This window comes from Musca vetustissima, unplaced genomic scaffold (assembly GCF_032173495.1).
Source record: "Musca vetustissima isolate MV318-11 ecotype Yass unplaced genomic scaffold, APGP_CSIRO_Mvet_v1 utg44898, whole genome shotgun sequence".
In the NCBI taxonomy this organism is placed as follows: Eukaryota; Metazoa; Arthropoda; class Insecta; order Diptera; family Muscidae; genus Musca; species Musca vetustissima.
The window spans coordinates 1,323-258,470 of record NW_026882659.1 but is presented as its reverse complement, the minus strand read 5'-3'; the positions used below and the strand labels follow the sequence as shown (position 1 = coordinate 258,470).

The following is a 257,148-nucleotide window of genomic DNA, read 5'->3' as shown; positions in this document are numbered from 1 at the left end:
GACAATTTCAAACTCCCACATGTTTGATTGGCACATGTTTATTTGTGTTTTGGCATATTTATGTGATCTGCAAAATGTCTTGTTCTTCGCTTGACCATCCGTATAAAGTCAATACTTGGTCTAATTAGATAATTGCTTTTTTGTCCTTCAAAATGTGTGTGTGTGTGTGTGCGTGTGGGAGGAGTTCATCCTCAATTTCATCATAATGAGATCCTTTCGAATTGGACGAACTGTTACAGTTAGCTTAGCTATAAAAATGGAAAAACTTTTTGAGCAGAACATATTCTGCTATGTATGTATGTACTCATGTGTATGAATCATGCCCATATTGTTTTCTACATTTATTGATTTAATCGTTATTTCTGAAGAAAGTTTGGCAATTTTTTGTATTGTTCGTTTTAATATACTTTAGGCATATTTAACTTAAGGCATCGCGAGCTAGTGCCCAAGGGTGAGAGTGTCCTTAATTATTGATAAACTTTGTTTCGGTTTCTCTGCTAATCGTTCGCCATTATGGATAATTAGTCTTGAACACTTCTGATTACATCAAATGGGGGTTTGCCGAAATGTAACTTCTTTCTTCTATCGTTATTTTGTGAAATTGGATTTGAAGTAATATTTCATTAAAGTTTAGTCCTTAATAAGACATTATGGAAATAATTAAATTTCAGTTAGTAATCTGAAGAAAATTATTTTCATACTTTACAAGTTGGGTAACATTTTCACGAAAATGATTTTTTTAGAATTATAATGCAAGGACATACTTTTTTTCAAAAACCACAATGCAAACAAATTTTTAAGAACTTTTCCTAAGGATCATTAATCCATACATTTAAAAAAAAATGCTTCAAGAGCCTTTTAAAAACACAACATTTTTGAGAATTATCTTAAGCGCGGATTTTTATACCCTCACATTATGACTAATGAGGTTATATACACTTTGATACGGCAAAATGTGCCTCGTCGAAATATTGGTTTTATACCCAATGTTTCTTTGGACCAAATCCGTTTCAGACAAGTCGATTTACGAAAGTTCGTCCATCTGTCTGGCCGGTTGGTGCGAACGATAACTCTCGAAGGTAGTTACCGATCAAGCCCGAAGATGGGACCTGTAATACCCCATATAAGGCGAATGAAATATCTGATTTGAACCAAACATTGCACAACTTATTATCTTTACCAAGCCAAGATCAAGTCCGTAGATGGACTCATTGGTCCACTCCTTCTGGTATTTCTATATTTTATAAACTTGAAAATTAAAATTGAAGCAAATTGAATGTCTGATTTGATCAACTTTAAATCTGTTACCTCTTTGAAATAAACATATGCTTCATATAAAGCGAAAAACCTTAGACTGGGGGTATGTATATGTCGGCTACACCGACTGACTTTTTTTACTTGTTAAATAATATTAGGTTGGCGAACAAAAATTCCATTATTTTTATATGAACTATAGGACTTTATTTAACATGCTTCGGAATGTCCGATTGGGGCCAAATATGCATCGTTTGTGTTATGATTTGTTGCCATTTTAAAGGTAAGTTCATAATGCCTCTCTCATAGAAGTCCTGCTCTCTATTTGCAAAAAACTTTAGTAGTCGATTTTCACAATCCTCACTAGATACCAATTTTTTATTATTAAAGAAATTTTGCAATGCAAGAAAATGTGCCAAGTCCGAACTGTATAGCGGATGCATTAAAACTTCCCAAACAAGCTCTCGAAGTTTCTGACGAGTCAGTGTAAATGCGTGTGACCTAGCGTTGTCCTGGTATAACACGACACCTCTCCTGTTGGCCAATTCTGGCCGTTTCTGGTCAAACGGTCCAGTTGCTGACAGTATATATCAGATGTTTACAGATTGGTGTGGCACACATACATGGAGCATCTTTAAAATCCAGCTTTGTGTACATGGTTTAAACTGTCGATTTTTAGCTCCTGGGCGATGTTACGACTGCTAACATGCCGGTAAACTTTCTCCGAATTTAATATATTTCTTAGACGTTTTTTTAATATTTTTAATTACTATGTTAGACAAAGATTTTATTAAGAATATTTTTAAGAACTATCCTAGGCGTTGATTTTTTAAATAATATTTTTAAGGGCCCTAATAGGCGTGGATTTAAAATAACTGTATTCCCGTATGTTGAAGAATAAGGCCAAAACCTTTGAAATCTCAACAAGTTAATAACGATAGCCAGGCCGAAATTTTTGTAACCTCCACCATGAGGATGACATTTCAAATATCGAAAATTAATGGGTGATCTAGAAGAAAACTCAAAAATCCCCTAAATCCTACAACATGGGTCAGTATTAATAATTAGTAGTGAGATTTGAAACCCGATGAGAATACAAAACGCCAATTTGCAACCAATTGGGTTGAAAGATGTATCGAAAATCCCCAAAATGCCGAATATTGGGGAATCCAATTTACAACCAACTAATTTGAGAAACATGCCCACCTTCATATGGTGTGAACACCAAAACGTGTACTGATATATCCCATTTGCAATACCAAAAATCCTAGGAATACTAGCAGTGTCTGTGCAAGCAGAGCTCGATCTTAAATATTGTGGTCTCTATTTCAACAGAACTATGATTTCAACATACGAACAAAGGGACATTGACATAGAATTTTATGATGAATATTTCGAGGTGTTGCAAGTGGTAACCATTTCAATATACACTCCATCTTATAGAAAAGGGTATAAAAAGGTGACTGTACCGGTTAATGGCACTATACCAAAAAATTGGATCGGAATATCGCTTTTTCAATACCAAACATCCTATATTTAATATTGAGATCCCTATCGTGATTTCAACAGACATGGAGAAACACTGTATTAGATCTGTGATAAATATTTGGAGGTATTACAACCGAACGATGTAATACAAATGTGGAAATTTTATAACTGGAAATAAAATGAGAATATATTAACGTATTTGTATTGTCAATATACAACGATACTCTCTTATTTTAAAATCTATTCTTACGTTAGGCTCATAGTTTTCACTTATGAATCTACAAAATTCAATAGTCGTTTTTAACTCTATGGGGTTAAAATGTAGTTTTTGAAATTCTTAGAAAAACCTGACATTAGGACGAATATTTGGGCGGGAGTTATTTCGAAACATAAAATCCAATCCAATTGGAAGTGTGGGCCTTAACTGATATATATATATATATATATATATACATATATATATAATTTATTATAGGTTTTACATCAAATTTAAACCAAACTTGGCACACCTTATTCTGCACTAAATTCGATAAGCCCTATATTTAAACCGACAAATAAACTTCCTACTTCAATTCTAACTACTTTCAATAGATTTGGGCAAAATTCAGCAGCCGTATCAGAATTACAAAATGCATGGACGGACTTGAAATAATTTCCAATTAAAAAATAAGACTTTTATGTGTTATTTGTCTTGTTTTAGGATATTTCAAGTTCTTTTATTTAATATATATTTTAAATGTGCTTTATACTCCCATCTCACGCAACATTCAATTTTATTCAGTATTCTTAACAAATATCACTCCAAATTATTTCCAATTTCTGAAAATGATTTTTCCCATCTTAAAGACGATGCAAAGGATTCATAGCTTCACTTTCTTTGTTACTCTTGCTTTTTTCACTTAATTTATTTAAGTGTTCGCTTAAAGTTTACCATTATTTTTATCCACATTATTCGAAACATTCAAAGGTCGCTGCTGCCTTCTTTGCGAAGGATCTACATTCTTCAAGTTCACCACATTTAGAATCCCTGAAGTGCTAATCTATTCAATTTCCAAAACAATTTATCGTTTTTTTTTAACATTTCTCCCAATGGTAATTGTACAACGTGTCATGTTTTAGAATTTCCGCTCACGTTGGGTGAAATGTATTTCTAAAAACCATAAATTAAAGTTTCCCACAATTGCAAACAAAAAAACAAGTGTTAATATAGTGAAATAAGGAGGAATGTTTTTTGGGAGGGATAAGATAACTAGAAGTACGAAAAGGTTTTTTTGTTTTTGCTATTTAAAGAAAACAAATTAACACTTTGAAAGTGTCTAAAAAGGTTTTAGGTATTATTATAATTGTTTATACTTAGGTCATCATTGTCTACCCTTTTACGAATTCATTTATGTTTATCTTTGGTAAATTGAAACTTTCTAATACATTAAAAGCTGTGAATAATTCCATTTGAATTTATTTGTAACTCCAATTAAATTCGGTAGTCCATAAAATCGAACATGTTTTTTGAATATAAAACTTAATATCACTATAATATAACAGGTAAAATAAATATGTATGTTATAATAAAGTTTTATTTGCTTGTAAAAAAATCATGAAATATTTGTGCTCAATGAATATCCAGAACCCCTTAAAAGTAAACTTCAAATGTATTGCTTGCGATTAGAGAATTATTGTTATAGAACATCTAATCCACTTTAACCAGTAGCGTAATATAAGAAATACAGAGTAAAAAACAAATCCTATGACATCTTTCATTTCTAATTCTTTCTTCATTCTTCATTATAAATATCCCACATGTTTTCTATAATGTCACACACATAATTATGAATATATGTTTGTTATACATAAAACATATAAATGCAATTCTCAGATATTAGAGCTAAATAGCTTCATGGCAATTTTAAAAATGATGGTACATTATGAAAATTAAAACCAGTAAGGAAAGCAGTAAAGTCGGACGGGGCCGACTATATGATACCCTTCACCACTATGGGTATATTAAACAGAACTATTAACATGAAATATATATGGGAGCTATATAGACCGATTTTCTCGAAACTTGGCAGACATCACTCTAGGCTCAATTCAGTACGTTATGCCAAATTTCGTGCAAATCGAAGGATATATAGGGACTTTGGTGCACCATTTACATGAAATCGGACGAAACTATAAATGGGAGCTATATCTAAATCTGAACCGGGCCCCCAGGGCTCCCCCCTGTGTACGTCCCTGATGGCAGGTATATATAAATCTGAACCGATTTTCTCAAAACTCGGCAGACATCACTCTAGGAACAATTCAGTACGTTATGCCAAATTTCGTGCAAATCGAAAGATATATAGGGACTTTGGGGCACCATTTACATGAAATCGGACGAAACTATATATGGGAGTTATATCTAAATCTGAACCGATTTTCTTAAAACTTGGCAGACATCACTCTAGACTCAATTCAGTACGTTATGCCAAATTTTGTGCAAATCGAAAGATATATAGGGACTTTGGTGCACCATTTACATGAAATCGGACGAAACTATATATGGGAGCTATATCTAAATCTGAACCGATTTTCACGAAACTTGGCAGACATAATTCTAGGCTCAATTCAGTACGTTATGCCAAAATTGGTGCAAATCGAAAGATATATAGGGACTTTTGATGCACCATTTACATGAAATCGGACGAAACTATATATGGGAGCTATATCTAAATCTGGACCGATTTTCATGAAACTTGGCAGACATCATTCTAGACCTAAATGATTAGGCTGTACCAAATTTCGTGCAAATCGAAAGATATATGTGGACTTTGCTGCACCATTTACATGAAATCGGACGAAACTATATATGGGAGCTATATCTAAATCTGGACCGATTTTCATGAAACTTGGCAGACATCATTCTAGACGTAAATGATTAGGCTGTACCAAATTTCGTGCAAATCGAAAGATATATAGGGACCGTTTACATTAAATCGGTTAAATATATATATGGGAGCTATATCTAAATCTGAACCGATTTTTCCCAATTTCAATAGGGTTCGTCCTTAGGCCGAATAAGTGACCTATGCCAAATTTCATCCAATTCGGATCATAAATGCGACCTGTACTTTGTTTACAATTTAACATGGACAGACAGACGGACAGACGGACAGACGGACAGACGGACGGACGGACGGACGGACATGCATAAATCGACTTAAAAAGTGATTCTATGCATATTCTCAAAAGGAACCATGTGTCTATCTCGTTTCCTTTTGCCTGTTACAAACATATGCACAAAGACATAATACCCTGTACCACAGTGTGGTGAAGGGTATAATTATGTAGCATACTTTTAGGCATGCCTAATTCACTCCCTCTATTTCTTTAACAAACACTTTCCGACTTGTAACGCAACTGTTCGTTTTTTTAACATTTCAAGATTTATGAATTTATTACTGAAATGCATAAAACATTTTTTTTAAGTTTATATGGATAAAGTTAATGCAAATATTTTTGACACAACGAAAAGAACCAAAAAGTAAACTCATCTACATATGGAAGTACCACCCATATGAATAGCTTTGAATGTGGTTGAGCAAATAAACATATGTAGGCACGTATGTAATGCTGAATGTGCAAATGTGGTGGTAGTGGTTGCAAATACGCCAAAAACCCGTACTAAATATAAAATAAAATTTTAATCCTCTTTTGGAAAACTCTAATGGAATTTATGTGTTTTAATCCACACCAACACACGCTCACATTCATATACAATTTGCTCACTCACATAAACGCACCCAAGGTCTTGTCCGCCTGTCTGTGTATGATGCGTTATGAGCTTATGTCTGTATTTTATGGCAGGTGGTTTGGGGCACAAAGTTTTTGGTGTTAAACACAGCCGAAAGTTTGCCATGGTGAATTAGCAAATTACCTCCCCCGCTGAACATTAACATCGTTCAGTGCATAAATTTCAATGCCATTCTGCGGTTGTGTCTTCAAGAGATTAACAAAAAAGCTTTTAACTAAATTTAAAAAATGAAAATATTTTCACACAGACGCAAATACAACATACTATAAAATATAAAGTAACCAAGGGGTTCTTTTAAAGTTTCAAAATCATAGTTCAGTAGCTAGTTACAAATGTGTTATTTGCTGATCTTGAATAAATTGACTATTATAACCACTTAATTCACATGTTTACAGTTCATTATTCCAGTGTTGGTATCACTGTTAAGAATTATTGTCAACCCAAGTCATATTAAGAGGACCTCCCCCATTCTCTATTTAAAATTTTCAAGATTTTCATTGGGCAGGTAAATGAATACCAATGCATGTTAAGGTATGCAATTTTACACATACGTATATAATTGAATATTTAAAAGAGAAGAAAAATAATTTGCAAAATTTGGTTGTTGTTGTTTTTGGTGATGAAATAAAAGTCCTTAAATAGTCACTGGAACATCGTAATCCGGAAATTCCAAGGGTGTTAGAAAGAGTACATGTCTGGCGTCGCTCAAAAATTAAACAAATTGGCGGACCTTTGAAATTTTTTTGGAAACTCGTCTATTTTTGACCACAAACTATGTTAAAAAATAAGGAAGTTCTTCACCGATTGGATTTATCCTAGTTAATACGAAAGCTATACACTCCCAGAGAAACGTTTGGAACCGATTGAATTATTAGTTTTGAGTTATCGTGCCCGCCATTCGTAAAAACACTGTTTCGAGAAAAATGTGTTTAAAGTTTGAGAATCACTCTTACCATCACTTGATCCTAACGCAATAAATTGGCTATATCTTCAAAAATTGTTAAGATGGCACTTGAAATATTAAAGGGACATTCTTGAATTAATGTGGGTTCGAATTAAATCCAAATACAATAATTTATTTTCTTTCTTAGGAACCGGGAGTGAGGTGGGGCGGGGGGTCCCTTTAAATCAAATCGACATCAGTAGGCCGAATCAGTAACTCATCCGACAATAGAAAATTTTATCCGCATATAATTCTGTTTTCCGTATCGAAAATATCATTAAATTCAAATCTGAAGTGTTACAGTGCTACAAAAAAAGATTTCAGTGGCAAAACCCCCAAACAAATTTTGTAGCTATAGCCCAATGTCGCAATTATTAAGATACGGCTTAAAAGCCGTACATTGCTACCCCTATAAATTTTGGTATTTTGGGCATGTTTTTCTACTGAATTGGCTGTAATTTGGGGTTTTATGTTCTAAATGTGTAAAATATCATCCAAACCTAAACTCTTAATTTCCGCAAAGCTCAACCCCTAGTGTTCAAAAATTTCGCGATACCTTTGTTGTTGTAAGGGTAATATTAAACCATTTAAGTATTTTCTTATTCTTAACACTAAGTATATGCCTACTCGACTCGCTAAATTTCGACAAATCTTCCCAAAAGCCATGAACATACAAAAATTCAAATATACCAAATTCGTATAGTCAGGTACACCGAACTACACAATTGCAATGAACTGGAAATAATTTTCGATTAAAAGTTTAAAAGCAAGCAATAATCAACATCCTAATTGGTAAAATCAACATATTAGTTGATTCGCACAAATAATTTTAGTAAAATGTTGTAATATTTTTATAAAACATTCTTAATTGATATATGACAAATTAACGTCATTTAACGTTTGATAACTTGCTTCGGACACAAATTTCCTTTATTACCAAAAGAAAAAAGAAATCACTTCGTTTACTTCCCCATTTATATTTTTCTCTACAACTAATTAACGGAAAACCATAAAAATCAAAACGAAATAAATGATTAACAAATTATTTATCTTGAAGTGGTTTTTCCTATTTGTTTTCTTTTTCTTCGAGTTTTTTCTTTTATTTTTTTCCAAAGCCTAAATCAAACTTATGAATATAGGCCGTAAATCTATTCATTTTACTGTGACTGACAAGGCAAACAATCATGGCAGTCAGTGACAGCAATCAATATTAGTGGTATTATTGCTGTCGTAGTTGTTGTTGTTGGTTTTGTTATTGTTAATATAAAAACTGTCATCCCGCATGAATAGCAGTGGACACAGTTCAATAACCACCATCAAGTTATATTACCCCTGTTGTTGTTGTTGTTTTGCTATTATTATTGGGGGGAAAACAACATACAAATTGAATGACGCCATTGAGGAGGCAATGCAACTGCCAGTGACTTAAACACTTGGTCACTTGTTGAAAGTCTATGTGGACATACATTCATACATATTTATCCATTTCGTATGAATCAACTTTTACCGAACGTAGTTAAGCCCGGTGCGGCGCGGAATGCAAGACAAATAGAAAAACGAAAGAAAAATAATATTTTGATAAATAATCATGATAAAACATGTTTAAAGTCAAGCCTAAATGCATTCCTATCAGTGACAAACAAACAATATGTTTCTCCTGTTACAAAAAAGTTGTGAAAATTTGGAATCTTTAAAAGTAAGCAACATTTTTTTTTTTTTTTTGCTGAACAAATAAGCTGTGCCGTAATAAAGCAAAAAAAGTTCTTGAAACTCGCAGAAATTATATTCAAAATCTATTTTAGAAATATTTTCATTTTAAAAATATTTCCAACTCTAATGGTCTCTAGAAATTTTCAAGTGAGCACATTCTCATCTTCATCACCTGTGAACGACATAAAAATTCACTTAGTCATATTTTTAGAATTTACTTAGTATAGACGCCGCCTACTAAAATTTGGATACTTTGTAATTTTCCTTTAGCCAATAAGAAGACAACTGAAGACTCTACATTCTTTTTTTTTTTTTTTTTGGTAATTGTCTGGGTTGGTTGTTGGTGTCATTCTGATTTTAATGGTCCACAATTCCTTAAGTGCTCCAGTAGTTTTATGGTTTTTGGCATAGAATTCGAATGCGGAAATTTTGCCTAAAGTGAGCAAAAATGTTACAAAAAGCCTGTGGCGGGTGTATGCAAATGGATGTATTTACATCAACACAAAAACAACAACAGCAAAAGAATATTTCATGTTCATAAAAATTTACAACGTAAACAGACAGATGTGACCATAATAATATGAGCCCTGAATCGTCTTCCTCTTCGTTCCTTTGGGTGGTAATACATATGCTGTGCTGCTACTGTCGCTGCAGATGATAATGATGGCAAAAGTGGAATGCGTGTTTGAAAACTATGCCTCAGTGAACACAAATTTGCTTCCATTGCACTTTTCTTTAAATATGCTTCGCTTGTTTGCACTTCTCTGTACACTTAAATACTCATACATATCTACATATATATTTGTTTCTTTTCAACTAGAAGTTCGAAACATAAAAGACTTGGAATATTTGAAAATACCTCTACTCGAAATAATGTTCAATGTGGAATTGTAGGTTAATGGGTCTGTCTACTACTTACTGTCTGTTCAACGATTGTCTAACATATATCCGGAGTGTGTTTGTTTCTTTGGAAGAAGCGAAATCACCTTGGGCGAAGGTGGTTATTATTTGCAATTACTCCACACCACACGATTAGTAAGCCGCGGTTGTTGTCGTTGTTCTTGTTGTTGGCATTGTAGTCAACGAAGAAAGTTGTTTCGGATATGTAATTGCATTGCAATTAATTAACACTCGAAGCTGTGTGTGAGAAATTACTAAATTTTTTTTAATAATTATTCGAAATTAACAACATGGTGTTGAACATCACCATCGACGGAAATTATTATGGCGCCTTTGTAAAAAAACGATAATAAATTTAGATAAATTAATGTTAACAAAATATCTTAAATGCAGTTACAGGCAATAAATATTTGATTACGAAAAATTAAATTGCATTCAATGGAAACGAGTCGAGGGTCTTCAAAAAGAGTTTCATTTAAAGCACGAGGATCTTAAAAATGATAAAAAAAGTGGCGTGCACGATTTTCATGAAATATTTTTCAATCGGTTTAAAAAAATTCCGTGTCAACCGCATAATAGTCAGGTCTTTGATCAGAGATGGCCCGTCAGAAACAGTGACGTAAATGACATACATTTTCGACGTATAATACATACGTCAGAAACATCGGAAACCCACCCAAAACCATTAGGTTTTTGACAAAATACCTATTTCCATTAATGAATTTGGAAATTACGTATGCTTTACAGAAATCCATAACAAATTTCAAAAATTTTTTCTCCAAAAGGTTGAGAATTTTTTATTAGTTCTAGTAAGGAATAGACAGAAATATGTAAAAATAATATATATTCTTGAAAATAACGGTATATGGTAATAATATTCGAATTTTCTACATTTATTACATTTAGACAGGTATATGACGGTATCGACGTTTACACCTTTTTGACAGTCGAAAACCTAAAAATTCGTCATACGGACCATCCCTGTCTTTGATGTACCTTTAAAGTGAAAAATATATGTGGAGTTTCCAAAGAGATTCTAAGTCAGCGGAGTTCAATTACTGGGATATACCATATGAAAGTTTACGAAGTAAATGTTTAATTTATTTGAACATCCACATATTAAAACCAGCAAGGAAAGTTCAAACGTTCATATACCTTCACCACTTTGGGTAAATATAAGAGATGCTCATATGTACAATATCCTGTAATATAGCATCTTTGGAGGACCATTGAAATGGAATCGGACGAATTTAAATGTGCGAACTACATAGATAGTTGATCTATTTTAAAATAACCTATACACAAACCAATCTCAAATCTATAAGAAATTGCATGTCAATCGGGCAGACTTGGGTTCTTTGGTGTACCAGTTCTTTGGAATCGAATAAAATTATGTATGGGAGCTATATATATATATATCTGGACCCAATTGAGCATCTTTGGCATATACCATTTGGTATGCTATAGCACAGTGCGATGTCCAAAATTTTATCTCGGACAGAAAAATATTTATTAATGCATTTGCATGAACTCAGACGAAAATATATAGTGGTTGTATAAAATCGGACGAACATAGACTAACTTCGGGTAATGTGGACTATGCGTCTAATGTGAACCACCCCCATATACGTTTAGCTGTAATTACAGTCGGTGATTTTTAATTTTAATTTTTAATTTTTATGCCCGGCAGGGTGATATTGCATATGACGAATAATAGACCATAATTTTTTTAACAAATTTAGTTATTTAGTTTAATGGCAGTCATAACAATTAAGTAAAAACGTGAATTTTTTGTTAGTTACGCCTTTTTGCATTTTAGGTTACGATATGGAAGCTATATATAAATTTGAACCGATTTCAGCAAAACTTCGCATGCATTAATATGGACCTAATTTAGTACGCTGTGCGAAATTTTGTCTCAATCGGACCATAATATTTGGCGTTTGGTGCACGTTTTGAGCTATATCTTAATCTGAATCGATTTTCTCCAATTTCAATAAGTTTCGTCTTTGGACTAAATAAGTGACATGTGCCAAATTGCATCCAATTCGAATCATAAATGAGAGCTGTACTTTATTTACAATTTAACACGAACGGACGAATGAACGACTCAGATTTTGATTCTATGCATATCCTTAAAAAGAACAATGTGTATATCTCGTTTACTTTTGCTGATACAAGCATATGCAGAAAGACATAATACCCTGTGCAACAGTGTGGTTGTAGACTTTATATGGGGTCCTCAAAGACAAGACATCGAAGACGACTTTCAAAAATTATATGTATGTCTGCTCTAAGTGGATCCAATAAGTCCTGCTCTTTGCAATGCAACTAAATTTGCAATAATGCAAACTTGTTTTACATGTGTGTGTTTTTCAAACATTTTTCACATTAATTATTTTTTATTCCATACTACCATGACAAACGGTCTCTTTGGGATTATTTAATCATGAACTTGTTTTTATTAAAAAAAACACACACAATTTTCAGTCATCCATGAAGTAAACTTCCTCTTTCATCAAAAAATACAAAAATAATTTTTTCTTAGTTTTTATGTGGGTTAACTACTTCTAACTGTCACTGATTTCTTTTGTTTCATTTTTTATCTTCACTACTTTGCCTTTTCTTCATTTTGATTTGACTTGGTGATAAGTTGCCTCAACTGGTCATCCATTCAACACTTGCTTGGCAAAAAAACAAATATTTTGCCAGTCGCTTTAATTGCAAACATAACAAATCTGGTAATATCTGTTATTTAATCGCAAATGTTTGTAAGTGTGTGTGTGTATTTGCGAATTTTACACAGACAACAGATTCCCAACCATCTACGCGTTTTTCTAGTTGCAATCATTGTCGGTCGAGGTTAGTGACATTGGTCTTGGCCAAGAGACGACGATCAACGACCGGATGCAAAAAAGGTTAGTTAACTAGACTAGACAAGTGGGCCTGCCACTAACTGAACTGAAGGAGTTGCATGGGTTGCAGATATACACTATTGCAGAAATATCAGATTTTTATATAGAATAATAAAAGTATTAAAAATTTGCTACTTACCTTTCTCTAAGATCGAATCACAACATAATTGATCTCATAACTATATAATGATTCCTTAAGCACGTGTACCCCTTTTCTTCCGCTTTACAATTTTCAAATTCATAGCAAACAAGAAAAACAGATACTGCGTAAAATCTATCCTTGGAGTCGTGCAATTCTGAAACCGGATTAAAACAAAGAAATTTTTTATTGAAATACATAAAATATTTTCGCTAAAGACGCAAAAAAGCCAGATGTGTTCTTTATGTTTTACGTTTTATTTGTTGATGCCGAATAAAATTGCGCTACAGTATGGATCAAAAACTTAAGTTTGTACGTGTAACTTTGTGCGGAATTACAATTTCATATTTGTGCCATTTTAAATCACTGGGATGGGGGACTCTAAAAGGAAGCTTAAACCTACATATACACTTCCGTACAATGCGCCCAATTCCTTTTCCATTAATAACTTTTAGCAAGATTAATCTTTGAAATTACACCCTATAGCGCAATGTGTGAACATATTAATTCTCCAGACTCTTCAACGGAATTCGTGCACAGCAATAAGGAACAAAACACCGATCATTGGAATTATAACAAGCAAATGAATCATGTAAGACGTCATAATGATCAAAGACAAACAAACTTCAGGAGAACTTAAATCCATGAAAAACCCCTTTCCTTACAGACAGACGTACATCATTTTTACAACAACTGAGTCGTCATAGCAAAAAAGAAAAAAAAAACGATAACAACAACACTACTTGAAACAATAACAAAATGTGCAAAACAATGTACAACAACAACTTGAAGAACAACAATAATTACGCGGCAACTATCTCAAATCTTGGAAATAAAAACAAAACAATGCCACCAACAATGGTCGTCGGATGGGTTGTATGGATGGATATTCACATTTCGCACAATGAGAAGAGCCATAAGGCACACCACCGGCGAGCGGTAGGCAGCAACACATCAACATCAATGGGCCAAAGAAAACTTTGCCATATTTCTATTCACAATTCATTCCGATACACTCACTCACACACACGTGCAATTCATTCGTAATCACGAGTCAATGCGACTCTCGACCCTACTCACTACTGTTCGTTTGCGATGACTCTTTCCGGAGAGACTACGACAACACAAATGACGACCATCATCACAACAAACGTCCAATGTGAAACGTCCATGGTGAAATGTGTGCTACTCATGGTGTAAAGAACGCACACAAGTGCATGTTACTTCACAGATGGATGATAACCCAGCAAACTCATGCTACAGTGGTCAATAGTGATTTCCACAGGGATATTGATCTTGGTATTGGTGTGGGAGACTATTGACCTTGACAACTGACAAACGTTCATAAACATTTTTACTGCTTATCCGCTCCAGGACTTTTCGACTTTTATTGTTCCCATTTACTCACTATTATTAAAAAGTAAAAAGTCGTTAAGTTCGACCGGGCCGAACTTTTTATACCCTACACCAAGTGTGGTGCATTCAAAATTCGGGACATTTGTATGAGGTTATGTTATGGTGTTCTTTTTTGAAGCTTAAACGGGGTTTTACATACATTTTTTATTCACCAGGAATCCGGGAAATTCGGTCATGGTATAGTGTTTAAAAATACAGACACTTAAGTTGGAAAACTTTTTAAATTATTTTTATACCCTTCACCACACTGTGGTACAGGGTATTATGTCTTTGTGCATATGTTTGTAACAGGCAAAAGGAAACGAGATAGGCATATGGTTCCTTTTGATAATATGCATAGAATCACTTTCTGAGTCGAATTATGCATGTCCGTCCGTCCATGTATTTTAGTAAACAAAGTCGCATTTATGATCCGATTTGGATGAAATTAGGCGTAGGTCACTTATTTGGCCCAAGGACGAACCCTATTGAAATTGGGAGAAATCGGTTCAGATTTAGATATAGCTCCTATATATATTTTCGTCCGATTTAAAATGACTCTCTTTCTTTGCGATTTATCCGTTATCCTATGTACCGTTACAATTGACGTTTTTGTTTCTGCTTAAAGACAGACAAAACTGTCCGAGGGTTAAACTAAAATTTGCTTTTTTTTCTAAACTCTGTGCCTTTATATGATTTTTAATACAAATTTTTATTCCGACAAAATTTTTTTGACATGGAAGGGTTAATTTAAATGGTGCACCAAAGTCCCTATATATCTTTCGAATATAATGAATTAGGTATAGAATGATGTGTGTTATGTTTCCTGAAAATCGGTTCAGATTTAGATATAATGTAAATGGTGCACCAAAGTCTCTTAATATCTTTCGATTTGCACGAATTTTGGCACAGTGTAATGAATTAGTGTAAAAAATTTAGTATCGGTTGCAAAATTACATGTTTATGGATCCAATTTAATTTTACTGGTCCTTTAAAAATGCGACGTCTGTTAGGATTCTTCTGTTGAATATACCCAAAGTGGTGAAGGGTATCATATAGTCGGCCCCGTCCGAATGGTGAAGGGTATCATATAGTCGGCACCGTCCGAATTTACTATTTTCCTTACTGGTTTTTATTCACCAGCAATCTGATTATAGCCACTCCAATGTAAAAAAGTCGGGCGATTAATATCAAAAAAGAAGCGAAACTTCTAGGTGGGGTTATATCTATATAAGTCAGTCATCCAGAAGCCTTTATACCAAATAACAGCCCCATCGATTGGAAAATGCCGCTGATGTCTTTAAATTGCCGAAAATTTTTGGTAGATAGATTTGTAATCAATGAAAATTCAAAATAAAAATTGCTGTTAATAACAGCCAATTCGGTTGAAAAACGTGCCAAAAACCCCTCAAAATACCGAATAATGGAGGTTACCATTATATGGGGCTACACGGAAACATGGGTTATTTTTTATTAGGACATTTTCAACTCAATGAGAATCCAAAATATTATTTTCCTCCCAAATTGATTGAAACAAGTGATCAGTGTTGCCAATTTAGCACTTTTGGTGCTAGATTTTAAACACGATTAGCACAAAAAAAACTAATCTAGCGCCCAGCTCTTTTTTCGCTATTTTAATTTTTTGCAAGATTTTTTTCAAATTTTTAGTATCATCCCAAAAAATTGTCACATCACCGTTATATGGGGGGCCACCCAGTAGAAAGATGTTATACCCAATGAGAATCAAACGTACGAAATTTCAGCAGGTTCGTTTGAAAATGTATAAATATAATACCGAATAGTTGTGGCTACCGTTATATGGTTATATTGCTAGGAGTAATAGCAATGCAAGAGCAAAATTTCAAAGCTCTATCAAATATTGCGATCCCAATCGTGATTTCAATAGCAGACCGATTTTCAGGCATATATTTTATTCTGATATACTTTATGAGGTCTCCGGTGAATATTTTGATGTGTTGCAAACGGAATGACAAATTTAAAAAGTACAGGACACAGTAACAATGTCTCCTTGTAGATCTCTATTGAAACGAAATCATATAAAAATGTTTGCTGGGTATTCTTTTTTCATGCATGTGCTTCAGTGGGTCTCTTTTGCCGAATGACTGATTTCGTTTGTATGTGTGTGTGTTTGTGAGTTTATGTGTATGAAAAGTATCCAATGGAACTAAGAAATTTTTAGCTGGATCATTAGTGTAAGATTTAGTCGCCGAAAAACTTTCAAACCGAACGAATGCTTTCAACGTTGACGTCTATCTTTTTATTTCTTTTACATACAACAACCGAATAAGAATAAAAATAAAGATAGAACGACGCGAAAAAGAAACAAAAAACAACACCAAAACGAAGAACCAAGAAAATTCTGAATCTCATTAACGAAAAGACTAACTGACTGACTGACCAAGCGACTTTTATTTTTTGAGCGACTGGTAGCAAAAAGAATTCACAAGTGACGTGCGATCATCTCAGTCGGTCGGCCGGCCGGTTTGTTTATTTTTTATGCGTTTTGTTTATGTCGCACAGTAAAACATGAAACATGTAATAATTCTTATCTCACATTTTACCTACACATACATACATAAAAATGTGTTGTATATTTTGGATAGCTGTAATAAGGCGACAATACCTCATACATGAAGAAGTATGACCGAAGTCCCGAATTTGCGTGCCAATGATTCATGATAAAATTAAAAAGAATTTCTTTTACATTTCTGAAAAGAAAGAGTGTCGTGAATTCTTTTCTTGACAACGGTACTTACCGTATGCTATGAATATACCGTCTTTGTGACCCAAGTCCATCAAACACCCGGTCAGTTATTGTGCAAGTGGGGCAATGAATGTAATTTTCAGCAACTTGTTGGTGTTGCTTTCCGTTTCAAGAAATTTATATTTGAAAAGTGGTTGCTGTTGTATGTTACCGTGTATTGGAAAGAGTATGCTTGTGTGTGTGTTTGTGAACAGATTAAGAATATGGTGTTAATGTGTATAAATTATGATTGTCATGGATCAACTGAATCAAAAATTATGATCTCCATTTGTGTCACATACGGGTCCATAAGCAACAACTAACCATTGATGCAATTCAGCAATATTTAATATGTGTGCGTATGTGTTAATGCCAAATCATAAAACATGGATTAAAATACAATCGTTCAGCATTTTAATGATAAAATAATGTTATTAACAAATTTTAAAAAGTAAACAAGAAGATGTGTGTGTGTGTGCGTTTCGATTTTTATGTTATTGGCAATAATTTTTATGAAATGTCGTAAATATTTACCAATGAAGGAAAAAATAAATATAAATAAGCATTTTGCAATGTCAAAAAATTGTTAATGATAAGAAGAAAGTTTTCGTATTGTTTATTGTAATATTGAAATAAAATAGGTGTGTGTTTTATGAATCGTAAACTGAATACTCCAAAAATTGTGACAACATGTAAATAATTTTAAAAGAAAATGAGGATGAGATATTAAAATTGATAAAATAGACAAATAAAAATGATTTTAAGTTCGGCCCGGCTGAACTTTTTAAATGGGGGCTTCTACGAGAAATCTCATGTTATAAGAGGACCTTGAACATACCAAAAATGCGTGAGAAAAAGATGATTGAAGTTTTCAAAATATCTAATAGTGGGGATATCGCTATATGGGGCTATAATAAAACGGAGATCAATATATAACATTTTTTGCTGCCAACAATGAGAACAAAACAAAATCTCGGATTACAGGCAATTCGGTTGAAAAACGAGTACCGTTATATGGGTGATACAATACCGAATACCGAATATTGGGGGATACCTCTATATGGGGGCCATCCTGAAACTTGGGTCAATATTAAAAATTTTTAATACGGATATGTTTTATTCAATGAAAATCCAAAATGCCAAATTACAGCCTATTCGGTTGGAAAACGTATCCAAAATCCCCAAAATACCGAATATTTGTGGGTACAGTTATATGGCGCTACTCCAAAACGTGGACCGATGCATCCCATTTGCAATACCAAATAACCTAGGAGAACTAGCAATGTTAGTGCAAAATTTCAGAGCTCTATCTTAAAAATTGCGATTTCTATCGTGATTTCAACAGACGGACAGGCGTGGGGTCTCCGGTGAATATGTCGAATTATTGCAAACGGAATGATAAAAAGAAAAAATATGGCAATTTAGAATAAATTTATCCCAATATTATAGCTATATGAAAACGTGTACTGGCATAGCCCTAAACCACTGGGATACGGAAAAGGCGACAGCCCCTACGGACAACATCCCGAAATTCAAGTAATTATTTAATGTCCTCTTCATATAAATGGCGAAGGCGTTATTCTATATCGAATTAGCTATGTTTGTTGGTCCGCCTGTCTGACGAAGCGTAACATTTTTTCACATACATTGCTGCTATTACTAAAATGTTTTGTATTTGAAATATTGCCGCCTCCTTTTAACCGTAAGGGGTGTCACTTTATAATATTAGTTCTGGATCGAGAAATATATTTTTGCAGAACAGTTTTGATATAGGTGCCGAGTAAAAAAATATTTCCTCTAAATGAAGTGGCTGTAATATAGATGTATTAATAAAACTTATTTCGATATATGTCCATTCTCGATATATGTCCATTAGGGCGGGCCAATTTGCAAATTGAGGTAGGAACTTAAACTACCCAAAATAAAGTAAAATATATGTGTAGGGGCTATATAAATATATGAACATTAGCGGGGCCAAATTTTTTGTTGATTAAATACATTCGCTGGGATGATTCTATGGACAATTCTAAGCAACTTTGGTGAAGGAACCACAGGTCAATCTCGAAATGTTGAGCTTCCCACTTTTCAAAAAAAAATATTTTTTCCCTTGTAATTTTGCACAGAAAATAGACGAAAAATAGTTAACATATGCATGAAACCGCCCTCTGGCAAAAAAAAAAAAAGATCAGAATTGAATTTCTCGATGAATAAAAAATCGAATTTGGAATCTAAATGATGTTATAGACATGTGGTTCCTTCACCAAAGTTGCTTAAAATTATCCATAGAATTATCCCAACGGCTGGATTTAATCGACAAAAAATTGGCCGGCTCTAATGTTCATATATTTATATAGACCCTATACATATATTCTACTTTATTTTGGGTAGTTTAAGTTTCTACCACCAATTTTCAAGCGGAGTGTGTTTAGTTTTCTTATTTCATTCTCGCATAGGATTAAAAAACTCCAGGATGACCAATAATACTATACGACCATGTTTTGAAATGTTCAACTCCGCCAAATTTATCGTCCATTTAACTCCCAAAATGAAGCGTGTTATGCAGGGCTTGGAATTGGAAGCATGGACTATTACGTTACGGCAAATTTGATGATTTTTAGACAAACATTACAAAAAATAGATTTTTAGAAAGCAAAATAAAAACTAGGTCCATAACCTAATTCTGAATATTTGTTCTAATTGAAATTAAAAGTGTTAGTAGACAAAATATATCATGTCAATGAAAGTACAAAGTGAATAAAAATTTATATTAAAAAAATAACTCAAATAACACCAATGTGAGAAATAACCAAAATATTTAATCAATCATCTTAATTGTACGATGTCCCAAATTATTGTTTTAGTTTTTTTTTTTCTTAAATATTCCATAAATTCACAAATATTGTCATCTTAATAAATTTTCACTTAATTAAATTCATTGCCCGTCATAAAATATGGATGTACACACAGATATATAAGTGTGCGTGTGTGTCTGTGCGAATAAAGTGTTTATCAATTACTTTGAAATTGTGTCATGCGATCGTCAACTTCTTCGATGTCTTTGTTTAAAACAAAAGCATTGTTGTGACAAATGTATTTTCATTTTTTGCAGAAAAAAATGTTTTCTAAATGTTCTCAATAAAATAAAATAATAAACATAAATTACCAAATAATAAAACAATAAATAAATAAAATTGGAAAATATTGAATGATCTGCATCATTCATGTCTCGTTTTATAATTTACAAACATACGAAAATTCTATTTTCGTGCAAATAGCTGATTAATCGCATTTTATGGAATTTTATAAAACAATGATGACAACAACCAGTATGGGACGCAATTTCTTTGAGAAGCTCTTCAGTTTTCGGTATGTATATTCGATGTGATGACCCTGAAATCAAAAGTTTTAATGTTTTATTTTTAAATCGAACAGCACAATATTGTTTTAAACATTTTTATACACATATGGAAGTTTATCTATATGTGTGTATTTACATATATATGTTTGAAAATAAATAAAGTAATTTATAAATTGTGGAATACTGTATATTCGTTGAACCAATGACAATAATTTATTTGTCCTTTTGATGTCAGATTAGCACTCCACCTTTTATTTTTATTTCTATGGCGCCATTTTGCTCATTTTTCTCCAGATTATTTAAATCGCTTGTGTGATATACTTTTATTTTCATTTAGACCACAAACAAATGCAAATATATCAACGGCCTTTGAAGATTTATTTGTGGACAAAAATGTTAACAAATATTTTTTCTAACGATTTGTTTGTAAAAAGAATGTTGAGAGAAATAAGGAAAAATTAAGTTATAATTCCATATCCGATATAGTAATCTGGACTAGATCTAATTATAAAATTAGGGACCTAGAGAGGTTTTCCACGCAATTGGAACACAACAAATCCATAACATACAATTCATTTTGAAAAACTATTATATATGGAACAAGTGAATAAGCGGTAAGTTCGGCCGGGCCGAACTTTGGATACCCTCCACCATAGTTATATTGACAGGTACTATAAATGAAAATATAGGAAACATACCAAAAAGTGGACCTATACCGACATTTCTAAAAACGGATTATGTAAACCATAATAAAAATTTTCGAAATTTTTAAAGGATAATTATACCCTCAGCCTTATGGCTAATGAGGGTGTATACACTTTAACACGATGCAAATGTGCCTCATAGAAATTTGGACCAAATCCGTTTCAGAAAATTTAGATTTCATCCGAAGTTTGCCCATCTTATTATTTCTTCCAAGCTTAGTTCAAATTCGAAGATGGGGAATATCGGTCCACTCCTTCTGGAACCTCCAATCAGGGGCTAGGTCTAAATGCGGCTATAGTTCACTACCGAACCTTACGTTCTAATTTTTTATCTCTCTATCCTCCGCAGTTGAAATGATTACAAAAGGGTCTTAGAACCAAACCCAAAACGCGCAACAAATCAGATAACTATTTTAATATAAAAAAGGGGGTTATATGGGGACTACCCCAAAAAGGGGGCGAATATTAATAATTTTTGGTAGGGAGATTTGTTACCATATACGACTACAAAATACCAAATTGCAGCGAATTCGGTTGAAAAACGTGCTCAAGAACCCCAAAATACCGAAAATTGGGGGTACCCGTATATGGGGGCTATCCGAAAAAATTGACCTATATTTATTATTTTTTGTGGAGAGATTTTGTACCTATTAAGAACCCAATGTATTAAATTTCAGCGTATTCGGTTGAAAAACGCGCTCAAGAACCCCAAAATACCGAAAATTGGGGGTACCCTTATATGGGGGCTATCCGAAAAAATGTACCTATATACATAACTTTGTTGTAGAGAGATTTGGTACCTATTAAGAACTCAAAATACTAAATTACAGCCAATTCGATGGAAAAATACGATCAAAACCCCCAAAATACTGAAAATTAGGAGGTAGCGTTATATGGGGGCTACCAGAAAAAGTGGACCTATATTTATAATTTTTTGTGGAGACATTAAGTACCCAATAAGAACTCAATGTATAAATTTTCAGCGTATTCGGTTGAAAAACGAGATCAAAAACCCCAAAATACCGAAAATTGGGAGGTACTGTTATATGGGAGCTATACCTAAACGTAGACCGATATATCCCATCTTCGAACTTGACCTGCCTGCAGACAAAAGACAACCCTATGCAAAATTTCAGCATCCTATCTCAATTCCTTCAGAAGATAGCGTGATTACAACAGACGGACGGACAGACGGACAGACGGGCGGACATGGCTAGATCGTCTTAGAATTTTACCCTGATCAAGAATATATATACTTTATAGGGTCGGAAATGAATATTTCGATAAGTTACAAACGGAATGACAAAATTAATATACCCTCCATACTATGGTGGAGGGTATAAAAACGGAAATCACGTCCAAATAGTAGTTTAATAATTCCGAATTATAGGATAACTCTGGGCAAAACATACATATATTTTTATTTTTGTCTGGGAGAACCGCGAACCCCGTTACCAAATGCTCCAACTCCAACGGCATTCTGGACCGACTGTGTATGAATTATTTCTGCGATGGAGTCAGATGATATGTTATAGATTGTTTTCTTCTCGTTTCCATCTTATTTCTCTGCATGCTATTTTCTTTCTCGAGAGTTTATCAGTCTTCAGCATGCCATAACTGATTTTCTATGCAGCTACCTAAACTTGGAAGCAACACATTTAGAGCATGTTGGTTTTCGTCCTTCGGGTTAATTTTAAGCTCAGGATTTTTCCATAAGCTCCTGTTTTTGTTTGTTGTTACCTTTGTAAGAGGAAGCTGATTTCCTGCTAATATTTGTTTGGACGGAAGGTTTGACGTTATTTGGAGTCCGAGTCACTATATGTAACACATACAGTTTTCTAATTGCCCATAAGATGTGACTGCATATGTCAATATACATATATTTTGATACAGTTAGGTATAATAAGTCAAAATAAATCGATCTGAAAAATGAAAATAAAGTTACCTCATTTAGTCCAATTTATAACATGTCGCCTGCTTAACATCATGTAAAGACTTTAAGTCTACCTTTTTTGACGATTTTGTATATGATTTTCAGCCGAATTATGGGGTAGCACACCTTTCAACAAAAAATTATCAATATTGCTCCATTTTTTAGGCTATCGCCCATGTAACTTTATCCCCAAAATTGGAAATGTAGATTTGGACATTTTTTTAACCGAATTGCCTGTAATTATACCCTTCACCACACTGTGGTACAGGGTATTATGTCTTTGTGCAAATGTTTGTAACAGACAAAAATTATCGAGATAGACCCATGGTACCTTTTGAGAATATGCAAAGAATCACTTTCTGAGTCGATTTATGCATGTCCGTCTGTCTGTCCGTCAGTCCATGTATTTTTGTTAACAAAGTACAGGTCGCATTTATGATCCAATTTGGATGAAATTTGGCACAGGTCACCTAATTGGACCAAAGACGAACCCTATTGAAATTGGAGAAAATCGGTCCACGTTTAGGCATAGCTCCCATAAAAGGGTACCCCCCAAATTTTCGGTATTTTGAGTTTATTTAGCGCGTTTTTTAACTGAATTCGCTGAAATTTGGTACTTTGAGTTCTTATTGGGTAGCAAATCTCCCTACTAAAAATTATAAATATAGGTCCATTTTTTCGGATAGTCCCCATATAAGGGTACCCCCAATTTTCGGTATTTTGGGGGGTTTGATCGCATTTTTCGACCGAATTCGCTGAAATTTGGTACTTTGAGTTCTTATTGGGTAGCAAATCTCCCTACTAAAAATTATAAATATAGATTCATTTTTTCGGATAGTCCCCATATAAGGGTACCCCCGATTTTCGGTATTTTGGGGTTCTTGAGCTCGTTTTATATCTGAATTCTCTGAAATTTTGTACATTGGGTTGTTATTGTGTACCAAATTACTCCACTAAAAATTTTGAATATAGGTCCAGTTCTGGTAGTCCCCATATAACGGTACCCCCAAATTTTTGGTATTTTGGAGGTTCTGATCGTATTTTTCGACCGAATTGACTGTTATTTAGTACGTCGAGTTCTTATTAGGTAGCAAATCTCTCCACTATAAATTATAAATATAGGTCATTTTTTTCGGGTAGCCCCCATATAAGGGTACCCCCCAATTTTCGGTATTTTGGGGTTCTTGAGCGCGTTTTTCAACCAAATTTTTTGTAATTTGGTTTTTTGTAGTCGTATATGGTAACAAACCTCCCTCCCAAAAATGTTTAATATTTGCCCCCTTTTAGGGGTAGGGAAAAAATCGATATCATATAATCACTTTCTGAGTCGATTTCCATTTCCGTCCATGTATTTTTGTTAACAAAGTATAGGTCCCATTTATGATCCGATTTGGATGAAATTTGGCACAGGTCACTTAATAGGCCCAAGGACGAACCCTATTGAATTTGATATAGCTCCCATACATATTTTCGTCCGATTTTAACTTATTGATGCACCAAACTCCCAATAGTGATCCGATTGAGACAAAATTTTGCACAGAGTATTGTATTAGGTCTAGATAGTTATATGCCAAGTTTTGTTGAAATAGGTTCAGATTTAGATATATCTCCGATTTATAGTTTCGACCGATTTAATGTAAATAGTGCACCAAACTCCCAAGAGTGGTCCGACTAAAGCAAAATTTTGCACAGGGTACTGAATTAGGTCCCGACTGATGTATGTGAAATTTTGTTGGAATCGGTTCAGATTTAGATATAGCTGCTATATATAGTTTCGTCCCATTTTATGTAAATGAAGCTCCATACTGTCAATATTTATCCGATTGAGACAAAATTTTGCACAGAGTACTGAAATAGTTCCCGACTGATGTATGCGACATTTCTATATCTACAGGATATTGTAGATATTAACAGGTCTTGCATGTACCCATAGTGGTGAAGGGTATCATATAGTCGGCCTCGTCCGACTTTTGAGCTTTCCTTACTGGTTTTATATTTGGGACTCTGATTGGGTACAAAATCTCCCTACAAAAAGTATCAATATTACGCCAAGTTTAGGAATAGCCCCCATATTTCGTTACCCCCATTATTCGCTAATTTGGGAATTTTAGGTGCGTTTTTCAATCGATTTGAGTTCTCATTGAGTGTCCATTCCTCCTACAAAAAATTATCGATATCTGTTCGCAACAGAAAAAGCTCTAAATAACAAAAAAGGCGTATACCTCCGCAAATACTTATTGTTCATTTTGCCTTTGCCCAAATAAAATCAACATACAAATCTTTATTCAAAAAAAATTTGATTGTTTTTGTCTCTCCTGGAAAATCTTGGAATTGGGACTTATTGCCTTAATATGTTAAGCCAGTGATATGTGTTTTGTTTTGGAAGAACGGCGTTTAACACTTTTGATACTGGTGGAATAATATAATGTCTTAGGTAGATGGACATACTCTTCAATCAGGTCCTGCAACTGACTCATAAAGAAATTATTCCCCACCGGGGAATAACCATTTAGAACAAATCGGTTGAGATCCCTACACGGACTAGTATCATTAAAATAAGAGGTCGCTTTTTAACCTATATTTATAATTTTCATATTTAATTGGTCACACTCCAAGAACCCGGAATGCTTAATTACAGCTCCTTATGACTAGGGTATTTAAAATGCCAAAAATGAGACAGTGCAGTTATAAAATCGTGGTCAGATATATCGACAATGAATTTTATTCTGATCAAATTATTTATATCTCATTGGACCTTCTACGTCTATTACAAGGCTGTCATTATGGCATTAAAACCAAAAATCGAAACAAAATCAAAAATACCATTAGAGATTAATATAATAATATATTTTATATGTCGGTTGTCTTACTAATTTAAAGGAATTTATGATTTTCAGTATAAATTAATTTATAAGCTATTTTATTCTGATTTTAAATTTCTAAGAAGGAGTGATAATAACTCCTTTTTAGAAATTAAAATCCTAACCTTCTTCTGTTGAAACTAAAAATTGTTAAATAATTTAATGTCTTATTACACATTTCGCGAAAACTAACTTCACCCATAATTACATCAAACAATAAAACATACATAAATAAAATAACAATGCCTACCCTCTACATAATTTCCACAAAAATTAAAATATTTTGCAAGACATTCAACAATGGTTTTTTATATTACCATGCTTTGGCTATTGTTTGCCTTCATCTTATTCTGTTGTATCTGCACAAATATTTATGTACTCGCACTTTGGCAAATTCATGTACTTCGCTACTTCAACATCATTAGAGGCTACTAATTAAGTTATATGAATGCGAAATGGGCTTACAAATGTACTCACGTTTTTGTGTTATTTGTTTTTTGTTTTTTTTTTCTCTCTAGTAAGACATGGCAAAGCCAAACAATATGTAATTATTACTTTTAGCTTTTTTTGGCTAAGATATTCCAGCCAATAGTTATGTAATTAATTTTCCTCTTCTTCTTCTTCGCCAAATTAAGAAAATAACATTGCGCCAATATTTAATGTAAAGAAAAAACAAAAACATTACATACAAATATTAGTAAATTTTTATGCATGACATACAAATGTAACAACAATCAAACAATATAACAAAATATTGATAATGGCATGCTGGCAATAATTAAATATTAAATAATAATTATTTAAATGGTAATTTGTGTTGTTATTGTTATGCCACTACTGGATATTTATTAGTCTTACAACTCATGTACACATGTGGGAGAGTTATGAAACAATGTAAACTCGAAATGAATGCAACCGAAATGATTAGCATGCATCATTTATCCCTTTTATCGAGACATTGATTGAATATTATAGACGACTGAAATTGCTACTTTTCATATCCAGAAAACATAGGCGTAGTTGGCCTATTTCCATGGGGTCACTATAAGTTAGCTAATTGGAAATGCTTTTGGCATGACTTTGACAAGCATTCCAATATTGTTCCACATTGTTTTTAACAAAAAATACAAATTTCTTCAAAAGAGAACCAATAAACGAAAATATTACAACAGCCAGACCGGCATAGAATATTATTCTGATCAAGGATATGAATATTGCATAAAGAGGGACACTACACCTTGTGGTGGAGGTAGCGTTGCCAGATTCCGATATACAGCTGGACATAAAACACATAACTTCCACTTTGAGGTTGACATTCTAAATACATACGTATCAATTCGGGACTATTATATGGAGGCTATGTAATAGTAAATATTTGATAGGAAGATTTGGCTCCCAATAAAAAATATAAAATATTTTTTAAATTTTTTTTTTTTAATTTTATTGAATGAAAGCATGTTTATATTTGTTCGAATTGGTCAACTTTGGCACGAATTATAGCCTTCAACCGTAACACGCTGCCCCAATGTTGCTCTTCGGTATTTTGGCCCATTCCCGGCGAAGCGGAGATTGCCACCACAATCTCTCATTGTGCGCTGGAAATGAAACGAGGAACCTAATTATTGGGTGGTGCGTATTGAGTGCGATGGTGCTGAGTCCTATTGGAATGTCCAAGGTCCGCGGCCAAAATGTTTGTGTGCCCAATGCTTTAATACACCCTCCAGAATATTTTCGCGATAATATTCGGCATTTATTCTGATGCCACGGTGCCGGCGCTTGAGTTCTGATGGCCAACCGAAGGTGCACATTTTCAGCTGACCTCTTTGGCAAGTAAACACGATAATTTTGTTTGAATTTGTCGAATGGAATATTGCAATATTTTCAGTTCATGAGTCATTTTTCGGCCACTGTGACGCGGGTTTCGATCAAGTCGATTCCTTATTTTCGAACCATTTCTGCTGATGTTTCTGTTTTCTTCCGCCCACTTCCTTTACGTCGGGCTACGATACCAGTATCACGGTAACGAGCGATGGTACGAGACACAAAATATATATTCACATTTAAATGCTGGAGTGCTCTAACGGTAGCCACTTGGGGTTTTCCAGCCAAATATAAAGAAATCACAATATGACGCTTGTATTCCATTACGAATAACTTTTTTTCTGAAAAATTATCACCAAAATTCTTATATACGCTTGTAAACAATATAATGAGCTATCACTGGAATAATTTTAACAGCTGTCGGACGAGTGGCTTAGAAATGACAGCAGTCTGAAGTTGGTTGCAGTTTTTTCATCTCACCCTGTATAAGGCTTACCCCGAAATTTAACTCAATATTGATCGTTTTTGGTACAGCTAATTTGGTGAAAATGTACTTACACTGTTTAAAATCAATATAGCATCTGATCAAGTATATTGGGTCTCCGGGAATATGTCGAGGAGTTGCGATCGGAATGACTCCACCTTATGGTGGAGAGTATAAAAATTAACATTCAAGGATGGCTAACGTGACTTGTGAAAGATAACATGAAAACTATTACCCAAGTTATTCCAAAACCTAAACATTTAAATATATCAGGACAATCACTATGTCGTGATTTCAACAATAAATAAAACAGAGCCTTGAAATGTTGCTGCACTATTACTCCTTTTTAGACCTCATAAAAAGGCATTTTGATGCTTTTGCTCACGTTTATCAACCTACTCAGCTGCAATTTGGTACTTTGGATTCTCACTGGGTAGAAAATTATCAATATTGGTCCACTTTTTAGGGTAGCCCCGCATAAAGCTAAATTCCAATTTTCGGCATTTTAAGGAGTGTTTCAACCAAATTGACTTAAAATTTATATTTTTTATTCGCATAGAATAAAAAAGCATTCGCAATTTAGAACATTGTTTTTTTCAGAACGTGAACAAGTTTCCCAATAAAAAGGTCCTGGCCTATTTAAGGATTTTTAAAGCGTGTTTTTTATGAGTGCTGGAGTGTACAAAAAGTTCGGCCCGGCTGATCTTAACGAATTTGTCACTTGTTTTGTTTTTACCGTTCTCATATATATCTATATATTAATTTGAGGAAACATATTATCCCCTTTGATAAACGTTATTGCAACGCCCCTGTCGCACCAAGCTAATAAATACTTACTCTATTCCAATATATTTTCTATTTTTCAATTCATTTGCATGCAAATTTTCAAATTTCGTTATAAAATGCAACAAAACCAACAAACTAGACAAATGCTTTTCCATTTATTTGTTGTTGCTGTTGTATTTGTTTTCTATGAGCGTGTATGTTGATCGGTCTGTTGGCTGACTGGCAATCATACCAGTGATGTACCCGCACTTCGACGAATTGTGGATAAGAAGGAAGTAAATAAAGTGGTTGGACTATAAGGGGGATTATTTCTGCATTACTCTTCATAATGCATTCAGAAGGCATTTAAATGGCAGTGGCATTTGTGGAAAAGTGTTTGAAAATTGCAAAGCAAAAACAAAAACAACAACAGCAGCACAGTAGCTAGCAGAAACAAAAGATAAAAATGGCAACAAAAAAATCGTAAACCGTTTACGTGATACAAATAAAGTGCGATAAGAGGCAAAGCCAAGGAGTTGCAGCCACAAGCAGTGGGACAAGGAGCGGGGGAATGAAAAACAATTTGTAATTATTAAAAACACATTCGACAATGCAACGTTGTCGCATCACGGCGTGGCATTAAACTGAAAACGAGTGCGCAAAGTGGGCATTTATGAGATTGTAAGTTATGGTAACAGCAATGACAGAAAATCCCGACTATGGCTAGCCCACCATCACCACTACCGCCTGGTATTCGCAGCAATATGTCAATTTTCCTTGTGGCGTCTCCATCAGTCAGGCAGTCAGCTCGGCATGTTGACTGAGTATTTCTATTCATGACTTACTTGTTCATTCGTTGGTTGCATTTATTGTAGGATTTGTATTCATGTCGAACAATGGGTGGACACATATAGATGGTCGGATGGATGGATATTAGGATGATATAGAACATATTCCTACGTTTCTCTGCCAACAGAGACAACTGGTCCAGCACCAAAGTCTGTCAACCCCTTAAGGCTTCAATTGGTCTATTGTATGATGTCCCATTGTTGGAAATCGTTTTCAGAGGAGATGAGACTAGTTGTGTAAACACCCAAAACACCAACTGGGAAATACAAAATTGTAGAGTTGAACAAATGGCAAACTGCAAAGCAATGTGTGATGCCTCCTCATTCCGTCTCAAATGCTTTACAAAATTATTTTTCATAACAACAATGAAAATGCAATGCCACTCGGCAACAACAATAAGAAAATCAAATTCAAATTCTAGACATGCAGATAGTTGCATTTGATTCACATGTACACATGAATGCATTCATATATACATACATAAATATATCCATATATGTGTGCTTTTTGTGATCTCTTTTTCCTTTCCTTGGTATCACATCGTTATATGGTGAATTGTACATTTTTTATTTTATTGAAATACTTTGTCATGTGAGAAAGTGTGTGAATAGCGCGCTTCCCCAATGCACTTTCTCACTTTCCATTGAAATTGCATGGAAACTCTTGTAGATTTTTTTCAGCAAATGTTTGCTTCCCATAACGAATATGAGATGTTCCAATATTAATGAATGTTTATAATCGACACAACTACTCGTATGTTGTAAGGCTATTGTATTGAATTGTTGAAATTTGGTCCTATCAGAAATTTGGAAATAACATTTATTCTCAAATCTCATTTTTTTGATTGTTACGTAAGAATTATACGGTACATAATATAGTCGACAAATAAAGTACATGTAAAATTTACTATCTAATTATACCGTCCACCATAAGGTGGAATGTATATTAAATTTGAGACCCCAAAGTGGATATATACTAGATAAGAATTTAGCCATGTCCGGCTGTGTACTCATATCACGAGAGAACTTACAATGTTAAAGAGCTTTTGCACATACATTGCTATTCAAAGAATCATACGTTATTATCAAAAAGGGTTTAACTTAATTACATTTCAGATCTAGATGATAAATCAGAACTTTTGATCTGATCTATATATTTTTTGGATATTGTCAGACTTAGTCTTGGTTTTCTACTATATTTTTTTTCAAATTTCATAATTTTCGATGGAATATCCCACATGTATATATATTTTTTCATGGCATATTGTTGATGCTGATCCGCCTCCTACTTCTCAGACATCATCATTATTTTCGTCATCACTGCCATTATCGCATTGTGGTGGCACAATGGAAACTACACTTCACCCCTTCGCAACAACGTGGTGAATTATAATAATTTAATGCATTTTTCGCAGTATGGAAATATTTCGTCAGCGTGTATATGAGGCTATTATTTGGAAAGTTGTTCTACAAAAAAACATCATCATTTCATGTAAATCACATTTCTATGGTTGAATGGCATGTATTCTATAATTTACAATTAACAAAACTAAAAAAATATTAATCTGTATTTTAGATAAGTAAGACAAAAAATGCCATAATCATTTTACAAGGTTTCACTTTGATCTAGAAAATATTGTGAAATTTTGAAAATAAAAATAAAAGATTTAACTAGTTAAAGCAATTCATATTTGCTCTAGATTTAATATTACATCTTAATCAAAATGTGATTTAGTCTGTTTTATTTCTCATATGCACAAACTGTATTTTTTTCCAATGACTCATCGAAAAACCACAAATAGCATCGATTTCCGCATTTCGTAGTAATCACTTTTAATCCTTAAATGACAATTCTCTGTTTTCACAGCACCAATTTGTGCTTCTCTTTTCACTTTATATTCATTTCCTAAAATGTGCCTAATTTTTATGACAAACTACATTGACATATTGCATTGGGGAAATTTCTGACTGTCACAAGAACCAAAGAATGAACAGGCAGAGAATTTTTACAAAATTTTGTCATCAATAAAAAATAATCTCCTGTTACTGCAAAATGTGACAACATGTTGTAGATGCACACGTAAATATTGTAGCAATGTTCCAGGATATAAATTTTTTCTATATTTTATGTAGTAAGATTCGAGTCGAAGTAAACTTTTGGTGGACTTACAGACAAGTATAATACAAATTCTGTCAGAAACTTCTGCTACATTAAGAGATGTCGGAGATATTTTCAAATATTCAAGACGATTTTATAGCAACTCCATTGCAATCGGACAGCCTTAGGGTCTTTGGTTAATAGGACAAAATTATGTATGAGAGGTATGTAGAGTCGTTTACGCTTATAACGAACACCGGTTATAACGAACTTCGTCTATAGCGAACACTTTTCCTGGCACCAAAGTTTTAAGACATATCTTTCATACAAATCTTAACTCCTATAACAAACTACGGATATAGTGAACTTTTTTTATAAAGAAACAATTTATCCGGTCTCAACATTCAGTATTTATATATTTTAATCTGATTATAATGAACTTGCTACAAATACACTTAATACTGTTAGTTTTTACTTTAACGCATTTCCCGAAGATATATCTTTTGAGCATGCCTTTCTTTAAAATTTCGCATTAAAATTTCTGAAAAACTTGTTAAAATCTATAAAAAATACAAGTACGAAAAAGGAAAATTTAGCAAACAAACTTTGAAATATTCGAAACGGGAGTATCGTAATATGGGGATTATACCAAAAGGAGAACCGATATATCCCATTGACAATATATTATCAGCGATTTCATTTGCGGGCATACAGGCGGACAAACCTAAGTCGACATAAAATTTTACCCTGATCAGAAAATATATGTCAAATGGGCCTCCAACATTTTTTTTAATATATGTGCGAATGATAAAAAACAGTGGTCCTGGTGACCCTATTATACTTCAAGATTACATTTTACATTTTTTGTCGAACTCGATTTCTTGTGTGTCCTTTTCGTCCTTAATTTATTGAACCGGACTTCAATATGAGAAGATGCGATTTTTCTTTCTCGCAATATGCTACAAAAATGTTGGTCATAAGATTTTAGGTGGGGTCCAATAATCCAATAAAGATCCCTCTTTACCTCTTTCAAGTCACTAAAAATGTACATACATATATCGTTAGCTTAAATGCAAAAAGGGGTAACTAACAAAAACATAATTGTGTAGGAGAAGCAAAAAACTGTATTGAATGACAACTATAAACATTTCAAATGAATTGTTATTATTATAAACCCACTTGTAGTTACGTCGTTTTGTTTTTTGTTAATAGAAGCACTTTTTTGGCCGCAGACGTGTAAAACTTTGTCAACACATGTAGTTTATTGACATTCACAATATTCATTCAAAAAGTCAATTTTCAATTTTTTGTTACTTACGCCTTTTTGCATTTTAGCTAACGATATGTATGCATTTCAATAAATTCATAACATATATAGTTATGCCAAATACGGAAAAAAGCATAAATTTCGAGGAAAAAAGAATCAGTTCTCAAATTGTTCGAACACTCAATGTTACAGAAAAAAGTTAATCTCAAAAAATACAATTTATATATCTTCAATTGAAGATATTACTTCAAGTATTATAGGGTCGCCAGCAAAAAAAATGAATGGTGAATTTTTCCTTCTGGGGTTTTCATATACCCAGCAAGGTTTTTCAACTCCAATAGGAATTCTCCACCCCCAGACCAGATCGAATCCCATTGTAATAATTTGGGTCAGTTACAGATCTTTCGGAAACTAGCGTGTAGTCCCTTCAGAATCTTCCATTGGCATGCCTCGTCTGGAATACCAGATCAGATGCAAATCTGGATTGTCGTTGTTCTTGACTTATTCTATGTCTCCTCTCTATCCCAACGTTTCACATATTTTCTACACAAAAAGAAAAAAAAACCAGTAAGGAAAGCAGTAAAGTCGGACGGGGCCGTCTATATGATACCCTTCACCACTATGGGTATATTAAACAGAACTATTAACATGAAATATATATGGGAGCTATATAGACCGATTTTCTCGAAACTTGGCAGACATCACTCTAGGCTCAATTCAGTACGTTATGCCAAATTTCGTGCAAATCGAAGGATATATAGGGACTTTGGTGCACCATTTACATGAAATCGGACGAAACTATAAATGGGAGCTATATGTTATTATTATAAACCCCTGTGTACGTCCCTGATGGCAGGTATATATAAATCTGAACCGATTTTCTCAAAACTCGGCAGACATCACTCTATGAACAATTCAGTACGTTATGCCAAATTTCGTGCAAATCATATATAGGGACTTTGGGGCACCATTTACATGAAATCGGACGAAACTATATATGGGAGTTATATCTAAATCTGAACCGATTTTCTTAAAACTTGGCAGACATCACTCTAGACTCAATTCAGTACGTTATGCCAAATTTTGTGCAAATCGAAAGATATATAGGGACTTTGGTGCACCATTTACATGAAATCGGACGAAACTATATATGGGAGCTATATCTAAATCTGAACCGATTTTCACGAAACTTGGCAGACATAATTCTAGGCTCAATTCAGTACGTTATGCCAAAATTGGTGCAAATCGAAAGATATATAGGGACTTTTGATGCACCATTTACATGAAATCGGAAACTATATATGGGAGCTATATCTACAATTTATATATTTTCATGAAACTTGGCAGACATCATTCTAGACCTAAATGATTAGGCTGTACCAAATTTCGTGCAAAAAAAAGATATATGTGGACTTTGCTGCACCATTTACATGAAATCGGACGAAACTATATATGGGAGCTATATCTAAATCTGGTTTTTCATGAAACTTGGCAGACATCATTCTAGACGTAAATGATTAGGCTGTACCAAATTTCGTGCAAATCGAAAGATATATAGGGACCGTTTACATTAAATCGGTTAAATATATATATGGGAGCTATATCTAAATCTGAACCGATTTTTCCCAATTTCAATAGGGTTCGTCCTTAGGCCGAATAAGTGACCTATGCCAAATTTCATCCAATTCGGATCATAAATGCGACCTGTACTTTGTTTACAATTTAACATGGACAGACAGACGGACAGACGGACAGACGGACAGACGGACAGACGGACGGACGGACGGACGGACATGCATAAATCGACTTAAAAAGTGATTCTATGCATATTCTCAAAAGGAACCATGTGTCTATCTCGTTTCCTTTTGCCTGTTACAAACATATGCACAAAGACATAATACCCTGTACCACAGTGTGGTGAAGGGTATAAATAGAAATTACAAACAAATTTCCTCATTCCAAAATTACAAGTGCCAACAAGAAATTTGTCTCATCGCATTACATTTGATGTTGTGCAAAATATTTTGCATCGTTCCATATTTAAAGTTGTGAACACGATGGGCGACTGACATACTCTAGCACTTAAATGTACCCATCTTTTACTCTTGAGGATGAGGAGAAATTCTTGGAAATTACATATTTGTTTTATAATTTCATCTGTTCAGTTCTTTTTTTCTAGAAAAATTCTCTATATATTTTTAGAATTTTGAAATTGTGATATTTTTTTGCGATAAATGTTGCACAACTTAAGAAAGTGCACAAGTAATGCGAAATTGGAATAACAAGAAGACAAATTTGTACTAAAAATATGACAAACAAACGCTACAGGCGTGTAAATGCGCTGTGTAATGTCCGCTGATTTGACATCTAAGAGTGTGTCAATAGTTAGTCTGTCTAACAGGGCATAAGAACTAATTTAACTTTATCTGATGTTGTTTCAACAGCCCTAGGGTCTAAGTGCTGCTTATTAAATGTAAGGTGATGATGATGATGACGAATAGGCCAAGTTGTTATTGCCATAGACCACATTTTATTACAGGATGGATAATGGATATTTTTGTTTTTCTGGTTCTTCGACTACAGACCATCATCACAGAAGCCATTGTCGTTGTTGTTGTTGTTTCCATCGTGGCCATAAAGATAGTACATTCATGACTTTCAAGATGCCGAGCTTAATACAACGTCTTCTTGTGCTTGTGATGATGGCTACGATGATGACGGGTTGTTCTGGATGGATGTTGTTTGCAATTATAATTTTCATTCAACATCTAGAATACATTCCGTTTCATTTCATTCCAGTCGGTTTTATTCCATTTCATTGCTTCTGGTTTGCTGGTAAAGATAATTGCTTTCGGCATTAACTTCATTTTGGAGAGGTTTAGTATCCAGCCGGTTGTGAATCTGAATCTACTTGCCGTGAGATGTTTGTGTGTTTGTTTGTGGATAATAAATTTAAACTTTGACTGTTTATAACTGTTTCTTTGTTGCTTGAATTTGTAAATTCATTAAAAGTTATGTTTATTCTCTGGTGGAAGTGTTTTAAACTTCTTGCTTCTTGAACGAAATAATTATAATTATCCGTTCTTTTGTATTTAAAGCATCGAATTAATTAGAATTCACTTTTTTGGGAAACTTTTAGGGAGTAAAACTTTAAAAAGTTAAAAGTGTTATTATTATAAAAAACTAGAAATGGATGTAAACAAAGTATTCCAAAAAAACCAACTCTAGAATTTAGTACTGGGACTTGAATATCGATCAAAAGCACAATCATAATTAAATGTAAATCGATCTCAAGGGGCTTAATCTCTGAATCCCTGGAGAATTCTGTTGCATATATAATATTTTGATTGCCATTTCAATCCTATTCCCACATCTAATATCAAGTTTTTTACCATCTAGTAGTCTTCATACACGTAAGCACAAATTTGCGAAATCTCTTTCTTATTTCCTTTATACAGATTCCAAAGTGATCAGATTTCCTATTATATATTTTAGCAAGTACCATAAGGTTCCACAATTAGTTCCATTTAGCACTTTTCTAACACATAAGTACACATTTACAAGAGTACATATATAAATCGTATTTCTAATTTGACTAAATTTGGTACCACTTAGTACCCATAAGTACGAATTTCTAAAACCACTTCCATATATCAACACGACTTCCCAAACTGTATACAATTTTATGTTCAATATATGGGATATTACAAAATTCTTTTAAAATTCCATTAAAAAAATTTTGAAAAATTTTTTTGCGAGCACATTTATGATTTTTGGTACATAGGTTAAGAAAAATGTGCTGATTCGAAATCTGTTCGCGTTCACAAATTCGGATGATGCGCACAAAAGTTATAGCGGTTTTAAATCTTATATTTCAAATATAAATTAAATGGATTCCTATTCGTTGTAATTCGCGAATTTCTTCACAAATGCTTAAACACCATTGTTTTCTTTGCATAGTAGTAAAATCACACTGAAATACGGTTTAATTGTCGCGAAAAACACATAGAAACATGAAGATATCGGAAAATAAAATAAATTAATTTTTGAATTAAAACAAATTTTTTTCTGAATTTTCGATTTTTTTAGTATGGTTAAGAGGATACGGTTTTGCCTTAATCTTCTAAAATATACGACGCTTTCTTCTGCAAATTCTTTTAGATGATTGTTAAATATCGGTAGATTCATCTGATAAGAGTTTCGACGTCATTAATGGCTAAATATATTGCACTTACAATACATAAAAATGATCAATATTGAAAAGCTTGCGATTCGCGAATTAATTGAAATCAGTTGATGCGCATGCGATTTTCGTATAAACCGAATCAATGTCTTTCAATAATTATGAATATTTCGATGTTTAATATAGAGGTCAAAGTGTGCCACTCGATGCACTTTACTATGCAAAAACCCTAATAATGGCTAAAAATCACGCAACGTGCATACGATTTTTATGCGCATCCGATTTCAGTAATCTCCTATGAAAATACACAAAATGACACCTATTTTAAAAGGATCAGTTAAGAACCGCGGATGTGCCTCCACAATCAATTTTGGATAAAATACGCATATTATTCGCGTATCGATGTATTTTTGGCCTATTTCCACACAGATTCGCGAATTTGACAATACAAGCATAAATGCATGTAAAATTAATTCGAAGAAAACCGCGATTATTTACGCGAATTTGTCAAAATAAGTTTTTGCAGTTTTTCCCACATTCAAGGTACCTATATCCGCCGTTTTATTAGACGGAATTGAACATGGGTGGGCTCATTAGATCCGGCACGTAAAAAAACTAAAATCACGCGGGGTTCCACGGAATTTGAATGGACTTTCTTAATTTTAGACTCAAAAAATATGTTTTTTATAAAAATTTACGCAGCAAATTTTTGTCTTTGGAACCCAATTGCAAAGAAGCTACAGTGAGCACATTCATGAGATATACACTAAACGAAGCAGAATCACGAGTTCTACAATCCTATATTTAGTTTATTCTATTATCTGGATGCGCATCCAAATTATAAGAAAAATTCAAAAAACAAGGAAAATCCGGCTTCAAAATGTCAGCATCCATTTTGGGTGGATGCAGTGATTATATCGATACATTGGAACCATATTGTCCATGGGGTATTCTGCAACTTAGTCACTGATCACATGTGCGTGCGTTGTGTAGTTTAGCCACAAATCGGGAACGAACACAAAAAAACTCGTTGGCTTCAACACATTTTCACCTATTTTTTTACATTACCACCATCACAGCTTCCACGCAACTTATTATTTATTACCAATATTTTAAGATTTTGACAAGAACACTTCATTTAATAGAATTGAATTTAAATTATATGCAATATGTTCATATTTCGCGAGTTATAACCTTGCAAACCTCAGCTTCAAGGAATTTAAAAGATTTTTGTAATTTCCCATATATACAATTAGAACTAAATTTGGTAATGTTTTATGTAGTACATTTTAGTACTTCTGGTACCCTCCTAGTTCGAATTTCCAAACATCCAGCCTTACCAAAATCAAAATTTCAAGCTTCTTGCTTCATCCGTTTCGTCTGGGAGATAATCGGTCAGTCACTCACTTATCACTAAGCTCTTATATATATTAAAGATATTCGCTATACCAAACTTTCTATTAGATGTCCCAATGTATGTACCAAATTTCAAAATTCTATATTTAATGCGATTTATGGTGTATCCAGCGATAAATGTGTAAACGATAAATGTTATATACATCCTCATTTATAATGGGTCCTTCCTGATTGAAGTTCTCCTATCTATTTCAAAAACTTAACTATGTATTCTGCCCAATTTCCTATAACATCCCGATTAAACTCTAGTGTAAATCCTAATTGTTGGTATCACTTTATTAATTCAGAGAGACTTATTACACTTTGGTTTAAACAATTCGGCGATATGGGGCATATACGAAATAATGCCTCTGAAAATGAATGATAAGTCCGCACTATAGGGACTTGGGTGGTGGCAGGTATAGTGCAACAGATTCTCCCAATAGAGTCAGTGCGTCCAATACGCACTCGTGATCAATAAAATAAAAGAAATAAATAAAACACAATAGTTTTAGTAAAGGGTTTCGACCAATGCCGAGTATTTATTGGTAACGATATTAACTGTATAGTAGCCTGTATATAGCCCGATCACAACAATATGTGCGTGTAGCCAGCCGGTAACAACGAAAGATAATCAAGTAATACTAACAATGTTTGTTGACACAAAGATGCCTAAAGGTGGCGCAAAAGCAAAATGTAAACAAAAGTCCGTTGAAATCTGTCAGCCTCATACTATTACAAGGATGTAATAAAGAGGAGTAGACAGATTTCATGAAGAAATAATTTTCTACATTCATATTTCATACTGACATTGCATTAAAAATATCCCATCCATTACGTGGGGGGAATGGAAAGTCTCCAAAATATTGTAGTACCAAATAGCCGACAAATACATATTGAAAATTTTTCAATTTTTCGAGTTTTTTGTTTTTTTATTTTTTTTGCATAATGACATTCCTAATTAAAGTTCATAGTGGTGCAATCCTATCTCTGCAAATATATGTTTGTCTTAAAGTTCTAAACTCTACCTTAAATATTTCAAACACCATGAATAATTTCAACAGACTCACCGGCAGACATTGGAAATTCCACACAAGAATCTTTCGATGACGTGATCCCATTGGTTTTACATGATCATCTCAAAATTCTTCGAAATGTCGAAGACCGAATGCCAACATTAAAACAAGTATTAATTGTATTTATTAATCCAAAGGATTTGCTACGACTACTACAACAACAAATCATTCGATATAGTTTTTTAATCTTCCTTTATAGCGACTACAATTACAAAGTCCAATCTGCATATGACTAATTAGAAATATTAATACAAAATTAGCAACAAAAATGTCCCAGCAAATATAGAGACTCATAAAAACATTGCACCACCAACTTGGTTGTTCGTTCCACTAATGTCCCTCTACGCGACCCTTCATTTCTATAATTATTAACATTTTTCTCACACAGTCATTTGCTTTTTTGTTGTTGTTTCTCTTCTGTTTTGCATTTGTAAGATAATGTTTGTGTTGTTGCTTTTTCTGTTGCCACTGTTGATGATGTTGCTGATGATGCTGCTGCCAAGAAAATTATTAATTTCCCCCATGAGAAACATAAAGCTATAAAGCAACGAAAATGTTTTAAAAGACATAAAAACAGCAACAACGACTCCAAAAAATAACCTCATCTAATGTAAGCAACCACACAGTACTGGTAAAACCAACAACAACAGCAATTGTGAGTACTAAATGTAAATGAAAGTAAGAAGTAAGGACATGTATCTCCATCCCGAATAGCTAACCCAATTGGTAACCATCTGCAACAATGTGAAACCACGTCATTGCTACAAAAAGGATCTTTGACACTTCAACAGATGTGGGCCATCTGAATTATTAAAATAAGAAGAAAACCTTGTTGTCACTGATGTTTCACTTAGTGGAAAATGGAATGAAGTAGGGTGTGAGGCAAAGAAGGTGTGTCTTTAAGAGGTATAAACCCCTATTAGTCCAAAGTTTTAGTATTTTTTCGACAAACAAATTTCGATTCTTTGTGAGAGAGGTACCTGAAAGAGTGGACTGATGAGTTCAATCTTCGTACTTAATCCTGTTTAGGTAAAATATTACGATGTCCAAATTTCGAGGTACGCGAAGGAGTGGACCGTTGAATCCCGGTCTTGATCTATATTTCATACAAATACTTGTATGTGTAAATTGTATTTGCTTCAAGTAAGAGTTACAAATTGTCATATTTTTGACACTTTCTGATTGAGATACCAGAAGGAGTGGATCCATTGGTGCCACCATCGAACTGCAAGAGATTTCGATGTGTATAATTTAGATCACACGGGACATTCTATTCGCTTGATATTGAATCAACAAATTGTTACCATTTTGATTCCATATAAATCCATGTTTTGACATTGCCTCCATATAAAAGTACTGTCCCATTTTGAAGATTCCACCGTATTTTCCAACATACGTGTTGAAATTTCTGGATAGTATAAAAGGTTCGTTGTTTGTAATACTTGTTTAAGTTTGTAATAAGAAGTTTTTTGGTAGGGGTCCTGAATTTTTGCTGAATTTACGTCCAAATGATTTCAACACAAAAACCATGATATACCGCAAATATTTAATTTTGAAATTTATACTCTCCTTGGTGCACATCTAAAAATATTTTTACATATTAAAATCCCTCAGTATTTACAAAAGTTCTAGCGGTAAGTCAAAACTACAAAAAGTTTCCATTACCCAAAGGATTTCCAAGTAAACAACAACAACAAAATATTCAACAATTTTCATAAATATTTTACAAATTGTTTGTTTTTCTCCCGAAAACAATTTGCTCTACAAATTTGTCCGTCAAACAACAGACAATTGTTTCAACCAAAACTTCAAAAATGTTTTTTTTTTCATAAAACGGAAAACGGATGTTTTCGTAACAAGTTCCCTTCTACTTTCGTCGTAGTAGTAATAGCAAAAAATATCCTGATGCATCCCCACACATACCATCACTTGAAGATAACAAAATAAGTTTAAATCCTGTGAGACTTTAAGGAAATTATGTCCTCCTTCGGAGCTCGACAACGACAAAATATTCTTTAGAGTAAATAAATTTCGACTTGTTCTGAGACAGATAGACAAATATTGGAGCAAACAATGGACGGACGGAAATACTTTGACAACCTGTAAATTGCCAAAGGGAATATTTTGCTCAAACATTATTACCAAAAAAAAAAAAAAAAAAAAAAACAGAAAACAATAACAAAAGCGAACAGAACAGAACAGAACAGAACAACAATAACAAAGTAAAAGTAATAAGCAAGTTTTTTTTATTAATTTCAACAAAAAAGCAACAGAAGCATTGAGAAGCCAAACGAGCAAACGAACAAATGTCGGTAGTGCTGTGATGTGTTTCTTTATTTCTGGTTTTCATCGACATAATATGACGACCTGTGGGAGAATGTATGCTCGGTATTTTGGCGGTGAGAGAAAAGAAGTTTCTATAGTGAAATTTTTAGTAAGTTAGTTAGTTTTTTTTTTGTTTTGCTGACTACTGTAATTAAATATTTTCAATTTACACTCCCCTCAAATTTGAGCCAATGGGGAGTAAGTTTGCCACAGGTTGGATAACTTTCAACGTCACTAGTACGTCTGTGGTGATACTTAGAAATTAATTTTTGCACGGGTTTTAAACAATCGCGAAAAAATCAGTGAAATAAAATACATTAATTTCATATAAGTTAGCTTACTCACTTAGCTGACTTGTGACTGATCATTTGTTCCATATAGTTAACACCATATTTTATATATATAAGTCTTTATTTTGGGCAAAATTTGGATAAATAAATGTTGACTACATGAATAGGGTTTGGTAGGTAGTAATTTTTTAGCAAATTGTAGAAGCAGGATAGACGCCCAGTTATTGTAAAACTATTCTGAAGGCCAAAAGTCACAGAAGGCCAAGTGATGCCACAAGCGGGGGCATTATCATAGTATATAATATCCCATAATGACAAGTCCGAAAATCAACCACCTAAATGTGCCACACTGAAATTGTGAAGATTGTGCTGCATGAGAAAGAAATAGCAAACCTGAACACAATAAGTAGATACCACGTGCTGCAGTAGTTCAGACTTAACGAAATAGTAAATAAATAAAACGCGTTAACTTCATTTACCTTCACCATGAGAAACCAAGGAAAATATATAAAAAATTGCGTTTTTTTCGCTTCGAAGGGGGCTAAGTCAAAACTTTACCTCGTGGAAAGCAAAACATTTTCAAATGTGGCTAGGACCCTTCAGATCCCGGAAGGTTTATATAAGCATATTGACATTTCGTAATGACAAAACGAAATTTCAACGTTGACTAAGTGAAGATGTGATTTATCGATCCATCCCTTTTGGTTCCTCCCAGACAAATTGTGAAATTTTTATTACACACTTTGCTAAGGCTAAAATTTGCCTCATCGAAGTAGTGGACCAAATCCGTTTCCGACAAATTAGTTCCTTTTTAAAAAAGAAACGAGAATGATCGATCCGCTACGTGAACTAGATATATAGTTCATATCGAACTATATCGCTGGTTTTTGCGTCTTTTTAGGGTTTAGCAGGTCGTAAAGAGGAACTCTGACAAGGGTTCTACAGATGGGAAAAAATGTCCAGAGCTCTAAAAATCGAATAAGAAAACAATAAATAAATGTCAAAAATGTTGTTGTAATATTGAACCAAAAAAATCTCCGTATTTCGAAGTTCTTTTTTTGGCAATACTTTTATTAACATTTTCTACAAGAATTGGTTGTTTGTTGTAGAAATTCGCCGATGCGGCTACCTTGTATATCTATCTTGACTTTGACAGCTGACTTTGACAATACACCATAGCCCCGCGTTTAATGCCATGTACAGACAAGCGTTGTTCGCTCTCTCATTCGTTGTTCGACCCTTAATTATGAAGTAATTACTTAGTTTCCCATACAAAATTTTCTGAGCGAACACAGACTTTTGTACATTGTTCAATTCGAATCACTCTCTGAATAACCAAGAAAATTGTCCCATCCCTAACAATTGACAGGATTTATCGAAAATAAATTAATTTTGACAGCATGAAAATATTTATAAAAATTTCAAACTTTTTCAGGAAAATGGAAAATGATGAATGAAAAGTAAAAAAAAATTGTCTAGTTTTTATTTATGCAGCAGGATGTAAATTTTGTTATCTACATAATGCAATCTGAATTTCTTTCCCCTTGGTTCTAACTAGCGTACAAAACAAGAAACAAATGCGGGGCAACTCAAACAAAAAATTCTCCAAATTTTTATATGTGACAATATGTGACATATGAATTGAGAAAATATAAAAATATATTTAAAACAACAATATTTTCAGAAAAAATGGAAAAAATGAATTAAAAGTATATAGGTATGGGTTCATACTATAGTCACTTAGTCTACTTAGATCCATATGTGATTCACGCATATATTTTACAATATTGGTGTAAAACAAGAAATAAAAAGTTTGAAATAAAAAACTCAGATGACATGAATTAAGAATAGTGTTGTATGAACGGGTTAATTCATGTACGTAATTCTGAGAGCGAACTACGTTGTTCGTATGCCCGTCAGAACATGGCATAAGGTGCTTTTACGAAATATGTTTTTTAGAAATGTGCTGTCACTTTTATCATCCATTGTAATTCCTTGAGGCATTGTCACGCGAGTCAATTTCAGTTGTTCTGTCAGTTTTACTGTACACACGACAGTTTGTATGTATGTCAATATTGCTTCTTCACATACATCTTTTACTTGTGTGTTCACACGTGTGTATGCATTTTTGTTTATTTTTTCCTTCTATTTAAAGTCTTAATTGGCGTAAAAGGATATTTTACATTCCTGATTATTGGCCTCTGAAATACTGACCTCTAAAATTTGCAGAAGCCTGCATTGTCATCTGTCCATTGGTGTTTACTTAGTCCGCTTTTCCACAGGCAAATTTTTATTACGAAAATGTCACAATTTCCAAGGAGATTATATTGAGTAGTTAGTGTTGAAACATGGTATAATAATAGAAGGTAAAAGCCAAGGTGTATTTAATAAGGTGTATGCATCAGATACAACAACAAATATTTTACAAAAAAAACATTGTTGTTATAGAAATTAAATTGTCATGCTGACAATAAGTTTTTTGGTCCCGATTAATTTTAAGTTTCCCACATGCAGCCCATGGCTCCTTGTGATGTTGTTTATATTGTGAATTACAATCTATTTTTTCTATGGAGTGGCTTCAAATATTGCCTTCTTAAAGAAATTTGTATGTCCTTAAATGTCAATCCCCGGCCAAAGACTAAATCATGGGTATTGTGTTAACCGTATAAAATCTTTCTATAGGCGTATTTTACCTCCTACGAGGATTGTGACAAGCACCAAGGGGCCGATTCTAATATAGGCTAACATAATCTCCTCGATTTCATGAGTAGCTAGGATTTATGGACATATTTCCACACATAACATAAAATATGTGGACCAATCGGCGAACGGGGTTATAACTGATTTAAGCATATGTTTCCTTTCCGTCCGCCTCTATGAATGTATTTTCTTTAATTTTTATTATTAAAAAATACTACATTTAAAGACCATTTTTGAAATCGAAATGTAAGATTGAAAATGTTTTTGACAATTTACTTTACAAACAATAAGAAAAAAAGTTTGAAACCATATGATTGTCACTTACACCTTATTAAATACGCCTTGGTAAAAGCAAATGTTGTTGTACAACAAACGATGCAACAACCACATGGAAATTTGTTGTTGTAAGTTATACTAGTGTCAACGTCATTTGACAGAAAAATGTAAACAAACAAACAAATTATATTTGTTTTGAAAATGAAATATTTTCGAATGCTCAAAATAAAATTTGAAAACATGAATAAAAATCTAACAAATTTATATTTCTATCGCTTCCACATCTTTCCTATAATTGAGACATTGCCACTTATATGTGTAACACATATGAAAATGCTGGGAATTGCGAGTTATTCCACGAAGAAAGATTTGCTTCCTCAAACTTTCCCAGCAGGCATATTGAGTAAATTGAATACGTAAGGACATTTAATAAATAACAATTTCGAATTGTATACTTTCTCAATTTTCCTGTTGGGTGATTTTTAAAAAAGGTAATTTGTCATATTCATATTGACACTAGTATTACGTTGGAATCAAATCAGCTGGGTTTTTCTGTTACCTTTTATAATTGTACCATGGTGTTGAAATAAGTCCATAGGTGTATGGTATAAGCCCCAACCACCTTCAAAACCAATGAAACTGTATATTGACGGAAGTCCAGCATAAGTCATTGTTTTTACAATTTACATACATAGAATATTTGCTAACAAAAAAATTAATACAAATAAATACATGTTTTTGTTTATTGTCGTCAAAAATTAATTGTTAGCATGACAATTTTATTTCTATAACAGCAATATTGTGTTTATTTTTGTTGTTGTATCTGATGCATATACCTTATTAAATACACATTTAATTGTACCATGTTCTGTAAGAATCTTCATCTGTTTACTTCGATAACCATTTTTCCTCTATGATATCGAAATAAACAGTAAAAAGTTGATTCTTGAAGTAAGGAAACAGACTACATATATGGAAATGTTAGTTCCGTTCTAGAAACTGCAAGAATCTAAAAATTTTACAAGCTTCGATTTTTTTAAAAATACTTAAAACCTTCAGTTCTAACCTCACAATGATGTTTTTGTATTTTTATACAAAACCAGTATATATACAATAAATCGGATTTTCAAACAAAGGTGGAAATACTTAAGAAGATTCTAGTTTAAATGTATAAAATAAATATAAACAAACAAACTGCATGGAGATGTAAAATTGTTTCATATGTTTTTTAATTTATGAAGCATTATAAAACTTTTTTCAATTTTTAAAAATTTTCATCACTAGAAAATTAATTAAAATATAAAACTAATTAAGGCGACATTCGTTGTTTATCGCAATTACAAACAACAAATTTACCTTGATGTATTATTTGGTATGTGTGTTTTTTTGGCAGCTATGTGTACACTAAAAGCGAATTTACATATAACATTTAATCATCATTAAAGGCTGAATCATGGTTTATTTTTTTAATCAGGCTAAATTTACCATGATTTACCACACAAATTTAAATCATCGTGCAGCAGGATTTATTTTAAATCATGATCGAAATCATGATACTACTGAGATGCAACGCGGGTTTTGTACGAAAAAATACAACTCTCTCACAATGTACCAAAATTTGCAACTGTTTTTACATGCCGTTTGTTTTTAAATTTAACGGCTGACAAATACAAAAATGACAGATCAAAGGAAAATAAAAATTAATTAAAGAATTTTTGTGTTTTTAGGTGTTTTTTTTACTTTCCAAACGATCACAGTATTGCAAAAACATTTCCTTTGTGGTAATTCTTCTATTCTTTTTCAAATTGCAAACAAATATTTTTGGCGCAAATTAATAATTTTGTATGTATACTAACAAACATCAGCTGATCGGCATTTAGATCATGATTAAGGGTATGTGTAAACAATTAGGGTGTATTTCTGGATTTCGTTAATCGAGTCGATTTAAAATCGTATATGTAAATGTACTTTAAAAATGTATCGAGACCTGATTAACAAAAAGTCGTACAATTGTGCATGTATCACCACGACTTGCCTTGTGTGATGTACATATAATTTCAGACATAAAATATCCGTAAAAATGTAAGTGGTTACTTTTGAAAATACAACCCTGACATATATTGAAACACAAGCCAGTGCCGCCATTTTGTTTCGTCCATTTCCTATTTTCGTTCGCTTTCCGACTTTCAGGTTATTGAATTCATTCTCTTTTTGGCAGTCGTTGAGGTGAGTCGTGTATCACCAAGTGTTTTCTAAATAAAGTGAATTTTTGTGAAAAATAAAGAAAAAAAATATAAAAAGTTATAAGTGCTAAAACTGCAGTAAATGGCTCTGTCTCTTTTTTTGTCTGTCTGGCTGATGTGCACGATAACTCTCGAAGGAATAACCGATTTGATCGCAGCTTTGCACGTCGTAATATATCTTCCAAAGTAAAATCGAGATCAAAGATATGATCCCCACAGCATCCCCAATTCTCGGATTCAAAAAATATAATTTTGTTTCGTTATTTAATTCAAACCTACACCAATTCAAGAATTTAACTTTAAAATTTCGAGTGATAATCTACTCTTGAACTACTAACTAAACTACTCTTGAAGATACAGCCAATTTATTATGTTAGCATCAATCGACTAATAGTGCAATCCGCTCCAAATTTTCACATTATTCTGTACGAATATAGCTATCGTATGAACTAGGATAAATATAATATGTCAAAATCTTATATAATTCCGTAGACATCTGCAAACTGGGAGTGTTTATCTGTCGTCAACCCCGACTGACAGGTTTTCATTTGTTTTAAATTCAAATCTTATATAAAACTGCAATATTCCCTCTTTTCAAGACTTTTGAATATACTCTTATTGAAAACTTTTAAACGAGCTTATAGTAGCTTAGAATATTATACAAAAATATAAAGTTTTAGTATAAGTCACAGAATAGACCAAAATAAAAATATTAAAACACATCTAAGAATTAAATTTATATTTCTGTCGGCAACGCCGACTGATACTTCCTAACTAGTTTATTTAGCAATTAACGTTTATACAATTTTAGCATAGTTTTATTGCTCCCAATCCAATTTAATGTTTTAATTTTATTTCTCTTATTTGTTCTCCTTGCAGGTAAGTGCAGCCGTTCAGAGTAATTTGTGCTGAATTTTATGATCAAATTTCACGTAAGTTTTATTCCGCCAACAATTCCGAACATTGTCAATGGAATTATAGTTTTAATTTGTTTGCTATTTTAATTACAACAACCAATTGCTGCAATAAAATCAAAAAACAACAAAAAAGCAATGAAAATGTACTTCTCATCGTTCGCCCCAACTCTCCGAATTAATGAAACCAAACAACTTTAGTTGACCAAATGACTTTTACACATGTTAGACAAACAAGTCAACGAACTACCCACGACCCTTTCGATTAGTTTTTACGCCTTATGCCTACCGTTGCTGTTGGCCAGCAGATAATATACCCCTGGGAGTAATGTGTGGCCTCTATTAAATCACTTTGAAGCAAACATACCAACCACATGGGGAGGATGGAGAATTCCCAGGGAAAAAAAACAGAAACACGGAAAACATAAACATTTGCAAATTGGTGAATTTTGTGCAAAAGAAATTGGCAAAACAAGAAAAACATAGAATAACAATTGCAACAACAAACGAAAGGGGAATCCGAACTATAACATATTCATCCAAGGGTAGAGCCGCAGAAAACTAAAATGTTCGTTTTGTCGTCCATTCCAGTGGTGTTTATTGCCGGGTGACATGTAACACATTTTGCGTGTCACTCAAGCATTTAGAATTAAAGTCGTTGAAATGGAAATTTTTATATGTCACCAGGGCTGGTGTGCAAGGTAAACTGTTGCTCCGCCGGTTCTATAGGTGACAATGGATTTAAGTGAATTTCAAAGAAAACTGTGAAGGCTTCATCAACACCAACAACTGTTACCATTTACCAGTGAATTGTAATTCGTGCAAAAGAAGCGTAATTTTTTCCAACTTAAAATGCTCAACGGAAAAGGCATTGTCTGTCTGAAGGTTTTGCCAAAAAAAATTGTGATGTTGAAAATTACCAGAATATTATTAAGCAATTTATTCAATGTGCAAACGTCATGTTCATGGTCATATTGAAAGAAGTGAAGAGAAAAATAATAACTGCTAACTGGGCTAATTCAATTGGCAAATAATTGACTTGATTATTAAATAATTTTGTTGTTGTGGTCTGGTTAAGCTAAATTCGCTTTTGTGGGTATTTATGTGAGACCATTGTAATTCGAGAGGTGTTAATTGCGATATTAACATATTTTTGCAATCGATATTAAATTTAGTTACTTTGAATAGGGGGCGAGAGTGTAGCCAAAGAAAATTTAATGTGCGCAGTAAAATGATTTAACTAATGAAAAATTAAATTGTCATGCGGACTACTGGAACATTGGTATAGCCTCATATAAATGGTCCCGCCCATTTTCGGTAATTTGAAGATTTATGGCGCATTTTCTAGCCAATGTGCCTGTAATTTGACATTACGTGATATTTTTGTGAAATACATTCAATAGGTCTATGTTTCCGCTTAATTTTCAGCATGTTGAAGTTCTTTGCCCAATTTTGCAACAATTTACAATATACATCATATTAGACATCATGGCTAATAATGGAAAAACTCTGCAAATTGTGCGAATATTTTGAACTTTTAATATTCTTTACATAAATAAGAGATATCAAGCATTATTATTGCACTTTCAAAATTTAAAAAAATGGCATATCCTTTATTTGCGAATAATTTTTCTCGGTCACTCACGCGACATTCTTGATTTTGCACTTTTTATACCCTCCAGCATAGTATGGAGGGTATATTAGTTTTTTTTCCGTTTGTAACGCATCAAAATAATCATTTCCGACCCTATAAAGTATATATATTCTTGATCAGCGTAAAACTCTAAGACGATTTAAGCAAGTCCGTCTGTCTGTTGTAATCACTCTATTGTCTAAACGAATTGAGATAGAGCTCAAAAATTTTGCATAGAGTCGTCTTTTGTCTGCAGGCAGGCCAAGTTCGAAAATGTGTTCTATCGGTCCACGTTTAGGCATAGCTCCCATATAAGTGTACCCCCCAATTTTCGGTATTTTTGAGGTTTTTGAGCGCGTTTTCAACCGAACTCGCTGTAATTTGGTACTTTGAGTTCTTATTGGGTACCAAATTTCCCTACTAAAAATTATAAATACAGGTCCACTTTTTCTGGTAGCCCCCATATAACGGTACCTCCTAATTTTCAATATTTTAGGGGTTTTGATCGTATTTTTAAGACAAATTAGCTGTAATTTAGTATTTTGAGTTATTAATGGGTACCGACTCTCTCCACAAAAAAATATGAATTTTTTTTTTGGATAGCCTCCATATAAGGGTACCCCCATTTTTCGGTATTTTGGGGTTCTTGAGCGCGTTTTTCAACTGAATTTGCTGCAATTTGTAGTCGTATTCGCCCCCTTTTTGGGGTAGTCCCCATATAACCCCCTTTTTTACACTTTTTTATACTACCTGCTTTTTTCTGCGTTTTGAGTTTGGTTCTTAGACTCCGTTGTAATCATTTCACCTGCGAAGGATAGCGAGATAAAAAAATTAGAACGTAAGGTTCGATAATGAACTATAGCCGCAGTTAGACCTAGCCCCTGTGTAGAGGTTCCAGAAGGATTGGACCTATATTCCCCATCTTCGAATTTGAACTAAGTTTGGAAGAAATAATAAGGTGGGCAAAGTTTGGGTAAAAGCTAAATTTTCTGAAACGGATTTGGCCCAAAGAAACATGGGGTCTAGAACCAATATTTCGATGAGGCACATTTTCATCGTGTTAAAGTGTATACATAGCCTTAAGGCTGAGGGTATAATTATCCATTAAAAATTTCTGAATTAGTAGGAAAATTTCTGCAGTGTCTGCATTTATAGCTATTAAATTAGTATTTATGCTAAGAACAAGAAGAAAAAATGACAAATGTGGTCTTTCTTTGTATTTTTTGACTTTACTTTACGTATTTAAGCACAATTAAAGAACAAATTCTTCGACTTGGGCTTACCTTTTTCCGGAAATGCCCATATGTAGAATATTTCTGAAATTGTTATGCTATTTTGATTTGTGAAGGTCTATGAACTTTTTTATAAAAGGGACCTCTCCATTCTCCGTTTTAAAAATTATCAACAACTCTTGAAGATATAGCCGATTTATTGTGTCAGCATCAAGCGACGGTAGAAGTTTTGTTAGGGAGGTATCAAAAGAAATCTGAAGATATTCGAATTTTATTTATATTTGGATACATCTTACAATGTGTGAAGTTTGGCCTAAATCGGTTTCCTTCTTAGGGAGTTATCGTGTGCACCAGTAGACTCAAAATTGTATGAAACGAATTTGGTCCAAAGACACTTTGTATATATAATTACATTGGCCATAAGACTGAGGGTATACAAAGCATAAAAAATACTTTCCGTCAGTCGCTTTGGGTTGGCTTACATCAGTAAGTTTTATTTTCTTTTTCGGGGAGCCGCGGAATTTACATATTAGCCATTTTTAGAAAAATGTCGGTCCTTTTTGATAGTTTCAGAATAAGTCTACTTCAGCTTTCTTAGGTCTTTGCTTGGAATATTTATCACACCACTGAGCAGAACACACAAGGTATAATCTATGTATTACCAGAGGGACACTCTGAATATAATTTCGCGTATTACCTCCGTTTTCTTATTAAGCAGTATACAATCCGTTTATATATGTTTTAATTTTAGTTTCATTTAAAATAATAATATATTTTTTATTATATGCCACAAAATTTTTGTCATAAGTTTTGTTTTTATCCCTATAACACATTTCATCTAAAAAGCAATACAGTTTTTTGGAACAAACTGTTGTAATCATAAAAATAAAATATGCCAGCTATGTTTATCTTCATGAAAATGGAAAAAATGCCCTAAAGAAATAGTACATTCATTTCATATTGTCTCGTGTATACACAACGGTGTGTTGGAAAACGGTAATTTTTAATCAAACAGTAGCATCATAATTTTGCACTCAGCCTAAAAGTATGCTATGCTTCACTACAATGAATTCCAATTTCCAGCAAACACTGGTGTATGTACTCTGTGCATGCTGACGTTACTCATTTTATTGTAACAAATGAAAAATATGAATATCCATTCATTAAACACAAATATTTCTATGGTTTCATTCTAAATATGTCTACGAAGTAATTATTTCCTGATGCTAATATTTATTATAGGCCATTTCTAATCATGATTAGCACCATTTGTTTCTTGGCTATTGTTATCTACATTATTGATGACAGACAAGATAGTTGTTGCAGTTACATTGTAATGGAAAAATATATCGTCGACTGGGGAAAAATTGATGAATTCATTTCGAATGGATTTCTCTTCACAAAAATACAGAAAAAAGAAAAACTATAAACCGAAGGATAATTTTTTTTATCAAATCTTATCAACGCAGAAACTCATAGACTTGTATTTCAGAAATATATAGTCCGGGAAGTAATCAGGTGAACAAGAAGATTTTAAATTGATATAAATTATATTGATGAATGACTTCTGAAATGGGTGTTATACGAAAATATTTACAAGGGTTTACATATTGTAATTTTGTGTAGTATGAGCATATCACACTTGAGGGACCAATGTCGCAAAAGTTTGCCTAGTCTCGGGATTTAGCTGTACGGCTGTTATAAGCGATTTCGACTAATTTTACTGTTTATTGTTTATTTATTTGGAAATATTTCTGATTTCGCCAAAATGTTGGCTTTTTGTTTTGAGTTATTTGCCTAAAATGATCAGGTATCCATCCATGGAATTTCATTTGTCTAACCAAATTCTTAAAATATGTTCAACCCAATGTCCAGACTTCCCTCTTAAGAAAAACCAAAGCTTTCACTCGAAAGCTTTATATTTGTGGAACTAAACAAATGCCGGCACAGAAATATAGTAAAAGGCAACACATAAAAAATGCCGGCTAGCTATGCTATGTGTGGAACGCAACAGATAGCATGAAGTATCTATGGCTGCGTCGATGTTCACACATACACACGCTGTTACAGTGCACACCAAAATACATTTATAGTGCAGTACAGATAATTCATATGAAAATAATGTGAGAATAAATTCACCTGTCCAAGTAATAATTTTCCAGAATAATATAATATGTTCCAATGGAGATTGATGTGACTGTAATTATGTTACATATACGAGGTATGGTCAAAATGTATCAGATTTAAGCACTTCTTAACTTTTTTAACATCAAATTAATACTGGTTCAAATGCCCACCCGATTTGTTTAACCTCAGCCCTATGACGAGTCTGTTTTTACATGGTAGATTGGTTCCAGAAGAAGCCGTGTAAAAAAGGGAATTCACCTAAATTAGTGCTATTCACATTTGCTTCGACCAGTAAAAATTGTTTGTACGCGCTAAAGGGTAATTCACTTAAATCTTTAAGCTAGTGTTCGCAAACTATCGATGGTTTCAGACTTTTTTCTTTCATAAATACTTTTTTGTGATATGAACATTCTTCGCGAAAATTAAATTTGACAAAAAAATTTAAGTACATAAAATTTCAAATCGTGCTAAATGGAATTAAATCGTGTAAATAAATTAAAAATATTAAATTTTCAAACCGTGTTATATCAAAACCGTGTACAAAAAGACCGTGTAAAAACAGATTTAGGTGTATACACTTTGCTACATCAAATTTGATTCAAAATAACACATGTAAAAATAATTACAAAAATTCATTTTAGACAATATGGAGTCGATCAGTCAGTCACTCCGTCTGGCTGGCTGGTGCAAATGATACCTTTCGAACAAAGTAGCCAATTTCATCCAAACTTTGCACATCGTAATAGTTCTTCCAATCTTAAATCAAGTTCGAAGATGGGAAATATCAGTTCACTTCTTTTGCTATCTCTTCTAATAAATGGTTAAAATTTTGCTGAAAATTGTTTCCAACATAATATTTTACCACGTCTGTATAATTTTTATCTTAATGAGATATTAAGAAAGGAATATCCAAGCATTGCATATCATAATATCCCTAACAGGCATAGATCAATTCCGAAAATGGGAACCACTGCTTCTGGTAACTTCCTCACAAAGGATCAAAATTTCGAATCTTTGTAGATCAAATATCAAACGAATGGAGTAACCGATTTGCACATCGTAATGTTTTTAACAATCCTAGGTCTAATTGGAAAATGGCATCCATAGTTCCACTCTTTCTGGTAACTCCCCAACTAAGGGTAAACATTTCGAAAACTTGTTAAAATTTTTTTATTTATTTTTACTAAACCTACATTAAATCCGAAAATGAGGTCTATAAGTCAACTTCTTCTGGTACCTACCCACAAATGGTGTGGTCTAGACATGGCAGACTTTAATATTTATACTAGATATAGGGCAATCATCGGTTAAATAGATGGCACCTCCCGCACATACTGTCACATTTTGACCCTAGAAAGTAATTCTGTAGACCTCCATAAACCGTAGGTTGAGGGTATATATCTAAAATTTTACATATGTAATTCTAGATTGTGGGCAAAATTTCGTTTTGTAAAATAATAGTATTAACTAATAATCAAGAATATATAGACCTTTGTAAAAATGATTGTATAACTTCCATATCCCTGTACGTACGTCAGTATAATTGATATCAATTGAACACATTGCCAACTTTTTCGGACTATGTCTTTCTGTAGAAATTCAAATGTCTAACCAATTTGATCTGCTATGTGTTGATCGATCATCATCAAAATAGCCCTGTTTATTCTCCCGATTTACAATTTTGCGATGTTTGCATTATGAATGTTTCTTCATTTATTCCCTAAATATTAATCAACATTTCCGTATTGTCCTCAAGAACCTGCATGCAAAATTTTGTGACTATTTATCCACAACAACGTTCAGTACTTTGATGACATCTACTCATTATATCAGATGGACGGAGGGTTTTACATATATAGATTAAAAAGGTCCGGATTATCGAGATTTTATTGTATTGGCTCAGATAGTCGAGATATGGTGATCAGTATACAAAAAGGTGGTGTCACAAAATCTTGGGACCACTTACACTTATAATACACCATTAACTTAGTTGAGTGGGTTATAACAAATTTAGATCATTTAAATTATAGCATTTTTTTTAAATTCGCTTTTTATTTCAATTCCACTAAACACTTCAATTCAAGCATTTTAATCTCAATTGTATTCAATCGATGAATCATTTCTTAACTATGCACTAATCCGTTTATCTCTTTGCGGTATCGTTTTCCATTATTACACTGGGTCATTTTTGTTTTCTATTCAACAGTTCATTGCACCAATGTATCTATGCGCCACTACTACTTCGTACGTAGTTAAAAGCAGCAGCCCCTCCTTGTATAGACAAATAATAATAAAACCATAGCTTTCTAGCTTTGTCGTTTGTCTGCCACTGCCGCGTACAAACATAGCGAGAGATAGATAGTAGTTAAAGATCATATCAGATTTTCATATCCGCGATTAAATTGTATTCTCCATATAGCAAAGTTTAAACAGAAAGTGGATACAAATGATTCCAATCGATCGACTAACATACAACAACAAGAAACAACAAGAGTGGCAGCTATAACAACAATGACATGTGTTTTACTATTCCATTGAATGTCTCGGTTACCCCAACCATATTTGTATGTAGCTATAAATGTTTAGCTGATTATTATGGTGATATACGGATGAGGTTATGATGAAGAGGATGATACCAAGCTTTTTTCCTTTTTGTGAAAAAAACTGAGTTGCTATTTGTTATTGTATGGATAATGCAGGGTGTGATATGTTTAATATTGAGTACACTACGTGGTGAATGAATTACGACTGAATTTAAACTATTTCTTAGGAAAAATTCCAGCCATATTGGGGCCTCAGCGCACCTATGTGTCTGTAATGTTTCAAAGGACTTTGCAACACTTCCCATTTAAATTAATATATATATATATATATATATATATTAGAATCGATTTGAAACAATAGATTCTAGAAGTACATTTTTTTGCTTTGGTGTAAGTTTTAAACATTTCTTTATTGTAGACCCGTAATTCTTAATTAGAGTAATTGTTCAATTCTCTTATTTTTATACCCTCAACCATAGTATGGAGGGTATATTAAATTTGTCTTTCCGTTTGTAACTCATCGAAATAATCATTTCCGACCCTATAAAGAATATATATTCTTGATCAGCGTAAAATTCTATGACGATCTAAGCATGTCCGTCTGCCTGTCCGTCTGTTGTAATCACTCTAGCGTCTAAACGAGTTGAGATATATTGCCAATATTTTGCACAGAGTCGTCTTTTGTCTGCAGGCAGGTCAAGTTCGAAGATGGGATATATCGGTACACGTTTAGGCATAGCTCCCATATAAGGATACCCCCAATTTTCCGTATTTTGGGGGTCTTGAGCCCATTTTTCAACCGAATTCGCTGAAATTTATTATATTGAGTTTCTATTGGGTACCCAATTACTCCACAAAAAATTATACATATAGGTCCATTTTTTCTGTTAGCCCCCATATAACGGTACCCTCTAATTTTCAGTATTTTGGGGGTTTTGATCGTAGTTTTCAACCGAATTGGCTGTAATTTAGTACTTTGAGTTCTTATTGGGTAGAAAATCGCTCCACTAAAAATTATAAATATAAGTCCACTTTTTCTGGTAGCCCCCATATAAAGGTACCCCCTTGTCGGTATTTTGGGGTTATTGAGCGCGTTTTTCAACCGAATTCGCTGAAATTTGGTACATTTGGTTCTTATTGGGTGCCAAATATCTCCACCAAAAATTATAAATATAGGTCAAATTTTTCTGGTAGCCCCCATATAAGGGTACCCCCAATTTTCGCTATTTTGAGGTTCTTGAGCACGTTTTTCAACCGAATTCGCTGAAATTTGGTATTTTGTAGTCGTATATGGTAACTAATTTCCCTACAAAAAATTATTAATATGCACCCCCTTTTTGGGGTAGTCCCCATATAACCCCCTTTTTTATATTAAAATAGTTATGCAATTTGTTCCTCTTTTTGGTTTGGTTCTGAGACTCTGTTGTAATCATATCACCTGCGGAGGATATCGAGATAAAAAACTAGAACGAAAGGTTCGATAATGAACTATATACGAACCCGTATTTAGACCTAGCCCCTGTGTTGGAGGTACCAGAATGAGTGGACCGATATTCCCATTCTTCGAACTTGAACTAAGTTTGGAAGAAATAACAACATGGCCAAAGTTTGGATAAAATTTGGTCCAAAGAAACATGGGGTCTAGAACCATTTTAACCGTGTCGAAGTGTATACACCCTCATTATCCAAATGACGAAGAATTGAACAAATTGTTGTCTGGTGTTACTATCGCCCAAGGTGGTGTATTGCCAAACATCCAAGCTGTTCTCTTGCCCAAGAAGACCGAAAAGAAAGCCTAAATTATTGCGAAAGGTATTATGGAATGAATACAGACCATCGTATAATAACAAAAAATCCATACAAAATCAATTGTCCATTAAAAATTTCTGAAAATTTTTTTATAGTTTACATTGTGGTTTACATATCTGGTGTGTGGAAATGTCGATATAGGTCCACTTTTTGGAATTTTCCCTATATTTTCATTTCAAGTACCTGTCAGTATATCTATAGTGGAGGGTATCCAAAGTTCGGCCCGGCCGAACTTAACGCTTTTTCACTTGTTTTAACTATAACCGTCTCAATTGCATGCCCCCATGCTGTACAAAATTGAATTTGTTTGTGTGTGCTTTCGTTAAAGTGTCTTGATGAAGATGCGTCATGATTTCTTTGAAATATTTCATATTTCGTCTCTGACAGATAAACAATAAATACAAATGATACTTTTCATAAACAATGGCAATAAAAGCGAGAGATTAATTAAACAAGCAAATCCAAAACAATTGCTACAAAGCATTTTCCTTCCATTATTAGCTATTAAAGTTCAATTTAAAATATTATTTTCAGTTTACAAAGAGAGTGGAATGGAGAGGAGTAATACAAGTCGCCACTGGTCTGTGACCCTTAACTGAAACAATTAAATATATATTTCAACGATTTTTTATCAACATTCTTTATGGGCATTTAATGATAGAGCATCTAAATGAAAATAAATAACCGAAAATAAATAGCCGGCAAAATAATGCGATACAATATTTCCTATTTGCGGGCTTTAATGATGTTCGGCTGTGACCTATATCGAAGCTAGTCACATAAAAAGACGTTATAAATAATAAATGTATCACGCCGAAATAAAAATATGACACAATTTTGAACAGAAATTTGTTTACAATTTAATGTTGTTCCAAACCATTAAGAGAACAGCTTTTGGTACGTAGTCCCCGACTGGGTGCTGCCAGCACAACACACCCACTTTCAACTGAAAACAGAAGCCAAGCAAAAAATGATAAAAAAAATCCAAATGAAAAGAACTGGTAAGCACACAACAACACATGTTGCATATACACACATTCTTATTCTGGGGCATGTTTTCTTTCACTGAAATATTGCAACAAAACGGCGATGATATGAAAAAGATGATGATGACGACGACGACGATGATGATAATAATGGTGCAAAAAACTACCAACTAAAGTTTTTTCTCTCGTTAGTTTTCTTGCTCTGCTCAAAAATGCTGGCTGAAGTTTTGGTTGCATTCATGAAATTGTGTCTTGTGTCACGATGAAGAAATTCCACTTCGCTTAAATCGAAACAAACCACACACAAAGACGCAAAGAAAATGTAATTAACCCGAGTGAACTTTGCCAAAGCAACTCGCATTATGATCGAGAGTCATTAATGGCGGCATACGATACAATAACTGACTCCATCACAAAGGCAAGCGAATCAGCGAACAAACGAAGAAACAGAGATACATAAAATCAAATTAAAACTTTGGAAATCGCTACTACGACTACTACTTTATATTTTGGTCCGTTATTATTGATGCAGTATGGCCAGTCACAACACAGCACACACACACACATACACACAACTTAATATGGAACATACGCTAAAAGTCCCATTAGCATTTGATTGCTTATTTGGATCGGCTTGGACATGTGCTTGCTCGAAGCACTTTTACTTTTGCTCACAAACTTTGTTGTACAAAGTATCGATGGAAGATTATTAGTCAAGTTCTGCTTCTGTTCTACTGGTTCTAATGATTAGGGGAAGGCAAGAAATGTGTGTTCTAAGCTTCTGCATGTAAATGCCAAGCGATAAATCCAGTCATTAATTAGTGTTTACAAAACATAATTTAATTATGTTTTGTATATTCAACAGAGAAAGAAGATTGATTTCAGTTTAAAATTATTTTGTTTTTTTATCTTTTGTACCCAATGGGGGAAAACATGTAGTGTCGAGATTTAAAAATCTAAAATCTAAAAACATGTTCAGAAGAAAATATAAAACTTGCAAAATAAGTTAACAATTGTGTAAGCCTGTGGTACCTTTAAATGTGTGTTATAGAAAAATGTGGATCTTCCAACTTGACCGCAATCGAATTTCACCTCAATGGGTTACATTTACGAATGTCTCATCTAAATCAGAAAAATTGCCCTCCCTGGTTAAGAATATAATAAACTCATATCCAAATGAATATAAATAAATAAAGGACTGTTCTGCTGCAATAACGTCAATGTCAAACTTGACAAAAATAATTAACAACGACATTTGTAAGCCACTGACCAATATGTCTGAAAATCCGCTTATCCAATGGCGAAATGCGACGCTTTTAATTGCAACTTTTTTGCATCTCAAAAGAAAAATATAAAAAAATCCTTTAAGTGTCATGTGATCCAATTTAGACTTAAACTTAGAATTGATTCCTTTTTTAAAAGGCGGAATTAAAATTTAAATGAAAATGGCAAAAAAAAACACAATTTGCAATTACATGTTAGAATAGAACTGAAATGTTTGTAATAACATCTAAAAATAAGTTTACATTTTTCAATTTACAAATATGTAAATTAATTAATTTAATTTGTTAATTTACCTTACGCAGGAAAAATAAAAATAAATGTTATTCCATCCATAGTGAATACACTTTTGTTAATTTTAGCTAACGGCCTTTAATACCCACAAACTGCCGGTAGAATGAATTAAATTTAAAAAAAAAAAAACTATTCCCTAGGCTTATATTAGACTAATGTCACCACATGGATGACACAACATGTTTGACACTGACCTTACATCATCTTGTTTCCATTATTTTTTTAATACTTTAAACATTTAAAGACTAAAGTGTCATCATCATTTGAAGACTAAAATAATTTAGCAACGTTCCTTGATAGCCTACAATATAACCTATTATAACCAAATTAATTTCGTTTTAAATCGAAAGTACAAATTATAAAAAAGCTCCACGATTTGGTATAGCCACCAGATATCGGCTGTAATTATACATTTTTCAGTGACATAACCTAACAAAAATTAGCAGTTGTTGTCGGTATTTTGATGATTGCGAAGTGACTGTGGCTGAGACCATAGTGAGTAAACAACATCATCCCATAAAATATTCTATATCGGTCCATATTTCTACATAGCCCCTATATAAAAGTAACGTGACATTTCCGAAAATTTCAAAGTCCTAATGTAATTTCCAAACTGATTGATACAGAATGATGTTTCATTTTTATCTCGCCATAGTCTACATATAAAATTCCCGATCAATTTTAGATATTTGCAATGTCCTCCTTATGGCGGAGGTTGTAAAAAGTTCGATACGTTGGACTCAAAGACGTTTTTATTTATAGAAACAAAATCATAGATTACTTTTAAATTCATATATTATTTTTCAATTTCTACTCAAGATTTCAAATGGGATAAAAACCTGAGAATATGACGGATAAAGTACAATTTTATAATCCAGTTTGGTAATCTTGTTGGTACCTTCCAGGAGGAAGAACAATGACTCGCATACGTCCCTGGCCATTTCATTAGGAACATACCTTCAAAATACAAAAAAGGACCGGGTCGTATGATTTGGAGCGAAACCTATATATCTGGGCTATGCCAAAACATGGACCTATATCTAAAATTGTTTCTAATCGTTTTCACTCTTTGGCTTGAAGATTTAGCTGCATCTTCAAGCCAAAGAGTGAATACCCATAGATATATCTCACACTCCTAAAATCCTGAATAGGAGCTGTGGACCAATAAATATTATTTGGAATACCAAACATCCTAGGGACTGTAGAAATGTACTATCAACATTTCAAATCTCTTTCTTAAATATTGTGGTCTCTATTAATCATTAAATTCGGTCAACACTAAATTTTATATACACCATAAGCAAAACATATGAAATTTTTCTTGCGAAAATTTTTTAATTAATTACTACTACAACCAATTTTTCTGCATTATTAAAAATTCTCAAATATGCTACAATTTGTCCCTAAATAATTTTTATAAGAAAACGACATTTTTAAAATTTTTATCGCATGCAACAAAAATTGTCGCAACCACTTGGAGGAAGAATTTTTACAGTTAATATCTTTGGAATGCCAAACAAAGTATCTCGAAACTTGCTTAACTTAACATCCACACACAAGAGAGACATAATGTGCGAGAGAGAGAGCACGCGAGAGCCATAGTAGACGAATAAACAAAAACGAAATATGAACATAACAAATAAAAATCAAAACAAAACAAAAAAGAAGAAAACAAAAATAGAATTAACACGACAAGCTGCCTGCTAGACACAGAAGAATTCAACCACCATGTGAGCGAGCAAAGCTATATTAAGGCTCTCGGAGAATTTTTAGAATTTTATTTCGTACTAGAGTTGGTATGGGTTGTGTGTGAGTTGTGTTGTTTTGGTGGTGGGAGACGGAAAAGGAAACGCCAACATACCACACACCATCATTGTTTGCGGCAATACTGGCTGATGTTGTTGTCGTTGGTTGGTGGCGGTGGAATGGGTATCATCGAATGCAGCAACAACAGCAGTGGCATGTGCAAAGTTAAAGATACCTCATTTTGTGGCAAGCTGGATTCTGGAGTTTTCGTTTATTTGCAAATATTTACTTTGCTGCTCTCTTCTGTTTGGCGGAGAGAGAGAGAGAGAGCAGAACAACTTAACTTGGATATGTGGAACTTAATCGAAAAATGTAATCCATATGGTAGAGTAAAGCTATGCCAAAGAGAGTCATATCGGCTCATTCGTGTTTTTGTTGCAGACGTGTACGGGTCGTATTGTCGCATAAATTTTTTGGACGCGCGGTTGGTATTTCCTCTTGAAAAGTAGGAAATACAAATTTTAAACAAATCATATTTGTTGTGGAATTATAAAAATAAAATATTAAAGCTAACAAAATTCTAATTAGAATCACAAACCACATAAAGGTGTATCCATGAAGACAACGATTAAAAATAATTTGTGAAAAAATTGATATCTTTAAAGTTTGTTCGGCTTATTGGTGTCTACAGTGAAGTGCAAAGTAAACTTGAAATAATTTTGCAATATAGCAAAGTGTTGAAATATTTAAAATAAAATACATATAAAAACGGAAATTGCAAATTAGAGCCCAAAGCTATTTATTTTAAAGAATTCATCTCCCTTCAGAAAAAAAGAAAAAAGAATCCAAAATAAAATATTTAAAATAAATTTTGAAAACTCTAAAACGCATTCAAGGAAAACAAAATTAAAATTCAAACAAAAATTGTGAGATTGTGTGCGTTTTGAGTGTGTGTGCCAAAAAATAGCAGCTGAGAAACAAAAACAACAACTAAATGCCATAAAAAACCAAAACAAATAAAAAATACAATTTTTTTCCTTGCAGAGTTGAATGTGAGTAACAACAACAACAATCGACCAGCTTGACTGGCTTGTATTGCAATGCCACTGAATAATACCATTAATGTAGGTGTGAGTGAGTGTGAGTAGCAGAAACATGTGTGTGAGTTTGTTTGGTTGGGTTGTTTTTAACAACGACGTCTGCCAAACAAACAATTAAAATAACAACAACAGCAACAACAACAACGACGAGAGCCCCAACATTATAGTAGCTAGCCAGTGGGTCCAAACGCAATGTTGTAGTTGTTGTTTTTGTTTCGTTAGTGATTCGAATCGAGTTGTATTTCAATTTGCCAGATACAATATTATTATAATTGTTGTTGTAGTTGTAATGCAACAGCAAAGCAGCATTTATTGTTGATTTGAATTGTTGTTGTTGCTGTCGTTTGGCTGGCCTTAAATTGCGTAAAAACTCATTTGAATGTGACAACAACAAAATTAATTTAAATATATTTTTTTTGTTTTGGAGAACTCAAGAAGCCTATCTTCATTGCAATAAATATTTCGATAGACACTTACAATTAATTGAGACAATTATAATTTTTTGTTTTTCAATTTAATTATTTTGTGTTAAATTATTATTGTTAATTACAAGAAAGAAAGAATAATAAAAATATGAGAATATAAATAAAAATATGAGCGTGAAGCTATGCTCTGAAAAACTGTTTCTGGGAAATTAAAAAAATGAATTGCAAAAAAAACACGAAACCAGACAAGCAAAAAGTAACTCACCAACATGAAAGAAAATCCATAACAAAACAAACTGCAAAAAACATGAAATGAGTCATTGAACTAGACGAACGACAGAAAACTGATCATCATCATGGTGCCGGCCATAAATTTTTAAATATTGTTTGTTGTTATTTTTGCAACATGGATTCCCAATAAAATATAAATAAAGGAGAGAAGAATTATTTTTTTTTTATTTAATAATGAACATGTTAATAAAAAATAAGCGTTATAAAATTTTGAACATGGAAATTTGTTTTTTTGTTTTTATAATTCTCTAATCCATTGGAGAGTTAAACAAATTGTTTCAATATTTTATAATATTAGTTATTTTGTGAATGATTCACATTCATTTAAAAATGGTCAATGTGTTCTTTTCAAATTGTAAGTTTCGAACTCCCATATATCTATGATTTTATCGACATAGGAATATTTTGACCATGATCACATATAGGAATATAACTCAATTTGCGGTAATAATTGGGCTCACGATTCTAAGCGGACCAAAAATGTATGTATGCCTCAAATCTTCAAATCTTCTCGATTATCGGGACCTCCAACTCATTAATCATTATATAATCCGGATTGTTTGCCTCTAAAATAGTTGTTGATAGTGCAAGCTAATAAAATTCGTACGAAAAATGGCACGAAACTACACTTAGAATTATGATCAGATAATGTTTTCAATATAAGTGTACATTTTTGCACGACACCTTCAGTAAGAAGTCACACAAAAGGTTACCCATTTTGGCGAAAATTTAAATTTTATATATAATATTTAAAGTTCATATTTTTGCAATGAATAATTTGGGCAGAAGATATTGTGTTCTTCTATAAAAGTGTAATCTATGGAAAGAAACCTTATGATGTTCTATGAGAAAAATATGTCCTCAGATAAAGTGTCCAAAAGTTGAATATTCCTCAATATGTAGGGAATGAAATGGCGATTTAGTCCAAACTTTTCAAATGACACTTTTATCAAACCTAAATTAAGATGACACCCTTCAGACCACTATTTCTAGTACCTCTCCCACAAATGGTAAATATTTGAAAAACTTGTAAATTTCATTTGTTTATCATTAGCACTCTATGTAAATCATCTCTCAACTGATATTTAGAACATAGAATATAGTTTTTAATAAATAATTCTGCATAGCAATGTATTTATTGTTATTAAATGCATCCGAGGATGTGGCCTTTAAGACAATTTCAACTCTATGCCAAGTCTATGATAACAAACATATATTTTATATTAAAGGAATAGTAAATCCTATATCCACAAACTGTCACAATTTTGAAAAATTATAAATTTAGAAACTAGACATCGATTTTGCAAACTGTAGGCTATGGATCTATATATGTAGGCAACAACGATTCAGACTTTTTATTTGTTTTTCTATAAAAAAATCTATCATCAGACTTTTAACAGATTTTATACGGAGCCCATACCAATATGTATACTCCATATTGAAATATTGATTTGAGATCAAAAGAAAAAATAAACAATGGTGTAGAATCCTCTTTGGATTTTTCCCAAAAATAATGATGAAGGAAGCTTGAAATTCAATTATACGCCTTTTTCACTTTTAAACCAAAAATATATATTTTTCTTTTTTGATTTTGGCTTTTGGCTTTTTTCAGTTCGCTGTACATCATTTTAACTTAAAGTATATGCTAACAAAGTATTAAAAAACTGTATGCTGCCAAATGTTCGAAATTAAACACCTCTTTATAAAATTGTAAATAGGCATTTTATAGCCTCAAAATTACCATAAGGTATCTATCATTCACAAATATGGCATAAAAAATAATTCTGGGAAAATATGACTACTAATTTTACAATAAAAACTTATGCGATAGTGTGCGTTCGCTTATGTTCAATTGATCGAATTTTTGTTGTTGTTTTCGGCCGCAACATAATAAGTTGTTCTTGTTCCCTCCTATCATTTTGATCCATGAAACTGATTATTATTCCGGTCAATATTTATGTGTCCGGTATATTAATCAATATTAAATGGCTCAATAAAAAAGCGATAATTCTTTATTCGAAAAGCGTTTCGATTTTGGTGGCATATGTGTTTTCATATTGAAATTCAAATGGCAAAAATTTGTTTTGGTTTTTTTATTTTTTGTTTGGTTGTATGTGAACCACTAGCAATCGAAAAGTCAATCACTTTATTACATATTAGCAAATCTCTATTAATGATGGATGCCTCAACAAAGTTTTCGATTAGAAAAACATATTTTAATCATGTTAATGCATTAACCCTTGCTTGACCTCTTTGCCACATGGTTTCAGGGGGCAAATGCTTGGCTCTTGTTGATTTTGCAATGTTCCCCTTTATTTTATTCGTGCAGTCGTTTATTTTGATTTGCTGATATACTTCAATATTTATACAAGTTTTTTTGCAATATTTATATTGTTTTTTGTTTTTCTTATTCATTATTATTTTCATTTGCCTTGGGCAACATAACATAAATGAAGACCATGTTTTTTATTTCTGCGTTCCCGTTTTTTCGTTTGGTTTTCTTTAGAAGAACGAAATGAAAAATAAACAAAAAATGAGAAAAATATAAACAGAACCAACCAAAATGAGTTCAGATATGAAATCCCCTAAAAACGCGAATGAGTTGGGCGCCACAATATGAATACATGACTGGAAGATAGGTTTTGGACTCTGAAAATTAAAAACAAAAAAACGCATAAATGGATAGAGGAAGGTAGAAAAAACTCTAAAATAATTATGTCTATAAAAGGAAATAAAATATTAAAACTCTAGCAAATTACCTTTAAAAGAAAGAGAACACAACCCAGAATAAAAAAACAACTTTGCGTCATAAGCCTCATCAACGCAAAATTCGTACTTACCAACCATCCAACCAACCGATGTGGTTCCGCATGAGTTAGTCTTTAAGTTGGCGTTTTGTGGCTTTTTATGTTTTGAGGGCGTACAATTCTTATTCTTTCAAAGAAATTAAAGTAGATTTTATTTTGTAATTAAAAGAAAATATTTTTTTAAGCCTGCCTTTAAGTCACAAATTACACTTAAACATTAAATAAAAAAATAAACAAGCTTTTTCTCTTCTCAATCATTAATCACCAACTTTGGCGTTGAAAGCATTTAAAATCCAAATTGAAATTGTACAAATCAAAACTGAAGCGTGTAATCAGACAATTTGCTTTTGTATTGGCAAATATGGCAATAATAACATTAATAAATAAATGTAGATGAATCGTCGGTAATTTCAAATAATTGCGGATATTAAGTGTAATATTTTGTTTTAAATCATTTTAATGAATGTTTACACTATTTATACCCTTCACCACACTGTGGTACAGGGTATTATGTCTTTGTGCATATGTTTGTAACAGGCAAAAATAATCAAGATAGACCCATGGTTCCTTTTGAGAATATGCATAGAATCACTTTCTGAGTCGATTTATTTTTTTAATCTGTCCGTCCATGTATTTTTGTGAACAAAGTACAGGTCGCATTTATAATCCGATTTGGATGAAATTTGGCACATGTCACTTATTTGGCCCAAGGACGAACCCTATTGAAATTGGAGAAAATCGGTTCAGATTTAGATATAGCTCCCATATATATTTTCGTCCGATTTAATGTAAATGGGGTACCAAAGTCCTTATATATCTTTCGATTTGCACGAAATTTGGTATAGCCTACTGAATTAGGTCTAGAATGATGTGTGCTAAATTTCGTGAATGGTGCACCAAAGTCCCTGAAAACCATTTGATTTGCATGAATTTTGGCATAGCGTATTGAATTAAGTCTAGAATGACGTGACCTAAGTTTCGAGAAAATCGGTTCAGATTTATATATAGCTCCCATATATAGTTTCGCCCGATTTTAGGTAAATGGTGCACCAAAGTCCCTGAAAGCCATTGGATTTGCATGAATTTTGGCATAGCGTATTGAATTAAGTCTAGAATGACGTGACCTAAGTTTCGAGAAAATCGGTTCAGATTTATATATAGCTCCCATATATAGTTTCGCCCGATTTTAGGTAAATGGTGCACCAAAGTCCCTACATATCTTTCGATTTGCACAAAATTTGGTATAGCGTATTGAATTAAGACTAGAATGACGTGTGCTAAGTTTCGTGAAAATCGGTTCAGATTTAGATATAGCTTCCATATATAGTTTCGTCCGATTATAGGTAAACGATGCACCAAAGTCCCTGCTAATCCTTTGATTGCCATGAGTTTTGGTATAGCTTACTAAATTAAGTCTAGAATGATTTTTGCTAAGTTTTGTGAAAATCGGTTCAGATTTATATATAGCTCCCATATATAGTTTCGCCCGATTTTAGGTAAATGGTGCACCAAAGTCCCTACATATCTTTCGATTTGCACAAAATTTGGTATAGCGTATTGAATTAAGACTAGAATGACGTGTGCTAAGTTTCGTGAAAATCGGTTCAGATTTAGATATAGCTTCCATATATAGTTTCGTCCGATTATAGGTAAACGATGCACCAAAGTCCCTGCTAATCCTTTGATTGCCATGAGTTTTGGTATAGCTTACTAAATTAAGTCTAGAATGATTTTTGCTAAGTTTTGTGAAAATCGGTTCAGATTTATATATAGCTCCTATATATAGTTTCGCCCGATTTTAGGTAAATGGTCTACCAAAGTCCCTATATATCTTTCAATTTGCACGAAAGTTGGTATAGCCTATTCAATTAGGTCTAGAATGATGTGTGCTAAGTTTCGTGAAAATCGGTTTAGATTTACAAATAGCTTCAATTTATAGTTTCGCCGGATTTAAGGTATATGGTGCACCAGAGTCCCTGAAAATCATTTGATACATAGTTTCGTCCGATTTTAGGTAAATGGTGCACCAAAGTATCTGAAAATCATTCGATTTGCAAGAATTTTGGCATAGCGTAGGTGTCTGATTGAGATTAAATTTAATTAAATTTTAAACCGTGCAGCATAGCGAATAGCGTGTGTCAAGTTTGCTTTAAATCGATTTACACAAATCTGTCCCACTGTGCGCAATCGACTCTAAACTTGCCCAAATGAAATGAAACTTAGCATAGGTTCCACAAATACATAAAAATCACATATTTATGTTCGTTCAATTTCATATCAAAATTCCTTCAAAAAGGCGACGACTTTTCGGATACATATGTAAAATATACCCAAAGTGGTGAAGGGTATCATATAGTCGGCCCAGTCCGACTTTACTACTTTCCTTACTAGTTTTCAACTGAGAAAAAAGTTTATTATTTTTAAAATATGTAATAACGTGAATTCGAAAATATTAAATACATCGATCTTGCTGAACCGATTTTATATTATTCTATTAAAAGTACAAATTCTCAGGTTTCCGAAAATTTCATTCCACGAATTTCAGAAATCACACACATTAGAAGTTGCGAATATCGTCCAACTTTACAAGTTTTGTAAGCTATGTTAGTTGTGAACAGTGTTGCCAAAACTTTGTTGATAAAAATGCTAGATTTTGTTTAAAAAAATGTCAGAAAGTGCTAAGAATTTAAAAAGAGTGTCAAATAAAAGTGCTAGAAATTGTATAATTGATATTAGTAGAATTGGCTGTAATTTGATATTTTGGATTCTCATTAAGTACACATTTCCCCACCAAAAATATCAATGTCCATCTATGTTTCGGATTAGAGCCTAGAGAACGACATTTTGTGGACGTCGGGCACATTTTTCCATCAAATTGAATATATTTTGTGTCAAATTTCCCCACCAGTTTTTGGGGGTTTTGGAGAATTGTCTGTAATTTAAAAATTTGTTTTCCGAACTTTTTCGATGTAGGTCATTCTTTTGATATAACCCCATTATAAAGTGGAACGCGACGCATTTTCGGTACTCTGAAGTGACTATATTTTGGTATTCCTAATTCACGGTGAATAAAAAACTACTTTCCAGAAAGTTTCCGATTTAGGTTCATGATTTCTAAATCACTACCGTACAAAGGCCCACTTAACCTGGTTTTTCATTTTACAAAATAAACAACCTACTAGCAGGCGATGCTATAATAACCGTACGAAGTACCCGACAATTTTTTGAGAAAATGTTAACACACTCCACATGATGCAGGGTATAAAAAGTTCTGACCGGTCGAACTTGAAGATCTTTTAATTGTTTACAGATGTACTGAAACTTTTTAATAAAATCAAACTCATAGCGTAAAACATAGAGACAATTTAATGAGTCAATTCGAGATCGAAATAATACCAAAAATTTTAACTAATTCCAGAAAAAAATAAAAGTTCTAAAAAAGGTGCTTTTGGTGCTAAACGAGTTTGAAAAGTGCTAAATTGGCAACACTGGTTGTAAGTCTCAGACATATAGCACATATTTTTTATAATCGAGTCTTAACGGATTGGTACTCAATCCGTTAAGACACGATAAATATAGTCCTTGAAATAGAAATCGTTTTTGTTTAAATATAAACTCTTTTTATTTCCTCAGCCTTAAGGCGGAAATGTCTGTCTGGCTGGTGCGCACGATAACTATCGATTTCAGATTTAAGAGGGTAAATCCTTTTCTCCTTTTTCTCGAAAAAAATATATTTAAGAATGGTGGGCACGATAACTCAAAACCTAATAGTCCAATCGGTTCCAAAGTTTAACACGTTGTACTGTACATATATAAATCCAATCGGTGAAGATCTTCCCTATTTCCCAGCTTGGTTTTCGATCTAAAATAGCCTATTTCCCCAAAAAAAGAAAATTCCGCCAATTTATTGATTTTTATGCGAAGTTAATAATACAGTTCATACGAGAGTTAGACAAATATATGTATCAAATATATGTAGTTTTCTTAAATAACGCAAAACAACAACAATATTTTTTTGTAAATTATTGGTTTTCTCTTTTAAATCTTCAAAATATTTCATGATATCATTAAATAAATTACATTTAAAGAGATTCATTCCCATTTAAAAACAAATATTGCTTTCAAACACAGATTTTATTCTACGGCCAATAAATGATATTTGAATTGAAAAAACAAAAATGTTAAAAAGAAACAAAAATTCTCATGGTAAACAATCGCAAAGAAAAAAATTATATTTCCTTCATGATAATCGCTTTGATATTTAGCTACAGCCAATGTTGCAGCAACGATGTTACTTCTCATTTCAATGCCCTTTATGACTAATAAAATTTAATGAAGTATAACTAAAATCGTTACAAGGCCTACACTTCATTTCACTTCACTTCAGTGACTTTCACTAAAGTCTTCTGCATAGATTCTCAGTGTGTCAGGGACATAAAAGAATATCAGCAACGGCGCTATCTCCTTCCTCTACACAATACAAAAAGAAAGGAACACTCAATCCCAGTGATGACATTTTGAGAGATGAATGGGGCTGTCGGATGTATCTATGTATGTCAATTGTTTAGACATTTTGCCAAACCAAAGAAGATGAACCTTTCTTCTGAAAATGTTGCCCCAAATTGATATATTGGGAAATTAGCGCAGCATATAACAAACCTATTTATAGACTTTATGGTAGAAAGTGGAAAAAACTGCAAAGGCTGGAGCAAATAAGCCCTTTTCATGGAAAATAAAGCTGCTATGTGAAAATTATTATTTAGGGCTCATTACCCATTTCAGCTAGTAATCTCATTATGGTAAAATGATTATGTGGCTTTTAACCACAACCATAAGGGTTTTTTGCCCTCTTCTGCAGAATAGAACAAGTGTTATGTGGTTGCTTTATATGGCTTGTTTTAAATGCCATGAAAATTTACATGGCATGCGGAGCAATGATGGTGGGTAGGTGATAAAAATATTAATGGAATATTAAATGATGTGCTTCAATAAAATAAGGGTAAAAATTCAATTTTTGTTGAATTTTTAATTTTTGTTGTTTTATTAGATAACCTTTCGAATGTAACAGATGTTTAAAAAATACCCGCCTGATGTGGTAATACATTTTGAGAAAAATGTTTAGGAATTTGCCTGAGAATCGTATAAAGTATAATGACACTGAATCGAATTTATTTTTAAATTTCAATTGCAATAAAAATACCAAAAGTTTTTAGTAATTGCATAAAACTCATCTTGGGAGGATATCGAAGAAACGTAAATACTCAAACAAGTTTAAGGGGACTCCCCATTCACTGTGTCAAAAAATTTAATTTATTTTTTTTAATTTAATTCGAGAATGTCAAGAATCTTAAGTACTCTGGAAGATATAGCTGATTTAATGTGTCAGCATCAAGTGACGGCAAAAGTGATTCTCAAACTTTAAACGCATTTTCTCGAAGCAGTGTTTTTACGAATGGCGGGCACGATAACTGAAAAACTAATAATCCAATCGGTGAAGAACTTTCTTAAATTCAACTTAGTTTGTGGTCAAAAATAGGCGAATTTCAAAAAAAATGCAAAGGTCCGGTAAAAAATAACTATTTTTAATACGACCTATCACTACTTATTCCAATGTAAAGTTATATAATTTTTCTTAAAAAAAAAAAAAAAAAAAAACAACACACTTTTTAGGGCACTGTTCACCCCATTTTTTGGCTCCATTGTATATTAAAAAGAAAATAGGTTAATTGACAGTTAAATCGATAATGTTACCCAAAACTTTTATCAATTGTAAGCATTTTCTAAATAAGAAAATATCAGTTCAATACAATCTCGTTAAACTTCCAGTTGGTTGGAATGTCTTCCTCTTGGAGGAATTTCTATACAAACAATTCTTAATTATCTCATACAATTGCCACAGCAAAACTAAATTGTGACAATAACAAAAAAAAAACAAAATTCAAAGAAGAAGATGGGACGTGGTGGGACGTTTAGAGAATTAACCGATTTTTCAGTTTGGAATTTGTGCATACCGCACAATAATTTTTTTCTACATTACAAACAAACTGACAAACTACTGACACAACAAAAAAATACGACGACGACCAACCACAGCACCACACCGATAACAACAAAATATTGAACTTGTTTTGCTGTTGCTGTTAATTTGGTTTGTAAATATTTCGAACGGTTGTGAGCCACCAGCACTTTACCGATAAGCCAGCCCCGTAAAGTAGGAAAAACGAAAGTTTAATAAACGTTGATATAGACCACAAATGTAAATGAACGCAAAGCATATTGGAGGAAAGGTAATACAGCCAGCCAGCCAAAGGGCTGTAGGCAACCCACCAAGCAATACTGAAATTGCAGTCAAACGAGACCAGACCAAACCGAAAGATAACAACAATGACATAGGTAATGGATGAAAAAACAACAACTAAAACAAAAAAGTTAAGACATTCTGTTTTCTAGGCAATTACAGTATTATGGAATCCATGAGATAATATACAGTATTTAGACCAGTAAAATATATGCGTTAACCATATTCCATTCCATTCCAGTGGACAAGTTTTGTCAATACATTTAAAATCCATTTACTCTACTGATAACAGAATATATAGAGGTGATAATGTTTGATTTTGGAAATGGTAACACCACAAAAAAGTGCTTACCCTGTTTAACCACCATCATTATTGTTGTCATACACATGAATGACGTTATCAATGATTTCAAAATAAAACAAAAATGAATAAAGGCAAGAGAATGATGACAAAAAAAGAAGTAAAGTAGAAAATGTGGTAATACATCAATAGCCCATCTATGTATTGATTGCAATCGTTGTTTTTTATATATTTTTATAAAAATGAATTCGAGAGAGGAAAAATCCAATTTTAATTAACCCTAACTAATTGAGTTCAAAAGATTCTCTCTTCTCCCATAAAATGATGACCCATTTTTGATCGATTTGTAATAATTGTGTTGATATTTCTGTTTTAAGTGCTGATAAGGTAGGGAATTGATAAATAGTATTGAAACAAATGCAACAACTTATAGATTTTGATCTGATTATGTGGAGTAAAAATAATAATCATTTGTAGTATTCCAATAATAAAATCAAATGGTAAAAATCGGATTATCGCACACAATTTTGACGTACCACAAAATGTAATTTCATTTTTTTTAAAGATTTTTTAAAGATTTGCATTCGAAATAGCCTGGTTAATTCATTTGAAATACCGACCATATCTCGTTTGCCTGAATCGATATATTAAAATATACATAGGTGGCAATTATGGACTAATCGTGATATGATTATTGCCTTGGCTCGAAAATTTGCAAAATGAGAATTTAGAAAATTTGGTTTTTTGTCCAGAATAAAATTTTCAAATTTGGAACGGATTGGATTATTAGTTTTTGAGTTATCGTGTCATTCGCAAAACAAACAAAAAGTCGGCTATATCTTCAAGAGTTGTTGAGATTTTCACTTGAATTTTTAAGGAAACATCCTTGAGAAGTTATAGATCCACACTCAATGAAAATAAAAAATCGGTTTTTTTTAAATCGAGGGGTGTCCTAAACGAAGCCCCAGCTCTAAATTTTTAGGGCATCAAATGGACACAACTTTTTTTGATCAGTGGAAGAATTTATTGACCTATAAATTTATACCAATTATAGTGATGTATGTACTCGTATGTGCACATATTTACAGGGGTCTATATATTTTGATTTTACTAATATCAGCATTATTATTGCACTTTCAAATATTGCATCGGTCGTTACGAAATTTTGCAAGTTCTGGATGAAATTTAAGGATGACATCTATAGTGTTTGACTAATATTTCTGAGACAAGATGGATTAAAATAGTTATTTTTGTCTGTTTTTTTTTAATCACGGGATATACCAAATTTTCAAAATTGAATATTACCTACGCAAATTGACGATCATATGCACCGTTACTCCCTTCAATTAAGTTTTACATTCAAGGTTTTTCAGGTTTCCTACTATTTACCACGAAAAAGGCTATATATACCATCTTCTGATCTTTCCTGCAGTAAGCTATATTCGATTCCGTCCTATATATTTAGACTATCATTGCAGTTTATCAACGAGTTTATTTTTCTATCATACATTTTTCACAGAGCTACTTTTTTTACAGTCCCCATATAGCCCGAAACTATGCATGTTGAAGGTGAGCTGCATTTTCAAATTGAAGGTTTGCAAAAATGTGGGTCACTCTTTACGACAACTCCCAAATACAAGTATCGTTAGACACTAGATGTTTGAGAGATCATACACAAATTTTGTAGTTATAATTTGCAATTTTAGATTATGAGAAATCAAAAAAAAAACATCCTCAAAGAATTAAATTATGTATAATTTAAATATGCAATTTTTAATTTAATTTTAATAATTTTTAATTTAATTTTAAAATTAATAATCGTATAATTTAAATTTTAATTTAATAATTTATAATTTAAATTTTTAATGTAATAATTTTTTTATTTTTACCCAATTTTTTAAAAGTTCATAATAGTAAAGAATTTTAATTTTTGATATCAATACTCCATTAGTCCTTTGAATCGTAGCTCTTTTACATAATCATAAACATTATGTATAGCAATTGTAAATATCCCGATATACCAGTACCACATGGCGGCTACTGTAAACATTATCGCATAATTCCACTTAAGTTGTTCGCAATTGCAATAATCAATTAAAAACGAGTGGCGGCTTCGTTTGTCCGTAAATATTTTAAATCGTGTTGGGAATTTTTAAATGAAGCTGTTTAAAATCCCACAGATATATTAGCAACAATAACTGAATGTCTGGCTGGCTGGCTGAATGGCTGGTTGGTTTGGTTGGCCTGCTGTATGGGCTGCATATCTTTATCGCCATAACAAAGAAAAACAAGTAAAGAATTTATAAAATGTAGATTTTTTCAATGGCAGATTATGAGGCCCCCACACACAGACGAACGTCACGATGAATGGATGGATGAACGAATTGGAGGTTTATCACATGTCTTGCATGTCTCATGTTTCGCCGACAAGTGTGGGAGTTACTTTTCATAATTATACAAATTTTGCATTGTATTTTGGCCAGAATGCGGGGAGCACGTGTGTGTGTCTGTATCTGTATTATTGTTTTCTACTTCTACAGCTGCCGCTTTTTGTTTATTTCGTTCGTTGGCTCATTCATTCATTCATTGAAGATGAAAAGTTAGCTTATCTAACGACAAGTACACGCACTGCCTTAACAATATCACAAGCGAACAAACAAAAAAGATAACTGCTCGTGAAAGAAACGAGAAAAAAATTAAAAGTAATTTAAATGCTGGTATGTCAGTCAGTAGCAATGTTAATGACACACGATACCGGGTTAAAGTCAAGTTCATCAGATTTAGATAACAAAGAAAGTCATTTATGACGGCATAGAAGAAGAGTTATTCAAGCTATAGGGGAGATGGAAAACAAAAATGTATTCTAAAAAATATTTTGAATGGTAATAATGTCAACAATGTTATAGCTGATATGGTTCTTCACTCTCTATCAGGAACAAATTAGATTACCAGAAAAAGGTGTTGAGAATCAGCTGAATTTACTATTGTGGTAAATTGTCATAGAAATTTCAGAGTAGATTTCAGTCTTCGGCTATCCTTAGTAATCTTAATACTTTATTGCATCTTATTTTATTTTGAAATATAGTTTCATTAAAATTTTTATTTTGAGTAGGATATCCAAAATCGTTAATATCGTCAGTCAGTCATAAATTACAAAACTAAAATATTTTATTTTTGTTTCAAATACGCATGTGGGTTTTCCTTCTTTTTTGTTGTGCCAACTTTAAAAGCCAATTTAAAGTTTAGAAACTAAACACCCACAGTCAAAAAGACATATTTAGCCCAAAAGTCAAATCTTCATATTTTTATTTATGGCTGACAATCAAAAACCAAATTCAATGAGAATAAATTGGAAAAAAATAAATATTATAAAAATTCCCTTGGTTTTGTAAAAGAGTTGGCGTGATTTGTTTACAAATTATGCAGCCATAACCAGATTTAGTTACACATGAAGACAAAATTAACACCTACATTCTTCACTGGCATTAGGCCAATTAGCATATGTGTGATGACATCTGGTGGTAACTTAATTATGAGAAATTAAAATGATTTTCTCGGGAAATAAATCTTCATATCAAGAAATAATGAAATATATATAAAATTGACCATTCTGGAGAACCTAAAGCAATCACAACAGATCTCGCAATGTACTAGGTTTCGAAATTAATATTACATCTAGGAAATTTTGTATTGAAAAGGTGTATGAAATAGGTCCCATATAAAAGTACCTCACAATTTTCGTTATTTTAAAAGTTTAGATGTATGCTCTAACGGATTTTTATTGCAATTTAACATTTAGATTTCTCAGAAAAAGGCAGACGTCTTCATAAAAAATTTCCAAGCCTTTTGTAGCTCCCATTTAAGAATAGCGGACGCAATGTCAATTTGATGTGTCTATAATTCGGTATATAGGACTATCATTACGTTAGTAAAAATCAAATTTTTTAGCATGGAGCTCAATAAAATTCCAGTCGCATTTTCCATGCAAATCAAACTTCAAAAAAATAATGTAATAAGGAGTCATTTTCTATGGACAGAGATAGTTTTTTTTAATTAGATGCAAACATCTGTTGTTAAAATTCAAGATACCGGTATATCAATTCTAAAAACCGATTTTATTTAATTCCTAAACTATATATTTTGATAAAGAAATATTCTTTGTTTTTTTTTTTACATCCAACCGATTTTTATTGACATCATCATTTGTTACTAATCGAATACCGCCATGGAAAATCCTCCATGTAAACGCCTTCAAAGATTAATCAAATGCATTTTTTTCTTAATTTTTCTAAAAATATGATTATTTTTTCTAAACAGCACTACGAACTTGTTGTTGTTGGTAACCGGTTCTATTGGCTTGTGGCAGCCAATTTGTCGCTGCAACCCAATCAAGTTTGGTTCGAATCGTTTATTCGTTCATTTACCCAGCTATTGAAAGTTGTTGCATTTGATTTTAGTGTGTTTGTTGTTGTTTTGGTTTTATTTCAAGTTTTTGGTGCGTTTAGATTTATAATCCATATGGTTTGATGTTTTTTTTTTTTTTTGTAATTTTTATTTTAAAGAGGTGTTAGAGGCACCTTCACCTGTAGCTTTATGTTGAGGTTTGTTGTTATTTTTTTATAATAAAATTAGTTTGTAATAAATTGTTTATCGTATGACAGCTGTCACAACCAGGGTTATTTTGAAATCTTAAAACATTAAAAAACAAAAACAGATGTTATAGGCTTATAGCTGTTTTGCCTTTAATGGAAAAAAATTGAGATATGACTCAGATTTTTTGTAAAGAATAACGTTTTGAATGATGTTGGAAAAATATATTTTTTAATAAATAGTAATAATATACACTTTTTCTTATTTAAGTTTTACTTATTTAATAAACTTTCTAAATCCTACAACTCTTTGAAAACAAGTGAGGGTAATATGTCCTCTAATGGTCATATTTACCTCATCTGTTTTGAACTTATATACATATTTACATATATTTTATACATCTATATTATTTATTTTGTCCGTTAATTCACATTTCATTCTTCAGCAATTTATATCATCAAATGTATCATTTTGTGGCATATTTAATGTATGTAAATGCCATTGGAGAATTAACTCATCACATGTTTTCTCTTAATCTCCATCCAAATTGTAGAGTCTTATTAAATTAAATTCAATTAATGCACAGAAGTCTCCGGCGGGCACACTTTGGCAAATCAGTCAGACGGATAACCTTGTAAATGAACGCACACAAATGATAATTGCTTAAGATGGCTGACATTAACTTATATTTGAGATGTGTAGTTCTTTTCATGCTTACATATGTATATACATATATATTTCGTGTATTTATGCATATGAATGGTAAACCTCAACAAATAACAAGAGCCAATAACAACAATGACTGACTATATGTAACCACAAAATGCAACAAATATGCATTCTGGTTTACCCACTAAAGCCCACATTTTCAATCCATATAATCCCCACACACAACAACAACAGCAGCAGCAACATCATTACAGACATTATACTTACAAACTGACAGGGTAAATCTATAAAATTGCAATAAAAAATAAGAATTTTAATGCAAATACAAAACGCATTATGGTCTCATATAAAATAAAAAACTGCCACTCTTGAGAGTTCATGTTCATATAGTATGCGAGTGTTTTTTGAGGAGGGTTATTACAGCCATGCAGTCTTTAAATAAATACAATCCAAAATAGCTGATCATTTTTGAAGCGATATCAGCTAATCAATGTTATTCAATTTTGAGCACAAGATCATTAATTCCCAGAACAAAAGTTTTTTGTGGTAAACCAACTGGGTGTGTGTCGCTGATATGTATTCAATAGTCGCGTCTATTGTGTTCGGTGGCGACTGCTGGGGGATAGGCCAAAATGTTGTTAAGGTTGGCTTTGCTTTTTGGTGGGTTTGTTATTCGACAAGAATATCTTACAAATTCATATTTCACGAATTCTTTTATGGCATTACATGGTGAATTTTAGGCAACAAAAGCAAAACCTACATATTTAGGGACAGTGGTATTAAAGGTTTAAAAAAGTATTCGGCTTACTTTTGGACCTACTAAAAACTTGAAGAAAGAAATTATTTTCTTAAAATATAATTTTTTTTAAATCCCCCATTTACCCACTGTGCACATCATTCCCATCATCATTATATGTATGGTTTTTGTCGATGGGAGTGAGCGGGGTTTTCTATATTAATCCCACAAAATTTCAACTTTAATGATATCCAAACAATTGCAGCCCTTTGTTTATTGACTTGTTTTTTTAAATTTTTTTGGTTGGAAAAAATGCAATTGGACATGCCGCCTGTGTTCGAACAACGCACAAGACCATGATGAAAAGGAATGTGAAAATAAAATATAACAAAAAATAAAACGTAAAACATTTATGAGCCTTCCCAGCAAATGAATGGATGTTCATGATGTCGGCAAATATATGATTTTTTAAACAGCCTTTAAGAAATGTAATGCCAAAAATATTTACCCAACACTGGCCACCAAACGACATGCAACTATTTTTGCCATAAAACACCGAAAAACAACAGCAACAGAAACGTTACAGTGTCTTGTACGTGACTTGCCACGAATTGCATAAGAAGTCCGGCAGCCAGCCAGAGTATGCGTGGTCAGTACAAGATACGAGTATGCATGGGTTTTTTCGGCGGAGGGCCTGCAGGAGATCTGAGAGAGCTTGCCAACCAGCTGTGTTGCAGTCCACAGAACAAGAAATTCATCTTTCTATTAGAAAATCATTGTGGTTTGTTTTTGCCTCTTCTTCATATTTCTTTACTCCTGTTGTGTTCTGGCCAGTAGTGTGGTCTAATCGTATAAATGATGCACCGTTCAAACTGTGGCAAAAGTGTTCTAAGGTCGTGTCGATGGAAAAAAATTGCAAACAAAACTTTATGAGGCTTAAAAACTGGTCTTGCAGTTTTTTTTATTTTTTTGTTTTGAGAGTTTCAACATTTGTTCGAGAACATTCCAACGGTATCTGTAGTTTCCTGTTGTTTTTTTTTTCCTTCAATTTTTAGTGAATAGTATTCCTACTAAGGCTAATAATCAAACACTGTGGTATGATGGTGATGGTTTGAATGTATACACTAATGTTAAAGATGGAATACATAAGAATTAATGCTTTGTAATTTTCATAAATGGATGTCCTTCGAAGTTTATTCCAATAAATCTGGAATTTATTTATTGTCCTTTTTTGATAATCTTTTGGTCACAACTCATGTGCTCACCGAAGCTGCAGACGAAAAAAACTGATTGATTGATAAATCCACGCCACGGAAAAATTATTTTTAATAATACCATACCACGGAAAAAATATGGAGTCTTCGCCTTAGAGAGTAAAATATTTTTAATAAATTCAGAGTCTTTAAAAATGAAATATTTTTAATTTATCCACACATTTAGTGTCTTTGAAAAAAAATATTTTTAATAAATCCACACCTTGAGAATCTTTAGAAAAAATATTTTTAATAAATCCACGCCTTGAGAGTTTTTGGAAAAAATATTTTGAAAAAAATCACGCCTTGAGAGTCTTTGGAAAAAATATTTTGAAAAAATCACGCCTTGAGATTCTTTGGAAAAATAATAAATCAACGCTTTTGTTTTCACTTCATATCCACAAACTGATTATTCCGATGGAGCAGACCTTGATAGAGGCCAATATCTCCAGTGGAAATGATAATGCTTTTTTTCATTATGCTACCTCTGGAGATCTACTTATAGAGTTCTCGATATCAAAGCTTAGCACCTATTTATGTCGAATTATTTTGGAAAATACAAATGCGAATTTTATAACACCAATGCAGAGTCGTAAACAGTGTCTGAAATAAGGAAGCAATGGAATGTAAAGATAGTCACAGTCGGTTGAGTGGAAATCGGGTTTTTTTCTTGCGACGAATGCATTTGTTTTTGTCAAAAAAAAGAGAAAGAGAGGGGAAAAGTGCAAATAATGGTAAAGTAGAGCGAGGTAGGAAAATAGTTGTGATGTTAATGAAATATTAATACTTTTTTTTGGAAAAAATAGTGGCGAGATTCTAAGCGAGATACATGTACAATATGGAAAAAATAACTATGAATGAAATTATAAAAATATTTATTAAATTTATATTCTGTGTAGTATAGATCTACTCGGGAAATGTAAAGAGTGTAAATTGGTGTTCTTCTCTTAAAAACTGTAATATTTGCCAGAAAATCAACGATTATGCATCCCAAATTTGCCAGAACATCAGTTTTTTTGAGGAGTAAAACATTTTCATTTTTAACCACAGTATTCCGTGGCAAAAAAAAAAAACCTCAACATTTATAGCCATGTTATTCATAAAGACGTGATGCCATAAACTTTTCTTCCCCTCGCTCTCTCTCTCCCTCTGTTTTTGGAATGCCGGTTTCTTTACTGCTTACCGCCAGTATTATTGTCATGAATGCATGCATGTCATCTACATTGAATGGACCAGAATTCTTTCATGTACAACTTTTACAATTTTTTTGTTTTGGGGATTTATATCTTTCCTTGCCTTCTGCACTCTTCCTCAACCTCATAACAACTTCTTGACCAGTAACAACCCACTTTCATCCCCCCAAACGCAATCGATAAGTGGGCAACCGAACAACTCTATAACAAGGCAACCAGTATCTGGTAGTTGTTGTTGTTGTGTTGTATTGAAAGAGTGGAAAGCAAACCAGTTTTTCGGTGGGGGCCTTAACGTTTCAGCCTAAGTTGCATTCATCAATATGGCATGAAGAAAAGGTAGGCCGACAGATGCAGAGGCAGACTGTGGGGGTGCCCCACATGCAGTTCAAACCACCTACGAAGCATAAAAAAGCTTGCAGCTACATGGCAATGATGGAAGATGAAGAAAAAAAAACAACAACAAAAACCAACACTCGTTGCGATCGTTGTGTATGAACTCTTTTTATTTGCCACCTTCACATTTTTGACCTGATTAGAAAGCAAAACAACAGCAGCAGCAACAACAACAAGAATAGAAGTCGAATGCATGCCACTGATTCATTTGCATAGTAGTGGCCCACAATCTATAAATAGCTATCAAAGATTAATTGAATTCAATTCAATTTTTTGTGCAACGCTGCCTTGCTGCCAATGCTGAAAATTAGACAACAACTGCCATCGTCGCCTCGAAATGAGTGAGTGTGTGAGCGACTGCATGAATGAATTCATGTTTGTCTAATTGAATCACCACTGACTGGTCAGGCAGGCAGTGGTTGTAATGAAATAGAAAAAAAGGAAAGAATTTCCCAAATACTTTTTCAATAAAAATATACATTAAAGCTGGGACATAGCCACGGGTGGCTAATGCAATATATTCTTGACCATGCAATTTATTTTGTCCATGGGTTGGGTCAGTCATATTTTCTTCTGCAATCGCCGCCTACTGTGTAACCAAATTAATATTAAGTTTAGTACCTTGTTTTACCATTTCAGAATAGTGTGTATGTCAATGAAGTTGTTCTTCTCCTCCATTCCGACAGATATTTTTATGTTCCACACCGTTCATAGTGAGCTTTATTTCAGTGTTCTATTGGACATAATCACATGAAACTCTCAACATATTTTCAATTAGAGAAAAATTACTTTTCTACGTGAGGTTATTTTGAACAAAACGAGCACAAATAATAAGAAGAAGACATTATGTTTTTATTTATTTGTTTAAAATAAAAACACACATGCAGACAGCTGGTGTGTGGCGGAACACCGAACACAAAGACCGAGAACTAGACACATAAAAAGTTTAGTACCCTATTTGGAGGGAATATCGCCCATTCAAATTAAAATTAGGCTTTAGAGGCAGGCAGTCGGCGGACAAGCGTATTGTTGGAGAGTTGAAATATACAACACATCTGTTGTGGGTGCCAAAGGTAGAGTGTCAAAGGCAGAGGCCAGCGGGTAGGTAATGTGGCAAAACACTTAATTAAAAATGACGACAGATATATTTTGTAAGGAAGTAACATTTTTAGTTTTAAGAAAGAGAACATTGGATCCCTGGAAGCATGAATATCTTTCAGTAAATCCGGCGCATTTTATGTGTCTTGATCGGCATGATGGTTTAATAAAAACAAAATTAGATTTTAATAGGGAAGTTGTGAGTGTGTTTTTTTTATTGGAAAACATTAATCGATTTAGTTAAAGTTTTGAATAGATAAAAATACTTAAAGCATCATTAATGTAAACTTCTCTCCTTAATAGTGGATTTTATAAATTCCTTCTGCAAACTCTGCTGATTTAATAAATAATTCTAATTTCTTAAAGTTTGTGGGTACAATACTCAAATTGAAACGACATAGGTCTAATCCAAACCCGCTGGATCCAAAGTGATCATTTGCATTCAATTTTTTCATATACCACAAATTGCAGTTTTTTCAATATATGTATTTTTGTCGATTTTTTTATTCGAAATTACATTAATTTTTCTAATTAGTAATCAATTTTCTTAAATTAGCTCAATTACACTTCCACTTCACAATCACATTTCCACTTTTTTGTGTTTTCATTTTTTTTTTTTTGTAATTTTATGTGTGTATGTGTGTGTTTTTAAGGGAAATGTAAACTTTTTATTTCAATATGTATGAGAGATGTTCTATGTCAACGTTCTGTCATTAACACGGAGAATAGTCTCATACGACGATGTGTGATTGTGTGGATTGCCTGGGTATATCATTCGCTCATTGGTGGCCGGCCTGTAAGTGGTGACACGGTGCACGTTATGCGAACGTCTGTTATCACATCACCCATAAAAGCTGCGTCTATTTGTCTGGCTACTTGGCTGTTTCCACTATCTGTTCCAATGTCCGTCCGTCCAACTTGGCTTTGTCATCATACATGTTTAAGTTTTATTCTGTTTTTTGTTTGTCATTTTTGCCATTCTGCTGTTCTTGTTGCTAGCTTCTATCTTTTTGTCTTCTTAGTTGTCATTGTAACATTTCGTTCGTACGTATTTTTTGTTTCTGTTTTGTTGGCACACTGTGCTGTTGATGTTTACAAAGAGCTCATGTCCATGCGTTTGTTTCGTTGTGTGTGTGCTTTTGTGTGAGCTTCTTAATATTATGATAATTATTGCAACATTTGTATTCTTTGCTTTACTTTGACAGTTTACAATGTTTTTTTTCGCTCTTGTTGTTGTAGGTTTTTTTTGTTGTTGTGTGGTTATTTTTATTTATTTGCTGAAGTTTTTTTTATCAACAGTGTTTGTCATCCGTTCAGTGGGTTGCTCGTCTATTTTCGATTTGAGTGATAGATTGGTATCATTCCCACGCCAATAACCGCTGCACTTAGATATAGCATATTTATACGCAAGAAATTAGCTGTAGGTGTATATATAGCCCAATCATCCTTAAAATTATAGGTTAAATTATATATATAGAGACACATCGAGATATTTTTGGGATAAATAAACAATTTTATTTAACCTTGATCAAAATTATACAAATGGACCATTTTAAGAAAAACAAGTTAGGAAATGAATCTAATTCAGTCCTCCATTCTGAGACACTCCTGTTAAGATGAACGTTTGCAATCGCCAACGTTCATTAAGAAATAAAAGGTTTTCTCCTCGTCGTCGACTGAATAACTTTTGACTAGGGATTACAGTGGAATGAATCAATTTAGATTGTCCTTTAAAATTTTAACTCTTCAATATCCCAATGTTTTGCATGGTTTTCCCCAATATGAGTTGGAGATTTCCGAACATTCTGCAAAAACTTATTAATTAGCCTAGAAATTATTGATCTTTTAATCGAATATTTTTCACCCAATTAAAGTCTGTACAAACTCAGAATTGTGAAACCAAGAAATTTTATTTGAAGCCGGAATAATAGTCTAGGAAGCAATATCGCTGAAATAATTAATATTTTAATGTGACATATGGCTAAAGGATGTGCGATTATATACGCAACGAAATTTTGAGTTTAATAATTTTTATTCTGTACTTTATATTAGGATGTGCAGTAGTTTTTTTGTCCGCTAGAATTCCTGAAATTAAAAAATTTATTTTAATTCTGAATTCTTTAGGTTTGCATTTTTGAATAATAGAGATATAAATAAATAATAAGAAAAATTAAAGCTAATATTATAACTTTGTGTTCATAAAAAATTATCAAATTAAAAACATATATACTGATGGGGTGCTTAGGTTTTGTATCAAAATTTTCTATCATTCTATAACATGGAGTTTATAAAAAGTTCGATCCGGTCGAACTTTTCAATCCGCCCGCCATTTGTTTTTTTTTTATTTATTTTACAATAGTCTCGCTATAGAAAGTAGTACCAACTCGAAAACCCCTCTCATCAAAATCTTACTCTGACAAACAATCATCATATCTTTTTTTTGGACTCCAAAAATGAACACAAAAAGTTTTGTTTTGTTGAAGTTTGCCATTCAATCTATTCCATCCTTTTCAGCAGTAAATGGTTCTTCTATCGAATACGTTTTTCCAAACGTTTAGAGATTTCAATCATTTTGTTGTTCTTCTGCATGTGTGAACAACAACTGCAACAAGAACAAAAATATCAAAACAAAGATTCACATACAGCTACATTGGGGCAGAGTGTCCCGCTCCACAATCTCCAACTGAACTATATGGATGGCAAATATAATTGCTTTCTATTGAGCAGCAGCATCAGCAGCAATGAAGAAAAAAGTCTCTCAACAAAAATTCTGTATTTAGTTTTGAATGATTGCCACAATTCTATTGCAAGCTACACGACTGAAAGATAGATAAAAGAATAGAGTTGTTGAGTATTTCATTGCTTGTTTTCTATGTTTTTCGCTTACTACTCCTATCTGACATGTGTTCAGGACTAAATAGAGAACAGAAAAAAATATTAGTAAAGAATCGAAAAAAAATTATCTTGGCATTTAGAACAGAGGCAGATATTGTGCGAAAACTGGTTAGTTGATAGCATCAAAGGTTTTTGTTTCTACTTCTTTTTTCCGAATCAAAGAACAGGTCTGTCGGCGACCGCATGACAAATAAAAAGGAGGTAATTTGATAGGTTTTTGGGTTTTAATTTTTGTTTTTGGTGAAAAATGCAATGAGCCAGAAAAAATGTTGGCAAAGAAGTACTTCACATCATAAACGTATTAAATGCCGAACAAGGTTGTATGGCGAAGTTTTGGTATTATTTTGTAATTTTATTTTACTTTTGTTTTTTCTCATTTTTTCTCTCAATTATAAATTCATACGGTTTATTACAACTAAGCCTGCCTACACCATATCGTCCGGCTACTTTTTTCTCATTCATGTATGGGCCGCACAAAAAACTACTCCAATATGTCAACTGTCACAAACAAGCGTATCATATTTATGATGGACGACCATGCTTGAGACATAAATTTGATGTTTCTCTGCACTTTTTGGTTACCAAGTAGTTTCTCTTCCTCCAGGCAACAGCTGTCAACTTTTATCGTACGTTCGCTGTTTTTACCCCAGGCATATAACAAACTAAACAGGCTTAACTAAATACCATCATTATATCACAATTTGTTCACTTTTGCAAAAGGGGGTTGGGGGGAAAAATATCTATGGATCTGTCATTCGTAGCCATTGTTATTTGTTATTCAATAGAATAATACAAATAAATCTTGAATTGCCACTATAACGGATTTGTTGTGACATTTTTTTCTTTACAGCAAAAATTATTTTTTAATTGATTTATTTTGAATGTCGTACACTTCGTTTAATAAACTGATAGACTCAAGATTGCCAAGAAATTTTTAAATAATATTTTTTTTTACAAGAGTTTCAAAGAAGAATTCTCCGGATATATTCATTGTATAGACAAATTATATTGCAACCAGATTAAATTTTTTAGAAGCCATCTCAAAGGGCGACCTTAGTAAATATATTTTATATACGAGGACTTATACGTATATTTTTGGTATAATTAACACCGATTGTAGCTTTTGGTAGCTTTTTGTTAAAATGTGTCGTATTGTTTAAAATCGCGAATATATTTCGTGTACTTTTCACACCATTCGACGTAGATTATCACGACAAGAGAGTATAGATGCTCTTAAATCTCGGTGCACCATCCTATAGAACTGTGAAAAACTGGCAGATGCTTGCTCAAAGACGAAGAGCGACTAAAAACAACCTTTGTAACAATATTGATGCATCCTTGAACATATCATTCACCAGCATAAATTCGATATTACTTGAACAACTGACCTTAGAAGAAATTTGTTCGGGCTGAATCCCGCCCTGTTTGACAATCACTCAAAATAATCGTTTCGAATTTTGAAATAAATATTTAGTACGTTCGCGTTCTGCAAGAATTTAACAAATTTTCCGATATCATAAAGGAAAAATTGCTAAAAAAATATACGAACTCTGTATTATTTTTACCTACCTATGATGATTTTTATTTAACATTTGAAAAATGTTGTATTTTTTTGTTATTAAAGTGCCAAATTCCATTCTCCTGTTGTTTTTTTTCTTGTTGTTGGTACTGACTCCTAAGCCTTTCATTCATCATTCGATACCTTTCCAAAAACAAGTTGGAGAGGTAGGTTTTTTTCTGTTGTTAACAACTTTTCTTTTGATGTTTGTTTGGTAATTGTAATAACAACACGTAGCAGCGTTAACATGTTGTATGGCGCCCAATAAGAAAAAGTTGCAAGTCTAGTTCAAATTTTGTATCGTTTTTGTTTTCTGCTGCAGCTTCTAAAGCGAGGAAACATTTGGTGCATTCAACAAAAACAACAATATTGTTTATAATAGTTTTTGGCTTTGTTTCTTCTTTTTGTCTAAAGTGTTTTTTATCTGACTATTGGATGCACTTGTTCAATTGAAAGAAGCTGGTAAAGTACGAAGCTTCAAATGAAATATTAATGGAATGGATTTGAGGCAAGCAATCGTTTTTTTCGTTCAATTCGTTAGAAAGCGTTATGAATGCCAGCGATTGTTTTTTTTTTTTGTTTCCAGCTACAGCTGACAATAAACATTTGTTTTGTTAAACGAGGCACAAGTGGCAGTTTTATGAGGGGAAATTGAAGTTTTCTTTTCTTTCGATTTTTTTCTCACTGTGTTTTTTTTTCTAAAGAAAAGTGGTCAGTTAGTAAGAGTTGGTATTTAATTATATGTGATTTTGATTATCTTTGTAATTGAACAACAGCATAAAATAAATGAAATTTTTACAAATTGCTGAAAACTAAAAAAAAAACAACACCGAGTGAAAATTTTCATCATAGATTTTTTCTATGAAATTTTAAAATTCAGTTAAATTGTATGGTTTTAACACAAAATTATTTCTTTAATATCTTTATAAATATTGAGACTGGAATTTAAAGAAAAACTTGTAATTGAAAATGCCAACTCTATTGAAATTTTGTTTTGTTTTGAATGTGAACCGCCCAAGAATTATAATCATATAGGTTAGATTTTGATATAAGCCTTCATAATTAAAGCATACTCAAAATAAATATTCATATTTAAAAATATATTGACGTTTTTATATATTTGCGTTTTGCCTGTAATGGTGATGATAATTTAAATGATTTTTAGGTCAGTTTTTCTTTCTCGAAGAAAAACTGATTTAAAATATCTTAACATTTTATTTTTCATAGTCAACGTTTTCTAATGTGTTTAATAATGATAATATTTTCAAGTCTCAAACATTTCCTGTTAAACAAATAATAAAAATAATCTCATGCCCATTTCAAACTCACAACCCACATTAACCTTAAAAAGGATACAATATTAGCTGTCATACAACTTTTCAAAGAAAATTGAAAGAAAAAATGCCAAACAACAACAATAAACGTCTCTTCCCATCAATGACTGCACTTGTATAGATAAATCCGCCTCGTATCACGACCATACCATACCGTACCATACTTGTCAATAAGATGATTAAGGCATTATAAAATTATCCACTAAACACAGGGGCCACACCCAATATTGTATAAGGCATGGAAGACATGCTGCAGTCCATACCAAATAAAGTAGGAAACAATTGATTCTGGCAAATTATCTCTGTAATAAAACATACAGCGACACGCTCAGGCGGCAGGGTAGTTACTGCAATGCATGTAAGGTAAATGTTTTGCGAAAATTGATTTGCGATTTGGTAACCGTGTGAAATTCTGCAAAGTAAAAAAAAATCCTGAAAGAAACAATCGCAACGTTTCATTGTGCGAAATGTCAAGAACTTTGATTTAATGTCATGTCAAATGATTGGTTACAACGAAAACAACAACACTAGAACCACCACCATCGCCAAAAAAAAAAGAAACAACCACACAACTTTGTTGTAACCGCTTCTGACAGCTATACAGCCATTCATGCAACCAACACACACAGGGGGAGGCCAAAGTCTTAGCCTTAGTGTGAAACGTGTGAATTGTATATTGATGAACTCTAACATTGTTCCGTTCGGAATGGTTGATTGTATATTCGATTGCAAACAAATGTTGATTGTATTTGCAATAAATGATGTTCTTCGTTTTCTAAACTAAGAAACACGCACATGCTGTGTGTGTGTTCGATTTTTTTCTCAAAAGTTTTCCCTCTTACAAAGAACATGACCGACGACCGTTTGTAATGAAACACAACCAACACGTGAGGGTGAAAAAGTTTCGCTAAGTTATGTGATATGTGAATTTCTTTTGTGGTAGCAACTTAGGTTGCACGGTTACAGTGGAATGGTTATAACCGTGTGACAGAATATTAAAAACAAAAAATACATTAATAGTGTTTAAAAAGTAAATAAAACCCAGTAGAGGGAGCGATTCAAAAAGCGATTCTATACCCTCTAATATCCCAAAATATAACTATGGGTCTATCTTATTTCTTTTTGAATATGTACATACTCTTCGGACCAAATCCGTTTCAAAAGTTTTACATTCGATTTAGAAATGTCCATTAACCCAATTTTTGAACATCGAAAATTCTATTCATCAATTTCAGGTCTCAAATCGATTTATCTATATCCTACATATTATATATTTCCAATACATATAATTCAAAAAATGTCTTTTAATGAGACCACTGTATCACCAGTAGAAAAAAATCACCCTTAAATGCTGACATTTATTGTTCAAGGATACCATCATTTATTAGTGTTCTGTGTGTGTGTTTTCAAGATCGTTGAGTTTATGAATTACAGCTAAACTTTCTTCCGGGGGTAAACTAGTAAAAGATGTTACAATGGCCTTGGTCAGCGGGGGGTATTATTGGAACTTCGGTTCGGTTACACTTTAATGGTCAGTTACATGAAATTCTGGCCCAATTGATGGCTGTGTGAAATTTGATTCATTATATTCGTGTTCTTTTTCAATTCATGTTGTTATTAAAGTTACAACAGCTGAATCACGCTTCACTATATAAATATTTTCCCCGTTATTTCGGTATATTCATATCAAGAAAGATTACATCAAACATCATACGTACATTGGTCTTTTCTTTCACCCCCGTGCAAAAGAAACGAAACAAAAGGATATCCGGCAATTACAGTGTCAAGTGGCAGGATTTTCATATTCATATTGTCTGACTGACTGGCTGCCTGGCTTTCTTACCATTTCTCTCATTAATGCAAGCGGCACGTATGCTCTGCATGAATGGTAGTATGTAAAGGAGAGAGAGAGACTACAAAAAAGGACTTTATGATATCATATTAAAATTTACAAATTATTTTTAATGCCATAATTCCTTTTTTGTTCGCCTCTATCCTTTCTCTTCGTTCTTCATTATTTTGTTCACTTAAAGCTGTATCAGCGACTCATATCGCAAATAACCACCACAAACAGATACCAGCAACAACAAGAGGAAGACGCATATCCTTTGAAAGGGTTGCTGCTGTTGTTTATCCCACTGGAACATGCTCTAAAGGATTGAAGAGTCATTTCACGGTATATATACGTGTGTGTGCTGGAAAGCGTGATTGTATTGTTTATGCTTAAGCTGCTAGATATCCTTTTTTTCTCTCCATTGTTGTGAAAGCTTTTCGAAGTTTTTTGTTTTATGGCCGTGTTGATTTCATTTCGCTACTCTGTTTTGCATTGCTTTTTTTGGTTTGAGAGATTTATGGGTTCTTACCATTTAGTCCATGCAGATTAGCGCGCCTGCCATTAAATTCCGAGTATGACATGTCACTGCTGGCGTTTTAATACCTTATGTTTTGACACTGTGTCTGTGTGTGTGCGATTTTTGCGCTGTTGTTTTACCGTTTATTGATGTTTATTTTATGGTCTCCCTTAAAACAGTTTTTACGATTGTTTAGAGAGTGTTTTTGGTTTTCGAGAGTGTCTCTTTTATGACTGTGAAATAAATATTTGCCTTAATTAACCAAATTGTGTTAATTAATTTAATTTTGTTAACTTTTTGGTAATGCTGTCACCACAACAGCCACGTTTCGTCCATTTGATGGTGTCATTGTGAAAATGTGTGAAAATATTTTCATAACGAAAAATAAAACCTTTTAAGAAGTAATAAATGTAAATTTAAGCAATGAATTCAGTCATTGGTTGTGTGAGCTTTAAGATACTGGAAATATGACGGTTCTTTTATCCTCTGAAAACACGAATACAGCAGCTTTGGTTGGAAAATGTGACTGGGTCCATGAATGTATCGATTTTCATATGGGGCTATATCAAAACATGGACCTGCCTTAAGGACCTGCCCCCATTCTGGATTTCAAGTTTTTATAATTTTTCTTTCTTCGGAGCTAAATACCAAGTCAAGATCAACTTTCGCGTTATTTGCTCAAGGATGGTATTACTGATTAATATTATAATATATAGACTTTAAACTAATAGGTTAATCTAACACCAATATTTCATGGAGTTACAAGCTCTTGGACCACATATCCTTATATTACCCTCACAACATAATTACGGAGGTCTTAAAAAATAATAAAATTGTAAATATTTTACTAGTTTTTCTACAGGAAACGATTGTGCAAGTGAAGTATTCGGTATATAAGAAGCTTTGCGTTGATATCAATTGATTTGATCCGCGACAAATTTTCACAGGACTTTAAAACTCATAGCGAATCGTGGGTCCAAATGCTCGATTATTCCGATGTCAGTAATAAAGAAGTGAAAAAAGAGTTATGTCCGGACGAACCGAACTTTAGATGCCCTCCACCATAGGAATGCTGACAGTTACATGAAATAAAAATATAGGGAACATATCAAAAGTGGAACTATTACGACAATTCTACCAACCGATTGTTGTAAAACATAAAGTATATCAAATTTGTCCTAAAATCTCAAAACCCCGAAACGTGGACCGATATTGATAACGTATGGTAGGGTGGAACGTGTGTATAAAATCCTCAAAATACTGCAATTTAAAGGGCAATGTTATATGAGGCTATAATTAAAGCGGGACCAACTCCTACGCAATGTAATCAATCATTGTGTAGGAATTGGCGAATATTTGGTGTTTCATTATATAATATTTGGTGTTTCATTAATGGCCGATATAGCTCAGTTTAGAATATAATATTTTAGTTTTGCATCTCATTACCTTCCTTCACGATAAAATTATTAAAAATACCGAAATTGAAGTCCATACTTTGTAGGGTATAAACTGACAATTTCGAGTAAAGAATATCACCCATACTACGGTGGAATACACCAATATGAGGTCAACTCCAACACACGGAACAAATCAGTTAACTATTTTAATATAAAACAAGTAAAAAGCGTTAAGTTCGGCCGGGCCGAACTTTGGATACCCTCCACCATAGAAATACTGACAAATTTTTGAACTGAAAACATAGGGAACAAACATATAGCGACAATTCTTCCAATCGATTGTTGTAAACCAAATAGAAAATTCAGCAATTTCAATAGGGGTTTTCCTAAAATCTCAAAACCCTAAAATATTGGCATATATTATTAACGCATGGTACGGTGAATCATATGTATAAAATCCTGAAAATACTCCAATTTAGAGGGCAATATTATATACGAGGCATACTAAAGCGGCATAAATATGTAGGATGTTTTATATAGGACCTGGTCCTAAATGCGGGTCGATACAGTTCATTCTCAAACCTCACGTTTTAGTTTTTATGTCGATATCCTCCGGGACAAAAATTATTACAAGATATGGCTAAATCGACTAAATCGTTTTAGAATTCCATACTATGTAGGGTATAAACTGAAAATTGCGTCTACCGAATATCCCCCCCTACTATGGTGGAATACAGCTATATGGGATAACCCAAACACACGGAAAAAATTAGCTAACTCTTTTAAAATAAAATAAAAAAGGGGGTTATAAGGGGACTACCCCTAAAAGGGGGTGAATATTAATAATTTTTAGTAGGGAGATTTGTTACCATATACGACTACAAAATACCAAATTACAGGGAATTCGGTTGAAAAACGGGCTCAAGAACCCCAATATACCGAAAATTGGGGGTACTCTTACATGAGGACTGCCCGAAAAAATGGACCTATATTTATGATTTTTTGGGGACTGATTTGATACCCAATAAGAACTCAAAGTACTAAATTACAGCCAATTCGGTGAAAAAATCCGGTCAAAACCCCCCAAAAACAGAAAATTGGTAGGTACCGTTATATGGGGGCTACCAGAAAAAGTGGACCCATATTTATAATTTTTAGTGGAAAAATTTGGTATCCAAAAAGAACCCATTTTACCAAATTTCAGCGAATTCGGTTAAAAAAACGCACTCAAGAACCCCAAAATACTGAAAATTTGGGGGTACCCTTATATGGGAGCTATGCCTAAACGTGGACCGATATAGCCCATCTTCGAACTTGACCTGCCTGCAGACAAAAGACGACTCTATGCAAAATTTTGGCGTTCTATCTCAATTCGTTTAGACGCTAGAGTGATTACAACAGGCGGACAGACGGACATGCTTAGATCGTCATAGAATTTTACGCTGATCAAGAATATATATACTTTATAGGGTCGGAAATGATTATTTCGATGTGTTACAAACGGAAAAACAAAACTAATATACCCTCCATACTATGGTGGAGGGTATATTATTGAAGACTACCCCCAAAAGTGGGCTAATAATAATATTTTTTGTAGGAAGATTTGCTACCAAATTACAGCTAATTCGGTTGAGAAACGCGCTCAAACCCCTCACAATACCGAAAATTTGGGCCTATGGTGGCTAACCCAAAAAATTGTCCAAAATCCTCAAGATCCGCTTTTTTAGAGGGTACCTTTATGTGGGGGCTACCCAGAAGAAAAATTTATCAAAATATTCCAATAACTTTAATCAGAAAACGTTTGAACATGCGAATATGACTAGCTCAGTTATCTAATAAATATGTGTGGTTGGAAAAAACAAGTACAACACAATATAAGTATATGACATAGCCCTTCCTATATGGTTTTTGTTCAAGTTAAAGTACTCGCCATATTTCAGTTATAAATTTCCACCAAAGGTACTAAAACGAATGTGCCATTGACATCTAATGGGGGAATATTTCTGCTAAATATAGACATTTATCTTTGTGCACCCTTTTTGGTTATTTATTTATATATCTATTGATCTACCCTGGGACATTTCGAGCAGCAGCCACATTTATGTTGTCTTCATACCTTCTCAACAGTCAATGATTTATTCATTTAAATGGCTCGGGGTTTTTTGTTGCTGTTGTGACTGGTCTAAAGCTTCAAAGGTAGATTAGTTGTACACTTTTGTTTTTGATGTTGTGTTTTTTGTTTTATTTATTGTTTTTGTTGGAAACACCACAAAAACATCGAAATAAATGAATATTCCAATGAATATTCCTCGACGCCTTACTTCCTGTAAAAAGAGAGACTCTATATTAATTTGATTACAACCCCTTTTTTGAAAATAAGCAAAAACGAAAACAACAACACCAGTTCAAAAAAGGTATATTGTTGATTTTGTAAGCCACCAGTTGTTGGTCGTGTTATGATGATATCCATCCTTACCATTTCAATCAATTGGTTTGGTCTGAAAGCCCCAGACCATGGGTAGGGGTTGTAAATGAGACTTTCATCGAAATGAATATGGAATTGTTGTGACAATTTTAGCACATTTGTCATTAACATCACCCCAAAGTGTTGTCGACTTTTTTTTCAATTTTCTAATTTAATCATAAATTATGACTTTAGCACGTGTAACATAGGCTACAAAACGACGTGCATGACCAGAACCAATTGCTGTGGCATACAAGGAGAACAAACTGTGTCTGTAGATAAATAAATGTTGATGGGGGAGGGGTGGAGTGGAGAGAGGAACGTGTTTACTACAAAATATTTCAAAATAAACAAACAAGGCACACACACACACTTTCTTCCCCGTCTATCTATCTTAAAAGTGATGAACATAATTTCTCATGTTGTCAAACATTTGTTTTTCACACTTTTCATTTTCTCAATGAAAATCAATATTCGGTGAAATTTTTTCTTAACAATAAATATGGGTTGATTTGTACAAATAGAGGGTAGGTTAACAATGCCATGTTGATGTTATTGATTTGTTATTATCATTGAATATCTTTCTAACATCAACTAGCATGTTTGTAACTTGTCATACAATTTAGTTGTAATTTTCCCTCAATTAGCTTTTAAAAATATCTTCCAGGGAAAACAATTTGCATATGAATTGCAGCCACGTCACGCTAATAGCTTTGTCTATCTAACTGACAATTGTAATTGATAAATAAAATCACTTTTAATTAAAGAGCCAGGGCTCATGGCAGTTTTTTTACAATTCGTTTTTATCTCTGTTTTATTTTGTAAATGAAAATGTATTCAAATTAGCCTATGACGAACGAGGTTTATTCTCCGTCATGTAACATGTTACTGATTTCTGTCGCCGTCGTCGTCATCATTGTTGTATTAGTTGTTGTCTAAACATGGCAATAACAACTCACGAATTTGCAATTTAATGTAATTAAATGGATCGACTGGGCTGTGCTGCTATAAATTTTATAGTTTGTTTTTTTTTTTTTGTGGCTGAATGGAGATAAATGAAATATGACCATTAAAAAATTGTAACAAAATTTTTAAGAGGGAAGTTAAATACGTGAGCTGACAGCTACAAAAAAACATTCAAAAATACTTAATTATGTAATTGTATTGGGTCGAGTATATTTGGTTTTATCGTAACACACAAACGTTGTTCGTTTATTTATTTACATTTGTTGTGAGCTGCTTGTGTGTTTGACAGGTCAACAAAGTCGTTAGTCGTTTTGACCCCATAGTTTAAATGAGGGTAATTTGACACCAAAGGTTAATTTTAAATCAGTGTCTATTTTTTTGTTTATTTTTTCGACGTGTTGTGGTTTACGTTTTGAAACATTTTAATGGTGGTAATTAAAGTTTACCGTTTTGATTTTGTATACACCTTTACATTGACCTTGTAGGATTTTTACTTAGAATATTAAAACGAAATGGAATTGTAACCGTACAATTAATATAAATAAAGTAACACTATTTCAGATTGTATATTTCACCTCGATACTATTTTTGAGGCGAAAAATCTTAGGTCTTTGGTTCGCTTATATACGAACTACCTAAACAAGCTAGTAATTAAACAATGGTGATTGAAACACAACACATTGTGAGTAAAAATAAAATTATTCCTTATTGATAAAAAAAAATGTTTGTATTATTTAAAAAAAACTGATGTTATTGTTGCACTGTGGAACAGGATATAATGTATTTTTGAAAAAGTTTGTAATAGGCAAAGGTATCAACTTTTTAGAATATGCTAGAATGACTTTCTTAGTCAATCTATACTTCATGTTTTTTTTTTTTTTTTTTTTTGTGATCCGATCGAAATTTGGAACAGTTCTTTTATTTGGCACAAGAGCGAACCCTATTGAAATTGGTAATATCAGTTCAGATTTATATACACGAATACGCACATACCTCACAAGAATTGCTACGTTAGATCGGCATGTACAAAATTTCATGTCGATCGGGCAGATATAGGAGGGAGTCTTCTATAGACGAGCTGAAGCAGGGACTTTTCTATAGACGAGCTTAAGGGAATCTATTTAAACGAGGGAGTCTTCACAACCGAGTTGAGGCACATTTAACCTTTATATAGGAGCTGCTGAAGGCCAAAGAAATATAGGAAACACATTGCTAAGAACAGATTCATGATATTTTTTTTCATTGGTTGTAAGGCGATTGTTTGATAATGCGAATTTCAAATTTTTAGGAATATAGGTTAAAAATTGCGGCAATTATATTCATAAAATTGCAGTATATATAAAAACATGGACCTAGATTGAAAATGTTCTGCCAAGAGATATTTTTCTTCCAAAATCCCCGGTTAAAGGACGGCACCTTTATATGGGACCTATGTGAATACATGGACATTTCTTAATTGTTTCGGCGAGTCCTCCAAGAACCCGAAATGTCAATTTAGAACCGATCGAAAATATAATATCAAAAATGGAATGTACTATGTAATGTGTTATCGACACGGTCAAATAATCGATCAAAATAACACAATATGCTACAAAAATTAAAAAGCAGTTCTTGTATCGTTTATTCTGGTCATCAAAATCACCTGCACAAATATAAATCTCAATTATTTAGAAGCTTTGCCATTAAAACAAAGCAGGAATTAGAATTGTTTAAACTTTTCTATAAACTAGGTGTTTATATTTTAATTTGTGAACGTTCTAGGAGAAAGGGGGCAACTTTGAACACCGTTCATAAAATATCGGTTTAAAACAGCAATTTTTTTTTTTTTTTTTTTTTTTTGTTATTTGGCAATACTGGTCTCTAGCATCGTAAACATTTTTGACTAGCTTTTTCAGTTGTCGACAAAATAGGCTATAAAACATTTTGAATTGAATTTTGTAGTTTTCGAAATTTTTTGTTATTTTTTTAATAAATAAATGCATTTCTGATTTGTATGAAGAAAATATATAAATATTTGAACATAATCACTGTAAAAAACAATGCCGTTTCAAAATGCCAATGACTTGGTCCAGTAGAACAGTAAAAAAAACATTTAAATCGAAATTAAAGTATGTCATATGTATATTCAGTGTAAAGGTTACATTTGCACCAAATTTATAAAAAACAAAAAATAAATTGAAACCCCTTAATTATTCCATTCATTTTATTCAAAATCCCACCTACTTTTTTTACAATAATAATATTCAAAACATTTCCCTGTTGAAAAACACACCCAGTGTAACAATGGTCATTGAACTCGGTATGTAATAAAAGTATATATATTCGCATAAAATTGTAACACATGTTACAACACAACGTTATGAGTGTCGCGCACTTATTCGATTTCAATATTCGCTGATATTCATGCGTTTGTACAAACTGTCGCCCACACAGACACACACATACCATTCAATAAATATACGATTTGCTTTTATTACTACACTGGTTATGATATTAATTTAAAAAATAACTGGCGCCAAAATATTTGCTTTAATTTCTGCCATTTCAACATATGCTCTTTGCATTTAAAATTAGCCACTCAGTTAAGCGCTGTGTAATTTTCAAAACCACCCCCAACATCAAGCAGGGAGATGACGACGACTATCGTCTGTCACAGCGAAATACTTCCACTGTGTGGCAACAAGAAAATAAAAACAAAACAAAAAAACATTTCAATTGTGTGGACAACATGGGAGACTGCTAACAATCAGCGTCTCAGCTAGAACTTTGCTTTCAAAAAATGTAAAATCATTTTTTATCTGAACCTAAAATGAAACTAAATTACATTGTTATGTACAAAAACAAAATAAAGAAGGAACCAAAAATTCTTATTTGAAGGTCAAATTAATGAATGCCATTTGTAGAAAAGCCTAAAGGCTGAGCAAAACTGATTAAGCATATCGTATATTCTAATTTTAAAAAATGTTGAATACAAAAAAAAAAAATAAAGATGAGATGCTTTGTGTGCGTGTAACACATCATAAATAAGCATTTGTGTTGATCTTAATTGAATGTGAGATAGGTAAAAATATTAGCTGGGGAGAGCCTTTAACACTTTCTAATTTATGGAATTTCCATTTGCCATTTGTATATTAAAGAATAATGTGGTAAATTCTAGTTTTTTTTCTACTCTAAAGTCAGCGTTTTGTTTATGACTTATCCCATATTTTATGATATGGCCTTAGCGAGCAGAAATAGTTCTTTGATCTATTCAATGATATTATAAATCGTATAGTAATTCTTTTTTATCAGATTTATTGTGTATTATAGATGAGCCGAATATTTTCTTTTAGAAGGAAATTCTTCAAAATTAAACTATTTAGACAATTTTAGACATCATATTGGTTCCATTATATGGGATATTCATTAGTTGTTGTTTGGATTCTAACAAACCATTTTTTCGAGATTAAGAGATAAGGTATATTCATAATGTGGCTGATATCACCCTAGAACGATACGACAAACAACTTGTTCTCCTAGAAAGTTATTAACCCTCTGAGAACCTGAAAAGCAGCATTTGAAAAACGAACATTTTATGCTTTAAACTAACATACTGAAGAAAGACATACGATCATATAAAGCTACATACATATATAGAACTTTACTTTTATTCAGTATAAATCGCTTTATTTGGTTCCAAAGAATATTTCGAGGTATTGCGATAGAAGGGAACAGTACTTGTTATACAGCCATTAATTCAAGATTTTAATTTCGTATACTAATAGTTCTATTCAATGTGAACCCTATCAAAAACCTACGCTCTGTCCGCATATCACTATTTGCATTTGAAACGGAACTATTTTTTTTTTTAATTTGATTCAATTTGATACATTTTAAATTAGCTATGGCGACAGACATGTGCATGCATACCAAATACCAACACCAATTTCAATGCAATCCAAACATAGAAGCCTTCATGAAATGCATTTAAATGCTAAGTGAAGCGTCGATTGCAGTTGTCGCTTAAATTCAATTGAAGTCCATATTTTTTGTCAACACGTTTTTAGTTTACCACCCGGTAGGTGGTTGTCTCTGTCATGGCTTTTTTTGATAATGGAGTGGTTTTAATTTATGATTCCTCTTTTATGAATTTTTGCTGTTTTTAGAAATTTCATAACTATTCAGCGAAGTGAATAAAAAAATGGGTAGATAGCAAGTGTGTATAATAGGATGGGTACTGCAAGTGCATGAAATTGATATTTTTTTTAGAAAATATTATATTCCAACAGGTTAAATGTTTCATACCCTCAAACATGAGGTGGACATTCAAACTAACTAAAATAGATCGGAAATCTGTTATGGGGTATATGTCAAAACGTCCTCTGCCAAAACATCCTCTGAAAAATGTCAAACTACGGACACTGAGGTTGAAAAATTAGGGTTGGATCTTCCACATACCGCAAATGGGTAAAGGCTATGCCAGAACCAAATCTTACATTTATAATGTTTTTCACCTACCAAGTTACAGCCACTTTGATTGGAAAATGCGGCTATAGACTTCAAAATACCGGAAATGTGACAATATCAAAACGTGGACCAATATATCCCAGTCGATGTAATAATTTTCGGTGTAAATCAAAACCCACATCTATAATTTATATAAAATAGTAACCAAGTAGTTATCCCGTTATAATGCATATTTCCTTGGCACCACATATTTCTTCCATTTTCCTATGGTGCGTAGCTCAATGTGTGTGCACGCACACACGTAATATTTACTACCAAATATGGTTACGTAAACAGTTATTACGTCCACCATGTTAATAGCGGCGTACATTAACAGTAACTCTACAGCTACTCTTGGGGTGTCCAATATTAATGAGCCATAATCGAAAGTGATTAATGATGGTTAAATACAGCTTACGAAAAGCGACAATAAAAAACGTTGGAAAAAATATACAATTACAGCAAATGCCTGTCTGTCTGTCGATCGAGCTTGTTTCGTTGATATTGACAAAACGTTAACATCTCAAAAGCGTAGAAATGAAATGAAAAAAACACTTATAAAAGTGCGAATGAAGCAACAATCGGTTCTCTTTTCAAAAGATGAGAAATAAAATCCCATAAGTGAATGACCATTACTTTGGTGCAAAATTGTCCATAGTCAGCATGATGGGAATGTAATAATGATATGTGTTTTTGTGTGTGTATGTAAGATAAAGAAATAACCGTAAAACACCATTAATACACAATGTTCCCTGGGTTTCCATACAATCAAAGTGTTTTTCATTGTTGTTTACTTTATTAATATTAATAGCAACAACAACAATAACTACAACAATAAAAAACACTTAATTTTTACAATATTTTTGTGCAAAATGTCAATTGTATGGCCATTGACCATTTATTGTCTACCAGCACATACACACACCATATACCCTGTTTAAGTTCGAGTTGGTTGCTGTATGACTCTCAATCAAAGTGCCATTATAGAATAATATTCCCAACTCGTAACAATGGTAAATTGAATTGACCATTTTGTGAAAACTTTTAAAAGTGAAATTACGAATGAATTATTAATTGCAACCAAATGTTGTAATATTGAAATAATTATATAATTTATTTATAGTGAAAACTGTTCATAGTGTGGTTTTTACGAATTTATATATTCCAGACATAGTAAATGTGAATATGTCATAAGGAGAAATTTTATTTGGGGAAGCTGTCACTACGCAGAATGCTCATTAAACCGATGGCCATAATATCGTAGATCGTATTTAATTTTGAATGTTATTGTCACCCTAACCCATCAGGCTTTATATAATCTTTTAATAAAATGGTATGAATGGACATATTCGAATTTAAGTCTATCCAAGCGTGAAATTCTTAAGTCCCGGACGATGGCCGAGTTCTCCATGAAAAGTAATTATAAAAGCCAAAAAAGTGCATCATACCTTATTTAATTTGGTCTTCATGACCATCAACCGAATAAATTTAACCCTTATGACCATTGGTCAGGTCGAAAAGAATAAACCACCCTCTTGCAAAATCAACAACGAATTTATTGTTGGTTTTGTTTTGTCAATTTGAGGAAGGCTGCGCCGCAATATTCCCTTTCAATGGCAAACCAATAAAATAAATCCTATGACATGTGCACAAATATCAAATATGTATTTTTAAAATATATAATTGCTGTTATAACAATTATTAACAAATGTTTACATTTTGCACAATGCAAACTAAAATTTAAACAAATATTTATTTTATTATCGAACGTGATTGGATCGTTATAATTATTTGAACAGTTGCATTAAAAAATGTCCTCTACGAGGGCTGCTATATATTTTTGGCTTCAAAATGGAAATGAGATTATTAAACACATCGATTATTATTTTTTAAAATATTCTACAGTGCTCATAGCAATTATCGATTAACTTTTTCCATTACGATTAAGACCCTTCTAAAAAATGGTTTTAACTTGTCAGCGGAATCTTCTGGCTATAAAAATATCTGAAAACGTATTTTTCATAGACCAGAAAAATATATAGTAGGCCTTTTAAGAGATATTTCCATAAAATATTGAATAGGGTTGTAATGATTTTATTGCACAGTTTCTAATTTGTCGAAATGTGAATTCGAAATCCATCCTAAACCTAAATGTGTTGGCCCGCTTGGTTTAAGATCTTTTCATTACATTTTTCAATGTACAATGCCATACATTCCCCAACAATAAATAGTTGTTTTTATAAAAACAACAAACTGAAATTCAGCCAAACTATTTTGCAAAAACAAAATTCAAATGGTATCCCAAAAAACCCGTCAACACTACAGATTTTTCAATATTAATTTGGCATTTCGTTAAACAGATTTTTTTATTTTCAATGGTAAATAAATAATTACATTTTTTTCATTTCAAAATGCAAAATTTATTTTAAACTAAACAACCCATTTCCCCTTTAAAGCCTTACTTATTCACTTCGAAAAAATAGTTCCCCTCCGTGTAATACTATTCCCCTTTTTAATTATCAATTTATTTCAATATTTCAACTTGATATCACAAGAATTTATTTCACTTCTCCGCAATGTCTAAATTCATTTCCTTTTCCGTTTCGCTATTTTAATATCTCCAACATATGGTCTAAATGCAATTTGATACAATTTATGACAGTGGTCGTTAGCAGCTCCCCCCTTGGGGTTCTGTTTACAAACCAAGAGGGTTGTTTCGTTTTGTTAAAAGAAAATGAAAAAAAAAATTCATGAATGGTTTCGGCTGACTGACTGACTGACTGACTCACTTAGTTAATATTGTGAATGAATATTGAATAAGAAATAAATGTAAATGACAAATACCACATGATTCTTTAATACACACACATATCAATGAAGGAAAAAAGAAAATATGACTATGATGATGATGATGTTGTTGACAACAACAATGATGATGTTATGATTATTATTATTTAATATTCATCAAACATAAATAATCAGACGATCATATTTACACCTCTGCCGTCTCATTGGTTTTGTTGGAGAAAAATATCAATTTCCATAAAACCAAAACTGGAAAAAAAGAAAAACAATAAAAGAGCGAGACAAAACTGAATTATTAAATATGACATACCCGTATACATTGTCAACGCTACACAATGTTGTCAGTCACAGTAAAAATCAAAAAAAAAATGTTTGGAAATCAATACAAAAATTCCGGTGCCATAACCTATGTGGGGGAGGCGCACAGCACAGACACATTCATCAAAATGCAATGAAACAGAACGAGGCTATCAAATGCACCATACAACACATTCATGCACACATACACACATTTGTATGTACATTAGTATGCGCCATTAAAACAAAAACTCAAACAAATGTGACTTGAAAATTTATGAAATATGATTGACAAGTGTTGATATTTAATGAAATTTTTTGAAACCATAAAAATCCTATGGAACGCCTGATGTGTTTTCAGAAATATTAAAAACAAACTCGTAAAAACAAAGAGCTCACACTCACTCACGCTACAGTGGCATACCATATTAGCGAAAATTTCCATATTCTAAAATAATTCTCAATTTTCAGATATTCAAGTAGCAGCATCCAACCAACCAAAAACAAAAAAAAAACAAAACTTTCTCCAAAAATGTATTTCTAATTGCATAAAAAGAACATTCCGCAAAGAACACTAATCCTGTAAAATGTCGGCCGATATTGTCAAGGAAACCCAAACCAAGGAAGACCATTTAAATGGTAATTCCAAAGTTGAAGTTATAGTTGCTGCCAAATCGGACAAGACGTTAACCAAAAACATGGACTCCAAAGATGATTCATTGCGTAAACGCACCTCCCTTATCATTGTGCCCCAAAAGGATTCACCCAGCGATAGCGAGGACCAAAAGACCATTACGCACAACATGAGCACTTCCACAATAGACACAGAGAATTGTAATGAACTCATCACGGATACTAAACAATCGTCGTTGAGTAAATCATTTGATTCTTCCATATGTTCAAATCACTCTTCCACCGATGAAGAGGATCTCCATGAACATAAAACGGCGACGGCCAAAACTAAAATCAACAACAAAAATCGCAACTCCTTGGTTAGTGTGGACAGTTGTGTCAGTCGCTCGAATACCTCGTCGTCGTCATCTTCTTCCTCGGATTGTACTTCATCGGGCGATGATGTTGCTCTCGATGATTATCATGATTTGGAAAATGGTAATGTCGTCACAATTGAGGATCTTGAGGCAGAACGTAAAAATTGTATTTCAAATTCCTCGTCTTGCATTGATGACTACTCGTTGCGAGAAAAACTGCACAATTATGTAAATGCCACCAAACAGGATAACAGTATTGGTGGTGGTGCTGCTGAGGAGGATAATGAAGCCAGTGGTACTGGTAGCTCGACGGACATTGATGAGGGTAACATTGAACCAGATGAAATCGACTCACAGCCCTGTAGTCTGCCACTGCAATGTGATGCACTGTTGAGTCCACAAGAGGCTCCCATGGGTAGACGTTACGCCGAAGTAGCTCAATTTAAGGGCAATAAACGGTAAGTAGAACAAAAAGTGATGGTGAACTGAAATGAAAGTCTCCGAGGGGAATTAAAATATTCAAATTAATTTGAAATAAAAGTTTTTTTTTTAAATGCAAAAAAGGACAAATGCAACGGTATGGGAGGTACTAACTTTATAAGATTATTGAAAAATGTAAGGGAGTTTCCAAATGAAGTTAAATACAGGTCAAAGCGAAAGTCATGTGCAATATTTATTAAAATATCCACTTGCCTTAAACTTAACACTTTGCTCACTTTTATACACATATCGCCTCAAATAGTGACAAACAATTTTTCAAAAAAAAATAGCTCCATCATTTATACAAATGCCATAAATACTCGCTTTGTGACACCATAATCTACCCCCACCATTTATACAAATATCTCTTCCTTAATAATCACTCAAATATCCATCAATATTTCACAGCCACGGAGACAGCCACTCGTATATTGGAGCATAAAATTGAAGTCGTGTGACGAACAGGAAAATCATTAATCATCCCTCGGTAGACAACTCTCCGTTCTCTATTAAATTAAACTTAAAATGTCAAAAATCCAATGTTTTCGAAGTTAACCTTTTGACAGCTGGCATATTGCTATTTGACCTGCTGTACAAATCTGGCGTAAAAGAAAATGAAATACATAATAAATATATATATTTTATGGGATACGAGCCATAAAGTTTATATCCCACATTATGAAGAGTAACAATTTTTTTATTTTATTAGATTTGTGCAAACAAGGAGTAATAGCAATAAACAGTATAATAAAATTAGATTAAAAGGATAATAAACGGACAATAATATTGGCGTCGTATTTAAAAAAATATTTATTAATATAAAAATTGTATGGAATTGTTATTTTTTATTAAGATCTAAGCGAGCGCCAGATGATTTGTATTTTCCCAAGAGATATTAAGACACTCAAAGTCCTTTACACATATTTATATTAATCCATTATCGTATGGGTAATATAATTCATTCCAATGTTAGAATATAAACGGCCAGGCAGTCGGAATTCATCGATCCAATTTGGACCTGTGAAGATTTCCTCTTTAACTTTACAACTGAGAGAGGATTGAGAAGTAACATCAACGGTTCAAAAAGCTTATAGGATCCTGAATCCATTTTTTTATTTGATATTACTCTTGAGCAATATTTACTTAGTACCCCTTGTAAAATCCACCGGCATAGTAAGTGGTTTAATAAATTAATGGAACTACATATAAATTAGATATGCACCACCTTATAAAAGCTCGCAAACTAGAAAAGCCGTACTATTTTTTCCTCTCCATAAATTGTTGAACCAAGGATGGATGGACCGATGAGACCCATTTCAGACTTGATCAAGGCTTGGTCAAATTACTACGATGTGAAAAGTTTGGACCAAATAGGATACTCATTTCACTTCATATCAAATTTGCAAGTTTTCAAAAAGTTGAACCTTTGTAGGGAAGCTTCCAGTAGGAGTAGACCTATATTTTCCATCTTCGGATGTAATTGATGTAACTTGTGGCCCCCAAATATTGTATATTTCTTTTTCTTCTACATTATAACATTTTTTGTGAGCAATGTACCATAAGTTTGGACCCATAGCCTACCTCTTACAACTTCATCTAATCTTGGATTAAATATTACTTTGTGAAAAAAGTTATTTAAATCGGTAACTCACGAAACCTGGACCCATTTCATATTAAACATTCTTCATTTAATAAGACAGATTTGGTAAAAATCTATACAAGTGGAGACTTTAAAAAGAGTAGAATTTAGTTCTAAGAACGACATTTTGTATCTCTCCACATATATTTACCGCACCTGCAGTGTTCCATTTTTAGCCTTTCTTTACAAAAATCTCCGCAATTTTTTAGTACATAACTAAAAATTTGTAATTTATAGTATAGTGGAGAGAAAATCTCAAGGTAAAGTTAGAGTTATTCTTCTGATCTATGATTTCTATGATTTAAGGGTGATTCTAATTTTCTGACCCTCTTAAATTAATGTTACCGATGTAAAAGCAATTTCTTCCTTCCTCAATAAAAATGTCGTGAAAGTCTTACATTTTTTCTAAATATTACCCTCCTAATAAAATTATATTTCCAATTTAAAATAAATGAATATGGTAATTTCACATTTAATGCTATTAACCTCATAAATTTTCACACAGAATTCCACCACTTATTTCTAAACCTCAACGCCCCCCGTAGCAATAATCCTTAGACACAATTAAACATCTATTGATCCCCCAACATTACCATACAATTACCAGGGAAATGTAAATGGAAATTTAATCGAAATAAGAGTAGAAAACACAAAACCCAGAAACAATCTCATTAATTCCAACATCCGAAACACTTGAAATTAAAATCTGAGAGGGTGGTTGACATCCGACATCCTTAGAAATGTAACAGTGGAAATGTCGAAGAAATCGAAAAAAAACACCATGCCATGGGACAAATTGGAAAATAAAAATCCAACTTGTTGCCCCAAATTTTTTGAGGGAGACACGTTCAAAAAAACACAGTTTGTGCCAAGTAGTTGCTTGTGAGATTAAGTGAATATTTGTGTTCTTCAATATACTTCTTCGCTGTAAGGATACGGGCAAATGATTACATGGCATCAGCTATCCTCCCCCGGTTTGTACAACCTTTAAGATATGCAGTTGATGCTTGATTCTTTCTCTTTTATTTTGCCAAAATCTCTATCCACCCCTTGGGTAAGTAACTACCACTCGGCTTACCTTGTAATACAAAGGACATAACAAAAACCTAAATACCTCTTCAGAGAAATATTCAAATAAAACCCCGTGTCGAGTTTACATATACGACATGTTTTTTTTCTTCTTTGGGTGACTTTTTCGTACCCCCCCTTTCATTGTTGTCGCTCTACTACTGTTGATGATGATGGCTGCCATTATTTCAAGCTTAACTACATTAATTAAACATACAAATTTTATTGTTGTATTTTACTTGTGTTTGGTACCTGAGTAAGGTTTGCTCTTGTTCAACATGAGGGTTGATTTTAATGACATGTTGCTCTAGGTGTGCTTTTTGGTACTGTTAGGCATTGTGCAAGTACAAATTTTGTACAACAGAATCATCATCCTTAATTAGCCTAGTTGTTTTATAAAACATGTGTCCTTCAAGGTTTGTTTATTGCTTCATCAGAAGCTGGCTGCAATGGTGAAATACTCTTTTAAAGCATTGTAGCAAATTTGCTTGAATAATGTATTGCAATCTTAACTAGCTCTGTCAGCACATTGTGTAGTCGAAGTCAATTCCATTTTGAGTGACATAGAATGATTTAACAATGAATATGTCCTTGAAATTGGTAGGCAAATTAAATTAATATGATAAAAGCTGAAGCGAGTGGTATGGTAATAAATATTTAACCGACTTCAACTTATATATCATATGATTTTTCTTTAATAAAATAAGTTACAATATCGGCAAATATTGATCAGTAGTATGAATGTTAATATACAGGGATTAAATTTCCTCCCTTGGGGAGACTAAATTTACCACTTTGTAGGTTTAGAAGCTAGCACGGCAAATCATTTTTTACACTATTGATGAGCCGATTTGTGTCTGCAAGTTTAATTTAAATCTCTTTGTATAAATACAACTCCCGTATATAACTTCCTTCGACTTACAGCAGGCTGAACATTTCATACCTCCAACATAAGGGGAGCGTTCAAAACCTAAAACCACATGTGAAACATTTATGATAGCTCTGTCAAAGTATGGGCCTACATTTAAAATTGTCCTGATTTGTATCCTACCCTGACCCGGAATCACAAATTTCAGTAACTTCTGTTGAAAAAACGCGTGGATCTTAAAACACTTAAAATGCTGCTAAAGATTGTATATGTAGTCTAAATATATATATGCACTTATATCGAAATATATCTGCAGTGACCTTTAACACCCTGAAAGAACACGGAATGCCAACTAATGTTCACAAATGGCGCGGTACCCTTATATGTGGACTATACAAATACTTGAATGTCTATTGACCCCATACAGAAGGGCTACATTGAATATTTGCAGCAAAGTTATTTTAAAACCCAGTAAAAAGTAAATTACAGTCAGATATGTTGGAAAAGACGACTAAAAATTATAAATTTTCCAAAATGGGAAGGTACCATTTTAAGACAATCCCCTGTATATTACATTTAGCTCTGTTCCAGAACCTGCCAGAATCTTTAATAAAATTGATTTCGATTTTTATAAGTAATAAGTTAATTTGTAAATGTTTTTATATTGAAATTTTTTTCCATATTTCGGAAACTAAAAACTGTTTATAAATGTTGAAAAAAAAAACTCAAAATCCCCAGACCTCAATTCAAAAATCTAATTCCCATTTCTGAACAAAAATCTCTAATTTGGGGATAAAGCCCCTAAACTGTATGAAGAAATCAGTCCAAAATTTGGACCATGATAGCACCACTGTTGGAAAGTTTTACGAGGAATTGAAGACTAGGTATCTTCATCAAATTCCAAATATAGATTATATAGACGATAGAAAAAAAGTCCAAGCTACATTAAATTTGGTTCTGAGCTTATCCATTTAACCTAAGTTCCATAACTCTCATTCACTAATAGCGTCAATAAAACGATTCTCCGGCATTAGATATAAAAACTATATTTCAATAGGCATTGTATAGGGTATTAGCAAAACACCATAAAATCCTAATTTTAATCAAAATGTACAAAATAAGTGTGTTACGTTTTGGTGTTTTCTTGCCAACACATAAAAATCATTAATCGTTTTATGAAATGCATTTGACGGCATGTTCGACAATCGGTCTGTCGGCTGAGAAAGAAAATGCATTTTTATGCAACAGACAGTTGTCGTAAAACTAGGAAAAACAAATGGATGACAGCAAAAAAGTCATTAAATGAAACTAAAACAAAGTGCCATACTGACAGACAGACACCCATTCAGTGGTTGTTGGTGTTGTTGTTGTTGTTGCTCCAACACATCACAACTTCAACATAAAACACGCACATTCGTTCGCTTTGCAATCGCGTTATGCGGCATTGTTTTCAAATTAGTATTCGACGAAAATACTTTATTTAGTATGCCAATAAACCGCAAATTGTATTTTAATTTTAAAGCCATTCTCTGAATGTAATGAAAAAAAATACAACAACAACAAAAATAAATTAACAGCAAAAGACATCATCATAATGCTATGGCTGGCAGCACTAGTAGTAATGTTGCTACGAAGAGAAAAAGTGGGAAAACAAACACCAAACGAATGAAAATCGAAGAAAATTTTCAAATAGAACGAAACAAAATGAATGAATGAACGAACGAACGATTGCAGAACACAGAGGCGTTATAACAAATGTGGGTCAGTCAAATTGTGTGGTGTTGATGATTGTGGTGATGTTGCTGCTACTGCTGCCTACCCGGAAAGGCACATAGCACACTAAACAATTTATGCTCACTCGTTGGCACACTCTGTTTATTTCTGTGGTGCCCGATGCATTCTAATGTTCTAATAATCATAATAGCAATTATAATACGTGCAAAATTCCAAAAACAAGCTGTCATTTAAAAAATATGCATGTTTAGGAATTTTTATGACGATGTCGCCCGTCTTCTGGGTTACAAGTTTTTCGGAATTGGAAATTGAGTTGGACAGCCGTTAATTGCATTTGCTTTCTACTTAAACACAGCGCCTACTCACAGATGGCTGAGTGAAAGTGGACTACTACTGACAGACTAATAAACCATGTTTGTTATTCTAATATATATTTTCCGATACACAGATTAACAAATTTATATGTTTACAAAAAATGGAAGACATTGTAATAATGAATATTTTATATTTTCAAATATAAAACTTGATCCAAAATTTTTACTTTAATTCTAAAGAACAAAAATTTTGATCTTATCTTCAAATTGTACCCCAGATAATTTTCACATTTGACAGTCTATCATTCGACTTATCCATTTCAATACATTGACCTTCACTGTTGCTGTAAAATTTCCCTTCCAATTTTGTCCATGTGTGAGTGTGTTTTGATGTTGTTGGTATTTTTAAGTATATATTTCATCAACATGTGAATATTTTAAGATTTTTCATTTCAAATATTTCGTTGTCATATTTCTTTTTGGGTGGATTTTCTAAATATGACACATATACATGATGTAAAGCCTTTGAGGTTATGATTTTCTGCGATTTAAAAATAAACAAATATATTTTATAAATAAACAATTTGGTTTCGAACGAAAGTGTTATTTCTGCTGTCAGTCATTTGTTGTAGTTTTGACTGGCTGATTTATTGTAATTATCATAGTTTATAAGTATTCGTGGTTATTTGTACATAGAGAGAGAGAGAATTAGTGTCTGTCAAATTTTAAATATTGACCATTATGAGGGATTCAAATATGATACACATATATTCTTACATACACACACATTAAATCTAATTTAAAACAATTTCATATTTCAAAGAGAATTTGATCTGAAAGTCGGGTAAAAAAAGCCGAGCTGAAACAAAGTGGTTCACTATTCTTAACCGAACTATTCGAAGGCCGAAAAGGTTGCTCAATCGTTTGAAAATAGAGATTTTAGGGGGTCTTGTAGGTTATAACACATTTATGCAGAATATATTCTTCATATATCGATGCTTGGACATAGCTCCTATATAAAGATTCCGTCCCATTTACGCACTTTGATATATGCCTCATTTTAGGTATTCTAAGGATGGCTTTGATTCTTATTTCCAGAAAGTTTTCAATATAACTTCATAATCGCTGCCATGCAAAGGATCAGCTTAATTTGCGGTACATTAATGTTCCTAGACCAGTTTTGCAACTTGAGTTTAGGTAGTTTGGTTTTTCATTTTCTCAAATAAACAATGTATACGCAGTAAATTGCCAATATAAATCCACATTTTGATATAGCACCCATATAACAATACCGAACCATTTTTAGTGCTTGGAAGGCCCAATAAATTCAATCTTCAGATTTAATGAAGGTTTGCTAAATATATTACGATGTGAACAGTTTGGATCAATTCGGTTACGCTGTTATATTTATGTGAGATTTACAAACCGATTTTTGGATTAGGGAAAAATATAACCATGTGCAAAGCTAAATAAAAACAAATATGCCACACTCTTAAACACTCCAAGAGTAGGCTCATCTGTTTGCGCAAGTATTTATGCTTCTGATCCATATACCAGCACGCGTAATATCAACTTTTTGTAGAGAGTATGTTTGGTCTGGCGAGAGGTGGCCTTGTTCCTAAATTGCTTACATAGACCATAGTAGCTTCTGTTGACCAACACTATCCTTCTCCGAATCTCAAAAGTGATGTCATTTGTTTTATTGAAAACGATACCGATGTAGATGAAATCTCTGACAACCTCAAAGCTGTAGTTTTCAAGTCCATAGTTAATCCGAATCTACTTGAGGTCTTGCGTGTTGATATTACCAGATTAGTCTTCTCGCCATTTACTGTCAGACCAGACTCCTTCTCAATTTTTTCAAAGGTGGCATGATGTTAAATACCTCTGAGCGGATTGGGCTGTCGAATGCGGTTTTATAGTCGACGAATAGGTGGAATGTGTCGATATATTTTTCGTGGGTCTTCTCCAGGGTTTGAGGCAGTGTAGAAATCTGTCTATGGTGGATTTGCCAGGTCTAAAGCTGCATTGGTATGGTCCAATAATGTCATTGGCCATTGGCTTCAGTCGTTCACACAGCACACTGAATAACACTTTATATGCCATGGAAAGAAAACTAATTCCTCTTTAGTTGGAACATAATATCGTCTTGCCTCCTTTTTGTGAACGGCACACAGAATGCTGAGGTTCCAATCATTGGCCATCAGCTGGTGCATGCTCCTGATCAGCATCTGATCACCGGCCTTGAATAGTTCGGCTGCGAACCCAGGTGACGATGGGTATAGTTATTTTATTATTCTTCAGTAGATTAATTGCTATTCTGGCCTCATCTTGGCTAGGTGGTATACACTCTATACGGTCATTTCGTATTGGTTCTGAGGTACCTTCTTCACCGCCACTTTACAAAGTGCTCCTTCCAGATCCTCAACACGCTATCTGTATTTGTCACTAAGTTTCCTTAGTGCTCTTTTATTCGTTGGTAAAATTTCTTCTGGCTCCTGTACATCTCGATTTGCTAACCTTTTTCTTGTTCTTTCTACTTCTGAAACTAGTTCGATCCAAAGGAACTTGGGATCTAAAACCGATATTTCGATGAGACATATTTTAAATCGTATACAAGGGTATGTGAGGACTCGTTAGCCCTTAAGTCTAGTCTAAATGAAAGCTATTATTATCCGACAATCACATTAAATTCTGAAGTCGCTGAAAAGAAATCAGGCTCAAAAGAAATCAGATAATTGCTGGCTATGTAATGGATAATATTCGTTAGGCTCATTAGTCTATGTTTAGCCTCTGCGAATTAAAATAGAATTTGACCATTTTTGTCACCATTTGTTAACACTCTATAAATGTTTTTCGTAGGAACCAAACCAACTATAGAAAATCTTCATATTTTTCTTGATTATTGTCAGATTTTTTACCTAATCACGAGTGTATTTATATTTGTATTTGGGTCGGATTTTGTACGAAAAAATCTCTCTACAAAGAAAAAATATTTCATTTCTAACACTCCGCATCCAATGTATCTACACAGTCAATATATCTTGTAAAGCATTCAACAATATCCAGTTCAACATATTTTGAGTTCTATTTCGGAAACTTTTGTTTTTACTTTATTTTGTGTGTGAAAACTTCTGTTTCTAACTTCAACTAATAATTAGTTTAGATTTCCCCTGGATTGCAGGACAACTACTCAAAACAATGAACCTTCAATCAGCATGGATCAATTTTAACAAAATAAACAACAGAACTGACAACAAAAAATTCGGAACATTTGAAAAATAAATATGCTATTTCTACTATTGCTTTTTTCGGTTGATTCGACTGAATGTTATTCAAATTGAAAAATCAATAATCATAAAAAAATATTTATTTTATGAAAATAGCTCTCTTCAAATAAGATTCCTTTGAAACTGTTTTCGTATTTTCATTTCAATTTTGTTTGATAATCTTTGAACAATCTTTTTTATATGGCAAATAATAGGTTTTTACTTTTCGCCTTCCCACTTTTTGCTTTGTGATCCATCAAAATTACGCATAAGTACACGTAGAAGTATTAATTTCCATTGTTTGTATTCTTCCTTTTTTCAAAAACTTTTATTCATGTGGGTGTAAAAGATGAATACAACTCTATGATGAAGATGTCATGAAAATAAAAAAAAACTTCTCTGCTGCTTTGTTTGTAGTTTTCTATTTCAGCGAGAAGGCAAAGGAATCATAGCTACCTACAAATGCATTGTGCTTGCAGCAATCGTCTTTCAAATTTGTTTTCAACGAATAAACTGATTTGAATGGAAAAACTTTTCATTGACAAATTTCTTATAGGAAAAGTTTTTCGCAACGCTTTGTTTTTTGCATTTTCTTCAAAAATCAAAGTTGATGTTTTTTCTATTGACAGTTGAAAATCGTTGCTGCATATGTGAAATATAAATTTCGGCTTAAATAAATAGCAATTTAAAAGGAATAATAAATATCTTCGTATGTATACGTTCTCGTGTCGTTGTAGTACAATTAATGTAATTGTTATTGTTTATATAAAACAGAAAGATAACCATACAAAATATTTACATAGAAATATTGATAGTAATCATACTGCAAACAAAATATTATTATAAATAAGTAAAACAGAAACAAAAAAATCAGTTCGTGATTCATTGAAAACATATGTATGCCTGTCTGTAATAATAACCACTTATTTGCTATCTAAATATTTAATAAAATCGTAAAACAAAAGTTTATTGCCACTTCAAACCAAAAAAACGAAATTACGAACAAAAAAATTATTCACTGCACACTTTCATTCTTACCACCAAACCAAAAAAGAGCACATTCAACAACTTGCCAACAAGTTGTTCAATTGGACTTTTTTACAAAGTTGTGTCGATAATGAGCTTTTATTTTCTATTTTGTATTTATTGGTGCAATAAACTTGGCTTAATTAACATAAAACATGCAAACTTGAAACTCCTTTTAGGTAAACACACAACAACAAACAAATTTGTTCAAACGAAAGAGTTCAAACTTGGTCATAGAACAATAACAAAAACAACAACAACAGCGAAATGAATTGAAACGAACATTTAACATGCCATGCATCAACACACAAAATTTAATTAACTCGAAATTAATTTCCCTTTTTTCTCTTGGCTTCCTTTATTTGCAGATCTTCCGATTCCACATTGGCAACAACAACAACAACACACCATCATCAGCAGGGCTTAAATGCAACAGCCGGACAAAACAATCAATTAAAATCGAATACAACCAATAATGCAACAACAGCGTCTACTACAAATAACAACACCAACAGTAGTGGCGGCCTAAACAGTCATCAACGTCTACCATTTTGTGGTTTAGATTCCATTAAAGGAAGTGACAATAATGGTGGAGATGGCTCGATTGGTGGCAATAACACCAATTCCAGTGGTGGTGGTAGTGGTGTTGCGACTGCAGGCGGCAAAACCAATTTAAGTTTTGATCTGAATCGACAAAACGGCAACTCTTCAACATCAACACACATGGCAGCAGTTCACAACAACATGATGTCACATGACAATGCCTCGGAACAGTTTCATTCACTCGATGCCACCGATAGCTGTGGTGATGGCCAGTTTGAAGATGATATGCAAGCCTTGCTGCCAAAATGTTCTCGGCTATCTAGAGATGAACTAAGTCAGGTAAGTCAAAGCACAAATTATGGATGATGAATTTCTTTTGCATTCGAGGACTTAATGCAGGACATAGACAAAAGAAAGATGTACATCGGATTATAGCTCAGTAACTGAGAGTAGATAAAAAAACACGTTTTATGAAGTACCTAGACAAGTGTATATGAAGAACCTAAGAAGATAAATATACTACAGCGTTTCAAATGGTACTGAATAGTTTGAAATAATGTTTTATGTTGCATGAGACATTTTTCTTAGATTGTATTAAGTTCGGAAATGACAATGAAAAGCTGCAATAATTCCTATGCAACTGCAAAGCATGTGCTAACTATCGAATGTGCTATTTTTGCGAAATATAACTATTTATGACACTGAATGAGATGAGGTGAAAATTGAAGGAATTCACTAAGAATCCAAGATTGATTTATAATTTTTCGAACCGCTTTACGGGCATAAATATTCCAATTCTCATACGCAGTTATTGCGCTCCCTAAAAATGTTACATAGATCCCAAAAATGATGTGAAACCGCGATTTTTTGGCTAGCTACTTCCAGATTCAACCTCTATTTTTATTCGAATTCGGAGTTGACTCAGAATATTACAAATGAATGGTTTTCCAGTATGGAATTTATAAAGTACGTCGTTTCGATGTTTATGATCTTTTAAACCTGTAAACCAAGATTTTTACCAAAAAGTTACCATAAAGAAGTCTGAGTTATGTACAATTCTTGAAAATTACCTGATTTGTATTGTTTGATACGCAATATTCTCGCCACTTTGACCAACCTGTTCACACTAAACTCATTATTGACTGTCTGTTGAGTTCTTTACCACAAAGAAAATTATTAAGTCAGATTATGCAGATTTAGGTCCACGAGACCGATAACATTAAACTATATCATTGGAACATATAACCCACTTTCTTTTCTTTGTCAACTGGCGCCGCTGCCGAATAAAAAAGGACTATATGACCTTAGTCACTGTAATGCACTAAAAAATAACAGATCCGAAGAGGAAATTATAGATCGCCTGACGAAATCGAAATCAGGCTAATTTGGAAACACTCAGAAGAGGCCTGGAGATGCCCAGGCAGGGTGATATATCCTGAACTATACAATCTACTCTTTTCATGTTTTAAACGACTTGCACTTATGTCGCTAAGTATCGATTAATAATATAATTATCACAAGCATAAGTTGGAAACTTCGCTGCTTAACGACATCACCTTGATCGCAGACAATAAAACTTTCTTTACGTACATATAAGTTTTATTCCCGAATGATAGTACGCCCTTTTGATAAATGTCATCCCATTTGCAGGACATGAATTTTGTAATCTCACCATATACCCCATTTTATTTGGGGTTTAATTTTAACAGGACGAATACAAATGTGGTTAACTTCGGCCGAATTTGGCGGGGCCTCTATACCAAATACCAAAAATTGGGCGGTAATGTTATTTGGGACCTATACCAAAACGTGGACCAACATAACCAATTTGCAATATCAAACATTATAGAATCAATAGCATTGTCAGTGCAAAGTTTCAAAGCTCTAAATATTGCGATATTTCGGACAAGTCTAAATCGGCATAGAATTTTATTCTGATCTAGAATATATATATATATATATATACTCCACTTTATAGTGTAGGTTACACAAATGGAAATTTATTTCATCTGAAATATTTATTCTGGCCAATAGAACCCAGAAATAAAACTTGGAGGTTATTTCTTCTCTCCTTACGACGGGAATGCGAAGGATCCACAAAATATCACTTTTGCTAGCATTTCTTCCATACTTCGGTGCCACTTATGTTCCTTAACACTATAAAAATAATAGGGATTGTCTTTAAATTATTCTTAAGAGACATAACAATTAATCCTACAAATTCTAACCAAGGTCTGAGGAGAATTCTCAAATACTAGACAATTGTAAAGGATTTTTCATATCTTTCCTTCGTTCCCAATTTTTTTTATATTAAAAAAATTCAATGCAAATCACATCCTCCAATCATGATTTCTGCTTTCCATTCCCAAACAAATCCTTTTTACTCTCCATTCTTCGCCTCAAGACAAATAAATTAGACGGTTTTGAAATTCAAACACATTCAAATCCAGTCAGACATTTTTTTCGTTTATTCTAATAATCCTCATTTCTTTATTTGTGTATCTTTATTTCCCCCTTTCCGTATCGCATTCCCCTTTCACTAGATATTGTCATTGTATGTATATTCCGACTTTACACTGTGTTTTTGTGTTATTTACACTGGCTTATGAGTAATTTCACAAAACAAACAGCCGTGGCATGAAGTATCTTTAAGAGTTATTTATTTTCCAAAGATTCAGCCTGCAAATGATGCTCTTCACCTTCTGCGCCGACACCGTCAGCAGGTGAACACAAAAATATATAGAATGGAATGGGATATCTGTCTGCCTGCAAATACTTTGACTTATGAATGTTTTGAGATATTTGCATAAATAAGAACATTGTATCCTTGTTTTATTTCTGTTTTCTTTTTCTCACAAATGACATAAATTTTATTTCAATACAAAGGATTTTTATGGTATTTAAAAGGTGGATGCAGGAAGATTTTCAATATGAGATATGTATAAAGGCGTAATTTTAAATGGTGCCCTTGGCTATAGGAAAATCAATTTATGGCGGTTTTGGCTTTGTTATTTTGATATATATTTAATAATCACGTTACAACAAACACCTTTAAATAAGTTTCAAATGTATTGGCGGCATATAAAAATAATACAACTAATTTAGAAAATTCTTTCCATTTTATATTCTTCAAAATTGTATACTTTATTATAATGGAATTTTACCCAATAAGCCCCAATCCCATATCCCCAAGGGTATACATGTAATCTTGGCCAAAATCACTGACCATTACAGTTTCATTATAAAATTGCATTGAAATCTCTCCATTACCAGCATACAAAATACAATCAAATAGACAGAGAAATCAATTAAAAAGAATGCCTTAAAAATTTTGTCCACACAGAAATGTGTCTACAATTTATTGAAAGCCAATAAAAGCAAATCACAAATATCACATCTCATCACGCAAATAGTACATCACATCAGCCATCCGTGGCAACACCCTCTTGTGATGACACTCAAAAGGCCTTGCCTTGCCTATCTTGGCAAAGAGGATTTCGTTCGGCTTTGAAGATGAAAATAAAAATCAGTAGCCAAGAAGATGCAAAGGGGAAACGTTGTGAAATCTACTATTTACGCACATGTTGCAAATAGGAGGAAATTACACATATCATGATGTCACACACAAATACCCCCAACACACTAGACAACGATTTAAGTTCTCAGCCTTATGACATCTCATAGTAGTTGTGTGTGTATCTATGTCTGTGTTGTTTGTCATACATGTGTATTGGTTTACTTTATGCATTAAGAACAAATGACAACAGACACAAACAAGTGGGTAATAATACCACCAAACAAAGAATTGTAGCAAAAGTTCGACAAACATACAAACACACGCCAAAGGAAATTCACCGCTAGGCAGACACAGGCCGACGAGACTCAGAAAAAAGGACCAAATGGCTTTTCGAAATCGAAGAGGTGGGGAAATATCTTCACCACAAAAACGCCATACTCGCAGACGCAACACAAGAAATGAACGCAAATAATAAATCCTCAAGGGATGCACTTAAATCATATAAATGTCACCAGTACACACACATGAAGTAGAATGTACGTACACTTGTGTGTATTTGCGTGAGGGAGATTTGTGTATAGCCAAGGATAAATGTATTATAATGGAGGAATTTTTTGACTATTAAGCGTCAATCAAAACTGAATAGAATTCGAATTTTGATAACGCATATATCTCAAAAATTAGTTGATTTTGAACTCAGTCCGCGACAAATTATGGATTTACGATTATAACGAGGAAACAGAAGTCCTAAATTTGTCATGGGAAAGTAAAAGAAGAGAATTGTTCAGCAAACCGAACGTGAGGTTCTGATATATAACATATAGCAAATTGTATAATACCAATATCAGAAGTATATACCCATGTCTTGTTAAGTGTCTGTTTCGACATTGTATCTTCAACTCTGATGCGGACGTTTCTACCCTTGAGGAATCTTTATATTATGCCTCATGACGTTGATCAAAGTAGAATAACAGAGTTTTGTTTTAATTTAGTGACCATTGATACCTATGTATATAAGTCCCCTAATATACTAAAATGTCACGATCTGATTCAGAGCCTCTTTCCAGGCTGTTGGTAAATAACCCTATCTTACCTAAAATTATTTTATGCATTTCGTTTCATTTTCTGTAATCAGATCTTTGATTCTAACAATTAGATTACAACATGAAGTCCGGTCCGGGGGTTTCAAAAATATAATTCAAGCACTTTCTATTAACAGATTAATTTTTACTGGATTTATTGTAAACATAATTTTGTTTTAGAACTTCTTTAGTATTCAATTTATTATTCCTATAAAACGGTACATTTCCACAGTCAATAACACAACCGATTTTTCCAAATACTGTAATATTTCACGTTACCAAACGCTGCCAAAGAAAATAAATCCCGTTTGAGTATTATCTGAAAACAAATCCTTTCTGGTTATGTCAGCTGTATATACTTAAAAAGCCTTTAATATATATTGCACAAAAAATCAAATTCTTTGCTACCACAAACTTTACACCATAAAATTATGGATATAAAAGAGAAAAGATCCAAAAATGAGTAAATAATATCTGAATATTATTTTCGATTTCCTTTTCAAGGAGTAATAAATACACCAAAAAAAGAAGACAAACAAACTTCATTTTTTATTTTCCTAGCATACAGTGGAAACCCATGCATATGTATGTGTGTGTATTTTTATCCCCCAAGCCAACATGAATAATATTGTGTTTGATTTTAGCCCCTAAAAGTATGCAGCTTGAAAATCAAATTTAAAGTAATTTTCACTGCATAAAATAAATCAAAACGGAAGGAAGGAATACGAATGTACACTGACTAGAACAAACAAGAAAAGCTATGATTTACTGGCAATATGTGGAATATATGCCCTTGGAATATTCTTTATTTTGCCAAAGGGCGAAATTCGTTCCCCTGACTACCGTTTTTGGCAATCTCATTGTCGTGTTTATTCTTTGGAGTTATTTTTTTCCTTTTTTGTTTCATTCATACTTACATATTAATTTTTTTTATGTTTCATAACCATTTGAATTCTGCTGTCTTTCAGCCAAGATTATATTACAAGTCTGCAATGGACCATTGTCTTCATCATCAACAAGTCTAGCTGGATGGCATTGACTGTTTTGTTTGCAATTGCATTTCTCTCGCTTTCTTGTCTTCATCATCAACAAGCATTTCTTTTGTTTCCCCTTTAGGCGGTTTTGTCGTTTATCCTTGAAATATATAAATTTTGTGGTCTCCATTTTTTGATGAAAGACAATTATTTTATTTTATTGATGATAGATTACTTGTAGGATATAAAAACAAATACTAAAAATTATTTATTATAATTATAAAAATGGTACCGCTAATAGCTATAGGTAAATACAAATTTTTCTTGGCATTGACTGTTTGCAATTGCATTTTTCTCGCTTTCTTTAGGTTTTTGTTTGTAGTCTGTTGACAGACAATGATGTGACACCCTGAAACGGAAATGATATATTTTGCCAGTATCATTTGCAAAAAAAAAAGAAAAATAATTATTTGCATTTCTTTTGTTTCCCCTTTAAGCGGGTTTGTCGTTTATCCTTGAAATATATAAATTATGTGTCCTCAATTTTTTATGAGAGACAATTATTTTATTTTATTGAGGATAGATTACTTGTATCTGCTGAACATCTCGAAGTGATATAAACGAAATGACAAAATGTACATACATGCATTCCTCAACTCGATTTAACACCTAATGTGCCGTATACGTTTTCTGTTTGATCACATTACGTATACGCAACAATTCCATAAGTATATAATTAATATTAAGTATACCACTCAACGCACGCATTAGCAATTAAGCATACGATACGCAATCCCATTTCAGAAAAACCATCAAGAGGAGGTCGGAATATACCGTTAACAGAAATATCATTGCAATTTGTGGTCCACAAAACATACTTTATAATTGTTTCCGAACACGCATATTGAATCAGACTAGTCTACTATAATATGCGGCATGTTGCCTTACACCATGACTGTGGGTGTTGCCATAACACAGAAAGACAGACAGCCAACCAGCCACATCATGTAGTGCAAATGTTTTGTGTTACAGATATTTTAATTAAATATGCATAATAGTGCAATATACATGTGTGTCTCAATTGTGTGTGCGTGTGCATGTGTGTTTGCCATATCTGTCTCTATGTTGCTTGTCTGCTTCACTTTGTGTCTGTCCGTCTGTTCATTTGTGTCACCTAATGTGCTGCCATGTTTATGAACATTTTTCTATTCATGCTACAGCAATGATGGCAGAAATACAATCTCCAAATCATTCTCACTCACTCAATGGCTGTTCACACCCATAGATGTCCTTTACAGTCTCTCTCATCTCCGCCTTGCTCTCTTCTCTATTCATAAGGCTTTTGTTTTTGGTTGGGTGTGAAGTATTTATGTGTAATTTACAAAGTATTTTTCCTATTTGCATAACTAATTACGTACCAAATTGATTTGTCAATTTTGAGGGCGTGAGGGCGAGTATTGGTGTGTGTGTGACTGTATGTGAAAATGAAAACATTCTTTTACACATAGCTGCTGTTGCGTTGTTTCAGCTTTCCATGTGTAGGTAATATTGCGTGTATTTATTGTCTATAATCTTAGTTGGTATTGGTGTTAACAATTTTTTTTTTTTTTGATTCCTTTAGCAGTGTGGGTTTCCTTCCACAGCTTAACTATGATGAATGTTTGTACGTGATTGGGAAATTACAACATCATGTCATTCATTCCAAACAAACATGTTCTGCAAGGATGAGACTTTTAATTGAAATGCTAACATATTTTTGGACTAGAACTCGAAAAATGTGTCTGTATTTGTATGTGCGTTACGTTGTTTTGTTGATTTTTTCATTAGAATTGTTGTTCAACGGAAATCAATGGCTATGTCTATGAACTGTTAAAGGACATGGCATTTCATTATTCATGGATTATTGTTTTTCTTTTTTTGGAATTTCGTGCTTTCATTATGGTTAATAATGATGGTCATTTGTTGTTTGTTCGTTATTAATGATGATGTAAACGCGACGTAAGCGATTTTTTGTTTGTCTAAATTTGCGAGTGAAGTAAATGGTTGGAATGCCAAAATTTCATCTAACGTGTTGTATTATGTCAAATTATATCAGAGGGATGAGGAGGTCATAAGGGGGAGTATATTAATATAATCATAACGTTTCAATTCTTTCAGAAAATAATTGTTAATTTTATGAAGTATATGTAGTCAGTGATAGATAGTTTTAAACTCTAAGTTATAGATAGACAATATGTCCCAGATTCGACATAATCCCTATATATGGTACTGGCCCAATTTTATTCTTTCACAAATCCGAGCGATCCAGAAGGTTTTTTTCTGCACGTAAAATTAATTATTGAAAACATTTCTAATTTTCCGAAACTTGGGGCATTTTTTACATTTGGGTCGTCGAAATCAAAGTCTAACTTATCCTGACTTGTCAATATATTGGGCCTTTTTCGTACTACTACGAAGACAGAAGACATTTCAGAATATTTGGGGCTATACAGATCGATATATCCCCTTTTCCATACCAACTATCTTAAACAATACAAATTATATGGGGATATCAATAGAACGGACAAGGCAACATCGTCCACCGTATGGCGGAGAGTATAGCAAAGATGAGATCCTAGAGATTTTTGAGTTATCAAGTCTGTAGGAAAATGCAGCAAAAATGTTAAGTATTCCGTGAGGTCCTATAATATGAAGTATTTTACGGAAATGAAACAACTTATTCATTTCATTTCTTTTATTTAACCTAGAACTAATATGAGTGTACTGATCATAGAACAGGCTAAAAATGCATCTACCAATTGTTAAATCCAGCCATCATTCGATCCGTTATAAAATTGTAATCAATGTATACACAGAATCCTTAAAGTAAAAGAAGTTCCCAAAAACTTTCATGACAACATTGAGAGATTATATAATATTGACAAGTCCAAGATTAGGGTAATATTGACAAATGTTACTCTACGATATATGCTAGGAGTACTCATCTAGAAGATTTTAAGTGGAGCCCCAATTAAAAGCTTCTAATCCAATCGGTTCCAAATTTTGACACGTTTCTCTGTGAGTATACTCGTATTGCTACAGAATGAACTAGGATAAATCAAATCGTTTTGTTTTCAAAAATAGGCGGTTTTCCAAAAAAAAAAGTTCTAAGGTCAATCATTTGGTGATTTTTTTTTGTGCGAAAGCCAGGCATGTACTCTTGCGAATGCCGTTGGAATTTTCAGATTCCGATGTTACAGTGAGGAGTTATCATGCCCACTATACAAATATGGGGTTTTCTATAATCACAATAACAACAGCAACCAAAATTGTAAATTATTTTCCATTTCTTTTAAATATATAATTCATTTACCAGCCAAACCTTGAAAAGCATTGGTATTCATTTGCCAGCCCATTAAAAATCCTGAAAATTTAAAATCGGTAATGGGGGTCTCTTAAGTCGATTTATGCCCTTCAAAGCTATATAGTCTTAGGAATTTGTAAATTTGACTTCTGCAAGCTTCAACACATATTTCAGACGACCTTAATAGAACCCTAGTCCTGCTTTTAATGTAATGTGATTCCGGTTGTTGACATCCTTGGGATTTTCTCTGTTTCATCACGGTATAGATACAACTTAGAATTTCTTTCTCATTAACGCGATGAGAATATAATTTATTCCAATAGTGCGCTCGTTATATTCCAAAGAAATTCTAACCACAATTTTGTTAAAAACGCAATCCTTCTCTTAATAGCTAATTTTACCCAAAATATGATAATAAAGTCATTGTCCTCACACATTTCAAAATCACAACACATATATTTAGTTCGTCTTACTGGGTGGGAATGACTTATTAATACTGTGTTTGGGACAAGAAAGAGTTTTGGGTTTCCAGCTGCCTGTTGAAGTAAAAGTAACACCCCCTGCTACCATTATGCTACAACAAAGGCAATATTCTAAGGATTGTTGCTGTAGCCCTTCCAGACATATGACCACCAGTTGGCTATTGTATTGCCATTTCTTTCGCATATCTATTAGTTGCTTTCACTTATCTTCGCACCCGTCTTTCATTTACTGTATACTTATATTTGTTGTGGTTTATGTTTTAGTTTCCGGTTATTTTGGTTTGCTAATTCTCTACTACTGCCATCACCACTACCACAACCACATACAGTCTATGTCCAAACAGCAACATCTTCTTTTTCAACTGTCAGTGACATCGAACAGGTTTTTCTTTTTCATTTTGTCAAAGTCCTGTTTCCGTCTTGTACAGCATTCTTTTATACACCTATCCTTTATAATGTTATACTATACATGTATTGATGTGTATGTGTGGGTTCAGTTAATGTTACCAAAGTAAACATTGTCTATGATCCTGTGACAGTTTATACAGCACTTCTCCTGGGTAACACTATCTTGGGGTTTGTTGTTGTTTTTATTTTGCGTCCGGCTCTTATGTTACTGTCATCAAAGCCTTTACAGCTATTAAAGCTAATGTTGTGCATATTGATTTTTCTCCCTTTTTCTTTTGGAGATTTGCATAAAAATATTCAAATATAGTACTGGGATGTGTGTGTCTGTATGTGCATTGGCAATTTTCAAAGGATACAAAAAACAGTGTATCCTTTTTTTCATTTTTTGCTTGTAAGCTGTCTTTTGTTTTATGTAAATGTAAAATGTTTATTTGCATTTACATATCAAATAATAGTTTTTACTATTAGCAAAAGGATGTTTTGTAAGAGGATGTTTGGTGGGAGATATGCATAAATAGCAAACGAAAATATAATAGCCACCTTTCCCAATTGAAGTCTCTTTTGCAATACACTTCCTGTACATATATTCTTCTGTTTAAATAATTCTTACACAAATAGAAATTTTTAAGACATTCACTTCTAGATGAATGGAATGGAGAAATATTATCATTTCCTTTAAGGGGACCCCCCATTCTCGGGGTCAAAATTTTTTTTTGATTAAATTCGATTCTACACTAATTCAAGAATGTCTCTACAAAATTTCAAGTGAAAATCTCAAGAACTCTTGAAGATATAGCCGATTTATTGTGTCAGCATCAAGTGACGGCTAAAGGGCTTCTCAAACTTTAAACGCGTTTTTCTCTTTTGCGAATGGCGGGCACGATAACCCAAAAACTAATAACCTAATCGATTCCAAATTTTTACACGTTTCTCTGTGAGCGTATAGCTATCGTATGAACTAGAATAAAGCCAATCGGTGAAGATCTTCCTTATTTTTTAACTTGGTTTTTGGTCAAAAATCGTAGATTTTCCAAAAAAAAATTTTCAAAGGTCCGCCATTTTGTTAATTTTAGAGCGAAGTCAATAATCCTAGTTCATACGAGAGCCAGACATGTACTCTTTCTAACAACGTTGGAATTTTCGGATTCGTTCCAGTGAGGAGTTATCATGCCCGCCATCAAAAATAAGGACTTTTCTTTAAGTACAAAAAACAACAACAAAGCAATACTCACTGTACTCAGTGATAATTCACTATTTATATCCAAAACTTTAGGATTTAGACATTTGCCGTTTCTTGTGGCAATCGACTACCACGTTATCACTAACAAATTAACCACTGTCTATCTGCCGCAGTAGGAGTTAAATTTTCGAAATCTCCATAAATTGCAAATTACATTATATCACAAAATTAAGGAAATCATTATTCTGTTTATATTTTAATGACTAAATTCTCAACCACACACAGTTTTTTTAGTATCAAACAACAGGAAGGAATCACAGTCGGATGTTATGATTAAAAAGTTTCCTTTTTGATTTATGTTATATCTTGGCAAAAAGTTCATAGCTGCAATACACAGAAGGGTGGACAGACAAACAGAAAACTCTAAACTTTATTCATTTGAAAAACATAAAACAATAAACAACTGTTTTTAATTGTTTTCTCATAAACGATTTATGGACGACAACTACAACAAATGTAAATTATTTACAATGCAGTTAAAGGCAATGAAATGGAGCGAGGAGGGTGGTGGTCTAACACCCCAGCAAACAAAGAGAATTCTGGCCCAAGTCGTTCAAAGAGAAATCTGGACGAAGTCGTTCAGCCTTGAAAAATTACGTATGAATGCTGAAGTCATACTAAATTACATTCGTAATTCGAGGGAAATTCATTGGACATTCTTAAAAGTGCGAAAGGAGTCTTTCAATATTTTCTAATTTTTATTTCACTTTTAATTTACATTAAAAATTGGCAAAAATAGAATTTAGTTGTCTTTCAGACGCATCGGGAAACATTTAGTACATAATTTGGTTTGCTGGGATATGTCTGCACAGCCCAAAACAGCTGTTGAATGGAGTTGTATTGATTTTCATTTTGCCAGTATCCTTGAACGTTATAAATTCATGTCTGCCAGCCTGGTTGGTTGGTTAGTAGCCGGATGCAATGCTGCTGCTGCAACATCAGGTTTTGGAGTTTATGAACTTTAACATTATTTATGAATATTCAATAACAAAAACAACAGCCACAACTGTAAACGATAAAAGTGTCTGCCGTGATTTTTTGTGCTTTCTTTTTGAACAAACAATGGAGTTTCGAAATAAAAGAGATACAGAAATGAAGACATTTTCAGATAAAAAAGAAATTGCAACATATGCCTCTATGTTGGTAGCAAGTGCAAGTTATTGACCCAACAGGTTCATCTTTGCAACATCTGTTATTGTTACTTGCTGCTGTTTCTTCTTCCCTCTTCTTTCGTTAAAATCCTAACATCGATTTGAATATTCAATAACATAACAACATCCAGGCCATAAACTGGTTATTAAACTCTTTAGTGGCACTTGATTAATTCCGGATAAAAAGAAAATCACGATAAAATTGTTACAATGAACTTAACAGCAACATCTCGGGGTCAAAATTGTGCTGGTGGCTTTGATTGAGAATTGAAAACAAAAGAGATATGGAAATAAAAGAAAGAATTTCAGATTTTGCAACATGATTGGGAGTTCAAGTATACCAAAATCCAAGTGTGTAGAAGATTTTTGTTTCTTGCTAAAAGTTAATGTTAGATATTTGTATAGTTTTTCTTGGTTATATTTTAGAATGACTCCAAGAGCTTGAAAAATATTTTATTATAGGTCATGTCTTTGGATCCATTTTTCAGTGTTCTATAAACCACTTTTACGTTACAAAAAACGCATTTTTTCAATCGAGTTTTTCCATACAAAAATTCATTAGAGCTTTCATAAAGTTTTATGGTGAGAAAAAAATAATATATTTTTTATTTCACATCGGGCGCCATAGTTAATATAACACAATATATGAAAATAAATTAATTTAAATTCAACAAAAAATATTTGCATTTATTTCATTTGACATAGGGCGCCATTTTAGTGGTATTATTATGTTATTGAGAAAATTAACACAGTTATTCTGTGGAAATATAATTGTACAAATGATATAATTTCAATCAAAATTAATTATTTTATTTTTTCCAAAATTCAGAAAAATTATGTTCCTCATAACACATATTAATAAATAAACAAAAAACCCTATCTCTGACCTTACACTTTGGATATACCTCCCCTTAACAATTTCTACGCCTCATACGTTTTTAATTTTTTACGACTACAAAAACTTTAAATTCTGTTAAATTATCTTAATCATTTTTTAGTTTTTATCTTTGCTTTACTATTTAACTTTTTAGATGTCATTGACTTTCTCTTCCAGCCTTTGCCACTGCACTACAGACAAAACAAACGGCATAGTTGCTACAACAATTTACTGCATAAAACTATTGTATTCATACATCTCTACTATCTCCGTTGAATGTCTCTCCTATGGCGATAATGTCACGTTGCATATCTCTCTGAGTATTGTGTGGTCATTCATTTGTTGGCCGTTTTATTGCTATTTGACGCAGAAAACCAACAAAGCAATGCAAAACGAACAAAAAAAAAACTAAAAACCACTGGAGGGGCACCAACAAATTCTCGTGTGCCTGCCACACGTAATGATACACTTTGCCTTGTTACTTTTTTCCTTGCCGTCCCTACTCCTCCTCCTTGTTGTAACTGTGGTCATTTGTGGTTTTCAAATTATGGACACAGAAGTATCTGTTTTATTTTTTCAGAACCTTTTTTTGTCTTGTTCTTCTTCATTGCTAGACTGGCCAACTGTCTTCGTTGTGGCCTCATACCATTTGTATGTGGTTTCTAAAACATTTGCTGTTTCAATGTCTACGACAGAGAATCACTACAATGAACATGACAAAATCAGTTGCGGTTTTGTGTGCAAAAATTGCCATAGACACATGCTACACATATGCCAAAATTCTGTATCATAGGTGGCAACGGCAATGGGAAACCTTGGTCGAGGTGATGGGCGAAATTTTTTTAAAGGGGTTAGTAAGAGAGATAAGTCTTTTAAGTCACACTAAGTTTTCTTCGGGTAATGTTCCATCTTCTGAGAAAATAGATTCGAATGTTGTATTTCACGTTTTGTTCATTTAGAACTGTTCCTAACACACTTTTTTGCAAATGATTAATATTAATAATAATTAATAATAATCCAAGAGTAATTGAGAAATACAAAATCGAATAATTAAGATCTCACTTTATACACATACCAACCTTCAATTGTTTTCTAATCTAGTATCTAGCTTGTAAAGCCATCAAATTTCAAATTCCACGCCACAACGTTTGGACACACCAGCTCATATTCGAATTCCTGTGCTACATAAGTATCTGAATATTTTTTTCGGCGCATTGCGTTATTTGTAGCTATTAAAATATTCACGACTACAAGGTGTTGTTACATGTTTATCAATTGGAAATTTGTAAAAACCGCCACATCACCGAACATAAAAGACGCAACAATAGTAAAAAGGAATCGAAATCGATGTTGAAATGTTGCTGTGGCACAGTGGAGAAATATCCGCCGTATTAGATCACAAATGAATAGGTTCATTAACTTCATAACCTTTTACTTAATAATAAAGGAAAGTGGTGCCCAGTGTGGACATTGACACTAAATATTAAGGTTATGCTAATATAGTAGAGTAAAAAATCTCAAAATTAAAACATATATTTGTATGTGTGATATCACAATGCAATGGCGCCCAACGTGAAATTGTATTATGGATTATTTATTGATCCTTAATAAACAAACCCGAACAGTTTAGATATACATTAATAAATAACTACATTTAAAATTATTTTTTTTACAAACCTCTTTCAATATTCCGTCGACATTTTATACTCAAGGTCTTCAAAGGCAATACAAATTAGAGTTGTGTTGTTCCAGAACTAATTCATTGGAACGATAGAAACTAGGTCCAGTTCTTTAGTTCCTTTATTTCCACATTATCCATTCGTTCTTGATCATTTTTCAGAACATATGCTCCTTATTATTGTGTAAATAATAAAATTATTTTTGAAAATAAACTAGATAAATAATAACATGTTTTGTGCTTATCGTTGAATTTGTAGCATCTGAATTTTCTACTAAATAGAAGTTCATTTAATTTTTTTCTATTTCTTACTCAATTTGTTTACTATTTTCACCCATCAACGAATGAACACGGAAATATGTGATCAAAAAAAAAAAAAAACAAAATAATGACGATGAAAGACAGAGAGAGGGACATATTCAAAGGAACTGTCTAAGACTCGCAACTATATGGAGCAAATGAACTATTTTAATAAAATAGCTCTTTAAAAAAATAACGAGAAAGATCGGTCCACTCCGTTAACTAGATTGCCCAACTTTAATCCAAATATTCCAACCATTTAAACATTCGAATTTGCATATAACTACCATAATGGCGCCCAACGTATTTTCCCTTTATTATATTATATGTCATATTAAAATTTCATTTTAAAATGATTTATACTACTTTAAAATATAAATGTATTTCAATGGCGCCCAACATGGAATAGTTATAAACACGACAACTCATCAGGAATATTTATTTATATACAACTTTCTTTCAAAACTTAATGGAAATTACTAACTATATGAAATGGAAAGCAATCTGCCACAATAGCGCCCAACATAGAGTATTGTTGATCAGTTTTCAGATATTCCTTAACGGTTAAATGCAATTTCTTAAATTGTTAATTTTATGTCCCTTTCTTCATCTACCTATGTTTTATTTCCTTTGTATAGCATTTTAAAATAAAATAAAACTACCCACTGTGCCTTACAGAATATTCTAGCAATAATGTCACATTGTGGCTCGTGCACTGGGCGCTACTAAAACTAACAACCACATATGAACACAGATACTCGTTAAACGCGCATAAAATATTGAAAAGACAAGGGCGCAGTAAAATAGTGAATTCCCAAAAGCAGCAGCAGCAACAACAGACTAGTAGCATTCATGCAACATTTATCAAGTGTTTCAGCAAACTTCAAACAGACTCTATGCCAACACAACATATATATATATATATATATATATGTATAAATGCCGGCATATTGGAACTACTCTACACGTATGTCAGATGAACATATCTGAATTCGTGGGAATTCTAAAAAGAGTTATGGCGGCTACAAAACAAATAAAAGCTGAATGAGGGAAAACCCCAGAACGAACAAAAAATAGACCAAAAAACGACCGAGGTGCGCAATGCGACAGTGATAACGACAGTGTTATATATTAACACAACAAAAACAACCACACGGGCAAACAATTGTGACAGACAGACAGCAAAGCAGCATGCCCTCCACACGCCAATGATGCTCAATCCTTTTGATAGTTACTGCTGCTAGTCACTAATGGAAAATCAACAGCAGACAAAATATTTCACTGCTACCATTGTTAGACGGGAATATACAATTTATATATGCGAAGCAAAGGAAAAAAAATGGTGGATATCCCAAAAAATATATATCTGTGTCACCATAAAATGCTAACATCTTATCTTACTCGCTGAGTCTTTGTGGGCAATGCAAAGCCAACGATACTTGGCTAGGACTTGCATGATGACATTGAAGACCGAACGACCGACCGACCAACCCAACAAATTGTAAATTGCTTGCAACAGTCTGTTGCACTTGTGAAAAGTTTTTTCTTTCGTTCTTGTGCTTCACTTTTCGCCATAGAAGATAGCAAAATATTTTCTTAGCCAAGTTGTTGTTGTTGTTCGAAATTGTTTACAACTTCTAGTTTCATTTCATTTTTTTATTTTGGTCACAACCCTGACCATGAAATTCTAAACTGTAACATACACCGTCGTCTACCTCAACTATTTCCACTGGTTCTACGAACTTCTTCCTCTCCTTATTCCAACCTAGTCAAATTTCCCATTCCAGCCACATGACAAGACAAACAAAGTTGGGGAAGTTGTTTAAACTTCTTATACAAATTCTACTCAACGATTTGCAGACACTTGTTTACCATCAGTGTAGCCGGAAGGTTTTTGATTTTTAGTGGAATGGAGATAGGTTCTTAAATTAAACATAAAAATTTGCAAGGAAGGTATTTATATATTTTTGTAATATTTTTTAGCCAGATATGAAGCATTAATTTTTTATTTATTTTTTTTAAATAACACTTAAAAAATCTCATATATTTTGATAAATATATTCGAACTGATACAGAACATATTTTACAAAATGCTATGCTCACTGTTATAGACATTTCTATTTGTTATTATTTGCTTGTTATTTTTTCAACATTTCTAATAGGATTCGCCATTGGCAATATTTTCTATTTTTATTTGACATTCAGATTTTCATTTACTACGCATTCTGAGCTATTTGAAAATCGGTTTATAAAATATTCAAAACTTTTTCTCAATCACTGCACAATTCTCAATTCTTATCTACATAAGAACAGTTGTGCCCATTCTTTTATTGCTTAAGATACCCTGGAGAAATAGAAGGAAAATCCTCATCATAAAAAGTAAATTTAAAGGTTACACTCTCGGCAATTGTGGTAAACAAATACTTCCAAACAAACAAAAAAAAACGAAATAGAAATCTCATCAAACAGATATACCCTCGAACAAACAAACCAAACACTTTTTTACTAATAATATGTAAATAATACACAGAGCAACTGTGTGGAAATTTCAATGCAGGGCAAATAGCGAAGAACGGAGTTAACATTTGTAACCAATAAAAGGAGAAGAAAAAACGGAAACTAAAAACAACCCCATACATAAGAAGAAGAACTGACACAACATTTGCGTAAAATATCCTGTCATTGACAAGATGAAGCAAAATGTAAATAAAACCCATCTAGAAGTGGCGGTAGTAGTAAATGCAATTGCCATTTGTGCGTAGAAACCTCATAACCGCACTTGAAATCCAAGTCTGTATATGACATTTTAAAGACTCGATTTCCTTGCAAGACTATTTTCAATTTAAAAGTAAAAAAAAGAAGAACCCTGCCACCACATGGGCCATTTTCCACCACATTTCATTTTCCACCACTTTTTCAACTTACTTCATTCTGTGTGATTACAAGTTATGATGTTTTTTTATTCAATTTACTTCTTTATTTGGTAGCGTTAAAGCATTTCAGAATAAGCTTTTATGGTATTTTTGTATTTTTTGTAGGGATGTGGGGCTAGCTTATGTTATGAATGTTATTGTTATGTCTTTTAACACAGAATTATGATTTCTATTATTTCCCTTGGATAGCAATTATTGTTTTCTGTTTTTAGTCCTTTAAGATATAATTTTACTTTCTCTTCGGCATTTTTTTCTTCTAAGGGCAAATTTGAAATCTATTCTACAACTGCATTTAAGGGATTTTAAAATATTTCAAGTAATGTCCCTTGGAAAAAACGTAAATCTTTCCATGATGAAATATCAAACAATAGAACTCTCTGGAAATAATTTTCGTATTCAGCAGCAACCCGGAATGCCACATTACAGCCACTTCGGAGTTAAAACCTTTCAAAATGACGAACATGAAACAGATGTGGGGTTTATGTTGAAAAAATTTGGTAAGTATATTTTCACCATTCATGGTCACCAAATGGCTTTTATGCTAGGAGTTACCTTTAATGTGAATCTTAAAATTTGCACCTATAAACGAAGTTTTCTATAAAACTTCGTTTCACTCTTAAGGGACGCGGAATTCCAAATTGGTGTCTCATTATCCTTACTTGTTCATAGCATTCCTTCTCATGTTCCTTTTTTTGTCCTAGTTATACGGATTAAATATTTTGATTTGTAGTTTCCCTTATTACCTTCACACACACGCACAATATTTAAATATCTATATGCCAAATGTTAAATGGAAATGTATGTCTTTTCTTTTTGTAAATAACTTTATACGTCTACTAAAACCTTTTTTTATAAATACTCACTTCCTCTACTTTTCTTGTTCTTTTCTTCATAAGATATTGTCTAGTTGATTCTTAAGCTTAAAAACAAGGATTATGCCCGCATTTTTGTTTCTAGTCTACTCGTGTGTATATCTGTGTGTGAATCCTCCATGTTAAGTTAGGAATATTTTTAAGATGATTTATGTTTCATTTTAAGTAAAAACAGAAAAAGAACTTTACATTGTTAACTCGCGCTGTAAAGACAATGCTGTAGACGTCAAGGGTATTAATATTACACACTTTCGCTGTCTATCTGTTTGTATGTGTCTGCGTTTCTTGCATTTGTCTGTCTATGCCTGTCTCTCTGTGTGTGTGTTTCTACCCGTCCTTTATTTTTTTGAGAGTAACTTGAAATGCTGTCTTGTTTATTTGTTGCACAAAGTAGAGAATGAATCATCATCAAGATTAATGAAATTATTTTAAAATATTTCTACAAGCAAATGAACCATTGCTAAATGGCTTGTGAATTATATTTTCATATTTAAATGACAGCATTCGTTTGGGAATATTCAAATTTTATAAGAAATGTTGAATTTTTAAGATTCAGAGTCTAATAATTATTTAATGGTTTCAGGTTGTGGTCTAAGAAACAATTCGCTCGCATTCGAGTAGAGTACGAAACTCGACAAGAAACGCCATTTGCTACCACTACAGACCTTCAAACATAATAAACGGCAAAAAACAATTTCACTTCTTACTCTCGGGTAGAATCGAACTAATCGAGCTCAGGTTTAAATCGTCAGGATTTATTTACTCTAAAATTCTTGGTGGACTTCCTGAAAAATGGAAGATTTTGGAAAAGTTTTTTTTTTAATTAGTCGAAGGTGTTGGAATGAATTCTGCCAGTCTGGATCCCAAAGACATATAAAAACCACATAACATGGTAGTAAGACACTTATAAAGGTTTAAATTTGGGTGTAAATTTTTGGTAACAAAAACGATCAAAATTGAATTAAGATTCGAGGTAGGTCCATATATAAACGGACCCACCATTGTTCGCTATTTTGTAGATTTTGGCCACGCTTTTCAACCAAATTGGTTATATTTGACAAATATATTTTTCATCCTCCACGAATCCGGAAGAAAATGAAGCATAAAACTTCAAAATACTGAAAATTGGCGGAATATTTATATGAAAACTTTGTCAAAACATGAACCAATATCGAACAATTCCGGCATAGATAGATGTCATGCTCCAAAACTCCGGAATGTAAAATTAGAACCATTTTGGCTGGAAAATGCAGCTAAAAGCGTAAAAATACTAGATATCGGCATATTCCACTTACAATATCCAATTGCAATATAGTAACGTGCAAATACAATAAATGTGCAAAATCGTGTTTTCAACAGACAGACTGGCATAGCTAAATCTACATAAAATTTTGTTCTGAGCAAGAATATATACAGTTTATTTTGGTCTTCAAAAACTATTTCGTTCTAAGAACAAATTATTAGAGGTGTGAATTAAGGGAACACAATCCCCATTCTTGGTTTAAAAAAATTTAATTTTATTTTTTTATTTAATTCGAACCTTCACTAATTCATGAATGTCCCTATTAAATTTCAAGTGGAAATATCAACAACTCTTGAATATATTGCCGATTTATTGTGTTATCATCAGGAGACGGCAGAACTTCTTCTCAAATTTTAAACGCGTTTTTCTCGAAACAACATTTTTACGAATGGCGGACACGATAATCAAAAACTAATAATCCAATCGGTTCCAAATTTGTACACTTTATTCTCTACATACATAACTATCGTATGAACTAGGATAATTGTAATTAGTGAAGATCTTCCTTATTTTCTAACGTGGTTGTGGCCAAAAATCAAATTAATAACGATAAACGAATGGATTACAAACTTCAACAGGAGATTTAATAAATCACACCCGACAGGAGTCTTTTTTATGTTAGTAAAGGAATATGGTTTGGGGTTCCTTATTATGATCCTGCAACCGCATACTCTTCGTAGAGTCCCTAGCAATTGCAATAAGATCATTATATACAACACAATAAAATAAAATTCAAAAAGAATTAGCGTAAAATATACCACTATAAATAATTTGGTCTTACCTAAGTTTTTTTGTATATCCAATTTAAACCCGTTCAAACTAAATTCTAAACATAGAAATTTCATTGGAAACATTGTACTTCTTGTTTGAAACCGGAGTTGGGTTATATTTTCGACTTCGCGGACCTAACTAAACATATGTGCAAAACATAATTTTTCATTACGATACAAAATTTCATATCTCTGGGAATTAACTACTATACAAATCTGTTCAAAATATTGCCCTTGAAAGGTAATGTTATTTCAATCAAATAACATTAACGGCAACAACAACAACCAACCAAAATAAAGTAATACAATTCCCCACATTAAATACATAAAATTAAGTTTCCTCTTTGTCGTGCGAAATTCAACAAAATAAAGAAAAAAGAAAATGAGTATCTGCACAAAAAATGCGCAACAAAATACAACAACAATTTGATTTAATTTGATTCATTTGAAATTCATTTATTATTCTCCCCTCAATGGCATTGTCACAAAGTCAGTGGCTGGCTCGTTTTTCTTCTTCTTCTCTGTCGTCGTCTACACGTATCCACCACAGCTCAAGTGTAGTTGTCCAGAAAGTAAAGTCAGCAAGAACGGAAAACAAAAACGCAATCACAGTCGCAATGTGAAGTTAAAGTCGGAGTTGGTGTTCTTATTTTCCTTTTATCGTCGGGTATGGGAGAGAGACACAAATGTATTTGACACATGAATTGGACATTTTCATTTGTTGTTCTATTTCAAGTTTTTTCATCGTAAATTCATGGTATTCTGCTAACTGGCAAACGCTTAGCCAATGGCCATCCAACGAAAAGATTAAATGTTTTGTCAGATAAAGTTAGGGAGAATCAGAAAATCAAAAGACAACTAAAAAATATGCTAAGCTGTAGCGAATTTTGGCAGAGCTATTTCATGAAAAAGGAATAACAAGAATTCGGCTTTAACAAACAAATATGTTCATTGATCATTGCATTATCAATGTGTAATAAATCCCATGTCCACTGTTACTTCTATAAAACGATTTTTATATAGGATAATCGGAAGAGAATTGCCTTTTAGAACATAACATTCATTCTAACTTGCAAAAATTGTCTCTGAAAACAAACTATTTAGGATCTCTAGATATATTATTATTTATAATCCCTTCGAATTCCCTATATTCCGTATTTTGCTTTGAATGCAGAGTGATAAAAATTAATGACACTACATCAAGGAAAAATGAATGAAGAAGGCGAAAACTTCACATAGCGAGGAATGCTTAATAAATGTGCTAAATGTGTAATAAAGTACTTGTAACAGACAAACAAGGACAACTGTAAGGATATTAACAACAAAACAAACCATCACATCACAATGAGTTTTCACTGCAAATGTAGAGAGACGAAACTAATGTGAATTTGTTGCAACATCTGTTGAATTTGATGTGACATAAAAAAAACTTTTTCACTCACAATCCCTCAGAAAACAACGAAACGCAAGACAAGGGAATATGTGACATATGAAGAAGTGCGACAACATAGACAGAACAAACGTCAGTTGAAGGTTATTAGCAAAATAAATTATTTTTAACGACAAAAAGGAACGTTAAGAAAGAGGAGAGTGAGTATGAACGTAATTCATTATCCCTTCTTAAAGTCGAACTTTTATATAACGTACTACTTAGAGATCGCTGCATTGCTACAAAATTGCCAATTGCTCGTATAAAAATCGATAAAGATTAGCATTTGTTATAGGAAATTTCAACTGTAGTTACTGAATTTTAAGGTCCAATTGGAGTATTCGATTTGTTTTAAAATTCTTAAATTTTATAAAATCATAATGAACTCTGCTCCCCTCATAGTTATTTGTTTGTAATGAAGTCAGTTTGTGAGGTATATTTGCTGAAAATAAATTTAATTTTTAATTTAAATTCCTTTTGACATTCGAAATTTAAGCTAATATGAGTGCACTGTGGTAAGCACACCAAGGTAATTTGTTTTCAATGAATTGTAAGCCGCATATATTGAGAAGTCAGTCTTACGATATATTATTCCAAAAGATTTAACGGAAAGCAGCGTTTCTAATATGGCTTTTCATTTCTAAATAAAACCGATCAGTAACTTTTGAATACATCAGGGCCCAAGACTTAATTGGTCCCCGGCTACAAACTCACTCAAACAATTAATTTGGTGTGCCAGATATTTCATACCGGTATAGTATATATAGGAGTATTTATATTTCATTCTCAGCTATAAAAACAATTACCTGCCTCTAATTGTTGTAAATGTTCATACTTGGATGAACAAGATTTTTAGTGTTTCAAATATGTTAAAGATCAGGATAAATCCTGGATAGCGAACTTTAATCGAAATAATAGGTCAAGTTTTGATAAATACGCCAATGTTTTATACCCAATGATTAATAGTCTCACAATGGCTTTTAAATTTTAAAGTAGCACATGGACTATTGAATAGTGTAATTTGTCCCATTATTAACGACGCCATTAGAACGTTACATATAATTCTTTAACATTTAAATGAGGTATACATCGACCTTCCGGGTATGAACTAAAACATATATACGCCAAGTAATATCAAGTCTAAAATGATGTGTGCTAAGTTTCGTTGAAATAAGTTTCGCTCTCATATATATGTTCATCCGATTTTATGTAAATTCTCAATGTTTGTCCGATAAGGAGGAAATTTGGAATACCATACCGTATTAAGTTCATAATGATGTGTGCGAAGCTTCGTGTGAATCGGTACATATTTCGATATAGTTCTCATACATATTTAAGGAAATGGAGAACCAAAGCCTACAGAATTCTTTCGATTTACACGAAATTGTATATAGCATTTCAATTTTAGTCCATAATAATGTGTGTGAAGTTTCATTGCAATCGATTCGGATTTCGATATAGCTCGCATATATACATTCGTCCGATTTTATATAAATGGGGCACCAATGACTAATATTTCTTTCGATTTATACGAAATTGTGGATAGCATATCAAATTGAGTCTAAAATGATGTGTGCGAAGTTTCGTTGAAATCGGTCCAGATTTAGATATAGCTTCTATATATATTTTCGTCCGATTTTATTAAATTGTGGACCCAAGAGTTTATGTTTGTTCCAATGACAGGAAATTTGACACAGGGTATTGAAATGAGTTTAGAATGATTTATGTTAAGGTATGTTAAAATCTGTAGAAATTTATATATATCCCATACATATTGCTCCCATACATAATTTTGCTTGATTTCAGACAAACCTTATTGGTTTTCCCGAAGTGGTTGACTTTTTTCATATAACCTACAACAGTTTCTTCCTTTGAACACGTTTGAAATGCCAAAGAAAACGGGGTTCGAATCCCAGCCGGATTGAAACTGACCTTCGACCTTCTATTTGTTAAATACTAACCTTCTCAAATATATAAAGTGATCAGAGTAGTATTGTTCGGCATTTACTTATGGGGAGATCTACTCCACGATCCACCAAGATCGTTATTGATATACTTTTCACACAAATAAATACCAAGGAATATTTTCTCAATTGATATAAACATTACACGTTAAATTAGCATTATCTTTAGAATTCGTTTATTTCAAATTAATTCCATCTGTCTAATTTTCCTCAAAACCCCTTTTTAACATTAACTACTGTGCAGCTTCTGGTTGTTATGTTCCAATTTTCATAGTCCCAAAACAAAACAAAGTTCTTCTATACAACTTTACAATTTTTGTTCAAACCCATTTACGTTGCTTTGTGATTTGGTTATATACCGTCCCTCTAACCAACAAAAAAAGGGTTTCCAGTCGATGGATGCTGTTTCGATGATGTGTTGCCTGGTTATTTGCCTGTCGGTGTTTTACTATAGGCATCAACATCAACAACTCTTCTGGAGAGTCATAAAAGTATCAGCATCACAAGGTTTGCTTCAATTTTGTGTTGCCTTGTTTTTCTTTTTCGAAATTCTAAAATTTTTTTTGTAATGATGATGGATGGTTGGAGTGCGGTTGGCTTAGTAACCTAGGTTTGGTTCGAATGCTGGGATGGTTGGGTTAAATTTTGTTCGGTCTGCCGTCGATGTATATATTTGTTGTTGATGTTGTTGTCTTCTCTATTTTAACAAAATAATATTGCCAAGAGCAAATCTGCAATAGACAGCAGCAATGCTGTAGCCAAGGGAAGATACATTTCTGTCTTTGGCACTCAACTGTAACTTAAATTAGAAAATAAAGATTTCATTTACTAATTAAGTTGAGCGAATGCAAAAAACGTACAAACTTTGTTAAAGAACCAGGAAGTAATTTTGGTTATATTAGATTTTAAATAAATAATTTGCTGTAGGAAAAAGATTTACAAACTTTAAAGGGCATTTAAAACATAAATATAAAGTAAAAATAAGTTTTACGTTTTCAGAAATTTAATATTTTCCTCGTGCTCTCTACAAGTCGTTTAAGGACAACATATGTATGTATTTTATCTTAATTAATATACATATGTTAATTGTTTTATTATTTATAAAACAGCGACCAGAATAATGTTTAAAGGCAGCAGACAGCCACTGACATTGTCACATAAGTCCAACTCAAAACAAAACATACTCAAGTTTTAAAAGTACAGAATAAAAAAAAACAACTCATGCGTCTGACATAAAAATTAAACAGCCATCAGACTAGCTTTAAATGGAAGCAAAATTATTAATATCGTGTGATGACGAGGAGGGGGTCATGCAATGACGTTCATATGTCATTTTTTTAATGCTGACTTGGGTTTATGTTCTTTAATAAACAAACAACAAAATACATGACTCTTTAAGAGCATTGCGCTAAATGCAAAGAAATGTTGCGTTGCGTTCAAAACAGCATTTGTTTCAAATTACAACCAGATATTACTTTACATTCACCGAAGCAGCAGTCAGAAGAAACTTTGAAATGAGAAAAAATTGAAACGTAGACAGGATTACCTTGGCATTAAATGAATATTTAAACACAGATGTTATAGAGAGACAGAGGTACATGGGATTTGAATTTGAAAACATATTTTAAATTTGAAGAAAATGAAATAATTAGAAAATATTTTGATATTAACAGAATACTGAAAAAATTATGTTCTCTTCGAGATAACCTCACAAAATATTAAATTTTAATTTTGTTGAGAAAACTGTTGTCATCGTTTCAAAATTTGAAGAATTTCCCAAAGGTTGTGTTTAATAAATACAACCATAGGAGCCCAAACAGCAATATGTTTTATATAAACATGAAACAAGTAAAAACATCATAATATTCGGCCAGTACGAATTTATTGCACACTTCTTATAATGGGGACTGCATTATTGCATTATGTGGTAGTAAGTTGTTTATGCTCTGAATGTCCCAAATTGAGAAACTAGGGTAGCAACAATGTTAAAACATTCGACTATATTTAATTATTTGTGGAAAAAATTGTTTATTCAGCAGGAATCTGATATGCCATAAAACTTAATGATACCGAAAACAAAACACAATGTATTTTATCCTCTAATAACCCGGTAGTACAAAATGAAAAAATTCGCTGTTGCAAACATAAATTTACTGTGAAAAAAAAATATTACGGGGGGGGGGGGGAGCTGGCCCCCGGGCCGCCCCCCTGCTTACGTCCCTTAAGGGGTTTATCAAAGAAAAATGTTGATCAAATCGATTATTTAGTTCACTTCAAATTAAATTTACAAGATTTTAAAATATACACCTTTAGTGGGGGAGGTACGAGAGGTAGAGGACCGACGGGCCCACGCTTCGGAATTGATTTAGAATTGGTAAAGATAATAAGTTGTTTCTTTCAAATCTGACATTCAATTCGCCTAATATTGAATTATTCCATCCTTTGTCGATCTTCGGACTTCATCAAGGTTTGGTGAAGATAATTAGTTGCACAAAGTTTGGTTCAAATCGGACATTTCTTTTGCCTAATATTGAATTTATGTCCATTTATAATATGGACAATTTTGGCCATTTGTGAGGAAGGAACAAGAAGAAGTGGACCAATGGGCCCCATCTTCGGACTTCACCAAGGCTTGGTAAAACTAATAAGTTGCACAAAGATTGGTTCAAATCGCAAAGACCGTTCGCAGGATATTATAAAATTATTTTCTAGAACAATTTTGATCATTTTGTGGGGGAGGCTTTCCCCATCAGGGGTATTCCCCATATTCGATCTTTAACTAAGTTTCGTGCGCACCAGCCGGCCACACAGACAGGCGGTCATTTGCAAATCGACTTCAAATTATCGGAAACGGATTTTGTCCAAAGAAACATGGAGTCTAAGATCAATATTTCGATGAGATACTTTTTTGCCGTATCAATATGCCTATACCCTCATTAGCCATATGACTGAGGGTATAAAAATACCAAAGTGCACCCAATTTGGTTGAAACACGCACCCACAATACCGAAATTTGGGATGCGGGAACCCAAAATAACAACTGTGCCCAAAAGCTTCAAAACCGATATATTCCACCTTATGGCGACCATTTTAATCGAAGTGGTTTTGGCTTGAAGACCCACACGGCAATTCAAAAAATCAGGCAGACCTCAGAAAACATTCGAAAAGCGTTCGAATCCACATAGATTTAGAATATTGCATGAATTTTGAATTTTTTGTCGAATATTGCGAGGTATTACAAAGAGAATGACAAAACCAATGATTTGTCAACACAATGAACGTCTAATATTATATTAGTTTTTTTGTGAAGATGGACAATACATTTTCATACCTTTTGGCACCGTTCCCTCTGTGGTTAAATATTAAATTTTAAAAGAATGAAGTGGGGCCCCTTAAAATCGTTTCATAAAAAAATTGCAAATATCATAAGCTTAGAAAATTCTCGATAAATAATAAATTCATACAATTTAGATTTACAAATTGTATTTGGCAGATATAGATCTAGCACTACATTTAGTCTCTATTAGGGATAATATGAATTTACGAAAAACGTCTAAAATCTTCACTTTGTCCATATTTTTATATCTCGCATCCACTGTACATGTTAATATACCTTGGCCCCTTGCATTACATGGTCGCTAATAGAAGTAGCTATTTAACAAAATATCTATGCTCAGGTGTATCCCGCTCACTCTCTGCATTTACCTTGTCACCAGGGCAACTTCATTACGTTTTTTTTTCTGTGTATTTTGCATCCACAGCAGACTCAGCGGCATCAAACGGAAATGCATACCTTTGGAAGAGTAGTTGAATCGCAGCCAACAGCAGCTCTTGTCGCTTTATTGGAGTTCATATTTCAACGCAAATACAATATTATGCAAATGGGTTGGTATGGGTGGTTGTTGTTGCTGTTGACTACCCAAAAAAGTAAGAAGACAACAACGACAAAACCAAACCAAAAATGTATGAGAAAAATATCTAGGAAAAAAATAAACAAAATGCGACATGATATTCTTTTGTTTGCCTTATGATCCGGCCAAACACAATTTAAGTGCGAATTTCTTGCATCCCTCTGCAGTATCAAATTTTACCATTCAAAATGTCATTTATCGTCTCATTTTTATGCAGAAAATCCAGTGATACAAGGGTATCATCGCCGTCGTCGTCACCATCATCGTCGTCATCCGTCACCGTGTGTCGCTTAGTGTTGAATGTATTCGGTTTTACCACGGTCGCATTAACAAGACCTGGTGGCATGAATTGCTATTATTAGGGGATTGGGTGACAATGTTGTTGACTTGGCTTTGGCTTTGGCTGTTGTTGTTTTTGTTATTTATGCAAAATGCGACCAACGAAGCAGTCATCATAAATATTTTGCACGCTTCAATTGACACGCGTTTCGGTGTAAATATTTTCGTTTCGTTTAAGCCATAAAAAAAACATGAATTGATGCAGGAAGGAGTGGGAGATGAAGTTATCCCAGGGCATAATGGCATAAGGAGGGACTTCATCTCAATAGATGGAGTTGTATTGCTGCAATATTTTACTGGTATTAACAAAAATATATATTATCCGCCCCTCAATTTAATGTTTCCTGCCGCAATGTATGCATCCACCTCGTCACCATTAAATACAGTGTAAAATGATCTTTTGATATTGTTTAATATCAACATTGTTGTTGTTACTTTAACAAAAGTTAAAGTAACAACAACACAGCAAAATGAAAAATTGCAACAAACACATGGATGGATGGAGGAAGGGAAAGTGTTTTTCTTTTGTTAGCATTTTGATTGTGTTTTAAATGGGAAAGTGAATCATGAATGTGGACAAGGTGTGACAAATGTGTTTGTGGAGTGGATTACCTTTTTTTGCATAAAAGTGAAATTTAAATCGTTATATTATTAAATTTTATTATGGTAGAATACAAAAAGAGGGGAAGAATAATGAATATTAAAATAAAAATATATCAAAAATATTTAACATAGTTAAAAATTCTATTCTGCGCATAAATTCGCAAAATTTAACTTTCCACGTCTGCATTTCAAAGAGGAAAATTTCTGTGTAGGAAAATTCCACAGACACTTTTACTTTTAAACAAAAGTATTTAACACTTCTTATAAATGCTGTTGACAACAATAATTCGCACACACACAAATAGCAATACAACAAAAAGGTCTCCGCCAGTCGCATAAATAACATAACTTTCCAGGATATAATAAACGCAATGAAGTAAAAAAGGGAATTAAAAAAGTAAAAGTGCAAATATCCTCAAAATCAATAACGCCAACAAAAACGACTACAGGCAGACTTTGCAGCATAGCAGCAAAAAAAACAACAAGAAGAAAACGGAATGTTTAAACACATGTGCCAGACTCAGACCCAGCCCAGTCAAATGTCTTCATAAACAACCACAATGGCAAACAGTTAGGGTCAGTTATTCGCACTTAGTCAGACATGCGGAAAAAATCTTTAAAGATTAAATACCCTAACCACAGAACTGGGACAAGTTTAACATAGTCACCCCATTGTCCAACTTAATATAGAAGAAGGATATAACTGTGTTTTGTGTCTTTAGCCAACTTTAGATTTATATCGAAGGATCATGTAAACAAGAGATTGAAATAGTGAGTTATAATTGAAAGGAACAGTAAAAGGACAGAAAGAAAAATCCCTCAAATTTGCAATTTGGGTATCAAAATGCGTTTTTCAACCAATTTAGCCGTAATTTAGCATTTTGAGTTCTCATTGGGTGTGAAATCTTTGTACCAAAAAATATCAATGTTGACATAAGTTTCGGGGTAGGTGCCAACTAAAAAATGGGACCCTTCATTATTTGGTATATAATAAATAATTCAAATTTAATTAAGGTATGCCATAGTTTCAGACCGACCAACTTTTACGATCCACCCTATTACATTTTTATATTTCTCTTGTAATTAGCTTCCTCGAAACCCTTATATATGATATATATTTATTTCATAAACCTACTGCTCTAATTATGACTAAAAATGGGATCTCTGACCCATAGTGCACGGGGAAAAATATCTACTCCGTTTTTAATTCATACCCATATATAATCGTTACCATAAAGAGAGTAGAATTAATGTTTTTTGATATGGTGTAGTTCCAATCCCAATTTTTCATTTAAGTTTTTTCACGGTCCAAAGTGAATTTTTGATACAAGTGGCTCTAATTTGATACGCAGTATTCTTAGGGCCTTACAAATTTAATTATAGGTCAATTTCTTGACATAGCCCAAAATATAAGAGTTTCGATCGACTTTAGATCGATGTATTGAACTACATGTGGAGCCTGGCAAAATTTCGCAATATTTATACTCTTTAGTGTCGTTATGATAATTATGATATTTAACCTAATATATGAATACACATTTATAAATGTTAATATATCTTCTAGTTCCATCGTCTTAAATCGATAGAATTAATATCAGATTAAACCAGATTAGAAAAACTGGCTACTTTTCCAAAAACATTCTTCCCGTGGTGGACAAATATGCTTTAATAAGCAAATTTGGTAATTTTTCACAAAAGTCGTGGTGCATTTGAGCATAAAAATATGACGGATCATCATAAAATGCTTAATATATTATCGGTACTTAACCAAATTTCAAAACTTCGGGCGATCGATACGTAACTCCACCTGCACTTCTATTACAAATTACGGAAACACATAGCTAGATGGATTCAGATAGTCGAAATATGATCGGTATATAAATAGTTTGGCCTAGATGGATTTTTCGTAGCGTTCTAAACTCGTATTTAATTTAAACAGCTTGAAATGTCAAAAAATGTAATTAAAAATATTTAAAAATAAAATAAATTATAAATTTTTGTTTAGTTTCTTCCCATTGTGCATCAATCTTTTTTATTGTCTTGTTAAAAATCTATATTCTACTATCATTATGCCTGGCAGGTGAACAAGTTTTCTTGTTCTTTTTCTTACACATTCTCATCTTAAGATTTACAGTTCAAGTACTGTCTAGTTTTTTCTACTTCTTCTTCTGTTGCTCCTGCTATATTCATCAAAGGAATGTCTTTTGTTGTAGACAGTATTTACTATATACATACATACAGTGTAGAGTATAAAACACTTCAATATGATGACAACATTCATTCACACCAATAGGCAGGCGAAGATGACGGGAGAACCCATTTATATGCTGGTTACCCCACGAATATTCGTAAGTGTGAATATCACTGCAAGAAGAGTTCGGCGTGGAGTAATTTTCAATTTTCATCATAGAGGCGTTCTACGTTAAAAGCTATAGCTACGCCCTTTTTTGTGGACAAAATCTCAGTACAAAAATTCTTGAAACAAATTTAGCCGAATCTGCAGCAACAACAACAGCACATCAGAAAAACCGGGCGTTTACGTTTCTCTTTGTACGACGATGACATGCCAGCAGCAGTAGCAAATAAAGAAGAAGAAGCAGAAACTACATTATAAAATATAGAGAAGTGAACGGAAATTAAGTTGTTTGTCATTGTACGAACCCTGATCAGGGGTGGGTGTGTATATGTGGGATGATTCCAGGCCAGAACCAGAACAGGACTAAGTGATTTTTAGTGCGTGTTTAATTGAAAGGAAAACCTATTCTTTTTTGCTTTGCTGTGACATTTTGATTTAATTATTGTCTCAGATTTGAATGGAATGGAATTTAATTTGATTTTAACAATGCGAAATAGAATTGGTCTATTAATAATCTTATTTTGGTAGTAGAAGGAGTTTAAGACGTAGGACAACCATAAATGTGAATGAAATCTTTTGAATTCGAACACTTCAAAGAAAACTATGTTTTTGGGAATAATAAAAATCAAGTCCAATTTCAGAAGAGAAAAAAACATTTTTAGAAGGATTTACATTTGAGGTAGATTTTCATAAACAATTTTCAAAACTAACATATTTCCACAATACGAAGATTTCACAAATGCTTGGTTGAAAATAGAAATAAATATCAATTAGGATATCGTGGAGTATCCTCAACAGGGCATATAATGTTAACTAAAATTCTTCAGAATAAATATTAATGTTTATAATGTAAATTTTAAAAACTATTAACATTGTCATTCCTTTTGCAACACCTCAGCATATCGGTCTGTTCGAATCGGGATAGAGATGGTACTATTTATGATTTAGCTTTGAAATTAAGGTTGATATTACTTCTAGAATGATTGGTAATGAAAATATATGTTCACGTTCTGGAAGAGATTCCTTATAAAAGTACCAAAAATTTTAGGTATTTTAAAAATTTCAGAAACTTGTTTCTACCAAATTTGTTCTAATTTTATTTATTGAGTTATCTTTGGGCTGCAAATCATCCTCTAATAATTTTCAATATAGGTCCATCTTTAGGTATAACCTCCATATACAAATTTCGATCATTTTGGATATTTTCCTATGAGCATTTTTTTCAGCTGGTATTCCTATTCGTACATACGTTGTTATTACTTCTAGAATGTTTGGTACTGATAATGGCCTCCACATAGCAGTACCGCATAATTTGTTGGTATTTTCAGAATTTCAGACAAGGCTTTGAAATGAATTGACTCATTTTATATTTTGAATTAATTTATTTTATTATTGACATTATTCATTTTATAGTTTGAGTTCTCATTGGATGGCAAATCTTCCAACTAAACATTATCAATATCGATCCATCATTATATATAATCCCCATTTTAATTATTTTTATGGTTCCATGCCCTTTTTTCCATCCGAAGTGCAAGTTATTTGGTCTTCCTAATGAAACGACCATTTTCATTTCCAGGTTTAGGCATACACACCATATAAAGATTTCGCCTTTCGTATTTTGTTTTTTGGTTCAGTGTCGAAACCCCATATAAAAATGTCGATCGACTTAAAGTATTGTGAATGAGTACTCATGGTGTGGGGCATAAAAATTACGGTTTGAAGTTTAAAGAATTTTCTACTTGTTGTATTTTAATTTAGACCTCTCATCTAACCCTTCATAATAAATCTGTTGTTCATCTATTTTAAAGTCATGTCAGTCGACTATATCTACTCCATTTATTCCTCAATAAAACATATGACACTTTTTGCGTTAAACAAAATATGCAAAACGAGACACAACCTTAAATACACGAAGCCAACGACAAAATTATTGGCACCCAACCATAAAGTCACCCTAATGATGACACCACATGACAATTTCATCAATTCAACATCTACCATACACTTCTACACTAGCTGACCATACGCATATTATGTCCCTTGGACAACTAACTTGGCTAACAGACTGGAAAAGAACAAATGTCTGCATCGAAATGGTAACATCTGTTTGAACATATTCACAGATAATGAATCCTAACTCTTACTCATAAAGAAAAAAAAACAATTTTTAAGCCAGAATATTTAACAATGCCAGGAATACCATTTTTGAAATATTCTTTTTTGAGCAAAAACCTTGTTCAAATTCTATCCTTTGTTCCTTGCATATTTATTTTCATTTGGTATGAGGATAAAACATGTTTTGAATGGATTTGTTTTTCATGTTAAGCGAGCAAAAAAAAACAACAACAACTGTTTAAGCCGATTTTGTATTGAAGAAAAGAAGGCTAATAATGAATTTAGTAAAAAAGGAAATAAATAAACTTTTAACCCAACCTATTTTACAAAAAAAAACTTATTCATATTTTTTCTCATTTTCTCTCTCTCCATTCTCTTTACAGTCCCGTACATCTCTTGTTTCGAGTTCAGATGGCGGCATTTTGGCCGAGGGTGAAACATCAAGTGAAACTTCCCGTGGCTCGGATGATGATTCGCCTCCCTGTGATTTGGGTCTGGTGGAGCGTTTGCTGTTGACACATCCAGTGTGGTTTTTACCCGGCATTCAACGTTCGGGTGCCGTTCATTTTCTGCAAGGCAAAGAAGAAGGGGTAAGTAGACCTGTCATCACATTTTTGTTCTCTACCACCACCACAACCACTATCGTAACAGAATTAAGCCCAAAACAATGTTTTGGGCCGCAGCAGCATTCACCTGCTTAGCAACTGAGTAAAATTAATTAGCAAAAATTTGTGCAAAGCGAAAGTTTGAGTCATTGACTTTTTATTGGAAATGTGTGGCCAGGAAAAAAGAAAGAGCGGAGGAAGATCATGCACGGCTTTGTGCCTCTGTCCTCTGTAAATACGTTGCAGTGGAAGCTAACAAAGGACCAAGATTTGGATGTGCCTTTCCCCTTTAACATCGCCATAATAATGAATTCTTTTAACTTTGACATTTTTTGTTTTCCACACAAAAACAACAACGCTTTGACTGTGACATCAAAAGGTTTTGTCAAAATATTGTTCGTTAATAAAATTCAAATATTGTGGATGTGGTAGGAGGAATGCATTTTAAGTATTGGAAATTTTCTATAAAAAAACAAATTAAAGCTCATTGTGGTTCTTTGACACAAAGGCAATATAGAGTACAAAGTACAATGAAATTGCATAATTTTGGGATATGGGTATGAAATGACTTAAATGATCAAATTAACGACATGAACAAGCAATCAAGAATCCTTGATATAGGGCCATATCAAAAAATCTATTATTCTGATAAAATTCAATTTTTGAATTTCCATTGCATCTAGATGCACTTTCCGGCATCACAAAAATGTAATGATAACATAGGTTTATGCTACGTCTTCATATTATATTTTATGGGCTTCTTCGAATTTAGAGAGTCACAGAGTTTAGTTACCACATTTCTCTGTATTAAATCTAAAGCACACCTTGATGTAAAAGTGGTTATTGCAGGCACAATCTGCCCTGAGGATATCTAATTTTCGACTCAAATTATCAAAGAGTCAAATCTTCATATAAAAAATGATAAATATTGGTGTACGTTTTGGTGTAGCCCAATACAATCGCAATCCCAATTTTCGATATTTTGAAGATTTTTTCAACTACTATTTTCTGTCTGTTAAAAGCCTAGTCCAATTTTTAGACCTATAGTTTGCTTTTTCCCTTTATTATGGTAATAATTTACCATGGCATATCTCTTATATAATATACCCTATGATGTAGAATCTTTTTAATGGTAAATTCCGATTGTACGAATTTTACAGCCTCAATTTTAAACCTAATCGATGAGAATGTCATGGTGTGTGATGTATACTGTTAGGGGTTTCATAAATAAGGGTGGGATAAAAAAACTGCAACAAAGTAAAACGCCATAATTTTTACATTATTTTTTTTAATATTATTGAATGAAAGCAGAATATGTCGGAAATTGCACCAAATTTTAGAATAAGTTTAGATTTGTTCGAATTGGTCACTTTTGGCACTCATTATGGCCTTCAAACGGCCAATGAAACCGTCACACGCTGACCGAATGTTGCTCTGCGATATTTTGGCCCATTCTCGGCGAAGCGGAGAATGTTGCCCATTGTGCGCTGGAAATGAAGCGAGGGACATCATTTTGTAACCATTCTTGGTTGACGCGTGCTGAGTCCTGTAGGAATGTCCAAGGTCTGTGGTCAAAATATTTTCGTGTCCAAGGCTTTAATACACCCTCCAGAATATTGCCACGATTCGATTTGTACTAGCGGAGAGCGACCATCGGTTGTTAGGCGGCCAACACCATCACCATGGCCGGCGCTTGAGTTCTGGTGGCCAACCGAATGTGCAGATTTCCATCTGACATCTTTGGCAAGTAAACACGATCATTTGGTTTGTTTACATCGGAGACAACTACATTCGGCAGTTCACCACTTTCGGCCAAGCGAAGCAACCCTTTAGCTTTTTTGAGTCTATTTTCTTTCTGTTGCGGTATAGTAAAAGCCCTTTTTGGAATTTCAATAGCTTTACCCCCAGCTCATTTTTCAATATTTGACGAATGGAATATTGTGAATGGCTCGTGAGCTGAACATGCTCACGAGCCATTCTTCGGCCACAGCGACACGGGTTTCGATCAAGTTGATGTTGCGGTTTTCTTCCGTCCACTTCCTTGACGGCGGGCTACGCTACGAGTAATACGGTAAAGTTTAAATGCTGGAGTGCTCTAACGATAGCCAATTATGGTTTTCCAGCCAAATATAAAAAAATCACACTATCACGCTTAAATTTCATCACGGATAACTTTTTTTCTGGAAAGTTGTCACCAAAATGCTTTTGTACGCTTGTTGTCACTGGAATAATTTTAACAGCTGTCGGACGAGTGGCTTAGAAATGAGAGTCTGAAGTTGGTTGCGGTTTTTTCATCTCACCCTGTATATATTTACTATGGGTCTTATTTTTTTAATAATTATATACAAAAATGTGTTGTACTTTTATGTATGAACATTAATCACTCATATTGAATTCAATGTTCTCTTTCAAATTCGTATTTTAGTTTTCATTTCACTTTCAGATGATAAATTGCATAGTGTAAAAAAATTGTAATCCAATTGTACATTATTATTTCATTGTTTAACTATGTTAACAATTATCACATTTTTTATATATATTCTCAATTATATACACAACATATAAATAATATATAGCTAAATAATTAAAATTTGTCACCCGGAGATAATGTTAATTTTTAATTATACTAATTTATTTGTTTATTTTTCAACATTTTTTTTCCAACAAACATTACATAATACAACCCTCCCACCTTAAACGCAAAACAAACAAAAAAATAAATGTTTATAATTTCTGTGGTCGGCCACAAAACAGCATTTAATTACATTTATTTGCAAACATTTGCAAGCTGCTATCATTTTACCAAAAAAAACGCGCACACACATCTGTTTTGAGCGTTCATTGAGTTGTAAGGCTTCATCGGGTATTATCAATTTATTTTTTGTTTCGGAATTCGAATTCAATTGAATTGAATTCATTAAATATTCATACGCATTCCCGTATTACCGCCAGTGACAACAAAACAAATGATGTTCATCTGCATTTAAATGGAAAATGCGGAGGGAAAATTGTAAAAAAATAAGTATTTTTTCCACTGAATTTATATTAAAATGAATTAATGCATAAAAAATTGATTAATAAATTAAATTACAAATCATTTTTTCGTTGCTTTACTCTCTGCGGAAACTTTGCGTTCAATTGCATCGTGGACAATTGTAAATTATCGTAAATTATACAATTTCCATAGATTTGTTAAAAGCATTTCCACAATTTGCAATCAATTACTACGGTTTCGGTAATTCTTTTTGTTGAAGGATTTTTTTGTTCTCTTCTCTTTCGCGTGTGTTGCAAATTTGTGTGTGATAATTCGTTGGAAATCCCTGAAAATGTATTTTACATACGCAACTTATTTGCGTACGGTGATTTTCAAAAGCATCGGAATTGAATTCATTGTGGAGAACAGTGGTGTCGAGGCAACAACACTCAACAAATATAATATTTTCAAAGTGACGCCTTAACGATTTTCGGATACAGCTTCTCATTTTTGATAACTGCGGAAAATATTGGATAAGACACAGTATTATTAATTCGTATGTATGCTTACAATTTTTTTTTTTTCAAATTCTGAATACCACTGTTATTACATACACCAAATATTACAAAATACCAACTGCACCATTTGGTGCAGTTGAAAATTGAAATGAAGAGGTAAACTCCATAGCTATGTACATACATACGCGCATGCAAATTCCATGCACAGCAATTTGCTTTAGGTGTGGTATGATGCAATGCGTAACAATAACCATCCAACACGTATAGTCATTGGACGGAGTTTTTTTTCAACATCATCGTAGGCATTCGGGCCCACCATTCAAAACTTTTAACAATCAATGATGGCTCAGCAATAACAACAGCTAACAATACCGCCAAAAGCAAATTCATTAACGCATACCGCAAACCCTAACGAGCCAAAAACCAGAAGAGACGGTAAGAAGGGAAGTGATGCCACAATCAAAACAATAGCACACCAGAATACAGCCACTGTATTCATCGAACGAAAAACCCAAAAAGCTTTTTGTGCGGGCACGATACTTGAATGGAAAAGGAAATACGCCTGCAATTTATCTTTGTTTGCAAGCGCACAAAAACAAATAATCGCTCTAGAACGCAGTTCTCAATTGAAAACGAAAGACAATTCAATACGTTCGCAAAAATAGAGAACTAAAAGCAAAAGTAAAGCAAAGCAATGACTAGCTGTGTGAATGAATGGAAAACCTTTATGAAACACCAGCAAACAGAGATAACAAAAATGAGATGATATTGGTGTTTTCATTTTGTTTGTGTGTGTGTGTGAAACCAAATACTATTGCCAAACCATAGCTGCTGTACTGCTGCTGAATTGGGATCATTTGAATATGAAGACAAGTCGTCGTCAACGCCGTCATATTGAAATGTTTCAGGTTCAATGGCTAACTCATCCATGCAGCATGCCAAAAACTTAGCAACGTACGTACGTGCTATTCCCTCCTTGGTGAATTTGAAATGTCATTCTTTTTTGCTTAACCAAAATTGTTTAAAAGTCATTTTATAGAAGATTTCCAAATGAATTTCAAATATCCACTCACACTTGTTTTTTTTTTTTTTTTTTTTTTTTTTTTTTGTAACCGAATGGTCCGTGAGATAGAATTGAAAAATTATACTAAAATTACCGTTAAGCTTTGGCAAGGAATCCTCTTAGAATAGCTGTCAGTGTGTAAAATGAACGAAAGCTGAAGGAATAAGGAAAGATGTGTGGACAGTGAATAGGTAAAAGATGAAAGAACGAATAGTACTATCAAAACTTAAAAAATTTCGCCATATCTAACCCACCTCCGGAAAAATATAAATATAGCATTGGAAGACTTAAAAAATTCGCATATACTCCATAGAAGTTTTGGTATATACAGGACAATTTTTAGAAGGTATTTTATAGAAATAAAATTTGTTATAGATCATGTATCTAGAGGAAACATATGGAAGACTTTCTCTTCATAAAGAATCGTCTAAATATTTTCTGTATATCATCTTTCCTCGATTTGGAATATATTGAAGATGCCCATCTTTAAGACATTATTTTAATTTTAAGGAATGTATTCTTTATAGAAAATTCCAATGAAATGTATTTCAGCTATAGACAAACAATTGGAGAGAGTTATCAATAGAACAATTATTAAAACCCTTCAAAATATTAGTTTGCGGCAGGTATTCTATTTATAAACAAGTAAGCACCTCGTTAAGTTCCGCCTGACCGAAGTTGTTGTTTGCCCCACTATGTGGTGGATTTGACACCCAACAAATCCTAAAATTATGCCAATTTGGTTAAAAAGTGTCTAAAATGCCGAATAAGTAATCCCTGAAATACCGAACATTTGGGAGGATCTCTCTATCTATACCGTAAACCTATATATTTTCATTTCCAAACATCCTAGACGTGGTATAAATGTATGGTCAACATTTCAAGGCTGTATCTTAAATACTGCAAGCTTTATCGTCTCTTCAACAGACAAAAGAACTTGGTAAATCGGTATAAAATTTTATTCGGATCAAGAATTTGTACTTCAATATCTCGAGGAGCTGCAGACGGAGTGGCAAATTGAATATACTTTCCACCTTATGATGGAAGGTACACCAATCCGTAGAACGCCTTTTGTTGATGTTAACCTGTGGAAAGTTTAATCCTTGGAAAACCTTCTGAAATGTTCAATTCATTAAAGGCCTCCGAAAATATGAACTCATCGTGAGTTTTGTCCCACTGTCCACTAACTTCGTGCTTCGTGGCTCTTGTTGTGATTTTTCTATTTTGAAATGCATGGCCACAAAACCATATGCGGTCAAATTTCGGAGTGCGAGAAGAAATGGCCAACTAAAATCTGTCCTTCCTCAATCCCTTGTCATTCTCAAATAAAGTCATGAAAGCAACAAAAAAAAACTCAAAACCAAGACACGACCTAACAGCTCCTTAAGGGAATTTGAAAAGGATTCAATTTTCCACAGCCAACAACTCGGCACAGAAAGAAAACAGAAGCAACCAGAAAACTTCAAACCAAATTAAAGATAAAGGAAATGCCACTGAAACAAAGTACTAGACTTTGCACAGCTGCACCCCAGTTCCTTAGATCCAAATAAAAAAAGTACACAAAAAATGCGTAGGATAAGTGAAAATAAAAACAAAAAAGACGGGAAGTAGTTCATAAATGTAAACGACGAAACAAAATAAACCCTAACAAGGAAAAATATCAAGCCAATATAAAGTGAAAGCTAAAAGTGTCCCGTTGAGCATTACTTAATGTCTTTTGAACAGCAGCAACATCTTACGGATCAAATGCGGGGACAGAGTGAGAGAGAAGTCAGGCTTGTCATATTACATCAACTGTTGTCTTTGAAGTTCCTTTCTTACCCGATTTTTGTGCCTTAACATCCATCCGTCCATTGCATTGTGTGCGTTTACCTTCCAATATTAGACAAGGGATTTGTCTCCTTATTGGTTGTTAGGTTGCTTATTTCACTATTTTGTTTCTTTTGGTTGCCTCCTACAACATTTTCCAAATAATAATAAAGCTCATTTCACCAATTTGAATAAAATATGAGCTTTTTATTATTGGCGCAATATAAACTAATGGCCACCAATGGGATCATAATGATGCAGCTGAACCGTTAGAAATCAAAACCTTAATGTTAAACATTCCAATGAACATTGTGAGGATATTGATTTCAAAATAGGTTTCCGTTGTGGTGGTCAGTTGGAAACGAAACAGGGATAACGAGTGAATGGGAATGTGAGTTGAAATTTTAATAATTTACACAGATTTTTAGGTTTTTTCTTCTTTCAACACATTGTTAGGTGTTATTTTACGACAAATGTGTTTATATGGCCACGGTGGCGTATACATGATGACATTCATAATACGCCCATGTGGTTCCATTTTAATCCGAAAACAATTTTTAAATTTTCGAAAAGAAAAAACATTTTAATTACAAACAAAATTAATCCTTCAAATATACACCCATTATATTGATGATTCCTTTAAGCCCTTCCACCTTTCTCTGTCCTTCGGTTTAACCAAATCCATTGATCTTACGTGAATGCTCCTAAATTTTTCTTCACACACACGAAATTTATTCAGATTTCGATTCCTCATTTCATCATTTTTTTCCATTGATAAACGTATCGCTTCCTGAAGATCATCCAATTTTTCGGCATTTGCCTTCTCCAATAACTGAACTGTATCGAAAAGTTTTTGACGTTGACGAAAATTATTTACATCGATTGCATCGGCACTGGCCAATTGCTGTTTAACAATTCGATTTAGACGTTCATGTCTGGGTGTGATGGCCGCCATTTGCTTTGGAGGATTTTTCATCCTTTTCGCAATGTTGTTTTTTAAGTTTTCTAATAGCTTCAGATTTTCTCCATCTAATTTGTATATTTCATCAACGCGAGCTTTAAGTTCGTCGTGAAGTTTTAAAGCTTTGACTGTTTTAAATGATGAGGATTTCGAAATAGGCATATTTTGTTTTTGAACAATTTTTATTTTGGAAATGTATTGATGTTTTGAAGTAAATTTCAAAGAGTGACTGCGACTGAAAAATATTTCTTAAACAATTTTTAATTTTTCGTACTATAACCTGGAACTATCACAGAAATGGGCCACTTTACATATTACAATGCCAATGGAATATATTGTATTGCAAGGCAGATACCTTTGTTGGAAACCCTGCTAAGAATTTGTATTACCATTATGTTAAAACATTTTTCTATCAATATAAGGTCTGGTATGGAACTTCTATTGTCAATTGAAGGATTAGTATGTCCTTATGCTAAAATAAGACCCTTTAAAGTATTCTACAGTCTCTATTAAAGTATTCTATAGAAGAAGTGTTAGAAATTTATGCTGGCGTTTTTAATACAAGCTCCTCTAAAGCCTGCTGCTGTCAATAAAGCCCTCTATTGACCGCAGCAGGCTTTACCAAAAGGTAGTCTGTCATCAAAGCATCAATGGAAAAATTATGACTGAACCTTCTACCGCAATCGACCCTAAGCATCAATTATTTCAAAAATTTGGAAATTAATAATATTTTGATTTATATCAAATTCCGTTCTGAAAAATTCCAAAAATTATTCAAGTATGTTCGCAATCAAACACCATATAGAATATTCCCCTTAGCAACTCTCAATATTTCCCTATTATCCTCTCATCATCAAAATACATTTATCTATCGTTAAACTGAAGTAAAAGTTTTATTCTGGTTCAATGCAAATGTAAAGAAAAAAACTTCCCCACACTCCATAAAAAACATCAACAATATCCATCACGACTATGACTATCGTATTAATGACCCTCAGATTCCTATGTAGTAACTGAAGGACTCTTCTTCTTATTGCCCTTCATAAGCGTACATTGTTTGTTTTATTAAATGGTATTTAGCCAAGAGTCATTAAAACGAGATGGTGATGACGACGACGATGTCTGCGTGCCAATAAATGAAGCAAATTCCATGTAATTGAAGGTGGTGGGGGAGTGGGTGGACACACAAAAACAAAATACCCAAACTTATGGATGGTTTGGGGAGAAATCAGAAAGTATTTAATTACGATTCGAACAATTTTTTTGCTTTTGTTTTTGCTTTAATTAAAAATCAATCATTTGTTTGCTTAACAAGCAACGGAAACCTAAAAACGGAATGGGGAATTAACCATGGCAGACAGATAGCTGCTAAGCTAATGGCAGATATCTTCAATGTGACGTCAATTTTTCATTGATGATTAAAAGTAGATTCCTCAAGACCCTGCGTCAGACACATGCCGGCTAACCCAGGAAGTCATGGTTTGTGGTTGAATGCAAAAATCATTCGTGTATGGACAATTAAATGTTATGTCCAGTGAAAGAACAACAACAGCAACAACGATTACCATAGTGATTATGGATTAGAGGGGCGGGGGTATAAAACCGTTATCCAGTTACCCTTGTTGACTGGTCCGGTAATTGAGGTTGTAGTCGTTTACGCTGCCGCTGCTGCCACAATAATTGAGTCTGGTCATCAGCACATGTTTAATGTCAAACATTGGACCATCCGTCATCCATCATTGAAATGTGGCTACGTCTACAACAAAAACGAAAGAAGAAAAAATAAAAACAAACTGTTAACACCACAACATATCCTTATTATCCTGTAAAATATATATGGAAACACGGTACATCCAGTCAACGGTCATTGCCACTTTGGAGGTTGGGTCAATTTTTTTTTCAATTTGTTTATCATTAAATATTGAAAAGATTCCATAGTTAGTTCCAATGATATTCCGTTACAGAGTATTTTACATCGTAAATCACAGCCCTGTTTCCAATCATTTGGTTTTTTTTTCGTTGTGGTGGTCACCATTGTTGGCGTTATTGTTGCAGCCGCTGCTGTAAATATTATTTGCAATGAGACAGAGAGAGTTTGATAAACAAGTATTTACCACAAAATGTAATTAGCAACAGCTGTTGGTTTACTGCAATCCACTATTGATAGCATCGGGAGCCATCAATGCCATACATATGTTGGAGTATCTATGTGTGGTCATTAGTGATGAACAACATTTTTTATTTTTTTCAATAATACGATGTTGCCGTGTAGAATGAAGATTATTTAATTTTTTGTTTTTATTGCAAAAATCGTTTGGGAGGAAGCCCTAACAACATAAAATACACCAGAGTCATCATAGATGAGGGGCTTCTGAAAAAGATTGCCGTTATTCCCAATATTCGAAATTGATAGAAATTTGTAAGAATACTAGGATGCGCAAATCAAATAAAATATTTCCTTCCAGATCGACTCCGAATTATTAGAGCCGGGTTTGGTAGGTCCCTTATATTGATAGTTTCTTTAAGCCCCTACAACATTCTCTGCCTTTCGTCTCCCCAAATCCATTGATATTTTATGAATACTCCTAAATTTGTCTTCACACAGACGAAATTTATTCAGATGTCGATTCCTCATCTCATCGTTTTGGTCCCCTGATAAACCTATCGCCCCTGAAGATCATATAATTGTTTGGCGTTTGAGTTCTCCAATAACGGAACTGTACGAAATTTTTAACGTGGATGAAAATTATTTACATCGACAATGGTCAATTGTTCCTTAACAGTTCGGTTCAGTCGTTCATGTCGGGGAGTGATGGCAGCCATTTGCTTTGGAAGATTTGCCATCCTCTTTTCAATAGCCTCAGTGTTCCCCAAATCGGATCTATATTGTTTGAAAATTATTTCGTACATTTATACCCTGAGGGTATAAAATCAGGTACACCCGCTGACATAATTATACTCTCAGCCTTGAGGCTAATGAGGGTATACATATATCTGTCGGCAACACCGACTGACACTTGTTTATTTGTTTTTCTACCTTAAGTTTATATTTGCAACCAAAAGTGGGGTATATGACTTTCATTTTCGTCTGTAAGTTTAATAAGAATACTTGGAAGGACACGATTAAAAATTAAAAGTAGTGAACATCTACTAAATTTTCTTCTAGTACCTTTTAATAGTAAATTTACTAAAAAACTGACAAAAATGCATTATGTTTGACAAAGTCGAACTTTTCATACCCTCTGCCACGATGTGGGAATTCAACATTGTAAATATCCTGCCAGAGGCCAGAGGACAGTACTATATACCAAATTAAACGCAGTTAAGTTGGAAAATGGACTACGAACTTCAACAAATCTGAAGTTATTTGGGATCTTTGTATAGAAACAATCCAAAAACATGGAATTATTTAAAAACATTTTGTTCAAAAAATTATTCATCAAAACCCCGAAATGGCAATATACAGCCACATCGGTTGCAAAATTCGTTTAAAACCTTAAAAATATTAATTTATTAATTCCACCTTATGGTAGATATAGCTAGAAACACGCTCTGTAAGTACAAATTTATACCTTTAATAAGGCGGAACTTTTATAGTTGGGTCTATACCAAAACATGACTATATTTTCCACTTTACCATAACAATCATCCTCGAAGTATTAGCAGTTGATATGCAAAATTTCAAAGGTCTATTTTCAATATTGAATTTTTGATTGTGATTTCAATAAACAGGCGAACTTAACTAAATGGAAATCGAATTTTATTCGGATTAAGAATTGATATTCTATATGGTTCTCCGTCCAGTAATATGCAATCATAACCATTCGTCGTATACACTGTGATTCTATGAAATGTGTGTTTACTTAACTGTTCAATACAGTTTTTATTGTAAATTTAGCCCCAACACATCTACCGAAACTTAACATGGCCTAACTTTTTAGTCTGATATTTTCAGTTTAATAATTTTAATTTGCATTGTTTTTTCTTATGGTCTTCATTAAAAAATAATTTCATATGTCTTCTTAAGGATATAGCCAATCAATTTCGATATGTAAAATTTGCCCAGTAAAAAAATATCAATCAACAATGTAACTTATCGTAACCCCCCTCTGGACAGTCACATCAAACCCATTGTCTTCTGCTTCTTCTTTTTTATAACTCCAATTATATCGTTTCTTTATTGGCATTTATAAAAAACAAACAGTTTTTTTATATTTTTCCACTTTTATTATCCTGCAACTGGGACCAACGAATATTACACACAGTATTGTTACGGATTTTATGTACCATGAAATATTGTGGGCAGAGGCGGAGGGGGTCGTTGTGAGTACATAAACATGCGTTTTGATTGTTGTCCTTTTAACAACTCATCGAAAATGGATACCAAACGGATATCTCGTTTTTATGAAGGCCAAACATAAACACGGCAATATGGTTTTATTATTACGACTTTTCCTCTGCCACAATAAAGGGGGAAGGAGAGAGTAAAATTATTTGTAAAAGTACTTGCAAAGGGGGAAATCCCTTTTCGTACTTCCCCTACATTAACAGAAATGTCAAAAAATACTTTAATTCCTGTGTGATGATTTGACATTTATGACAGCAAAATAGTAGGTGGTAACCTGGACATGTTGTCAATCACAATTGTCAATGTACATCATTTACAAAGGGGAGACCTGCCGTATATTAGTTCAATTGAATGGGATTTCAATTTATATATTTTTTTTTCGTACGTTCCCACGCCTCACTTTCCCACCCCTGCCGACCGAGGGGGCGACCTCCCCTTTCGTAGGGATCGCGTACACACCATAATCCGCATTATGATGGAATATGAGAAGGGATAGAAAACCAGCTACAGAAATCTACAGCCAGTTTGTTATTAAGTTGTATTATTCATTTAAAAATATGATTATATTAGATTTTATTAGTTCTATATTCATGCAAAAGTCTACGTTAGAATACACAGAATTGAAATCAATACACATTTTACTAAGTGGATCTCCCATAGAATAATTTGTGCGATGAAAATCTACGTATAATGGTTGATAATATCTACTTGATCGAAAAGGAACATTTATTCTAATGGATGAAATTAGGAAGTCTGAGGGTATATTACCGTTTAGTATTTTAATTACTATCATAGTGTTCAACATAATACGTCTACTTTTTAATGTAGGCAATCGAATTAATTTTAACCTGCTAGTGTAAGAAGGCAACACAAAGTCACTATTCCAATGTAAACCTCTCAGTGCAAAAATTAGAAATTGTTTCTGCACTGATTCAATTTTATCGGAATATATTGTATATTGGGGATCCCATACAACAGAACCATATTCTAATATGGGTCGCACAAGAGATGTAAAAAGTTGTTTTGTAATGTAGGGATCAGAGAATTCTTTAGCCCATCGTTTTATAAATCCTAAGACACCGTGGGCTTTGTTTACCATAGAAATGATATGATTATTAAAATTTAATTTTGGATCCATTAAAATACCAAGATCAACAAATGAATCTACAGTTGATAAAACAGTACCATTAATATTGTATTGCCTTGTTAAAGTAGAAGATCTGGAAAAACACATATGCTTACATTTGCTTAGGTTTAAATCCATACAGTTTAATTCGCACCATTGAAAAAGGTTATTTAAATCATTTTGAAGTAAATCAGCTTGCTTCATGGAGTTATGGGTGATAAACAACTTGACATCGTCAGCATACATAAGCAATTTGGAGTGGATTATTGCATTTGTTAAATCATTTATAAATAGAAGAAAGAGGAGTGGACCTAAATGACTTCCTTGGGGAACACCGGAAGGAACATTAATGGATTTGGAGAGACAATCATCAAACAAAACTACCTGTGATCTATTTCTCAAATAAGATGATATCCATTTAACTAAATTTATACTGAAACCAATTTGATTTAATTTATATATTAAAAGTTCATGGTTAACCCTGTCAAAAGCTTTACTGAAGTCAGTGTAAATCGTGTCGGTTTGATTACGCTGAATAAAACCTTTTATGACGGTTGAGGAAAATTGAATAAGATTGGTAATGGTTGAGAGGCCACTACGAAAACCATGTTGATGTGGACTTAAGATTGGCTGAACTTTATGAGAAATTAAATCAGTAATCAGTTTTTCGAATAATTTTGGAATTGCACTCAATTTAGCAATTCCTCTATAATTCGAGACATTAGTTAAGCTACCAGGCGACATTAGTTAAGGCCATCTCGGCGATGGTGATGAGTTGTGAGATGTGTCATTGTTAATAAATATTTCATTAGGAAAAATACGTTTGAATAAAACCACAACATAAATTTACAACAAAACGCCATTGTGACCAGGTGGAGAAGTAGAAAGTGTCAAATACACTTCCCTAGGACATGGACAATATTTATGGCGGACATTATGTTAAACACCCATCCTGCCATAATAAAAACATATTATAAACAGCTTTTGTCACAAACAAACCTCTGTCTGTCTGCTCTATAGGAGTATAGGATATGTTGTCATCTATCCATCCATCCGGCCATCATCAACATTGTATCCTTTCTTTCGTATAGGCTTTCATGGCAAAAGTCAACAAAGGATGCGTCGTATATGCAGCTTATCAACATCACATTTTCATTGTTGTTATTGCTGTCGTTGTTGGACGATGGGATATTAAATATTTTCCAGTCGCTGGTGCATCAGCATTATCATCAGCAGGTTGTAATGTCCTTTTTTGTTATTGTCATTCCCAGCCAGCCAGCCAGCCAGGTAGTAGCATGGGCATTCATAAAAGTCCTGGCTTTGTTGTGAGGCTTTCTTTACTTTTTTCCATCACTATCATGGTTGATGTTATATTTTCCCCCAACCACCTACATCGAACGTTATCTTTTCATGTGATATATGTATGTTCGCTGCATCGACCATGTCTGAATACCGCTCTGGCAAACAATTTATTGGCCTCCTACCACAAACGATGCAACATTTCAAATGTCATTTGTCTGTGTCTGTGGAATCTTTTCGTTTGGTCAAACATTTACTTTTACTTATTGTTAATATATTTTGTTTGTGGTTTATACTTGCGTTAACGGCTGTTTTTTGCAGGCGACCCACTCCCACAGGCCCAAATCCATTTATTATTTGTTCTAACACCAAACCAAAAACCAATGTTTGAAATGTTTAATCGTTTGAAACAATTTGCAATTTATACCAGTCAAAAAAGAATAGAATTGTATAGTCATATGCAAATTTCATTGCAATCATTTTATTTTTTTTCTATCAAAAACATTGTTTCATTACAATACGATGATTGTTTGTATGTATGAATATTTTACGAATCAATTGTGGTAGAATCAAAGCAAAAAAAGTAAAGACTATTAAAGCTACTATGTGCAGTATTTCATTTATTTGAATATTTTAGAGGGAATCTAATTTTTAGTTTGGAGCATTTTCATTCTTTATTGGATGACGATGGCTTCCATACTTTTTCTCACCAAAGTGACTGTAATTTCGAATTCATGATTTTTGAAGGTTGGCAAACATCCATGCAGAAAATTATCAAAATTGGTCCCATTTTCTTAAGTTGAAAGATTTTGGTCGCATTTTCTCACCAAAGTAGCTGTAATTTCGTATTTAAGTTTCTCTTCGCAGAAACATGGGAACACATATTGTCCCATTTTCTGTTTATTGAAGGTATTAAACAAATTTGGCATTCCAGGTTCTTAGAGGATGAAAATATATTTTCAGAAAATTTTCTTGACATAGTCTCCTTTTAAAGATCCTACCCCGTTTTATACCCTCCACCATAAAGTGGAGTGTATATTAAATTTGTCATTCCGTTTGCAACACTTCGAAATATTCACCGGAGATATTTCATATTACAGTAGAGTGCTCTTAAAACGAACTTTCTTTAAGACATATTTTTCATACAAATCTTTACTCTTATAGCGAACTTTTTTTATAACGAACTATTTATTCGGTACCATGTTTCAGTTTTCATTTATTTTAATTCGGTTATAACGAACTTTCTATAAATATACAAAATACTTAACGATGACGAACCTGCTCAAAAAAGGATTTATAGCTAACGCTGGCAATTTTCACAAAAAATCTCAGGTTCATCCAAGGAAATGAGAAGCAGCTAAGGTATGGCCAAAAAGGACACAAAAATTACATATTTTGGAATTTTATATATATATTTCTGTTAATCCCTGGTTTTGCCTTACCTTGGATATAACGAACTTCATCTATAACGAACTAATTTGCTTGGTCCATACAAGTTCGCTATAACCTTTACTGTATAAGCATATATTCTTGATTAGAATAAGAATATATGTCGGTTGAAATTACGATAGAATCGCAGTATTTGAGAAACAGCTTTGAAATTTTGCATCGATCGTACCCTCAAATATTCGGTATTATGAGGATTTTTGACACGTTTTTCAACCGATTTGGCTGTAATTTGCTACGAAATATTCCTACTAAAAATTATCAATATTGGTCCAGCTCTTAGGGAAGCCTCCATATAACGCTTCAATGGTCGGAGGACATGTATCAACAAATTGAGTGGAAAATTTCCATAATTATCAACATTGGTCCATGTTTCGGGGTAGCCTCCACGTAATGGTAACCCCCATTATTCGGTATTTTGGCGGTTTTGGACACGTTTTTTAATCGAATTGGCTTTAATGAGGGTGGAGTGTTAAATCGTCCTACTTAAAATGATCAATATTGAAAGTGAAGGGTATAAAAAGTTTGGCCCGGACTAACTTAAAGCCGTTTTTACTTGTTCAGTATTGATGGTTTTAATCGAATTTGCCATCGAAGTGGCTTATTTCGGGTTTTTGAAGGCTGGCATTTATGGTGAAAATTATCAATACATGTCCATTTTCGTTATTTTTAAACATTTGGTCGCATCTACACACAGAAGTGGGGATTTCACATTCCGCGTTCTCGAATAATAAAAACATTTTTGGGGTTTCGACATAGTCCCCATATTGTATTTAATTTTCTGTACTTTAAAAGTTGTAACAGAATTTGCCATCCGATGTCGCTTTAATTTTCAAGTCGGGATTTCTGGCTAATAAAACATTTTCTTCCCAAAAATATTTTTAATTTGACTCCTAACCAAGTCTTTCTTTGCCTCAGTACTACTTAGTACCATAATCTCTGATCTGTTAAAACAATTTTTTTGTATTCTACTCCTATATTACGAATATGCAAAAACTATCATAATATTTTCTTATATAGATTCTACAGTATATTTTTATAACAGATAATAACACTAAAATATTGCATATTTTTAGGCTCCAATAGCATATCTATCTGCATAAAGCAGCACTTTAATATTTCAACAAATGAAAATTTAAAGATCCCTAAAAATATTTGAATGTTTAATAAACATATCTATCGCTTTATTCCCACTGGCTATTATAAATAATGTCTGCTCTAAAACTAACCACAAAAATATACAGTAAAAACACAATTTGTTTATTTTGATCTAATTTATTTTCACAAACTCACTCACTCGCACACACACATAAACATAGACAAAAATAATAGTCATTAGCACAAACATTTTGCAAATGAAGTTTATTTTATAAACGTCAATTTCCGTTCGGCTATGCAAAGCTAGTCTCAACATTGTTTTTATGTTGAAAAACAAACAAAAAAATCTGAAAAAAACCCACATTTCCGAAATTATTAACATCAAACATCCATTCGTGCTACAGACGGCAGACATTCATTCATCCATGCGCCATTCAAAATGATGTTTGCTAAAATCACCTCCAGAGTTGATTTAAAATTATGACGTAGCCTTATTTGCTGCAACTATGCAATGCAATGGCATAGCAACCCACATAGCTGGAGTCGACCAGAGTCGTCGTCGTATCAAATATTCAATCTTTAAAGCGCTCAACATGACAGTTACTGTCATAACAATTATGTTGCAGCGGAGAGAATAGCGACCCGATGCGGCTTGTTCAGTTTTTTTGAGGGCGGCATTCAGAAGCGGTTACCGTTGCTCGGTTGATTGCCTTTGCATCGTCGTGCATACATACATACTTCGGCATTTGTTTGAAAATAAATTCATTTGAAAATGTGTATGTTTCTCTTTTTTGTGAACTTTAGTCGTCAAACCGCCAATGGCTATTTACTAAACAAGGAATGACTAAGCACTGGCAAACTCGTTTCGCCCTCACTTCACCTTTTTGTTGTTGATGAAAATGTTTTCCGAAGAGGGTTTTAAGTTATTTTCCATACATATTGTATTTTTTAGGTATTTGCTGTTGTTTTTTGTGCAGAATATCAAAATCAACAACCATTATTTTTGTTTTCCTATTGAAAACTTGGCCCACACATAAGAAGTGTTGCATTGATGCCTTTCGACACTACAGGAAGAGGAACTAAAATTCTTTTTCTGTGTTTTTCTTCGAAAGTTAAAACGAAAATGTTTAACAGAAAAAAGAAGTAAAGAAAGAAGTGCATACCTACTAATGCCTCTTTGTCAGGGAAAAAGTAGAACACTTTGTGCATGGGTCATTAGACTTTGTACGATGATGTGTTATGGCATTCCGTCAACCGAAATGTATTCTTCTAACCATTGTTGGGAATTGCTTTCAAGCCCAAGTATGTCTACTTTTTATACTTCAATGTGGACTATTTTAATGTATTCCTGTTTTTCTTCTTGAAAATCCTGTGTAAATGGGAAATAAATGCTCTGTTTTTAGTTGTTTTTTGTTGAAACATCTTTGGTGCAAAAGTGTTGCATGCTTTTAGGATGATTGAAAAAATTGTAATTTCTGATATAGTTTGTGGTGTTGATATATATTTTATTTTTTTTTTTTAATTTTCGAGATGGATTTTATGAATTATGAATATACAATAAAAAATAGAAATAAAAAAATTTTGTTTTTGCAAAATAGTCAGGCTGAAATCCAGTTTGTTGTTTTTATAAAAAAAAACTTATTTATTAGTGGGGAATGTATGGCATTGTCCGCCGAAGGGTAGGGCAGGGAAAACTATAGTTTCGGATCTTGCCACTAATCCTCATAAGTTCCCTTAGTTTTTTGTTGGGTTATTCTCCCCAGAAGCTATTTATTGCTTCTTTACAAAAAAACCTTTCATGCCTGACTTCGTGGTCAACAAGGCATTTGCAGACAACTACAATACATTTCCCACTGGTATGTTTACTCAACATAATATATAGTGTTTTTTATATAAAAACGACAAACTGGGACTCAGCCTGACTATTTTTCAAAAAAAAAAAAAAATACAAATGGTATCCCAAATAACTCGCAAAAACTACTGAAAAATATATTTTTTAAAATTAGTTTTCATATTTTCAACAATTAATATTTCCAAAAATTAAAAATATTTATAATTATTATTTTTATTGAAAGTCACATTTTTCAGTTATCTAATAAACTAAATCCAAATTGTTTGAAAGGTTAGACTACAAGCCCATAACAAACCTTTTATCATATATTTTAGTTATTCCAATACACACATATAAAATAATTGAATTTTTTGAATAACGTATAGGTAGCAGATTTTTTATTTTGCAAAAACAAATAATTTACAAAAAAATTGAATCTTAGTTCACTATGTCTTTTCAATTACATCCAGTTACAACAATAGGATTTTAGGAAGTAGGCACATAATCCTAAATCCGGAGAATCAATTTGTACACCAATTTAGTTTCATCTAGTATATAGGAAACTGGCCAACGCCAAATCGGGGGATTTTTCAGGAGAATTGATATCAATTACCCGCTGAAAAGTCACAGCGAATCCTTTCACAATTGAAATTGATGATGCAGAATCCCCTATTTTCGAATATAGGATATCGGATCTATTCTAGAACCTTTATTTTTTCTTTATGTTAATGAAAAATAGTAAAAATTCGAAGTAGAAGATCAATCATTATGAGATAATTTTAAAAATCTTGGCAATATTGATTAAATAATTAGCAATTCATTACGTATTGAAGTTTTGTTTATAATATTGTAGTATTCTTTATGACTTCTTATTATTCCTTCTAATTAACTTAACCTAACCTTTTAAGTTGAAAAATTTATTTAAACAAATTCCAAAAAATAGATAATTAATGAATGAACCGAAAATATACTCAAGTTCACATCCGTGTCCATCAACAGCATTTAACAGACATCATCATCATTGCAGAGCAAACCTCGAGACATCCTCTTAGGGATTACTCTAATAGGCTTATCGTCTTAACAACAATAGCAGCAGCAACGGCAGCTACATATTATGCTACCACATAAAACAACCATGAATTAATACCCACGAAACCATGGAAAAACAGTATGTGGTTTCCATTTATTATGCTGGGGTAACCAGACAAGAACATTTCCGAGAAAGAAACAAACAAAATAAATAAAGAAAATTGTTAGCAAGTCGAAAAGCCACAAACGAAAAGTAATTAACTTTTCATTATTGTACTACCCCAGTAAAATAAAGATATTAAAAAAAAACCAAAAACAATTAAGAAACAAAATAATCATAACTTCTAAAAGTATGCAATAAATAGAAAATTATCAAATAATACCAATATAGAACCTCAATTCGACTACTTATTATAATTCCTACTAATATTTCTGAATCGACATTCGGAACTTCTCTCATATCAGAAAGGGCAAACCGATTCATTTGAATTGACTTCTAATATTGTTATTGTCGGGCTTTAAACCCTTTATTTCGAGGAGAACTAAGTCATAATAGAAATAATTTTGTGAAACCTACGTCACAAAACTATTTCTATTGTGATCTCCTAGGAAGTGATTCATTATGAGCTGAATCGTAAGTGTTATAAATATTGACAGGACTTTCATATGTTTGGCAAAATGTTAATATAATGTAAAAGGAAGCAATAAAATATTCCAAATTTTGTAAAAATAATCTTTCCTCTCATTTACTAATAAGAATTCACCCCCCTTTCTTTAAAAACAATCCTCTACTCTAAATAATTGTTTTCTCCTACTTCTATCTCCCTTTTGTGCACGCTATACAATCCCTTAAATGGCCATCTTAATTTTTCTTGCATTATTGTAATTCAATCTGTAATTAGTTAATATTTCTATAGAGCCTAAAAATATGCTAATTATTATAAATCCCCGCATTTATGCAATTTGCATTTCCTCAAATACAATTGTTCTTCTAATACTCCTTACTCTTTTCCCATTCAAAATAAAATTAAATCTCTCAAAAATATCCATTGGATATGAAAACTGTGATATGCAAAAACGACAAAAAAACTTTTCATATTCACATCATAAAAGATTTAACAGGAGTAGTCCCAAGTACACAAGCATGAATAAATATGTTTGAGTTTCAAAATCTGACGTAAAGAGTAGCAGTTATGTAAATTTTCATATACGAACACATACGAAACATATTTACAAACATATATAATGCATGAGTGAATAATTTGATATTTGGTATTTGCATTTACGGTACAATTGTTTCGAATCGGAATCAGAAAACTTTCCCCGGCAGCAAGAACAACTCTGAACTGATATGGTCAAATACAGTGGAACCTTTTACAAGTGACAAAAATAATAATGGGGACAAATCTTAAACAAACACGCCAATTTTGATATATCTCCGATATATTTATTTTCAACCTACTTTGGTTTTAAGAGGTTCCTCTGTATATTGCCATAGACTTTTTAAAATTTCTAAATTCCATTAACGTTTCCGTTTTCTCGTTTGTATATTGTCATAGTGCAAACTGGAAAACATCAACCAATGTTGAATTTTAAATAAATCCAAGACCACTACAGAACTTGTTGGTATTCCATACACGTTTTAAGAAAATATGCAAAATTGATGTTATTGAATATTTGTATGGAGTGTAAATGTTTGCCCACGAACCCCTCCACATGAAACATCAGTGAATGGCCCCTTCAAATGAAATGAACAGAACGTTGTGGCTCATTGATGAATTGATGTCCTTGATGTTAAAAGGAAATGGGATCACAAGAAGTAGATGTCGATAGAACAAGAGTACTTCCACCAACACAGACATGGACGCACGCACACAAATTGTGATGAAAAAAACAATCAAGTGGATTTTAAGGTCATTTAGGGAGGACATTTTAATAAAAAATGTCAACTGTTGAAAATTATCCTTTAGATTTGTTTTAATATTCAATAAAAGATTTAGTTTAACAAGTGTTTGGAGTTACATTTTGTTTAAATAATTTATTAATAATTTGCCCGATTCAATTTTAGTTAACAGTATTTAGCAGGGAAAAATTTACCCACTTAGAATACAATTTGTTTACTAAGAAAACAATTATTAATTATTGAACCTAGCATTATCAGTCGGATTTATGTACCCTCAGACCTTTTAAAGTTTAATACTGATCTCTAGGAAGACAATTTCAGGTTTTGAGCCAATTCCGTTACAGAGTTTGTGTTTGATATCTGTTCAAATTAATTTAGTTGAAAATTATGCTGATTTTATTTTACAAAGCAAAATCCAACCAAAAGAAAGTTTCATAAAAATTATCTGATGGAACTGCATTATCGATTTCAATGGTAAAGATGCAGTTGAATTTCTTTATAGTTTCCTAAGCAAACATGACTTTCTAAGATGGTGTATGTACATTAAATGTTTAAAAAATGTGGTATTTATCATACCATACTCATTTTATATGATGGCTTCTATGATCAGTTTTTATTAAAAACTGGAGTTATTTTTTTCTTTAAATTTCCAACGAAAACTTCTCCAATCAAGCACACAAAAAAAATACTATTGCAATTTTGCCAACATTTAATCAAATTTTTTATTTTTTATTTATTTATTCAAAATCAAAGTCAAACATATTTTACTATTCTCGTCATTGCGGATTTTCCGTAAATAACAATCATGAAACATGTCGTCTGATATTCACAAATAAAATGGTGGGAGATTTCAAAGCATGCTTTTAGGCTGGCATTCGGTATTCATTTATACGCCTCTCGAGTGTTTTCGCATGAATGCATTGTCGTACTTTTTTTGCGCGTTTTATTCCAAGCGATTACACCATTAAACCTCAACTCTTTTTTTCTGTTTGTTTGTTCGTTCGTTCGACTGTCACAGCAGACAGACAACACGTTTTGCAAGCAAACCAAATTTGAAGCCAAGGGCAAAAAAGAACACACAGACACGAGTGTTGTGTGACTGTTTGTACATTTTCGAAAAAATTGGGCTTTATTTTGTCGATATTTGAACAAGGCTCAAGGCTCTCTAAGCAAATTCCGTTGTAGTACTTATTAAAGTTAACTTGTATGTAATTTTCCTGAATTATCAAAAATAGAAGACAGAGAGAGTGTAAATTGCTGTCGGCCTTTTTCAGAATATATGCATACTGATTGTCTGCAGATATCATTTGCGGAAATGTGCATGTGTGTGGTTTTGCAAGTTCATGAGGTTTCTAGAATATAAATAAAATAATTACATTTTCATGGAGTTAAAATATATTATTTCTAAATGAGCATAATAGTGAAGCATAATTAGTTCCTTCTTTGCGAGGGATATTGACATTTTTCACAGAATAATGATAATGGGACCGATCATAAGTTTTTGAATTTCTTATGAAAACATTGTGTTGACCAATTTCCAATTTCTTTAACTATAAAATCCTATTTTTTCAAATTTTATATCAACTTACAAAAAACCCTGTCTGATTACCATGAACAAACATATTTAAAGTCCACCAAGGCGTATGAGTGTACATGAATACTCATACGCCAACTGTAATCGATATGCAATAAATGTTAGCTGGTAAGAGAATTTAATAATACATTCCTTGTCGTCTGGCAGTCAAAATGCATTTAAATCTTGTTTTATGACTTTATCTATACAACTACAGGCATTGGAGTCTCAGGCTTTCGGGACAAGTAAAACTGTTGCTGTGCCACAAGCCAAACAAACTATGTTTGTCTATAAAAATTTCTTAGGTTTTTCTATTTTCTTCTCTTCTTTCAACATCGGCCATAAAATTGTGACTCAATCAAAAGACTTAAAATAAAACTGAGAAAAAATAAGAAATTGCAAAATTCCAATAGCTTCTTTTATGCATTTCTTGTTTGGCCACTGGTTTTTCTGGGGCCTAGGGGTGGCAATAAATTCTCGATGCGGCCATTGCAAAAATGTTTAAGCCTTTGCTGGAAATTTATGTTGGTCTCTATCAAGTGCCATAATAATATTGACTCTGTCAATAACAAGTTGAAATTTATAGCAAATACTTGGGTAAATTTCATTTGGTTATTGTTTGCTGGCAATAGTTTATGATGATTATTTTGGTCAATGCTACATGGCTGGATCATTATGGGGACCATGTGATACAGATCCATTGTTATTGTAAAACCGGAGGTAAATTACACATTAGCGAACAAAACTCATTAAATTGTATAAATTATATGATCGCTCTGAAACGATAAGCAAAATATACAATAAACGTTAAATTAATTACCAAAAGGATGTAGAGATGCAAAACCATCCTCACATACATCCGATGCATGCATATTGTATGTCGAAAGTAAATACAGTCCATATATTTGTGAGTGTGGGGTGTTGTTCTTTTGAAATAACTGCTGCATGCAGAGAGATAAGACAAATACTGACGCTGTAGAGTGATGTGGCATTGGTATTGTGTTGTAACGGAAACTACAAATACATACACGCAAATAAAGGGTATACGAGACATTACAGGACTAATGTGAACATTTTAAAGGAATGTGATTGTTTGCTAGTAAATATATAACTCTTGATTGGCTTTTAACATTGACATGTGATCATATTTTTATTTGGAATAGTTTCACAGGTTCCACGGCAATCGTAGGTTTACTGACTGCCAAAATCACCATTAACCTAATCGCGTGAAAGCTACTATGAAAAAAAAAAACATTCTCCAGAGGAGGCCTCCACTTCGTATATAGTAATACAATATGGTATTCGAAATTTCACGGAATTACCAATATGGCCTCGTATTTCCCATGTTGTACACATACAAATAATTATTATATGTGATTATGTTTGGATGTTGATTGTGCTGAACATTATTGTTTCCGTTCATTTCTCCAACCAGACCAGACCAACGATTAACGAATATTTTGAAACAAAACAGAACAGCGAAATTATCCCATTAATATCAGATTAATGTTCCTCCAAGGCATTTAACATAAATTCGTATTGTTATAAAAGAGAATTGGTAGAGCATTCCAAGGTTAGCGTAGCATAATTTACAAATAATTTTGCCAGAACAGGCAGGAAAAATAAAAAAAAAAATCAGACCGTAAACGATCTGATAATTCAATAATAGGATATATTTTATTTTAATATGTTAGAAGCCTGATTCTTCAAACAAAGGGCAACTGACTTCAAAAATCTACTTAAAAAATTTATTTCGTTTGCAACTCATCCCATAAATAAAAATGGTTCACGTATTTTGTTTTCTCTGGCAATCTGAGTTTTTGAAGGGTAGTTAATAACTTACGAAAATGGACCGAAGGCTATATAATTGGCTTCGGTCCATTTTCGTAATTTAGTAGATAATAGTCGTATTTTCAAGGTGAATAAAAAACATCTGCCCAGAAAATTAAATATAAGCCAATCCTTTTTTAAATAGTCGCGTTAAGATTCAGTATGGTGAAGTTCTTAGGCCAGTTTTCCGTCCGTGGTAATATGCTACGCAATTTTTTACAGAGCATAAACAACTGATTAGCTTCCTAACAATTTACAATAACATAGCATCCATTTAACTGTTCTGATCGATTTTAGAAATTTTGAATGCACACCACATGGTGTATTCGGCCGGTCAAACTCAATGTAATTTTTACTTTATTCAGCTAAAAATTAGATTTCCTATTTCTTTATTCCGTATAAATCCAATTTTCAAAAGTTTATTTAGACTTCATAGCCAAAATACCAAATTTGTTGTAATACTCAAAGAAATGGGATTGTGGTCGTATTAGGATTTAAAAAATAGGGAAACAAACATTTACCACGAAGACAATTATGTTTTAATTTCTTTTCTGTGATTTCGACTTTAATTTATTTTTAAAGGTCTATTTAAAAATCGAAATACGAATTGTGTATCCATAAATTTAATTGCCTCTTTAAACTATAATCCGAAACCCAGGATTTCCAATTATTAAATCATACAAACCGCCCCTTATGATTTTCCTACACGAATATTCATGATCATATATATTCTGCATTGTTTTTGCTTAAATCCAATAAAATTTTCAACACTTGATCTTATTACGAAAATAATGTTCTATTCCTTATCCATAACAACTTCAGAAAGGTCATGATGATTAGATTATGGTAACGAGTACATTATATGGGAATAACAAAAAAATACCAACTCACACATACTCAATAACAATATTATATACTCAATAGCTGATTCACATACTCGTACATACACAATTTCCGTTTAAGACCAAGGAGACATGACAACGTTATGCTGGCAAATGGTTAGTACGTGTAAAATTGGCTTGGAGGACACAAGTATATCCTTTTTGCTATGTTTGGCATTTTCATTTTTGTTGTTTTGTTTCTTTCTTTTTCTTTTGGCAACTTTATAAAATGCAATCTATTGGAATGTGATTTTATTAGAAAGAAATCTACCAACTAGACGAAGTCACCAAAAGAAAATCGAGCAAATCATCAGGAAGTAAACTGAAGAATTTGGGGAAAAAATAACAATGATTTTTTTCTTCTAGTATTTTCTACGTCCATTTTTGATTTAATTTCCGTTAACGGAATTTAGTCTTTGTTAAATTTATCTTCTTAGCCAGACATGCATATTTGCAAACTATAGTTTTCTGTGGGTACTTAACTATTTTAGTTTATTACGAAGGAGAAAAAAGGAGAGCCAATAAAGAGATTGCAATTTTGTGGTTTAAACAATGGAAAGGAGAAAAGAATAAAAAAAACTTAAATTTTAAATGCATATACACTCTTATATATATATATATATATATATAAAGGATATATACGAGGAAATTTCCTTTTTCGAAGAAATAGATGTTTTTGGTTCAGCAAATTTAAAAAATTATATAGACATAGGTATATGGCATCAATATCAATATATCCGTTGTTATTTGGGACAGGTAAGCCAATTTTTTTTTTATTAATTTTCTTCATTTTTTTAGACCATGACTCCTGGAATTAAAATTCCCCACCTAACGATAACTCAAACATTTAATTTACTCGGTATAAAATCACTTCTTTATTAATTACACTCTATCTGCTCTCTCCATGCAGTGTCCTTAAATCCTTATAAATGTCAATAGTTTATGGCTTTTAATTTTAGATCTCCCATTCCTTTCTATCGGCCGCAACCCATAATCACACACATCCACTAATGCGAGAATGCATGCACCATGCAGTTGATTCGATAATTTACCACAAGGATGGTATTCTCGCTTGGTGCATTGTGTAGAATTATACAGAGGCGTAGGTTTCATTTTCACACATTCAGATGATGCGTCGTAAAATAAAACCCCAAAAGTACCACATCTCTGATAACACACAAAATGGTTTGGTATGGCACCAAAGTACCAAAATAGTTCGTACAAATTGTAATAATGTTGCAATTTATGGTTGTTTACAAATTTATTGAAACCATTTGAAGATGTTTATTTGTGCATCACTTATGCCTGAAGTGACTGAGCACCAGGAGATACCAACCAGCTAACAAACATATGAATGTGAATTATCATCTATTTGCAGGAGAAGATTATTTGAAGACCACTGAACAATGGCTTTAATTTGCGCTGTATTCATTTAGGTTCATGGAATGTTCTCAATTAGATTTTAAACTGAATTTAAATTGAATTTAAATTGAAATGGGAACATATTTTAAAAGAAACTAAAAATAGATAAATATTTAAAACATTATTTTGAAATCTTCAAAAACACAAAATAAATTCCACATAGAATAGTGTACCAGTTAATAGTTATAACTAGATATGCTGCATACTTTTAGGCACTATAAATTTTATTTAAGTTATAGGTATTCAGTGTTGTGATAGAAAATGCCCTACATTATACAAAGTAAGCTTAATCCCCCCTACTATTTTATTAAGAAATGTAAGGAATGTTATTTGAATTTTGCGAACATCCCAAACAAATTATAACAAATTCTTGAAATTTCTTTTAAATTAATATTTAAAAAAATTCTCAAAGGAATTTAAATACTGAACGAAATTCTATTCTCAATATAGGTTTTTTCAAATAGCACTCCCAATGAAACAAAATAATTCTCACAAAATAATTCTCGTAATGAAAATAATGTAACTAAATCTCTGAGTGTATAATCCGCACATCCTTAAACTTTGTATTATCAAATTGTTGAAAAGAACCTCATTATTTCCCACACCTAATTAAGGCTATAGCATGTGTGTGTGTGGGTAAAAATTATGGCAAAATTAAATGTAGCGTTAACAATTCACTCATAAATTTATCACTCATTCCCCATTTTAAATCATTATTTCATGTCCATCTTTGTGCATCTTCGCCTAACCTCCACACACCCCGGGAACATTGACACAACAATAGAATCAGTTTTGCTTTTGTTATTTCGCTTTTTTCCGGTCGAGACTTTTTCCCCAGATGTGCGTGTCTTCCTCTCCATCAAACGAACTGAAAATACTTAACACTGAAAAGATGAAGAGAACAGCAAAGATTTATTAGAATGTGGATGCAAACCGAAATTCCCCCTTGGATCCTTAACAAAAGAGAAAGCGTAAAAATTCGTAACGAAATTAAAGTTAAAAATTGTCTGCCTGTCCGTCCGTCTGTTGTTAGAGCAACGATGGCGGCTACTTGACTATGCTTAAATGCCCCACACTTTTAGCCAACATAGACATCGCTTCTCCTCCTCGTGTCCATTGTCGTCGTTTATGCAAAAGAAAATAAGCATTAAAAAGTTTACAGACAATGTGAAAAGGAAAATTTGGCAAATGTTAACGAAAGGAAATCTCATTTGAATTATAACTTATTTACAGAAGAAAAGAACTTGAAATCGCCTTTTTGTATTCAAGGACATTTTAAAATATGCCCATTCCATTGGTCACACGTAACTGTGTTGGCATTGTAAATATTGATCTTTAATTGAACCAAGGGCGTGCGTATTAATTAAATATACACACACTTCATATTATCCGTTTTTTTCTAATGATCTGTTATTTTGTTGTCTTTCATTTCCAGAACTTTATCGTACGCGGTTCAAGCCAACCCAACACCATGGCAGTTTCAGTGCGCCTACCACCCGATACTGGACCATATATCGAACACTATTTGATACAATCCAATGAAGGCATCCTCTGTCTGGAGAGTTCTCGTTTTAAATTCGATTCGATACCCTCGTTGATAGCTCACTATGCTCAGTGCTGTGATGAGTTGCCCGTTCAGCTGGTCTTGCCACGGGCACTTAGAGAGGCTAAAAATCGTCAACAGCTATCATCACTGGCATTGTTGGGTCAAGAATTCTGGCGTTATCCCATGTCTTGCCCTAAAGAAAAAGAGGCTACTTTTCTCGACGCCAAATCGCCGAATTCTATCACCGAAACAAGCGGCATTGGCACAACCATTTTTAGCAACTCGGGTGGCAGTTCCAGTGCAACGGGTGTCAATCAAAACAGTAAAGTGTTCAGTCCCATTAGCAATATAACTAGTATTTTTAGCCAGGCTGGAACACCCTCAGATACCACATCCAGTATGAGTTCGTTTACCACCAGCGGTGGTCAACACATGCAGCTAATGAGTCCCGAATCCGTAGACTCAGTTATTCTCACAATGTCTCCCGTTGACATCAACAACCAACGGAATGGCATTTTAGGTCTTGGCAATAATCCAGCGGACAATTTCAAGACTTCCTCGAACAATCTATCCACATTCAAATCGAATGCCCTGCAAAATTCTCAACAAAATAATTTTAAGAACTCAACGAAAAATATAATGGAGCAAGAAATACGAACACAAAGACCCAAGCCGCCGAACACCTTGAATTTGGACTTGCGAAAGCCAGCTCCAGCTCCACCAATGAGATGGTCCAAACCGCTTTCACCCAACAGCCCACAACCTCCAACGGACATAAATGGTCTGAATGCTGCCAATAATTTTACCGTAACCACTACAGTGACATTCTCCGTAGACAACGCCAATGCTCCCCAATTCGTTGAAGTGACAACACCAGCTGCCAATAACGCATTGACATCGGTCATTAACTCCAATACCACTTTCCAAACATTCTCCAAACGCCTATCGCCCGAAGGTGAATGCAAAGACACATTGTCGTCACAGGGTTCGTCGGGCGGTAGCAGATGGCAGTCTCACAGCAGCAAAGACTCGAATAGTAGCCAACGAAATATACTATCGCCAAGTACACCCACAAATGCCACTGCTGGTGGAAAATCTCGCAAATCAAAGTCTCGAAAGGAATCTAAACATTATCAGGAATCGGATATTTTGGAAAGTCCGGAAATTTATTGTCGCAGTACTTTGCACGATAAAATCAGCGATTATGAAGACTTGTGGTCCCACGATCCCAGTGACAGGACTGGGCTTTTGACCAGCTTTAAGCCACCACCAGATGGTCAGCAGGGAAAGAGACCCGATTTATTAGCGGAAACACGTAAGTCTTATTCCAGACATTGTGATCTTCTTGTTCTAACCCCCGATTTTCTTATTTTTAGCTTCAGTTACCTCTTCCTCGAATACGAATACCACAACACCTGCCGTAAACTCTTGCCCGCCTCTATCACACAATGCCGACCCGCTTACCACAATGTCTTCCGAGACAACTTCAGACACTCAACAGTTATTGAAATTTTCCGAAGATTCCAAGCCTCGTTCGAGAGCTGGTCTTATCTTGCCCGGTCTCATGAGTCAATCCCTATCCGAAGATCAAGTCTTCAAATGTGAAACAACAGAGGGTGATACAACACCTACTGCCCAGACCCCAGTGTCACGCAGTAAACAGGGTAGTCCTTTCTATGCTGAACCCGCTGATGCACTGAAACAAGCTGGTCTAACTACCGCCAGTATTTTAAGACGTTCCCAACGTGGACCCCTACTACCCGCAAATCATCGCCATTCGGAACCACCAAAAGGTGGATTTGTGCGCACACCAATGTGTCCACTATTGGTACCGGCTGAAATAGAAAAAATCGCTGGTAGTCTGGACGAGTTGAAAAAGAAGCAACAGCAACAATCACAGCAGCAGCAACAACAACAACAACAGACCCAGCCCCAACAGCAGCCATCAAAAAGAGCAAGAGGACGATTTGAACAATGGCAATTGGATAGCAGTTGGGAATTTATGGCAAAGGGCGATGATAATAATGGTGAATACGGAGATTATGATTCGGCTGAACAATGGAAAGATGTCAATGCTTCGGACAATCCGAACAAAGAGAATTCTCTAAATCGTGAGGCCAACAAAGAAAACAAACAGAAACCCTTGACAATACATCAAATTATTGCCAAGAGATTACCTGATCTGAACTTGCCGGAATTAGTGAGATGTTCTACGCCACCGCAACAACAACAACAACAGCAGCATCAACAACACCAACAAAATGGCAATAATAAACATCTCAACGAATTGAATGGCAGTCAGAAATCCTTTGAATCGTCACAAAATAACACTTGTCGACTCTCTTCGTACGACAATGTGGAACGTAACTATGCCCTTAGCCAATGTTTCTTTAATGGCTTGGATTCAGCGCAATCAGATGATGGTACAGTATTCTCAGAACCATGGGATTCATCACAATGGGATTCGTTTATGCCACATGATGGTAGGTTTTGATGTGAGATCGCATCAAATTAACAGAATCTAATCGGTGGTTTTCTTCTCTTTCAGATGCCACTATTAATTCGGATACCATACATTTGTCGAAATGTCGACCACTACTTTCCGAAGATGATACCATTATCGAAGAGCTCAGTACCAAAGAACTTAACAATCAAGACACATTGAAGCCGAAAAAGACAAATAGCAAACATGCCACAATTCTAAGAAATCCTAGTATACGAGATCGGGAGATTTTATGTAAGTATAAAACTAAATATGGGCGTTATAAAATAAGTTATTGCAGAGAGAGGATAATTATATTGAAGATATAACTAAATTAGAAGTTAGATATTGAATTTTGAATCAAAGTTACTGTCGATAAGTTGTAAGGAAGGATTTAAGAAAGTGTTTTAAGGAGTAAAACAGGTTAACGACTTTCGCCAATATTTTACAAAATTTCTCATATAAATCTATTAGTATTGTTTCGTAATAGATCGCATTTTTATAGCGTTCATCAATTTTTCCAGTAGCTATAATTACTTTGTTCCGTGAACAATAGAAATTTTATTTGTTTACAATTTCAATGTTATTAAAATAATGAATATAAATTCTATTATCAATTAGCTATAAATCATCAACACTTGCACTGATTTTGTTTTGTTTTAAAGCTTGCAATAACTACGTCATTTATTAAACTAGACGTAGCGGCACCAAAAAGGCAACATCGTCCAGGGTTTGTTTATGGTTTAAAGTTCAATAATGGCAATCATATTTTTGTATCCAATGTTAAATGATATACAAACATTGCATAGTTTTAGGCGTGTCAGATAGAATGTGGAGCAATTTAAATTGTATACGACTATTTCCAGTATCTTTACACTATACAAAGTTTCATGTAATAAATGCAAATAAACGATATAATTTGGAAGTTCGAAAAAATGATCGAGAAAATATTTGAAAATAAGTCAGAAAATACTCTTTAATTTTATGTTAATAGAATAGTATACAGAATTATTATCTCAAGTCAATGTGGTTATGTGAAAAATCTACATCAACCAATTAAACATGTTCAAATATATTAGCATTTGTTGGCATTAAACTTCTGACTAAAAATCCGCTAACCGATGTCAAATTATTTAAAAATCGATAATTTGAGGAATTTTTATGCCCAATAGGAAGGACATTTATAATTGTATTTCGTTAGCTAAAATGCAAAAAGGCGTAACTAACAAAATCATAATTGTGTAGGAGAAGCAAAAAACAGTTTTGAATGAAAACTATAAACATGTCATGTGAAATGAAAAGTATGCCCGGCAGGGTAATATTGCATATGACGAATAATAGACTATAATTTTATTAACAAATTTAGTTATTTAGTTTAATGACAGTCATAACAATTGAGTAAAAATTTGATTTTTTTTTTTTTTTTTTGATAGTTACGCCTTTTTGCATTTATCAAATAAACCCACTTGTAGTTACGTCTTTTTGTTTTTTGTTAATAGAAGCTCCTTTTTTGACCGCAGACGTGTAAAACTTTGTCAACACATGTAGTTTATTGACATTTACAATATTCATTCAAAAAGTCAGTTTTCAATTTTTTGTTAGTTACGCCTTTTTGCATTTTAGCTGACGATTTGTATTTTTGAGTACACTTTTTTGTCTTTCAATGTTCTGACATTTTCACGTTTAATTACAATTTAAATATAAGAATTTTATATAAACATATATCTCCAGGGTTATTGATAAAAAAACATTTTTAGAATTTGCGAACATTTTTTAATTACTAACTTTATTAGCTAGACTAGACTGTGAGACTATTCAGGTGCCGAACTTTTTTAAACAGTGTAATTTTTTTTTTAGACTGATCACCATGTTACATTGTAAATTGTAAATCTATAAACAGCACAAAATTGACAATAAATTATTATTAGCAAACTACCCTTAGTCACAAATATTTCTATTGAGGTAGGAACATTCATTACTCTACTCTACCCTTTGATAAGCCCTTACATTGTAACGCATTAAAAACAAAAAAGTGGAATTTATGTTATCAGTCGAGTGATCTTACAAATAAGGTCGTACCAAGATAATGGCCTACTTTATCAAATCATTGCGGAGGTTTGTTTTTTTTTTTCTAATTATTATTTACACTGACTGATTGACTAGCTAGCTAACTGGCTGACACATGCCAGAACTGCTAGAAAAAAACATTGTAATGTAGTTTTCTTTGAACTGATTAAATATTAGCTAATGATCAACTACATTCGCATACATTAAGCGGTATATATTATGTATTGTGATTTATCAGACCTAACCAGTTCTAACCGGTTACACAATGCAAATCCGCATACTGAAGCGGATGATTTTAATGATGATGATGAATATTATGTGAACTTTATGGACCTAATTATAGTTTTGCCTTAACACACAAACGTTTATGATACACCAGTAGCAATGTTGGCTATCGCAGTGTGTGTGTGTGTGTGTTTGTATGTAAGTGGATACAATGAGGCAGGCACTTGATTGTTTGATTCTCAAGGAATGTGTAATGAACACATACATACAATGTAAAGCTCGCATACATACACACAAATACGCATGGCCATCCATCGATCCATTCCGCAGAAAATATTAAAATTGCGACGCAATATAAATGAGTCGTAGTGATCACCACTGTCCGCCACACTTCACTGTCCCCCTATTCTCCTTTCCAAAACTGATAAAAGAAAAACTATGAACGTCGGCGGCGATTAGAAAAATATTGAATGTGAAAACAAGAAAACGAAAAAAATATCAAACTTTGTAATTGTTAAATTCTCGTGCTTGTTGTGTTAGGGCGCACGAGCCAACCGATTAGATTTGAGACCATTCGGACACACACACGCACACGTTCGATCAACATACAACATTATCAGCATCAGACAGACTGACGGACGACAGCACACAAAGTGTGTCGATGTAAAATTGCTATTGATTTTTTCAGATGGTGTCGATGATCGTGATTATTATCTCTTTGGGGTTTTTTGTTTGAAAATAGTGATGAACACAAAACTATAATTTTCATCACACCGCTATTGTTGTTATTGTTTTTTACATTAGTGCAGAAAAATACAGTAAACGTCAATCATATTTGTCATTTTTTTCAATAAAATTGTTTTCTTTCTTCTAAAGATCGTATTTTAGGTCATGGTTTGTAGTTTGGAAAAATATTATTGTTATTATTTTATTTAAAATTCAATCGATAATAATAGCATAAATAACAAATACACAGCAGGAAATAGAAATGAAATAATAAATACAATTGAATGGATTTGGCAGCACTTTTCATATTGTATTTATATTATGTTGGCACCACGTCAGTTTTGTATTATTTTTATATCTTTTGTAATTTTATATAGACAAATCTGAGGATAATAAATTTTAAACCATTGGCAATTTCCCAGTTAGATGTTATTTTTAGAAATATCTAAAAGATCTCCAGATATTCTTTCATCTATCAGTTATGACAATACATCTTTATTTTGATAAGTTCTATCAAAATCATAACTAAAATGTCTTACAGTGTACGAGTTTAAACATCAATAAATACAGATCAAAATCAGAATAATGAAATATACATTTGAAATGACGCTATTGTTTACAATCATGACTTTAATTAATATACATATGTACATACAAAACTATGTTGATGTGTACATATTTAGTTCAGCTAACACGTTACTTTAGAAGAAGACAAACACGAGATGTTCACATTCAATGCTGAGAATTAAGCATAACGTTTGGTCTCATGATTAACACAGTCAGTACTTATTTAACAAATATTTATATACATTCTACAAATTATATTTGTAGAAGTTTCTACTTCACCCGATTTTTATAAACAATTTTATTGGGTTTTAGGAGAGTTAGCTTATATTTATGGTGTATTATTTTAAAAAGCATGTCATATGATTTATGTCATGTTTACATTATTGTTGGATGGATTAAATTGTCATTTAAAAATTTTATGTTATATGCAAATTTTATTAGCATCCTCTGATCATATCGTATATGTGTTATTTTACAATTTAACCAATTTATTTTTCAATTAAATAAATAACATTTATTTTTGTTATTTGTATTTTGCCTTGTAAGGGCAGTGATCGCTTGAAAGTAATTTTTAAGTGATTATTTATACTTTTTCGAGTCGAAAGACTAGAATGAAAACAAATGTCGAACTTTGACAAATTTGAATTTAATTCGCATATGCAATTTTGGCTTTGTACCCTTTAACTCGACAGAATATATAATGTATTATCTTTTGTAAGCTGGTCAAGAAAACCAAGATTTGTATCACAACCTAAAATGGACTTAAACCACTTTCAAAATAAACGACTCAAATAAATCCTAATAGAAGATTTTAACCTGGAAAAAAGTTCTGAAGTATATGCCGTTTAAGATCATGGTTTCAAATAAATCGGGATTTAGGAAATAAATGGAGATAATTATTTTATAAATTTAGAGTGTAGATTCGCTTTTACGTGTTTTCCACAGCCAAGTAACATTTTAAAGTTGTAAACTTCTATAATAATTTTTTTCAGACCCCACTTATATTTCCATATACATATACAATGTATATTTACCCTGGTATTTCTAACTGATTTATTTTGTCATTTCGATAATCCAAGAGAGGTACCTTTACATTATCACGGTTAATTAATTGATGTAAACACACAAAAGATAAAGATGCCAGTAGTGGTGGGAATATCAACAACTCCCACTATAAGCATTAACTGCTCTGTGTCGTATATTCTAAAAGTTTTGTTTGCAATTAGTACTTAATTTTTTGATATATTACATTTAAAAATGTGATTTCAAATTGACCTTTTATATTCACACACACACACACTTCTAAAACAAAGATCAAACATTCTGATAAAAATAAACCTCGATATAATCATATAATGATACATCACGTTGTAGTTCCATTGTTGTAACCTAGTTGCTGGGCTAATTATTCATAGTTAATGTTTTTATGCCGTTACAGTATTTACACATTTTATTCTAGTAAATATTTATCTAACAAAATTTATTAGGATTTATTGTATAAGAAGGGACTTTAGTTAGCGTATGTGTGTTTGTGTGAGAGTGTCTCTATGTCAACGTTTTACCTTCATTAGAACTAATGCATGTGAGTTTATGTGTAAAACTACTAAACACTGCGATTCAAGCGTACGACATTTTTACATACATATATGTAAATACAAAAAAACTGTTGTTCTGGGCCCAAAGAATTCGTTGAACTCGAATAAAAGTAAAACTGTTGTCTCGACAAATGTATTTCTTTTATTTTGGAGTCATTACAGAATGTTTGTATTCTTATCAGAACGGCAACAAGAATATTTCTTTATAGGCAGAAATACAGCTGACATTACCTAAAAACTCATAAAAAAATCACGCATTGTTTGCGATAAGATAACTCGACCATACGTAATTTGACCAAAGTTTCAGGCTCTTATATAAAATGTTGATATGCAAAAAAAAAAACAAAATTTATTAATTTTTACTTCCTATTTGGAAAAACCAATTGAAAAATAATTTTGACTTGCTTATTGAAAGAAAACAAAAATATAACCCCTAACCTCAAACAATTTTTTCCGAAAAATATTTGTTTGGGTAAAAAACTCACACACATATTCCATGGAAACAACAAACAAGGATCTGACTCTGTACAATAAAACATCTGTTTCCAATTGCCAGTAAATTTTTTGAAGCGATCGATAAGAAAGGCACACACGCATAAATACAAAAACAAGTCTTGTTTGATCAAAAAAATATGTAAACAGTCGACTGAGATGTTTGTTTACATTCGTAACATACAACTCCTTCCTTTATCCTTTGCCGTTGTAAATATATCCGTCAGCAGGGTTTCAAGAAATATAAAAAACATATCCGCCAAGGCGCCAAATTTAATTGAATTACAAAAATAGAAACCTCCGCAGTTAGCGAGACAACATTTCGATTTTAAATATAAGAAAAAATCAGTAAACAGTAACTGAGTTATCGTTCTCTAAAAATGTATGGGTTTCTAAATACAAATATATCTCGGACTTATTCCTATCCCATACGATTATCAAAATCGCAGAAACAAACAATTTTACCTTTAGGGGGATAAGTTCGTTGAAATCGATTTATTTTAATATTTATAAATAGTTTAGAAATATTCATATATGTTGAATATTTTCTTATATATTATTGCATTGTATTTTGGGTTGCCAAGACTTTTTCCTACGTTAATTCTAGTTGTAATAATAGTTTATTTCCAAAACCGTTAAACCTCACTAAAACAAACAAACATCCCTGCTGTTATCGGAAATTCTGACAAAAATGTTTCGATGGTTCTCAATTATTACAAAAACCTTCAAGAATCTACAAAATTTTTAAAACTGTTTGCTGGAATATTATTTCAGTACCTACTATTCATCAAAATTTAAGATAACACAAACCAACATCTTCTCTGTATGCAAGTGTTGCTCTAGAAACCTGACCGACTAAAATTGTAACCAAGATGGTCGAATTTTGATATTTCCGCATTCTGAAGCGGATTTGAAAATTTTTTCTTTAACTAGTTTTGTTTTGTTGTCTAGTAATGTTCTGTAATGTTCATATTTTAAACATACAAAAATTAATTATTTTTACAATAATATAAAATTAGTATTAAAATTATAAAATTAGCAATTTAGCACAGAACAGTTTGTTGTATACCAGCTTCTACTATATGACTTTCAACTTTTAACAATGCAATTTAATTATTTCCATCTTCTTTATCTAAAATATTCAAGTAAAAATAAATATTATTTATATATCAAATGTCATATACAGAAAAAAACACACACACAAATAATATTACAAATCAACCACACAGAACAAAGAGTATGCTAATGATTCATTCATCAAGTGTATTCTATTATTCACTGATATTTTCAAACAGTAATTCAGCCACTGATCGTAACACATATAAGCTCTGATTCGATTAACTTGTATACAATGATAATCGGTAAATAATTCTTACAACGCAGAAAACTTATGTATACTTCCGGTTCCTATGATTATGTCTCCTTGCCGAACAAAAATAGAACTTTATTGTGCGTTGTGTAAATACCCCCTCTCACTCTCAAGGTATTGTGAGAAAATATAACATCCTTGTCTCATTCATTCAACCTTGTTTAGATGAACTTTACTTTTTGTATTTGGAATAGAAATATGCACACCCATACATAGAAATCAAATATGATGATGCAATCATTCATAAATATTAACTAAGCAGATGTCCATCCATCCATCCACCCATCCATTATCTATCGATCGATGTAATCGTTTTTCAAATATTCTCTGTACACATTCTCTCTCTCAGAATCTTGACATGTTGTTCTCTTCAGATGCATTTAACCATCCTTTCCCATGGTCGTCTTAAAAGAAAGTTCGGTGATGTTCCTGTCAAACATTACTGTACTTTAGAAGATAACATATCCATCTATGCTATGTTGTTTCCAGAGTTCTGGCAGTGATCACCAAATCTCTCTTGTTAACATCTCAGTATTCTCTTTTTGCAATTCTAATCTCACTAATTATGTTTGGAACATGTCAATGTTGTTTCCTGCTAACCTATATATGTAGGGAGGGAGAGCGAGCACGAGGCAAATAAGGTCGTATTGTTTTTCGCAATAGGTAGCAAAGAAAACATCTTAAGTTTTTTGTCATTGTATACCTGAGCAATGTACTATCTAGGGATTAAACGAATTTTAATATCATAAAATATTTTGCACAACTGTACCTATACTAAGGTCTTAATCTCTCTTTGTGTAAAATCCAAATATGTACCTGTCAACACAATTTGAATATCTTTATGGATTTGTCGCAATCCGTGGCTGGGGCAGAGCACGCGCCCATTTTTTTAACATGTTGTAAAGGTGTAAACATAAGTGCATACATAGTTCTCCCACAGTTAATGAGAGGATCGGCCATAAAACGATAAACCCAATCGAATGCTATGTAAACACCATTACATAGGCACAAGGAGAGTGAGAAATGCCGCAGAGCGGAAATCATATTCGGAGAGCACAACATAAAGGAAAGAACTAACATACCGTTAAACAACTAGCCGTAAATGTAAATGAATTAGCCTGGGCACGTTCGTGTGTACTCTCGCGCCTTATCACCAGAGAAGAGAGCACATTGAAAACACCGAGTGAGAGAGACAGAACGAACAAACATTCTGGGCTCATTGAGGTTTTTCGACAATATAAAAACATTACAACGCATTGTAATTTAAAACAGAACGCGTTTAGCACCAGCGTGTGTAACAACGAACGAAACTATTCCAATGAAATATCCGCCAGCTGTTCGTTTATAAACCACAACAACAACAAATATAATTGTCTCGTGAATTTATTTATTTTCTATTATCGTTGAGTTGGGCAGTGGTAGAAAAGTGTTAAAAATTGATCGTTTCCTTCGTGTCGTTTTTAACGGTCGACGACCCGTTTGCTCGTCTGTTTATTTTTAATCGTAGGCGGAGGCACGTGCGTGCTCATGAGAAACTTTCGATTTCGTCAGTTTGTTTTATCCGGTAAAAACCGTTATTGTATAAATCATGAAGTGGTTCAAAAAGTTGTCGCCTGTAAACCACGAGAGCCCTCATAATAGTCACCATGAGCACCTTCGCCACAAGAATAGTGACCTACACCCGCTGAAAAAGTCAAACAGCTTGCCAACGAGTACTGCCGCCCCCAGCGAGGAATGCCCCACCAGCAACAAAATGCAAAAATCTTTGAGCGTATTGGCATTTCACAATTTCGAAATCATTGACCCCGAATTGTTCTTCCAAGATCCCGATCATGTGCGCAACTACAAAGAGGAAGAGATCTTCCTGAAGATCATGTCCGAATGGGAAATTATCGAAAATCCCTCGGCCAACATGGGCAATTACTTTTCGGCCGACTTTGAAGAGGAGTTTGTGCAAATGATAACACAACAGACAGCAGACAATGCAGCTGCTGGTCATTCGGCGTCAGCAGCGGCGGCAAATTTTCAAAGCATAACTGAACTGTACGATAACAGCTGCTCTGCGACGACAATGAAGACTAGGAAACGCACATACAAACGTTCGTTGACGGAACTAATTTTTGCCGATAAAATTGAAATCGGTCTACTGCCACCAATGGGTTTATCAAGCTCATCATCGTCGGATACATCTTCGCCGCTGTTAAATAAGAAAAGAAGGCGCTTAAAGGGATCGGGTAGTGGTAGCGGTAGCTCGCAAGATGATTATCCTACATATCCGCCCACCTGCTCCAACCGTATTATAAAAGACTGTGCTATTGATCGCTCCCAACTAAAGACTGAAGCTTTGGCCTGCTCCATAATGGGTGCCATTGGTAAATGTCCGGCCAAAGACCGAACTCCACGTTCCTCTATCAATGATCTCATTAGCAAAGCTAGCGATATATGCCATCCCGTTAATAGCTGTGATCACTACGACATTAAGCAGTTTTTTCGTCTCGACGATAATGGAAACATCCTTCTGAACATTAGCCACATAGAAGAAATCAAAGGTATTGGCTTGGCGGCCCGCGAAAATCAGAAACTCTACAAACGCTATTTAAAAGAGGGACATACAGCCGAAGAGAATAGGTCCTGCAACCGAAGATGTTGCATGGAAATATTGAAGCATATGTTAGAATTGTTGTGGGATAAAATTAAATGTAAGTTTGGCGTTAGGTTAGAGGAGGGGTATATTTACTAAGTATACTAGAACTAGATACTTACTATTACGAAGCTCATTTTTTCTTAAAAAGATACTAAACTAATACAAAATTTCCTTTTTATTGTCCGCCTCTTTACAGGTCACCCACGCAATAAAATCAACATATACAATGGTGGTCCCGGCGATACTGTACGGGATTATACTCTGCTGTTGGCCACCGACCAGGGAACTACTTTTGCTCGCAACATTGAAAATTTTATTTCTTGTACCAAGGAATCGCGCGAAGCAGCTCCCCAGGTGGTGATGCGTAACATGCGTCAGTTTATGAATGGCATGAAGAACTATCTGGTTAAGCACGGCGAAGGCAAATTCCATCAAGAAGTTGAAGCAGCTCGCTCTCGTCTTAAATCGGATGAATTCCTCAATTTGGATGCCATTCTGGAAACTGTGATGCATCAATTGGTTGTACTGCCACTGAGAGAGCATTTATATGGAATGTTCGTAGATTACTATACCAGATCTGAGGACATCCAATTACTGGCCCAGAATGTAAAATATGCATGTGGCCGTGCTGCCAGTGATTTTGGTATTAGATCATCTGTTACCCCACCCTCGCCAACTTCGTTACAAGTAATATCAAATCTATTGTTACGCCTGCAAGAGGCTGAATTGCCGTTGGAGAAATTAGAATTATTCCTTTGTGTTATTTCGACCATTTTCGATGCGACTGGTTGTCCTCGAGGACAGCAATTGGGTGCCGATGACTTTTTGCCCATACTGGTTTATGTTGTGGCCAAATGTGGTTTTGTTGGAGCCGAAATAGAAGCGGAATTTATGTGGGGTCTATTGCAACCTACGCTCTTAAATGGAGAGCCTGGCTACTATTTGACCGCCTTATGTAGCGCTGTACATGTCTTGAAAAGTTTTATGGCATCGGAGAATGAAAGTGGTACTGGTTCTTTAGATGTAAGTAAAAATATTTAATCTAAACCGACTGATAATGAGTTATATATAAAAATAAATTTCATTTATTTTCAGTGGCGTTCTTCTTCTTTGCCGGCATGTTCTTCTGTGTTAAGGGTAATCATACCCGATGAATGTAATGGATCGTTACAAACTCGTACTTTGCCAGTTAGACCGCATACCACTACCCGTGAAGTGTGTCGGATCATAGCCCACAAGGCACGCATAACCAATCCCCAAGACTATGCCCTCTTCAAATTGGTAGATGGCGAAGAAACGCTGCTCAACGATACCGAATGCCCACAAGATATACGACTGGCAGCCAAGGGAAAACACTGCATGCTGGCCTATAAACGCATCGATGCCAAAATAGCATGGCCAACAACTGCCCAGCCAAATTTCAATTAGACACAAAATGGATTCAAGCCACTCCAGCATTGAAACATGACTTAATTATTTATATAATTCCCTTATACAATTTTAATATGTTTAAGCCTTGAATATTTGCTCAAACTTATTATAAATATTTTAAGTCGTACATACATACAGATATGTGCCAAAATGGCATGTTTAAACTTTTTCTTTTGTCTCTTAAGAAGTCTAATTTTAAGATGTAATAAAACAGTATTTAAAATAAGTTCAGTTTTATTAAAATGTGTAATGTGGTGAAAACAAAATGAACTTGGACACAAGTCATAATCAAATACTTGAAAATGTAAAAAAGAATAAAATTTGAAAATTTCAATAATTTTGGAATACCAACAAAATAAATGGTTTAATTAAAAACCCCTGTATATTTCGCATTAACTATAATAATAATACGCAAAAAAACTATGAAATTAAACAATATCATAAATATTTAAAAAATATTGAAAAACAAAAAAAGAACAGAACAGTAATGCAAATAAAATAATACCATTCATTCATAAACACAAAATCATATATATTTTGAAATCAAGCAGTGTATCGGTCAGACAGTTTAAATTCATCTATATTGCTGCATTGCAATAAGAAGAAAACAAAATTATTTGTTTGTTTCAAATTTTTCTGTTTTTTTTTATAACTTGGACGTCATAATGGATAATTATGTTGAAGTCATTGCTATAAATCAACAGTGTTAATAATATCTACCGAACAATATTCAAAAATTGTAATTTTTAAATTAGAGAGGAATGAAGACAATCTAATCGTGGTACAGCAAATGACGATTTCAATATATCCCTTTCCTATATGGATCTAAAACAGATGCGCTACTAACATACTTTTGTTTTTTCAATTATAATACCAAATTATTAAATTGTATAGTTTAATTGATGTCATCATCTTATCGATACTGTATTCATTTTTTCATGTGCAAGGCGTCAAATATACAACAATAGATTGGCATTTAAACATTTTTATCCACTGACCGAAACAAATAAAGAGTTCTGAAATCAACTGTATTATTTTCAAATTTGCGTTTATTATTTGTTTTATGTATATTCTTTCTCTTCTTAGTATTTATGATGTAGAATTTGTTTATTGATATGTATTGAATACATTTTTATTATTAACAACTAATTATTTAATAAAAATTAAGAAAACAAAAATAAGTTATCGACCAACATTTGTGAATATTAAAACCATTCTCACAATAAATTTATTTCTGTGAATTAATATTTTCATCCATCATTATTAATAATCATTGACATTTATTCGAATAATAATTTAATATTTTAGAATTAATGCTTACTTTTGACTTCGATATAAAAAACAACAAGAAACATATTAATTTAACAAATACCAATAAAAACGAAATAAACATTTTTAAAAATTCATATAACCAAATAAATCATGTCATTGTTTTATTAATGAGTATTTGTGCGATAATTGCCATGTAACAACAAAAGCATGTACATGTTGTTTGTATATCTTCCTAAAAATAATTGAAAGGATTTTACAAACAATGTTATAAACTTAGGATATACTTCTGGAACGGAGAACTAGTAAATATTTCAAAATTAGATGACAATTTGATTGGAGAACATTTACGCAGACAGCCGTTTAGTATAAAATTTTACACAAAATAATAGTACGTTTATTAAATACCGTAAAACGGCATTTACATTAGAACATTTTACAGGGTTAACCTATTTTATGAGGATTTATTTGGCATATATACAATGGAATTGACAATTTAAACCTACTGTGTTAACGAAATCCGGTACAATGTAAACGTACTATAAATTTAAATTGTCAATTCCATTACATACATATATGTCAAATAGATGTTTGGGATATAATTATGGCTTCTGGAGCGACCAGAAAATCTAACACAAATAGAGTTTTTGGTCCATTTCATCCCCTAAATATTAACCGATCTTTACCAAAAACAATAGGGGTCTTCATTGGCCAGAATCCATTCTACATACAAAATTTGCAACATAGTTACAAAGAGATAGAAACCGTAAAACTGGAGAAAATGCATTTTGACAAAATAGTTTATAAAAAATATCCAGGGGGAATCAGGCATAACAAAGGTATGTTAAGAGTAAAGCCGCTAATACGCGATAATTTGAGTATAAAATGTAAATAAAATCAGAGATCTGTACACAAAATATAGGTTTTTATTTTATAAGTATGTGATACAGCACTTAAAACGTTTAAATACCAGTTCTGACGAGCATTTGAACAACGTAGTTCGCTCTCAGAATTACCTACATGAATTAACCCCATGGTATAATAATAGAAGGTAACAGCAAGTGTTGTTGTACAACAACCCAAACAACAAACACAAAGAAATTTTGTTGTTGTAAGTAATACTAGTGTCATAAACATATGGGAAAAAAATGTAAACAAATATTTCAAAAATATATATGTATATTTTGAAGTTTCATAATTTTTTATAGACTTCTTGTTAAAAATCTTTTTAATGTGGTAAGCAGATGAAATGGTTCTGCCACGTACCCTAAATGCTGTGAATCGTAGAAAAAAGGCGAAATTTGTAAAGATTATAGTGATGATGCAGATGGCTACATTGAGAAAATATTATCGGAAAAAGTGCTTGTTTGGAGGAGCAATATACTACAGCTGGAGTAGGCACAGGTGGCGGTACTTCTACCGATAAAGACAGCCGAAGGTTGCCACATGATTGCTGTCCACGGTTGTGTCTGTCGTCCGCATAGCAAATCATTGGTCAGCAGTACGTATAGTTAGAAATGTTTCCATATAAGGATTTTCAGTGTACAAGACGTGTCTACACGGAGAGCCTGATAAGTGGCCTACATCATTACACGCCATTTCGAATTTAGGAAAAAAAAAAAACATAATCATGCTTCGTACAATTAGGCCCAAGATTCCCAATTTATATATTGTACATGGTAGTGAGATATGCAATAAAATTCATTAAACATTCGAATTATTTATTGTATAAAAGAAAAGGAATCATTTTGTGGAAGAAACTATAAATAAGAAATGGGGAATATGACATAATGGTTATTCACAAAAACCGAAATAAACTGAGATTTTGCTATGCATTTTATTAAATATAATTTAGTAACTAGCATATTTTGTTGTTTCGTTTTTAACAATTAAATCCTAAACTATTCAATATGGAAGCTTTTGTGTTCATCGTCTGCATAAAGGTTGAACATGCATTTTCCAAAAATTTTAAGATTGATACAGAAGCTCTGGGACTTGAGGATTTGATATTTGATGCATTATCCAAACATTTGTAGGAGGGGATATATCGACGACTTAAAATTGACTTCATTTTTGGCTATGCTTTGCTTTGGAGTATGGTGAGGCCTTGAATGTCTTAGGTTTTTCACGGTATCCATTTGAGAATCTGTAACTAAGATCATTGATAAATATATAAAAAGTAAATTTTGTACTTAATCCCAGCTTTGCTGCAAAGATTACAGCCCCTGGGAAATAGTATGAAATCTTTATCACATACCTATTTAAAATCGTGGTATTTAACAGGAAACCGCACCAAAACCAAGAATTTTCTGCAAATATTACAGTCAATCGGTGATTTGGGAATATCATAAATTCTTTATCACATATAGTAGTATATTCATACTCAAATATTAATTTGTTTATTTTTTTTATTTTATGTATATTTTATTATTATTTTTTGTACACATATTTCAATTTTTTTTTTTTCAAAAACATAATTCAACACAACGATTGACACAAACACAATACAAAAACAGAATGCCAAAGTCGACTTTGACACTAGTAGAAATTCAGAATCAAAACATGTGGCACTTGCTGTTACCTTATATTGTTGTACCATGAATTAACCCGTTCATACAACTCTATTCTTAATTCATGTCATCAGAATTTTCTTTTCCAAATTTGTTGTTTCTCCTTTTACACCGAAATCTCAACTTATTTGTGTATATTACCTATAATTTGAGTATAGTAAAAACCCAAAGCTATTTACTTTTCTTTCATGTTTTCCATTTTATTCTGAAAATTTGGTTCTTTTTAATACATTTTTATATTTTCTCAATCCAAATGTCACATATAAAAATTTGGAGAATTTTTTGTTTGAGTTTCCCCACATTTGTTTTGTACGCTAATTAGAACCAAGGGAAAAGAAATACATATTGCATTATGTAGAAAACAAAATTTACATCCTGCTGCATATATAAAAACTATACAATTTTTAACTTTCATTCATCATTTTCAATTTTACTGAAAAAGTTTGAAAATTTTATAAATATTTTCATGCTGTCAAAAATAATTTATTTTCGATAAATACTCTTGTTAGAGATGGGACAAATTTCTTGTTTATTCAGAGAGTGATTCGAATTGAACAACGTACAAAAGTCGGTGTTCGCTCACAAATTTTGTATGGGGAACTATGTAATTACTTCATAATTAAGGGTCGAACACGAATGAGAGAGCGAACAACGCTCGTCTGTACATGGCATAATATTATTCGCTCTGTTGTTATATCATAACAACAGAGGAAAAGCCATCAGATGGAAATAGTTCACGTATCAATTGTCGTATCCTTATAGTTTTATATCTTTATAGTTGTTGTTGTAGCAGCTCTATTGCTGTTACACAATGGGCTGAGGTAACAGACGTTGGCCGAGTATGAACCGGGTCGTTTCGGATCGTAGACCCCTCTGTCGTGGAAATTATCTTTTTAGTTGTGTTGTTCAAAAATCAGAATATTTAATTTCTTTCATTCAGTTTTCAATTTTTATTTCAAATTACAACATTTTTGACAGTTAATTGCACAAAAACTGTTCTGTACCAACACAACCCTAATCCGAAACTACAAAACCCTAATATTTAGCCGAACTGTCACAAAGCCTATTAATAAGGTAACCCAAGAAAATCAGCTGCAAAACAGCTGCTTCTTAAATTTGCTGTCAAAATCCATTATTGGGACTCTATTCCAGGTGGCATTATAAATGGGCCTTAAACTGTCATTTCATTCATTATCAGGCACTAGTGTTGTGAATTTTTGTTAATTTAATATTGTTATAAAAACATTAAGAAATAAACATAATCTTAAATGAAAATATCTATGAAAAGATTATAGCGGCGATTTCCATTAATCTCTGAACCAACGATGTTACTGCAGAGCTTGAAATGTTCACGTCTTACGAAATCACCGCAAGTGTATTGGACTTTTAGAAACTTTACAACCATACGCCAGAATTATCCCACAAAGTTGTTACAAAATGGTTTCCCCAAAACACAACAACAACTTTTGCAACCAAAGAGCCACCAGGTTAGCTTATGGCTGTTGCGACGACTGAAAAGTGTAGAAGCTGCTGAAAAGGTCAAGGCGCCAAAGGTTAAAATTAAGAGAAGCGATGTTGCTCGCCTTATGGGCTTGGCAAAATCTGAAAAGTTGGTACTTGCTGGTAAGAAGGTTTTAGTTTTTGGGTCAATACTCATTTTTATGTTTTGCACCTTTCCCTCCAATTAAGCTGCCATTGGCTGTTTGGTGATTTCATCTACAATAACAATGAGCGTTCCATTTGTTCTTGGCAAAATACTGGACATTATATTCGACAAAGATAGTGAAAAGGCCGGTAAAGCACTGGACAGGCTGAAGCATTTTTCGTTGATACTTTGTGGTGTTTTCCTCATAGGCGGCTTAGCAAACTTTGGACGTATTTATTTTTTCAATAGTGCTTGTAAGTTGCCCATGTGGTTCCAGTCGTTTATCAGAGTGATATTCTATCAGTTCTTCTTTCCAGCATTACGCATAGTACGAGATTTACGTTCAAAGTTATATAGAAGGATGTTGAATCAGGAAGTCGGATGGTTTGATAAAAAAGGTACTGGCGAACTTGTAAATCGTTTGGCAACTGATACTTATTTAGTAGGAAACTCGCTGAGTCAAAACCTATCAGATGGCTTACGGTCAACAGTCATGGTTTTAGCAGGTACATCTATGATGGTATGTAATTATTTAGTTTAGTGGTGGTTAATCTGAAAACCCAATTTTGGTGTTCGTTCTCAGATATACACCTCACCACAGTTGGCTCTCATCAGTACTTGTGTGGTACCTTGCGTTGCTGGAATAGCAATTGTGTATGGCCGTTATGTTCGTAAAATAACTCGCAGTCTTTTGGACAAGCTAGCCGATATATCCAAGGCAGCAGAAGAGCGTTTGGGAAATGTTAAAACCGTTAAAACGTTCTCGAGAGAAAATGAGGAGTGTAAAACCTACGACAATTTACTGGGAGAAGCTCTGCAATTAGGTTACAAGGAAACATTGGCTCGTGCCATGTTCTTTGGAACGGTAAGATTGTTTAAACCAAGAGGCCATGCAAAAATTTTGAAAAATCTTTTGTTAGTAAAAAAAAAAAAATCTTGGAATTCATATTTCATTTTAAACAAATTATATTAATTTGTATTCATTTATTTCTTCATTTTTAGACTGGAATGTCCGGTAACATCATTATAATATCCGTTTTGTATTACGGTGGCAATTTGGTCATTCAAGATGCATTATCTATTGGTGCTCTGACGTCATTCATTTTATACGCTGGCTATTCGGCCATTTCCCTAAATGGTCTTTCCAATTTTTACACCGAACTTAACAAAGGAGTGGGTTCAGCTCAGCGTATATGGGAAATATTAGACCGCAAATGTTTAATACCCACGAATGTTGGTATTATGCCAGAGACAAAACCTCGAGGAGATGTTATATTTGATGGGGTTAATTTTAGTTTTCCTGCCAGACCAGATTCTATAGTTTTAAATGATTTTAATTTAGTTTTACGACATGGCGAAACTACTGCTCTTGTTGGACGCAGCGGTTCGGGCAAAAGTACAATAGCATCATTGCTACTTAGATTATATGATCCGGTGAAGGGGCGTGTTTTATTGGACAATCTCGATTTGAGGGAATTGAGTCCTGTATGGTTAAGACAACATATTGGAGCTGTGAGTCAGGTAAGTAAAATACGATATTTTCGAAACATAATTTATATGCATTTATTTTCTAGGAGCCTGTGCTTTTCTCTGGCACAATTCGTGAGAATATCCTATACGGTATAAATCCAGGCGAAACGATAAAAGAATCAGAATTTGAAGAAATTGTGCGTAAAGCTCATGTCGATGAGTTCACAGAACAATTGCCCAACGGTTTGGATACTTTAGTTGGGCAAAGAGGCATGATGCTGAGTGGTGGACAAAAACAAAGAGTGGCAATAGCAAGAGCTTTAATCAAAGTTAGTTACTATAACAATGTGGGTGACGGCATTTAATTTATAATTATAAAACATGTATTTTTTATTCACTTTAGAATCCCACCATATTAATATTGGACGAAGCTACAAGTGCTTTAGATTCCGTCTCTGAGGAATTGGTCCAAAATGCATTGGAAGAATTGGCAAAGGGAAGGACTTGTTTGACAATAGCCCATCGACTTAGCACAATACGTAATGCAGATACAATTGCAGTTTTAGAAAATGGTCAAGTGGCTGAGCAAGGTACATATGACGATCTTATTACACAAGATAGCGGAACATTTAAGGAACTAGTGAAAAAGCAAGCTTTCCTGATGAACACCTAATAGCACAATTAAGTCTACTGTTAAAGTATAAGATAATTTTTTGTTTTAAAAAGGTTTTAGACGATTCTTTAATGTAAACATTTATTGTTATTAATTAATAAAGTTTTTGTATAACTTTGTATTTTGAAATGATATCTTTACACATGAAACATATTAACTATTACTTACCGACAGTTGTACAGAAATATAGTTTCTTTCAGCCAAGTGTTGCCAGTCTTGGACTTAAATATTAGATTTACAAATTTAAATTGATAAACATGGTATTTATTTCCATGTTTATCAAAAAGACAGTAATTAATTTCATAGTTTTTTTTTAGAAATTTGCATAAAGACATGAAACAAAATATCGAAAAAAAACTACTGACATAAATTAAGAACAGTGTCCTATGAACAAGTAAATTCGTGAGAGCGAACAACGTCAAATGCAAATATCAATGAATGCCCAACGAAATATATAAAAAATCTATTTTTTTGATCGCATCGTTTCGATATCAATTTTATATTTTAATTGAAAATTTTAAAAGATTGGAAGTAATACCATAGACAGACGACAGCTTAATTTGCATTAAAAAGTTCTTAATTTGAATTAAAATTTACTCCTGACAGACGAGAGTTTCTGCATTTATGAACCAGTTTTTTGTTTCAAAACTATTGTTTGTCTGTGTGTAGGAAGAAAATATTGACATTTATTTACAATATTTTTTAGGGTTACATCTTTTTGAAATTGATACATGGCCGGAAGGAAAACTAACAGCTATAATGAAGATAAAACAGCTCCAAATTTGAAGAAATGTTGAATTTTGCCTTTATTTTTAATTTTTAAACAAATTTGACAACAATCAATTTATTTTCTACAGCATTGCCATATTGAAACTGCTTAATTCAGTATAAATTCAGTTTGATTTTGTGCATTAACAACACATAAAAATGAGGATAATGTACAAGTTAATTTGAATTAAGGCTGTTAATGCAAATTAAGGCTGTCGTCTGTCTAGGCTATAAGGTTTTTAATACTGATTCCAGTTGTTTTGAAAGCGATTTCTAAAATAGTTTAGTGGAATTGTAATTTGCCATATGGTGGAATTGTAATCATGATACGAATTTATTGTATAAATGTGTACTAAATTTTGTAATTATTCTTATACCTCATTCTAAGTACCTTGATTTTTTTCACCCAAGAAGAAAAATCTTGCAATAAAGGCCAGTCTCCGTGAAAAATAAAACAGCTTTGTTAAAAAATTTTACCGGAAAATTTTATGCATTTTTCTGTAACTATAAAAATTGAAATTATTGTTTTTGCAGGATAAAATGGAACAGTTTTCGTTGAATTTTTGAAAATAATGTTTAATTTGTTTAAAACGAGAACATTTTTATTCGTCGTTCGACTGTATGAACAGCCCAATCATGAGCAACAAATCAGTAAGGAATTTTTCTCTTTTCATTTTCCTTCTATCATGAACCAAAAATCCACAAGTAAAATCAATCCCCAAAGAAACGTGTAGGTATCATTTTACTAGTTTTTATAACAAAAGACACTATTAGAAATCGAAAAATGTGTAAAAATTTCTCAAAATAAATTTATGGTTGCTAATCAGGCGCTCAAAAAATTTCAACCAATCACTGCCAGGATGAAAAAAATGTATCACATACGAAAACCGGCATTTTTATTTTGTGAGATTTTGAAAGTCATATTTTTAAATAATTATTTATTTGTTCACCGTCGTATTTTATTCCATTCTTTTAAAGAACTAGACAAATGATGTTCGGCATATAAAAAGTGACAAACAAGGTTCTAAAGGTGATCCAATTTTTAAATATATTTTTTCTCAAGATGTTCATGATCGGAGGATCCAATTCCTTTCGGATATTCATGATTGGGCTGAATATGTTCTTAAAAGCTATTCAGATTCGAGAAGAACGTATTACATATTTCGTTGCATCTTTATTGGTAACACATACAGAAATATAAACATGCATGGTCAAACAAGATAAAAAGAATAAAATTATATGGTATCATATTTAAATATTTGGTAATTCTAACAAACCACATTTGTTTAGTTTTTGAATAACATCTGGCAATGAAATGGAATAAAAATGGTCATCGGAAAATGCTTTGACGTTTTTACACTTTATGACGCTGCCATGAGGTATTAGTTCTTCGAGTTTGGCTACAATTTCATCATTACAAGATTCAGGAAGTCCTTCAGATAACATAAATGTACAATTGTAATTAAAATATAACTACAAAAAACTATAAAATCAATTGACTTACCTTGAATTTCACAATCGGCTGTATAGATTGGATATGTAAATTGTGTAGGATAGCGTCGTATATCGTCAATGTGAACCATAGAAACATTGCCATAATCTATGAAGAGTATTGTGGGATATCCATCTCCGACTACCTCCAAACAACGACCTCGGTACCAAAGACCGTCTTCGTTATATTTTACGATGCAAAGTTCATCTTGCCTACAAAAGGAACGTTTTTTTATCTTCTCAAAATTGTGCTTTAATAAAAATTACCTAGGAGCATATCCTTCTTTTGGTATACTTTCCACATATTTTTGCAAATCCTTTTGAAATTTTTGAATCTCTAATGCAAATGGTTTTGTGGTACAAGATACGCATCCGGTACTCATTGATGAATTATCCATTACTATTAACTCCACATTTTCACCGCTTGGTAAATGTTTCTGTTGCAGGTACTAAGGTTTTAAAATATAATAAATTTATAAATTTGTAAACTTTAGTTCAAACATATTAATTCAAATGTTTTCACATTCAGAGATAGTATTCGTCTCTGATATTTTATAAATTATTTTTATAAGAAAATATTGAAAATAACTTACCTCTATATAGCATATTTCATTTGTTGAAAGGGGCTCTGTAGGCTTAGACAACTTAATAATCATTTTGTTCAAATTCTGTTGTGTTGTCTCGTCGATAAGTTCTACATGATAGACACCCTTTTCTTTCGAATAGTCTTCAGGTTTGTATTTCACATAAACGTTAATACCATTCAGATAAGAATACATAAAACTTCTTATCTCCTCTGTCATATAACAATCCGGCACACCTTTAAGGATAACTGGCATTGCATGTCTGGGCTTTTCAGCATATTCAATTGGCGCTTCATACAAATCTTCCAATCTCAAGTTATCCAAATTGCCATAATCCATATAGTTTACAAATATTTTATCAGGGTTATCTGAATTTAATACAAGAGCTCTATTATATTGGTCTCCAAATTTAGCAATAACAACGTTTCCACATTTTGGTTTAATTGCTAGGGGTCTTAATTTTTTACCCATGGCTTGAATACCATCAATTGTTTTGAAATAGCTCATATTATCTTCATAAGTTTTGGCGCGAATAAAAACAATATTGGTTTTACTTATAGCGGTTATTGTAACAATATTACCGCTTCTAGGTATTAGAGATTTACAATCACTTTCTATGTGCGAATTCTTTGGAGAATTATATGTGTTTTCAAACTCTTTAACAGCTGGCATAGGTTTATTTGCTGCCATTGGTGATTTCTTGTGTTTTAGAGATTCTTCCTGTAAGTTCCTAATGAAAAAACAAATATATATATATATATGGTATCATTGTGCAGTCGATGATAACAGTTTAGTGATTTATATCTTACTTTGGTTTGCCACATATATAACGATGTTCCTGCCAATCACTTTTTTGACAGTCTACACTGCAATAGTACACTGAACAACGGCTACATATAGTATCACATTCACGTTTACAAACATTACACTTTCCAATTTTGGAGGGTTTCTCGAATCCATTCACTTTATTCACATATATGCCCGTTGATGGTGAATATCTACCCGAGGATTCTTTATGTTTTTTGGTTACAAAATCCCTCATATTGTCTGACATTCTAAAACATAATGAAATAAAATATTAGTAGCTATAAATATGTCTTCCATATTATTTGTATAGTTTAATTTACTTACTGTATATAAGAACGACCTGTTTGATATTTGAATTTGGCGTGCTTTATTGGTTCGTGTAAGCCTTCACGTTCTAACTGATGTGCATCATTCTGGAAAAAATCTGCAGAATATACATTACATTCGTCTCCATCAATCTGTTGTGGTTGTTCAATTTTTGGTCTGGGCAATTGCTTGCTTGGAACACGAATAGTTCGGTTTTGATAATCAATACCAGTTGTACGTGGTGGTACAGGAATTATCTTATTTTCCTTGTTGTAATCCATTGGTGTCACAGATTTCTTGTGTTTTCCAACAAACACTTGAAATCCGTAATTATTATTCTCCAGTGCACGAAATGTTGCCTCCATATCACTGAATGAATAAAGTTAATTTTTAACTGGCTATTATTTCAAAACAATAAATATTTATACGTATACGTTTTGTGTGTGCGTGGTAACGGAACTGTTGATGGTAACCGCTACTGTGCGGAATGTTAAAAAGAGTGGGCCAACTGTTTCAGTCGCATGGAATTATCTTCAATCATTAACTAATATGGATTGTTCTATCTATTTAAATAACAATTTAATGTATTTTTCGGAACTTTAAAGTGTTTCTTTTTTTTAATATTTTCCATAGCTCCTAAAAAATTGCCTTTATAAAATAAATTATTCGTTTATTTTGAAATTGGTTTGAGTCTAAAACGGAATTTACATTAGAATTGTTTACCGCGTGAAACTACTTTATGAGGGTTTATTTGACAATTGTACAATTTATACCAAATGGGTTAGCGAAATCCGGTACAATGTAAACGTACTATTACGTTAAAATATTTAAAGGTTTGGGTTTAATTTAAGGTATTTTAATTTTGAGGTATTTTTTGGAATCGCTCATGGACCTTTGGGCTAAAAACAATGTTACAGAGCTTTGGTTGTTGTTTATTGTTGTTCGTCTCAAATTACATCTACTAAAATAATTGTACTTATGTGTAGGTCGAATATATTAATTCAGATTGATTTCCCAGTCGTAATATACACCTAAGTCTGTTTTTACACGATCTTTTTGTACATGGTTTTGATATACCACGGTTTGAAAATTGAATATTTTTCATTTTTTCACAATTTTATTCCATTTAGAACGATTTGAAATTTTATGTACTTAATTTTTTTTTTTTTTGCCAAATTTAATTTTTGCGAAGTATGTTCATATCACAAAAAAGTATTTATGAAAGAAAAAAGTCTGAAACCATCCATAGTTTGCGAACACTAGCTTAAAGATTTAAGCGAATTCCCCTTTAGCGCGTACAAACAATTTTTACTCGTCAAAGCAAATGTGAATAGCACTACTTTAGGGGAAAGAAGATCAATTTCTTTTTTTACACGGCTTCTTCTGGAACCAATCTGCCGTGTAAAAACAGACTTAGGTGTATAAATATAAAGTCTGAGTACAGATCGTAATCAGTATCTGTATATCAATTTGATTGATCCCGTCTTTCATATTCAAGCGATTCTACAAGTTCATAGGTTTTATACTTACGCCACTGTCGCAAAATCAACAAAGAAGTAATCACACTTTTGGCTGTCCCGTACGGATGTCACTGTACCATGCTTGGAACAAATATTCCTCAAAGCAGTTTTACTCATTTTCGGTGGCATATTTTTAAATAATAGAAACGGCGTTGGAGCATCTTTTGAGGGTGTAGTATTTCCATTGTTGTTAGCCAGTTGTAAAGAAGAATCAAGGTTTGCACCAGGCCCTGTATTGTATTGATTGAATTCGACACTTTTGTAGTCTTTTTCCATTGGATTCCATTTTTGGAAATCTTCCTTCAAGTTATCATCACTCATTTTGGTACAGAAACTCACTTGATTGGGATATAATCACAATTCAAACACGGATGAAGATAAACCAAACAACCAATTTCCCGAAGAATGCCGGATTTAGGGATCCGTAAATCAAATCAGGGCGCTTCCTATTATCAATCAGCTGTTTTTTGCATGTTATGATACTAGCTGTGTTCCGTGTGTTCGTTAACTTATAGTTTTCGTCTTAATACTTTTTAAAACAACATCGAAGAGAAGACTCAAATAAAACTGGTACCGGTGGCTTGAATTGATCGGTATACTTTGCCCTATGTGCTAGCTCACCGTATCACATAATCTAATTAAATTCATTATGATATTATGTTCTATGAATCGCTTGGCCCTCGTATACGAAATAAACTAAATTGAAAATTATTATATTTACATACACATGGTATAATAATAAAAGGTAACAGCAAGTGTTGTTGTACAAAAACCAATACAACAACCACATGGAAATTTGTTATTGTAAGTTCTACTAGTGTCAACTCATTTGACAGAAAAATGTAAACAAACAAACAAATTATCATCAAATTATTTTTATTTTGAAAATGGAATATTTTCGAATCCTCAAAATAAAAATTGAAAAACATGAATGAAAATCTATCAAATTTATATTTCTATCGCTTCCACATCTTTCCTTTAATTGAGCCATTGCCATATATATGACATATATATGACAATGCTGGGAATAGCGAGTAATTCCTTCAAGAAAGATTTGCTTCCTGAAACTTTCCCAGCAGGCAGATTGAGTAAATTGAATACGGGGGCACATTAATGAAGAACAATTTCAAATTGTTTGCGTTCCCAATTTTTCTGTTGGGTGATTTTTAAAAACACAATTTGTCAAATTCATATTGACACTAGTATTACGTTGGAATCAAATCAGCTGGGATTTGCTGTTAACTTTTATAATTGTACCATGTTACATACAATACAATTTATTGCGCTCCGTACAAAAATAATCACCTTCTCACCTTTATAGAGTTTGTTAGACGTCCGTATTACCCAAATACACAGGGACTTTATTTGCAACTGTGCTAATTGAAAACGGCGAAAGTGGATGAAAATATTTTTTTATTGATCGAAGAATGTTTACATGAATAGGAAAACAATTTTTTCAACGACTAAAATTATATTTTCCAAAAGCAAAAAATTTAAAATACGCATTGTCAATATTGAAAATTTTCAAAAGTTAAATACATATATTTCAATGAATGTTACCCAAATATGTATTGCGTATAAAAATATAAAGTTGAAATTTTCAATGTTGAAAAATGTCAACTTTGTATTTTGATACGCAATGCGTATTTGGGTAACATTCATTGAAATACATGTATTTAACTTTTGAGGTGAATAAATTCGTACGCATACGCATGAATTTAGGTACGACCCTTAAAAATTTAACAATGCGTATTTTGGATTTTTTTTTTTTTTTTGAAAATAGAATTCCAGTCATTGAAAAATTTGTCTTTCTATAAATGTAAACATTTACGGTTAATTAAGAAAATGTTTTCATCCATTTTAGCCGTTTTCAATTCACACACAAGTAAATAAGGTCCTTGGGTAATACGGACGTTCAACAAACCCTATAAAGGTGAGAAGGTGGATATTTTAGTACGTAACGAACTGAATTTGGGTACGGGTCTTATGCCATGTTCTGACGGGCATCCGAACAACGTAGTTCGCTCTCAGAATTACGTACATGAATTAACCCGTTCATACAACACTATTCATAATTCATATCATCAGAGTTTTTTATTTCAAACTTTTTGTTTCTTGTTTTACACCAAATATGTAACATATTTTAGTGAATTACATAGGGATCTAAATAGAAAAAATAATTCTCTTTCTCCTGACTATAGTATGAACCCATATCTATTTACTTTTCATTCATGTTTTCCATTTTTTCTGAAAATGTTGTTGTTTTTAATACATTTTTATATTTTCTCAATTCAAATGTCACATACTGTCACAAATAAAATTTTGGAGAATTTTTTGTTTGAGTTGCCCCACATTTGTTTCTTGTTTTGTACGCTAATTAGAACCAAGGGAAAAGAAATGCATATTGCATTATGTAGAAAACAAAATTTACATCCTGCTGCATGTATAAAAACTATACAATTTTTTACTTTTCATTCATGATTTTCAATTTTACTGAAAAAGTTTGAAAATTTCATAAATATTTTCAAACTGTCAAAATTAATTTATTTTCGATAAATACTCTCAATTGTTAGGGATGGGACAAATTTATTGGTTATTCAGAGAGTGATTCGAATTGAACAACGTACAAAAGTCGGTGTTCGCTCAGACAATTTTGTATGGGGAACTAAGTAATTCCTTCATAATTAAGGGTCGAACAACGAATGAGAGAGCGAACAACGCTCGTCTGGACATGGCATTATATTTTGATACACAATGCGTATTTGGGTAACGTTCATTGAAATACATGTATTTAACTTTTGAGGTGAATAAATTCGTACGCATACGCATGAATTTAGGTACGACCCATAGTGAGATCTATATAAGGTCGGACCGTAAGCCCAGCTGACTATTAAGTTGGCTATCGAAGTATGTTTTGAAACTTATGAATATATACAAAAATTATATTCTTGTCATATTAAAAATATATATATATATTAGGTTTGTTTGATAATCCAATAATTTTGATCACTTCTTTGCATTGTGATGGAAATTTCCTTCATAACAATGAATGACCAACAAAATATTTAAAAAGAATGTTAATTTTTGGTTGGCCGAGCCTCGACAAATCTTTTATAAATTACATAAATAAGGATTATGATTATGCAAAAAATAAAACACGTAACTAAACGTGATTTAGCCATTTTAATTTTTTTGTAATTGATATGGCATTTCATGTTATCGAAATGGATTACTAAAAAAGTTTAAGTAAAAAATATATATCATAAGTCCCAATTTAGATTAGGCGAGTTTACTTGCGGCAAGTCTTTGTTTGTAGGAGAGAGGAACAAGGGGTATAGAAATGATAAAAAAAAAATTGCTCGTACCGACAATTTTCTGGCAATTCGTTTTGTGTATTTCGTATTTGTTGACATTTTATATATATTTAAATGTGAAAAAAAAACAACAAATAAAAAAATATTTTGGAACCCGAATTGCCTTGTATAGACGCATGGAGCAAGTTCAAAACAGAACGATAAAAATTGCCGCAAGTAAACTCGCCTATATAAATCAGGACTAATTAATAATAATTTTACAACACCAATTTATAGTATGTGTACTATTTTGTTCAATATTTTTCCTTCATTCTGATTATGACATCTATCACCCTGAGAAGGGTTAATAATTAATACAAATTGTATTAACCCTCCGATGAGTGACAGTTCTGTGCTTCACGGCCGAGTGAAAAGGTACCTACGGACCTTTTTGTAAATCATATTCTTTCATATATATATATATATATATATGTATATATATTTAATTTTTTATTGTTTATAACTAAATTCTACATACATACATATAATTTTTTCAAATTTTAAATTTATTTATTTTTTGTTTGAATTTACTTAAAACTATTATAAAAAAGTTTTGAACATTATTGTTGTTGATCTAGTCCCCCGCCCTGTGCGCAAGTGCCGCAGCCGAAGCAGTCTGCCATTCGTTAGCAATAACAAGAATGACCGCCATCTGTTACTCCTTTTTATAGGCTTCATCATCATGGTATATTCAGTATTCAATTTACCTTGGGATTCATTTCGTTGTAAAACGTAAAAGCAGCCAATGCAGCGACGTCTACCATATTATAAAACATGGCCAACGGCCATCGTCGTGTTGATCTTTTGTTCTGTGCCTGGCATTTAATTCATGGTATCAACGTCGCATTTGTTGGCGTTGTAATCTATTATTTGTAGTGGCCGAAGTAGGAGTAATTTCAGTTTGAAAAGCCAAAAAGGTCGCTAGGGACCTTCTCACTCATCGGAAGGTTTATGAGAATACATTCTTATGTATAGAAGAAATTTAAAGAATTGTAGAACATCTACAAGAAACCTATTTGGTCACCAAGGTTTTTAATTTTTTTATAGTTATATTTCATTTATTAAAATTTTCGTCAGTGGTACATAAAAGTATATAAAGTGTTTAGAAATACATTTTATTTTCCACTTAATTTTCATAACTTTTGGTGTTTCTATCATTATAACACTGATAGAATATATTTTGTAGCCTTCGTACATGTATATGTATATTAAGAACTTATACTAACTTATACATAGTTTATTCTCCACGTGTCTTCTTCAAAAGACTTCCCAATAAATCTGATATAGCAGGTAATTCTGGAGCAGGTCCGAGCTGATGACTGGTACCTACAGCTGGCTTTGTAGGATTATGTTGTAGATTTCGATGTTGTGGAAATGTTGGCATCAATTTAGGATCACAAGCTAAAAACATATTATTAAAATTAGTTTTATTGATAAGATATGCAAGAAAAAGGATGAGCTCGTGCATTAATTGTCAAAAATTTTCTATTAATCTATTAATCTTTTTAAAAAATGTTAAAACAAATCGAGTACACTGATAATATTTATAATTAAAAATATTAGAAATGTCTAATGTAAATTTGAGTTAAAACTTGTTAAAATATATACTTACGCAAAGGCGACTCTTTAAAATAACTACTGTGAAGGCTTTCTTCGGCTGTAGCCCTTTTCTTTGGATCGTACATGAATAGGAAATTCAATAATCTCAAACCTGCAGCAGACAAATATGGAAACTTTGGTTTCAAATTATTATATGGCTGTTTTTTAAGAGTGAAATTTTGAATTGCAGGCATTTTGGTATAATCTGGCCATATAGCTTCCGATGGGGTGCCTAATAAATCGATTATTAGCTCTAGCTGTGCAATTTCGGTGTTGCCCGGTAAAAGTGGCTTGTGTGATAATAGTTCTCCAAAAATGCAGCCAACAGCCCACATATCGACGGCTGTTGTTTGTGTGGGCGCTCCCAACAGCAATTCCGGCGAACGATACCATAGAGTAACAACCTGTGGTGTCATTGGTCCCGATGGTATACCAATTAAACGCGCCAGTCCAAAATCGGCTACAAAATACAATTACATTAAGTAAAATAGGAACAAATTTATTTCGAAAGTGAATACCTATTTTAACACAGCCTTTATCGGTCATCAATAAATTGGATACTTTTAAATCTCTGTGTATTATATATCGCGAATGCATATATTTGAGAGCCTGGAGTACTTGCAGTACTATACATTTGACTTCTGATTCAGAAAACGGTTGTGCCATATTGTCCAAAAGCGATGCCAAGTCTTGTTCACAATACTCCATAACCAGGAAAATGCTAAAACCGAAAATATTGTTCATACTCCACTTAAAATATTAAAGTATGTTACTAACTCACCTTTCCAAGCTTTTACCAACGACAACATCAATTAAATTAACTATATTATCATGTTTGCATTGTTTTAGAATTGTAATTTCCCTTAATCCACTGACTGGGAGTCCATCTTTTTCTTGGTCCATCCGGACTTTCTTCAAAGCAACAATTTGATTGGTACGTGTGTCTCTGGCTCGATCTTGACCAATTGTGATTATTTTGTAATTCTTGACTAGCATATTAGTTATCAGTACTTACATACAATGCCATAGGTTCCTTCGCCAATTCGATTTAGTTTCTCAAACTCTGTGACCGGCCTACAACGTCCGTACTAAAAATATTTAATTTATAATTATAAACAAAATATGAAGGTTCCCAGTAGGTACTTACAACATCCCGCTCCAGAATTTCTTTAGGTTCCCCTGTTTTCAGGGAAATTAGGAATCCTTTTCGCGTTACTGGTGCTTGAGGATCGGCCGCTTTTGCTTCACCTACTTCATCTTTATGGGCAAACATTTCCTTAATTATTCATTTGGCTAGGGGGATACCCACTTATTCCCGGTTTCAAATTTTAAGGTACTTTGAAACCGGGATGGGGCTCTTTGATAAACATGGTTCTATACATACGTTTGTTCATTTTATGCCTTAAATATTTTGTTTCTGAGAAATAAAATTTAAACAAATTTGGAAATGTTTTTGTTCTGTTGTTTTGTTTAGTCTGTTGTTTGGTGTAGCTGAGTCCAAGGTATATTTAGCAAGGTAGACGCATCATAACAGCTGTTAGATCGAATAAATGTCAAAAATGTTATTTTAATTTAAAATCAAAAAATAAAAAGAAAAATTATTAATAAAAATCTCTGAATTATGAAGAGCTACACAGTGCAATACATGTATTATGATTTTCTAAATGATGAATTTGTGTAAATAAATAAAATAAATTTTGCAAAGAATTGTGTTTGGATAGAGATTTGTAAGTCGTAAATGTTTAAGTCAAGGTAGATTTAATAAGGTAGCCACATTTGAAAATAGCTTTGGTATATTTAACTGCCCATGATCCAATAAACAGGTCGTGTCTGAAGCAATCGTTATCGACCATTTTGGAGTAAAATCCCCCATACTGTCAAATATTTTGTTTACGTGTTTATACAATTTAGTCAATATCGAAAGCATTTTGACATCTCGGGTGAAATCATCTGGCCTTAATGACGACTTATTATTGGATCATGTAACTGCCGAAAAAAAAACAAAAAAACGATTTTTTATGATCTTGTTTGGCATGATCATATAATATCATCACGATCGATTTTTATGTGTTTTCAAAACATTTTTGACAGAACCATCAAAAATTTTTATTAATCGAACGTTTTTTTTCTTGTACTGTTATAAATTTGGAAACTTATACCAATATTTCTGTACGGGAACAGACCAATCAATCTTCTGCAAAGTTGTTTGTTGTAATCGATTGCTGCTGTGACTACCTAATAAAATCTATCTTGGTCGGCTATTGATCATGTAAGACAAGTTCAATTCATGTTCCATTAAACAGGTCGTGTCAGAAGCAGTCGTTTTCTGTAATTTTGGTTGAAATCGTTATGTTTTTCATATTCAATTAATTTTAATTCAAAAGTGAACGCATTTTTACAGCTCGGTTATATCGGACGATCTTATGATGTAGAAAATTGATCTGGAACTGATCTGACAAAACCTAAGTTTGATAAGTTGATTTTTTTAAAGGAAAATATAGAAATGTCTATCTGTAGTTTCAACAACGGGGGTTTTTATTGTATATCGGAAAACAGCTGTTATTTCTCAAGTTAAATATCAGAAAGTTTGACGTTATTTACGATTTTTTACCTGAAATCTATTCACAATAATGTATTTTTCACATCAAAATTGAGAGGCACCTTATTTACAGCTGGTCTTACCTTTTTAATAGACCTTTAATTAACTGATTATACTATAATCGATTTCTATGTCCCTATTTTGTTTATAGTTTGCATCCACGTGCATTTGTTTACAGTTTTCTGAAGTATTTTTCTATTTTTTAATTTCTTTTATTAAGAAGCGACGGGAAAAGGAAAATGTCTACTGAAGATGGTAAGAATGAAAATTACAGACATTTGAATTGGTTTTCTAAAATTGTTTTGTTTTTGTAGAATTCTCCAAGTGGCTGCGTCGTAAAGATAAATCTTTCGAGGAAAGTCTTAAATTTGCAATTAAAGCATGGCAATCAGTCGAATTCACACTGCCGACAAAATATGAAATCATTTTGCAATGGATATCAGAGCATACCGATTTAACGAATGAATGCCTTAACAAAGATGATCTCAAGGAACTCCTCAAATTGAGAGCACAACCTGGTCTCATAGGTGAAGATGTAAAGTACAAATTCGTCAAGTGGTGCCTGAATATGGGCACCTTATATGACCACAGCACAAGGATGTGGTGTGAAGCCTTTGCATTGTTAATTGAATTCGAATTGCTGCAAGATCTTCTCAGAAAAGATTATGATTTGCAAGCCCAAGTGTATGAAGCATTTTTCGTTAGCTATGAGAAATACTTGGAACAGATTGCCGAAAATTTTCTATGCACCAGCGAAACCGAGTTTATTGCTTCTATTTTGAAAACTTTAAAGGAAACCATTAAACGCTGTGGTGATGTGAACATGTTTCAAACAAGCTACACGTCCTTTGTGTTGCATCCTTTGACAAATGTGCTGCTTACCATGAGAACATTAAAGGTGGATTTCTTCCAGGAACTGACAGACATCGAAAGGCTGTTAACTACAAACATGAACGATGTTGATTTATACCAACGCTTGACCAGTCTGCCGCTGCATGTTCAACTTCTAGCATTGGAGTGCTCCATTGTAAATCGCAAAAATGTCGATGAGTACATCAAAATTGTATTGGCAAATAGTTTCAATAAATGTACTGCTAATAATCCCTCACCAGAAGAGATATCTGTATATATGACCATTACTGCTTATGTCCTGGAAATGTATTGTCGACATGATGTAAATATAAATATAGCATACAATAAGACACAAAACGTGGTACAATTTATAGGCAAACGTACTCATCATGTCATTAAATGCTTACGAGGCAGTCATCTGAAAGAGGTGTTAATGTTATTGTGTGCAGCTTTGCGGTTAAATCCCTTAATTTTGGAGGATAATGTATTCACATTAACAGCAAATGTAATTCTGGCCACAAAATCGTGCGACCTTAAAGAGAAGCAGCTGTTCGAGGAGTATCTGGTATTATTAATGGATATGTTCCGTCGTTTAAGTCGTGCTGAAAAGTTTGTCAGTAATTTAATTAAAGCACTAAATACCCGCTTAGAAGAAGCTGATATTTTTTCAACTAAGAAACGAAAGGCTCAAACAGATAATGCACAAACGCCTTCTAAGAAGAAGAAAATGGAAAACCCAGACGAAAGAGATCATCAGGACAAAATCGTCCCATCAAAATATCTAGACATACTATTTCAAGATTATTTTAAGCCCGTTTTGACACAACAGAAATTAGAAGCAAACTCAGCACTGTCCGCGTCAATTTCATTTCCAACTTTGCAGAATTATTGGCCCAGCAGTCCAGTGGGAGTTGCATTTTCGAAAATTATAACTGGTCTAGTTACCAAACCCTCTTTGGTAATTTGGAAAACCCTATTATTTGCCCTTAAGGAACTAATAGAATCATTCCAAGGGAAGACAACTCTAAATGAAAAGGAATTACTTCAATTAGATTTCCACGTTGCTTTGCTGGCACAATACTTTGCCGGTTCGAAGTTAGCAGAACAGTCGGGACATTTTCTCAGTGACATCAATAATCAGAGACAATTTACCACAGAGGTCCTACAGTTGTTTGGTAAATTTATATTAGAACGAGAACATCAACCTCGAACAATGGCTGCCTTTCTCGAACTATCATATTTTGCTACATCATTGGAACTGATGTTAGCTTTTTACCGACCTGACGGCTGTGAAGATGAAACATTGCATCCACAAAAAATATTGGAAAAACTGCAAGGGTTTTTGTCCACCGAAGAGTGGTTACTCATACAACAACGTGTATTAAATTTTGGCCAATCGAGTTGTAAATATTTGTTGCAACGATTAAGTATGCAAAAATCCCAATCATCATTACTACTATTGTTGGACTCGTCCCAAACAGAAAAATTGCAGTTGGAAAGAACATTGGAAACCGGCGACAACGAACAATTGCATAGCTTCCTGAAATCCAACAATGCTAAATGGCTGCTTTCACAGCTACCTAGAAGTAGAAAGGCGCCAGTGGCAACGTATGTGATACAAAGTGAAGATTTATTGCCGATAGCTGGTGATGACTTGGATCTGTTGGAGTTTTCTTGTTTGGCTATTTATGAGAATATTTGCTCGTCAATTTCTTCGAAGAATGGTTTGTTGAAGACACTATTGTGTGAATTTGATGAAATTCGGCAATGTGTAGAAACTGCTGCCACTGAAACGTTAATAAAACGTTTAATAGATGTCATCAATGAACGAGCCGACGAGAAATACACAATTAAGAAAGTTAAAGCCGACGAAATACAGGCCAATTTAAATTTACTATCGCAACTTCCGGTTGGACATTTGAGACGTCAAAGGAAAACAATTATTTTTGCTTTGCATCTGTGTCTTTATCGCGATCTTAAATGTGGCAATGAAGATGTCTTAGCTGACCAAGCATTAGAAGTTATGAAAGGTTCGTAGATATAATAAAGCGTTGTAATAAACAGTTCGTTTATTTCTATTCTCTTTAACCTGATTATAGATACCCTACACTTTGGTCAACAAGTTTTAATTTTCAAATATTTCGATGCAAAACGATTGCTTACACTTTTACCAACGGAAACGTGTTGGCAGCTTTATGAATTCCTATTTTCAACCATAAAAAATGAAGAGAAGGGCACAGATAAATTTCTCGAAGATTTGGCATCTATCATCCAAGAGGCACAATCTTCGCAAAAAATTGACAACGAACAACGTAAGCTACTACTAATTGCAATAGAATCGCTCTCATCTATAACTGGTCCTAGTGCTAAACGAATGCGTAAACATTTGATGGCATTTTTGAAAATATTCTCGGAATATCTGGATACCCATTTCAATGAATCGAATGATGGTACATCCAAGAAGGATAAAAAATTTGTGCATAAAACATTGGCTGGTTTTGCGTCATATGCTTCTGTAATATTGGCCAAGGCAGCAAAAAGCAAAGAGGAAAAAGAAAATCAAAAGGAAGTCGCAAATGATACTGTTTTGGAGCAAGAAATCGATGAAAATTTTAGGCGCATCAATAAAATTTACATAGGGCATTCGGTAAGATTTGTGCTATTCTTTCACATTTCTAATCTTACTCATATATATTTTATATCGTTCAGATGGATTATCGAAATCCCCACGCTTTGCGACTTATGAGTTTGGCTCTGAGCCATCGTGAACTCTTGCACTTGGATCAAGATGAAATTGAATTTGTCCTAACACATTATTGGACACAAATAAATGAAGATTTACAAAGTCCCGAAGACCAAAGTAGTAAGAAAACCATTGAAACGGCTGTTAAGCTAATTATAAGCAATAAAACAAATGAGGACTTACTACTCACTCTCAAGTGTTTGGTCAATAATTCAGAAAGTAAAAATGTCACAAATATCTTGAAATTATTGAGATTGATAGCTAAATGTCCATTCAGTACCGTAAAGGGAGCAGTAAGTTAATTTAGTGTGATTAAGCAAACAATTCAATATAATAAGGAAACATAAATATTTCTAGATTTTCAATGAGATGTACAAGAAGATTACTTCCAATATAACATTACGTTTGGAAAGAGACGATCAACAACAATTTACTGATTATGACAGAATAATGGATCTTTTGCGGAGTCATCAAGCAATTCTTGAAAATAAAATGGTAATTTTAATATAAAAAAAGAACAAAAATTAAACAGAATATTTTACGTATGTTGTTGTGATTTCTTTTAGGTTCCCATATCCACAGATACCATGGACAGCATACTCTCATTATTAATGGAAATAAATATTAAGAAATTCCCATTATGTGATTCCAATATAAACATTTTCAATTCCCTGCATTCTGCCGTAACAGAAGTATGTTCTTCGCTTATTAAACAGCGGCACCTACTTTTACTGGATCGTGCTCCACAATATATGCACATCTTTAAAGATCTAATACAATCTGTAGTTTGGTACAAAAGTGATCGTCAAAAGGACACAGCATTGCCCAGCGATGAATTGGATAACCTTGCAGAGCTGGCAATGAAGTTGGAGGCGTTAATGCATTTAATTGCACAGCACAGTGTGGGCTTTAAGCGTGTTGCACCATTCATTTTGACATTTATAATAAATTTGATGGTGAAAAATCAAAGGCCCACTACTCTTTACAACAAGGTAGGTTTAATGTCTAATTTTATTTTTTAGTCTACTCGATATTTACTTTAATTCTAGGTCAAAACTCATGTGGAGAATATATGCTATGATTTGGTTGGAATTTGTGATCATCGTGCTAAGAACTTTATTCTACGTTGCTCCAATGAGGCTGGTCGTCAGTTGTACGAGGTTCTCGTTAAAGATTATCAAAAATACCATAAATTTAAGGGTAAAGTGTAAAAATATTTTTGATTATATTAAATGTGTTATATTCATGGATATTTTGCATCGTTTTCATTTGGACTTCAGTAATAAACAAATATTTTTTTTTTCGAAAATGTGTTTGTTTTTTAATTTAAATATGTAAAATTTCCTAAATTTCATGTTTGGATTGGGCGAACGGAAGCCATATTCTACAATTTTTTTTACATCCACAAACAGCATTTTCATAATTATTTTTATAAATAAGACAAATGAATATTTTTATGTATTGACCTGCAATCCACATAATTTATTCAAATTTGAACATAAATAAAACTAAAACTATTTAAAATAAGCAATGTTTCTTCACTTTAGATCTTAAATAAAAAAATTATGCAAATAAGGAACATTTTTCGCATAAGGGTTGTTCGGAATTTCCACTTCCACTGCAATTATTGCAATTATAAAATATTGTATATTACATTAAATTGATAATAAAAACTATATAACTTATTGTACTTACAACAACATAATGCAAGAGTTGCACACAAACTTGCCACACTCGACGCACGAATAACCGCATTCTTCACACAAGTCATTTTGGCAGTTGACGCATTTGTCCTGGACATAAGTTTCCCTATTACAACACTTGGCCTTACGACGAACCCATAGAAACTCGTCGTCTTGTTCATCGGCGTGCTTAGCTGGTTCTATTTGTCCATTTCCAGAAAGAACCACCAAACGATCGAGTGGTGTCTTCTTGTTGCGGTCCGGAAGAATGTTGTTGTTGCTGACCGAGCGAGCAGCTTGGAATAACATCTTAGTGGTTTTGGCTACAGGCAAATGGAATTTCATATATGTAATGAGAGGTTTTTTAGTCAGAACTCACCATAGATCTGTTTCATTTTGTTGCTGTCATGGGAATCCACAATCTTCTCGTTAACATGCATTTTTGTCTGTAGGACGTATGGTGAGGACTCCTCAGAACGCATTCGCTTCAAACTTACTCTTTGCATTTTGTTTAGATGCTTTAAAGTTTTATTTTCAAAAGTAGAAATGTATAGTTTTTTGTAATTATTAAATTGTGCTAATATGGCTCGGATTGAACTCTTTTTATTTATTTATTTCTTCTTCAAGTTATTGGCCCGCCTTTAGACTAAACCATGGCCTATAAATAAGGTCACCAAGGGAGACCAGCTGATTATCGATACCTCTCAAGTTTGCTGTCAAAATGCATTATTGTGAATTGACTTCCATTATGAAAACGTAAACAAAGTCGAAATTTTTGACATTAGGCTTGAGAAAAAACAGCTGTTTTCCGATTTCGATTGCTATCTTGGTGACCTTATTAATAGATCTTGGACTAAACGAGTGTTATGCCATGTTCTGACGGGCAATCGAACAACGTAGTTCGCTCTCAGAATTACGTACATGAATTAACCCGTTCATACAACACTATTCTTAATTCATGTTATCAGAGTTTTTTATTTCAAACTTTTTGTTTCTAGTTTTACGCCAAAATTCTAACATATTTACATGAATCACATATGGATCTAAATAGAAAAATTAATTCTCTTTCTCCTGAGTATAGTATGAACCCATATCTATTTACTTTTAATTCATGTTTTCCATTTTTTCTGAAAATATTCTTGTTTTCATACATTTTTATATTTTCTAAATTCAAATGTCACATATGTATAAAAATTTGGATAATTTTTTGTTTGAGTTTCCCCAAATTTGTTTCTTGTTTTGTACGCTAATTAGAACCAAGGGGAAATAAATTCACATTGCATTATGTAGATAACAAAATTGACATCCTTCTGCATATATAAAAACTAGACAATTTTTTAATTTTCATTCATCATTTTCAATTTTACTAAAAAAGTTTGAAAATTTTATAAATATTTTCAAGCTGTCAAAATTAATTTATTTTCGATAAATGCTCTCAGTTGTTAGGGATGGGACAAATTTCTTGGTGATTCAGAGAGTGATTCGAATTGAACAACGTACAAAAGTCGGTGTTCGCTCAGACAATTTTGTATGGGGAACTAAATAATTACTTCATAATTAAGGGTCGAACAACGAATGAGAGAGCGAACAACGCTCGTCTGTACATGACATTACGAGTGCTACGAATGGGAGGAGAAGACAAAATGACCGATAAAGATGAATTCAAAATGGTATAACCGAAAGTTTACGAATGAGGTGGGATGGAGACTAAATGGAAACCGTGTTGTTTACGAATGAGGTTTAGACAAAAATGTCAAAAATGGAACGAAAGAAAATTGAAAAACGTTCCACTTGCTGACGAATGGTGGAGAGGACAAAATGGCCGATAAAGAAGAACTCAAAGTAGTATAACGAAATATTTACGAATGAGGTGTGATGGAGACTGCAGACCGTTAACCAGATATGATTAAAAAGTAGTCACAAAATTGTCTCTGTTTGGAGTTCACACTTTAAAATATTTCAGTTAAGTACTAGAACCGTTAAAGGTCGTTTACATTTAACCGGATTTGGTTAACCCAGTGGGTTTGAATTTTCAATTCCTTTGAATATATGCCAAATAAATCCTCATAAAGTAGGTTAACCCGGTAAAAAGTTCTAATGTAAATGCCGTATTATTTCAAATTCAATATTAGATGCTAAACTATTTATATTGCCGGTTCAATATAAATAAAAAGGATTTTTGTTAACAAATTTTAGTACGATGCCGACATTTTGTATTCCCCTCAAGTTTAACGAATGGAGCAAAAATAATGCGTTTGTCTTATAAAAATATGTAATTATTGTATTATTTTTATACCCTTCACCACACTGTGGTACAGGGTATTATGTCTTTGTGCATATGTTTGTAACAGGCAAAAGGAAACGAGATAGACACATGGTTCCTTTTGAGAATATGCATAGAATCACTTTTTAAGTCGATTTATGCATGTCCGTCTGTCCGTCCGTCCATGTATTTTTGTTAACAAAGTACAGGTCGCATTTGTGATCCGATTTGGATGAAAATTGGCACAGTTCACTTATTTGGCCCAAGGACGAACCCTATTTCGTCCGATTTTAGGTAAATAGTGGACCAAAGTCCCTATATATCCTTCGATTTGCACGTAATTTGGCATTGCGTACTAAATTAAGTCTGGAGTGATGTGTGTTAAGTTTCGTGATAATCGGTTCTGATTTAGATATAGCTCCCATATATATAGTCATATACAGTGGTGGTCACAGAATTAAAACATTTACTGTGGTAAACATTTTTTGATCCGCCTTCGATTCGTTTGAAGTATTTTTGAAAATTTTTTAATTCAGAACACTTCGATATACTGCACTTAAGAGATTTAGTGAGAAAAAAGAAACTTTTTGCGTGCAATTTTTCCATAAATAACGGTTTTTATGAAAATGCATCGACTTTGAAGTGGCCAAATAATTAAAACATTGTGTGGAATTTTTTACTTTACTGTATTTTTTGAAAATATTTTTAGAAAATCTCTTTAATTTAGTTAAATTATGTAAACTAAGCACCGATAAAATCATTTCCAGATAAAATTTTTTGAAAAAATCTGTAAAATCTATCAAAATTGCCAACCATTTGTACAGTACAGCTTACATTCAGAAAATCACCCTTATTATAGAAAATAAATATCCGAATGCACCAGAAATTGCTAGAATTAGTTGAAAACAATAAATAATTCTCAAAATAAATAAATATTTCAAATAAAAACTCAAAAAATGGGAATTAACCTAAAGTATCGATGCAATTTCAATAGCCTTTCAACACAAGACTTCAAATATTTGTCAAACTGTAAAATTTTTACTTCCATGATACTAAAATAGATTAAGTGGAAGTTATTCGACTCAAAAAATATTATTTTGGAAAAATATTGTCATGTTCAATAGATTATAAGGGTCAAGAGTTGACCATCAAAAATACTGCTGTGTGCTTGAAACCTTTACTCGTCAACCTAGGCGTTGATCTCTTTTCGTTCTGTTCTGACAGATATATTTTATGATAAAATATATTCTGTACTACTCGAACAGTCGATTTGGTATAATAAATACCAATATCAATCGATTTTTTCTCACATACTGCAAAAATATTCCGGCCTTCTTCAGTAAAGGCTATTGAAATTGCATCGTTACTTTAGGTTAATTCCCATTTTTTGAGTTTTTATTTCAAATATTTATTTATTTTGAGAATTATTTATTGTTTTCAACTAATTCTAGCTATTTCTGGTGCATTCGGATATTTATTTTCTATAATAAGGGTGATTTTCTGAATGTAAGGTGTACTGTACCAATGGTTGGCAATTTTTATAGATTTTACAGATTTATTCAAAAAATTTTATCTAGAAATGATTTTATCGGTGCTTAGTTTACATAATTTAACTAAATTAAAAAGATTTTCTAAAAATATTTTCAAAAAATGCAGTAAAGTAAAAAATTACACACAATGTTTTAATTATATGGCCACTTCAAAGTCGATGTATTTTCATAAAAACCGTTATTTATGGAAAAATTGCACGCAAAAAGTTTCTTTTTTCACACTAAATCTCTTAAGTGCAGTATATCGAAGTGTTCTGAATTAAAAAATTTTCAAAAATACTTCAAACGAATCGAAGGCGGATCAAAAAATGTTTACCACAGTAAATGTTTTAATTCTGTGACCACCACTGTATATTCGTCCGATTTTATGTAAATAGGGCACCAAAGTCCCTACATATCCTTCGATTTGCACGAAATTTGGAGCCTATACCAAAAACTATACCGGAAATTATGAGGGAAGTTTCTTACCCTATGGGTAATACCGAATTAGAGGCAATTAAATGGATATTTTGTTACTACTTTCCAAGTACTTTATGATAAGGATGCTTAAACGCGCATAATAATGGAACAAATTGTTTTGAACTTATAAATACAAAACATATCCCATGTGATATCTGGGCCACTGACCGAAACTTGATCATGTCTTTAATAGGAAACAACACCAGGAATATTTTTGAGAAAATTGCCAATACATACACATATGATTTAGTAAAAACTAAAACGTCTATCAAAGTATTCAATACAGTTAAATGATGTTAGTAATTCGCTATATACGATTACAAATACGTCAACAAAATACGAAGGTATTTTTTAACATTTTCTTACATTCGGGAACAATACATTTAAATACGAATCCTACATGGAGACAATTCCGCATTGCATGCTGTTTGCGTTTAACTTATATGTGCCTCAAATGTATTTTTAAAGATGTGAAAGATGTTAGCATGGTGTATAGACTGGACCGATTTCACTCACGTTTTCCTTTGGGTGTTTGTAATTGCATTGGGAAGGTTTTTAAGAAGTAAATGTTGAGAAGAACATCAAAAAGTCGGGAAATTGGAATAATCGAACGTTGTGTTAGTTACATCGTTTATAACTCAAGAACGTTTGCACCGGTTTTGACAATACAAAGGGCTTAAAAATCGTTTGTGGTCAGAATAGGAAAATATGCAAACTAATTGTGAGGTTCCGCCAAAACAAATATATTAAGTAATATTTACAATTCTCCAATTTTTGTATCGAGCTTTAATGTTCAAATAAATTGTTGTTTTTTAGGACATGGTTTTTGAGTTAGTTAGATCAAAACATCTAATTTCATAAAATATTTGTATGTTCTAATACTAATAAGGCGAAAATGAACATCGACGATAATAATGGTAATGGACAACATCTTACGATTTAAAGTTAAGATATAAAACAGGCATTTACATTGGCCAACTTTTTCCCCTTAGCTGTCAAAAACTATATATAGAATATATACTGATTTCATATACAAATCAAAAGGACAGTTGGACATGAACAAAATGATATTGTAATTAAGAATCCTTCAAGAAGGGATAAATAAGATAATGTAAAAACGTTGGAGCAATAACAAAACATGATCTTCTATTGAAAAAACATTTGGTGGAATAATTTCTACAAAATTATCAAATTATGAACTGTGATGTGCTTGGACCTGCATTGTGGTTACCAGTTAATAATTTTTATTGGCATAAACTTAGTGGCAAATATTTTTTACCAACCTTATAATGATGCAATATTGATAAGGCAAAACAACATTTGCCGGGACAGCTAGTTTTAAATAAAATTTTAACTAAAACTAGTAAAATTACATATACTAAGCTTGAAAAACTAGGCGAGAGACTTTAATAAAGCAAAAATGTATCGATTTCTCTGTATGTATTTAAAAGCATTGACCTACTTTGAACATTTTCTGTGGATTAGTATTTGCAATGCCTAAAACGTGGAATGCAACATTGCAGATTTTTCGATTGTAAAATGCGGCCGTAAGCCTAATTAAATTAAATAAAAATAGCTAATGAAAACATACGTAGGCTTCTGGTTATTGCGACAGCAAAGCTTTAAAAAGTTAACTGAGAAGAGGACTGCATCCCTTTTATATCAATAAAACAAATCAGGGACCGTAACGGTTATAAGTTATATCAAATCAGGTAAACACAACTGTTATTTTGTGGCCTAAAAAAAATCCACTTTAATTATTTATTTTTTAACGGAAAAAATAAACGTTGACTTTTAACTGTTACAAATGATTGTTATTTTTTCTGTTAAAAATAAAACGCTTTTAGGGATTTTTATTTTTCCGTCAAAAATAAAACCCTTTTTGCGATTTTTCATTTTTTCCGTCAAAAATAAGTCTTTTTGGGATTTTTATTTTTTCCGTCAAAAATAAAAGTCTTTTTGGGATTTTTATTTTTTCCGTCAGAAAAAGGAATTCCAAACATTACTTGAGCTAAAGGTTTTACTTTTATTATAATTTCTTTATTCTCTATATTTAATGATTATTTTATCCTTAATGATGACATTATAACATATTTTTAAGTCATAATAAGGATATTTTCTATTAAAAAAATCGAAAGGAATGAGTCAAACTATAGATACTGTAGAAACGATTGATTTTAGATATTAACAAGTAAAAGCGTCGTTAAGATCGGCTGGGACGAACTTTTGATATCTACCACCACGTGATGTGTATTCAAAATTCCTTGAGTCGATCGGGACCGAATACTGAAAAATACCGAAATTTAGGATGTAGCGTTGAATGGGGGATTCCCTAAAAATTGGACCAATATTTATTATTTTTAGTAGGAAAATTTCATGCGCAATGACAAACAAACGTAGCAAATTACAGCAATTTCGGTTGAAAAACGTGTTAAAAATCCCCATAACACCAAAACGTGGACCGATATACCCCATTTACAATACCAACCACCTTAGGATTAATACCAATGCCAGTGCAAAAATTGCAAAATTTATCTCAAATATTGCAATCTACATTGTGACTTCAACAGAAAGACGAACACATATAAATCGAACACAAAGTAACATTTCCATATTGCAGACAATTTTCCAAATCATATCTTGCTGCAAGAAAAATTAGTTCTGAGATCGCATTGGCAATATTTCCATCATTGGATGCTGCGGAAGAAGATATCGCAGAATCAAAGGTACAACATTGACTACACGCAGAGAAAAAAAATATTTTTCACTATGGTTGCAGAAACCATAACTATTGTTGCCACAACTTTTGTATGTTTGTAGAAAACATGTGAATTGCATATTTGAAAATACTATGATCCCTGCAACCATAATTTCCAAAATTTAAATCGAATTTTCGTAATATGATAAAAATAATTTACAATACCAATGATCATGACAATCAACATCATTGTTAATTGTTAATAAATTTACAATACATTTTGTAGAATTTTAAAATAATATTGTAAATTGTATCCGCTTGTGAGCTGAGCGTGTCAAAACATGTTAGTTTGATTGGAGAGTTCGAAGAAGTAATACGTGCGTAAAATTTAAGAGTGATATACTAGTGAACATTTAAAAGTAAAATGTATATAAAAATATAATAAATATTAAAGAGTCATAAAATAATGACACATGCTATATATAAATATAATAAAAATAAAGTGAGTTTATTTCGCGTTCGCTTACAACAATTTATAATGCGATTTTTCTGAAAAAGAAAAGTAAAAGTTCTATCTAATGGCAAAAAATAACTAAAAGTACATATATGTAAATAACACATTGTGATACAATTACATTGAAAATGTATAAAACACGTGTTTTCAGAAAATTCAAGAACATATGCACTTTTTAATATATATTTGTTTAGTTCGAAAATACATATTTTCAATTTTAACAATATATATTTTTTCAATTTTAACAATATATGTTTTCAAATGAAAAATATATATTTTCAAACTTAACAATACATATTTTCAAATTTAACAATACATGTTTTTAATCCAAGATTATATATTGTAAAATTTTAAAATCTGTATTTTAAAATATTACAATAGCTTATTTTGGTTTGAAAATATGTATTGTTAAAGTTTACAATATTTTGTGTTGAGTGTTGTGATCTCGTTATTTTTCCGAGTATTTGTATTAGCTTCTGCATTCACTGCCTCTCGCTAGTTTTTGTTTGGCATTCAGAGAAGACGGATCACAAAAAAAGAAAAAATGAATTCACGTAAATTTTTGAAAACAACATTCCAAAACAAAAAAGAAATAGTTTCAGTGGTTTTTGATGGAAGCAATGACTACGATTTGTTTATAAATAAAGGAAAAAGATGTATAAAAAGTGTTAATATTGTGAAAGTTCTAATAAATCATGCAGTGACTAATAAAAATATTCAGTGAAAAACTCTACAAACAAATATCCTGAGCCAAAATGTGAATAGACGGTATGTATACGGTATAGACCTAAATACATAACAAGTTGTTTATATTCAGAGATTCTTTTTCAATTTGCAGATTCTTTTTCAATTTGCACAAAGGGTAAATTGTTTGACGCTTACAATTATAAGAGAACACAATTAAGTGCAGCAGGACTAATAAATAGACATGAAAACGTGAAAAAGAAATGTGAGTATGCATAAAAATAAGAATATTTATCTATTTTGAATAACAGTACGTTCTTTTAGCAAATCATACGCAATTGTCGGAAGATCACGAAACTGGTATAACAGCAGATGAATTGAAAATTCTTGAAACAACGAATGTAGATTGGAACAAAACAAGAGAACATTGGATTAAATGTCATTCCTATCGACTAAATGAATTACAAAATAACGAGTTGAGTACTATTGACTATATACAAAAATACAACATTCTTCTTAATGAGAACTTTCATGAATTGGTAAGTCTTTAAATTATTAATATTATGTAAATTTCGATTAATATTTTTATATACTTCTCACCATGGTATAATAATAGAAGGTAACAGCAAGTGTTGTTGTACAAAAAACGATACAACAACCACATTGAAATTTGTTGTTGTAAGTTCTACTAGTGTCAACTCATTTGACAGAAAAATGTAAACAAACAAACAAATTATCATCAAATTATTTTTGTTTTGAAAATGAAATATTTTTGAATCCTCAAAATAAAAATTGAAAAACATGAATGAAAATCTATAAAATGTATATTTCTATCGCTTCCACATCTTTCCTATAATTGAGCCATTGCCATATATATGTGTAACACATATGAAAATGCTGGGAATAGCGAGTTGTTCCTTGAAGAAAGATTTGCTTCCTCAAACTTTCCCAGCAGGCAGATTGAGTAAATTGAATACGGGAGGACATTTAATAAAGAACAAATTCGAATTGAATGCGTTCCCAATTTTCCTGTTGGGTGATTTTTAAAAACATAATTTGTCAAATTCATATTGACACTAGTATTACGTTGGAATCAAATCAGCTGGGGTTTGCTGTTACCTTTTATAATTGTACCATGACTTCTCACCTAGCTTCAAATCGATTTCAAAATACTATACGCAAACTCCAAAAGCATTTACCAATGGAAACTATTCTATGAAAAACTAATATCGAAAGCCGAACAATCAAAAGGGAATAGTGTTTTACAAATGTTACCGAATATCGACAGAACTGAGAACGAAGGTATGTATGAGTATAAGAATATGCTATATATAATCATCCACTAATTTTTTTACAATAGATTGCAGAATTTCTCTTTCGTTGATGATTATACCATTCATTCTACCACATTACAGGAAGAACAGCAAGTTAGAATCGCTGGAATCATTCATTACTGAAAGGTTGGTTCATATATATACTTTTATTCCACAATACTTGATATATTAATAAAAAATTTATCATCCTAACAGAATATGCAAGTGGCAGATGACGAAACAAGAAACAGAATAAAACGACTCCCGTAAAACGAAGCCTGCTTTTACTCTTTTATGAGTATGAATATTAAATACCCAACTACATGCCTACACGTATGGACATTTGTACAATATATTATTTATGAAATTAACACTCCATGGGATACGACAATACATGCTGTAAGTAGCTTAATCAATGAACTTCGTATGGAAATTCTGGAATAGATTTGTTTGTTAGTTTCGAAGAGAATTAATTTACGTTCGCCAAAAATAATTAATTATTTTATTATTATTTGATTATAAAAGACTTTTATATATAATTTTATATCATCTCATTTATTTATTTCAATTAATGCTTTAATTTGACATATGAGAAGGCATCAAAAACATATAACGTCAATATCTTGTTCTTTTCCTAATTGCCTGTAAAATAAAATAAAATTTGATTTATAAAACACTATCCAAGATATTCTTAATATGCATAATATTAAAAAGGTAGAGTATAACAAATGGTTTCAGCTAATATATATATATATATATTGTAATTTATTAAAATATATATTTTCAGGCCAAAAAAAACTTTTGATAAAATCTTACCAATCAAATGATTGAGACAAACATCTAAATGATTGCCACAAACATATATATTATAAATTTTTAATATATATATTTTCAGGCCAAATAAACGTTTGATAAAATTTTACTAATCAAATTTTTGTGACAAGCATATATATGGTTGCGGCAAACATATATATTGTACCTTTTTAAAAATATATATTTTCAGGCTAAAAGAACTTATGATAAAATCTTACCAATCAAATGATTTGGACAAACATGTAAATTGTTACGGAAAACATATATATTGTACCTTTTTAAAATATATATTTTCAGGCTAAAAGAACGTTTGATAAAATCTTACCAATCAAATGGTTGGGACAACCATGAAACTGGTTGGGGCAAACATTTATATTCATACAGTTGATACAGCGTAACCAAAAACATGTTTGCAGTGACAATATTACATAATAGAATCCAATCATATATTTACCATATATATTTTGCTCTTCGAATATTGTTGGCTGAACCATATTTTTTTCTCTGCGTGTATAGGATCAATAATAAAAATGATTAGTAAGCTGATTAATTCATTTGAAATTGTGAAATTTTTATATGGTATTAAGAGCGATAGTAGATGTGTAAATCCTTGACTCATTGCTCGAATTTTGCATATTTTTGTACAATATAAATATGTATATAGATTTTGATGAACCAAACGAGGCTTTAAAGCTAATTAATTATATATACAGGGATACGAGGTAACAGAATGTAACAGATGATTTTATAAAAAATAGGTGCTTAATGTTTATAATAATAAAATAATTAAAAAAAAAAAACAAATATATGTACATATGTGTTCGAAAATATTAAGTTTTTTCAGAATTTCGATTAAAGCATCCTATAAATGTCAGAATTTTGTTCAAACTTTCAATTAAAACTTTCGAAAGTATTCTGAGTTTTTTCCGAATGTCGGATCTAACGTTTGACATTCACACAGTTGTTTTTTCCGTTTTCTATACGAATTCGGCATCAGAATCGAAAACTTGTGCAGAGTCTCATTTCGGCAAAAATTGTTAGCTATGTAATTGTTTTAGAAATTACATACTGTAATATGATTTTACTACTCAATTTTTTAAATGTTTAATAAAAATCTACATGCCATTTCTGGAGAAACTAAATTAAGGCATGATTATATTTATATTGCACTAAAAACTGAGTTAAATTAAGGTATAACTCTCTATGTATTCCATTAGAAATAGAATGAAATTCAATTTAGTACATCAATTCACTCGCACATGCAAATAATTGATGAATTTAGTTACACATGTAACAAATCTTTGTAAATGTTTGCACAGGGACATTTTTATCTAAATGACGTGGTTTGTTTGCACAATTCCACCAAAAATAGAATAAAAAAGAAAACAACGAAATAGAAAATTGAATTGTCAGGATAACACCCCACACACACACTCAAGTACATGTGCATACGTGTGAGGAGGGTATAATCAATGTGTTACATTTTACAATTGCTTTCCTGTTCAAATTGTAGTTGCCGTCTAGAAACATATTCAAGTGTTATGGGTGTGTGTCAGTATGTAACATGCAAATAAACATCCATGGGTAAAAGATTTGAATACTAAAGTGTTAACTGACAGTGCCAAATCTCAGTTTTCTATTTTACCGAAATCACTTTACAACATCTGGCTATGGGAATGACTGTCGAAGATTTGATATCTTTGGTATAGACAGACAGACTCATATTGACAGCTGAGATAAATAATTTTAATATTTACCTTAGAGAATGTGTGGTAAGTGATTAAATTGACATTTGCTACATAAGCTTGATTTTAAGAAAAAAAAGACACAACGTGTACATGGTATGAAAATATACACATAAAAATTCCAATATGCACAGATATGTTTATAAATTCCATAATTGCAAAGAAATTGGTAAATAACGTTGATATTCTATTCACTTCTTACTGTATGAAACTAATTTTTTTCTTCACAGAAGGAATTGAAGGGAATTTATATATAAGCTGTTAAATTATGAATTGTAAAATTAATATACGACATATGTCAGTTAAATGTTGTGTGTATATGTTCATAATGAGAATAACACATTTATGTGATACAAATAAAATGACTGACATTGATTCCTCTTGATGATGTTGATGCCCACAACATAAGGAATTCTGGTCTAGCATTTAACACATATAGCATTTCAAAAGGATATTTCATAATGGATACAATGAAAATACACAGTGAGAAATTAATATACGAATATGTGTGACCCATTGTATCAAAGACATAAATCATATCAATGATATTGTTTCAAGAACATACAAGTATAAAAAGGTGGTCACTACGGCCAATATATAACCGGATACAATTCTATCTTTTAGGTTTAAAAATATTTTAAAATTTTCAGAAATAGAGATATTTGTATGAAATAATTCCTAATGATATTTAGAGTTTTTTTTTAACAATTCTTTCAACCGTATTGGTTGTAATTAGGGGAGGCTGTGCACATTTGGTAATGGCGTTTTCGATATAAAGCTCTCAATATCAAAATAAATAACTGTTGCAAATTTTGAAATCTCTAGCTAATAAGCTTATTTAGATGTACGATATAAAACTATAGAAAGTACCTTCGGGTCATATTAAAGTGGGGCACATTCGGCCATATACGGATAGTGCTATTAAAAATAATTCTTTAATAGGGCTCGAAATTATATATAAGATCAAACGTGCTTGTATTGATGAAAATGGAAGAGAAAAAATCTATTTCTGATGGTGTGTGTGTGTGTGGCCTTGAGACGTCAATGTCCGCCGCTAGAAAATTTAGCATTAAAAGTCAAACATTGAGTCTCATATTAAAACAAAATAGAACCTTTAGACGATCTGAATTTCAATCAGTCTTTTAGCGGTGATAATTACCAGGTTATGACTAATGGTACCGAATGTGTCTTCTTTTGTACAAAACTGTAAAATTTTTTAAGTAATACTAATTTATTATATGTTTTTGGTACTAGTTTTTATAATAAAGTGTCAGAGGACAATAAACAGCCATAAGGTTTATATATCTGTTGATATATATCTGTTGATATCTCTAAATATTTTTATATATTTTTGTTCTCAATGGGTGACATATTACTCTTACTAAAAATATCCAATATTAGTACATTATTAGGTCAAGTCTCCACATAACAGTATTTTTCTTTGAATGTACAGCTTATGGCGGAGGGTATAAAAATTTCGAACCGGCCGATTTTTACAATGTTTTCACCTGTTCATTATTGCACTGTGACAAAATGTTCATTATTGCACTGTGATCATTTTTTTTTTGCTGGCGACTCTGTTATACATAAAGAGATTGCTCAATATCTTGTAGCCAATGTAATTATTTTTAGTAATTACATTTCTTCAGTAAAATCGAATGAGGAATTTGTAGAACATTTCGTCCTTCTAACTGGATTCCCAGCATGATATTTTCGTCTTTAATTTATTGATCGCAAAGTTCTAAACAACATTTGCTCATAAGATTTTAGGTGATGTCCTCAATGAAGTGAAATCGATATTTTCATGTTTTAGTTTTATTTTCTCAATTCTACAAGTGTTATGTTACTAAAACCCTGTATGCATGTATGTATTTCTAGATATTCAGTAAAATTTCTATTTTGAAGAAGGTTGGATTCATCCGAAATATTTATTAAAAACATTTATAGCTAAACAAAATTAGCAAAAACAAAAAAATATACATATATAAAAAAAAAAACAAATATTGTTTCCTGAGGTGAATATTTACGCCACAAAATAAAAATTTGGCCACTTTAGGTTTTGGTTGATTTGACCCTCGAAATATTGACCGATCATCATCTAAACAGTTCTAAGTATTTGGTCAAATCCCCTTTACTGTGTAAAATATGTGACAAAAATAATGTTTTCGGCTCATTGCACCTCCTAAGATCATCTCAACATCACAGAGAATTATAGGCGACATTGACCATAGCCGGAACTAGTCGAGATATGGCGATCGGTAAACTTAAACATAGTTGTGTAGGGTATAAAAACTAATTTCGAGGAAGAAAAACCCGTTTTTTTAAATTTTTGAACTAGATATTTAGATAAGAAAACCGGCTTTGATACCTTATATGCCTTAGAAACCCCATTAGAAAACTATTAAACACGCTAAATTTACTGCTTTTTTGGCCTAACTATATATTGCTATAAAAGATTAATATTCAATCAATTATACTAAAAATGAAATATTTAAAAATATCATTATTACAATAGATGACATAATGAAGTCCAGAGTTATGTGGAAGTACGAGTGCCCGATAATATTGCTTTGGTTACTATTCCCAATTACAGCCCTTAAGTAATTGGGAATTCTGTGTTCATGAAGGATGAGAAGAACTTTTGCAAAAATTTTGAATATGGTACATGTTTTGATATAGTCGAAAGTAAATAAATGGTCCACCCTTTAAATTTTTTAATGGACCAGGCCGCATTTGGTATTACGAGTTCTTGGTGGGAAAACAACGTCTTCTCATAAAATTATCAATATTGGCCCATGTCTTGACTAGTCCCCATATATACAACCCGATCTATTTTTTGATGTGCTGAATCTTTCAATTTGAGTTTGTAATTTTCCTTTTTGCTTTGACAGAGGATAAAAAATAAAAAACAAAAAAATAATATAAAGGCCATGAACTAGTTGGCCCACCTCAGGGTGTTTTAAATTATTTAATATAAAATTATTTCCACATATAAAGAAGGTTCTCAATATCAAGTTCTCAAATGAGACAGACTGTTAAAATTATGTCATGCAAGTTTATGTAAGTAAAAAAACTAAAATTGCCTAATATAAAACAGGACAATCTTACTTCCTTCAAATTGTAGGCCAAATTTTCCCGGTGTATTTCACGTATCTATGCACTAACTAAAAAAATGTTTCCAAGGATTTTTTCTCTTTTTATGACAAAAAAAAAGATAAAATGAAAGGAAATGCAATGCATTGTTATATTATGAATGTTTCTATATTCAGTCATACCCATGCTAAAAAACGTACATACAAACATTGGGATATGAAACACATTGCTTTTCCCATGTTTAAATTGCTACTACATACCCGTGTTTGTGTGTTGCCTCACGGATGTTGCACGCCTCACAGCTTTCAACAAACTTGTAATGTATCCTTCCGTTTGCTATCTTCATACACATAATTGTTTGTTGCGCTTATGTATATACATACATACGTGTGTATGAACGTACACTCGTCTCATCGTTGACACCATCGCCAACACCATCAGACACTGTGGAGTGGGCCTTTTGCTCACAAATTGGCAAAGCGTAGTCTACAAAAAGTACATAAGAGAAAAAATCTGAAAAGTGTTTTAACAATGGTAAAAGAAACAAAAAAGATGGTTCTCTAACCAACAACAACAAACACTGATTTCCACAATGCGACTGTGATATTTCCATAACAACACCACAAATCCTAAGTGTAAACAATATGCAACAAATCCAGCCGCATAACAATCAAATCTCCTCCTCTTCTCATAAAACAGAGAATTTCATATTAAATATTAAAAAAAGTTGCTTTCATTTCAATATTTATGAAACACTGGAATTATTTAGATTAAAGAATGCATTTCAATTAAATTTGTTGCATGTTTTCAATGAACATTCATAAAGAGCCACATGTACCAATGTGTATATGTTTGTACTGTGAGGACTTAGAAAGAAAAAAATCATTGTCGTGTGTTTTGGATCACCATCCTTCTGAAAATTACTTGTGATCCAGGGGAGGCGATCTTTTTGTCATAATAAAGAATGAGCCCGTAAAATCCTCAAAAAGTATATTTTTATACCCCAGCTATATGTGCCTCATCGAAATATTGGCTTTAGACCCCATGATTCATTTGGAGTCGATTTACAAATGCCCGTCCGTCTGGCTGGTGCACACGATAACTATCGAAGGGAGTAACCTACTTTATCCAAACTTTGCACATCGTAATATTTCTTCCAAACTTAGTTCATGTTTATCTTTATCTATAATAACAACTGATTTAGGCTGATTTTTGAGTTTTAGTCTATTCTGAGACTTATAGTAACCACTATATTTAGGAAATGAGAACATCATTATTATTATTTTGCCATGTTTCGAACAGAAAGTGTACTGAAATGTATTATATCACAATATTATCGAATTATTAAATTTAAAAGTTGCATAAGGAATCAAAACAGACAACGCTCAATTTGCAGAATTTTATGGTCAGATTTAGTATTGAATGCATATGTATGTAATATAATTCTTTCGCTATATAATTTACTGATAACCGCTATATATCGCATTTGCAACATGTTTGCGTCCACCACGCTGTGAGTACAAATGTTGCACGACAATGTTGATGATACATATTTTGTATGTCATCTATTCCTGACAACAATGATGACTACTTCTTCCTGGTTAATCACACGAAGCAGACATGCATGCGATGGATATGATACATATTTGACTGACGGCCTGAATGGAGGTATTTTAGATGAGTGAAAAAAAATCACGCCGTACTTTTGCTATTCGTTCAATAAAATCTTGTGCGTTACGTATACGTCATGCATACGTTGATGCAAACAGCCATGGCAACAGTTTGAATGAATGACATAACACACACATACGTACATATATAAATCAAATTTATGTTTTTTTTTAGAAAACAGGAAGAAATCAATGTTGGTGGGTAGACATTTTAGAAAGACAAGTAAGGTACGCGATTTTAAGTTTAGCATGTTTCATTTAAAATTAAATAACATACAATTGCCATAATTGAATAATTTTGTACGCCTCGTCAGCCGGGCTGAACTTTTTATACTCTATCGTTTGGAATATTCATAATTAAGGGGTAGTGAGATTCGACACCCAATGAGAACAAAGTCGATTAAAAACGTGACGAAGTCCATGCCCAAACTCCCAAACCAACCGAATACTGGTGATTAAGGAGGCTGAGCCAGCTTCCGCACTTCTTGTTTAGAGCTCTATATCTCAGTACTTATTCACCAAATGTAAAAACTGTATGGCTGGCGATAGCTTTCTAATACTTAATTATAAAAACTAGTACTAAAAACATATGATTATGTAGTATCAGTTAAATATTTTCAAAACCAAGTACTTCCGGGGGAATGTGAAGAATAGATTCAGAACATAGTATTCATACAATATTTCACATAAAACTTGCAATTACTAGGTAAAAAACGTTATCCGAAGCGGAGAAAATATTGCTTTTACATGTAGCTTTTATATACATTTTCGTCAACAACTAAATTGCAACACTTATTACTTTCTTCGTCCAAATTTGAAGTAAACTTTACATTTTCATTGAATTTGGCTGAATATTAAAGATTTTTAGGCCCAAAAAGCGTATTCTTCAAGATCCTTTGTATGGGAGGTATATCCAATCTTGGTTCGATCTATCTTGTTTTTTGTTAGTTACTTTATAGACCTAAGAAAATGAAATGATTGAATTTTAAAGATTATATAGGCCAAAAGAGTAAAATTTTCAAGACCCATTATACAGGGTGTATAGCGTTGTACCAAATGCTATATACACCCGCACTGCCGTATACAATGTGTTACACTTTTTAGTAAATTTTAGGATTTTTTTCTGGAAAATATTTATTTACAAATGTTTAATGTCATAGTTCCAGATAAGTATTTAGCAACAGGTTCCTATCTTTATTCGTTCTACCGCACACAGTATTTAGTACTTGTTAGTACCGTGAGTACAAGTTACTAACTTTTTGGCGTATTCCATTTGTACATACATACCGACTTTCAGAATTTTACTTTTTCTCCCACAGTGCAATATTGTGTTTTTGGGTGTCATTTAGTACGAATTTCCAATTAACCAAGCCTCTTATTGTACTACAAGTTGAAAAATTGTTTACTCTTAATTTACATTTATATTTTTTACCATTTACTGTGGCACCATTTAGTACAATTTTCCAAAAATATTTATTCATATCGCTCCATTTGTAATAGTTAAGCTTAATACTAAATTTCAGATTTCAATCTTTAATTTTTCCATTATAATTTAATATTTTGTACCATTTTAGTAATAATTTCAAAAATATATTACTGTGTTTCAGATTTCTATTTCTTCCGGTTCGATTATATTACAGTATTTAGAGTAAGCTACACACCAGTTCTATTGTATTTTATTATTTAGTACATTTTATCACCACTTTAGTACTAATATCAAAAAAAAAGTTTGGATAGCTAAAGTTGGATAGCTTAAGCTACATACGAAATTTCAGATATCTATACCTGCCTGTTCTATTGTAGTAAAATATTTAGTACTTTTTAGTACCTTTAGTACTAATTTCGAAAATTTGTTCACACATTTCCCTTCACCTATCATTGACAAAGCTGCATACCAAATTTCAGAGTTCTACATCGAAACGTTCCGTTGTAATATAGCTTTGACAAAGCTGTGTTCTAATTTCAGAGTTCTACTTCCAACCGTTCCGGCGTAAAACAGTTTTAGTACTTTTTAGTACCATTTTGGTACTAATTTCCAACAAATATTTTTGCATGTCGTTCTTGTTTTAATAGCTTAAGCTACATACCAAGTTTCAGATATGTACAGTGTTGCCAATTTAGCACTTTTAGTGCTAGATTTAGCATTTTTTAAACTCGTTTTAATGTTAAAGAAGTATGAATATATATGTGAACAAAAAACACGACCCGGCCGAACTTGTTATAAACACCATGTTAAAACATTGTTCGGTACCCCATATGGTGACTGTGACCTTTTCTGGTATTAAGTTGTTTATTTGGGAAAATGAAAAGAAAATTAATGAACCTAGATTATAAACTTTCTGGAATGTCAAATTATAGCCACTTCATAGTAGCAAAAATGGGTCACGTCCCAATTTATATGGGAGTTATGTCAAGAAATGGACCTACATCGAAAAAAATCGCCAAATATATTTTTTAAATGACAGACACCGAAGTGGGGAAAAGGGTTTTACAGTACGTTTACATTTAACCGGATTTCGTTAACCCAGTGGGTTTAAATTGTCATTTCCTTTGCATATATGTCAAATAAATCCTCATAAAGTAGGTTAACCCGGTAAAAAGTTCTAATGTACAAGGAGTTTTAAAACTTTAAAAGTATGGGAATAGGACGGAAATTTTATATAGAGTATATGATCAAATATAGAAATTGTCCGCATAAATATTATACGGCTTAACCCCTCAAAATACCGAAAATAGGTACTTTAAGCCAGCATACGCGCAATGTGATATTACAATCAATTCTATTAAGAAACGTCCAAGACCGCTCTCTGGAGGCTACCCCGAAACACGGACCAATATTTATAATTCTTGGAATGGAGATTTCCTGCCTAATGATATCAAAATATCAAATTGAAACCACTTCGGTTGAATATCGTGCCTAAAGTCACCAAACCACCGAATAATTGAGGTACCGCTCTATACCAAAACGTGGACCCATATTGATTTTTTATACCCTCAGCCTTATGGCTAATGAGGGTATATACACTTTGATACGGTGAAAATGTGACTCATCGAAATATTGGATTTAGACCCCATGTTTCTTTGGAACAAATCCGTTTCAGAAAATTTGTAGTCGATTTACGAATGTCCGTCCGTCCGTCTGTTTGTCAGGCTGGTGCGCACGATAACTCTCCAAGGGAATAATCGATTTCATCCAAACCTTGCACTTAATATTTCTTCAAAACTTAGTTTAAGTTCGAAGATGGTTAATATCGGTCTACTCATTCTGGTACCCCCTCACAAAATGGTCAAAATTATTAATTTTATAATAACATGCAACCGGACCATCCGATTTCAACGAAACTTTGTAAACCTATTATTTTTACCAAGTCTAGATTAAATATGAAGATGGGACCCATTGCTCCACTCTTTCTGGAACATCTCCAACAGAGGGTCAATATTTTTAAATACAATATCAGGCTAATGGAATGTCCGATCTGAATCAAACTTTGCACAACCTATTACCTCTACTAAGCCTAGGTCAAGATTAAAGATGGTACCCATTGGTTCACTACTTCTGGTACCACCCCCACATAATGGTCAAAATTGTGCTAAAAATTAATTTTATAATAACACGCAAACAGACTATCATATTTTAACGAAACTTTGTACAACCTATTATCTTCACCAAGCCTAGGTCAAGTAGGAAGATGGGACCATGGTCTACTCCTTCTGGTACCTCCCCCACAAGGGTCAACATTTTCAATATTTATAAATCCAATATCAGGTGAACGGAATGTTCAATATGAACAAACTTTGCACAGCCTATTATTTTTACGAATTATATTATTTCCAATCTATATTATTTCCAAAGATGGGACCCATTGGTCCACTCATTCTGGTACCTCCCCCACGAATGGTCATAATGTTCAATATTTATAAATGTTAAATATTTATTATTGGATTGGTACATTATCTATACCAACCCTATATCAATTCCAAAGATTGGACCCAGTAGTTTATACAATTTTATCAACATTAGAACCGAAACCTCTTTGATAAAAACGTATTTCTTATATAACGCTAATAATAAAATCCGAAGACCTCCTCAAACCATAGGCTGGAAGTATATATCTGTCGGCAACACCGACTGACACTTTTTTACTTGTTTCCAATGAAAATCCAAACCTACCCTAAAAAGGACACACATATCCCATTTTCAATACCATCCTAGGAATATTAGCAATGTGCAGAATTTCAAAGTTCTGTCTTCAATATTTCGAGCTATAAATAAATAGAATATCAAGTGAATATTTCTAGGTTTTCAAAGCAAATTTTAAGAAATACAGATTTCATTATTAGCTATAAGCGAAATTCCTTCTATAAACTTTTTAGCACTTTTATTTGGCACTTTTTTAAATTTTTTAGCACTTTCTAGCATTTTTTAAACAAAATCTAGCATTTTTTAATGACAAAGTTTTGGCAACACTGGATATGTATCTCCACCGATTCCATTCAAATATAATGTTTAGTACTTTTTAGTACCCCTTAGTACAAAATTCCAAAATTTTTTCACACATACCACTTCGCTTATCGTAGACAATTTTCAATTTCAGAGTTCTACATCTAACCATTCCCGCTCAATTCAGTTTTTAGTACCATTTAGTACGAATTTCCAAAAACCCCACCTTATCACACGCCTACTCACCAAACCCGATCTACGTGACAAATTTCATATTTCCAACTTTAGCCGTTTCGTCTGGCCGTTGATGATCAGTCAGTCACATATAACTCTTTTATATATATAAGTTAATGGTGTTTTCTGATCATAAATTTATATTCTAATGTGGTCTTCAGGCATTGCAAACAGAATGACAAATTTTATTTACACTCCACCTTATGGTGGAGGTTATATATATATATATAGACTGATTTAATAATAATCGTGTAATTAATGCAGATTTAACATGTTCTCAAAATAATCTAATTTTTTCCGTTGGCCCAACATCCCTTACACTTGATGCACATTGTTTATAATCCTATGTTGGAGGCATGTTCGGTTCCCAACACATGTTTGTTTTTGTTTGTTTCGTCTTTGCCTTAGTCGTTTTTTATTGTTTGTTTGTCTGTGGCTCACTGTGATTGTTATTGGTAGTCGACGGAATGGTGATGCACAAAGCTTTTTGCTATACGAAAATGTTGCCCGCCAAAATATTCGGTTACGACGAACTCATGTTGCCAACGAAGTACTACGCTAAAGGATCCTTATTATGGGGGTGGTTTCTGGTTGTTTTGTTTGGTCTTATTTCCATGCTTTTGGTTTCTTTTGTTGGTAGTGCCTGTGGCTGCATCCGCAAACTCCCACCAACGATTGGGGGTGGTAATGGTGGTGGTGGACTGGCTGGCAATTCAGTTCAGTTTCAGATTAACACTTTCCACAGATGCCATGTGCCTTGTTGGTTGCTGATGCCCGTGACTGTTGGTTGCGCCTTCGTACCGGTGGTGTTTGCTTCGCGCACTTCTTCCGCTCGTCAGAATAAATATTTTTTAATAATTTTAAAATGCCGTAGACTTCTGCCAACGATTCATTTGATTTTTAACTGTCATCAGCATCAGTTGTGCCGTTCGTACGGTTTTGATTTTTTCCGACGCTGCATTGCGTTGGCGCGTAATCTCGATTTAATAATTCAGTGAATCTGATAAGGAATCATTAATTGATTTTATGCATTGCGTATTGAATGTTAAGCCCATTTAATTCGATATTTTGACAAAGGAATTAATACAACATTGAGTGAATTTCAGCATCGAAGCGAATGCATCAAGTGAATAATGTGAGTTCTATTGGATGGATGTGTGATTGTGATAAATAAACGTACAAAGGATTACAAGAAGAAGTGTGAAACTATAATAGTGCCGTCGGATTTTTTTAACCAACAAGATATTCTCAACTGAATGTGTAATATTGAAATATTGGCGATATCCCATGCCGTGAAAAACGGCTAAAGAATTGAATCATTATTAAGTTACCGCCAAAGCGTGAATGCGTGTTAAAAGAATGAAAGCTATACTAAAAACTCCACTAATATAGAATTTGTAGAAATGGGATCTTGCCCGTCAGACGCACAAATTCCCAAATTAAAATTTCTTAAAATCAATCTGTCTTTATATGGAAGCCGAATCATACTCATATCACATTTTCATAACCATCTATGACTAAGTTAAAACATAAAAAAATTGGATCACTTTAAACTGTCAATATTCAACCCTTTTCAAGGGGATGTAACCTCATCGAATGACCGAACTTCAAAGTACAGCAAAATCAATTGAAAAATCATGTATAAATCCTTCAATTTTGTTCGCCTGGAATCCGGTATGCCACATTGAGCCATTCGTGTGAAACTTCAAAGAACAGCAAAATCAATTTGGAAACTATGACTAAATCCTTGCATTTTAGTCGCCAAGAATTCGAAATTTCAAATTAAGCTTCCATACATATAGCAATAACTGTAATATGAACCTGTCAAAACATGGATCTATATAACCTCTTTTTTCATTGATATATGCCACCCTCCATGAACCCGGAATGCACGAACTTTCCAGGATCTTAGGTTGAAAAATAAGACTATAACCTTATTTTTATGATCTATTTTAAATATTTCGAATTCAAAAGACGGGTCTGACTAAATCGTCGTATTCTAATCAATAATATATATATTACATACTTTATTGGATCTCCGACTAATATTATAACAAAATACTACCGTTACATACCTTATCACTACATAGATTAGATGGGTTATTCCGTAAGCTTCAATTAACATTATTACCTCTCTGCGATCACAACATTATCTTTTTCCAACGATATATCTACAATCAAAGGTTTTTCATTAACAGCCTTAATTCAAATTAACTTGAATACGTGTTGTTAAAGCGGTTTCAATATGGCAATGCTGTCAAAATTAATTGTTTCTTGTCAAATTTATTTATATTTATGAAAATAAAAATAAGAAATGCAGGCAAAATTCAGAATGCTATGTAAAGTTCGTTTTAATGAGTTTGCATTCTTCTAAAAAATATTATAAGATTTAAAAATAAAAAGTCGCCATTTTTTAAAAAATAATGGCATTTTCCAAGTTAAATGCGATAAAATTTATAAAATAGTGACAAATTTGGTCAATTGAAATTAAACCTAATTTTTCTACAAAAACTGAAAACTATATTTTTCCCATTTTTATAAAGAAGGGATATTGTGAATGGAGACAACGAACATAATACATAATTTTAGATCAAGTCTGAAGATAGGCCTTATCGACTCACTCCTTTTGGCACCTCTTCCAAAAAGAGTCAAATTTACAAAACTGGTCCAAACTTTGCCCATCACAATCCTCCTTTATGTAGCCTGAATACAACGTCAACGTTTTGCAAACTAGCGAATCTTACATGAAACCAATTAAGTATCCGATTCGGTTCACATATATAAATATTTGTGTTCCATTTTTTTCGGCACAACCGCCACAAATTATTCCAATTCGAAATAATCTTAAATTTTATAAAATTACAAAAATGCACAATAATTTATGAATCTTAAATAAGTTGGAGATATGTGCAAGAAAAATTCACCGATACGTGCACTACAACATCGAAGTCTTGTACAAAATGGCTATAAATAGATCACTATATAACTTTATAATTACTATTCATTGAAAAATTCGGTTTAAATAAACATTTAGTAACAACAACTAATACTGGATAGTAAATAAAACAATTGTATTTAATTATCTGAACTGACGTTCACTTGTTTTTAAAACCCTATTCAGCATAAATAAAGCAATTGTCGAACTCATTTATCATTTTATAAATCATCTACCACACACAAACACACATAAAATGGATCCAGTTTACTACTTAACGTTGTGAGTTTACTGCACGTCACAAACACATACACATGTAAAGGGCAAATGCTTAAATACGAAATGATTAACAGAGTTCATACTCAAATAGCACACTGAATGATGCCATCTCCCGTATGAGAGCTTACCTCGTTATAAACGCACGCACGCACACACTCACACACGCACATTTACACGCTCATCAACACGTATTCACATTTTGCCACATAAAAGGACTTCATCAAATTTGATTTAAGGGTAAACGCAAAGGTTCGACTAGTCCTATATGTCACAAATGTAGCACAGTGTTTTAATTATGAATCTGCGTGATATAATCTATCTAAGGTCGTTCTTATAATCTTAAAAATATTTGGAGACAATTGTAATGTCTTAATATCCTCAACTTATGACATAAATTTAACAATTATGTGTTGTTGATCAACCCAATAGAATTCTTGAAATTTTAAATGATCATAAATCTCACTACTGAACCCCAATGTGTTACTGTCTTATTTTCCATACTTTGAAGGTTTAAGCCTTATTTTCCAAACGAATGGGTTGTAATTTTACATTCCGAGTTCTTAATGGGTGAATATACATATATGAAGAAAATGATAAATATAGGTAAGAGGCTTGTCATAACCTTACTTTTAAACGTTCCGCTCTATTTCAGGTATATTCTGCGAAGTTACCGTAATTTGTACTGTCCTATTTATCAAGAATCTAAATAGGGTCCTTATAATTTTACCGTCCAATTTTCCGTTATATAAGGAAGTGGTTGGAATTTGGCATTCCGGATTCAAACTATATATCGACGCCTCCGAATAGTATGCTAAGTCGACTTAGCATGTTTTAAAGTTCTTTACGTTTTTAGATACTACGGTCCTTAATTTAAATTTACTGAAATTTTGGTAACCATCGGCCAATCCAAACCAAAGTTATAAGCAAAAATGTACTTAGCATGGCACGTACGATAAAAGAAACTTCCATACTTTGAAAGCTTCTACTTTTCAGACTTAGCATACTATGGTTCGGAGGCGTCGATATGTTAGACGATATAAAAAATCCGAACATTATGACGTCGTTACTTGATATAAATCAAAGTTAAGATGCAAAGATGGACAGCAAAACTGTTCTACTTAGACTAGTAGACTCTATCGACTGGACTAAAACTGTACAAAATTTCATATAAATGCCCGGATAATACCTAATAGGCTGAGGGTTATACATCCGACTGATACTTTCGAACTAGTTATTACACTTACAATAGGTTTATGTGAAACATTAATTTCACATTACATTATTACGCAATTACTGTGCCTTAATCTTTTCCAAAAAAATGCAATTACTTCAATCTAACTTTGTCCAAAGTCACACATGTCTGTCCGCGTCACATTGAAGTCCAACATACATACAGAGAAACCATTCAGAAGGCCAGTAAATAATTGCATGAATGATGTTGGAATTGAATTTTCAAAATTTTGTGGTTGAAATTTGTTTGTTAGCTTCTGGCACTGAGCGCAAGCCACAAGTTGTACAATGGTGTATCCTTGTTATCCTGTCATAAATGTTCAACTCTGGTGGGTATCCCTTTCACATGTTATCACATCTATGGAGATTTTAAAGGTTGTAGTATTTGAAGGTATAGTTTAGAATGGTTGTGTGTGTTTTCATGGATTTTTAAAGCTCTGCGTGAGGGGTTGAAATGCGTTTAAAAATTTTGTACTTCATTATAATTAAGTTGTTGGGTTGTTTACAAGTTAAGTGTTGGATCAGGGTGGAATTTGCTAGCCACAAATCAATCACAGAATCTTTGACGAGCATCAACCCTGTTGAGATATTCTAAAAAACATTGTAATTTTTATATTTTTAAAAACTATTATGTACAGTAGAGACAGGAATTCTGAACCACTATATTGTATGTTCATTATAAGTTTGTTTTAAGAGTTTGTAACCCAACGAAGTAACATTGGTGGATCCACATTTTAATATATCGATGAATTAAGTACATTTCGTTATAATGCAATGAAAAAAAGAAGCATAGAAAATGAAAGACTTAAAATTGGGATATTTGAGCAATGGATTCAGTCATGTTGAAGGTATAAAATACCTTTATTCCGTGCGTGTTTTTTGGTCTTTTAAACTTCCATTGTTATGATCATAAATTCCAATCTTAACATTCAGTTTAACAAACAAAACTTTTTTTCTGTTTTCTTAAGTTTCCGTTCTATTTTTTTTTTTTTTTTTTGTATTTCTTTTAAGAAAAAAACTTAAGACATATTTATCCTTGCAAGTGCCAACAGAGAAATAATTATTTGTCGGCTATAAAAATAGAAGTTCTGCTAGACAAATAAACCACAAAGAGAGAAATAAAAATGTCACTTCTGTATGTAATGGCAGAACTACAGTGGCATTACATTGTGAACATAGCCGAGGGGAATAACATTTTGATGTCCTACATCGTTAGTTAGAAATGTTAGTATTGATACTGATAGACTAAGAATATAGAGTAAAAATATAGCTGGAACTATGCCCAATCGCCATATATGCCATATATTTGGAATACTGTAAGTTAAAAAATAATAGAAAAGTTAAAATAAAAGAAAAATTACCATTTTTGGAGATAAAAAACTTTCCAGGCCTAGTGTTTCGCATGTTCGTTGTAATATAAAGAATAAGTTACAATGTGTTCTGCGATTGAATATACATATTATAATTTTGGAAACTCGATATTTCCAAAATGGACTTGACAAAGTTGAATTTTATTTCTGAATACACCCTTACAATAATCAACTAACTATCAATCTATAATTTATTAAGTTAACTGTATATTTATTGGGAACAAATAATAGTGTCTGAATTATATACTGGGAACAAATCGTTCAAACTCGACAACCATTGCTTTATTTTCCTTTTTGGATATATTCATTACTGAGATTTGGCTTCCACGTCCGAACCATATACATAACCAGTGAGCGGAGCAGTATAGTCGGATGGGGCCGATCATACGATACCCTACATAATTACCACGGAACTCTTACTTTCTGCGGATGTTTATTTCGAGCCTGGGCAATACTTCGTGATATTTGCCCTCTTTACCGATTAGAGATCAACAGCGCCCCTTCCTTACGCTGACATATTTTCGGAATATTCCCAATATTCATTACAGCCCTGATAATTACTTATCAATTCACTATTTCATTTATCACTATTCCCTTCACCGTGGGTTGTGTTGTGATGTTCGGCTTGTGGCTTATAGATCGACTCGAAAAAATACAACAAATTAAGTTTTCGGTTTATTTCATCCCATATTTTTTTTATGTGATCATCACCGAAAATTATAGGAGTTGTCCATGACCATTACTGGAACCTGTTAGAAAATTTTAAAGCGTCATTTCTGCCCTCTAATATTAATGGGTTACTAAATAATATCGGAATACTTAATCACCTATAAATATTTAAGTTTAACTCCCTCATGCGGTACATACGACAATATAATTGGTATCAGTTTAAAGGTCAACCACTCCTCTGTCAACTTCTTGGGTCTATGTCCTTCAGGAGAATACAAATTTTGTAATTTTTTGCATAAAAATCAGGGTCCATTTGACCCGTTAACTAATGGCCGATCTTTGGTCCGATGTTCGGGCCATAATTGCGGTCTCTGGAACGACCAAAATTAAACGACAAAAATTAAGTATTTGGTCAATTTCAACCCCTAAATATCAACCCCTAAATCATTGACCAGAACCCATCCTACATGCAAAATTTCGTGAAGATTGGTCCATAACTGTGGCCTGCATCGTATTTACAAATTATAATGGACAAACGGACACACATGTCTAGATCGACTCAGCTAGTCGAGATATGATCGGTATACATAAAGGTGGATCTAGGATCAATATTTCGCGGCGTTACAAACTCTTGGGGCTGCATACCTTTTTTACCCTCAGCCTTATACCTAATGAGGGTATGTACACTTTGATACAGTAAAAATGTGCCTCATAGAAACATTGATTTTAGATTCCATGTTTCTTTGGACCAAATCCGTTTCAGACAATTTGGAGTCGATTTACAAATGTGTGGCCGGTTGGTTTGCACGATAACTCTAGAATAGAGTAACCGATTTCATCCGATCTTTGCAAATTTTAATATTTCTTCCAAACTTAGTTCAAGTTCGAAGATGGGGAATATCGGTCCATTCTTCAATATTTACAAATCCAATATTATGAAATGTACGATTTGTACAAAACATTGCACAACCTCTTATCTTTATCAAGACTAGATCAAGTCCGATAATGAAGCTAATTGAATAACCGATTTGATCCGAAACCTCATTGATAAAATAAAGCATAATTCCGAATACCTCCGCAAACAATACGCCGAGGGTATATATCTGCCGGCAACATCGACTGACTCTTTTTTACTTGTTATACCATGTACTGTGCATTCAAAATATCTTAAAAAGGTCGGAAACTTCATGTGGATCCTAAACCTAAATTGAAAACATTCTGGAGAAAATTATTTTATTCACCAGGAAACAAAAAACGGAAATTAAAGTCATTTCAAAGTACCGATAATCAAAAGATGGATAAATTACATACATACATCGGAAATTGTCGGTAAAAATATTTGTCTATGTTCAAATGTAGAAGATTTTCTGAATGAATGTGTTTTACTCTACAAGAATCCGGAATTTTAGGAAAGAATGCGGCTAAAACTTTAAATTTACCAAAAATTAGATGATTTTATATGGGGGTTATTTCCAAAATGGAAAATGAATTTACTTTGATTAGAAAATGTGGTTAAAACTTTACCGAAAATGGTGTGGAATATACATTTTCGTCGAAATTTTGCACATCGTAAATGTTTACCTTACATCCGAAGATGGCCCGTCGGTTCACTTCTTCTGGTACCACCCCACAAAAAATTAACATTATTAATAGATATTAAATTTATGATATCAATCGAATTGATTATCCGATTTGAACTAAACTTTGTTCAACCTAATATTATAACCATGACTGTATAATGTTTATAGCTAGGAGTTATCGGTCGATTACTTCTAGTACATCTCATACGAAGCTAACCGGATATAAAATTCCATTAAAACTTTGCACATAGTAATATATTTATCTTTCAAAGATCAAGATCTGGCACATTCTCCATAAAGTGTCATAATTTTGAATATTGGTTAATCCAATATCAAGTAATGGAATACCTGATTTGATGCAAACTTAGCAAATCGAAATATTTTTCCAAACCTACGTAAAATTTTACGATGGGATCTATAGGACAACCTCATTTGGAACCTCTCCAAAGATGTTCGACTCTTTTAAAAAAACATATACCTTATATAAAGAAAATTATAATAAGACCTGTGTTTTATGCCGTAGACCTCCGCAAATCATAGGTGGGGGTATATATATGTCGGCAACACCGACTAATACATTTTACTTGGTTTGTCATTCCGTATGTAACTCATCGGATTATTCATTTCATGATCAAGGTAAAATTTTAAGATTGTCTAGCCATTCACTTCTGTCCGTCTGTTACAATCACGCTATCTTCCGACGGAAATGACCATACCACAGACTTGTTTCTTGTTTCTTGCAGTCTGGTCCTGTTCATGTCAACGTTTAGGCATAGAATCCCAAAGTAGGTGTAGTCGATCGAAAATCGATATTAAGAAGACCTTGGGTTCTTATGAGGTGAACATTGAACTTTGTGTGCAAAGTTTTGTGAAAATCGGTTCAGATTTAGATATAGTTCTCATATATAGTTTCGTCCCATTTAAGGTAAATTGTGTTCAAAAGTCCCTATATATCTTTCGATTTGCACGAAATTTGGCAATGCATAATGAATAAAGTCTAGAATGATGTGTGCAAAGTTTCGTGAAAATCGGTTCAGATTTAGATATAGCTCCCATATATAGCTTCGCCCGATTTAAGGTAATTGGTGCACGGAAGACCCTATATATCTTTTGATTTGCACGAAATTTGTCATAGCGTACTGAAATATGTCTAGAATGACGTGTGCTAAGTTAAAAATCGGTTCAGATTTAAATATAGCTCCCATATTTATTTTCGTCTGGTTTTATGTATTTGGTGCACCAAAGTCCATACATATCTTTCGATTTGCACGAATTTTGGTATAGGGTACTGAATTAGTTCTAGAATGATGTTGCTAATCTTCTTGAAAAGATACATAGCTAGGCCGATTGACACAACGTACTGAAGTAATATAAATTATATTACTTCAGTCGGCCCAGTCCGACTTTACTACTTTCCTTACTGGTTTTTAATATACATCATAGATGTTGGATGTGGCATTATATATATATATATACAATATTATCTCCACAATTCTTAAAGTACTTCAACGTTTCAACAATATCCAACATTACATCAATATGGAAAATTAGCATAATCTAATTTAAGCGACATGCTGATGAGTACATTCTTAATTTTTTTGTAATGCCACATGGAAAGACGAATTTAACTGGGATTCCATCACTGCGTTAAAAAAAATTCGTCAAATCCTTAAAAAGTTTATTTTTTCAACGAAATGAAAAAACAATAAAAATAAAACTTTGGTGCATTTCATTAACGTAGTGGAATACTAAAACATAGCCACCCCGCCCTACACCATCGCAAAGAGAGGTGTTGTCATTCGACTTGTGATACAACGAAGTATGGGACGTACATAAATTGCCATAGGGTATTTCAACAAATGAAAATCAACGGTTGTTGTTTTTTAATGTGAATATAAAAGAGCGCTAAATTCCAAAGTGTGGCAACAGATTGTCAGCAAATTAAAACATTTTTTTTATACCACGACGTTTGGTTTAGACAGTGGAGGTCGAGGAGGAAGTGGGTGCTGGGCGACATAATTTGTTTGTCTGTTGTGTTACATCCAGCCGTGTTAGTCTAAATGTGGATGTTCTGGAATTATTTAGCCATATTTTTCCTACTCTTTGGCTCGCTGGCAAGGATAACTGAAAGCAAATTGGGATGTAAACAATGAGAGCTTTAGTGCCACTGATACCAATAACAATTGTAATGTTGTTGCTTTTGTTGTGCACCCAGCTACTGGCTTATTAGAATATTTCAGCAGATTTATGTGGTGTGCGTAAATGTGTACCCGCACTGCGAATGTATGTATGTAACATATTTATCAGTTTGGACAACTGTCAAAAATGTAACATTCCTCATTGTTTGTTATTCGGCTGAAACTTTTCAACAGTAGAGTTTGTCAAACGGAAAGGGACATAAACGCTGGCGACAGTCAGACACATGTAAACTTATATTGAAGTGTCGTTCACGAACGTGTGTGAGGTGTTGTGTTAAAATTTGCATATGAGTGAGGCACATTTCGATGTTCGGGAATGTTGTTTACTTTATTTTAATTAACCATGTCTAGTGGTGTTATTCTAATTTCTAAAAGTTTACCTGTTTTCATTTTTGACAATTCGATAAGGCTGCGAAAACAAATTATGAATAGGGTACGGACATCACTCGTGTACATGACTAAGGGTTTAGGGAATAAAATATTCAACATTGTTCAGCTTTAAAAGGCACAACAAACTGAACTCTCCATCTCGCGACAACATTTAAAGCATAATATTTATAAAGTCAGAGATTCTTCAAAGGGATCATAAGATACTAAGCGATTTATATTATTTGCTAATTTCCTAGTTCTATCTTAGATATTGCGGTCTATATCGTGATTTCCACACACAGGCGGGCTTGGCTAAATCGTCATAGAATTTTATTCTGATGAATATTCCGTCAAATATTTTGAAATGTTGCCAACGGAGGGTTTACAATAAAAAGAGGCCTGAAAAATAGTGTTATCCAATGATAAAATTTTTGTGAAAGTATCATATGTTTGTTTGGCCCCGAGTTTTTATAACACCACAAAAAATTGGTACTATGTTCATTATAACTTATAATCAATGAACAGGCCAAAAGTATGGATTGATCTCACGATATTTTGTTTGTAGGTCTGTTCTACAGTTTTTAGTAATGATCGGTTTACACATACTTATAGCCCCCATATAAAATTTCATCCGATTTCCATTTGAAGGTGCATCAAACTCCTAAAGTCTGCTTGAGACTACATTTTATATAGCGTACCAAATTGAGTATAGAATATCTTGTCTTAAGTGTTGGCGAAATTGTTTAAGATTTAGATATACACTGGTGCCCAAAACTAAAGCATCTGAAATTGCAAATATAATGAATGCCGTATAACCTTTTTTCAAAACTAAACATATCGTCTAAAAAAGAAAAAAAAGTATAAATGCAAAATTCATTTTGAAATAAATAAAAATGTATGGAAAAGGAAATTGTATAAATTTTTTTTTTATTGGCAAAAATATAAAAATGGCTAGAAACAAATACAGTACACCTAGAAAACAGCTAATTACCAATGGTTGCACAACATAATATTATTTCGGAGAAATATTCAATAAATACATCCGAGAAGGGATGCAGTGAAAAATATCAGTTCGAACTGATCAACCAATTGTCATAACAGTCAAAATAACCATTTAAGGGAACCCCGCTTCCTGATTTTACACGAACACACGAACTTTTGCATATAATTCGGAATTCAACATAGAATATCGTGTGTGAAATATTGTTTGAATCGATTTATTGTGCGTTGTTAAGATATGATTTTAGAGCACCCCTTAAAATGGTGTAGGGTATTCTATAGTCGGAGCCGTACGACCTTTGTTCTTTCCTTTGGCAAATTTTCCAATTCTTAGTACAAATTAAACATGCTTGGAAAAATTTCCCGATTGTAAAACGTAAAATACACTTTTTGAGACAAAACATATTTTCCGAATATTCATTAAAAAGGTGTAGGGGAGACTGGGGCACCTTCGTACAAAACTAGTTTCGATACATAGGTATCGAATATCGAAGTAAATAATTGTCACAAAGTTGGAAATTTCTAGCTAATAAACTTATTTAGATGCACGGTTTTTTGCATTTTTACAGATGTTTTTGTAATATTTCAAATCCATTTTGTAGGTATTTCGTGTATAAAACTTTTCAAATTTTAAGACAATATTTTTAAAAATTGGTTAATTACGATGTGTATTATTATAGAAATATTTAAAAATGTAGGAGAGAGGGGGCACCTTTGAACACTTTTTTCTTTCAAGCCTCATAAAATTGTTTATCTTATCCTTTTTGTTTCTTATAAATTTTAACTAATAGGTACATATGTAACCTTTGCAATGAATATACATATGACATACTTTAAGCTTGATATAAATATTTTATTGCTGTTTTAAGGGAGGAAGTCAAAGTGTTCAAAACTACCTTCGAAAATTAAAAAAGTTTCGTAGTCTTATTATCCCCTTTGAAATTTTGAGAAATACTACCAAAATAATAAAAATTTTCAATTACACTGCGAAAACATGGTCACCCATGTACAATTTGTCGACAACTGAAAAAGATAGCCAAAGTGGTTTACGCAGAGAACAAGATTGTCATAGACAAAAATGTGGTAGCGGGTCGGAAAAAAATTTAAACCAAGATTTTATGAGCGCTGGTGACTGGTAGAAAAAATGAAAAAGAAAACAGTAAGGAAAGTAGTAAAGTCGGACGTGGCCGACTATATGATACCCTTTACCACTTTGGCTATATTCAAGAAATACCTCCTTACAAACCTTGAATTTTTGAAGGACCATTGACATGAAATTCGATTAAGTTAAATCTGTGATATGTGTCTATATGTGAACCGACTTAAACCAACGATCAATAACCGGGTATATTTGTATATAAAGTATATATATTCTTGATCAGCGTAAAATGACCGTTTGGTGTACCATTTGCGAAAAATCGGCCGAACATATATATGGGAGCTATATGTAAATCTTGTAAGAGTTGCACTTGCTTGGTGTTTTTCTTCCGGAAACATTCATTCGAGATCTTTGGAAACAATTTGGCAACGCCATCTACACCTCATATTCGTCTACTTGACTCGATTAAAATGTAAAGTTAGTACCATCTTTAGGATTACGTTCTTGCCTTGTTAATCCATTGCCTGGAAATTCGTAGCTTGTGGCCAGCCTTGGATAGGTTTCGTGGCCCCAAAACGGATGGTACTCTGCCATTTTGCCGATCAATTCATCGCTGTAAAGACTTGTTTTTGGGCAAGTTGTTAAAAAGTCAATTTCTACCAGTTTTTTTTACCAAGTAAAATTTTTATTAATCTGAACGGATTTCTTGCTAAAAATTCCCCTAAATTAGAGCTGATTGGGAATTAATATAATTAATGATCGTTATTGGTTGTTATAATTCAATCATAATTATTCACAGCCATCTTAACAAGAAAATAATTATGGTTCATGGTGCCATCTCGCTATGCGGTAAGTTTCTCAGTTAGATTGTGCACAAAGGGAATGCAAAAATATATTGTTAATTCTTCTACTCTCATTAGGATTGGCACCCAGCCTATGATCATTGTTGTTGTCATTGCGTTTGCCAGCCACAAAAATACGGGTTTTTTTCACTTGCTTGGTGCAGCGTAAAACCCAGCAGCATATGCAATGTTAATGAGAGTAGTCAGTCACACGTACACTTCTGTTGAACTATAGTTATGTGATAAAATCACGTGTAATCGCAGAGCATTAAAGGAGGAAAAAGTGATTTTTTGAAGACAATTGAATTATTAGAAATGTGCGCCGTTGATTCAAGTAATACAGCAATATAAGTCCAACAATTTTAATACTGTTCGATTTCCCGGAGTGGCTTCCAAATTTTTATATAATATCAGCGAAAACTGGATATTCTCAATGGTATCAAAAACCGATGATTTGCGATGTTAGTGATGACTAGTATTATCAAAAAGTGAGATAATCCAAAACCTAACCAACATTCTGAAATACATTAAGGAATTACTACGAATATTCCAAAATCGATGCACCAACTCAGCACTGTTTGTTCGGACGTCCACAGTCAGCCAGCCTTATTCATAAGTATAAATTTAAATTTTAATATTTCAAATCGGTGCTACTCAAGGTATTATTAATTGTTACAATTTGTTATTATGGGTACGAATTATTTTTTCTATTTAAAATTATATAACTTTAGTTTCTAACGAATTTGCTTGAACATTTTATTTAATCGCAACTATTATGGGGAGTTGCTACACCGTAATGTTATTCTTCATTGCCTCATACTAATATTAGTAAAATTAATATGCAAATTATCAACCATAGTTTTAAGTTTCAGTGTTAAATTATTTTCTTGTTATCACATTGTTCTCGAATCACTGACTTCAACAATTAGCTCCGAACATAAGTAATACAACGCACAAACCTACATATAAGTCATATTGGGATGACATACATATCTACAATACTGATGTTTGTGCGTATCAATATGTTATGTTTGTAGCTGACTGTTGGCAGAGATCTTTACATACCTACATTCAGTAATAATTGTCGCCTTTCAGATGAAGTGTGTAACAAAGAAACCGAAACAAAGAGCAATATCAGTTACAATTCTCTCTTAATATCAACAGCAGCAACCACTACGAAAGATCTTTCAACGGTGACGCTACTCTGAGTTGACATGCAAATTGTAAGTACTCTCTTTTATTGTATCTTCATATTGTCTTTTTGCTTCGGTGACAATAATATCTCATTGTTAAGCGTTTAAAAATATTAGCGTGGGTACCAAGAAAAACCAGTATTGTAATATATTTTTAATAATTAATTTTTTTTGGATTATTTTGTTGAGAATTATTTTTTTATTGTTAGCCCAATGCCTCAACACCTTAAAATAGTATAATATAGGATAAGATTGAAAACATTTCTATGTTAATATATGATTACCGTAGTACAGTCATTCATACTGAAATAACATGAATTTTGCACTTTTTGAAATAAATTTAAAAATGTTTTGGGATTAATTTCATACAACTCCTGTTTGATTTCTAGATAGCCTAGGTAGACCAGTCACGATTGCACTAGGGGTCATAGGATCAATTTCTTATCCAGGTTAATACACCTATGACCAGGTTGGGAGGGCATAATGGACTGTTATCACCTCAGTGTCCATCACATAGCTTGCCAATTCGATTGATTATACACTTTCTCTCTGTCTTCCTCTTTTAATTGCACGTATCTTTAAAATAATTTAATCGTAGCGATAACAAATAGCTAGAATATGATCGAACCTACCCCTCCGACGAGCTAGTAGGCCGGAACCAAGTACGTGCGCTAGCTTAATATCAGAATTCGCCTCTTAAATGTTGGTTGTATGCTACATAGATAAATTATTTTTGGCGCCCAACGTGGGGCCCGAACTAAATGCTTTTTTACTACCTTTTGAATCCATTATGGAACCAAAATTAATAGTTCGGCTCACTTTACAATTTTCGTTATTTTAACTATTTATTTTCTTTAACTTTCTTTGTAAATTTCAATGTGATTCTCTTTAAAGTATGGAATATACAAAGGCTCACGAATTCCATATTCATTCCTAGTGACCTACTTTAGCGGGAATCTCCCTCCAATATCCACCTATGATGTTATTATTATTGTTATTAACAGGACGGAATGCAGTCTCTGGACAATCGGTCTGGATCTGACCACGGTTATGAGCAATATTATAACGTTATATTCCAGCCAGATCCTGGATTTTGAAATATAGTTATATTTCATCCGACCTGGTACTTACATTCTCTTCATAATATATTCTTTCTTATTGGATCGTTGGCTATGTATGTAAATTTTAGTGCGTGACAAACCTATCCTAGATATCGAAGAAGTCAAACAGGATAATTTCTTAAATTTATTTTTCAAGTATATGTTAGTTACGATCTTTGTTTTTGTTTTGAAACTATGAATTTGTTACATTGAAAATACATAACTTAAATTAAGAATAACCATAATTGTGGAATTGGGTTACATCTATTTATTACCATTTTTAAATAACTACACAAGAGTTTATTTATCATACTGCAACATTAATATTTATTAAATCGTCTTAATTATTATTTATTGATGTTCACACAAAGGCAGTCTGTCAATCAATCACCACTTATTTGTTGGGAAAATATCAATTAGCCATTTGGCTTCTTACACAATTCATTGAATTTGTATTGTAAACCCATTGTTAATATTCTTGCATGGGATATTGCGTTGTTTTTGTGTGCCTTTTATGCATTTCCTTATGTGTCAATGTATCTTTCGGGACAAAATAAAACACCATTTGAAATCAAAATTTGTACACTGAATACCTTCAAGTATACCTGTATGATTCAACACATTTCACAATATCAAAAGTAAGGTTTCGATTTTATAAAGTTTAATCCGAGAGTACCATTGGGCTTTATACCTACCAAAATTCGTTTTTAATATGGCAACTAGTGCAGGCGAGAAAACTTCTGCCACAATGGCAAAGGATAATTCTATTATTTGTAACGCATGTGGTGAAGTTATTACTTCATCTGCTCAGAAAATTTCTTGTGGACATATTTTCCACAAAAGTTGTATAGATAAATGCATAAAGACTAGACCATATTGCCCAATATGTAACGCGAGATTGGGAACTGATCCTCCCACCCCTAGTACATCTCAGGTTTTGACCCGGTCCCAGGTGAGACAAGCTAACAACTTAACACCATCCGAAACTGTTCCAGGTCAGAACAATAATTCTGCTGAAAATAACATCGCAATGGAGATGGCACAATCGGAAAGAATCACGCAGTTGGTGACAAATATTGTGTCAGCACAACAGGAACAACTTTTGGCTTCTTTAAGTGTTCAAATGAGTCAGCTCATTGAAAGTCAGATTTCGGCCAGTTTAGCCAGATTAATGCCCACAAATTCTCCTAATAGGTCTCGGCAGACACAAGCCTCTCCCCAGCATATGCAAACGCTAC

General features: G+C 32.8%; 6 protein-coding genes and 1 long non-coding RNA gene across 7 annotated transcripts; 4 read left to right on the top strand and 3 right to left on the bottom strand.

Annotated features, from left to right (window-relative positions):
- The first annotated feature begins 20,596 nt into the window (after positions 1 to 20,596).
- Positions 20,597 to 192,735, top strand: LOC133329269 (protein sprint). Its single transcript, XM_061537759.1, has 8 exons — positions 20,597 to 20,667; positions 115,955 to 116,468; positions 150,163 to 150,369; positions 178,931 to 180,356; positions 180,418 to 181,524; positions 181,590 to 181,778; positions 191,405 to 192,231; positions 192,304 to 192,735. Exons 1-8 carry the CDS (start codon positions 20,612 to 20,614, stop codon positions 192,634 to 192,636), a joined length of 4,659 nt encoding a protein of 1,552 aa, XP_061393743.1. The 5' UTR covers positions 20,597 to 20,611; the 3' UTR covers positions 192,637 to 192,735.
- A 5,068-nt stretch (positions 192,736 to 197,803) lies between these two features.
- On the top strand, positions 197,804 to 200,281 carry LOC133329266 (ATP-binding cassette sub-family B member 10, mitochondrial). The gene is made up of 7 exons (XM_061537757.1): positions 197,804 to 198,101; positions 198,168 to 198,377; positions 198,441 to 198,643; positions 198,707 to 198,988; positions 199,126 to 199,644; positions 199,698 to 199,922; positions 199,997 to 200,281. Exons 1-7 carry the CDS (start codon positions 197,804 to 197,806, stop codon positions 200,264 to 200,266), a joined length of 2,007 nt encoding a protein of 668 aa, XP_061393741.1. The 3' UTR covers positions 200,267 to 200,281.
- A 2,004-nt stretch (positions 200,282 to 202,285) lies between these two features.
- LOC133329265 (protein vreteno) lies at positions 202,286 to 206,063 on the bottom strand. Its single transcript, XM_061537756.1, has 7 exons — positions 205,753 to 206,063; positions 204,241 to 204,591; positions 203,919 to 204,164; positions 203,119 to 203,839; positions 202,793 to 202,974; positions 202,539 to 202,738; positions 202,286 to 202,467 (listed from the first exon to the last, which is right to left on the bottom strand). Exons 1-7 carry the CDS (start codon positions 206,061 to 206,063, stop codon positions 202,286 to 202,288), a joined length of 2,193 nt encoding a protein of 730 aa, XP_061393740.1.
- A 4,269-nt stretch (positions 206,064 to 210,332) lies between these two features.
- LOC133329264 (cyclin-dependent kinase 10) lies at positions 210,333 to 211,967 on the bottom strand. The gene is made up of 6 exons (XM_061537755.1): positions 211,842 to 211,967; positions 211,710 to 211,782; positions 211,476 to 211,650; positions 211,213 to 211,415; positions 210,708 to 211,154; positions 210,333 to 210,496 (listed from the first exon to the last, which is right to left on the bottom strand). The coding sequence occupies exons 1-6, from the start codon at positions 211,965 to 211,967 to the stop codon at positions 210,333 to 210,335; spliced, it is 1,188 nt and encodes a 395-aa protein (XP_061393739.1).
- A 1,565-nt stretch (positions 211,968 to 213,532) lies between these two features.
- On the top strand, positions 213,533 to 218,099 carry LOC133329263 (uncharacterized). The gene is given in 6 exon segments (XM_061537754.1): positions 213,533 to 213,548; positions 213,608 to 216,792; positions 216,855 to 217,181; positions 217,246 to 217,383; positions 217,455 to 217,880; positions 217,938 to 218,099. Coding segments are annotated over 6 exon segments (4,254 nt in total).
- Positions 218,100 to 218,579: 480 nt separating this feature from the next.
- LOC133329270 (uncharacterized) lies at positions 218,580 to 219,090 on the bottom strand. The gene is made up of 2 exons (XM_061537760.1): positions 218,950 to 219,090; positions 218,580 to 218,893 (listed from the first exon to the last, which is right to left on the bottom strand). The coding sequence occupies exons 1-2, from the start codon at positions 219,074 to 219,076 to the stop codon at positions 218,580 to 218,582; spliced, it is 441 nt and encodes a 146-aa protein (XP_061393744.1). The 5' UTR covers positions 219,077 to 219,090.
- Positions 219,091 to 226,910: 7,820 nt separating this feature from the next.
- On the top strand, positions 226,911 to 227,999 carry LOC133329262 (uncharacterized). The gene is made up of 3 exons (XR_009754307.1): positions 226,911 to 227,003; positions 227,063 to 227,277; positions 227,890 to 227,999. It is a non-coding gene; the product is annotated as an uncharacterized LOC133329262 (long non-coding RNA).
- Positions 228,000 to 257,148: the final 29,149 nt, after the last annotated feature.

What these genes read in the sequence shown, in the direction of transcription:
- LOC133329264 (XM_061537755.1), bottom strand. Translation starts at nt 211,967, where the DNA reads ATGTTTGCCCATAAAGATGAAGTAGGTGAAGCAAAAGCGGCCGATCCT. An exon ending in AGGAACCTATGGCATTGTAT is followed by an intron (nt 211,651 to 211,709) that starts GTAAGTACTGAT and finishes CAATTGGTCAAG; the next exon opens with ATCGAGCCAGAGACACACGT. An exon ending in TTTTAAAGAGTCGCCTTTGC is followed by an intron (nt 210,497 to 210,707) that starts GTAAGTATATAT and finishes ATATGTTTTTAG; the next exon opens with CTTGTGATCCTAAATTGATG.
- LOC133329269 (XM_061537759.1), top strand. Translation starts at nt 20,612, where the DNA reads ATGATGACAACAACCAGTATGGGACGCAATTTCTTTGAGAAGCTCTTC. An exon ending in GAGAAGCTCTTCAGTTTTCG is followed by an intron (nt 20,668 to 115,954) that starts GTATGTATATTC and finishes CTTTATTTGCAG; the next exon opens with ATCTTCCGATTCCACATTGG. An exon ending in GTGGTACTGGTTCTTTAGAT is followed by an intron (nt 192,232 to 192,303) that starts GTAAGTAAAAAT and finishes ATTTATTTTCAG; the next exon opens with TGGCGTTCTTCTTCTTTGCC.
- LOC133329270 (XM_061537760.1), bottom strand. Translation starts at nt 219,076, where the DNA reads ATGCAAAGAGTAAGTTTGAAGCGAATGCGTTCTGAGGAGTCCTCACCA. An exon ending in CAAAATGAAACAGATCTATG is followed by an intron (nt 218,894 to 218,949) that starts GTGAGTTCTGAC and finishes ATTTGCCTGTAG; the next exon opens with CCAAAACCACTAAGATGTTA.
- LOC133329265 (XM_061537756.1), bottom strand. Translation starts at nt 206,063, where the DNA reads ATGAGTGATGATAACTTGAAGGAAGATTTCCAAAAATGGAATCCAATG. An exon ending in GTTGATTTTGCGACAGTGGC is followed by an intron (nt 204,592 to 205,752) that starts GTAAGTATAAAA and finishes TTATTCATTCAG; the next exon opens with TGATATGGAGGCAACATTTC. An exon ending in ATGAAATATGCTATATAGAG is followed by an intron (nt 202,975 to 203,118) that starts GTAAGTTATTTT and finishes TTAAAACCTTAG; the next exon opens with TACCTGCAACAGAAACATTT.
- LOC133329266 (XM_061537757.1), top strand. Translation starts at nt 197,804, where the DNA reads ATGTTACTGCAGAGCTTGAAATGTTCACGTCTTACGAAATCACCGCAA. An exon ending in TTATTTTTTCAATAGTGCTT is followed by an intron (nt 198,378 to 198,440) that starts GTAAGTTGCCCA and finishes TCTTCTTTCCAG; the next exon opens with CATTACGCATAGTACGAGAT. An exon ending in TAGCAAGAGCTTTAATCAAA is followed by an intron (nt 199,923 to 199,996) that starts GTTAGTTACTAT and finishes TATTCACTTTAG; the next exon opens with AATCCCACCATATTAATATT.